The 286,691-nt window shown below is 51.8% G+C and overlaps 1 protein-coding gene and 2 long non-coding RNA genes across 3 annotated transcripts; 1 reads left to right on the forward strand and 2 right to left on the reverse strand.

The window, feature by feature from the left end:
* The first annotated feature begins 57,383 nt into the window (after positions 1–57,383).
* LOC102456402 (guanine nucleotide-binding protein G(z) subunit alpha-like) lies at positions 57,384–230,378 on the forward strand. Its single transcript, XM_075897799.1, has 3 exons — positions 57,384–57,623; positions 121,731–123,004; positions 229,157–230,378. Exons 2-3 carry the CDS (start codon positions 122,282–122,284, stop codon positions 229,499–229,501), a joined length of 1,068 nt encoding a protein of 355 aa, XP_075753914.1. The 5' UTR covers positions 57,384–57,623; positions 121,731–122,281; the 3' UTR covers positions 229,502–230,378.
* LOC142818426 (uncharacterized) lies at positions 202,200–211,136 on the reverse strand. Its single transcript, XR_012895896.1, has 2 exons — positions 210,600–211,136; positions 202,200–203,382 (listed from the first exon to the last, which is right to left on the reverse strand). It is a non-coding gene; the product is annotated as an uncharacterized LOC142818426 (long non-coding RNA).
* A 17,366-nt stretch (positions 230,379–247,744) lies between the features above and the next one.
* Positions 247,745–254,363, reverse strand: LOC142818378 (uncharacterized). The gene is made up of 3 exons (XR_012895874.1): positions 253,854–254,363; positions 249,566–249,792; positions 247,745–248,042 (listed from the first exon to the last, which is right to left on the reverse strand). It is a non-coding gene; the product is annotated as an uncharacterized LOC142818378 (long non-coding RNA).
* Positions 254,364–286,691: the final 32,328 nt, after the last annotated feature.

Consider the following 286,691-nt stretch of genomic DNA (forward strand, 5'->3'; position numbering starts at 1 on the left):
GTCCCCTTACTCTGTTACTGCTGCCCCTGGGGTTGCCACGTTTACTCTAGACGTTGACCCCCGGGAGGCAGTTTTCGTTTCTCCTGCTCCCAGCACATCTGGGGCTGGTCTCCCTCCGCCACTGTCCTCCCAGCAGGGACCTCAGACGCCCTGCATCCCCATGCGGATGGGTCGCGGGACTCACAGAGGGATCTGACCCCAAGGCGTTTGAGGGCCCGAGTCCCTGATGCCAGATGCGCTGAAGGGCAAGATGCGTGCTTTCTTGGAAGACATCCGAGGCTCCAAGAACAAAGTTGCTCTCGCCCTTCAGCGCTGGGGAGATTTTCATCTCGTCCTACAAACAGTAAGGGCCCTCTTGGGGGAGGGTAAAGGGACTGGGCGGCGGGAGGCCACGGCTTACCAGCGGGTCCGCAGCTTCCGAGACACCCTGCTCGCTTTTGGTCACGGTCACGGTTTGCTGCGAGGCCCAACGGGGGCCGCTGGCACTCCTGCCAATGAGGATCTTCCCCAGCCCTCTCGATGCCGCCGCTCATCTTTGCCATTCTGAACACCCAGGGCTGCGGGTCGGGTCTCCGTAGGTGTCAGGTACTCTCCTTCCTTCGGAAGGGGAGGTACTCTGTCGTATTCCTCCAGGAGACCCACGCAGCTCTGGCCGCCGAGGCTAGCTGGCAACTGGAGTGGGGGGACAGGGTTTATTTCAGCCTCTTGTCAGCCCGTCAAGCCGGGGTGGCTACTCTGTTCTCCCCGAACCTGCAGCCCAAGGTGCTGGGGACCGCTGAGGTCGTGCAGGGTTGCCTGCTGCATCTCCGGGTTCGGATGGAGGGGCTGACACAAAATCTTGTCAACATCTACGCCCTGTCATCCGTCTCGGAGAGGCTCCGCTTCTTTCAGCGGGCGTCTGCCTTCCTTGGTTCTCTGGATCCTCGCGAGTGCCTGGTCCTAGGCGGGGACTTCAATTGCACCCTCGAGGACCGGGACCGTATGGGGCCTGAGCAGTGCCCGGCCGCCGCGGACGTCCTCAGGGAGATAATAGACCATCACCTGGGCGAGGAAATGGTATTTACCTATGTCCAGGTGGTGGTCTTTTCACTCCTGGTTGGACCGCATTTATCTGTCTCGTCATCATCTCTTCCGGGCCCACTCCTCCAGCATTCGGCCAGCCCCGTTCTCAGACCACCATTTAGTGGCCATGAAGGCCTCTGGGTATGTCTACACTACAAAGTTAGTTCGAACTAACGGACGTTAGTTCGAACTAACTTTAATAGGCGCTACACTAGCGCTCCGCTAGTTCGAATTTGAATCGAACTAGCGGAGCGCTTAGTTCGAACTAGGTAAACCTCATTTTACGAGCATTAAGCCTAGTTCGAACTAGCTAGTTCGAATTAAGGGCTGTGTAGCCCCTTAATTCGAACTAGTGGGAGGCTAGCCCTCCCCAGCTTTCCCTGGTGGCCACTCTGGCCAACACCAGGGAAATTCTATGCCCCCCTCCCGACCCCGGACCCCTTAAAGGGGCACGGGCTGGCTACGGTGCCCGTGCCAGGTGCAAGCCTGCCAGCACCCAGCCAGCAGACCCTGCACCTGGCACGGATCGAGCCACCCACCCGATGTCCCCCAGCCCACCCCCTCTTCCCGGGACCAGGCTGGCGGCTCCTGGGAGCTTGCCCTGGACCGCAAGAGGCAGGCACCTGCCTGGGCTAGTGCGGACATCGTGGACCTCGTCCACGATCTCCGCACTAGGCACAGGAAAGTGGCCGTCTAGGGCAGGAGAGCTGCCAGCCTGGCCACCCAGGAGCAGCTGTGCATGAAAATCAAGGGGGTCCACTGAGACCCCCGACCCTGAGCCCTGAGCTTACAATGGCCGTCCTGGGTCAGACCAAAGGTCCATCTAGCCCAGTAGCCTGTCTGCCGACAGCGGCCAACCCTAGGGACCCTGGAGGGGATGGACCGAAGACAGTGACCAAGCCATTTGTCTCGTGCCATCCCTCTCCAGCCTTCCACAAACCTAGGGCAGGGACACCACTCCTACCCCCTGGCTAAGACTACTCCATGGACCCAACCTCCATGACTTGATCTCACTTCCCTTTAAACTCTGTTCTAGTTGTAGCCTTCACAGCCTCCTGCAGCAAGGAGTTCCGCAGGTTAACTATTTGCTTTGTGAAGAACAACAACTTTCTCTTACTAGTTTGAAGCCTGCTACCCATTCCTTTCCTTTGGTGTCCTCTAGTCCTTCTTTATGGGAACTCATGAAGAATGCACCCTCTGAATGCACCCTCTCCACCCAACCCCTGCTTTTAGAGACCTCTATTCTGTCCCCGCTCCATCTCCTCTTTTCTAAGCTGAACAGTCCCAGTCTCTGTAGCCTCTCTTCATCTGGGACCTGTTCCCAACCCCTGATCATGTTAGTTGCCCTCCCCTCTCCCAGCCTTTCTCTTCCCCTCTCCCACCTCCTTTTCCCAGTCTCCCCCAGTTTTGTTCAATAAAGACAGAGTCAATGTTGGAAGAAACGTTATCTTTATTTTGTACATCAATAAGAAGGGGGGCTAGGGAAGGGTAAGTGGAAGGAGGTGAGGGAGGAATGGGGTACGAGCCCCCGATGGGGAGGACTGGGCTGGCTCTGCAGGCTTCTGGGGGTGGAAACTCTCCTGCAGCCCCCCAATTGCCCCGTCTCCCCAGATGGCAGCCTGCGGCAAGTGCAGCCGGGCTGATGGCCTAGTGGTGTGATGTGCCCAGTGTGGGTACTCCGGGCACTCCAAGCCAGAACTTCTTTGCAAGCGGGGCACCCCTTAGAACTGTGTGTCCGGGGTGGGGGTCGGGACCCTTTAAGCGCAGCCCTCGGCTAGCCTGAGACAGCATCTCCACGCTCTAAGTTCTCCTCTGATGCCCTGCCGGCACTGCTTCCGGCCATCCTTAAGCCCGGTTCAGAGTCCACTCAATGTGGACTTGCTAGTTCGAATTAGCAAAACGCTAATTCGAACTAGTTTTTAGTTCTAGACGCGTTAGTTCGAATTAGCTTAGTTCGAATTAACTAATTCGAACTAAGTTAGTTCGAACTAGCGCTGTAGTGTAGACATACCCACTCTTTCTTTGACATATCAATAAGAGCCTGCTGGAGGACGTGGGCTTCATAGCGTCCTTCTGTGAGTTCTGGCTGGCCTGGCGCGGGTGGCGGTGCGCCTTTCCCTCAGCACAGCAGTGGTGGGATGTGGGGAAGGTGCGCACGCGGCTCTTCTGCCAGGACTACACCCAGGGGGCCAGCCAGCAGAGGGATGCGGCGATAGAGCAGTTGGAACGGGAGGTTTTAGAGCTAGAGAGGCGGCTGCCCACCGGCCCCGAGGATCCGCCCCTCTGCGTAGCGTACCGGGAGAAGCAGGAGGAACTCCGGGCCCTCGAGGACCTTCGAACCCTGGGTGCCTTGGTTCGTTCTCGATCGAAGTTCCCGCTTCTTCTATGCCCTGGAGAAAAAGAGGGGGGCTAAAAGACACATCGTCTGCCTTCTGGCAGAGGACGGCACCCCTCTCACGGATCCGGTGGAGATGCGCGAGAGGGCTCGTGCCTTCTACGCCTCTCTCTTCTCCCCGGATCCGACCGACGCCGTCGCCCGCAGGGTTCTCTGGAACGAACTCCCGACGGTCAGCGCGGGCGACTGGGACCGGCTAGAGCTGCCTCTCTCTCTGGCCGAGTTCTCAGAAGCCCTCCGTCTCATGCCCACCAATAAATCCCTGGGCATGGACGGGCTGACCGTGGAGTTCGACCGCGTGTTCTGGGACGTCCCTGGAGAGCGGGGTCCTCCCTTTATCGTGCAGGCGAGTGGTGCTTACCTTGCTGCCCAAGAAGAGGGACCTCCGCGATCTGAGGAACTGGCGTCCCCGTCTCTCTCCTCAGCACGGACTATAACATCATCGCCAAAGCCATCTCCTTGAGACTCAAGTCCTTGCTGGCGGACGTGGTCCATCCAGACCAGACCTACACCATCCCGGGCCGTACCATCTTCGACAACCTTTATTTGGTCCGGGATCTCCTAGAGCTGGGGTGTAGGGACGGTCTGTCGTTCGCCCTCCTGTCCTTGGATCAGGAGAAGGCGTTCGACCGGATGGACCACGGGTATCTCCTGGGCACTTTGCGGGCTTTCTCCAGGTGCTGTACACTTCCGCAGAGTGTTTGGTCAAGCTCAACTGGACCCTGACCGCACCGGTCAGCTTCGGGCGGGGAGTACGTCAAGGCTGTCCGCTGTCGGGCCAGCTGTATACTCTGGCCATCGAGCCCTTCCTCCGTCTCCTTCGCAATAGGTTGACGGGGTTGGTGCTCCGTGAGCTGGAGATGCGGCTGGTCCTGTCAGCGTATGCCGACGACGTGCTCCTCGTGGTCCAAGACCCGGGAGACCTGGCGCGGGTGGAGGCCTGCCAAGCCGTCTACTCGGCGGCCTCCTCCGCCCAGGTCAACTGGGTCAAGAGCTCTGGCCTGGTGGTAGGGGCTGGGTGGCAGGCGGGCTCCCTCCCACCCGCGCTTCAGGTCATCAGGTGGAGCGCGGGTCCGCTGCTCTATCTCGGCGATTTTCTCTCTGCCACTCATCCCTCTTCGCCGGACAACTGGCAAGGTTTAGAGTCCCGGGTGGCTGGGCAGTTGCGGAGATGGATGGGACTGCTCCGGTGCCTCTCCCTGGGTATGTCTACACTACAGCGCTAATTCGAACTAACTTAGTTCGAATTAGTTAATTCGAACTAAGCTAATTCGAACTAACGGATCTAGACTAAAAAACTAGTTCGAATTAGCGTTTTGCTAATTCGATCTAGCATGTCCACATTAAGTGGACCCTGAACCGGGGTTAAGGATGGCCGGAAGCAGTGCCGGCAGGGCATCAGAGGAGGACTTAGAGCGTGGAGATGCTGCCTCAGGCTAGCCGAGGGCTGTGCTTAAAGGGTCCCGACCCCCACCCCGGACAGACAGTTCTCAGGGGTGCCCCGCTTGAAAACCAGTCCTGGCTTGGATTGCCCGGAGTACCCACACTGGGCACATCACAGCACTCGGTCATCAGACCGGCTGCACTTGCTGCAGGCTGCCATCTGGGGAGAGGGGGCAATCGGGGGGCTGCAGGAGAGCTTCCACCCCCAGAAGCCCGCAGAGCCAGCCCAGTCCTCCCCATCGGGGGCTCGTGCCCCATTCCTCCCTCACCTCCTTCCACTTACCCGGCAGGGCACATGACGCCCGCATCCTACGCAACTGTGGCCTGTTTGGCAGGCTGGAGGTGGGCACTTACTTCCCCCAGCAGGAATTTACTGTTGGGGACGTGCCCATGCCACGTGTGTTGTGGGGGACGCGGCCTACCCCCTGCTGCCCTGGCTAATGTGGCCCTACACGGGGCGGCCGGACCACAACCAGACCCAGTTCAATGACCGCCTCAACCGGGCCCGCAACCAAGTCGAGTGAGCCTTCAGGCGTGTGACAGCCTGTCACTGGTCGGGGGGCGGGGCGGCCGGAGCCCCGATCCCCCGGAGACTGACGCCGGGGAACCGGCTCTCCGGCATTCCCCCAGCGCGAGCGGGAGGCGGCGGCGGGCGGGGGCACTTCCCCCGCGCCTGCGCCGGTTGCGCCGCTTTAGCTCCTTCCCCGCGTCCCCGGACGGTGGGGGCGGGGGGGAGCAGACCAGCTGGGCGGCGGGGCGCCGCGCGGCGGCGTGCCCGTAAGGGGCGGGGCCCCAGGGAGCGGCTGCCGCGGCGGGCCGACTCAAAAGGGCCGGCCGCCGCCGGAGAGGGAGGCAGGCTCCTGGCAGGAGCACCGGGTCCGACCTAGAGGCAGGACGGAGCCCGGGCGACATACCCCGCGGCTGCCGGCCCGGCGCTGGTCCCGAGGCCTTCGGGACAGCCACTGCCCCTGGCGGTCCCTCAGCCCCACGGCAGACGGGGGGCGCACCCCACCACGTCGCACACAGCGGGAGCGGGACGGCCGGAGGCGGATCGGCACCCCAGAGCGCTCCCCAGAGACTGCTGCCGGAGGTGAGCCACCGCAGGACCCCGAACCAGGGTAGGTGCGAAGCCGGCGGGCACGATTCGGGGGCACCGCCCGGAGGGAGGAAGGAGTCCGGGGCGGGGCGCTTCTGGCGACCTTGGGTGGACGAGTTGAGGAGGGATTAACCCCCCTCGTCCACCGCGTCGGGGCGCTAGCGAGCCCCGTCGCTTAGGGCCCCGGACTGGGACCCGGAGAGAGGGTGGGGCCGGGTCCCCCTCCCTCCACGAAGGGGACATCCCCCTACCCGCGACCTTAGTGGAAGAACGCCATCAGGCGGAACTCCAGCGAGTGGAAACTCTAAACCGGGGGCCTGCCGCCCCGTCCCGCAGAGGCGGATAACTATTGCCGGGTTCGCTGACCCCCCCTTCCTACTGGGAGGAGGTGATCACACCCATTGTCGGGGGTTCCCTCAGTGGGGCCCCAGGGACTGAACAAGCCCTAGGAGGGGGCATGAGGGTTCGCTGACCCCCCCTCTCGGACCAAGAGGCGGTGATCGCACCCTGAAACCCCCACAGGGCGTCTAAAATCCCGGTTCCGTTGTTTGCTCACCCGTCTAGAGATGAGTGAGTGGAATGTCCCCGAGGTACTGGCTGTGTGCTGCGTGCTCCACAATCTCATGGAGCGGAGGGGGGAGGCCTTCCTCCCGGCATGGATGGCACGCAAGGGCCAGGCCTTCGAACAGCCCCACACAGCTGCCATCCGCCAGGCGCACCACGATGGGGTGTGCATCCGGGAGGCCCTGACGGAGATGTTCTCCCAGGCCCCATAGTAGGGTTGCCTCTGTCTCCCTTGACAGCTCCCTCCCATCCCCAACCCTTCCCTCCTTCCCTCCCCTCCCCTTACCTCCCAATAAACAACAACACAGGTTTTTTTGGAACAACGTTTGAACATTTTATTTACAATGGGGAGGGGGGAGATGTAGGGTGGGAGGGGGGAGGAGGCGCTTAACTGGGAGGGGGGAGCTACTGCTGGGAGGAGTGGCCCCTGCGACTGCTTCTGCGGGGGCGGACCTGCACATGGGGGTCAGGCCGTGTCGGGGCAGGCAGCACGGGGAGGTGGGCAGGAAGGGCAGGAGCAGGAGAGGGCATTGCGGGAGGAGGAGGGGCCATTGCAGGAGGGGGCACGGGCAGTGCTATGGGAGGGATGGCGGGTGCATGGGGCAATGCCATGCCATAATGTATGGCATGGCCAATGTGGGCGGTGAGGGTGGAGATGGCATCTGCCATGCGCGCACACTGGGCCTGGAAGGGGCCCCAGGCCTCCTGGCACCACTGCAGGTCCGCCTCCACCTGGCACATGATGGCTGCCTCCACCCATTCAACGGCCTGCACGTGCCGCCGAAGCAGTTGGTCCCGCTGCCGGACCCACCGGCTTGGTGGTTGGGTGGCTGGGGGTGCTGCTGCTGCTGCAGGGCTGGAGGGTCCCCCACTCCTGCTTGGTCCTGCTGCAGGGAACAGAAGAAGGGATGGGTCAGTCAGGCAGGCCGGCCACTGTCCCCACACCTCATGCCCTCCACCCCTGAGCCCAGGTGACCCCACAGTAGTGTGGCTTGGGCCCACTCGGTTATCCCCCTGCCCCCCGTGTTGTATGTTTGCATACAGGACCGCCCCTGGAGTAGGGTCCTCCTCCATGTATTGTAACCACCGGTCTGTGTCCTGGCCCCGTGGAGGGCGGGATGGCGCTTGTGTTGTGTTCACCTGTGGAACTCCCTGCCGGTGGAGGCTGTGAGGCTTTGGGCTAGTCACTGGTGTTTGACAGGGAGTGAGATGAATCCCCACACAGTGCCTGGGAGCACATCTGGCAGAGGTGGTCTGGGCTCTCAGATCCCCATCGCGTGGACAGAACCAGGAGAGTGACTGGGCAGTGTACCATCCTTGCAGCAAAACTCAGGTGGCCCTAGGGGCGGCCCGAGCGCTTCCCCCCCTTCTCCCTCCCACTATCCCTCACACACGGTAGCCCAGGGACATGTGTGGCCGCAGTGGGGACTTCCCGCGGGGAGCCAGCCAAGGCACCGGGAGCAGGCGAGGGGCTCGGTGGGGGCCATGCTCACAGGGCTGTGATGCTGCGGTTTTCCCAGGAGCAGCTGGCTGTGCCTCACAGCCAGGCATGGGGCAGTGTTGCCGTTCTGTGTGCTGCACCCTTGCGGAGGTGCGGGCTCTGGGCTGAGTCTCTGGGGCCTTGGCTGGTTCCAGCCGGCATCCACCCTTCCCCCTGGTCCTGCTGGATGTGTGTGAGCAGCATGGTCCCAGGCGCGCCCTGCAGCTGCCTGCCGTGACCACATCCCGCTTGGTCACCAGGCTGCACGTGCTGCTTGCTGCCTAATGCTACACAGCGTGCAGATCATGCGGCCTCCGCCTGGAGGGTCGCAGTGCTGACCTCGTCCTCCGACCCGCTGGCTGGCTCGTCTTCCTCCCCCGCCTCGTTGGGCTTGGTGATGGGGGGGCGTCTGCAGATGTCTACGGGCACGAACGAGCCATGCGGTGCTGCCTGGCCCAGGATGTGGTGGAGCTGCTGGTAGTGGGGGCAGCTGTCGGCTCCGGCCCCCTGGCCCTCACTGGCCCAGACATAGCCCAGGCGCAGCTGTTTCACCTTAGCCCGGACCTGCTCGAGGGTCCGGGCTGGAGGTCCCTGGTGCAAGAGCGCCTGGGCCATGCGGTCAAAGATCTCCGTGTTGCGGCGACAGAAGCGGGTGTTGTGCAGGGCCTCCTCCTCCTCCCACAGGTCCAGGAGGGCCTCCAGCTCCCCCGGGGACCAGGATGGGGCCCTTCTTTTTCTGCCCCTTGGGGCCTCCTGCGCTGGGGGTGCGGGTGGCTGTTCCCCCCCTGGAGTGGCCATCCTGCTCTGGTGGCTGTTGGGGATGGCAGCAGAGCTCTGGGCAGAGGCGGCAAAGCTGCTTCTGCCTCGTGGCCTCTGCAGGCTGCGTCTGCCTTTAAGGGGGCTCGGGTTACCAGGAAGTCTGGAAGCTGCCTGCAGGTACGGAGCATCCAAGCGGCCACAAGGGCTTTTTTCCATTTAGACTGCTTTTGCGCAAAATGTCTCGGCTGCCTGTCTGCACTGGCCTCTTGTGCAAGAACAGTTGTGCAAGAGGGCTTCTTCCTGAGCGGGAGCGTCAGAGTATTTGCGCAAGAAGCCCTGATTTCACACATTAGAACGTCAGTGTTCTTGCGCAAGAACTCGTGGCCAGTGTAGACAGGCAGCAGGTTTTTGCACAAAATCTTGCCAATGTAGACAAGGTGGTGGGGTACTGGTGCACGTCCCCATGCATGCACTGGACGCACACTGGTGGTCCCCTTGGTTCTCCATCATCCACCAGGTCAGCCCTTACGATGGTTTGGCTGAACCCGGAGTCGACGAGGGCCTCCACCTGGTGGTTGCCGATTCGGATCTTTCACAGGATCTTGCCCCCTTCCTCCTCTTTGCGTGCCCTCTCGCCTGTCAGGGCCTGAGCGTAGTTGCAATCCATATATGGGCAGTCCTTCTGAAAGTGTCCGTCCTGCCTGCACCTATAGCAGACCCCTTTGAGGGGTCCCTGTCGGGTTAGGATCTGCCCACCCTCTACCGGGGGGTTCGCCCTCTCCTGGGGGACACTTTTCACCCGCGTCATCCACGCAGGGGCTAGCCTCCTCGTCTCGTCTGCCGGCTTGATTTCAGTCCCTCTCGGGGCTCCCCTTCGGCTGGAACACCCTGGGTGGCTCCGCCCTCGGGGTGGGGGTGGTCCTACCTGGCCGGCCTGGTCCTTCGGCGGACTCAGCTGCCTCGTAGTCATTCATCAGGTCAACTGCCTCGTTCAGGGCAGAGGGGTGGTGGCGTCGCACCCAGTGCTGTCCCCCGCTGGGCAAGATGTTTAAGAATTGCTCGAGCACCACCATCTTGGCCACTTGCACTCCTATGCACTGGTCGGGGTCGAGCCACCGCCACCCGGCTTCCCTCAGCCTCTGTGCTATCACTCGGGGTCTCGTCCCAGAGGTGTACCGTTCCTGCCTAAACTTAGAATCATAGAATCATAGAATAATAGGACTGGAAGGGACCTCAAGAGGTCATCGAGTCCAGCCCCCCGCCCTCAAGGCAGGACCAAGCTCCACCTACACCATCCCTGACAGATGTCTATCTAACCTGTTCTTAAATATCTCCAGAGAGGGAGATTCCACCACCTCCCTTGGCAATTTATTCCAATATTTGACCACCCTGACAGTTAGGAATTTTTTCCTAATGTCCAATCTAAACCTCCCCTGCTGCACTTTAAGCCCATTACTCCTTGTCCTGTCCTCAGAAACCAAGAGGAACAAATTTTCTCCTTCCTCCTTGTGACACCCTTTTAGATATTTGAAAACCGCTATCATGTCCCCCCTTAATCTTCTTTTTTCCAAACTAAACAAGCCCAGTTCATGAAGCCTGGCTTCATAGGTCATGTTCTCTAGACCTTTAATCATTCTTGTCGCTCTTCTCTGTACCCTTTCCAATTTCTCCACATCTTTCTTGAAATGTGGCGCCCAGAACTGGACACAGTACTCCAGCTGAGGCCTAACTAGTGCAGAGTAGAGCGGCAGAATGACTTCACGAGTTTTGCTTACAACACACCTGTTGATACAACCTAGAATCATATTTGCTTTTTTTGCAACAGCATCACACTGTTGACTCATATTCAACTTGTGGTCCACTATGACCCCTAGATCCCTTTCCGCCATGCTCCTTCCTAGACAGTCGCTTCCCATCTTGTATGTATGGAACTGATTGTTCCTTCCTAAGTGGAGCACTTTGCATTTCTCTTTATTAAACTTCATCCTGTTTACCTCTGACCATTTCTCTAACTTGCTAAGGTCATTTTGAATTATGTCCCTATCCTCCAAAGAAGTCGCAACCCCACCCAGTTTGGTATCATCTGCAAACTTAATAAACGTACTCTCTATCCCAATATCTACATCATTGATGAAGATATTGAACAGTACGGGTCCCAAAACAGACCCTTGAGGAACTCCACTTGTTATCCCTTTCCAGCAGGATTTAGAACCGTTAACAACAACTCTCTGACTACGGTTATCCAGCCAATTATGCACCCACCTTATCGTGGCCCTATCTAAGTTATATTTGCCTAGTTTATCAATAAGAATATCATGCGAGACCGTATCAAATGCCTTACTAAAGTCTAGGTATATCACATCCACCGCTTCTCCCTTATCCACAAGGCTCGTTATCTTATCAAAGAAAGCTATCAGATTAGTTTGGCATGACTTGTTCTTCACAAACCCATGCTGGCTATTCCCTATCACTTTATTACCTTCCAAGTGTTTGCATATGATTTCCTTAATTACCTGCTCCATTATCTTCCCTGGGACAGATGTTAAACTGACCGGTCTATAGTTTCCTGGGTTGTTCTTATTCCCCTTTTTATAGATGGGCACAATATTTGCCCTTTTCCAGTCTTCTGGAATCTCCCCTGTCTGCCATGATTTTTCAAAGATCATAGCTAAAGGCTCAGATACCTCCTCTATCAGCTCCTTGAGTATCCTGGGATGCATTTCATCAGGACCTGGTGACTTGCTGACATCTAACTTTCCTAAGTGACTTTTAACTTGTTCTTTGTGTATCCTATCTTCTAAACTTACCCTCTCTCTGCTTGTATTCACTACGTTAGGCACACCTCCAGACTTCTCGGTGAAGACCGAAACAAAGAAGTCATTGAGCATCTCCGCCATTTCCAAGTTTCCTGTTACTGCTTCTCCCTCCTCACTAAGCAGTGGGCCTACCCTGTCCTTGGTCTTCCTCTTGCTTTTAATGTATTTATAAAAAGTCTTCTTGTTTCCCTTTATGCCTGTAGCTAGTTTGATCTAATTTTGTGCCTTTGCCTTTCTAATCTTGCCCCTGCATTCCCGTGTTGCTTGCCTATATTCATCCTTTGTTAGTTGTCCTAGTTTCCATTTTTTATATGACTCCTTTTTTATTTTGAGATCGTGCAAGATCTCCTTGTTAAGCCAAGCTGGTCTTTTGCCATATTTTCTATCTTTCCTACACAGCGGAATTGTTTGCTTTTGGGCCCTTAACAACGTCCCTTTGAAATACTTCCAACTCTCCTCAGTTGTTTTTCCCTTCAGTCTTGCTTCCCATGGGACCTTACCTACAAGTTCTCTGAGCTTATCAAAATCTGCCTTCCTGAAATCCATTACCTCAATTGTGCTGGTCTCCCTTCTACCTTTCCTTAAGATCATGAATTCTATTATTTCATGATCACTGTCCCCTATACTGTCTTCCACTTTCAAGTTCTCAACTAGTTCCTCCTTGTTTGTTAAAACCAAATCCAGAACAGCTTCTCCTCTGGTAGCTTTTTCAACCTTCTGAAACAGAAAGTTGTCTCCAATGCAGTCCAGAAACTTATTGGATAGCCTGTGCCTCGCTGTGTTAGTTTCCCAACATATGTCTGGATAGTTGAAGTCCCCCATCACCACCAAATCTTGGGCTTTGGATAGTTTTGTTAATTGTTTAAAAAAGGCCTCATCCACCTCTTCCACCTGGCTAGGTGGCCTGTAGTAGACTCCTAGCATGATATCACCCTCGTTTTTTACCCCTTTTAGCTTAACCCAGAGACTCTCTACACAGCTATCTCCTACATTCATCTCCACTTCAGTCCAAGTGTGTACATTTTTAATATACAAGGCAACCCCTCCTCCCTTTTTTCCCTGTCTGTCCTTCCTGAGCAAGTCGTACCCTTCCATACCAACATTCCAATCATGCGTCCCATCCCACCAGGTTTCTGTAATACCAATGATATCATAGTTGTATTTATTGGTTAGCAATTCCAGTTCTTCCTGCTTATTACCCATACTTCTCGCATTTGTATATAGGCATCTAAGATACTGATTTGATCTTGCCTCCCTGTTGTGCCCTGACCCTCCTTTCTCCTTGCCATTATAGGCCGTAGTCCCCCCCATTTCCAACCCATCTCCCAGTCCCGCACATGCAGCACTTACCTGTGGGCTTTGCTCACCTGTCCCCGTCGAACCTAGTTTAAAGCCCTCCTCACAAGGTTAGCCAGTCTATGTCCAAACAAGGCCTTCCCGCTCCTGGAAAGGTGAACTCCATCTCCGCCAAGCAGTCCTTCCTGGAAGAGCACCCCGTGATCAAGGAAGCCGAATCCCTCCTGGCGACACCATCGTCGCAGCCAGGCATTCACCTCCAGGATGCACCTCTCTCTGCCCGGGCCCCTACCTTTGACAGGAAGGATAGAAGAGAATACCACCTGCGCTCCAAACTCCTTCACCCGTACTCCCAAAGCCCTGTAGTCACACTTGATCCGCTCAGTGTCACACCTGGCAGTATCATTTGTGCCCACGTGGATGAGTAGCATGGGGTAGTAGTCAGAGGGCCGGATAATCCTCGACAATGCCTCCGTAACATCTCGGATACGGGCCCCTGGCAGACAGCATACCTCTCGAGATGAGCTGTCAGGGCGACAGATGGGTGCCTCCGTTCCCCTCAGAAGAGAGTCTCCAACCACCACTACCCTACGTTTCCTCCTCGCAGTGGTGGCAGGAGACTGCTCAACCTTGGTGGTGCAAGGCCTGGTCTCCTCCACTGTGGGGGGTGACTCCTTGTCTCCTGCTGAAAGTAAAGTGTAACGGTTATGTAACAACACAGTGGGAGGGTTAGGAGCAGGGGTGGAACACTGCCTGCTGCCGGAAGTAACCAGCTGCCAGGTCTCACCCTGCACCACTGCCTCCTCCATAAGTGGCTGGTCAACAGTCCCACATCCTAGGACAGTGACCTCCGTGGACTCCACAGGAATACTGTCCAGGAATTCCTCATGGCTTCGAATGCTCCTCAGCCTGGCCACCTCCTCCTGTAGCTCTCCCACCTGCTGCCTGAGAGATTCCACCAGCAGGCACCTTTCACAACGGTTGTCTCCCCCAGCCTGGAGATCAGTCAGTGGGAATTGCAAGCCACAAATACAGCAAGACCACACCAGGACCTGGGTAGAGGCATCCATGCTCAGGTTCTCTGTCTGGATACAGGCACAGGTGGAGGAGACAGGAGAAGTACTGGCACAAGCGCTACGGGTCTTCATCACCATCAGTCACTCCCTCTTCAACTCCCCTGTCTGCAGTCCCCTGTCCGCTTCGCTCCCCCGGTCGCACTGCTCTGGCTTTTTAAAGCCTGCTTGCCTAGGTCAGGCCTGCCCCCTTCTGAGTCACACAGGGGAAGGCTGAGCCTGAGGCTAATCAGAGGCAATCAAGGGAACAATGGCAGGCTCTCAGTCTCAACTGCCACAGAAGCTGAAACTGAAACTGCTAGCACTCACCTGGAATCAGACTCAATTCACACTTCAAACTGTAAAATTCAAACAGTCAGGCACAGGCACAGGCACACACTCACACCACAGCTTGTACTCTCACCGGGTAGCCTCTTCGGCGGTGGGGTCGCTTTGCTCTCCCTCTTCAACTCCCCTGTCTGCAGTCCCCTGTCCGCTTCGCTCCCCTGGTCGCACTGCTCTGGCTTTTTAAAGCCTGCTTGCCTAGGTCAGGCCTGCCCCCTTCTGGCGGTGCATCTCGGGGGTAACACCCATCTGGTCTAGTATGGCCTCTTTTACTTTGTAATAATGTAAAGCGTCTCTGGCACTTAAGCTGCGGTAGGCCAGCTGTGCCTGCCCCGTCAGGTAGGGGGCTAATACAATGGCCCAGTGGTCATCAGGCCATTGTGCGGCGGTGGCAACCCACTCAAAGGTAGGCTTCAGGGTCGTCCGTCGGCCCCAGTTTGGTTAGGCAGACCGCCAATTGTTGGTGGTCGTCTTTGTCGCTATCATTACTTACAGATGCCCCAGGGGCAGCCTGCGAGGCGGGTCCATACTGTCACATCCATTGTTCTTGCTGGCTCCGGAACTGTTTGGATATTTCCCTCACCAGCTGTCTTTGTTGTTCCTGGTGCTGTGCTGAGAGCTGCTGTATCAGGAGTGTCTGTTGCTGTTGGTTCTGCCTTTGTGCCTCCGTCAACCACTCGAGCACCTGTGTCGGCTCCATCTCCGGACTTCCCCCTTGGGGCTGCCCGCTAGGCCGTATGCCTCCTGGCACCAGCCGGGAATAGGAATAACAAATAAAAAAAAGGAAGGCAGGGAGAGGCTACCAGGGGAGTGGAGGGGTCTACCTTGCCCCCGCCCTACGAGTCTCTATCCTCGGGGGGGGGCTCCCCCGTTTACCCTCAGGGGAGGGATCGACTCATACCCACATTCTCCACCATCATGTGACCAGTCCGGTTGGCTTGCCGTATTGTCTTTACCCTGACCCCGTCGCAATGTCCCAAACTTCCCCTTCGTCCTGCCTTGGAGTCACTACGCTAGCAAGTCTGCCTATACCTTTAACTGCGCCATGCCTCCGCCCGTAGACGGGGAGCAGGGGGTGCTGGAGCGCTATCTCCCTCGTTTATCGCCAGGTGTTCCCTCCTCCGAGGGCGAGGGGGAAGAGGGGGGCCCAAGGCCGCCCTCACTCACGGGCCCCAGCCCAGGGCCCTAAGGACGTGGACCTTCTGTGGTCCGGTCTGGCTGACGGGGGAGTTCCTGCCGAAACCCGTCAGCCCATGGGCATCTGCTGCCCTGCCCATGGCTGCTTCCTCTCCCCCACTGGTCCTGCTGCCCCTGACGGGGGCCTACCTGGACCTCCAGTGGCTTGACTGTCCTGCTCTACCGCCGGGCTCGAGTCCCTGTTGCGCCACGGGGTTTGGCTGGCACGCGCCCACAACCACACCTGCCACCTCTCTTGGCACCGGGCGGCGTTTAAACCTCCCGCCGTCTCCGGCGTCTGACGTGACGCTGTGCTGACGTCACGTGCGTGGCCCTGTCTCCCCTGTTGCGTCCGGGCTGTGTTTCAGCCACCGTGCCCGGGGCTGCCAGGCGTTCTGCAGCCCGTGAGCACCCAGCACAATGTCAGTACCTTGCCCCCGGCGCCGTAAACAGGGCGTTTGTGGCGGGGGCTGCAGTGCGGGGCCATATTAATGCCTTGACGTCATACAGTTTGTTAGAGCAGATCTGAACTTTAATCACAGCAAGGGCCTACTTATCTCTGGACTGATTCCTAGCCACGAAAGATCTCATTAGCCAGCTTCATCTCAGCCCTCCTCCTCCAGCCTGATCTGCTAGGTTTTGTTAGGTCACATAACGGTGTTCTCCTATGTCACTCCTGCATCTGTGATGTTTCAGATCTGGTTGTGGACAGTGTATGCCTCAAGCAGCAACTCTAGACAAGAAGCTCTCTTTCTCAAGACATACTGATATTGCTCACATGGTGAAAAAGAGACAGCATGGGTATGTCTAGACTACATCCCTCTGTCGCCAGAGGGATGTAAATTAGACATACCGAAATTGTTAATGAAGTGGGGATTTAAATATCCCGCACGTCATTAGAATAAAAATGGCCGCCGCTTTTTGCCGACGTGGCAATTTGCCAGCAAAAAGCGGCAGTCTAGATGGGGATCGGTCGACAAGGAAAGCCTTTTCCGACCAATCCTGTAAACCTCGATCCTGTAAAACGTGGCGACAGAAGGATGTAGTCTAGACATACCCTCTGTGTGGGAGCCCCTTTTGTTCCTGTACCATTAACAAAGACTCTTATACCGCCATGCTTGTAGGGAAGTGTTACATAAAAGTCTCCGCCCGAGCTATTACTTGATTTTAGACATGGATTTTCTGGAACTACACGAAAGACAGCTTAAGTATATAGGAGGAACCATCCCAGTTCCGTGCTTCTCCCTACCATAACCCAGTGCTTATGATGGTTTTTTTCCCTCTCTTTTGCAGTGCTTGTGATGTCTAAGTTCTTACAGTTTATGATGTTTAAGAGTTGCAGTTTTTAAAATACTTAAGGTTTTTGCAGGTTTTTATCTTACAGAATGTAGGGGGCGGGATGGCGCCCTCAGCCTACAACAGGGCTCATCATCGGGCCTAGAGCCTGTATCCCCTACGTCTCTTATCCTCCACTAAAACAGCCATCAGCCGGGGGTCTGCGCATGCGCGGGGCACCGTGGCAGAGCAGACCCTGCACGGCCTGCGCTCAGGGCCAGCCTTCTCACTGCTAAGCACCTCAGGCCCGCCCTGGTAAGTGCGGGTACCAGCAAGCCCCGTCGGCAGGGAGTTCGCTGCCCTGTCACACATCCCCCCCCTTTAAGTACCTTGCTTTCCCTTTCTGTTTCTCATCCTCTCCTTCCTCTTCCATCCATGAAAAAAAATCCACATTGAGGTGTCTTGCTCCCGCCCGGTGCAGTACCTCGAACTTGTAGGGCTATAAGGCTAAATACCATCTCATTACGTGGGGGTTGGTTTCTCTCATTGATTGAATCCAACGTAGGGAGGCATGGTCTGTTACCAGCTTAAAAGGGTTCCCGAGTAGGTAATATCTTAGCTCCTTGATCGCCCACTTCACCGCTAACGCTTCCTTTTCAATGGTCGAGTAAGCCTGCTCCCTGGGGAATAGCTTCCGGCTTAGATACAGTACCGGATGTTCCTCCCCTTGACTCTCTTGCGCCAAGATAGTGCCTAGCTCCACCGCTGACGAGTCGGTCTGCAAAACAAACTCTTTTGAGAAGTCCGGCTGCCGTAAGACTGGCGCTTGTACGAGACACCCTCTCAATCGTTGGAACGTCCATTCACACTGTTCCGACCAACACACCTTCTTGGGTTGTGTCCCCTTGGTCAGATCTGTTAATGGGGCAGCTATTGTCACGAAATCTGGTATAAATCTCCTATAATAATCCACCAACCCTAGAAACTGACGTACTTGTTTTTTCGTTGCAGGGGTCCGGTAGTCTAATAGGGCTTGGACTTTGCTTACCAGGGGCTTCAACTTCCCCCTCCCTACTGTATAGCCCAGATATGTAACCTCCCGTTGCCCTATGTGGCATTTTTCTGGGTTGGCTGTGAGTCCAGCCTCTTGTAGCGCCCCTAAGACCGCTCGGACATGCTGCAAATGCTCCGGCCAAGTCAGGCTATAAATGACAATGTCGTCAATATAGGCCACGGCGTACTGTTGGTGTGCCCTCAGTACCCGATCCATCAGCCTTTGAAATGTCACCGCCACCCCATGTAAACCGAACGGCAGTGTCTTAAACTGAAACAACCCGAAGGGGGTGGCAAAGGTGTTTTTTTCCCTAGAGGTAGGCGCTAACGGGATTTGCCGATACCCCTTCGTTAGATCTAACGTTGAAATGAATTGAGCTTGCCCTAGACTCTCCAGGAGCTCATCTCTCCGGGGCATCGGATATGCATCGAATCGCGACATCGCATTTACCTTGCGGAAGTCTATATAGACCCAAACGGTCCCATTCGGCTTCAGTACTAAGACAATGGAACTTCGCCAGTCACTTAGAGATTCTTCCACCACACCTAACTTCAACATAGCCTGTACCTCCTCACGCACCGTGTCCCACATCTTCCGCGGTAACGGGCATAGGGGTTCGCGTACTTTCCACCCCTGGGTCGTGGCGATATGATGGCTTACCAAAAAAGTGTGCCCCGGGACTGCTAACAATACCTGGGGATAGTCTCGCAAGACCCCAATACCTCCTGTCGCTGATCTGCGCTCAGTTCTTCTCCCAACCTTACTTCCTGGGGCCTTTCTACTTCCCCGTCCCAAGGCCCCAGGTCCACCGGAGGGGGGAATGGGTCTATTAATATGCTCTCCCGCGGGTTCCACTTTTTTAATAAGTTGACATGGTAGACCTGTGTCCTCCGCCTCCTACCTGCCAACCGGACCTCATAGTCCACGGTCCCTACCCGATGGACAATTTCAAAGGGGCCCTGCCACTTCGCTAAGAGCTTCGACTCTTTCATCGGTAGCAGGAGTAATACCCTATCCCTGGGTTTGAACTCTCTCAACTTAGCCTCACGGTTATAATACTCTGCCTGTTTTCCCTGGGCCTGCAACAGATTGGCCTTGGCGAAGCCCCCTAACCACGGCAACCTCTCCCTCAAGTGTAACACGTAGGGAATCATCCCCTGGACTCGTGACTCTTGCTCCTCCCACTCTTCCTTGACCAAATCCAAGATACCCCTCAGTTACCGCCCATATAAAAGTTCGAAGGGGGAGAAGCTGGTGGATGACTGGGGGACTTCCCTTACCGCAAATAGTAAAGCCGGCAATAACTTATCCCATTCCTGAGGGGCCTCTTCCGTAAAGAGCCTAAGCATACTCTAAAGGGTTCTGTTAAACCACTCTGGTGATATACAGACGTACGCAAAGTCTTAATACGTAACAGCCTACATAACTCTGCCATCAATTTAGAAGACACATTGGTGCCCTGGTCTGTCAGTATCTCCTTCGGAATTCTGACCCTGGCGAAAATTTTAACTAACTCGCTGGCTAACGTGGAGGCCGTGGTATTCTTTAAAGGAACCGCCTCCAGGTACCTGGTAGCATAGTCTACCAAAACTAATATCTATTGACAGCCCATCTTGGACCTTTCCAATGGGCCTACAAGGTCAATGGCTACCCGGTTGAATGGGACACCTACTACCAGTAATGGCACTAAAGGTGCCCTGAGTTCTGTCCAGGGCTGGGTCAACTGGCACTCTGAGCCGGAGCTACAAAAGTCCTGGACTTCCCAGTGGACCCTGGGCCAGAAGAACCTTTGGGTGATTCTTTGCAGGGTTTTTTCCCAGCCCAGGTGCCTGGACCAGGGGTTGGCGTGCGCTAGTTGAAGTACATGCCTTCGGTACCCTACCGGCACTAACAGTTGGTGCAGGGGCCCCCGTCCCCCTCCTGCGTCCCTTACCCAGTACAGGCGTTCCCCTCGTACCTCAAAGTAGGGCCCTTGGGGCCGTCCTTGCGTAGGGTCTCGCTCCCACTTGCCTATCCTGGATTGTTCCCAGGCTCTTGAGAGGGAGGGGTCGCCTCTTTGTTCCTGCAGGAAGTCCTTGCCCTTCACCCAGTCAGTTGGCCCATCCTGTCCTCCACGGGGTACCACGTTGGTGGTCCCATCAGGGTCCTTGTGTCCCTCTGCTGCCATCTTCTGGGCGGCATTCTCCGGCTCCAGGGCGTCATTTGTCCGACCAGTTTGCTGATTCCATGCGCCTAAGAGTCGACAAAAACCCGGCCAATCCCGCCCCAGCAGCACCGGGTATGATACATTCAGGGCCAGGGCAACCTGGCATATTACCTCTCTCTCTGGTTCAGCCACCAGGTCTGCCCACACCATAGTCTGTCCGCATCCTGAGTCCACTAGTCCACCTTGACCCGGACCACCAGATTCCCCAGGTCTCGGGGCCGGGCCCTCCAGGCTAAGGGCACCACTTGAATGTAAGAGTAGTCCATGTAGGGACAATCTCTTCTAAAGTGTCCTTCCTGACCACATTCATAGCAACTCCCATGGGTTGCACCACCTCGCATTGGGCTATGCCTACCCTCAACCCCACTGGTACCTTTCTCTCCTCTCCCCAACCCGGGGACCTTGGTTTCAATGGCCATGAGTTTTTCCTCTTCTCGGTGCATTGGAGACCACCCCATTCCTTGCCCTCTACCTCCTCTGGATGGGCGGGCCCTCCTTGGCGTGGGGCACTCTGTCCAGCTCCCTGTAATGTCCTTGCTTCCACCCGCCTGACCTTCAGCCGCTAAGTAGTCCTCCATTAAGGTAACCGCCTCGGCGGACGTTGACGGCCTATGGCATCGGACCCACCGCTGGGCTTCCCCCGGTAAGATCTGCAAAAACTGTTCTAATACTATATTATCCGCCAGTTGGGTACTGGTGTGACTCTTGGGGTCTAACCACCTCCAACAGGCTTCTTGTAACTTCTGAACCACCGCCCGGGGGCGTGCCCCCGGAGGGTACTTCTCCTGCCGGAACTTCTGCCTGTACGTCTCAGGTGTTACTCCGACTTGGTCTAGTATTGCTTCCTTTACTTTGTGATAATTCAAAGCATCTTTGACCGACAACCCCCTATAGGCTAGTTGCACGGGCCCCATCAGGTAGGGGGCCAGCAAGGTGGCCCAATGTTCCTCAGGCCACCTGGCCACAGTGGCCACTCTTTCGAATGTTACTAAATAGTCCTCAGGGTCGTCCTGCGGTCCCATTTTGGTTAATCTTATGGGTAACTGTGGGGCCCCTACAAGTCCTTCCTCTGCAGGCCCCATAACCATCCCCCTGGCTCGCCCCAGAGCCCCGCCCTGCAGGAGCCACCGTTCGTGCTGGGCTTGCTGCTGATCTACTAACTCCCGCAGTAGCTAACGCTGCTGCTCTTGATTCTGGGCAGCTAGTTGCTGTAATAGCTGAGTCTGTTGCTGCTGCTGCTGCCGCTGCCTCTGTTGCTTGACCAACCACTCGAATATCTTTGCTGGGTCCATCCTGCCCCCTTGTCCCTAACCACCTATCTAACTCTGTTCGTGTAGAAGTCCCCCCTATATTTTTTCCTCTTTTTTTTTTTTGAAACAGATACTCTCTACCCCTAGTTGTCAAGGGTTAGGGTCGAGTGCCCACATTCTCCACCATCTGTAGGGGTGGGGGTGGCACCCTCAGCCTACAACAGGGCTCATCATCGGGCCCAGAGCCCGTATACCCTTACGTCTCTTATCCTCCACTAAGACATGTCTGTTCCTTAACCCCATGCCCTCACCCAGAGTAGCTGTGCCCTCGACCAACACTCAAGTCAATCGGTCTGCGATTTCTGTGGCAAGCCACCCCAAATAGCACCTTTCCCGGCAGTGTGGGAGGGGGGCCTGGGCCCGCCCTCGCTCCAGGCCCCAGCCCAGGACCCTAAGGGCAGGAATCCTTGTTCCTGTCCGGTTGGTGGGGCGTGACCCCTTAACTCACCAACCCACGGGCTCCAACTGCCCCGTCCTGGGCTACTTCCTCCCACCGGGGCCTCTCTCTCTGGCACCGCCATCACACTGGCTGCCCCTGACCTCCCCAGGGCTCAGCCTCCGGCCTTTTTGAATTGCCCGCGCCAGCCAGGCCCCACCCTTCCTCCGCCCCCGCCCCTCCGGGGATGCCGGGGGACGCAGCCATCCACCGGGGCTCTGCGCATGCACAGGGTGCTGTGGCAGAGCAGTCCCTGCACAGCCTGCACTCAGGGCCAGTCTTCTCACTGCTAAACGCCTCAGGCCCCCCCAGTAAGTGTTACATGTTCTGTGTCTGTCTTGTGGTGGGTGTGCTGTGCTAGCATTGTTGTGTTTGGGGAAAGAGAGGATACCACACTAGGGTACACTCCTTTTCCTCTACTTCCCCCATCTCCAACCATATTATCAGTCACACATCCACTGCTGAAAAAGCCTTTGGTCCCCAGTACATCAGGTTTATTTTTAGTTTCTCTGATTATCATTTTGTTGGTTTTGTTACTGATATACATTTGTATTGTTACCTGCTATTTTATTGTTAAACTCTCCCCATCTCCAACCAAATTATCAGTCACACATCCACCTCTGTGAAAAAGCTTTTGGTCCCCAGGTTTATTTTCTCTGAGTATCATTTTGTTTTTGTTGTTGATATACTGGTACATTTTCTTTATTGTTAATTCCTCTCACCGTCCTCTGATTACTATCTTGGTATCAACAGTTATTTTCTTTATTGTAAACAGGGTATCTGCATGGGAAACCCAGAAATTTTCCTGGCAGTTGAAATATTGGTGTGGATGGGTGGAGGTACCTTTGTGTGGTCACCATAATTTGGGGTGACCAAGGGGCGGATAATGTTGCATAAAAGCCACCGCTCGAGCTATTACTTGATTTTACATGTGGATTTTCTGGAAATACACTAAACTGTAAGGTCCTGCCAACACATGACTTAGGGACTGACAAAAACCTCCTGCTGACTGCATTGCTGTGCGGGGGCGGGGCAGTTGTCTTCTAAATCACTTCATTACTGATGATTTGTAAATGATTCTCTGAAGCTTTGTAATTGTTTCAGCTGCATTGCCTTTAAAATCTGCAACTCATAATCTTAAACCTTGCAACTCTGTAATCTTTGTAAAACCTTGCAACTTTGTAACTCTCAGCAACTTTGCTTTATAAGTTCAGAAATTTACTGTAAACTTGGTGATTGTTGAGCCTTGCAACTTTGTAATCTTTGTAACTCTCAGCCACTTTGCTTGTAACTTGCTCTAAACTGCATTCTCCCCTGTGTGTGTGAGTGGAGACTATTGTGTGTCTGGGATTAGAAACTGCAAGGCTGAGCTCATGGAGCCAGGTGACGAGTCATCAGACCAATGAAGGCTGAGCAAACAAAGGAGACATTGCTGCTCTGCTGGATCAAGGCAAGTCTGGGCATGCTCCCTGGTGAGGAATGTGGATGAGTCACAGGAGTTGTACAAAGGCAATAAAGGGAGAGAGCACGAGGCAGAAACCCTCTTTCTGAGAAGCTCCTCTTTCTGCAACCAGTTTCTTTCCTGACCAGCTCCCTAGCCATGATGAGCAGACAGACCCTCCAGGTGCAATATGCCTTGGCCCCTTCTGCAACCCATATGCCTGTGTGAGTGCCTGAGGGCAGGAATGAATGTGTGTGACTGAATGAAGGTGTGTGTGTGTGTGATAGCTGGTTCCCCTTTAGTTTAAACTTTTAGTGGCAGCTCTATCCTCTTTAGCTTAACCATATAGTGGAGTGTTAATTCCTCAATCAATCAACCCATACTAGTGTAACCCTGGGTGGTCTCCAGTGGGATTTTTTTGGGTAATGGGAAGTATCTCAATGGCCAGACAGCCCAAGGCTCTTGGTTTCCACAGGAATCCAGACTAAATATTAATCTACTTAGGCTTTGAGCACTTCTCAATGCACATAAGACATTCCTGACCATCGTTCTGTTCTCACTTGTCCATGTCAGGTCAGTCAACATGACCACCATTTACTATACAAACAAGCAGGGAGGAGTGAGATTTCTCCCTCTATCTGAAGACATTCAGTAATCCACCGTTGGAATCAGTGCATGGGTCATTGGATCACCCTCACAGCTGTATGCATTCCAGCATTAATGAATTTATAGACAGCAGGCATTTCCACATGGATTACAAGAAGCGTTCCCTGTAAGATGAGCCGTTAGGTGTCTACCTAGGAGAGATTCATGTGCTGCCCAGTTGATTAGCAGAGTGTCCACCGCTGCCAGCATGTGTTTCTATTGGTGGCACACATCTGCACATGCCTCTGTGCACAAAACATTTATTCTGCACATGGATGGAAAAAATTAGAGGGAACATTGATCACAAGTGTGAATTTCACTCAGCAGTAGGGTATCCCATCTTGGGATATCTTCAGCCCACCCAGCACAACAAAAAGTGTCCTGTTTATTGTTCCTGGACTGCAAAGGCCTCGACCCCAGAGGAGACATGTTTCAGGTACAGTTGTCAAAATTGCTGATATGTGCCTTGCTTTGCATCCCTTCTGCTTCCTCAGGTACTCAGGAAGATCAAACTTGACAGAGATAGCGATCCTCATAGCCCTCTTGTGGCCAAGACAGTTTTGGTTCACCACCACACAACTAATCTTTTGCCCATGTATCCTCCTGCAGCCATTTCAGGGGCCACTCTCCCAGACTGAGGGCAAGGCGAACCAACCCAATCCAGCATCCCTACTTTTGACAATGTGACTTTTCAATGGATAGTGAGCCTAAAACAAGCCTGCTCTGAGGGAGTTCAACCCATTTCCAGAACAGAAAGCCATTTCACAAAAGTGCTATTCCGTGAGATGGAAATGATTCTCTTGTTGGTGTCTGTAGCATTGCTTATGTCAGGAGTAGGCAATAATTTTTGATTGGGGGGGGCACTCCAAGAATGTGGAAAGTGGTCAGGGGCCACACTTCCATATCATTGGAGGAGGTGTGGGGTCTGGGATGGAGGTTGGGTGCAGAAGAGAGCTTAGGGGTAAGAGATTGGGGGTGCAAGAGAGGGTGTGGGGAGGGAGTTTGGGTGAAGGAGGCAGTTGTGACCTGGGTTAAGGGACTAGGGTGCAGAGGTTTGGATTATGACCTGGGGCAGGGGACTAAAGTGCAGGTGGGTGGTAGGTTTTGGGCTGTGACCTAGGGCAGGAGGGGGTTGTGACTTGGGGCAGAGAAGTGGGGTGCAGGATCTGGGAGGGGATATAGGGGCAAGGGGGGCAAAGGTTTGGGTTGTAGGGGGGCAAAAGGTGTCAAAGGCAGACTCTGGCTGGGAGACTTACCTGCTTGACTCCCAGCAGGCAGTCTTCTCAAGCTGCCTGCCTGTACCACCCCCTGCACTGGCTGAAGGAGCCATGTGATTTTTGAATAGCTACGAGCCTGAGGGGAGGGTGCTCCCATTGGCTGAAACTGGCCAATGGGATTGTGCTGGGGGAAGGAGCTGGCTGGTTTCTATGCTGCTGGCTCTGGGGTAACCCCCACTGGCTGCCGTGGGTACCACAACCCAGCAAAACAGGATGAGTCACTATGCAAAGGGACCTCTCAACCGGTATGGCCAGACACCCCCCATGGAGAGGAACAAAGGAAGGTGGAATGCTGCCCTGGCTGGGGGGGCAGGGCTGGAAGAGTGTTGGTTAGTTGCTGTCTGGGAGCATGGAGGAGACAGCCTAGGGAAAGGGGCTAGAGTTTAGGGGCCCAGTCTCCCCCATCTCAAGGGGGCCTGAGGCATCCTAGCCCAGCTCTGTGACCAGATTCCATCTGTGCTGTGCTGTATCCTGGAGGAGCAATAAACTTCCTCTATTCCACCGGCTGGTGCAGTCTGTTTGTGCCATTTCGGGGTGCAGGAGACAGGGGACCCCCAACGCGCCGTCACACTGGTGTCAGAAGTGGGATGCACTGCACCCCGTGGATGGAGCTTCCAGCGGCGAGCGACAAGGCGCAGTAGAAGCAAGAGCCCTGGAGCCAGGCATGCTGGAGACAGAGCGAAGCGGTTCCTGGGAATCGTGGGGCGCTGCAGCACTAGACTGGTGAGTCTGCACCGAGGGGACCAGCGGGCAGATGGCCTACGCCCGACTCTTGAAGGCAGAGCTGGTGGGGCTGTGCAGAGAGAGGGGCTTGCCTGTGGGGAAAGCAACCAAGGCCCAGCTGATCGCCCAGCTGGAAGAGAATGACCAGCCACGGGGCCAGGATCTTGTCCCCAGGGGGAGCAGCCAGACCCCCCCTGAGAGTGTGTCAGGCTCAGAGAGGGGGAGGAGCGCTGGAACCCACCGGAGAGATGAGACAGCTTCCCCCGGGAGGCCTGCAAGCCGTAGCCCATCTAGGGCAGGGGCCAGCCCAGCGGAGCTGCGGTGGCTGGAGATCCAGCTGCGGATCAAGGAATTGGAAGTAGAGGACCGAGAGAGGGACCGCCAGGACCGAGAGAAGGAGCACCAAGATCGAGAGAGGGACCGCGAGGATCGAGAGAGGCAGCGACAGCATGAGTTGGCCATGGCAGAGCGGAGAACCGGCGGGGCACCGGCTGTGCCAAGAGTGGATGGGCCCCAGGGTCCCGGGACTGCCAGACACTTGGAGAGGCTCGTGGTGGCCCCACTGAAGGACATGGGCGACATAGACGGGTTCCTCAACTCCTTTGAGAGGGCCTGTGGACTGCAACGGGTCCCCCCAGCTGACTGGCTGCAGGAGTTCATCCCCGCACTGAGCCAGGAAGCGGCCGGAGTGTTCAGTCAGCTGGAGGACCTACAGCCAGGGGATTACAACTGAGTCAAGGAGGCCCTGCTGCACAAGTTCGGGCTGACCCCCGAGATGTACAGGAAGAAGTTCCGGGGGGTACAGAAAGGGCCACGGGAGACCTATGTGGATCTGGCCTCCCGCCTGTCGCAATACGGCCGCAAGTGGGTGTCTGGAGTTGGAGCCCAGACCGCAGAGGAGCTGCTCAAGCTGGTCATGATGGAGCAGTTCTATGAAGTGTGCCCACCCAAACTGAGGCTGTGGCTCAAGGACCGGAGACCAGAGACCCCCCAGGAGGCTGGGAGGCTGGCGGATGAGTTCACGGAGAGCCGGTCCTGGTGTGAACGGGAGTCCCGGAGAGAAAGGGAACCGTGCAGAGACCGGATGTCGGCTGAGTGACGGAGGGAGTCAACTACGAGGCGAGCCCAGAGAACAGGTCGTCTGTGCCCCAGAGAACCAGCCAGGGCCTGGACAGAGACAGCCCAAAGCCTAACTTGCCAGCGCTGTGGGCAAAAAGGCCACAAGAGGGCTCAGTGCACCAGGTCCCATGACCTGGGACTTTCCAGGGTTAACTGGCTGGGGTGGGAGGAAGGGCAGGCTGCCCCAGAGGCAGGGGCTGGCAGGCAAACCTCAGCTCAGAGAGAGGGGAAGGATGCTCAGTGCACCTCCCCTGGGAGGTCTGATTCTCAGGAGGCGGATTTCTCCGTGTACCGGGTGGGGGCAGGACGGCCCTTGCGGAGCGAGTGCCTCATACCCCTGGAGGTGGATGGTAGGAAGGTGACGGGCTTCTGGGACACAGGGGCGGAGGTGACTCTGGCCCGATCTGCTATAGTGGCCCCAGACTGGATATTACCCCACACGCAGCTGACCCTGAAGGGCATAGACGGGTCCCCGTTTAAGGTGCCTGTAGTCAGGGTGCATCTGAAATGGGGGGCAAAGGAAGGTCTCAAGGAAGTGGGGGTGCATCCGCACTTGCCCACCGAGGTGCTGATGGGGAATGACCTAGAGGAGTGGCCCCATGAATCCCATAGGGCTCTAGTCACTACCCGGAGCCAGAGCCAGCGGGGGGCTGACAACGTGGGTCCAGGGAAGGACTCCCGGCAGCGTCCTCAGGGTCCCATCCCAGTGGACACGGGGTCCAGCCAGGCTGGGACTCCGGACCTAGGTAAAGGTGGGGAACAGGTCCCGATCCCTGCCTCAGCAGCTGAATTCCAGGCTGAGGTGCAGGCAGACCCCTCCTTGCAGAGGCTGAGGGACCAGGCTGGCCTCCGTGCAGCTCAGCCCCGGGGGAGAGGTGGCCAGGAGAGATTCCTGTGGAAGCGTGGACTCCTGTTCCGTGAATGGCTTCCCCCCAGGAAGGCGAGGGCATGGGGGGTCCAGCGGCAGCTGGTCATCCCCCGAGAGTATCGCCTCAAGCTGCTGTATTTGGCCCACGACATCCCCGTTGGGGGCCACCGGGGGATCCGGAGCACCCGGCTGAGGCTGCTCCAACACTTCTATTGGCCGGGAATCTTTACAGCCGTGCAGCGGTACTGCCGGTCCTGTGACTCCTGCCAGAGGGGCGGGCAGGCCCAAGACAGTAGGAAAGCGGCTTGGGGGTCTCTACCCCAGATAGAGGACCCTCTGGGCTTGCTGAGAGTTATGGGAGGGGAAGGCCTCCCTGGATGGAGCGTCGGGTGTGGAAGCCGCCCTGGCTGTCCAGAGAAGGCTCGTTGGGCTCATGGCTCCGGCCCGAGAGACCCTGGCCAGAGATCAAGGCCAGCGGAAGGGTGGGTGTGACCCCCGAGGACAGGCCTGTGCCAGTCGCCCTGGAGCGGTACAGCGCGTGGACAGAGGGAAGCAAATTCATGTGGGGCCTCGCCGTGGCCGGCCCGAGTCAAGGGGAGCACCCATGTCCCCAGGGCGGGTTCCCACGCAGAGGACCCGAACTTCCCTAGGTCACGAGCGGCGTGACCCTTCTCAGTTCGCTCTTGGAGGGGGGAGAACTGTGACGTAGTGGGGGTACCTGGCTGGTTTCTATGCTGCTGGCTCTGGGGTAACCCCCACTGGCTGCCGTGGGTACCACAACCCAGCAAAACAGGATGAGTCACTATGCAAAGGGACCTCTCAACCAGTATGGCCAGACACCCCCCCTGGAGAGGAACAAAGGAAGGTGGATGCTGCCCTGGCTGGGGGGGCAGGGCTGGAAGAGTGTTGGTTAGTTGCTGTCTGGGAGCATGGAGGAGACAGCCTAGGGAAAGGGGCTAGAGTTTAGGGGCCCAGTCTCCCCCATCTCAAGGGGGCCTGAGGCATTCTAGCCCAGCTCTGTGACCAGATTCCATCTGTGCTGTGCTGTATCCTGGAGGAGCAATAAACTTCCTCTATTCCACCGGCTGGTGCAGTCTGTTTGTGCCATTTCAGGGTGCAGGAGACGGGGGACCCCCAACGCGCCGTCACACTGCCCAGCTGGCTGCGAGCTCCGTGCCGGTGTCCCCTCGGTCGGTAGTCCCGGGGTTGTCCCAACTCGCCTCTGCGTCCTTCTCCGCCTCTCCTGGCGTCCCCAGCAACAGCTGAGAGGGAGCTCCCTGCCCCGGTCCTTCTTCTCCGGCCGTCTCTCCAGACTGAGTCTTTCCCCAGTCTTTTATAGCCCTGCTGCAGCCCGGGCATGCTCGGTAGAGCTGTGGGGGCAGGGCCTCTGCAGCCAGGTAACCCTGGCTGGGCCCTGTAAGTTCAGTGCGGGGCTGCCTCGCCCCGTCACACACCCTCCCCCTTAAGAGGGTCGGCGACGGGGTTTCAGCTGACCCCTCTTCACTCGTCCTTGAAAAAAAGTCTGCGTTAGTATGGGCTTTCCCCGGCCAATGCGCTACCTGGAAAGCGAATGGTTGTAATGATAAGTACCAACGCATGATCCGCGCATTTGAGTCTTTCATGGCATGGAGCCATCTCAGGGGGGCATGGTCAGTCACTAAAGTAAACGGGCTCCCCAATAAGTAATATAAGAGGGTATGTCTACACTACAGAGTTAGTTCGAACTAACTTTCCTAGGCGCTACACTAGCGCTCCGCTAGTTCGAATTTAATTCGAACTAACTGAGCGCTTAGTTCGAACTAGGTGAACCTCATTTTACGAGGACTAAGCCTAGTTCGAACTTACTAGTTCGAATTAAGGGGTGTGTAGCCCCTTAATTCGAACTAGTGGGAGGCTAGACCTCCCCAGCTTTCCCTGGTGGCCACTCTGGCCAACACCAGGGAAACTCTACTACCCCCCTCCTGGCCCCGGACCCCTTAAAGGGCACGGGCTGGCTACGGTGCCTGTGCCAGGTGCAAGCCTGCCAGCACCCAGCCAGCAGACCCTGCACCTGGCACGGATCGAGCCACCCACCCGATGCCCCCCAGCCCTCCCCCTCTTCCCGGGACCAGGCTGGCGGCTCCCGGGAGCTTGCCCGGGACTGCAAGAGGCGGGCACCCGCTTGGGCTAGTGCAGAGATCGTGGACCTCGTCCACGATCTCCGCACTAGGCACAGGAAAGTGTCTGTCTATGGCAGGAGAGCTGCCAGCCTGGCCACCCAGGAGCAGGTTTGCATGAAAATCAGGGTGGTCCAGTGAGACGCCCCGACCCTGAGCCCTGAGCTTACAATGGCCGTCCTGGGTCAGACCAAAGGTCCATCTAGCCCAGTTGCCTGTCTGCCGACAGCAGCCAGCACTAGGGACCCTGGAGGGGATGGACTGAAGACAATGACCAAGCCATTTGTCTCGTGCCATCCATCTCCAGCCTTCCACAAACAGAGGCTAGGGACACCATTTCTACCCCCTGGCTAATAGCACTCCATGGACCCAACCTCCATGAATTGATCTAACTTCTCTTTAAACTCTGTTCTAATTCTAGCTGTCACAGCTTCCTGCAGCAAGGAGTTCCACAGGTTGACTATTTGCTTTGTGAAGAAGAACTTTCTGTTATTAGTTTGAAGCCTGCTACGCATTCATTTCATTTGGTGTCCTCTAGTCCTTCTATTATGGAAACTAATGAAGACCTTGTCTTTATGCACCCTCTCCTCACTACTCGTGCTTTTATGCCTCTATCATATCCCCCCTCAGTCTCCTCTTTTCTAAGCTGAAAAGTCCCAGTCTCTTTAGCCTCTCTTCATATGGGACCTGTTCCAAACCCCTGATCACTTTAGTTGCCCTCCCCTCTCCCACCCTCTCTCTTCCCCTCTCCCACCTCTTTTTCCCAGTCTCCCGGAGTTTTGTTCAATAAAGAGAGTTTCTATTTTTGAACACACGTGTCCTTTATTTTGTACATGAGGAAGGGGTAAGTGGAAGGAGGTGAGGGAGGAATGGGGTACGAGCCCCCAATGGGGAGGGCTGGGGTGGCTCTGCGGGCTCCTCGGGGTGGAAGCTCTCCTGCAGCCCCCCGATTGACACCCCGCCCCGGATGACAGCCTGCGGCAAGTGCAGCCAGGCTGAAGGCCGAGTGCTGTGATGTGTCGAGTGTGGGCACTCAGGGCACTCCAAGCCAGGACTGCTTTGCAAGCAGGGAACCCCTGAGAACTGTCTGTCCGGGGTGGGGGTCGGGTCCCTTTAAGCACAGCCCTCGGCTAGCCTGAGACAGCATCTCCATGCTCTAAGTCCTCCTCTGATGCCCTGCCGGCACTGCTTCCGGCCATCCTTAACCCCGGTTCAGGGTCCACTTAATGTGGACATGCTAGTTCGAATTAGCAAAACGCTAATTCGAACTAGTTTTTTAGTCTAGATCCGTTAGTTCGAATTAGCTTAGTTCAAATTAAGTAATTCGAACTAAGTTAGTTCGAATTAACGTTGTAGTGTAGACATACCCTTAGGGACTCTATGGCCCATTTCGCCGCCAGAGCCTCCTGCTCTATCGTCAAGTATTTAGTCTCTCGCGGGAACAACTTGCGGCTAAGGTATAGGATAGGGTGCTCCTCCCCTTCTACCACCTGAGATAATACCGCTCCTAGGCCTGCTCGGGAGGCATCTGTTTGCAAAATGAACGGCTTGTTGAAGTCCGGCTCAACGAGCACCGGCCCCTGAGCCAGCCGTTCCCTCAAGGTCTGGAAGGCAGCTTCGCACTCCGGGGTCCACTCTATGCGGCGCTCTCGGGGATTCTTCGTGAGGTCTGTCAGGGGTGCTGCGATGGTCGCAAAGTCGGGTATAAAGCGGCAGTAGTATCCTGCCAGCCCCAAGAACTGTCGTACTTGCCTTTTCGTGGTAGGCGTAGGGCTTTCCTGTAAAGCCTGGACTTTGTCTGTCAAGGGTTGGAGCTGCCCCTTTCCCACTGTATAGCCGAGATAGCTCACCTCCGGATATCCCCAGTGGCACTTGGCTGGGTTGGCGGTGAGGCCAACCTCCGCTAATGCCTGCAGCACTTGGGACAGATGTTGGAGATGTTCTGTCCAGTTCCGGCTGTATACCACGATATCATCGATATACGCCGCTGCGTAGTCATTATGTGGCTTCAGTACTTTATTCATGAGCCTCTGGAAAGTGGCTGCTGCCCTGTGGAGGCCGAAAGGCATTGTTGTAAATTGGAAGAGTCCAAACAGGGTTGGGAAGGCCGTTTTCTCTCGAGATGCGGGTGTCAGGGGGATTTGCCAGTAGCCCTTAGTTAAATCGAGGGTTGATATGACTCTGGTGTGCCCCAATTGTTCCAACAGCTCGTCCACCCGTGGCATTGGGTAGGCGTCGAAGCGGGAGATGGAATTTACCTTCCTGAAGTCCACACAGAACCGGACAGACCCATCCGCTGTCGGCACCAGCACTATGGGGCTCCTCCAGTCACTTCGGGACTCTTCCACCACGCCCAGAGCTAGCATCTGGTCCAGTTCCCTTCGCACCGTGTCCCACAACTTCCTGGGCAGCAGGCGATGGTGGTCACGTACCCTCTGCCCTGGGGGGGTGGCAGTATGGTGTCTCGTTAGATTTGTCTGGCCAGGTTTTGACGACAGGACCTGGGGAAAGTCGCTCAGCAGCCAGCAGAGCTGTTCCTGCTGTCTGTGTTCGAGGTCAGGACTGAGGTCCAGGAGTGTGGGTGTGGGGTCTGCCTCTGAGGATGGCCCCAACTCTGGTTCCATAGGGTAAGGGGTGATCATCAGGGCCTCTCGCTCCTTCCACCCCTTGAGCAGGTTTACGTGATATATCTGCACTTCTTTCCTCTGCCCTGGTAGCCGTACTGCATAATCCACCGGCCCCACCTGTCTCACCACCTCAAATGGGCCTTGCCATTTGGCTAGCAACTTGGATTCGGAGGAAGGGAGTAACAGTAGTACCCGGTCTCCTGGCTGGAAGGTCCGGGTCCTGGATCCCCAGGTGTAATGAGCGGTCTGGATCTCCTGGGCTCGGCGTAGGTTTTCTTGGGCCAAACGCCCTAGCTCCCGGAGCCGATCCCTCAAGCGCAGGATGTAGTGTACGGAGCCTTGGGCGGGGGTTTCTTGTTCCTCCCAGGACTCACAGACGAGGTCTAGAACCCCTCGGGGTTGTTGTCCATACAGGAGCTCGAAGGGCGAGAACCCTGTAGAAGCTTGAGGGACCTCACGCACTGCAAACATCAGCGCTGGGAGCATCTTATCCCAATGACGGGCGTCGTCCTCCACAAACTTGCGCAGCATTGACTTCAGGGTGCGGTTGAAGCGCTCCACCAACCCGTCCGTCTGGGGGTGGTAGACCGAGGTCCGGAGCGCCCGGATGTTCAGTAACCGACACAGCTCCGCCATGAGTCGTGATGTCAATTCGTCCCCTGGTCTGTGAGGATCTCCCGGGGTAGACCCACCCGGGAGAATATTTCCAGCAACTCACCAGCGATGACGCGGGCAGTAGTCGTCCGCAGCGGGACGGCCTCTGGGTACCGCGTAGCATAGTCCACCACGACGAGGATATACTTATGTCCTGTCTGGCTTCTTTCCAACGGCCCCACCAAGTCTAGGCCGATACGCTCGAAGGGTGTCCCCACTATAGGCAGCGGCACCAGCGGGGCCCGGGGAATGTTGGTGGGGTTAGCCTTCTGGCACTCAGGGCATGAGGCACAGTACTCCCGCACTTCGTGGTGAATTCCCGGCCAGAAGAACCGTCGCGCCACTCGCTGTAGGGTCTTCTCTCGGCCCAAATGGCCCGCCCAGGGGTTTGCGTGTGCCACCTGTAACAGGCCCTGGCGGAAGCGGCATGGGACCAACAGCTGGAGCATCTCCTCCTGGGTCTGGGGGTCCCGTACCAGGCAGTAAAGGTGGTCCTGCTGTACTTTGAAGCGGGGTCCTTGGGGTTGACCTGCCGCCGGCTCCTCCCCATCCGGGCACGTAACTGCTTGCTCCCAGGCCCGGCTAAGCGTGGGGTCATTCCGTTGCTCTTCCAGGAAGTCCTCATCTAGCTCTAGGTCAATAGGTGGGGCACCTGTAGGGTCGCCGTCCGTGCTCGCCGCCAGGGCTCCGGACGTAGCGTGCTGTGAGGCCCCTTCCCCCGCCGCTACCTCGAGGGGCGGGCTTAGTGGGGCCCGACAAGCCTGCCGTGCCCGGACAATATTTGCCCTTAGACCACTCCCTTCTTGCAGTAATTCATTAAACCCGGGCCAGTCCCGCCCCAGGATCACCGGGTAGGGTGACTTCGGGGCCACCACCACTAGCCTGCGTGCCTCTCGCTGCCCGTCTTCCAACCTCACCCAGGCTGTGTCGTAGGACCGTACATCCCCGTGAACACACATCATTTGTACGGGGGGTCCCCGCTGGTCCATTCCTATGGCCCCCCCCCAACCGGACAATGGTTTGGCTACAGCCAGAGTCCACCAGGGCAGTGGTGGGGGTTCCATTCACCCACACGGGTATTATAATCTTGGCCTCGTCCCACCTCCGGGCCCTCTGGCCGGCCATCAACACCTGCCCATAGTTACAGCTCTGGGGGCGCCTCCTCTTTCTACACTGCCCCATCTCTTATTCTCCCATTTTTTTTGTTTTTTTTGTTTTTCTTTTCTTTTTTTTAAAAGTGGGTTTCCCTACCTTCCCCTTGTTGCAAGGGAAGAAACTACCCACATTCTCCACCATGTGTGGCGGGCCCCTCCCGCCTGAGTCCCCAACACCGCTACGATGCAGTTTATAGCTGGCCCTATAAGCAAGGCCTAGGCCCTCTGGCCTGAGTCCACAGCGCAGTCACAATGCAGTTCAGGGGTTATAGCGGGGCACATCCCCGGGTAGGGGGACCCAGGCCCACCCTACTCCACCGGGTCCCAGCCCAGGGCCCTGTGAGCGACTGGGTAACGGGTCACTCCCTCGGCGGAGCAGTCCAGCCGAAACGCACCGAGGTTCTCTGGGCGGGAGAGGCAGCTCCCGCTCCTGCCCTGGGCCACTTCCTACCCAGTCCCCGGGGGTGCCTTCCCCTGTACCTGCCCAGCTGGCTGCGAGCTCCGTGCCGGCGTCCCCTCAGTCGGTAGTCCCGGGGTTGCCCCAACTCGCCTCCGCGTCCTTCTCCGCCTCTTCTGGCATCCCCAGCAACAGCTGAGAGGGAGCTCCCTGCCCCAGTCCTTCTTCTCCGGCCGTCTCTCCAGACTGAGTCTTTCCCCAGGCTTTTATAGCCCTGCTGCAGCCCGGGCATGCTCGGTAGAGCTGTGCGGGAGGGGCCTCTGCAGCCAGGTAACCCTGGCTGGGCCCTGTAGGTTCAGTGCGGGGCTGCCTCACCCCGTCACAACAACACAGATGAACATAATTTGTTGGGAAAGAGTCAACATGGCTTTTGCAAAGGGAAATCATGCCTCTCCAATCTATTAGAAGTCTTTGAGGAGCATCAGCAAGGGGGATCCAGTAGATATAGTATACTTAGATTTCCAGAAAGCCTTTGACAAGGTTCCTCACCAAAAGCTCTTAAGTAAACTGTCATGGGATAAAAGGGAAGGTCCTTATAACAGGGCATGACTCACCACCATGGCGACTCCTGCTGGTCACTTAAGGAATCAGCTCTTCAGCCCTGGAGCACCCCCTTCTGTCCAATGTCTTTCCCACTGTTACCTGTTATTCTCCACCACCTAGTGTTAGGGCCCACATCCCTCCCAGACCATGACACCCTTACCTCCAGGTACTGCCCTACAGCAGTGCCCCCACACTCTGGGGTCCTTCCCCTCAGGGAACCCCCAAGTCCCTAAACCCACCTTGCCTCAGTGACCCACTGCCAGTCTTCATCTAACCTGTTACCTCAGGGGCAAACTGCAGTCTGAAATGGCCACTCATCATAGGCAAGCGGTGTGGACCTGCTGCATTCTCCTGCCCTAGCTGCCTTCCTGCAGTCCTAGTACCTTCAGGCCTTGCCTCAGGCCCTGCAGCCTGGGAGTGAGGTCAGGCCAGAGCTCCCCAGCTCTGCCTGCCTTTCCTCAGAACTGCTGTGTCTCAAGAAGCCTCCAGCTTCCCTGGCAGCCAGGTCCCTCTAGCTCAGCCGTGGTCAACCCGCGGCTCGCAAGCCGCATGCGGTTCACGAAGAAAAAAATTGCGGCTCCTGACGGATCCAGGACAGAACCTGGAACCCCTTAAGTCAGCCACTCTCATGGCTGGGCTGCTGTGAGCCACATGAGTGGTCACAGCCCGCACCGTTCCACTCACGGCCCCCAGCGAACTGCGCATATCCTGCACGCTCAGGCCAGGTTGCACACAACATTCCAGCCTACACGTGCTAGCAGCTGGCCACTGAACACAGGCAGTGGCAGCGGCAAGGGCTCCGGGTACGGTGGCGGCGCCAGCGGCAGCTCCGGCTCTGGGACCTGGGCATAAGGCTCAGAATTGGGTTAGAGCCGGGCGGGGGGAGATGCCTGGCTCTGGAGAAGGGGAAGGGGATTGGGGGGGGGGGGGGGGGGGATGCGCATGGTGTCCCAGATGCGCGTGGTGGCAGCAGCGGCGGCGGCAGCAGCTCTAGCTCCGGGACCCGAGCATAAGGTTGGGGGGGAGGGGGATTGGGTTAGAGCAGGGAGGGGAGGTGTCTGGCTCTGGGGAAGGGGAGGGGAGGGGGATTAGGTGGGGGGGGGGGGGTGTGCATGGCATCCCGGCTAGCTCATGCTCAAAGCCCGCCGCTTAGCGCATGCGCCCCAGCGCCTGAAGGAAGATGCGCAGTTGTAGCGGCGGTGGCTCCGGTACTCGAGAATTAGGTTAGAGTGGGGGGGGGGGGGGGGTGCTGTCTCTAGCCTGGAAAAGGGGAGGAGGATTGGGTTAGGGCAGGGGGTGTGCACAGCATCCCAGCCAGCACGTCTCAAGGCCAGCCGCTTAGCGCATGCACCCCAGCGCCTGCCCTGGAGGGAGACGTGCGTGGCTGTAGCAGCGGCGGAGATGGCTCTGCCTCTGGGACCCAAGAATTAGGTTAGAGTGGGAGTGGGGGCGGGGGGAGGGGGATTGGGTGAGAGCGGGGCCAGTGCCTGACTCTGGGAAAGGGGAGGGGGATTGGGTTCGATTGGGGGGGGGTGTGCCTGTGGGAGGGGATGGGTAGAGCCGCCTGCGCACTTCCTGAGACCTGGGATCCTCAGGTACTGGCCCCAGCTGTCTCTGTCCCCTCCCCCTGGCCAGACCCCCCACACATGAGTACCCTGCCCCAGCACCCTGCCCCAGCACCTTGTTCCCTGCCCCCACCAGCACAGTTGGGGCCACATTAGCTTGGGGGGGGTTTGGAGTGGTTGTTTTTTTGCATCTCACTTGTGTGGCCCCAACTGATTTTTCTGTGGGTCAGTGACCCCTGACTCAAAACAGGTTCCCCGCCCCGCTCATAAATAAAGACAAGGCTGAAACAATTGTGTTTGGCATAATATTTTATTTAAAAATGAAGCCTGGCCAAGAAGCCCCCAATTGGGGCCAAGCCCTCATCTGGCCACAGTATCATAACACTCCTGCACCCCCCAGACCCCAAATCTGAGCCCCCGTCCTGAGCCCCTCACATCCCCACACTCCTGCATCCCCACATCCTCAGTCTTCCGCCACAACACTCCTGCACCATCCACACACTGAAAATCTGTGTCCTGAGCCCATCATACTCCCAGCCTCCCTGCCCCAAGCCCCTCACACACCCCAGCCCAAACTCCTGCACCCTCACAGCCACAAGCTTGCAGATTCCTCAGCACCCCAACCTTCCACCTGATCCCAACACTTTCCAGCCTGGAGCCCCCTCCCTGAGCCAGCATCCTCTTCTCTACTTCCTCCTGCACGCAGATTCTCTCCCAGAGCCTGCACCTCTCATCCCTTCACAGTGCTTTCTTTGTGATGGTATGCCCCGGGCTGGTGTACCAGCACCTATTTCCCTCCGGCATGGCTTTTTTTTCTTCTCAACAACTCCCCCTGCCCCAGGTACATGGCTCTTCGCACTCTATCCACCGCTATGTTGGCTTTTCATCTCTAACGGGTTGGCCACCTCTGCTCTAGCTGGAGAGCAGAAGCAAGAGTGAGTGAGTCTTCTCCTCTCAGGAGTCCTTATTTATACAGCCCTCAGATGGGCCCTAATGGACTGCTATCTGCTGCAGCTGCTTGCTCCACAGCCCCAGCCCTCTCCAAGGCTGTATTCAACCTTTCTTTGGCCAGTGTGGGGCAAACGCATAGTCACAGTCCTCTTCATGGATTGGTAACTAGTTAAAAAATAGGAAACCAATGGTAGGAATAAATGGCCAGTTTTCAGAATGTGGAGAGGTAACTATTGGTGTCCCCCAGAGATCCATTCTGAGACCAATCCTATTAAACATATTAATAAAAGATCTGTAGAAAAGGGTGTGACGTAGTGGGGGTGCTGTCTGCTCTGTAACCCAGTGCCCCCCTGCGCTGTGATGTGTGATTCCCACTGACTCATCCACATGTTGTGATGTAGTGTCAGTACCTTGCTGGTTGTTGTGCTTGGGCTGTGGGCTATGGATGACCCCTACTGGCCTCTGCCTATGAGCACTGCCCAGCAGGTGGGCTGCCTAAGTCACGTAGACAAAGACCCAACTGGTCAGACCGGCTGAGGGCAGCGAGGGAACTAAGGAAGTGAGTGTTCGGGGGAAGGGGCAGTTGCTAGCTGGAAAACATGAAGGAAACAACCTAACCGGAGGACTGAGGGTCTAAGGGGGGGCAGGTGATGGACCCCCCAACCTCAGGGGTCTGAGGCATCCTGGCCTTGACTCCTGTAACCGCATCACGGCTATGCTGTGCTGTATCCTGGAGAAGCAATAAACCCTCTATTCCACTGGCTAGCGGAGTCTGTTCTTGCTGCTACGGGGCTGCAGGATCGGGGGGGACCCCGATGTGCTACCACAGTGGTGTCAGGAGTGGGATGCACTGAACCCCATGGATGGAGCTTCCAGAAGTGAGTGACAAGGAGCAGTAGAGGGAAGGGGCTTGCAAAAGCCAGACGTGCTGGAGGCAGAGTGAAGCGATTCCTGGGAGTCGTGAGCGCTGCAGCACTCGGTCGGTGAGTCTATACCCCGGGGATCGGTGGGCAGATGGCCTACGCCCGACTCCTGAAGGCAAACCTTGTGGGGCTGTGCAGAGAGAGGGGCCTGGCCGTGGGGACAGCAACCAAAGCCCAGTTGATAGCCCATCTGGAAGAGAATGAACCGTTCAGTGGCCTGGATCCTGTCGAGCTGTGGATGAAGGAATTGGAAGTACAGGACTGAGAGAAGGAATGCCAGGATCAAGAGAGGCAGCAGCAGCATGAGCTGGCCATGGAGGAGCGGAGAAGCCGAGAGGCCCCGGCTTCGGTGAGGGGGAAGGACCCCAGGAGGCCCGGGGCAGCCAGATGCTTGGAGAAGCTCATGTTGGCCCAATGTAAAAACGTGGGGGACATGGATGTGTTCATTATCTCCTTTCAGTGGGCCTGTGAACTGCACCAGATCACCCCATGGGACCGGCTGCAACAGCTCACCCCCTTGCTGGCTCAGGAGGCCGCAGGGGTGCTCAACCAGCTGGAGAATTTGCAGCCGGGCAACTACGAACGGGTCAAAGAGGCCCTGCTGCACAAGTTCGGGCTAACCTTGGAAGTGTACAGGAAGAAGTTCCGGGGGGTACAGAAGGAGCCAAGAGAGACCTATGTAGATATGGCCTCCCGCCTGGCGCAATACTGCTGCAAGTGGGTGTTCGGGGTCAGAGCCCAGACCGCAGAGGACCTGCTTAAGCTGATGATGGTGGAACAGCTTTATGAAGTGTGCCTGCCCAGCCTGAGACTGTGGCTCAAGGACTGGAGGCCAGAGGACCCCCCAGGAGGCCGGGAAGCTGGCAGATGAGTTCACAGAGAGCCGGTCCGGGTGTGAACGGGAGTCCTGGAGAGAAAGGGAATCGCACAGAGACCGGTTCTCGGTGGAACAACGGAGAGAGTCACCTATGAGGCGAGCCCAAGACACAAGGACCAACCGTCTGCGCCCCAGAGAACCAGCCAGGGCCCGGGCAGAGACGGCCCAAAAAGGCCTGCAGGTCCTCACTTGCCATCGCTACGGGCAAAGCGGCCACAAGAGGGCTCAGTGCACCAGGCACCAGGACAGGTCCCACGACCTGAGACTTTCCAGAGTGAACTGCCTGGAGCTGGGGGAAGGGCAGGCCGTTCCAGAGGCAGGGGCCAGCAGACAAACCTTAGCTCAGAGTGGGGAGAAAGGATGCTCAGAGCACCTCCCCTGGGAGATCTGACCCTGTGGAGGTGGATTTCTCAGTGTACCAGGTGGGGGCAGGGCGGCCCCTGCGGAGCGAGTGCCTCGTGCCCCTGGAGGTGGATGGCAGGGAGGTGACGGGCTACTGGGACACAGGTGCAGAGGTGATGCTGGTCTGACCCGAGGTAGTAGCCCCAGACCACATAGTACCTGACACACAGCTGACCCTGAGGGGCCTAGATGGGACCCCGTTTAAGGTGCCTGTAGCCTGGGTACATCTGAAATGGGGGGCCAAGGAGGGCCCCAAGGAAGTGGGGGTGCACCAGCACTTGCCCACGGAGGTGCTGATGGGGAATGACCTAGAGGAGTGGCCAGACGGACCCCACAGGGCCCTTTTCACCACCTGTAGCCAGAGCCAGTGAGGGACTGGCAACCCGGACCCAGGGAAGGACTCCCTGCAGGGGTCTCAGGGCCCCATCCCAGCAGATATGGGGACCAGCAGGGCTAGAGCCCCGGACCCAGGCAAGGCGGGGGGGGAACAGGTCCCAATCCCTACCCCAGCTGTGGAATTCCAGGCTGAGGTGCAGGCAGATCCCTCCGTACAGATGCTGAGGGACTGGATTGGCCTCGGCGCAGCTCAGCCTCTGGGGAGAGGCGGCCAGGAGAGATTCCTGTGGGAGCGGGGATTCCTGTACCGGGAATGGCTTCCCCCAGGGAAGGTGGGGGTATGGGGGGTCCAGCGGCAGCTGGTAGTTCCCCAAAAGTATCGCCGCAAGCTGCTGTATCTGGCCCATGACGTCCCATTTGCGGGGCACCAAGGTATTCAGCGCACCCAGCTGAGGCTGCTCCAACACTTCTACTGGCCGGGGATATTTGCGGCCGTGTAGCGATATTGCCGGTCCTGCGCCTCCTGCCAGAGGGTGGGGAAGGCCCAAGATGGGAGGAAAGCTGCTTGGAGGCCCCTACCCCATATAGAGGAGCGGTTCTGGAAAGCAACAATAGAGATAGTGGGGCCTATCAGCCAGGCAACCCGGTCGGGGAACAAATACATCCTGGTAGCAGTGGATTTGGCTACCCATTGCCCCAAGGCCGTGGTTCTGCCCTCTGTCAAGGCAGACACGGTGGCAGATGCACTGCTGGCCATTTTCAGCAGGGTGGGGTTCCCCCAGGAGGTCCTCACGGACCAGGGATCCCACTTCATGACGGCCCCGCTCCAGTGCTTGTGGGAGAAGCACAGGGCATGGCACACCTGGGCCCCAGCATATGGCTCTCGGTCCAGCGGGCTGGTGAGGAGGTTCCAGGGGACCCTGAAGCAGGTGCTGGAAGCCTTCATGCACCGGCATTCACAGGACTAGGACAAGTACCTGCCCCACCTGCTGTCTGCACATAGGGAGGCACCCTGTGGGTCTGCCAGGTTCTCCCCAACAGAGCCAGGGTGCAGAAGTGGGGAGGACTCCCTGGGCTTGCTGAGAGAGTTATGAGAGGGGGAGACCTCCCTGGATGGAGCGTCGGGAGTGGAGGACGTCCTGGCTTTCTGGGAAAAGCTCACTGAGCTCAAGGGCCCAGCCAGAGAGACCCTGGACAGAGCCCAAGGGGAGTGGAAGGGCTGGTACAGCCACAGAGAATGGGCCCGTGCCGGCCCCCTCAACGCTGTGCAACAACCGGACAGGGGGGAGCCGGCTCCCACAGGGCAGCACCTTGGCCAGCCCAAGCAAAGGGAGCGCCAATGTCACTGCTGCGGCTTTGCCGGGCAGGGGGCCTGAACTTCCCCAGGTCACAAGTTGAGTGACCCTACTCAGTTTACTCTCGGAGGGGGGGTAGTGGGGGTACTGTCTGCTCTGTAACCCAGTGCCCCCCTGCGCTGTGATGTGTGATTCCCACTGACTCATCCACATGTTGTGATGTAGTGTCAGTACCTTGCTGGTTGTTGTGCTTGGGCTGTGGGCTATGGATGACCCCTACTGGCCTCTGCCTATGAGCACTGCCCAGCAGGTGGGCTGCCTAAGTCACGTAGACAAAGACCCAACTGGTCAGACCGGCTGAGGGCAGCGAGGGAACTAAGGAAGTGAGTGTTCGGGGGAAGGGGCAGTTGCTAGCTGGAAAACATGAAGGAAACAACCTAACCAGAGGACTGAGGGTCTAAGGGGGGGCGGGTGATGGACCCCCCAACCTCAGGGGTCTGAGGCATCCTGGCCTTGACTCCTGTAACCGCATCACGGCTATGCTGTGCTGTATCCTGGAGAAGCAATAAACCCTCTATTCCACTGGCTGGCGGAGTCTGTTCTTGTTGCTACAGGGCTGCAGGATCGGGGGGACCCTGATGTGCCGCCACAAAGGGTAATCAATGAGGTGGTAAATTTTGCAGATGATGCAAAATTGCTCAACATAGTTAAGTCCGAGGCAGACTGCAAAGAGGTTCAAGAGGATCTCATAAAACTGGATGACTGGGCAACAAAGTGGCAGATAAAGTTCAATGTTGGTAAAGTAATGCATATTGGAAAACATAATCTCAACTATACATATAAAATTATGGGGTCTGAATTACCTGTTGCTACTCAATAGAGAGAGATCTTGGAGTCATTGGCTACATCTAGACGGGCATGATTTTCCGGAAATGCTTTTAACGGAAAAGTTTTCCGTTAAAAGCATTTTCGGAAAAGAGCATCTAGATTGGCATGGACGCTTTTCCACAAAAGCACTTTTTGCGGAAAAGCGTCCATGGCCAATCTAGACGCGCTTTTGCGCAAAAAAAGCCCTGATCGCCATTTTCGCGATCGGGGCTTTTTTGCGCAAAACAAATCTCAGCTGTCTACACTGGCCCTTTTGCGCAAAAGTTTTGCGCAAAAGGGACTTTTGCCCGAACAGGAGCAGCATAGTATTTCCGCAGGAAGCACTGATTTCTTACAGTAGGAAGTCAGTGCTTTTGCGGAAATTCAAGCGGCCAGTGTAGACAGCTGGCAAGTTTTTCTGGAAAAGTGGCTGATTTTCCAGAAAAACTGGCCAGTCTAGACACAGCCATTGTGGATATTTCTCTGAAAACATCCATTCAATGTGCAGCGGCAGTCAAAAAAGCAAACAATGCTGGGACTCATTAAAAAAGGGATAGAGAATAAGACAGAAAATATCTTACTGCCTCTGTATAAATCCAGGGTAAGACCACATCTTGAATACTACGTGCAGACGTGATTGCCTCATCTCAGAAAAGATATATTGGCATTGGAAAAGGCTCAGAAAAGGGCAAAAATGATTAGGGGTATGGGAAGGCTTCCATATCATCATCATCATCATTGTACAAAGGCCACCCCGAAGTCGTGGCAGGTGGTCAGGTTTTATTACCGAAACACTATCGTACAGCGGTGGGGTAGGGGGGCTCGGGCCCGCCCACTCTCCCGAGCCCCAGCCCAGCGCCCTAAGGCAGGGGGAAAGAACCTCCCACCTGCCTGCGGATGGGGTGTGAACCCCTAAACTCACCCGCACTCTGGATCCTCGGCCCAACCCTGGGCCACTTCCTACCCCACCTGTGGTTCTCCCTCCGGAGCCGGCACGGGGTTGTTGCTCACCCCGGTTGGTTCCTGGCTCCTCCCGTCCTCTCCCCCCTCTCTGGCTTCCCCGGCCTCCTTGCAGGTTTCCCTGGCCTCCCCCCTGGCCAGCCCGAGGCTAACCCCCATGCCAGCGGCCTCCGGGCCGCTTTTGAATGCCCCGCCACCACGGTGGGTGACGTCATCGGCCAGTGCCGGCATCGCCATGCTGGCCGACGCCGCGGTGACGTCATCAGCCACCGCCGGCCCTCCGGCGCTTTGCGCGCCTGGGGTGTTGCGTCTGGCGGCGTCTGCCGGGCCTCCGTTACCTTGGCCTGGCGGCTTGTGGGGCTGCTCCGCCCCGTCACAATCATCACACTTGGAATGAGGTGGAGATGGACATAGGAGACAGAAGTGTTGAGAGTCTCTGGGTTAGGCTAAAAGGGATTAAAAACAGGGTGATGTCATGCTAGGAGTCCACTACAGGCCACCTACCCAGGTGGAAGAAGTGGATAAGGCTTTTTTTAAACAACTAACAAAATCATCCAAAGCCCAAGATTTGGTGGTGATGGGGGACTTCAACTATCCAGATATATGTTGGGAAAATAACACTGCGGGGCACAGACTATCCAATAAGTTCTTGGACTGCATTGGAGACAACTTTTTATTTCAGAAGGTTGAAAAAGCTACCGGGGGAAGCTGTTCTAGATTTGATCCTAACAAATAGGGAGGAACTGGTTGAGAATTTGAAAGTGGAAGGCAGCTTGGGTGAAAGTGACCATGGAATCAGAGTTCACAATTCTAACGAAGGGTAGAAGGGAGAACAGCAAAATAGAGACAATGGATTTCAGGAAGGCGGATTTTGGTAATCTCAGAGAGCTGATAGGTAACATCCCATGGGAATCGAGACTGAGGGGAAAAACAGCTGAGGGGAGTTGGCAGTTTTTCAAAGGGACATTATTAAGGGCCCAAAAGCAAGCGATTCCGCTGTGTCGGAAAGATAGAAAATATGGCAAAAGACCACCTTGGCTTAACCACGAGATCTTGCATGATCTAAAAATAAAAAAGGAGTCATATAAAAAATGGAAAGTAGGACAAATTACAAAGGATGAATACAGGCAAACAGCACAGGAATGCAGGGGCAAGATTAGAAAGGCAAAGGCACAAAATGAGCTCAAACTAGCTACGGGAATAAAGGGAAACAAGAAGACTTTTTATAAATACATTAGAAGCAAGAGGAAGACCAAGGAGAGGGTAGGCCCACTGGTCAGTGAGGAGGGAGAAACAGTAACAGGAAACTTGGAAATGGCAGAGATGCTTAATGACTTCTTTGTTTCGGTCTTCACCGAGAAGTCTGATGAAGGAATGCCTAACATAGTGAATGCTAGTGGGAAGGGGGTAGGTTTAGAAGATAAAATAAAAAAAGAGCAAGTTAAAAATCACCTAGAAAAGTTAGATGCCTGCAAGTCACCAGGGCCTGATGAAATGCATCCTAGAATACTCAAGGAGCTGATAGAGGAGGTATCTGAGCCTTTAGCTATCATCTTTGGAAAATCACAGGAGAGATTCCAGAAGACTGGAAAAGGGCAAATATAGTGCCCATTTATAAAAAGGGAAATAATAACAACCCAGGAAACTACAGACCAGTTAGTTGAAGTAATTAAGGAAATCATCTGTAAACACTTGGAAGGTGGCAAGGTGATAGGTAACAGCCAGCATGGATTTGTAAAGAACAAATCATGTCAAACCAATCTGATAGCTTTCTTTGATAGGATAACGAGTCTTGTGGCTAAGGGAGAAGCGGTGGATGTGGTATACCTAGACTTTAGTAAGACGTTTGATACGGTCTCGCATTATATTGTTATCAATAAACTAGGCAAATACAACTTAGATGGGGCTACTGTAAGGTGGGTGCATAACTGGCAGGATAACCGTTCTCAGAGAGTAGTTATTAATGGTTCACAATCATGCTGTAAGGGCATAACAAGTGGGGTTCCACAGGGGTCTGTTTTGGGACCAGTTCTGTTCAATATCTTCAATGATTTAGATACCAAGCTGGGAGGGATTGCGACTAATCTGGAGGATAGGGTCATAATTCAAAATGATACGTTTACAGATGCATTAAAAGGTGTGTTGTGAGCAAGACACTAGAAGTCATTCTTCCGCTCTACTCTGTGCTGGTTAGGCCTCAGTTGGGCTGTGTCTACATTGGCACCCTTTTCTGGAAAAGGGATGCTAATGAGACAAGTTGGAATTGCAAATGCCGCGGGGGATTTAAATATCCCCCGCGACATTTGCATGAACATGGCTGCCGCTTTTTTCCGGCTCGGGGCTTTGCCGGAGAAAAGCGCCAGTCTAGACGGGAACTTTCAGAAAATAAAGCCTTTTCCGGAAGATCCCTTATTCCTGATTTTAAGAGGAATAAGGGATCTTCCGGAAAAGGCTTTATTTTCCCAAAGATCCCATCTAGACCGGCGCTTTTCTCCGGCAAAGCCCCGAGCCGGAAAAAAGCGGCAGCCATGTTCATGCAAATGCCGCGGGGGGATATTTAAATCCCCCGCGGCATTTGCAATTCCGACTGGTCTCATTAGCATCCCTTTTCCGGAAAAGGGTGCCAATGTAGACACAGTCTTGGAGTATTGTGTCCTGTTCTGGGCACCGCATTTCAAGAAGGATGTGGAGAAATTGGAGAGGGTCCAGAGAAGAGCAACAAGAATGATTAAAGGTCTAGAGAACATGACCTATGAGGGAAGACTGAAAGAATTGGGTTTGTTTAGTTTAGAAAAGAGAAGATTGAGGGGGGGACATGATAGCAGTTTTCAGGTATCTAAAAGGGTGTCATAAGGAGGAGGGAGAAAACTTGTTCATTTTGGTCTCTGGGGATAGGACAAGAAGCAATGGGCTTAAACTGCAGCAAGGGAGGTTTAGGTTGGACATTAGGAAAAAGTTCCTAACTGTCAGGGTGGTCAAACAATGGAATAAATTGCCCAGGGAGGTTGTGGAATCCCCATCTCTGGAGATATTTAAGAGTAGGTTAGATAAATGTCTATCAGGGATGGTCTAGACAGTACTGGGTCCTGCCATGAGGGCAGGGGACTAGACTCGATGACCTCTCAAGATCCCTTCCAGTCCTAGCATTCTATGATTCTATGATTTGTCCTTTGGGCTCCTAATGGAGCATAGGGCCTCCACAGTCATTCTCCATCTCTTGCGATCCTTAGCGATAGTCTTGATTTGATCCCATGTTAAGCCAGCTGCTTTTACTTCATCCAGGAAGCTTCGTTGCCATGTTTGTTTGGGACGTCCCCTTTTCCTCTTTCCCTTTGGATTCCATTCTAATGCTTGTCTTATGATACATTCCTCACAGTCCTTACGCAGGATGTGGCCTGTCCATCACCATTTTCTCTTCTTAATCTGGACCTCCATTGGTTTCTGATTTGTTTTGGTCCACAAGGTTTCATTTGGCATTCTATCGTACCACTTTAGCTGGAGAATGTGTCTAAGGCATTTATTGACAAATGTCTGAATTCTCTTTGGGTATGTCTACACTGCCACCCTAGTTCGAACTAGGGTGGCTAATGTAGGCATTCGAAGTTGCAAATGAAACCCGGGATTTAAATATCCTGGGCTTCATTTGCATCTTGCTGGGCGCTGCCATTTTTAAATCCCCATTAGTGCGGACTCCGTGCCCGCAGCTACACGCGGCACGGAGTAGGTAGTTCGAATTAGGCTCTCTAATTCAAACTACCGTTACTCCTCGTGGGCTTCATTTGCAAGTTCGAATGCCTACATTAGCCACCCTAGTTCGAACTAGGGTGGCAGTGTAGACATACCCTTAGTGTTGCTCTGGACAACGCGCAACGCCTTCGAGCCATACAGCAGCACTGATTTCACATTGAAGTGAAAATGCATAGTTTGGTTCTTATTGAAATGGCTCTTGTACCCCAGACTGGTTGTAGTATGGCAAAGGCTTGTTACGCCTTTCGTATTCTCAGCACACAACAAGAAAGCCCTAAACACAACACACACTGCAGACAGCCACTTCCCTCAAGAGTCCTGTATCTGCTTCTCTTTTACCTGGAGAACTCCCTCTCTAAACTCCCTGTTAGCGCATCAGTGTAGTGCGCGTGCAGCCCCGGACATCTAAGGGCATCACAGACCTGTTATTGCTCAATTTCAGGTGGCTGAACACCACTTGTCCCTCTAAGAAGTTGGACGCCGACCGCTCGGGGGTCGCGTAACTAGTTAGCATGCCAGAGTCTCATTCGTTATCGGAATTAACCAGACAAATCGCTCCACCAACTAAGAACGGCCATGCACCACCACCCACAGAATCGAGAAAGAGCTATCAATCTGTCAATCCTTTCCGTGTCCGGGCCGGGTGAGGTTTCCCCTCGTTCATGGGGAATAATTGCAATCCCCGATCCCCATCACAAATGGGGTTCAATGGGTTACCCGCACCTGTCGGCGTAGGGTAGACACACGCTGAGCTCCCTTGTAAGACTGCTACTGATAGCAGGAACTGCTCCTATAATATATTGTGCAGCAAGTCTGGGCTAAGCCCCATGGGTCCTACGCTTCCTGGCGGGTCTTTCTGTATGCCTCAGAGGCTCGCAGTGTCCCTAATGATGCCACGAAGGCAAGGGTACCCCACTACCAGAGCCCTTTTCATCATTGGCCAGTCCAGTGTCCTTTTTCCTACCAGCCCTTCCGGGTTGGGGGGAACCCGGTCCCACCCACTTGCTCCAGGTTCCGGCCCAGGGCCCTATGGGTGGGGGCAGCCCCGAGCAGGCCGTGTAGCTTGGCCCTTGCCCCCCTGAGCAGCAGCCCCTCCCTGGGCCACTTCCCCAACCCTTCCTGCGGTACCTCCTCCCTGATGCTGTGGAGCAAGTCTTGACACCAGCTGTCTTGGGTCTGTTCCCTTGTGCTGGGCTGCTCTCATACTCCTTTACCTTCGCTATAGTCCCTCCCTTTTCTCCTTCCCCCCTAGCCTTGCCTGAGGGAGGGTTTTTATAGTGTGCTCATCCACCTTAACTGACCGCAGGTGTTCCAATTAGCCTTCCCTTCAGGCTGATGCCAGAGGGGCTTCAGTTGTTGCTGGCTGGGCCGCAGTCTCTGGCAGCCTATGCTGGGAACGTAAAACCGCATACCCAGCTCCCTGCGTATCTGCCTTCCACTCGACAACCTCTTTCTGGTCCGGGATCTCCTAGAGCTTGGGTGTAGGGACGGTCTGTTGTTCACCCTCCTGTCCTTGGATCAGGAGAAGGCGTTCGACCGGATGGACCACGGGTACCTCCTGGGCACCCTGCGGGCCTTTGGCTTCGGGCCCCATTTTGTGGGGTTTCTCCAGGTGCTGTACGCCCTCGCGGAGTGCTTGGTCAAGATCAACTGGACCCTGACCACACCGGTCAGCTTCGGGCGGGGAGTACGTCAAGGCTGTCCGCTGTCGGGCCAGCTGTATACTCTGGCCATAGAGCCCTTCCTCTGTCTCCTTTGCAAGAGGTTGAGAGGGTTGGTGCTCCGTGAGCCAGAGATGCGGCTGGTCCTGTCGGCGTATGTCAACAACGTGCTCCTCGTGGTCCAGGACCTGGGCAACCTGGCGCGGGTGGAGGCCTGCCAAGCTGTCTACTCAGCAGCCTCCTCCGCCCAGGTCAACTGGGTCAAGAGCTCTAGCCTGGTGGTAGAGGCCGGGTGGCAGGCGAGCTCCCTTCCACCCACGCTTCAGGTCATCAGGTGGAGCATGGGTCTGCTGCTCTAACTTGGCGTTTTTCTTTGTGCCACGCATCCCTCTCCGCCGGAGAACTGGCAAGGTTTAGAGTCCAGGGTGGTTGAGCTATTGCAGAGATGGACAGGACTGCTCCGGTGCTTCTCCCTGCGTGGGAGGGCGCTGGTGCTTAACCAACTGGTCCTGTCCATGCGCTGGCACTGTCTCAACACCCTGGTCCCAACCCCGGGTTTTCTGGCCCGTATCCAGCAGCTGATGCTGTGGTTCTTCTGGCCAGGACTGCATTGGGTCTCTGCAGGGGTTCTCCATCTCCCCCTGGAGGAGGGAGGGCAGGGCCTGATGTGTTTGCGCATGCAGATTCATGTCCTCCACCTCTGGGCCCTGCAGAGACTCTCGTATAATGCAGGTAGTCCGGCGTGGAGCATGCTGGCGCACGCCTTCCTTCGCCGCTTCCGAGGGTTCTGATATGACCGGCAGCTCCTTTATTTGAGAGGTCTTCCGCGAGACCTCTCCGAGATGCCGGCCTTCTACCAGGACCTCCTCCGCACCTGGAAGCTGCTTGCGGCGACCAGGTCCTTGGGAGCCACTGTGGGGACAGACCTCCTTGCGGAGCCCCTGCTCCACAATCCCCAACTACGTGTGTGACATAGTGGGGGGGGGGGATGCTGTCCACTCTTGTGGCCCTAGGTTCACTCTGGTTTTGCATTCAGCGGTTGCTGTGTTGTGCTGTGTTTGACCCCTACTGCCCTATGCTGGTCTGCGGAGACTGTGTGGCTACGTCTACACTGGCATGATTTTCCGGAAATACTTTTAACGGAAAAGTTTTTCCGTTAAAAGTATTTCCAGAAAAGCGCGTCTAGATTGGTCCCGGAGTTATCGTTAGAACAATGCACTTTTGCGGAAAAGCGCGTCTAGATTGGCGGCACGCTTTTGCGCAAAAGCAGAAGCCCGGAACCATTTTGAAGAGGGCAAAAGGCCACCAGACCTTTCCGGGGGTGGGGCTGGAGCTCTGTTCAGACACGTGCTTAAAGGGGTCTCGCCGGACAGCCATTTGTCTCCTGCTCCATGCATTGGGACCTCTGGCAGGGACTGACAGCCATAGCAGGTTTGGTGGTTGCCCTCTGACTTTTGGGGACACCACCCTTTTGCCCCCTACTGCTTTTTCCTGATTTTTCTTTCTTGTGCCCTGCTCTGTCTGCCATGGAGCCGTGGGTGGCCATGTGCCTGCTCTGGCCCCTGTCGGCCATTTTCGAGTGCCTGCAGCTCATGCTGCAGGCCGGTGCCCTGGTGTTCCAGGACCAGGAGGCAGAGATCGTATTCGACTCCCTCACCAGGGAGGCCCTGTGGCATCAGCACCCCATCGTGGAGAGGCCACTCTGGAGATTGGACACCAGTACCGACAATGGGACAATGGGACGACCAGCAATGGCTCCGGAATTTCCGCATGCGAAAGCGGATGTTCCTGGAGCTGTGTGCCTGGCTCACCCCTGCGCTCCAGAGAGCCACCACCCAGCTGCGGGCGCCCATCCCCGTCGACAAGAGGGTCGCCATCGCGCTGTGGAAGCTGGCCACCCCGGACAGCTACCACTCCGTGGCACAGCAATTCGAGGTGGGAAGATCCACCGTTGGTGTGATCGTCATGGAGGTAAGTCCCAGGGGGAGTGGGGAGTGGGGTGGGGGGAGGGTGCTGCACTCCATGCCCAGGGGCAGCCAAGACTCCAGGCTGGGTCACCCAGGGGTTTGGGCCGTCCCTCCCTTGCACAGGCCTGCTGGTGGGGGGTCCGTGGGGCGAGGGGGGCCCTGGTGTGTGTGTGTGTGTGTGTGCGCGTGAGGACAGAGGGAATCACGGGGGGAGGAGCCAAGGGAGCGCACACTCACCGCTGCCATATGTGATGTGTTCCCTTGTGTTTTTCTGCACCCTTCTGCAGGTCGTCCATGCCATCAACGACGTCCTGCTCCCAAGAGTCATCCGCCTGCGCGACGTGGATGATACCATGGCCGGCTTCGCTGCCCTCGGGTTCCCCAATTGCGGGGGAGCCCTGGATGCAACCCACATCCCTGTCCGGGCCCTGGAGCATGGAGCAGCCCATTTCATGAACAGGAAGGGGTACTGCTCCATTGTTCTCCAGGCCCTCGTGGACCACCGGGGCCGCTTCCTGGACATCTACGGGGGCTGGTCCGGCCGGGCACACGACGCCCGCATCCTCCGCAACTCTGGACTCTTTCGCAGGCTGGAGGCGGGCACCTACTTCCCCCGGTGGGACATGACTGTCGGGGATGTGCCTATGCCCATCTGCGTCATTGGGGACGTGGCCTACCCCCTGCTGCCCTGGCTAATGCAGCCCTACACGGGGCAGCTGGACCAGAACCGGGCCCAGTTCAACGACCACCTCAACCGGGGTCGAAATCCGGTGGAGCTCGCCTTCGGACGTTTGAAAGCCCGCTTCCGTTGTTTGTTCACCCGTCTCGAGATGGGTGAGCAGAATGCAACGGAGGTACTGGCCGCGTGCTGCGTGCTCCACAACATTGTGGAGCGCAGTGGGGAGGCCTTCCTCCCTGAATGGATGGCAGCTGAGGCACAGACGTTCGACCAGCCCCACACAGCTGCCATCCGCCAGGCGCGCCAGGATGGGGTGCGCATCAGAGAGGCCCTGACGGACATGTTTGCCCAAGCCCCGTAGTAGGGTCACCCGGGTCTCCCCATACGACTCCCTCCCATCCCCTACCCTTCCCCACCCCCTCCCCTCCCCCCAATTGTAAAGCGTCGGTTCCAAGCACATCGGCCGTCATCGTGACTCTTCGTCGGACGTAGTTAGGGTTTTTCTTTTACTTTAGGCTAGGGTTTAGGCCACCATCACCTGTCCGAGCTGTCCCGAAGAACAGGAAGAGGATTCGTAGTTCGTGCGGAAGGTTCGAGTCAGAGTACCCGATTCCAGTCGTCTTTGAGGGATCTCCTGGCTGTTCCTCTCCTGAGGCCCAGAAGGACCAAAGGATTGAGGTTGCCAGCAACACTACAATCGTCCCCTGCGTCTAGACTATGTTACATAATCTTTAGTGTGCGTCTTTTAACCGTTCTTGCTTGTTTGTTATCTATGTTAATATAGTTGTGGTTTAAATTTTACTTAAAAGTGTCAGTATTTATTTATGCACCACAAACCAATGACCACTTAAAGGGACCACCGGTGATAGATACAGAATTTGGTGTCCGCATTTTGTAACCCTTTTAAATTTAGGTGGCTAATTGGCATCTCAAATCATTTCTTACAGTTACCTCGAGTAACACAATAACCAACAGAAAAATTGACTTTTTATTTACGAGGAGGAGGCGGGGAGACTTCAACTGGGACGGGGAGGGGGAGGAGTTACTGGAAGGGGTGGCCCCTGCAGGCCGCATCGAGGCAGGCTGCACGGGGAGGTGGGCAGGAGCAGGGGGGCATTGGAGCAGGGGCCATTGCAGGGGCAGGAGGGGGCATGGGCAGTGCTAGGGGAGGGATGGCAAGGGCATGGGGTACGGCCATGCCGTAATGTATTGTGTGCGCTATGTGCGCTGTGAGGGTGGCCATGGAGTCAGTCATCCTGGTGCACTGGGCCTGGAAGGCGGCCCAGGCCTCCTGGCGCCACTGCAGGTCCCCCTGGACGCATTGGCGAATCGATGCCTCGATGCGCTCGACGGCCTGCACATGCCAGCGAAGGAGCTGGTCCCGGTGGCAGAGCCTGTGCCTGCGTGGTTGGGGGTGCTGCTGCTGCTGCCGGACTGGAGGGTCCCCAGCTTGTGCTCGGTCCCGCTGCAGGGAACAGAAGAAAGGATGGGTCAGTCAGGCAGGCCGGCCACTGTCCCCACACCTCATGCCCTCCACCCCTGAGCCCAGGTGATACCACAGTAGTGTGGCTTGGGCCCACTCGGTTATCCCCCTGCCCCCCGTGTTGTATGTTTGCATACAGGACCGCCCCTGGAGTAGGGTCCTCCTCCATGTATTGTAACCACCGGTCTGTGTCCTGGCCCCGTGGAGGGCGGGATGGCGCTTGTGTTGTGTTCACCTGTGGAACTCCCTGCCGGTGGAGGCTGTGAGGCTTTGGGCTAGTCACTGGTGTTTGACAGGGAGTGAGATGAATCCCCACACAGTGCCTGGGAGCACATCTGGCAGACGTGGTCTGGGCTCTCAGATCCCCATTGCGTGGGATGTCTCCTGGATGGAACCAGGAGAGTGACTGTGCGGGGGGGGGGGGTGTCCCATCCTTGCAGCAAAACTCAGGGCGGCCCTAAGGGCGGCCCGAGTGCTTTCCCCCCCCTTCCCCCTCCCGCTAGCCCTCACACACGTAGCCCAGGGACATGTGTGGCCGCAGTGGGGACTCCCCTCGGGGAGCCAGCCAAGGCACCGGGAGCAGGCGAGGGGCTCGGTGGGGGCCACGCTCACAGGGCTGTGACGCTGCGGTTTTCCCAGGAGCAGCTGGCTGTGCCTCACAGCCAGGCATGGGGCAGTGTTGCCGTTCTGTGTGCTGCACCCTTGCGGAGGTGCGGGCTCTGGGCTGAGTCCCTGGGGCCCTGGCTGGTTCCAGCCGGCATCCACCCTTCCCCCTGGTCCCGCCGGATGTGTGTGAGCAGCACGGTCCCATGCGCGCCCTGCAGCTGCCTGCCGTGACCACATCCCGCTTGGTCACCAGGCTACACGTGGTTGCACGTGCTACTTGCTGCCTAATGCTACACAGCGTGCAGCTCACGTGTCCTGAGTGACATGCTCTTCCCCTCCCCCCTCCGGGCGCCCGGCTCCCCGCCCCCCGCCCTTGTGAGTGCAAAGTGCAAGACTCACCGGTGGATCCTTCCCCGGCCTCGGAGGGGCTGCTGGAGGGGGCCTGCTGGGTCACGATGCTGGCCTCCTCCTCTGAAGCGCTGCTTTCCTCTCCTTCCCCCGCCTCGGTGGTCCGGGTGACGGGGGTGCGTTCGCAGGTGTCTATGGGCACGTCCGGGGCTTGCGGAGCTGGCTGGCCGAGGATGGCGTGCAGCCGGTCATAGTGGGGGCAGGTGTCTGGTCCTGCCCCCCTGCCCTCACTGGCCCCCACGCAGCCGAGGCGCAGCTCCTTTACCTTCGCCCGGACCTGGTCGATATTCTGGGCAGGGTGTCCGTGCTGGGCCAGCGCCTCGGCCATGCGGCCGAAGATACCGGCATTGCGGCACCGGGACCTCGTATCGTGGAGGCCCTCCTCCTGCTGCCAGAGGTCAGCTCCCTGGGGGACCACGAGGGATCCCGTCTTTTCCGGCCCCTGGGGGCCTCCTGCGCTGGTGGTGCAGGTGGCTCAGCGCCAGGAGCTGCCATGGCTGGCTCAGATGGCTGCTGGGCAGGACAGGGGCGCTGTGGCAGACCTCAGGCCAAAGAGCTCTGTGGCACAGTCCTGCCACGTGTGCTCAGCAGCCTGCGTGTTCTTTAAGAGCTCGGGTTACCAGGAAGTCCGGGGCTCCTACGGGGTCTCCCAGCGTCCAAACCGCTTTTTTCCGTTTAGCCTGCTTTTGCACAAAAGCGTTAGCTAGCTGTCTACACTGGCCCTTTTGCACAACAGTTTTTCGCAAAAAGGACTTTTGCCCGAACGGGCGCGGCAAAGCTTTTCTGGAAAAGCAGCTGATTTCCCACAGTAGAACGTCAGTGCTTTTGCGGAAAATCAAGCGGCCAGTGTAGACAGCTGGCAAGTTTTTCCAGAAAAGCGGCTGATTTTCCGGAAAAACTTGCCAGTCTAGACACAGCGGCTACGTCTACACTGGCCCCTTTTCCGGAAGGGGCATGTAAATTTCACCAGTCGTTGTAGGGAAATCCGCGGGGGATTTAAATATCCCCCGCGGCATTTAAATAAAAATGTCCGCCGCTTTTTTCCGGCTTTTAAAAAAGCCGGAAAAGAGCGTCTACACTGGCCCCGATCCTCCGGAAAAAGTGCCCTTTTCCGGAGGCTCTTATTCCTACTTTGAAGTAAGAATAAGACCCTCCAGAAAAGGGCACTTTTTCCGGAGGATCGGGGCCAGTGTAGACGCTCTTTTCCGGCTTTTTTAAAAGCCGGAAAAAAGCGGCGGACATTTTTATTTAAATGCCGCGGGGGATATTTAAATCCCCCGCGGATTTCCCTACGACGACTGGTGAAATTTACATGCCCCTTCCGGAAAAGGGGCCAGTGTAGACGTAGCCCAAGTGTTGCTGCATCTGCATGATACAGTCATGAGGCTATCCCAAGTCGTGCCTGACCAATCTGATTAGCTTCTATGGTAAGATAATGGGCTCTGTGGACATGGGGAAGTCAGTGAATGTGATATACCTTGACTTTAGCAAAGCTTTTGATATGGTCTCCCACAATATTCTTGTCAGCAAGTTAAGGGAATGTGGATTGGATAAATGGACGGTAAGATGGATAGAAAGATGGCTAGAAGGCCGGGCCCAGCGGGTAGCGATCAACGGCTCGATGTCAGGATGGCAGTCGGTTTGTAGCAGAGTGCCCCAAGGTTCGGTTCTAGGACCGGTTTTGTTTAATATCTTTATTAATGACCTGGATGAGGGGATAGATTGCAACCTCAGCAAGTTTGCGGATGACACTAAGCTGGGGGGAGAGGTAGATACGCTTAAGGGCAGAGATACGGTCCAGAGTGACTTAGACAAATTGGAGGATTGGGCCACAAGAAATCTGATGAGGTTCAACAAGGACAAGTGCAGAGTCCTGCACTTGGGACGGAAGAATCCCAAGCATAGTTACAAGCTGGGAACCAACCAGCTAAGTAGTAGTTCTGCAGAAAAGGACCTGGGGGTTACAGTGGATGAGAAGCTGGATATGAGTCAACAGTGTGCCCTTGTAGCCAAGAAGGCTAATGGCATATTAGGTTGCATTAGGAGGAGCATTGCCAGCAGATCCAGAGATGTCATTATTCCCCTTTATTCGGCTTTGGTGAGGCCACATCTGGAGTATTGTGTCCAGTTCTGGGCCCCCCCACTACAAAAAGGATGTGGACGCATTGGAGAGGGTCCAGCTGGAGCATATGACTTACGAGGAGAGGCTGAGGGACTTGGGTCTGTTTAGTCTGCAGAAGCGAAGAGTGAGGAGGGATTTGATAGCAGCCTTCAACTTCCTGAAGGGGGGTTCCAAAGAGGATGGAGAGAGGCTGTTCTCAGTAGTGACAGATGGCAGAACAAGGAGCAATGGGCTCAAGTTGCGGTGGGAGAGGTCCAGGTTGGATATTAGGAAAAACTATTTCACTAGGAGAGTGGTGAAGCACTGGGATGGGTTACCTAGGGAAGTAGTGGAGTCTCCATCCCTAGAGGTGTTTAAGTCTCGGCTTGACAAAGCCCTGGCCGGGTTGATTTAGTTGGGATTGGTCCTGCCTAGAGCAGGGGGCTGGACTTGATGACCTTCTGAGGTCTCTTCCAGCTCTATGATTCTATGATAACAGCATTAATGCCTTAGAAAAGAAATAGACATGGTAACATTATTTAAAAAAATAGTCAAACTAATCTAGACTAAGACCGACATGAGGGGAATCTGTACAACTGCAGAAAAAAATGGAATAAAATGAACATAAGCACATAAATGTGTGTGTATAACTAGTGTGTATATGTCCATGTGCATTATATAGTCTGTGTGTAATACAGTGCTGAAGACAAGGAAACCATTTTGCAATATAGCTTCTTAGCTGATGAGACCTATCTAGCGGCCAGGGAAAGAAACAGAGAATGGAGAAAAAGCGAAGCACTGCAGTGAGCATGGTTCCAGCACTGCCTTTCCCCTCCCTAAGCAGCAGCACATTCCCTGCTGTTGTTACATTGGAGAACAGGTGTGACAATCCAGGCTCTGCCTTCCAAAATGGCCAATCCTGAAGTACAGTGCCTCTTGCAAGTTAGCAAGCACCTCAGCCTCAGACAGCTGTGCTCTATAGTGTGGTCCTCCTTTCAGTGTACAGATAGCTGTACCCCCACCTTCTGTTGACTTGGAAACAAGCTCTGTGCCTCTGACTCCTCCCACTACAGCCAACCAAAAACTCCCCCTGCATTGCCTTCTCTGTGTGATCACTAAACACCACCCTGTCTCACACCAGGGGACCACAGGACACAGACAAGTGCTTCTGTTTTATTTTTTAAAGGAAGAAAATAGGTAAAAGTGGTCTAATGTCTCAGCAACTGCTGTCCAGCTTCTCCCTGTGAATCCTAGAGAGTGATGTGAAAAAGGGCCACAGGAAAGACGAGGAAGCTCTAGTGGATGTAAACATTTGTACTGGTGAATTGAAGAGGTGGAGGCTGCCTGCTTGCCTGGAAGCAAGGAGGTAAGTGAAATGCTCCACATTTCTCTCTGGCTCTCGTAAATCAGATTAAGGATTAGCATAATTCCTCCATTTTCTCAACAGGAAGAAATTTGAAAAAGGGAGGAGGGAGAGCTGTGATTTTGAAACAATAGAGGAAGGTTTTGCTGGCTGAAGGCACAGCTGAATGTCACTGTGAGCTAGAAATGTTTTACTGTGCAGAGAAAAAATTAGCAAGAGGAGAAAGGCTGTTGATAGTGAAAATGACCTTCCCAAAGGATACTGGCCTTGTGTCAGCTCCTGCTTCAGCCTGCTCTCTTTTGCAAAGAATAAAGTAATCTCCCTTACTATCCTGGATTATAATCCATTAATATCCAATACCTGAGCCATACTAAGGTGCATTGTGGTTAGCTAATATTTCAGAAAGGTATTAGCCAGATTGTCCTTGTTGGCAGCCATCCTTCCTCCCTCCATCGACTCACATTCCCCTGCATAAGACTACTTCATCCTGGGGCGGGGGGATGCAGATAGCATAACATTAATTAGAAAAGGCACCTAGTTGTTGGATTCTTATGATAGCTTCTCCCTATAAATGATACATCTTGCTAAATCCTAAGCATGCCTGGCTCTGAAAAGCAGCTCTGTGGTGCTGGCGTGCATTATCTCATTGTGTGCTCATGCCATGAGTTATTGGATACGTGTGTATCTACATTTTAATAAGTTATTCAAACATGGAAAGATACCCCAGGAAACTACAGCCCTGCATACCTGCAGGGAAATACATGATAGTTTTGTTTCTGGTGATAGAATCCTTCTGTTTGTGGCCTTTGCTTTATACAAACTTTTTGTTTGATATGTGCTTTCACTGTATTTTTCTAGGGGTTACTGACCTATTATGATTACATTTTGCCTCTGCAAGATCTGTGAAAAATTCAGTGCTTTTCACTCAGCATTCATTGATATGCTGTTACTGACACTCCTGTCCCCACAATCTGTTCTTAATATTGACTCCACGATTTGCGCCATTGTGGGTCACACCCTTAGGGCAACAGACAAAAATTAATTAAACTGTAAAGTATATAACAGTGGGTCAGTTAGAAAACCTTGCCATTGTGAATACTAATATGTGTTAACAAGCAAAAACTATTGTTTAAGGAAGATTTTTTTAGCCTTATGAATTTAGGTATATTATATCCAAGTGAGAGCTAAAATCATCTGTTTTGTGCAGGTGTACTGATTTTTCTTTAGTAGTGCATATATCTGGTAATGGAAAGTGTACTTTCAGCTTTGTTCAGGAGACAATGCTTCATGCCATTAACATGGCTCATTACTAACTGATTTGGTTGGGAAAATGTTACCCAAAAGGGACTGATCTCTGCTCTTGGATTGAGGACACTATCTCAGGATGGGCTCACATACAAGGAAGGATGCTTTCTACAAGAGAGCAGCTGATGTGTACAATCAAGTAGAGGAGCTCTTGGGTATGCAGCATATTTAAAACTACAGCCTTCAAAATCCACCAGTACCAATACATTGGATGTTATTTTTGCAGAAGAGTCCCTATTCTGTGGGTATGCGCATGTATAAAGTGTAGCAAGTCTGGGCTATGCCCCGTACTTCCTGGCGTGGTCTTTTGTGTGCCTCAGAGGCTTGCAGTGTCCCTACCAATACCAAGGAGGCAAGGGTACCCCGCTATCCAAGCCCTTTTCATCATCGGCCAGTCTGGGTTTTGGAGGTCAGTCCCTCCAATAGTCCAAGGGTCCTTCTTTCCTTGCTGGCAGCTCACCAGCCAGGAAGAGGGCTAGGGGGAACCCAGCCCCACCCATTTGCTCTGGGGTCTGGCCCAGGGCCCTATGTGGTAGCCCCAAGTGGGGCTGCGATACCTGGCCCATGCCCCACTGAATAGTGGCCACTTCCCCAACCAATCCCTGGGTACTTCGTCCCTGGTGCCTTGGAACAGGCCCTGTTAGCTTGCTGCCTGCAGGGTTTGTCCTTGTCTCTAGCCACTGCTCTCTGGTCCATCCCTTTTCTCCTTTTCTTTCCTTGCCTGAGGGAAGGTTTTTATGGTGTGCCCATGAGCCTTAACTGGTGGCAGGTGTTCTAATCAGCCTTCCCTCCAGGCTGACTCCAGATGGGCTTCAGGTGTCCTAATGGGTGAGCCGCAGTGTCTGGCAGCCTATTGAGGGCCTGGTCTTCACTGTTTCTCCTGTGGGGCTTTGGGGCAGCTCCTGGGGTCCTCTCTTCCCACAGCTTGCTCTGTGTTGGGAGGGAGTTTTAAGGGGCCCACTTTGCATCTGGGTCCCTAGGTGGTGGCTGGTGCAGCTCTTGTGGGGCACTGGGGGTGGTTCACCCCCCGCTGGTTCCCCTGCATTTCTGCTGCTTCTGCCACCACAGTTGCTGCTCCCTCCCCAGCCCCAGTTGCTGCAGGGGCCTTTTCCATTCTCTGCCCCACTGCTTGCCTCCCCACCCCTCCTTTGCTCTGCTGGGTCCTGCAGCAGGCGCTGTGGGCCTGTCACTCAGGCACCTGTGGGCACACTGGTTCCCCCCTCCCCAGCTGTGTCCAGATACCCCCGCCCTACTTTTCTTGAGCAGGCGCTTCCTCACTGCCTGCTTTCCCTCTCCACTGCTTCCCCCCTCCCTTCTTGTGTGCCCATGCCCCCCTCTGTTCTTTTGTTTGGCACCTGAGCCTGCCCTTCCTTTCTTGGTCACCCCCCCCCCGCCATACACACAGTCTCACTTGACCCCATGTTCTTCAAATAATTTACCCCCTCATCTCCCTAGTGCAGCCGGAGGAGCCGGTCTTACCATCCTGTGCTGGGAGTTGTACCTCTTATTCCTTTATCCCCCTTCCCCAGTCTGTATTGCTGCCCTCCCACCCTGCTTCCAGCCTAGCCGGTGAACCTTCTTCTTCCCCTCCCTCCCCTCCCCCCTTACTCCCTCCCCTGGCATTATTGTCCTCTCCCAATTGTTTGTTCCTGTCCTTCCCTATTGGCCCATGACCGCAGTGGAGGGGCTGTCTTGTGATGCCCCTGCCGCCCCTTCCCCACCCCTCCTCACATCTACCTCTGTAAATGCTGACCCTTCTGGAGCTGCCAGGCTACCCACCAATACAGTGGAGGTGGTGGACATACATGGGGATTCTGGGACCCTGACCACTCCTGTCACCACTGTCACCATTAAGAAAGCCCTCCAGAAGGGCCCAAATTCCTGAAGGGGTGGGGAGGCGCCGCAAGCGTGCCCGGCACTCCACCCCACCTACTGAAGGGGAGGATACCCTCCTCATTCCTCTGGGGGGGGGGGGGGATGTTGGAGCCACCCCTCCCTCTCAGCCCCCAGGACGCTTCACAGCACTGCAGGGCAGCTGAGGTGACCGCGGCAGTTGCAGAAGGGGTAAATGCCTGCCTCCTGGAGTCCCTGCATGGGGAAGCCATGGAGGATACTCCCACTGTCCTCACCTCCACTGTGGAGGTGATGGCTGACCCTGCCACCAACAAGGGTGACCACATGGTGGCAGGCAGTGGACTCGCCTTCCTCTTGCAGGAGGTTGAGGCCCTGGGTTTAACACTGGCTGTCTCAGCAGGGGATCACCTTGTCTTGGAGCGATGACAGCTATCCTCTTCTTCCCCTTCCGACCTGCCACCCTCCCTTCTCCCTGCCTCTGAATTGCCCCAGGGAGCAACCATCTGCCCATCCATCATCAGCGCTTCAGATGTGGCCACTGAACCCCTGGGTGCTTCTAGTGGGTGGGAGTTCCCATTGTTCCCCATCACCCCCAGTGCTGGGGCCTCCAGTGCTGCACTCCCCATGGTACTGGGGCCTGGCGCTGGGGAGACACTAACTTCCCCTACCACCGCTACCGATCCGCTGCCCTGCGAGGAGGCACCATCTCCTGGTGCCTCTTCCGCTGAGGCTTCTGACCCTGTTCCTCCTCCTAACCCCTGTTCCGCCCCCGTTCCCTGCTCAGTCCCTCTCCCAACTGAATTTCCCACTCCTCCTCCTGCTGCTCCCCTTCCTCTCATTCCTTTTCCTAATCCCCCTCCTCCTCCCCTTACACCCCTTCCTCCTCTCCCCAATCCCCTCCCTGACCTCTTTCCTTCCCCTTACCCTATTGCTGCTGCCCCCGGGGCTGCCATGTTCAGTTCAGACATTGGCCCACAGGAGGTGGTCGTTGTTTCTTCTGCACCCAGTACGTGTGGGGCAGTTCTCCCTCCGCCACTACCCCTGCCATCATCCCAGCAGGGACTTCAGGGTCCCTGCTTTCCTATGTTGATCGGTCTCAGGGCTTGCAGGGAGGTCTGGCCCAAAGACGTTTGGGGGCCTGAGGCCCCGAGCGCTGAGGGATGAGATGCGCGACTTCTTGGAAGAATTCCGTGGCTCCAAGAACAAAGTGGCTTTCACCCTTGAGCGCTGGGGAGATTTTCATCCCGTCCTCCAGACCGTAAGGGCCATTTTGGGGGCAGGTAAAGGGACTGGGCGACAGGAGGCTGTGGCCTAGCAGCGGGCTTGAAGCTTCTGTGATGCTGTCAAGGGGTACGCCCCCATCCAGGGGCTCTGCCCCCTCCTATTAGGGTATGTACGGTAGCAAAAGTCTCCACACGAAAGTCCCGGCCCTTCTATCAGGGCATATACGGTGGCAAAGGCCTAGTTGCTCTGAGAAGCCTCTCCTGGCCCGGGGTTTGTTTGTCCAGGGAAGGGGGAAACGGGTGGTAGGGGGACCCGGGCCCTCCCTCTCCACCGGGTCCCAGCCCAGGGCCCTTTAGGCAGGGTCTATGGCTCCTGCCGGCTCGGCGGGGAATCCGGCCGATACACGCCGAGCCGAACTTTGTATCCCCTGCCCTGGGCTGGGCTGCTTCCTACCACGCCCTGGTTCCCCCCGGGCCCCTTCGCCTCTCAGGCAGTACCTGTCGGGGTTGAGGGCACGCTCCTGCCACTCTGGGCCAGCGGTTGCTTTCTCCGTGTCCCGGTTCAGCACGGGCGACGACTCTGGACCCAGCAACTGCAAGAACTCCAGTCCGGCCTGGTCTCCTCCTTCTCCCTGGGGCCTTCCTCCCTGCTGGGCTCCTCCTGCCTTTATACCCGGCCGCTGTTGGGAGCATGCCCAGCAGGGTCAGAGGGGCGGGGCCTTCTCTGCCAGCTGGGCCTGGGCTATCTCCTGCTCGTTAGTGCGGGGCCTGTCCGCCCCGTCACAGATGCCCTGCTCACATTTGGGTACGGTCACAGTTTGCTGCGGGGCCCAGTGGGGACTGCCAGCACTCCTGCCAGCAAGGATCTTCCCCAGCCCTCTCAATGTCATTCTTGCCACTCTAAACATCCAGGGCTGTAGGCTGGGTCTCCGCAGGTGTCAGGTGCTCTCCTTCCTTCGGGAGGGGGGTACTCTGTCATTTTCCTGCAGGAGACTCACACCACTCCGGCTGCCGAAGCTAGCTGGTGGCTGGAGTGGGGGGACAGGTTCTATTTCAGCCACCTGTTGGCCCGTCAAGCCTGTGTGGTGACCCTGTTCTCCCTGAACCTGCAGCCCAAGGTGCTGGGGACTGCCAAGGTTGTGCAGGGCCGCCTGCTGCATCTCCGGGTTCGGGTGGAGGGGCTGACATTAAATCTCATTAACATCTACGCCCCGAGGTCCAGTCTGGAGAGGCTACGCTTCTTCTGGCAGGTGTCTGCCTTTCTCAGCTCTCTGGATCCTCGTGAGTGCCTGGTCCTGGGTGGGAATTTTAACTGCACCCTCAAGAAATGGGACCGCACGGGGACCATGCAGTGCCATGCTGCCACAGACATCCTCAGGAAGATAATAGACCAACACTCCCTGATGGATGTCTGGCGTGACCTCCACCTGGACGAGGACGGGGCCTTCACCTTTGTCCGGGTGGTTGGTCAACGGTCTTTTCACTCGCAGTTGGACCGCATTTATCTCTCTCGTTGTCATCTTTCTTGGGCCCACTCCTCCAGCATTTGTCCAGCCCCGTTCTTGGACCACCACTTGGTGGCCATGACAGCCTCCCGTTCTTCGGAGAGGCCGGGGCCAGCCTACTGACACTTCAACAATAGCTTGCTGGAGGATGTGGGCTTAGTAGCATTGTTCCAGGAGTTCTGGCTGGCCTGACGCAGGCGGCGGCCCGCCTTTCCCTCAGCACAGCAGTGGTGGGAAGTGGGGAAGGTGTGCACGCGGCTCTTCTGCTGTGACTACACCCGGGGGCCCAGCCGGCGGAGGGATGCAGCGATAGAGCAGTTGGAAAGGGAAATTTTAGACTTAGAGAGGCAGCTGGCCACTGGCCCCGGAGATCCACCCCTCTGCAGAATGTACTCGGAGAAGTGGGAGGAACTCCAGGCACTCGATGACCTTCAGGCCCGGGGTGCCTTTGTTCATTTTCGCATCTGCCTCCTCTGGGAGATGGATCACGGCTCCCACTTCTTCTACTCCCTGGAGAAAAAGAGGGGGGCTAAAAGGCACATCACCTGCCTTCTGGTGGAGGATGGCGCCCCCCTCATGGATCTGGTGGAGATGTGCGAGAGGGCTCCCTTTTCTCCCCGGATCCGACCGACGCTAACGCCCGCAGAGTTCTCCGAAAAACTCCCAATGGTCAGTGCGGGTGACTGGGACCAGCTAAAGCTGCCTCTCTCTTTGGCCGAGTTCTCGGAAGCCCTCCGTCTCATGCCCACCAATAACTCCCCGAAAATGGACGGGCTGACTGTGGAGTTCTACCACGTGTTCTGGGACGTCCTCGGCTCAGACATTGCCAGAGTCTGGGCTGAGTCCTCGGAGAACGGGGTCCTCCCTTTATCGTGCAGGCAAGCCTTGCTCATCTTGCTGCCTAAGAAGGGGGAGCCCCGCGATCTGAGGAATTGGCGTCCCGTCTCCCTCCTCAGCATGGACTATAAAATCATCGCCAAAGCCCTCTCACTGAGACTAAAGTCCGTGCTGGCGGATGTGGTCCATCCAGACCAGACCTACACCGTCCCGAGCCGCACCATCTTCGATAACCTTTATCTGGTCTGGGATCTCCTAGAGCTCGGGTGTAGGGATGGTCTGTCGTTCGCCCTCCTGTCCTTGGATCAGGAGAAGACATTCGACTGGATGGACGACGGGTACCTCCTGGACACCCTGTGGGCCTTCGGCTTCGGGCCCCATTTTGTGGGGTTTCTCCAGGTGCTGTACGCTTCTGCAGAGTGCTTGGTCAAGCTCAACTGGACCCTCACCGCACCGGTCAGCCTCAGGCGGGGAGCACATCAAGGCTGTCCACTGTCAGGTAAGCTGTATACTCTGGCCATCGAGCTCTTCCTCTGTTTCCTTCGTAAGAGGTTGACGGGTTTGGTGTTCCATGAGCTGGAGATGCGGCCGGCACTGTCAGCGTACACCAACAATGTGCTCCTTGTGGTGCAGGACCCAGGTTTCCTGGAGCAGTTGGACTCCTGCCAAGCCATTTACTCGTCAGCCTCCACTGCCCGGGTCAACTGGGTCAAGAGCTCTGGCCTGGTGGTAGGGGCCGGGTGGCAGGCGGGCTCCCTCCCACCCGCGCTTCAGGCCATCAGGTGGAGTGCGGGTTCACTGCTCTATCTTGGCATTTTTCTCTCTGCCACGCATCCCTCCCCGCTGGAGAACTAGCAAGCTTTAGAGTCCAGGGTGGCTGAGAGGTAGCAGAGATGGACAGGACTGCTCCGGTGCATCTCTCTGCGTGGGAGGGTGCTGGTGCTTAACTAACTGGTCCTGTCCATGCTCTGGCACTGTCTCAACACCCTGGTCTCGACTCCATATGCTGCTGACGTTCTTCTGGCCAGGACTTCATTGGGTCTCTGCAGGGGTTCTCCATCTCCCCCTGGAGGAGGGAGGGTAGGGCCTGACGTGTTTGCGCACACAGGCTCTGCAGATGCTCCTATATGATGCAGGAAGTCTGGCGTGGCACACGATGGCACACGCTTTCCTTCACCACTTCCAAGGGCTCCGATATGACCGGCAGCTCCTTTATTTGAGAGGTCTTCCGCAAGACCTCTCCAAGCTGCCGGCCTTCTACCAGGACCTACTCCGCACCTGGAAGCTGCTTTCAGCAACCAGGTCCTTGGGAGCCACCGTGGGGGCAGACCTCCTCGCGGAGCCCCTGTGGGTATGTGTACACTAGCCCCCTAGTTCGAACTAGGGAGGCTAATGTAGGCATTCAAACTTACAAATGAAGGACTTAGTTCGAATTACCGTTTAACTGCCGCGTGTAGCCACGGGCAGTTAGTCCGGACTAGTGGCATTTAAAAATGGCGACCGGATGGGAACATGCAAATAAAGCCCGGGATATTTAAATCCCGGGCTTCATTTGCAACTTCGAATGCCTACATTAGCCTCCCTAGTTCGAACTAGGGGGCTAGTGTAGACATACCCTGCTACACAATCCCCATCTACGTGTGCAGGCGTCGGCATCCCCCTCGGTGAAACAGAGGTTGGTCCTGGCAAAAGTCACCAGGATCGGAGACCTCCTGGACTACAACCGGGGAGACTGGGTGGATCCTCGGGCGCTCACCCAGCGCATGGGGCTCTCCACCCTACGTACAGGAGATGAAGGACGCTTTGCCGCCCACTGCTCAGGTTTATCTCGACAGGGTCCTGCGAGAGGGTGCACCCCGCCCACCCCTCACCCCTGGCTCTCCTGATCTCTCCATCGGCCCCCGGCTCCACATACCTTCCCAACCGCCTCCCCCTCATCACCTGACCCGGCTGCACGTGTTGCAGCCAGTCCCCTTTCAAACCGCACAAAAGAGTCACCTGTATATGCTCGTGCATCACACTTTCCACTTCTCCACCCTCGTGTCCCGCCCAGACACCAAGTGGCAGGACCTCCTACCACCAATAGAGGATGGGGAGCCCCGGTGGGCTAGCCTCTATTCAACCTTGGTTCCACAGCCCAGTGGGACATCAGCTGGAGAATCCTCCATGGCGCTGTGAGCACGAATGTGTACTTGTCGTGGTTCACCCCGTCCCCATCACTTGCCCCTTCTGTGGCGAGAGGGAGACCCTGGCGCACATTTACCTCCAGTGCACCAGGTTACAGCCCCCTCTTTCGGCTCCTCCAGAACCTCTTGTTGAGGTTCTGGCTGCACTTCTCCCCTCGCCTATTAATTTATGCACACCCCATGTAGGAAATGATGTAGGAAACACTACTAGACACCCTCAAACTCAACGAGGCAGAGAATGGTTAATAGAACTGAGTAATGTATGTGTGTCATGCCAAAGCTACAAAACGAATGCAGACTACATTGCCTTGGTGACTGCCTACTCATACACTAAATCTTTATTGGGCATGGCTGCTCTCATATAGGATTATTTTCCCCAGCATTCCTTTCTGTGACTGGTCCTTTACATTTAGCAGAGCAAAGCAACTGCAGCGCTATAGTAGACATTTTGTAACTGTAGCCTTTCCTCTTCCTGCTGGTAAGTGTTTATTTTGTTTTTTCCCCTTTCTTAATAGCCAGGAAATAGTACATTCTCACGCAGATTAATAGTTTCTTGGATACATTTTGCTGCTTTTTCCAATGTCCAGAACACATGTTTATTTTAATTTGTTATTCAATTACTTTGACTATGATGTTTTAAATTGAAATACTAGAATTACTTTTCTGTAGGGTTGCCAGGTGTCCGGTATTGACCCAGGCAGTCCGGTATTTTCATCTCCTGTCCGATAAAAAAAATCAGAAAACACCGGACACCTAAAATGTCCGGTATTTTCTGGGTTTTTTCCCTGCCAGGAGACGAAAATACTGGACACTTGGCAACCCTACGACACACTCGGCAACTGGGTCCAGCCCCCGGCCATACCCCGTGCTTAGCTGGTTCCACAGGGAAGCTGCGTTCTGGCTTGATCAAGAAAACAAAATGGCCGCTGGCAAAAAGCCTAAAGACCAAGGGGAAGCAATGCCTTCCCTGGGTCTTAGTGTTGAACTGCTCCCCTGTTCCTATCCCTATTCTTACTCTGCACGCACTGAAACAGCTGTTTTAATGCTATTTTATTTTTATTTTTATTTATTTATTTACTGCTTAATAACTCTTGGAGTCTTTTTTTATTTGTTTTGCTCAACAACTTTGGTGTCCCCCTTTTTTTCCCCCCTCAACAGAATTTCCCCCCCTGTAGTTTTTTTTTGGGGGTGTGTTTGGTATTTTTGGTTAAACCGTCTGGCAAGCCTACTTTTCTGAGTGTTTGAATGTGAGCTTTAAAACATGCATCCTACAAAGCACAAGTGTTAATAAAATAATATAACAAAATGGTTGCTTAGGCTATGTCTACACTAGCCCCCTAGTTCGAACTAGGGAGGCTAATGAGGGCGACCAAAATTGCAAATGAAGCGCGGGATTTAAATATCGTTAGCATGTTCCCGGGCGGTCGCCATTTTGGAAATTGACTAGCCTGGAATAACTGCCCGCGTCTACACGTGGCAGAGAAGGGCAATTCCGAAATAAACCCCTTACTTCGAATTAATAGTTAAACCTCATAGACTTTAAGGTCAGAAGGGACCATTATGATCATCTAGTCTGACCCCCTGCACAGTGCAGGCCACAGAATCTCACCCACCCCTACTAGAATAATCCTCTCACCTATATCTCAGATATTGAAGCCTTCAAATACTTTGAAGACCCCAAGATGCAGAGAATCCTCCAGCAGTGACCTGTACCCCATGCTACAGAGGAAGGCGAAAAACCTCCAGGGCCTCTGCCAATCTACCCTGGAGGAAAATTCCTTCCCGACCCCAAATATGGCGATCAGCTAAACCCTGAGCATGTGGGCAAGACTCACCAGCCAGACGCCCAGAAAGTTCTCTATAGTAACTCCTATCATCCCTCCATTGACCTATTCCCACTGATAATGAAAGGTCAATTAGTTACCAAGATCATGTTATCTCATCAAACCATCCCCTTCATAAACCCATCTAGTTTAATCTTGAAACCAGATAGCTCTTTTGCCCCCACTACTTCCCTTGGAAGGCCGTTCCAGAACCTCACTCCTCTAATGGCTAGAAACCTTCGTCTAATCTCAAGTCTAAACTTCCTACTAGCCACCTTCTATCCATTTGTTCTTGTGTCCACATTGGTATTAAGCTTAAATAATTCCTCTCCCTCCCTGGTATTTATCCCTCTAACATATTTAAAGAGAGCAATCATGTCCCCCCTCAGCCTTCTTTTGGTTAAGGTAAACAAGCCAAGCTCCTTGAGTCTCCTTTCATAAGACAGGTCTTCCATTCCTCGGATCATCCTAGTGGCCCTTCTTTGTACCTGTTCCAGTTTGAATTCATCCTTCTTAAACATGGGAGACCAGAACTGCACACAGTATTCCAAATGGGGTCTCACCAATGCCTTGTATAATGGCACTAACACCTCCTTATCTCTACTGGAAATACCTCGCCTAATACATCCCAAGACCATATTAGCCTTTTTCACGGCCATGTCACAATGGCGGCTCATAGTCATCCATAATCAACCAGGACTCCGAGGTCCTTCTCCTCCTCCGTTACTTCCAACTGATGTGTCCCCAGCTTATAACTAAAATTCTTGTTGTTAATCCCTAAATGCATAACCTTACACTTCTCACTATTAAATTTCATCCTATTGCTATCACTCCAATTTACAAGATCATCCAGATCTTCCTGTATGATATCCCGATACTTTACTGAATTGGCAATAGCTCCCAACTTTGTGTCATCCGCAAATTTTATAAGGACACTTCCACTTTTGGTGCCAAGATCAGCAATAAAAAGATTAAATAAAATTGGCCCCAAAACTGATCCCTGAGGAACTCCGCTAGTAACCTTCCTCCAACCTGACAGTTCACCTTTCAATATGACCCGCTGTAGTCTCCCCTTTAACCAGTTGCTTATCCACCTCTCAACTTTCCTATCTTTTCCAATTTAACCAATAATTCCCCATGTGGTACTGTATCAAATGCCTTACTAAATTCGAGGTAGATTATATCCACTGCATTTCCTTTATCTAAAAAATCTGTTACTTTTTCAAAAAAGGAGATCAGGTTGGTTTGGCACGATCTACCTTTTGTAAAACCATGTTGTAATTTGTCCCAATTGCCATTAGCCTCAATGTCTCTAACTACTTTCTCCTTCAAAATTTTTTCCAAGATCTTACATACTACAGATGTCAAACTAACAGGCCTATAGTTACCCGGGTCGCTTTTTTTCCCTTTCTTAAAAATCGGAACTATATTAGCAATTCTCCAGTCAAATGGTACAACCCCTGAGTTTAGAGATTTATTAAAAATTTTTGCTAATGGACTTGCAAGTTCATGTGCCAGTTCCTTTAATATTCTTGGATGAAGATTATCTGGGCCCCCCGATTTACTCCCATTAAGCTGTTCAAGTTTGGCTTTTACCTCGGATATGGTAATATCTATCTCCATAGCCTTAGTCCCATTTGTTATGTTACCATTATCCCTAAGCTCTTCATTAGCCTCATTAAAGACTGAAGCAAAGTATTTGTTTAGATATTGGGCCATTCCTAGATTATCCTTAACCTCCACTCCATCCTTAGTAATTAGCGGTCCTACTTCTTCTTTTTTTGTTTTTTTCCTATTTATATGGCCATAAAACCTTTTACTATTGGTTTTAATTCCCTTTGCAAGGTCCAACTCTACCTGACTTTTAGCCTTTCTCACTTTATCCCTACATGCTCTAACCTCAATAAGGTAGCTTTCTTTACTGATCCCTGCCATTTTCCACTCCTTATATGCTTTCTGCTTTTTCTTAATCACCTCTCTGAGATGCTTGCTCATCCAGCTTGGTCTAACACACCTGCCTATAAATTTTTTCCCTTTTCTAGGGATACAGGCTTCTGACAGCTTCTGCAACTTTAACTTAAAATAATTCCAGGCCTCCTCCACTTTAAGGTCCATAATTTCTTTAGTCCAATCCACTTCCCTAACTAATTTCCTTAATTTACTAAAGTTAGCCCTTTTGAAATCAAAAACCCTAGTCTCAGATTTATTTTTGTTTATCCTTCCATTTAATTTGAACTGAATTAGCTCATGATCACTCGAGCCAAGGTTGTCTCCTACAACCATTTCATCTGTGAGGTCCTTGCTACTCACCAAAACCAAATCTAAAATAGCATCCCCCCTTGTTGGTTCAGCAACTACTTGATGAAGGAATTCATCAGCTATCACATCTAGGAAAATCTGAGCCCTATTATTATTACTAGCACTTGTTCTCCAGTCTATATCTGGAAAGTTGAAATCTCCCATGATTACACAGTTTCCATGAGTATTTACTTCATTAAAAACATTAAAGAGGTCTCTATCCATATCCAAATTAGATCCTGGTGGCAGGGGCGGATATAGGGCAGGGCGAACGGGGCGACTGCCCCGGGCCCCGCGCTTCAAAAAGCCCCGCGCATGCGCCATGGCAAAGGGGGGGCCCCGCGGAATTACGCTGCCCGGGGCCCCGCAAAACTGTCATCTGCCCCTGCCTGGTGGTCTATAACACACCCCAAGCACTATCCCAGGGGAGGATCTGATAGTTTTCTTTCCCAATGTGATTTTTGCCCAAACAGACTCTGTCTTCTCCATTCCATCACTTTTTATTTCTTTACAATCTACCTTATCTTTGATATACAATGCGACTCCACCACCTTTATCTTTATTTCTGTCTTTTCTAAACAGCACATACCCATCAATACCTGTACTCCAGTCATGCCTAGTTGTGACGGACCAGGCCGTGTCTGGGCACAGCTAAGGGCGTCCGCTCAGGGCGAATTGCTCAAATCCGGGGCTCCTTACAGTCCCCCTGACTGGCGACCTCTCCAAACAGGCCGCAAACCAGTCTCACAGAGCGCTTCAGCAGCCTGCCTGAAGCCTCCCGAGCAAAACCCCTCCGACACCCCAGCAATATCCGTGCCCCCGATGGCCCCGGGCCTCATACACAGGTGGGGGGTCCTAGCACCCAATCCCACCTACCCCGAACAAGTTCTGTCCGGTTCCAAGAAACCAGCCACAGATCCCTGGTCAATTTACCCTCTGGACCTTACCCACAAATCACGCTGGGCCAATCCCTTAGAATCTATATCTAAAGGTTTATTATTACAGGAAAGAAAAGCATGAGAGTAAGGTTATTAAAGTACAGTACGTTACATGCACCGAATCTCCCAGTTCTCGATGCAGGCTCTAGCAGAGGTGTTGCAGCTGCTGGTTTAAAAGTTCTTATTGCACATCCTGAGATCAGGATGGGTTCACAGGTCTTCCGGGCTCTTCAATCCCTGCAGTGCTGCCTCTGGGATGAAGTGCTGAGCTGAGAACAAAATGGCATCGACCTCATGGCCTCTTTATACCTCCTTCCTGGCCTCTTCTTGTATGCAGCAAGTCACCTGGTCAGAGGCCAATCTCTATGTTTCCTGCTGGCTGCCCTCAGGTGACAAATCCCATTCTTTGGGTGTGTCCATAGCCTATTGAGAGTCATTGTTCCACAGGGCTTTGCTACTCAGCCTGTCCATAGCAATGCTTAACCACATTCACAGAAATATTCAGCTTCCACACAGATTACAGATTCCTACCTACACACATAGACATTATACACTCACATAAATAGCGTACATAAGATTAACAAACAATAAGCTCCCATTCAATACCCCACATGGCTCCCCCCATACCAATTTCTGGGGCCAACACCCCCACCTAGGGGTGCAGCAGCGATCTGGCTGCTTCCCTCCAATTCAGCAACGTGACACTAGTATTCCATCATGTTTCTGTTATTCCTATAATATCTGGTTTCACTTCCTGGACCAATAGCTCTAGTTCCTCCATTTTGTTACCTAGGCTCCTCGCATTGGTGTACAAACATCTTAATTTTTGCTGTTTGGCCTCATTCACATTCTTTACCCAATTTGGCACGGACGTTATACCTCCAATATGACCTATTAGACTAGTATCCACCCCACCCTTCCTCATGTTCATTCTCCTACCCCCAGCTATATCCTTTCTTACTTCGTTTTCCTCCCTCTCAGTGTTAAAATCTGGAATTCAAATTCTAGCATCAAAAAGAAATGTGAATCTCTGTGTCATTGTAATTGCAAATTAGAGTCCTCCATTGCCCAAAGAGGACTGGTACCATGCTGCAACCCTGAATAGTCTAATGTGATAGCAACCTAACTTAGAACATTCGTATTGATAAAGCAACAGTTGCTAGTAACTTCTTTGCACATTTTGTTCTTCTGGTAACTTGGCAACTGCCTGATCCCGAAAGATACTCAAGAACCTGAACACTAATTCATTACATTGAGGGAGCTCAGCATTTCATAGAAGGTGGTCAGTACTATGCAAACATCATGTTCCAAATGACTAGCATATTCATTATCCCCAAATACAATTAGGGTTTTCAGGTGTCCGGTTTTCTACCGGACAGTCCGGTATTTGCACCGTCTGTCCCGTATAAAAACTCAGAAAATACCGGACATGTGCAATGTCCGGCATTTTCTGAATTCCCAGCTGGGCACCGGATGGAAGCCTGGTGGGGCGGGGGAGCGACTGGGAGGCAGGGCTACGATTGGTGCTAGGAGCCTCTGGTAGCGTGCAAAAGCTGGGGGGGGGGCGGCGGGGGCTGGGACTCCCAGCCACTCCCCCCGCCCGGCTTCTGCACACAACCACAGGCTCCCAGCACCAATCACGGCCCCGCCTCTCAGCTGGGAGCATCTGGTTGCGTGCAAAAGCCGGGTGGGGGGAGTGTCTCCAAGCCCCTCCCCCTGCCCCCGCCCAGCTTCTATGAGCAACTCGAAGGTTTAACCCCTTGGGGTATGTCTACGCTACCACCCTAGTTCGAACTAGGGTGGTAATGTAGGCAACCGGAGTTGCAAATGAAGCCCGGGATTTGAATTTCCCGGGCTTCATTTGCATGTTGCCAGGCACCGCCATTTTTAAATTTCCGCTAGTTCGAACTCCATGCCCGCAGCTACACGCGGCACGAACTAGGTAGTTCGGATTAGGCTTCCTATTCCGAACTACCGTTACTCCTCGTGGAACGAGGTGTACTGGTAGTTCGGAATAGGAAGCCTAATCCGAACTACAGTAAAACTCCAATAGTCCGGCATCCAATAGTCCGGCACTCCTGATAGTCCGGCATCAAAATGGCAAGAGCCTAGTGAGTGAGCTTCAGCAAAAAATGAGTCACAAGGTAACAGCAGCAGCAGCTGAACTGAGCAAAAAGGGTAAAAAAGGCTTAAAAAAACTAAAACATTACAGTATACTGTATACAGTATGTACAATAAAAAGGGTTAAGAACACTTTATATACAGTATATAATATATACAGTATATATATAACCATCTTATAGTACCTCCTGATAGTCTGGCATATCTGATAATCCGGCACTACCTAGGTCCCATAGGTTCCGGATTACTGGACGTCTACTGTACCTAGTTCGTGCCACGTGTAGCCGCGGGCACGGAGTCTGCACTAGCGGACATTTAAAAATGGCGGCGCCCAGCAACATGCAAATGAAGCCCAGGAAATTCAAATCCCGGGCTTCATTTGCAATTCCGTTTGCCTACATTAACCACCCTAGTTCGAACTTGGGTGGTAGTGTAGACATACCCTTGAACTCTGGCTGCAGCCAGTGGCTGCACCGCCCCCCCCCCCCCCCAACTCCACTTCCCTCCCCCCTTCCTCCGGGTCCCCCCTCCTCCCGTCCAGCCCCGCGGCACCGCCCAGCTCTGGTTCCCATCCCCCCCCCTTCCTCCTGGCTTGCCCCGCGGCCCCCGGACCCCCCCCCGCCAGCTCTGCTTCCCGCTCCTCCCCCCTCCCGGCCAGCCCCACCCCCGTCCTGGACGGTCCCCCCCCCCATGATCAAGTGTGTCCGGTTCTTTGGCGGGGTCTACCTGGTAACCCTAAATACAATGGATCTAATTTGTGGTTCTGCTACAGTCCCACTGCATCTCTCTGCCAATGCAAAAAGGCATAAAGCAATCTTAACTGGCTAATTGAGAATTCCCTTGGTATATGGTGGCTGTTGTAGAGCTGGCCTAGAAACTCTGGACCTTCTCCCACTTTTGCAGCTGGAGAAACTAGGGAAGGCCAGAGTTACCAAAATAGTCTCTTGCGTCCATAGACTGACATGGTGAAACTGTCAGTGAAACTGGGGCCAAACCAATCCTCAGATGGCTCCAGAATTCAAGATCCACAAAGTGATGTAAAGCCACCATTGACCCTCCCCCCCCTTTGCTCTTGCACTTGAGCACAGTTTAACTAGTCACAAGAATCGAGTCCCACATGTATTTTTTACTTTTTCACTTGCCCTAGGCACATGCATTGAAATTGTTTTAAAAATGCACATTTAGCCAACCAATGCTAAGCAGGGACACCTTAAAACCAATCTATATAAATAACTTGCTCCATCATCTGTATTCTCAGGCAGAGCGCTGAGTAAAGAGTAGATTTTTCATGGTTATCTGAAGTTCAACAGACTTGAGCTTTGCCATATCATGAGAGTAAAGTGAATTCCAAAGGCAAAGGTCTTCCACTGAAAATAAACTGCCTCCAGTTACCAGACTTTCAAATGTAGCCACAGTTACTAACAGCTCATCCGTTCAGCTGTGCATAGGAAGCACAGGGGAAAAACAGCTTTGTTTCAAGCTTTTAGGAATCAAACCATGTAGGACTTTACAGATCTATGCCGAATGTTAAAATAGGCAGATAATGCAATCTTAGCTCATTGAGCTAACATTATGAAGAAAACAAGCAGCCACATCCTCCACAAGTTGTACTTTCTGAGGACTGTTCAAAGTTACCAAAGGCCCATGTACAATGCATTACAGCAATCTTTCTGGGAGAACACAAAAGGACAGGATAATTTTACAAGAATCATATCAGCGAGAAAAAAATATCTGTTGCAATAAAAACACATTTTTAAAAAGCAAGTTGGCCACCAGAGTCAGCTGGAATTACAGTCTCTTGCATTTGTGTACATTCCTCAGTGGCAAAGGGTGAGAGAACCTTCAGCCATTGGGTAATCATGGTCTTCTCTGACAAATTCCATAGAATCATAGAATCATAGAATCATAGAATAATAGGACTGGAAGGGACCTCGAGAGGTCATCGAGTCCAGCCCCCCGCCCTCAAGGCAGGACCAAGCTCCGTCTACACCATCCCTGACAGATGTCTATCTAACCTGTTCTTAAATATCTCCAGAGAGGGAGATTCCACCACCTCCCTTGGCAATTTATTCCAATATTTGACCACCCTGACAGTTAGGAATTTTTTCCTAATGTCCAATCTAAACCTCCCCTGCTGCACTTTAAGCCCATTACACCTTGTCCTGTCCTCAGAAACCAAGAGGAACAAATTTTCTCCTTCCTCCTTGTGACACCCTTTTAGATATTTGAAAACCACTATCATGTCCCCTCTTAATCTTCTTTTTTCCAAACTAAACAAGCCCAGTTCGTGAAGCCTGGCTTCATAGGTCATGTTCTCTAAACCTTTAATCATTCTTGTCGCTCTTCTCTGTACCCTTTCCAATTTCTCCACATCTTTCTTGAAATGTGGCGCCCAGAACTGGACACAGTACTCCAGCTGAGGCCTAACTAGTGCAGAGTAGAGCGGCAGAATGACTTCACGAGTTTTGCTTACAACACACCTGTTGATACAGCCTAGAATCATATTTGCTTTTTTTGCAACAGCATCACACTGTTGACTCGTATTCAACTTGTGGTCCACTATGACCCCTAGATCCCTTTCCGCCATGATCCTTCCTAGACAGTCGCTTCCCATCTTCTATGTATGGAACTGATTGTTCCTTCCTAAGTGGAGCACTTTGCATTTCTCTTTATTAAACCTCATCCTGTTTACCTCTGACCATTTCTCTAACTTGCTAAGGTCATTTTGAATTATGTCCCTATCCTCCAAAGAAGTTGCAACCCCACCCAGTTTGGTATCATCTGCAAACTTAATAAGCGTACTCTCTATCCCAATATCTACGTCATTGATGAAGATATTGAACAGTACGGGTCCCAAAACAGACCCTTGAGGAACTCCACTTGTTATCCCTTTCCAGCAGGATTTAGAACCGTTAACAACAACTCTCTGACTACGGTTACCCAGCCAATTATGCACCCACCTTATCGTGGCCCTATCTAAGTTATATTTGCCTAGTTTATCAATAAGAATATCATGCGAGACCGTATCAAATGCCTTACTAAAGTCTAGGTATATGACATCCACCGCTTCTCCCTTATCCACAAGGCTCGTTATCTTATCAAAGAAAGCTATCAAATTAGTTTGGCATGACTTGTTCTTCACAAACCCATGCTGGCTATTCCCTATCACTTTATTACCTTCCAAGTGTTTGCATATGATTTCCTTAATTACCTGCTCCATTATCTTCCCTGGGACAGACGTTAAACTGACCGGTCTGTAGTTTCCTGGGTTGTTCTTATTCCCCTTTTTATAGATGGGCACAATATTTGCCCTTTTCCAGTCTTCTGGAATCTCCCCTGTCTGCCATGATTTTTCAAAGATCATAGCTAAAGGCTCAGATACCTCCTCTATCAGCTCCTTGAGTATCCTGGGATGCATTTCATCAGGACCTGGTGACTTGCTGACATCTAACTTTCCTAAGTGATTTTTAACTTGTTCTTTGTGTATCCTATCTTCTAAACTTACCCTCTCTCTGCTTGTATTCACTACGTTAGGCATACCTCCAGACTTCTCGGTGAAGACCGAAACAAAGAAGTCATTGAGCATCTCTGCCATTTCCAAGTTTCCTGTTACTGCTTCTCCCTCTTCACTAAGCAGTGGGCCTACCCTGTCCTCGGTCTTCCTCTTGCTTTTAATGTATTTATAAAAGGTCTTCTTGTTTCCCTTTATGCCTGTAGCTAGTTTGATCTCATTTTGTGCCTTTGCCTTTCTAATCTTGCCCCTGCATTCCCGTGTTGCTTGCCTATATTCATCCTTTGTAATTTGTCCTACTTTCCATTTTTTATATGACTCCTTTTTTATTTTGAGATCATGCAAGATCTCCCTGTTAAGCCAAGCTGGTCTTTTGCCATATTTTCTATCTTTCCTACACAGCAGAATTGTTTGCTTTTGGGCCCTTAACAACGTCCCTTTGAAATACTTCCAACTCTCCTCAGTTGTTTTTCCCTTCAGTCTTGCTTCCCATGGGACCTTACCTACAAGTTCCCTGAGCTTATCAAAATCTGCCTTCCTGAAATCCATTACCTCAATTGTGCTGGTCTCCCTTCTACCTTTCCTTAAGATCATGAACTCTATTATTTCGTGATCACTGTCCCCTATACTGTCTTCCACTTTCAAGTTCTCAACTAGTTCCTCCCTATTTGTTAAAACCAAATCCAGAACAGCTTCTCCTCTGGTAGCTTTTTCAACCTTCTGAAACAGAAAGTTCTCTCCAATGCAGTCCAGAAACTTATTGGATAGCCTGTGCCCCGCTGTGTTAGTTTCCCAACATATGTCTGGATAGTTGAAGTCCCCCATCACCACCAAATCTTGGGCTTTGGATAGTTTTGTTAATTGTTTAAAAAAGGCCTCATCCACCTCTTCCACCTGGCTAGGTGGCCTGTAGTAGACTCCTAGCATGATATCACCCTCATTTTTTACCCCTTTTAGCTTAACCCAGAGACTCTCTACACAGCTATCTCCTACGTTCATCTCCACTTCAGTCCAAGTGTGTACATTTTTAATATACAAGGCAACCCCTCCTCCCTTTTTTCCCTGTCTGTCCTTCCTGAGCAAGCCGTACCCTTCCATACCAACATTCCAATCATGCGTCCCATCCCACCAGGTTTCTGTAATACCAATGATATCATAGTTGTATTTATTGGTTAGCAATTCCAGTTCTTCCTGCTTATTACCCATACTTCTTGCATTTGTATATAGGCATCTAAGATACTGATTTGATCTTGCCTCCCTGTTGTGCCCTGACCCTCCTGACCATGAATAATTCCCCCACCAACCAGCATCACCTCTATCTTCTTTGGAAAGAGTGTTAGCTGACTGACTTTCAACGTGATACTGAGAAAACGAAGACACGGAACTCATCTGGTTTCAAGTCAAAAGGGATACATAGCAATACTACAGCTTAAATCCTCTCCAGCAGTCCCACACACTTGTTGGACAGGAAGGATTTACTGACTAGAACTCTATAAAATTGCCCAGGAAAGCGCATGCAAGATGGATGAGCCCTGCTGTTACCCTCCAATATGATCTCTCTAAAAGCAAGAACAAAAGCCGCTCAGGTATAAACCCCTTCATAGTTAAGTTAAATATGTTGATCATTAGTATCAAAGGCTGCTAACATCTACAGCAATCACCATGGAAACCTTATCTTCTACAATTGCTGGGAGTACATTGATCTTCAAACAATAAAAACCAGTGAAGCCTCCATACCATATTCGGGCTGTGTGTATGACTGACAGTTCAAGGAGATCTAAGGAGCTCAAATGTTTCCAGAAGTACTTCACCACCACATTTTCAAAAAGCTTGCACCAACAGAATAATCTAGTGTTGGGCAGATAGTTAGCCTGATTGTCAGAATCAGTAAATTATTTCTCGGGGAGGACTTAAAGACTGGTTATGAAAGAAGTTGAAAAAAAAGTTGGATTCTGCTTTGATCCCCTGGGATAAGCTAGCTTCAATCAGGAGTGGAACCAATACCTCCCAATTTATTGGCATTACATGGTTCATGAGTCTAACACTTGGCCCTGTGCTACACTAGGACTTTATTTCAAAATAACCGCCCCAAGGTCAAATTTATAAGTGGTGCAGTCACACTACCAAGCCTGTTATTATGAGGAGTAATGCTAATTTTGAAATAGTAATTTCGAACTAACGTAAGTGTGGACGCTCCGGTGCCACTAATTCAAAATAGTAGTAGCCCAATGTCTGTGACTCTGTAATGCTGAAACGCTGGCTGTTCCCTCTGGGCAGCGCTGTTGCCTCCCACCGTGGTGCTTGGCTGACTTCTGCGCCGCTCAGCAGGGCTGCTGCATGGGAGCAAGCAGCACAAGCGGCTGTTTGGGGTCCGTGCTCCCCATGCTGCATGGGGAGCGTGGGGCCCAAACGGCCACTTGTGCTGCTTGCTCCCGCACAGCGGCCCGGCTGAGCAGCGCAGAAGTCAGCCAAGCACCACGGCGGGAGGCAACAGCACTGCCCAGAGGGAACAGCCAGGGGGCGGGGCCTGGACGAGCGTGCGTCTCTGATGTCAGGAAAGGGTGCCGGATTCAAAAGGAGGAAAGCGGAGCAGACACAGAGGACGTGGAGGAGACAGAGAGGAGAACGGAGGAGGCGGAGGACAGTGAGAGAGAGAGAGTGAGAGAGATGCACCAGGAGGAGGAGAAGAGAAACACAGAGTGAGAGGCAGGAGGGGGAGAAGAGAAAGAAAGAGAGGAAGAAGGCAGAGGAGAGCTGAGAGAGAGAGGGGGAGGCAGTAAGAGGAGGAGAGAGAGAGAGAGAGAGAGAGAGAGAGAGAGAGAGACCGGAGGCTCAGGAGAGAAGACCGACATGGAGGAGAGACCTGAAATCCCGTCTTATGACGGGCTAATTGGCTAGTTCAAAATGATTGGCCAGAGGAGGCCTCCCTCAGCTGCAGCTCTGACTGCTCTGGTCACACCTGGTGTCTCCATTGCTCCCATCCTTCTGCAGAGCTCTCAAAGTCCTGGGAAGAGAAGGGCTTCTCACATGTGGCCAGCTGCGTGAGCCCTGTGCAAAAGACAGAGGCAGATACCTGAGGCAGATATGAGCAACCCCAATGCTCCCTCGGACCCTCTGACAGCTGCCAGCACGTCCAACCGCCCAGGGACGCAGGAGAGTTCTGGCCTGGGCTGGTGCAGAGATCCTCGACCTCATTGAGGTGTGGGGGGAGGAGTCCAACCTCCAGGATCTCTGCACCAAGAACCGCAATGCTGACATCTATGGCAGGATCGCCACCAGCCTGGCCGAGAGAGGGCACAGCATGACCCTTGAGCAGTGTCAGCTCAGAATAAAAGAGCTGCGCCAGGCCTACCACAAGGCCAGGGAGCAGAGTGGACGCTCTGGGGTGGCACTGCAAACCTGCCGCTACTACAAGCAGCTGGATGCCATCCTGGGAGGGGAGCCAGTCACCTCCCCCGCTGTCATCATTGAGTCTGGCCAGGACACTCCTGGCATCAGTCTGCAGGAGGGAAAGGAGGAGGAGGAGGCGGCTAGCCAGGCAACCATGCCCGCCAGCCAGGAGCTGCTCCTGACCTTGGAGCCGGTCCCCCGCTCCCAGGACATCTCCCAGGCTTTGGACAACCCCGGGGAAGGCACTTCTGGTGAGTTCTCTAACTTTCCCTATCTACAAGCGGGGTCAGGTGACAGGCTGCGTGCTCCTATCTTGGCCTACTCAGCCCGGGGGTCGCACAACAGCTTGTTCATGTGTGTGCACATGGAGCGCCAGTCGGGAGCACTCAGCTCCATGACGTTCATGCTAGTGCACCCACCAGTCAATCCTCTGGACACAGTGGAACGCTGGTTCTGGCTCCATGAGAGCAACTCAGACTGATGGGACCGCATTGTGAAGCACACATGGGACGATCAGCAGTGGCTGCAGGACTTGCAAATGCACAAGGCCACATTCCTGGAACTCTGCAAATGGCTTTCACCTACCCTGAGGCACCAGGAAACCCGCATGAGACCCACTCTGACCGTGCAGAAGCATGTGGCAATTGTCCTATGGAAACTTGCCATGCCAGACAGCTACTGGTCAGTCAGGAATCAGTTTGGGGTGGGGAAATCTACAGTGGGGGCTGTTCTCATACAAGTAGCCAAGGCAATCAATAACATCCTGCTATGGAGGGTTGTGACTCAGGAATGTGGACAATATAGTGGAGCACTTTGCCGCAATGGACTTCCCTAACTGCAGTGGGACCATAGATGGAACACACATCCCTATCTTGGCCCCCGACCACCGTGCCTCAGAGTACAACAACCACAAGGGGTACTTCTCCATGGTGCTGCAGGTACTCATGGATCACAAGGGCTGTTTTACCAACATCAAGGTGGGATGGTCGGGAAAAGTGCATGATGCAGACATTTTTAGAAACTCCCGATGTACGGTGGAACATTTTTCCCAGACCAGACAATCAGAGATAGACATGTCAATAGACGCGGTAGTCTGGACGCGTGGGGGTGAGGCATACCTGGGTAGTCGACAAATGCCTTTGATGTCGACTGCGGAGCATCCAGACTACCGCACTGAGCCGACAAACAGCTGATCGGCTCAGCGCGGCAGCCATGTACATTTAAATGAAGGGGCGATTATTTAAATCGCCGCTTCATTTTCCTATGCCGGGTAGTCTAATCTACATGCCTCTGTCGCCAGAGGCATGTAGTCTAGATGTACCCTAAGAGGACATGATGAGTCATCAGTGTCAAATGAAAACGTTTTTTTTTAACCTGCCCTGAATATCTTAGTGAATTTGATGATTTTCTCAAAATTATCAGTATTGTGGCTCAGAGAAGACCAACTTTTTAAAGCACCAAACCTACAATGAATTCATTACTGTAATGGCAGAGCAACTCAGAAACCAATTCACTCATGAAGTAAAGGATGCCAATACTATTCCACAATAGTTGTTTCAAGATCAGATTTTAGTCATATAGACCAATTAACATGAATTTTAAGATAAGTGACTGGCAATGGTGAAGTCGTAGAGCAATTTCTTGTGCAGACAAGACTCCCACTCCATCTGCAGACACATGAACAAGCTGTTCCGCACCCTCTGTGCCGTGTAGGCAGAGAGAGAGAACATAGCACCTCACAACCCATTGCCCGAACCCGCTTGTAGTTAGAAAAAGTTTGTGAGCACACCAGAAGTGACCTCCTTGGGGTTGGCAATGGACTTGGAGATGTCCTGGGATGGGGGCTGATGCCAGGCATGTCTGGCCGGACTCCACGACCACACTGGGGGAGCTGACCGCCCCCCCCCCATCCCAAATGGCATCAAGCTCCTTGTAGAAGTAGCATGTGTGAGGTGCTGCCTCAGAATGTCAGCTATCCTCCTTCACCTTATGGTACAACTGGCACAGCTCCTTGATTTTCACACTGTGCTGCTGGGTGTCCCTGGAATATCCTTTCGCCCCAAGGCAGCTTGCAATCCTGCTGTAAATCTTGTCATTCCTCTTGCTGGTTCTGAGCTCTGTGAGGATGGCTTCATCTCCTCACACCTCGATGAGGTTCAAGATCTCCTGGACACTCCAGGCTGTTGCTCTTCTGTCCCCCTGGGAACTGGAGCCCATGGGAGCAGAAGTACTCGCACTCATCACAGTGTCTGATGGAATGTTGGACCTCATGTCCACATGTTCTGTGGTGTGCTGCTGGCTCGCAATGGGCTCCCAGTGGTGGCCATGTGGGACAGTCCCTTCTACTGTTCCCGGGGGTTTTGAGCTCAACAGGAGAGCAGTAGAGGCAGAAGTTCTGGTCAGAACAGGACCCGCCTGGACCTCAGCGAGCAAAATATCCCCTACGTGGTGGCGGCCTGCTGTGTGCGCCACAACATATATATGAGAACAAGCGGGAGACTTTCCTGCCAGGGTTGCGGGGCAGAGGCTGATCGGCTGGCCAGGGCTTACAAGCAGCTGGACACCAATGCTATCAGGAGCACACATCAGGGGGCTGTGCTCATCCGGGAGGCCTTGAGGGAGTGTTTCAGCCAAGGCCACCTGTGAGACTCACCCCCAGGCCTCTCCACAAAGGGCCCCTGCATTGCCGCTGTGTGCCTTTTTCTCCCTGCCCTCCCTTCCCCTCTCCCCTGCAGACCAAATAAAAAAGCCTTTTTGTTTTGAAAACACAACTTTTTTTTATTTGGGGGATATACAACAGAGAAGGGACTGGGGAAAGAACCTGGAAATGAGGAGAGGGGAGGAGGGGGGAGGGGGGCTCAGGGATGGGGTTGTGACATGCGCTTCGCCTACCCGAGAGGTTCCTACTGCCATGTGTTCAGGGTCTCTGGTGGCCCCTGGGGGGGGGGCTAGGAGAAGAAGCCGGGGGGCATGGAGTTGAGGGAATGGGGAGGTGTGGGGGTGCAGGAGTCAGGTTTGGGGGTGAGGAGGGGCTTATGACAGGGGGCTGTGTGTGTGTGTAGAGTGGAGGAACCAAAGCCTCCCCCACCCCCGCTTCCCCTTCCTATCCCTGTCACAGAGCAAGAGCAAAGTGTACAGCTTGTTTGCCCACTGCACCACTCAGAGTGAGGAATGCATCAAACTGTACATAAGAACATAAGAACAGCCATACTGGGTCAGACCAAAGGCCCATCTAGCCCAGTATCCTGTCTGTCAACAGTGGCCAATACCAGATGCCCCAGAGGGAGGAAATACAACAGGTAATCATCAAGTGATCCTTCTCCTGTCATCCATTTCCAGAAAAACAGGTTATAGGGACACCATTTCTACTCATCCTGTCTAATAGCCATTGATGGACCTAACCTCCATGAATCTATCTAGCTCTTTTTTGAACCATGTTAAAGTCTTAGTCTTCACAGCATCCTCTGGCAAGGAGTTCCACAGGTTGGCTTCATGCTGAGTGAAGAAAAACTTCCTTTTGTTTGTTTTAAACCTGCTGCCTGTTAATTTCATTTGGTGACCCCTAGTTCTTATATTGTGGGAATAAGTAAATAACTTTTCCTTATTCACTTTTTCCATACCAGTCATGATTTTAGAGACCTCTATCATATCCCCCCTTAGTCTCCTAAAATTAAAAGTCCAAGTCTTTTTAATCTCTCTTCATATGGGACCCATTCCAAACTCCTAATCATTGTTGTTGCCCTTTTCTGAACCTTTTCCAATGCCAATATATTTTTTGAGATGAGGCGACCACATCTGTACACAGTATTCAAGATGTGGGCATACCATGGTCTTATTCTCAATCCCATTTTTTAATGATTGTTAACATTCTATTTGGTTTTTTAACTGTTGCTGCACACTGAGTGGATGTTTTCAGAGAACTATCCACAATGACTCCAAGATCTCTCTCTTGAGTAGTTGCAACTAAAATTAGTTCCCATCATATTGTACGTATAGTTGGGATTATTTCTTCCAATGTGCATTACTTTAGATTTATCAACATTAAATTTCATTTGCCATTTTGTTGCCCAGTCTCTTAGTTTGCTGAGATCTTTTTGAAGATCTTCACAGTCTGCTTTCGTCTTAACTATCTTGAGCAGTTCGCTAGATCATTTATAAATAAGTTGAATATGATTGTCCCCAGGACAGACCCTTGGGGGACCCCACTAGTTACCCCTCTCCACTCGAAAAACCGACCATTTATTCCTAACCTTTGTTTCCTGTCTTTTAACCAGTTATCAATCCATGAGAAGACCTTTCCTCTTATTCCATAACAACTTACTTAAGAGCCTTTGGTGAGGGACCTTGTCAAAGGCTTTCTGGAAATCTAAGTATACTATATCCACTGGATCCTCCTTGTCCACATGTTTGTTGACCCCCTCAAAGAACTCTAGCAGATTAGGAAGGCCTAATTTCCCTTTACAGAAACCATGTTGACTTCCCCCAACAAATTATGTTCATCTATGTGTCTGACAATTTTATTCTTTACTATTGTTTTAACTAATTTGCTGCCGTTAGACTTACCAGTCTTTAATTGTCAGGATCACCTCTAGAGCCCGTTTTAAATATTGGCGTCACGTTAGCTATCTTCTAATCATTAGGTACGGAAGCTGATTTAAAGACCATAGTTAATAGTTCCTCAATTTCCCATTTGAGTTCTTTCAGAACTCTTGGGTGAATGCCATCTGGTCCCGGTGACTTGTTACTGTTAAGTTTATCAATTAATTCCAAAGCCTCCTCTAATGATACCTCAATCTGGGACAAGTCCTCAGATTTGTCACCTAAAAAGAATGGCTCAGGTTTGAGGATGTCCCCAGTGGTCTCAGCCGTGAAGACTGAAGCAAAGGATTCATTTAGCTTCTCCGCAATGACTTGATCATCTTTAATTGCTCCTTTAGCATCTCGATCATCCAAGAACCCCATTGGTTTTTTAGCAGGCTTCCTGCTTCTTATGTACTTAAAACACATTTTACCATTACTTTTTGAGTTTTTGGCTAGCTGTTATTCAAACTACCTTTTGGCTTTTCTTATTATATTTTTACACTTAATTTGACAATGTTTATGCTCCTTTCTATTTTCCTCACTGGGATGTAACTTCCACTTTTTAAAAGATAATTTTTATCTGTCACCGCTTCTTTTACTTGGTTGTTAAGCCACGGTGACACTTTTTTGGTTCTCTTACTGTGTTTTTTAATTTGGGGTATACATTTAAGTTAGGCCTCTATTATGGTGTCTTTGAAAAGTTTCCATGCAGCTTGCAGGGACTTTACTTTTGTCACTGTACCTTTTAATTTCTGTCTAACTAACCTCCTCATTTTTGTGTAGTTTCCCTTTCTGGAATTAAATGCTACAGTGTTGGGCTGTTGGGGTGTTTTTCCCACCACAGGGATGTTAAATTGTAGTACATTATGGTCACTATTTCCAAGCAGTCCCGTTATAATTGCCTCTTGGGCCAGATCCTGCACTCCACTTAGGACTAAATCAAGAATAGCCTCTCCCCTTGTGGGTTCCAGAACCAGCTGCTCCAAGAAGCAGTCATTTAAGGTATAAAGAAATTTTATCTTGATACATTTTCCCTTCTCTCCCTGACAGTGATGAAGGGGAACAGCCAGGGGGTGGAGATTCACCCCTCCCCTGCACCCTTCCTAAAGAGTGCCTGGGGACTGGGAGGCTCGGGGCTGGGGCAGTGGAGCACACCCTCAGCCAGCCCCTTTCACCTGCCTGTTGCTTGTCTCTTTTCTGTTTGGTTTTATGAGAAGCAGTCACATTCCAGGTACATCCCATTTTTGGGGAGGTGTTGGACGTGCCACACTTGCAGCTGGCCCAGCTGTGAAGAAAAGTGACATGGGCAGGAGACACTGTGCATGATGCCTAGCCCTAATTTCTGAGCCAACGCCGAAGGTCTCAGTTCAGACAATGGCAATGTGCTTGGAACAAGGCCATCTGTTGCCTAGACAGCAGGCACTTTCCTTTCAGGGGCACACCCACGTCCTGGGGACAAGCAGGCATGGGAATGAGCCAGCCAGGCCAGGAGCCTGCGGGCAGGAGTGGAGGACAGGGCGGTTTGGCTTCTTTCTGTGTCCCGCATCCATCAGGTCTGGCACTGGAGGCATCCCACAGAGAGAGAACTTCTATTCCTGCCCGCTGGAGGAAGGTGGGGATGGAGGAGGCATGTGTGAGTAGCAGAGGCCGCTTGCCAGTGTGGAAGAAAACAAGCCTTCACTCTGCGTTTGTAAACAACAAGTACCCAGAGACAGTTTTATTACAAGCTGCAGCAAGGGAAAAACTGATTCGGATGGGGGGGAGGGGGGCGGGGAGGCCGCCCCCCTGAGGCAGATCTTCGAATACAAGCAATTATGAAGCAGTTTATATACTGTCCATTACATATAACAACAATAAACAATTAGTCTGTTTCCCATTACAAACACCAATGGCTTAACAGTTCTTTTAGTTCCACCCAGATGCTCCTTATCTCAAGGTACCTGCCCGAGTCAGCATTCTATCCTTATCTCCTAAAATGAGGCGAGAGGCGAGATCTTTTACAGCTCTCGTGTTGTTAGGGTTAGAGTTAGCTTGACTCTTGCTTCACTGCTAACAAACCTGAAATGGCTGCATACCAATTCCCTGTGCCACCACACTCCCCCCTTTTGTGCTTTTAGCACAACTACCTTTCTAAGCCTTTATTTTAATTAGACATTACATAATTAGTACAAACATGAAAGCTATTTCTATTATGACACCAACAATACAATAATCCTAAAATAACCAAAAGCAATAAAATCATTAATATCCCTAACAATTTTATGATGGGGCTGTTTTATAATTTTAGTAACATAACACAATATATCATAATCAATACACAAGAGAGATCTCCTATAGGCTAAATAAAGAACATGCTTCTCAATCTGATACGTTTTTTGGGGGCACATACATTTGACCTAGTAATTCAGAGATTTTCTGAACCTCTGGTAGGAGTGAAAGCAAATTTTGGAATCAGTCAGATACTAAGGTAGTCCAATTAAAGGGTATTTGGAACTTAAGGGCTAATTGCATTTAAAAGCCAATTAGGGAGGGCAGGTACATGCTGATGGTACCCGTCCGTAAGCACAGAGCCCGGACCCTGGAAGAAACCCAAACCACTCCCACAAGTTTCTCCTTGCCAATATACAATACTTCGCTTCTTCCACCAAGGCCAGTTTTTAATGTCCTTTTGTAGTCAGAAATCCTTGGGCTTTGGTGGTGTCAGCGGAACAGACATTTCTTCTTTTTTTCCCCTGAAACAGTTCTGGTTCAGCATCATGCAGGGGAGAGGTTACTAGCATGTCACCCTGTAACATTTTGGTTCTTCTGGCAGATACTGAATGTATGGTAATGCTGTCAGTGGACAAGGGAGAGGTTACTAGCACTTCACCTTATACTCATCTCTTATTGTCCTGCAGTCGGGGTAGGATCATTTCGAGATGGAGGAGTCTTTTTTCAGTGAGAAGCATGGGTCCCGACAGTCAGTTCTTGGCACTTCACAGTGGTGTTGGTGGTTAGCAGAACTTGGTAAGGGCCTTTCCAGCACGAGGCTAGAGCGGTCTTTCGCTGATGGACATAAGAGCCTCTATTTTCTGAGCTAAAAGTTAGCTGGCTCCTTTGGATTCAAGCTTATTTTCTAGAAATAAAGAAAATAAACTTCCGCACGGTTTGTTATGGTACCAGAAACTCTGATAAGGCCCTGTTGGAATGTGGTTGTCAGGGAAACCAGGGTCAAGTTTAGCTGTTTGTCTGTGTGTTTCCCAGACCTCAAATTTAGGATTTGAGTTGAAAGTTCTCAGCAAGATACCATGGACTGCCTCGGTTTACCCCTACAGTTCCTTTCTCTTAACTTTAGGGTTCTCTAACCCGCCAGGATAAATACAACAATTTCAGGGTTTTTTTAATTTACTTTGGAAGCGCTGGTACAGCACCAGCACTATTATAAATGTTATAATTGAAACTCCCCACATAATTTGGCAAAACACTACCCAAATTCATCCCCAAAGTATTTCGTCGCCAAAAAAGGTGCTGCCCATGATTACAGGTTTGACCTCTACTGTCTGGTGGAGTGCCACAGAGTAAGGTGTTTTGGTATGGTCTACAGTTTTCCCTATGGGTATGTCTACACTACAAAGTTAGTTCGAACTAACGGACGTTAATTCGAACTAACTTTCATAGGCGCTACACTAGCGCTCCATTAGTTCGAATTTAATTCGAACTAACGGAGCGCTTAGTTCGAACTAGGTAATCCTCATTCCACGAGGATTAAGCCTAGTTCGAACTAGCTAGTTCGAATTAAGGGCTGTGTAGACCCTTAATTCGAACTAGTGGGAGGCTAGCCCTCCCCAGGTTACCCTGGTGGCCACTCTGGCCAACACCAGGGAAACTCTACTGCCCCCCTCCCGGCCCCGGACCCCTTAAAGGGGCACGGGCTGGCTACGGTGCCCGTGCCAGGTGCAAGCCTGCCAACACCCAACCAGCAGACCCTGCACCTGGCACGGATCGAGCCACCCACCCGATGCCCCCCAGCCCTCCCCCTCTTCCCGGGACCAGGCTGGCGGCTCCCGGGAGCTTGCCCGGGACCGCAAGAGGCGGGCACCCACCTGGGCTAGTGCGGACATTGTGGACCTCGTCCACGATCTCCGCACTAGGCACAGGAAAGTGGCCGGCTAGGGCAGGAGAGCTGCCAGCCTGGCCACCCAGGAGCAGGTGTGCAAGAGAATCAAGGGGGTCCACTGAGACCCCCGACCCTGAGCCCTGAGCTTACAATGGCCGTCCTGGGTCAGACCAAAGGTCCATCTAGCCCAGTAGCCTGTCTGCCGACAGCGGCCAACCCTAGGGACCCTGGAGGGGATGGACTGAAGACAGTGACCAAGCCATTTGTCTCGTGCCATCCCTCTCCAGCCTTCCACAAACCTTGGGCAGGGACACCACTCCTACCCCCTGGCTAATACCACTCCATGGACCCAACCTCCATGACTTGATCTCACTTCCCTTTAAACTCTGTTCCAGTTCTAGCCTTCACAGCCTCCTGCAGCAAGGAGTTCCACAGGTTGACTCTTTGCTTTGTGAAGAACAACTTTCTGTTACTAGTTTGAAGCCTGCTACCCATTCCTTTCCTTTGGTGTCCTCTAGTCCTTCTTTATGGGAACTAATGAAGAACTTTTCTGTATGCACCCTCTCCACCCAAATCCTGCTTTTAGAGACCTCTATCCTGTCCCCCCTCAGTCTCCTCTTTTCTAAGCTAAGTCCCAGTCTGTTTAGCCTCTCTTCATATGGGACCTCTTCCCAACCCCTGATCATTTTAGTTGCCCTCCCCTCTCCCACCCTCTCTCTTCCCCTCTCCCACCTCCTTTTCCCAGTCTCCCCCAGTTTTGTTCAATAAAGACAGATTCCATTTTTTAACACAATTGTCCTTTATTTTGTACATCAGGAAGGGGGGCTAGGGAAGGGTAAGTGGAAGGAGGTGAGGGAGGAATGGGGTACACGCCCCCGATGGGGAGGACTGGGCTGGCTCTGCGGGCTTCTGGGGGTGGAAGCTCTTCTGCAGCCCCCCAATTGCCCCTTCTCCCCAGATGGCAGCCTACGGCAAGTGCAGCCGGGCTGATGGCCGAGTGGTGTGATGTGCCCAGTGTGGGTAGTCCGGGCAATCCAAGCCAGGACTGCTTTGCAAGCGGGGCACCCCTGAGAACTGTCTGTCCGGGGTGGGGGTTGGGACCCTTTAAGCACAGCCCTCGGCTAGCCTGAGGCAGCATCTCCACGCTCTAAGTCCTCCTCTGATTCCCTGCCGGCACTGCTTCTGGCCATCCTTAACCCCGGTTCAGGGTCCACTCTGTGTGGACATGCTAATTCGAAGTAGCAAAACGCTAATTCGAACTAGTTTTTAGTTCTAGACACGTTAGTTCGAATTAACTAATTTGAACTAAGTTAGTTCGAATTAGCGCTGTAGTGTAGACATACCCCATGTTATTACAATAAGCAAAATAATTATGTGTGAATGAGGGGCAGCCTAAAGCCATGTATTCCCCATCACTATTAGTGTGTATTTGTTCTATGTATGTGACTTGAAGGCTGGTTGCATTGACTGGAGTCACTGTTTCTCTCATGGGACCACAGCATGGTTCCAGAATGTTTTAATTATTAATGGGACTGCATGCAATTCCATAATTCTTGAGGCCTTTTAAGGCTCCAATGAGTAGCAGGGCAAGTGGCTATTATTGCAATGGTGGGGTTACTAGTTTTCCATTGTTGTGGGCATTGATGTTGTGGGCATTTTTACTTAAATATTCTGCTGTCCCACTTGCCCATGTTGTTTTATTCACAGATTTCTTGTTATCTTTGGCCAAACCACTTTCATGGTTAGTGTGCAAGTTGCAAAGGCTAAATATTTCTCTAGTGTGGCAATTAAAGCAAAGCAAACCCAGCGGAGGGGGATTGGTACCCCACTCCTAGTTCTCCTTTTCACATGGTGCACTCTTTGCTCCTTTCCTTCAGCTCCATAGGAGTAGCGGGAGCTGCAGCAGGAACAGCCTCATGGCTACCTTCCTTTTTGTTCACCTGTGGAGACATTGTTAACATTCTCCTAGCTTAAACAATTACCTCGCTATTATCCTTTCACCAAATTCAGAGTTGCCAATTGATTGGGCCCAATTATTAATTTTGTTTCGTTTAAACTCAGGCCTCTGCTTTACTCAAAATATCCTTTCATTAAAAAAAACAATTTTCTACACACAACAACATTTGCAATACATATTAATTAAAACAAACACAAAACAACAACAAACAGAACACAAACAACATTATGTCATGGCAGATAGGGAACCATGGTTGTTGTTTTTCAGTTACTTTTCAGCTGGTACTAGCGCTTTCTGATGTTCTGAAAGACAAAGAAAACATTTCTACCCCTGTGGGGGTGGCACATTATATCTTAGAATACTTTTCCTTCACAGATGTCCTTGCTAATTTTTGGATCAACCTGCTGTTACCCAATGGTATGCTGTTATTTTGCACACCAGCTTCAGAAGGTTTGAGTGGATTACTTCATTGTTCAATTAAGTTAAAGGTGGCATGCCTCAATTTCCCTCTTGTACCGCGGATCAAGTTTAATGTGTGAAGCTTCAAATTATTCACAAGTGGTAACTGAGAGGCTTTACTGCTATAGAAACTTTTTCTTAATACTAGGTGTTGGTCAGTTACTGTTCCAACAAGCAAAAAGCTTGAAAAGAATCCTATTCAACTTTACAGGTTTACTTATTAGCACTATGTTAATAATAATAGGAGCATTATATTTTCAAATAGGTGCTTATGAATATCTTGTTTGTATTTGGACAATTTACTTCAGGGGACAGTGGATTTTATATTTCTGTGAAATAGTCAGGCAGTCTGTATTCACATGCAGCCTTGGATCTGAAAGCAAGCCAAAAGTGTTATCAACTCAGCCTTGAAGAGAGATACAGTGAAGTTCCCGAACTTGGATTCTTAAAACAATTATTTGTTTTCTTAGAGAGTAAATTTAACCTTAAGGGTTGAATGCCCCGAGACAAGTCAATTTGTGCCTTGTCTGTTTGCAATTTTAAATGAGAGGGCATCATCCAAAACAAAAATAAAACCAATTCATTTGAACCCTACAAAGCAGATGTACAAATTTACAATGTATATTTAATTCTTTTATTCATTTAACCAATTAAGCATCAATAGAATTCCTTATTTCCCCTTTAGAAGATTTAACAAAGTGTTTGTAGCCAAATGTTTGAATTTGATTGATTCTTTGCCTGGATTATTGAAAGAGGCTGCAAGAAACAAGGAGTCATTTTTTAAAGCAGGTTTCCTCCTCACACATTACAATTGCTTAACCCTTTCCATACTTCCACGGAATCACTTCTCACCTTCGCATACCCTTAATCACTTGCTTTGCCCCTCATATGAAAACTTTCCTCATTCCTATTAATTTAACTTTCCAATGACTGTATTTCTACTTTCCTTATTCCTTCTACTTTGCTCCAAACCTCTTATCCTTATTTCACATGGTCTTTCTTGATTCCTGCTAAATGGCTTTATTCAAATATTTATTATTGAAGTCAGCTAAGAGTAATTTTTAAACTTCTTAGTACAGGGGTTTTCATAACAGCCAAGCTGCAGCAGGGTTGATCTATGCTGCTGTCTCTGGGGTGGATCACTTGCCCCATGCTCTGTAAGGAGATCTATGCCGCAGAATGTGCCTCCTTGTTAGGGCAGATTTAGCTTCTAGCGATTACATCTTCAAATTCAATTTCTACCGGTTGACTTAGGGTGGCTTTTAATTCACCTCCTCCCATGCCCGAGAGCCAGTTATAATGGCATGTGAAGGGAAGGTTTTAACTGTTTATTAATATTTTTCCTGGTCAGCCCCCACTCGTGCGTTGTGAAACATCCTTGGGTTGTCTGCAGCTCCAGCTGGAGAGGCTGCTGTATAGCTTTCGTGCCTCCTCTCTATCTTCAATGATGTGTGGCAATGGCCCATATGGGGCTGGGCATAAAGAGGAGTAGAGGGGTGATGTTGTGCCAAATTCCCCCCCAAGCTTGGGAGAGCGGCACAGTTGATTCGGGTGCTCCAGCTGAGAAATCCTTTCCTCTCACTCCTAGTGCATTCTTTTGGCACAGAGGCGCTGCTGCTTGTAAGTTACATTTCTCATTGCAGGGCGGATTTTTGCTTTTCTGAGCTTCAATCTCATCTCTCAGGGCTTTAATTTCTTTCTCTTTTAATGCGAGGGTTTTTAACAATGTTATTACTACCTTCTAGGTATTTTCCACTTTTCAGTTCCTCACTTGATCAAATCCTTCTTTGTCAATCTGTCAAATGCCTACAGGTCCTTGGACCATGATGCACATATATGTAGTACGCAGGGGTGCCTTTCGGCGGTGTGGGGGTATGCTTAGACTGATCCCCATCCATTTTAGTCACTCAGGGGAGTATCCTGTCCACTCCCTGCCCACTCAGTGGTTCATCGGCGCCTGCTCAGCGGTTTATAGGAAACTAACTTCACAGAAGGGGTCTGCTGGGTCTAGAGAGTCAGAAATAACAGGCTCGGTAGTGTGCACACTCCACTTGTTATTTTGAAATAGTATAGATCAGGGCTTATAGTGTTGGTGTAATGCATTGAAATAAAGAAATACAGGGTCTTAAAACTGGTGTAACAGACTCAAGATTTTGGTCCTCAGCATGGCAGAAAAAAAAAATCACACCAGCTGCTAGCAGGCCTTTACTTGCTTAACCCTTCTGCCACGTGGCACTGGCAGCAGCCAGGGCCAGGTTCAATATCAAGGGGTTCCTTTTCATCCATCCCACACAGAACCGGCTCGAGCCCCCACCCAGTAACCTGGGAAATTTGCACACACCCCGGGTGCCTCTGAGAGGCAATGCTTCCCCACGCGCAAGCACAGAATCCTTTGCTTCTCGGGGAGACCAGAGCTCACAGGTGATTTGCAGAGCTCATCTCCCATCCTGAAGGGGGTGGGTAGGAGGTGTCTCACCCACTCTGCTGATCACTAACCATCCACCTGTTCGCTGCTCTGGCGCCACTTTGCTGGCCACCTGCCAGCCATGCCCACCAGCTGCCTGCTGGCCACTCACCACTGCCGGCTGCTTGCTACCACGGGCTGCCTGCTGGCCACTTGCTCCCACCAGTCGCCTGCTCCCGCCGGCCACCCCACTGGCTGCTTGCTCCTGCCAGCTTACCGACACTGGCTTTGTATCTGGGCCAAACCTAGTGATTTCAGCTCTCTCTGATTCCAGCTTCTCAGCTATTTCAGTTCTTGACCCACAGTGCAGGTGCCATGGAGTGTCGGGGGGTCCCCGATCCCTGCACCCTCATCCACAGCCAGATGTGACTAAGCCAGCAAGTAGAACAGAAAGTTTATTGGTTCACAGGGACACAGCATAGCATAGGAATGATGTTAATACAGGGACCAAGAGCAGGCAGCATTATTCCTCTTGGGGAGAAGGGGTCTGTGACGGCACATTGGGGGTTCCCCGTCTCCTGCACCCCAAAATGGCACAAACAGACTGTACCAGCCAGTGGAATTGAGGGTGGTTTATTGCTCCTCCAGCACAGCGCAGCACAGATGTAATCTGGTTACAGGAACTGGGCTAGGATGCCTCAGGCCCCCTTGAGATGGGGGAGACTGGGCCCCTAAAACTCCAGCTCCTCTCCCTAGGCTGTCTCATCCATCCTCACAGACAGCCACCAACCAACTAACCCACTTCCAGCCCTGCCCCCCAGCCAGGGCCGCATTCACCTTCCTTTGTTCCTCTCCATGGGGGGTGTCTGGCCACTGGTTCAACAAGTTTGTCCTTACCTCTGCCTAGTGAGGTTTTTCCTGCTGGGTCTTGCTCCAGACAGCAGAGGTCACCACATCCCAGCAAGTACCCCCACTACGTCACAGGGTCCCAGGCCCTTCTCCCCGTCCTAGCCCAGCCAAGACTGACTCTTCCCCCAGGCCCTCCCCCCAGCCTGGTGTCAGCCCCACCTATCCTTTGTCTCCCTTCCTGGGCAGGAGTTATCTCCTATGTCTGGCCCTCAGGTGTCTGGGCCCAATACACATCTGCAGTGAGTCATGCCCAGCCCCCCCATGCAGAAAGTGCTGCAGTGGCTGGGGGAAACTGAAGTACATGCACACACACAGCACAATACAGCAAAGAGTGAATATAACAAACAGAGTGAACACAGGACTACAAGAGGGTGTCCTACAAGAGTGGACAGCACCCCCACTAGGTCACATATCTCCCCACTTTGAGACCGAACTGAGCAGGGTCACTCAGCCTGTGGCCTAGGGAAGTTCAGGCTCCCCGCCCCAGGATAACGTGTCGGCTATGACATTGGCGTTCCCCTTAACATGGACCACCTCCATGTCGTAATCGTGCAGGAGCAGGTTCCACCTCATTCGGCTGCTTGGTGACCCTGAAGGGGCCGTCCCAGGCCGCTTGTTCTTTCGCACTGGGACAAAACCCATCCCCTGGCCCCGTGTGGCACAGGCGTGGGCCTATGCACTGCGGTCATACCAGCCTTTCCATTTCCCCTGGGCTCTGCCCAGGGTCTCTCTAGCCAGGCCCATGAGCTCAGCGAGCTTTTCCCGGAAAGCCAGTACGTCCACCACCTCCCATAACTCTCTCAGCAAGCCCAGGGGTCCTCTCCCCCTTCTCCTGCACAACATCTCAGTCGGGGAGAACCCAGTGGACCCTTGGGGCATCTCTCTGTGTGCAAACAGCAGGTGGGGCAAGTACTTGTCTCAGTCCTGCGGGTACTGGTGCATAAATATCTTTAGCATCTGTTTTAGTGTCTCATTGAACCTCCCCACTGGCCCATTGGACTGGGAGCAATACGCTGAGGCCCAGGTGAGCCGGACCCCACACGGACTGGAACAGGGCAGACATGAAGTTGAACCCCTGGTCCGTGAAGACCTCCTTAGGGAACCCCACCCTGCTAAAAAGGGCCAGCAGTGCTTTTTCCACAGTGTCTGCTTCAATAGAGGGCAGAGCCACGGCCTCCGGGTAGCGAAATCTGCCAGTACCAGGCTGTATTTCTTCCCTGTCCAGGTCACCTTGCTGAGGGGCCCCACTATATCCGTCACTACCTTCTGAAAAGGCTCCTCTATGATGGGCAGGGGTCTCAAGGCAACTTTCTTCCTATCTTGGGCTTTCCCCACCCACTGGCAGGAGGCACAGGACCTGCAGGACTGGTGCACAGATGCAAAGATCCCCAGGGTTCAGTAGCCCAGGCCTTGGTTCAGGCAGGGTGGCAAACGAACCCAGGCAAGGGCCCTGGACCTAGGTCAGGGTGGGGCAGCAACAAACACAGTTCAGGATCCCAGCCTTAGTTCAGGGCAGGACAGCAAACACTACACAGTTGGTTCAGTAGCCCAGGCCTTGTTTTAGGTGGGGCCACAAGCAGGAACAGTTAAAGAGCCCTGGCCCTAGGTCAGGGCAAGGCAACAAACAAACACAGTCAGTAGTAAAATAGTTTGTCTCCTGGCTCAGGAGAGGTACAGGCACCTCACCTGTGGTGGTGGAGAGGGGGAGACTGCCACCTGGTAGGTGGGTGGCAGGGGGGATGCAGGCCTGCCCACTCCACTGCACCCCAGCCCAGGGCCCTAGAAGCAGCAGTGCAATATGCTGCGGGATCAGCGGGGCTCCAGCCCACAATGCACTGACGCAAGGCACTTAACAGTCCTCACTATTCCCTGGGCCACTTCTCTTCTCCCCCTCGGTGCATACCTGGGCTTCCAACAGGTCTCTCTGGGTATGTCTACACTACAGCACTAATTCGAACTAACTTAGTTCGAATTAGTTAATTCAAACAAAGCTAATTCGAATTAGTGCATCTAGATTTAAAAACTAGTTCGAATTAGCATTTTGCTAATTCGCACTAGCATGTCCACACTGAGTGGACCCTGAACCGAAGTTAAGACTGGCCGGAAGCAGTGCCGGCAGGGCATCAGGTTAGGACTTAGAGCGTGGAGATGCTGTCTCAGGCTAGCCGAGGGCTGTGCTTAAAGGGACCCGACCCCCACCCCGGACAGACAGTTCTCAGGGGTTCCCCGCTTGCAAAGCAGTCCTGGCTTGGAGTGCCCGGAGTACCCACACTGGGCACATCACAGCACTCGGCCATCAGCCCGGCTGCACTTGCCACAGGCTGTCATCCGGAGGGTGGGTCAATCAAGGGGCTTCAGGAGAGCTTCCACCGCGAGAAGCCCACAGAGCCAGCCCAGTCCTCCCCATCGGGGGCTCGTGCCCCATTCCTCCCTCACCTCCTTCCACTTACCCTTCCCTAGCCCCCCTTCCTGATGTACAAAATAAAGATAACATGTGTTCAAAAATAGAAACTCTCTTTATTGAGCAACACTCACGGAAACTGGGAAAAGGAGGTGGGAGAGGGGAAGAGAGAGGCTGGGAGAGGGGAGGGCAACTAACATGATCAGGGGTTGGGAACAGGTCTCATATGAAGAGAGGCTAAAGAGATTGGGACTGTTCAGCTTAGAAAAGAGGAGACGGAGGGGGGACAGGATAGAGGTCTATAAAAGCAGGAGTGGGGTGGAGAGGGTGAATAAAGAAAAGTTCTTCATTAGTTCCCATAATAGAAGGACTAGAGGACACCAAAGGAAAGGAATGGGTAGCAGGCTTCAAACTAGTAACAGAAAGTTCTTCTTCACAAAGCAAAGAGTCAACCTGTGGAACTCCTTGCTGCAGGAGGCTGTGAAGGCTAGAACTAGAACAGAATTTAAAAAGAAATTAGATAAAGTCATGGAGGTTGGGTCCATGGAGTGGTATTAGCCAGGGGGTAGAAATGGTGTCCCTGGCCTCTGTTTGTGGAAGGCTGGAGAGGGATGGCACGAGACAAATGGCTTTGTCATTGTTTTGGTCCATCCCCTCCAGGGTCCCTAGTGTTGGCCGCTGTCAGCAGACAGACTACTGGGCTAGATGGACCTTTGGTCTGACCCAGTACGGCCATTCTAAGCTCAGGGTCGGGGGTCTCAGTGGACCACCTTGATTTTCATGCACACCTGCTCCTGGGTGGCCAGGCTGGCAGCTATCCTACCCTCGACGGCCACTTTCCTGTGCCTAGTGCGGAGGTCGTGGATGAGGTCCACGATCTCCGCACTAGACCAGGCGGACACCCGCCTCTTGCGGACCCGGGCAGGCTCCCAGGAGCCGCCAGCCTGGTCCTGGGAAGAGGCGGAGGGCTGGGTGGCAGCGGGTGGCTGCCTCGAGCCGTGCCAGGTGCAGGGTCTGCTGGCTGGGTGCTGGCAGCCTTGCAACTGGCACAAACTGTGTAGCCAGCCAGTGGCCCTTTAAGGGCTCCGGGGCCAGGAGGGGGGCAGACAAGTTTCCCTGGTGTTGGCCAGAGTGTCCACCAGGGAAACCTGGGGAGGGCTAGCCTCCCACTAGTTCGAATTAAGGGGCTACACAGCCCTTAATTCGAACTAGCTAGTTCGAACTAGGCTTAATCCTCGTGGAATGAGGTTTACCTAGTTCGAACTAAGCGCTCCGTTAGTTTGAATTAAATTCAAACTAACGGAGCGCTAGTGTAGCGCCTATGAAAGTTAGTTCAAACTAACGTCTGTTAGTTCGAACTAACTTTGTAGTGTAGACATACCCTCAGGGAGTTGAGGGTGGTAAGATCCAGCTGGGGTCCGGGTGGTCCAGGCCAGTCCTCAGCTGCTTGCAGGTCCAGTGATCCCAGCCAGTCCTCTGGGTCAGGCATGGCTGAGGGTCCAGACCGGTCCTCAGGCATGAGCCAGCACAGGGGTTCAGGTCCATCTTCCAGGTCAAGCCTCAGCCTCCCAGACAGGGAGCACTGGGCAGACTTCTGGTTTCTGCAGAGGCTGGACCCAGACTGAACCCTCAGTCTGGGCTTTTATAGTCCTGGCCCCACCTCCTGGCTTCTGGTCAGGTGACTGGGAAGGGTTAGGTTGTGCCCAAAATGGCTTCCAGACGGGCTCCTCCACCTCCGGCTCGGTGCCCCACCCTGTTCCGGAGAGGCGGCGGGGTGTGGGGCTGCTCTCTCTCTTCTCCCTCCCTGCTCCTGTACCAGCCGGAGCCCTACCCAGCCACCACCTGAGGCCTCCATGCTGCTGGGCCTGTTCCCCCCGGACGCCGCCACCTTCCGCCGCCTGCTGCTGCTGCTTCTTGGGGGGGCTGCCGGCTACCGGCTGCCCTCCCTCTCCCCTCCACTCCGGGGGAGAGGGGGCCCTGCCAGCGCCCACCGCCCGGAAGCCTTTCCCCACTGACTGCTGCTTGCCTGGTGCTGCGAACCGCTGAGGAGGAGAAGAGGAGCACCACCATCTAGAACTGTGGAGGGGGTTTGTTCACCAGACTGAGCTTTTTTTCACCTGCTCCAGGGGTGGTGGAGAACTGAGCTGCTAAAAAGGGGGGCAGGGGAAGGGGCTCAGAGCCCTCCCCCTAGTCCAGCTGCCCCCCCCCCCCCGCTGCCACCACCCCCAACGCCCCCTCCACCGCCCTTTACCATCTGAACTGCCTCTTCTCCCCTTGGTGGGGTTTGCTACCCCGCTCTCCACCTGGGACTGTTTGCTGCAGCAGTGGGCGAGGTCGAGCCCCACAAGCACTCATGGGTTTGCCCCCTCCCTCAGCTGTGTTTGGCTGGGGGGGCCCCCACCCTTGCTTGCCCCATCCTGCCTTGGCAGACTGCCCTGCCCTGCTGGCCAGGTTTGGTTTCCCCTTCCTCCCTGGGGTTCCTTGCCCACTGCACCGGCCCTGGGGCTTCTTGCCTGCCGCGCCCTCGTCAGGCTGGCCTGTTGTGTGTGCCCCGCCCCTCCCAGTTGTAGCCTGCCTCTTCCTGCCCCTAGCTTCCTTAGTGTCTCTATCTTCCCCCAGCCCCCAATAGTCCCCTGCTGTTGTCCCGAGTGCCCAGGTTCCCCCCTGAGTGCTTGTCCCCCCCCTTTTTAGTTAGTCCCCCCCCAGTACACTGCACCCTTCTCACTGACCTATCCTCAGTATCCCAGTGCAGCCGGAGGAGCCAGCCCCCCGCCCTGCACCTATTGCCTTGCCCCCTGCTGCCTGCCCTGCCAGCGCCCTCCTCCTCTGTCTGCAGCCTTACAGGGAGGAGTGGTTGCTGGCCCCTCGGTGTCCCGTTTTCGTCCCGCCATTGCTGGTGCCCTCCCTCCCTGCAATAGTCAGCGGGAGGGAGTGGTTGCCTTCCCCTCCCCCTTTTCCCCACGCCCCCCCCCCCCCCCCGCAATAGTGCCCTCCTCCTCTGCCACAGCCTCAGCAGGGAGGAGTGGCTGCTGGCCCCTCGGTTCCCCATTCATATCCACCACCGGTAGAACCCTTCCTCCCTGCAATCAGTCAGCGGGAGGGAGTGGTTGCCCCCCCTCCTTTTCTTCCCTCCCTCCCCAATTGCGTACCCCCTTCCCTCGCGTGTCCCTCCCCCTGCAATAGCACCCTCCTCCTCTGCCACAGCCTCAGCAGGGAGGAGAGGCTGCTAAACCCCCACCCCTTCCTCAGTTGCCCCTCCCTGAAACCTGTACCCTTCCTCTCTCTCCCCCCCTTTCCCCTCACTGACGCCCTCCTCCCCTGCCTGCTGTCTGGTGGGGAGGAGCGGTTGATTCCTACCCCTACTCACCCCCCCCTGCCATCAGTGAGTCCTTCCTCCCTTCACCATGGAGGAAGCTCCTTCCCCTGTCAATCCCCCGGTGCCCCCGTTGCCACCGGGCCCAAAGAACGCTGCGGCTGACCTCCCGACCCCCGGCCCAAGCTCCGCTGCTGCCACGGCTCCCCCAGGACTGGGAGCACCCTCCACCTTGGCCGGAAAAAAGGGCCTGGGGGGGGGGAAGAAGGGCAAAAGCCCAGCCCCAAAGGCCAAACCTCCCACAGCCAAGGCTGCCCTGCCCACTGTGGCCCCATCGTCCGCCGCAGCATCTCCTTCCCCTGCTGTTCCCCCCACCAGCTCCGGGGGCGAACCGACCACGGCCCCTAGAGCAGCTATGATGGCAGCCTCCAAGATGTACGGCAGCTGGTGTTCTTCCTTGCCTCGGAGGCCGCCGCCCAGGAGGCGGTGGAGCGGAGCCTGGCGGTGGGGGGCGTGCATGTGCCCCTTGAGCCATTGGAGGACCTGGGCGTACGGGTGGTGCTCACCTCTGTCCCGCCCTTCCTCCCCAGTGGCACCCTGCTGCCTTCCCTCTCCACCCTGGGGAGACCAATCTCGACCATCAGCCCTCTCCTGTTGGGCTGTAAGGACCCCGCCCTCCACGAAGTGTTATCATTCCGCTGGCAGGTGCAATTGCAAATGCCGCCGGCTGTGCGTGGTGGGGTGGCACCAGGGGGCCCTCTACCGGGTCCACTATTCAACGGGTGAGGCCCGGTGCTTCCTCTGCTGGGCGATGGGGCACGTTCAAAGGGACTGCCCCTTGGCCTGGTCGGGGGAAGTGTTCGGGCCCCCCGGGGCCTGGGAGGACGCCGGCCCTACCACCGCCGGCCCCCCTGGTAGTTCGGCCTCCGCGGCTGCCCCTCCTCCAACCGACGGCTCGGCTTGGGAGCCGGAGGCGCCCCCTCTGGCGTGCCCGAGCGAGCAGGCAGGCCCCGTTTCCACTCCATCTGGCACTGCGGGGCCCGAGGAGGAGAGGGTGGTGCGGTCGCTGATGGGCGAGGGAGAGGGCTCCCCACAGGTGGAGGTTTCCCTACCCTCCTCTCTCCCTCCCCTGCCTCAACACCCCCCCTGAAAACCAACTGCGCCCCCTGGCCTTGCCCCTGCTGAGCAGCCTTCCACCTCCAGCTCAGAGGGCTGGACGCTTGTCGGGGGAAAGCGCAGAGCCCGCCATTCGCGGGCTCAATCTCCCCCCTCTGATGAGGAGGGTGGGAAGGCCCCCCTCCGTTAAGATCCCGAGAGGGGCCAGCGCTGCCGAGATCGCCCCCAGCGAGCAACAGCAGGAGGCGCTGGCCGAGGATGTTGTGGCAGCAAGAGGGGACGGTATCGTCCCTCTTGCGGAGCCCACTCCTGAGGAGGCCTTGGGTGGAGTTTCCCCAGCCCTGGTATCAGCTGAGCCCCCCGCCGTCACCGCCGAGGTAAGTGTCGCCTCAGCGGCTGGCGGGGAAGGCTCCCGGGCCGAGGTGATGGAATTGAGCTCCATCTTCGAGGAGATCGAGGCCCTGGGTCTGACCCCGCTTACCCAGGGGGATGACGACCCCTTCGCCAGTGGGTCTCGGTCTGGGCGGCGGCTCTAAGGCACCGCCCCCTCCTCTCCGTGACCCTGACCCTATCCCTATTGATAATCCTACATCCCAAGTGGCCAACCCTGTCCTTACGTTCGGGGCGCCCCTAGCGTTACCTATTGGCCCGGCCGACTCGGGCGCCAAAGCCGCCGAGCCCTTCGGGGCGACGGCCGGCGCCGAGCGGCTGGGTCTCAAGCTCAGGGGTGCCCCTTCTCCAGCAAGTGAGGCGGGGCGGTCATCTTCCTTTCCCATTGGGGGCCCAGCAGAGAACATCAATCAGGCCGACGCTGTGGTGACAACCCTTGCCTTTCCATCTGCACCCGGTGTCGGCGCGGGCCCCCTCCCTGTTCCTGTCCCTGTCCCTGTCCAACTGGTTCCCATTCGGGAGGATCCGCAGTCCGGTGGCTCAAACCCCGGGGATCCTTCCCTAGACCCCGCCCCAATTTCAGGTCCCCTTCTCTGTCCTGGCCTCCCCCCCCCCCCACTCCTGTACGTGCTCTTGGCCCCGACCCTACCCTTTACAAACCCATTTCTAGTCCTGAGTCCTCCCCTGTTCCCGATCCCTCTCCTACTGTCACCGCCCTCCCTCTTCCCGCTCCCATCCTACCGTCCGGCCGTGAGCCCGCCCCCCCTTCCACCTCTGCCGTGCTGCCTGTCCCGCCTTCGCTGTCCTCCCAAACTGGCGTCATTGCCACCCCCACGGGGGCCGTCTCGTTCCCGCTGATCGCGAGCGGCCCTCGGGGTGGTACTTGTGTCCCCGGTCCCTAGTCCCTTAGGGGCTGCCTTGTTCCGTCTGCCGCACCGTCCCTCACCAGGGTTGGGGGCGGGCAGTGCAGCGCCGTCGCTCTTGGCGCCACGCCGGAGCTCGGACCCCGGTTTGCACGTCTCTCTGGCCCACGAGGTCCTTCAGGGGGCCCAGACGGAGGAAACATCCGGTGCCCCCTCAGCACTGGGGGCCGAGCTCCGCCAATTCCTTGCAGAAACCCGCAGGGCTAAAGGGAAGGTGGAGCTCGCCCTTCAGCGCTGGGGGGACTTCCATTCTATCTTGGGGGCCACAAGGGCCCTCTTGCAGGAGGGGAGAGGGACCAAGGGGTGGGACATCGTGGCCTACGGCGGGCCCGCAAATTCCGTGACGACGATCATCCTGCCTGTGACGATCCACCCCAGCCCTTGCCATGAAGTACACCACCGTTACATTGAATGCCTGGGGCTGTAGGGCGGGTCTCTGCAGGAGCCGCGTGCTCTTCCTTTGGGGGGGGGTACTCGGTGGCTTTCCTACAGGAGACACATATGACTCCGGCCGTCGAGGCAGGCTGGTGGCTGGAGTGGGGGGACGGGGTGCATTTTAGCCACCTCGGCGCTCGCTTGGCCGGGGTGGTCACCCTGTTCTCCCCTGCCCTACGGCCCGAGGTGCTGGGGACCGCCGAGGTTGTCCCGGGCCGCCTGCTGCACGTCCGGGCCCGTGTGGAGGGGCTGACGTTGAACTTGGTCAACGTCTACGCCCCGAACGCGGGTCTGGACCAGGTCACCTTTTACCGGCAGGGGGCCACCTTCCTCGGCACCTTGGATCCTCGCGAATGTCTGGTCCTGGGTGGGAACTTTAACACCACCCTTGATGACCGGGACCGTGTAGGATTCGCGAACTGCCAGGCCGCAGCAGGCGTCCTCAGGGAGATCGTGGACCATCACTCCCTGGTGGACGTCTGGCGAGACCACCACCCGGACGACACCACCACCTTCACCTACGTCCAGGTGGAGGACGATCGGTCGAACCACTCCCGGTTGGATCGCATTTACCTCTCCCGTTTCCATCTGGCACGAGCCCACTCCTCCAGCATCTGGCCGGCCCCATTCACGGACCACCATCTTGTGGCCGTGAAAGCTTCTCTGAGTTTGGAGAGGCTGGGGCCGGCCTATTGGCACTTTAATAATAGCTTCCTGGAGGACGTGGGCTTCGTGGCGTCCTTCCGGGAGTTCTGGCAGGCCTGGCGGGGGCAGCAGCCCGCCTTTCCCTTGGCGCAGCGATGGTGGGAAGTGGGGAAGGTGCGCGCCCGGCTCTTCTGCCGAGACTACTCCCGGGGCGCCAGCCGGCAGAGGGATGCAGCGATAGAGCAGTGGGAATGGGAGGTTTTGAAGCTTGAGAGGCATCTGGCATCTGCCCCCGAGGATCCACTCCTCCGTGAGGCATAGCGGGAGGAGCTCCGGGCCCTGGAAGATCAGAGGGCGCCTTTGTTCGATCTCGCATCCAGCTCCTTCGGGAGATCGATCGCGGCTCCCGCTTCTTCTATGCCCTGGAGAAAAGGGGGGGGCCAAAAAGCACATCACCGGCCTTTTGGCGGAGGACGGCACCCCCCTCACGGATCCGGTGGAGACGCGTGGAAGGGCCAGGGCCTTCTACGCCAGTTTGTTCTCCCCGGATCCGACCGAAGCCTACGCCTGCAGGGTGCTCTGGACCGAGCTCCCGACGGTCAGCGCAGGCGACCGAGACCGGCTGGAGACGCCTCTCACTCTGGCCGAGTTCTCGGAAGCCCTCCGTCTCATGCCCAACAATAAAACTCCGGGCATGGACGGGCTGACCGTGGAGTTCTACCGCGTGTTCTGGGACGTCCTCGGCCCAGACCTCGTCACCGTCTGGGCCGAGTCCTTGGAGAGCGGGGTCCTCCCTCTGTCGTGCAGGCGGGCGGTGCTCGCCTTATTGCCGAAGAAGGGGGACCTCCGCGACCTATGGAACTGGCGTCCCGTCTCGCTCCTCGGCACGGACTACAAGGTCGTAGCAAAAGCCATCTCGCTGCGACTGCGGTCCGTGCTGGCGGACGTGATCCATCCTGACCAGACCTACACCGTCCCAGGCCATAGCATTTTTGATAACCTGTATTTGGTCCGGGATCTCTTGGAGCCCGGGTGTAGGAACAGCTTGTTGTTCGCCCTCCTGTCCCTGAAGGCGTTCGACAAGATGGATCACGGGTATCTCCTGGGCACCGTGCAGGCCTTCGCCTTCGGGACCCGTTTTGTGGGTTTCCTCCAGGTGCTGTATGCCCTCGCGGAGTGTTTGGTCAGGCTCAACTGGACCCTGACGGAGCCGGTCAGCTTCAGGCGGGGGGTACGTCAGGGGTGTCCGCTGTCGGGCCAGCTCTACGCTCTGGCGATCGAGCCCTTTCTCTGTCTCCTCCGTAGGAGGTTGACGGGGTTGGTGCTTCGAGAGCCGGAGCTGCGGCTGGTCCTGTCGGCATACGCCAATGACGTGCTCCTTGTGGTCCAGGACCCAGGCGACCAGGCGCAGGTGGAGGCCTGCCAAGCCGTCTACTCGGCATCCTCCTCTGCCCGGGTCAACTGGGTCAAGAGCTCTGGCCTGGTGGTCGGGGATGGGTGGCGAGCTGGCTCCCTCCCACCCGCGCTTCAGGCCATCAGGTGGAGCGCAGGTCCACTGCTCTATCTAGGCGTTTACTTATCTGCCACGCATCCTTCTCCGCCGGAAAACTGGCAAGGTTTGGAGGCCAGGGTGGGTGAGCGGCTGCGGAGATGGACAGGACTGCTCCGGTGTCTCTCCCTTCGCGGGAGAGCGCTGGTGCTAAATCAGCTGGTCCTGTCCATGCTCTGGCACCGGCTCAATACCCTGCGCCCGGCCCCGGAGGTCCTGGCCAAGCTCCAGAGGGCAGCTTTGGGGTTCTTTTGGCCAGGACTGCACTGGGTCTCTGCAGGGGTCCTGTCCCTCCCCCTGGAGGAACGGGGCCAGGGTCTGGTCTGCATGCGCAGCCAGGTCCGGACCTTCCGCCTCCAGGCCCTGCAGAGACTCCTTTTTAGTGCAGGTAGTCCGGCATGGAGCACCTTGGCGTGGGCCTTCCTCTGCCGCCTCTGAGGGCTCCGCTATGACCGGCAGCTCTTTTTTATCCACCCGAGGGGTCTTCCGCGAGACCTCTCAGAGCTGCCGGAATTCTACCAGGACCTCCGACAGACCTGAAGGCTGTTTTCGGCGACCAGGTCTGTTGTGGCCTCCGAGGGAGCAGACCTCCTCGCGGAGCCCCTGCTCCACAATCCAGCCTTGTGCGTGCAGGTGGTGGAGTCTCCCTCGGTGCACCGGAGGCTGATCCTGGCAGAAACCACCATGGTCGGAGACCTCCCGGACTATGACAGGAGGGATTGGGTGCATCCCCGAGCACTCGCTTAGCGCATGGGGCTCTCCACCCCCCGAACCCCCCTGCACCTACGCCAGGAGGTGAAGGCGGCTTTGCCGCGGCCCGCTCTTGACTTCCTGCAGTGGTCCATGCGAGAGGGTACACCCCGCCCCTCCCCTCCTGCAAACCCTCCGTCCCTTTTTATCGGGCCCCTCTTCTGTGGGGCCCCCCCGGCCTCCCCGTCTTTGGACCCCCAGCCGGCTGCAAAAGCTGCAGCTGGTCTGTTTTCAAACCACGCCCAGGGAACATCTCTACACACTCGTGCTCCACACCCTGCATTTCCCCACCCTCGTGTCCCGCCCCGATACCAAGTGGTGGGACTATCTAAGACCTGTAGAGGGTGGGGAACCCCGGTGGGCCAGCGTCTATTCTGACCTAATCCCGCGGCCCATCGGGGACATCAGTTGGCGGCTCCTTCACGGAGCCGTGAGCACGGGCGTGTACCTGGCGCAATTCACCCCCATCCCGGAAGCCTACCCCTTCTGCGGCATGAGGGAGAACCTGGCGCACGCATATCTTGAATGCGCCAGGTTGCAGCCCCTATTCCGGCTCCTCCAGAACCTCCTATTGAGGTTCTGGCTGCACTTTTCCCCTCACCTCTTCATCTATGCACACCCAATCCATGGCCCCACAAAGTCGCGAGACCTCCTCATCAACCTCCTCCTGGCTCTAGCGAAAGCCGCTATTTACAACACCAGAAGGAGGATGTTGGACGGGGGGGTTCTCTGCGACTGTGGGGCCTATTTCCGCTCCTCCCTAGCTTCACGGATCCGGGCAGAGTTCCTCTGGGCAGTGTCCACGGGCTCAATCAATAGCTTTGAGGAGCAGTGGGCACTGTCTGGGGTTCTCTGCTTGGTGTCCCCATCCGGTTCCCTTGTTTTAAACCTGTGACCTGCACCCCTTCATCCTTTTGTCATGATTTGTCCCCCGTGATTAGTTGGACATGGGTCCAGTTGTCCCTCCCGCAAGGCTGGGGGAGGAGCTTTTAGAATGTGGACGGGCTTTGCCCTCCCACCTTCCCATGATTTCAAATAGGCCCGCCCCGCTACAGAGAAGGAGGAGCAGGGTATGGCTGCTGCTCCTTCTCCTCTCCTGCCTCTTCCCCCTGTTCCTGATGCCTTGCACCAGCTGGAGCTCTCCCTGCCCTACCCAGCCACCACCCGCCTGCTGAGGCCCCCAGCTGCTGGACCTGCTCCCCTGGACACCGCTGTTACCGCTTCTCACCACCACCACCAGCTGCTGCTGTCCCCCTGCTCCAGAGGATGAGGACCCCACCAGCACCCACCACCCAGAGGCCTTCCCCGGCTGGCTGCCACCAGCCTGCTGCTGCTTCTGCACCACCTGCACCCCGCCGAGGGAGAAAAGAAGAGGACCACCAGTTAGACTGTGGAGGGGGGTTTGTTTATTGGAACTGAGGGTATGTCTACACTACAACGTTAATTCGAACTAACTTAGTTCAAATTAGTTAGTTCGAATTAGCTTAGTTCAAATTAACGCATCCAGACTAAAAAACTAGTTTGAATTAGCGTTTTGCTATTTCGAACTAGCATGTCCACACAGAGTGGACCCTGAACCGGGGTTAAGGATGGCCGGAAGCAGTGCCAGCAGGGCATCAGAGGAGGACTTAGAGCATGGAGCTGCTGCCTCAGGCTAGCCGAGGGCTGTGCTTAAAGGGACCCGACCCCCACCCCAGACAGACAGTTCTCAGGGGTGCCCCGCTTGCACAGCAGTCCTGGCTTGGATTGCCCGGAGTACCCACACTGGGCACATCACAGCACTCGGCCATCATCCCGGCTGCACTTGCCGCAGGCTGCGATCTGGGGAGAGGGGGCAATTGGGGGGCTGCAGGAGAGCTTCCACCCCCAGAAGCCCGCAGAGCCAGCCCAGTCCTCCCCATCGGGAGCTCGTACCCCATTCCTCCCTCACCTCCTTCCACTTACCCCTCCCTAGCCCCCCTTCCTGATGTACAAAATAAAGGACAATTGTGTTCAAAAATAGAATCTCTCTTTACTGAACAAAACTGGGGGAGACTGGGAAAAGGAGATGGGAGAGGGGAAGAGAGAGGGTGGGAGAGGGGAGGGCAACTAAAATGATCAGGGGTTGGGAACAGGTCCCATATGAAGAGAGGCTAAAGAGACTGGGACTTTTTAGCTTAGAAAAGAGGAGATGGAGGGGGGATATGATAGAGGTTTATAAAAGCATGAGTGGGGTGGAGAGGGTGCATTCAGAAAAGTTCTTCATTAGTTCCCATATTAGAAGGACTAGAGGACACCAAAGGAAAGGAATGGGTAGCAGGCTTCAAACTAGTAACAGAAAGTTGTTCTTCACAAAGCAAAGAGTTAACCTGTGGAACTCCTTGCTGCAGGAGGCTGTGAAGGCTACAACTAGAACAGAGTTTAAAGGGAAGTGAGATCAAGTCATGGAGGTTGGGTCCATGGAGTGCTATTAGCCAGGGGGTAGGAGTGGTGTCCCTGCCCAAAGTTGGTGGAAGGATGGAGAGGGATGGCACGAGACAAATGGCTTGGTCACTGTCTTCGGTCCATCCCCTCCAGGGTCCCTAGGGTTGGCCGCTGTCGGCAGACAGGCTACTGGGCTAGATGGACCTTTGGTCTGACCCAGTATGGCCATTGTAAGCTCAGGGCTCACGGTCGGGGGGGTGTCTCAGTGGACCACCTTGATTTTCATGCACACCTGCTCCTGGGTGACCAGGCTGGCAGCTCTCCTGCCCTAGACGGCCACTTTCCTGTGCCTAGTGCGGTGGTCGTGGACGAGGTCCAGGATGTCCGCACTAGACCAGGCGGGTGCCCACCTCTTGCGGTCCTGGGCAAGCTCCCGGGAGCCGCCAGCCTGGTCCCGGGAAGAGGGGGAGGGCTGGGGGGCATCGGGTGGCTGGCTCGAGCCGTGCCAGGTGCAGGGTCTGCTGGCTGGGTGCTGGCAGGCTTGCACCTGGCACGGGCACCGTAGCCAGCCCGTGCCCCTTTAAGGGGTCCGGGGCCGGGAGGGGGGCAGACGAGTTTCCCTGGTGTTGGCCAGAGTGGCCACCAGGGAAAGCTGGGGAGGGCTAGCCTCCCACTAGTTCGAATTAAGGGGCTACACAGCCCTTAATTCGAACTAGTAAATTTGAACTAGGCTTAGTCCTCGTAGAATGAGGTTTACCTAGTTCGAACTAAGCGCTCTGCTAGTTCGAATTGAGTTCGAACTAGCAGAGCGCTAGTGTAGCGCCTATCAAAGTTAATTTGAACTAACGTGTGTTAGTTCGAATTAACTTTGTAGTGTAGACATACCCTGAGCTTTTTCACCTGCTCCTGGGGTGGTGGTGAACTGAGTTGCCAAGAGGGGGGGCAGGGGGAGAGGTGCAGAGCCTTCCCCCCAGTCCAGCTCCCCCCCCCCCCCATACCAGCACCCCTGCAACCTCCTCCACCAACTCCCTTGCACCACCTGGACTCACCCCTTGGCAGGGCAAGCTACTCGCCCCCCTCTTTTCCACCTGGGACTGTTCAGCTACAGCAGCAGGAGAGGACTGAGTCCCCACAAGCGCTCGTGGGTGTGCTCCCCCCACCCCCCTTTGGACTTGTCCTCCCTCCCTCATCAGTGTTTGGCTGGGGGCCCCCTCACCCCTGTTTCTCCCACCTTGCCCCCCACTGCAGTAGCTTGCCTTCCCTGCCCTGTTAACCAGTTCTGTTTCTCCCTCCCTCCCTGAGTTTGCTGCCTGCCCCACCCGAGCTTAGTCTGCTGTAGTGCTTGTCCTGCCTCCCAGAGCACCTGGCCCCTGCCCCGAGCGTTTGTACCCCTCCCCTCCCCTCCCCTCCCCTTTTTATTTAGTCCCCCCTTGACAGCCCCATAGTCCCCATTTGTACCCCAGTGCAGCCGGAGGAGCCGGCCCCGCCCTGCACCCGGCGGGACTGCCCCTTTGCCTAGTCGGAGGAGGTGTCTGGGCCCCCTGGGGCCCGGGAGGGCTCCAGCCCTAACACCGCTGGCCCCTCTGGAAGTCCAGCCCCCACAGCCGCCCCTCCTCCAACCGACGGCTTTGCTCGGGAACTGGAGGCACCCCCTCCAACATGCCTGGGCGAGCAGGCGGGCCCCGCCTCCGTTCCGTCTGTCCCTGCAGGACCTGAGGAGGAGAGGGTGGCGCCATTGCTGCCGGGCAAGGGGGAGAGCCCCCCCCAAGGGGGAGGTTTCCCCACCCCCCTCTTTCCCTCCCTTGCCTCCCCGTCACCCTGGAAAACCATCTGCGCCCCCTGGCCATGCCCCTGCTGACCAACCCTCCACCTCCACCTCCACCTCCACCTCAGATGGTTGGACGCTCATTCGGGGGAATCGCAGAGCCCGTGGTCTGCGCGCTCAATCTCCCTCCTCTGACAAGGAGAGTGGGAAAGCCCCCCTCCGAAAAATCCCGAGGTGGGCCAGAACTGCCGGGAATGCCCCTGGCGAGCGTCAGCAGGAGGCACCAGCCGAGGAAGCCGTGGAGGCCTCAGGTGGTGCTCCCCCAGCCCCGGTTCCAGCTGAGCCTTCCGTTGCCACCACCGAGGTAATTGTTGCCTCCAAGGCCAGTGGGGAAGGCTCTGGGGCCGAGGGGATGGAGTTTAGCTCCATTTTTGAGGAGACTGAGGCCCTGGGTCTGACCCCACTCACCCAGGGGGAGGACAACCCTCCGCCAGCGGGTCTCGGTCTGGGGGGTAACTCTGCTGCGCTGCCCCCTCCTCTCCTCACCCCCATGCCCCTTATGCTCAGGGCGCCCCTAGAGTTGCCCATCGGCCCGGCTGACTCGGACGCTGGAACTGAAGCCCCCGAGCCCTCAGGGGCGATGGCTCATGCCAAGCGGCCAGGTTCCAAGCTTGGGGGCGCCCCCTCTTCTGTAAATGAGGCTGGGAGGCCATCTTCACTTCCTGTCAGGGGCCCAGCAAAGTACACCCCTCTGGACGAAGCCGTGGTTGTAGCTTCTGCTTCTCCACCTGAGCCTGGCATCGGCGCAGGCCCCCTTCTCGCTCCTGCCCCCTCAGCCCCCATTTGGGAGGCGCCGCAGCCTGGTGGCACAGACTCAGGAGATCTTACCCCTGACCCTGCTCAAAGTGCTGGTTCCCTTCCCTGTCCCGATCCTCCCCTCATCCCTGTTCGTGCCCTTGGTCCCGACCCTGCCCTCTATGAAGCTATTTCCAGCACAGAGTCCCTCCCCGTTCCTGACCCCTCTCCCACTGGTATCGTTATCCCCCCTCCGTTTCCGACCCACCGCCCGGCCCTGAGCCCACCCCCTCTTCTGCCCCTATCACGATATCCACTCCTCCGTCACCCTCCTCCCATCCAACCCCCACTCCTGCCCCTACAGTGATGCCTGTTCCCCCTCCCCCTCCAATGTCCCCACATCCCATTGTCATTGCCACCCCCACGGCTGCCGTCTCATTCCTGCTAGCTGTGGGCGGCCCTCAGGGGGTGGTATTTGTATCCCTGGTCCCCAATCCATTAGGGGCTGCCATGTTCCCTCTGCCGCCCCCTCCCTCGCCAGGGTTGGGGACGGGCAGCACGGCACCATCGTTCTTAGCACCCTGCTGGGGATCGGATACCTGTTTCCTATCTCCGTGGCTCACAAGGCTTATCATGGGGCCCAGACAGAGGAAAATTCCGGCACTCCCTCAGCGCTTGGGGCCAAGCTCTGACAATTCCTCGCGGCTACACGCAGGGCTAAGGGGAAGGTGGTGCTGGCCCTTCAGCGCTGGGGGGTTTTCCATTCCATCTTGGAGGCCACAAGGGCCCTTTTTCAGGAGGGGAGACGAACCAAGAGGCAGGACATCGCAGCCTACCGGCGGGCCCGCAATTTCTGTGACGCTCTCCTCACCTTTGGGTCGGGGAGCGGCCTTTTGCGGGGCCTGCAGAAGGCCAACAATCACCCTGCCCGTGAAGCTCCACCCCAGCCCTCATCATGAAGTGCACCATCTTTGCGACATTAAATGCCTGGGGCTGTAGGGCGGGTCTCCGCAGGAGCCAGGTGCTCTCCTTACTTCGGGAGGGTGGTCACCCTGTTCTCCTCGAGGTGCTGGGGATTACTGAGGTTGTCCCGGGCTGCCTGCTGCACGTCCGGGCCCACGTGGAGCGGCTGACGTTAAACTTGGTCAACGTCTATGCCCTGAACGTGGGTCCAGACCGGGTCACCTTTTATCAGTGGGCAGCCACTTTCCTCGGCACCCTGTATCCTCACGAATACTTGGTCCTGGGCGGGGATTTCAATATCACCCTTGAGAACTGGGACCGTGCAGGAGTCGAGAACTGGCAGGCCGCAGCAGGCATCCTCAGGGAGATCGTGGACCATCACTCCCTGGTGGAGGTCTGGCGAGACCACCACCCGGACGACACCACCACCTTCACCTATGAAGGTGGGGGATGATCGGGTGGGGGATGATCGGTCGAGCCAATCCCGGTTGGATCGCGTTTACTAATCCCGTTTCCAACTGCCACAAGCCCACTCCTCCAGCCTCCGGCCGGCCCCATTCATGGACCATTATTTGGTGGCCGTGAAAGCCTCTCTCAGGGTATGTCTACACTGCATCCCTAGTTCGAACTAGGGATGCAGTGTAGACATACCCTCAGTTTGGAGAGGCTGGGGCCGGCCTCTTGGAACTTCAACAATAGCTTGTTGGAGGATGTGGGATTCGTGGCATCCTTCCGGGAGTTCTGGCAGGCCTGGTGGAGGCGGTGGCCCACTTTTCCCTCGGTGTGGCGATGGTGGGACATGGGGAAGGTGCGCTCCCGGCTCTTCTGCAGCGACTACTCCCGGGGTACCAGCCGGCGGAGGGATGCGGTGGTAGAACAGCTGGAACGGGAGGTCTTGAAGCTTAAGAGGCGCCTGGCATCCGCCCCCGAGGATCCACCCCTCCGCGAGGCATACCGGGAAAAGCGGGAGGAACTCCGGGTCCTGGAAGATCACAGGGCCCGGGGTGCTTTCGTTCGATCTCGCATCCAGTTCCTTTGGGATATGGATCGAGGTTCCCGCTTCTTCTATGCCCTGGAGAAAAAGAGGAGAGCTAAAAAGCACGTCATCTGCCTTTTGGCGGAGGACGGCACCCCCCTCACGGATCCGGCGGAGATGTGTGGAAGGGCCAGGGCCTTTTACACCAGTTTGCTCTCCCCAGATCCGACCGAAGCCGACGCCTGCAAGGCGCTCTGGACTGAGCTCCCGACGGTCAGCGCGGGCGACCGGGACCGGCTGGAGATGCCTCTCACTCTGGCCGAGTTCTCGGAAGCCCTCCGTCTCATGCCCAACAATAAAACTCCGGGCATGGACGGGCTGACCGTGGAGTTCTACCGCGTGTTCTGGGACGTCCTCGGCCCAGAGCTCATCACCATCTGGGCCGAGTCCTTGGAGAGCGGGGTCCTCCCTCTGTCGTTCAGGTGAGCCATGCTCGCCTTGCTACTGAAGAGGGGGGACCTCCGCGACCTTTGGAATTGGTGTCCCGTCTCGCTCCTCAGCACAGAGTACAAGGTTGTAGTGAAAGCCATCTTGCTGCGACTGCGGTCCGTGCTGGCGGACGTGATCCATCCTGACCAGACCTACACCGTCCCGGGCCGTAGCATCTTTGATAATCTGTACTTGGTCTGGGATCTCTTAGAGCTCGGGTGTAGGGACGGCTTGTCGTTTGCCCTCCTGTCCCTGGACCAGGAGAAGTCGTGCGACAGGATGGACCACGGGTATCTCCTGGGCACGCTGCAGGCCTCCGGCTTCAGGCCCCATTTTGTGGGTTTTCTCTGGGTGTTGTACGTCCTCGCGGAGTGTTTGGTCAGGCTCAACTGGACCCTGACCGAGCTGGACAGCTTCATGTGAGGGGGTACGTCAGGGGCGTCCGCTGTCGGACCAGCTGTACGCTCTCGCTATCGAGCCCTTTCTCTGTCTCCTCCGTAGGAGGTTGAAGGGGCTTGGGGTTTTATGCAGCGGGGGAGACGGGGCTTGTGCGGAGGGGAAGGGGAAGAAAGGGGAAGGCACCAAGAGACAAATAGCAGGGGGCCAAGTGCAGACAATGAGGGAAAGGGCAGGAGGGGAGGTATCAGTGGGAGGGGGGGCAGGATGATGCTGGGAGAGGAGAGGAGAGGGGAAGGGCATTGGGGACTAGAGGGGGAGGGGGAGGTGCTGGGAGAAGGCTTGAAAGAAGGGGTGGGCATGAGAAAGGTGGGGATGGAGCAAGTCATGTGTGAGGGCACAGAGGGGCAGGAGCGGAACGGGGCAGAGTGTGGTGAGGGGGTGGGCATCAGGGAAAAAGAGGGCAAAGGGGGCAGGGGTAGTAAGGGAAGGGGGAGGCACCAGGAGGGTGCAGGGCTAAGGGAAGGTGCAGGTGCCAGGGGATTCTGGGGTGAAGCAGAAGGGCAGACACCTGCAGGGGAGGGACCAGCACCAGAGGAGAGAGGCAGAGCAGGTGTGTAGAGGGAGGTGTTAGAGGAGGGGTAGCTCACACGATCAGAGTGGGGCTACTGGAGGAGTGGGCACAGGGGGGAGAGAAGGGCTGGCGGAGGGGGGCAGGTCGCAGGCGGGCCGAGGGCAGTGAGAAGGGCAGGAGTCAGGACAGCAGAGGAGGGTAAGGAGTTGGGGGGCAGCAGGCACCAAGGGAGATGATGGAGCAAGGAGAGGAGACATGGCAGCAGAGAGAAAAGGGAAAGGTTTATAAAATATTTATTAATAACTTGGTATGCTGCCCATGGCCAGTTTGTTTGCGCCCCGCGGTGCAGTTTGGGTTTATGTGGGGATCAACACATGGCCGGCGAGTGGGAGCCAAAACTAAAAAGTAATCAGTGTAATGATCTTCTGTTGATACGTGTTTTAGTAGCTAAATTCTTGGACTGTCATTGCTCATGAAAAGTGCTGTCACATGGGTAGAAATCGGGGAAATGTTGCATTTTATTAATATCAGCAGAACTGACTTAAATGGGGCCTGTGTGTTGTGTAGTTTTGCCTTAATCTTTGTATTCATGCCTGTCAGTGTGAGAGAAGCTATTTGTATAGATTTGCTTGCATATGCAACCACACTTAAGTTGAGGCCTCAGCATGTTCTGTAAGTATCAGTGTGGCCCCTGGGGCTTCCAAAGTTGAGTTGCCCTAGCTCATCCCTGACAGGTGTCTGTCTAACCTGGTCTTAAATATCTGCAATTTAAGCCCATTGCTTCTCATCCTAACCTCAGAGGCCAAGCAGAACAATTTTTCTTCCTCCTCCTTATGATACTCTTTTAGGGTATGTCTACACTACCCCGCTAGTTCGAACTAGCGGGGTAATGTATGCATACCGCACTTGCTAATGAAGCCCGGGATTTGAATTTCCCGGGCTTCATTAGCATAAGCGGGGAGCCGCCATTTTTAAATCCCCGCTGCTTCGAACCCCGTGTAGCGCGGCTACACGGGGCTCGAACTAGGTAGTTCGGACTAGGGTCCTATTCCGAACTACCGTTACTCCTCGTGAAACGAGGAGTACCGGTAGTTCGGAATAGGCACCCTAGTCCGAACTACCTAGTTCGAGCCCCGTGTAGCCGCGCTACACGGGGTTCGAAGCAGCGGGGATTTAAAAATGGCGGCTCCCCGCTTATGCTAATGAAGCCCGGGAAATTCAAATCCCGGGCTTCATTAGCAAGTGCGGTATGCATACATTACCCTCCTAGTTCGAACTAGGAGGGTAGTGTAGACATACCCTTAGATACTTGAAAGCTGCTCTCATGTCCCTTTTCGGTCTTTTCTTTTCCAAGGTAAACAAGGCCAATTTCTTCAGCCTTCCCTCATACCTCATGTTCTCTAGACCTTTCATCATTTGTGTTGATCTTCTCTGGACTTTCTCCAGTTTCTCCACGTTTCCTGAAATGTGGCGCCCAGAACTGGACATGATACTCCAGCTGGGGCCTAATGTAGATGGCTCAGTCCCTGCCTAGGGGACGTGAGACTGGGCGGGTTAATTTCCAATCCTCCTGTTTATTCTTTTCCTAAGCCAGGAGGGCACAGTAGTTCTGATCCGGGCTCTGCAGGAAGGCAGCCTGCACTGCCCCCTGCCTGAAACCTTGTGCAGGTGTTAAACAGCTGTCCAGCCCACCCCAGAGGTGACTGCATTTCAGCGTGCCTGAAGCAACACAGCACCAGCAATGGACAGGAGAATGGCTCCCGGGCATGGCTTGCTCATGACTGCTTCAGTCCAGTTGATGGGCCTCAGCCTCTTTTCTTCCCCTCCCCCGCTTTGCAATGGGGCTGTAGACTCTGGGGGAGAGGGGTGGAGGCAGGCAGAGGTGTCTCCCTGCAGCAGATGTAGACACGTCTCTGTATTAATCACTCTCTCATTGAAGCTTTTAGCTTTGTAGTGAGTCCTTGTACATAGAAACTTTGTATTACATCTTGGTAGAATAGTCCCTAGGACAGAGGCAGAGACTGTCCCTGTGGGGTGAACGAGGTGGGAATGGATAAGGCGGAAGGTGACACCTCAGGGCAGTTGCAAGGGTTGGAGAGGGGATGGAAGCCAGATCCAAGATCAATGAGCCCTGGGAAGTGGGCCCATTGAAAGGAGACTGGATCTGTGGATGCCTTGGGGGTCTGCAGCAAGGGCCTGCTTTGGGAAGCCCCCTCTTTGGAGGTGAATGTGGAGCATTGAGACACCACCCAGAAGCAGGCGCCATAGGCACTAACTGCAGAGTCATGGGACGGCTCTCACAGATCTTGCACATGCATAAGATGATAGATCTGGGGCGGGTGGGGGGGGGGCAGTGGCGTAGTGAGGGGGCCAGAGGGGTCAGTTGCCCTTGGGGGAAAAATAATATAAAATTTAGTTAAAAATAGATGTCACACGTTTTTAAAAGGAATACCGTATCTCCTGCCTTTTGTCTCTTTAGGCCCCCAGTTAAAATTTTCAAAGGCACTTGACTAAAGTAATTTTTGAAAATTGGATTTGGAAATCTAAGCTCAGATTTTCAAAGGTAATTAAGCTCCTAAAGAGACAGTTGCCAACTCGGCTCTTCAAAGATATCTATCTGATCTTTACACCCCTTTGAAAATCTGGTCATAAGTGTCCCAGTCAGTTCTGAACGTGACATGTAGGAGCCCAGTCCTAATTCCTTCAGCCTTTTTTTTGTTTTTAAATTTGAACATTTACCTACACTAATTCCCCTCCTTTCTCTTTCACTGTCCAATAAATGCATGGATCAAAATTATAGGTGCTTTGTGAATATGCTGACTTGAGTGTGGAAAGAGTTCATATTGTCGTGTATGATTTCTGGTAACCCATCTCAAATATGAAAAACTAGGTTGATAACTGTTCATATCAGGAGCTGTTGAATTCAGTTCACCATTTGCAGTATCTCATTAGGATGTTTAGTGGAGAAGATTTTTTTTTTATTTATACTGTGGGCAAAGCATGGGCTCACAAGAATTCCTCCATTGTTTTACCATGAATCTCAAAACATTTGGGCTGTGTCTAGACTGGCCAGTTTTTCTGGAAAATCAACCGCTTTTCTGGAAAAACTTGCCAGCTGTCTACACTGGCCACTTGAATTTCCGCAAAAGCACTGACTTCCTACTGTAAGAAATCAGTGCTTCTTGTGGAAATACTATGCTGCTCCCGTTCGGGCAAAAGTCCCTTTTGCGCAAAAGGACCAGTGTAGACAGCTCAGATTTGTTTTCTGCAAAAAAAAAGCCCTGATCGCGAAAATGACGATTGGTGCTTTTTTACGGAAAAGCGCGTCTAGATTGGCAGGGATGCTTTTCCGCAAAAAGTGCATTTGCAGAAAAGCATCCGTGCCAATCTAGATGCTCTTTTCCGCAAATGCTTTTAACGTAAAAACTTTTCCGTTAAAAGCATTTCTGGAAAATCATGCCAGTCTAGACACAGCCTGAGGGTTTTTCTGTGGCTCACCCATTAGACTGGGTATTACAGTAAAAAATGAACCCCTTCCAGGGTAGCACACACTCACCAGAGTTGGAGTTCCCTGTAAGCTGGGAGCTTGTGCAGCCTCTCAGGAGAGATTCAAATTCCACCCAGATGATTAGCAGAGCACCCACAACTAGGTTTTGTTTCTACTGGTGGCACACATTTGCATATGCCTCGGTGCACATAAGTTTTATTCCACACATGTATGGAAAAGATAAGAGGGAACATTGGTTGTCAACACTGATTCTAGGCCCTTTAAATTCAGTCCTGCACTCAGGCTTCTAAACAAGCCTTCTCCAAGCTTAGGCCACTTCATCAGTGGCTGGTGGGGAAACCCAGGCCTCCCCACGGTAGTAGTTCAGGACAGTGATACAGTAAATTGAGGATTCACTGGTGTGGCCTCCTAACAGGTCTCCTGCTCCATCAGTGATGATAAACATTCAGCTGTGTGCGTTTTCATATGCTCCCTCAGTATATCCTGCCAGCTCTGCGCAGGTAACTAGCATCATAGACTTCACGAGAACCCCCCCCAAAGACCACAGACTCAGATGAGATACGAAGGCACCTGAGACACGTTTATTGTCGAACAAAGTACATTAATAGTTGTCAGTAGCCAGATGGCCTCCGAGCCCCTACGTATTTGTACCTGGGACAATGGACTCAGCTCAATCAATAGTATGGATTCCACTATCACCCCCTAGGCCAGCCAAAGAATTAAGTTGAGGTACCCCAATATTTATAGACAGAAATGAACAATCTATGATACACACTGTACATATTATCTCGCACATTAATGACATGTTTTGTATGCCCCCTTGTACTTTCCTCCAAAGCATTCCCCACCCATTGTTATGCTTTCACTCTTGTTGTTTCAAACTATTTTATCATGTACTCAGCTGGGTGTCCCTATACTGTCCTGGTGGCATGTATTTACATACTTCATGTGCTTCTATTCATGCTAGCAGTTCTAGTGCTGAAAGACACTGACTTGCAGGCAAACATTTGCTTTTGACACAGCCTGTCTATTACTCATAGTATAACTCTTGCTTACTTTGGTTCAAGCACCAGGCCTATGCTTAGGGCTCTTTCTTTCTCCTACACCAACCTGTGAGAAGTTCCTGCCCCTATTTCCTTGTATTAGTACCATACACCCATGCTTGGGCTGTGTCCCACATATTTATTGTTCACAACTCCAGTCTCACTCGGCTTTCCCTGAGGCTCTAGCACCTCTCAGAGTACTCCTCGCCTTCCCCACACAGGGTGGGGAGTAGGGGGACCCAGGCCCTCCCTCACCTCCGGGTCCCAGCCCAGGGCCCTAGGGAGGGGGAGATCTCTCTCGCCACCTCCTGTGGTCAGTGGGGACGTTGCCTGCAACACACTGACCCACGGGCTTTAACACCCTGCCTTGGGCTTCTTCCTACTCACTTCGTCTCACTCTGGGCTAACACGTCACAGCACAATCGCATCCCCCCCAGACTCACTTCCCCGGAGGCGTTCAGCCCCCTGGAACCCGGGCACTCCCCAAGCTCCCTCCTGGGAGGTTGGCCCATTTTAAATCCCGTGCCCTTGGGGTTGCCCCACCCCCAAGGCACTTCCCCGCCGGAACCTGTGCCCCCGCCCTCTGCCACGATAGGCGGGTTCCCCCCATGGGTACCTGCGGGCGCTAATGCGCCTGCATCTGGCCATGGCGCCATTCCCCTGCTGGCTTCTTCCCCAGACGCCAGAGTGCGCATCCTGGTCCCACTGCCGCCGGAGCTTCTCAGGGAAGTCGGCGTTCCCAGGCACTTACTGCCCAGGGGGGCCGGCGGTTCGGGGGTGAGGAGCCCACCGGCTCCATCACACCACCACTTCAGTTTCCAACCTAGAGAGCTTATAAAGACCAGCCACATACTGTTCCCTTCATTTTGTTGCAGCGATTTCCCTGGGCCTTTTCCCATCTGTCCCCTTTATCTTCACCTCTTACGTTAGGGTTAAAGTTATCACAGCCTCACTCTTTCCCAGTTTGAGCAAATGTAGCCAGTCAAGCTCTCCTGTGGCCAAAGAGGAGCACCCTGCCTTGCACCTCTCATTCTAGCCAGAAACTGACCTGCTAAGCCCCTTTAGTGCCTTCTATCAGAGCCCAGGAGACTCAGATAACCTCTCTAAACAGACCTGGAGGGTCCACCTTTGCATCGCTTTCCCTGAGGCAGGACCATGAGGCTGATACACTGGAACAGGGCAGGACTCACTTGAGAATTAGCTCTTCTGTGCTGTAGTGCCCCCTTCTGGCTAGTGTCTCGCCTGCTGTTACTTGTTAATGGCTCCAGCACCTTGCGTTAGGACCCACGTCCCTCCCAGACCATGGCATCCTCCCCTCTGGGTACTGCCCTGCTGCAGTGCCTCCACATTCTGGGATCCTCCCCCTCAGGGAACCCTGAACCCCCTATACCCACCTTACCTCAGTGACCCACTGCTAGTCATCATTTAGCCCCTGCCACAGGGGCAAACTGCAGTCTGTAATGGCTACTCATCATTGGGGAATGGGTGTAGATGGGCTCCCTGCAGCCCTGGTAGCCTCAGGCCTCACTTCAGGCCCTGCTGCCTGGAAGCTTGCCTGGAGCAACAGTAAGTCTTTACCTCTTCAGGAGCCTTTATTTATACATCCCCAGCTGGGCCCTAATTGGCTAATATCTGCCACAGCTGCTTACTCCACCACTCCAGCCCTCTCCCAGGGCTGGGTTTTAACCCTTAAAGGGCCAGTGTGGGGCAGACACCACATCACATACACCTTGTAATAATTTCCTGTGCAGATCAGTAATTGTGCCTCTTCCGATAAACACTTTCACAAAACCCTCATGCAAACCTAATCCCCACCTTTCATTTCATCATTTATTTACAAAAATGTTCAATGCAAACAAAAGAATCGGGTACACACAATCAAGAGTTAGAGCAATATAAATGCAAGGAGGGGGAAAGTGGCTGTGAATCTCTCTCATGTACTCTTGCTTCAGGAACAGGGCCGTGCAGGAAAAGGCTCTTGCTGAGAGAGAATTGGAAGAGAGCTCAGAACTGTTTTCGCCTGGATTTGGGTAATAAAAACACAGAAGGCTGGAGAGAAAAAGGGATTTGATTTACTATTGTTCAGGGTACACATTTTCTGAAGTTTCCAGACTCAAGCTGGCCCTAAAATTCTGCAGTATTTCAAGATTTTTATTGCTTGTCTTTACTCATTTTCTGTCAGGGTTGTAATACAATGTGCAGAGAAAATGTGTATGTTCTGCAGAAGGGAAACTAAGTCTCCCAATTCTATTCATTTCTTTTCTCTCATTGTTTGACAGGTGGAGAGCACAGATTCATGGATCTGAACTGGATCAGCCTACAGAAGTGGGGGGAGAAACAAAACAAATACAACAAATCCATACCAGACCTTCAGCTGTAATTAGCAGCATCACCATAGCAACCAGAAAATACAATTAAAAGAAAACTTGGACTAAAGAAGAGCATATCAAGGTGCAGCTCCTTACCTTTGGACAGAAAAGAGCAAAATAATTAAGCAGAAGATAAATGAATATTTGACTGATCCAGCCACACTCTGGAATAGGGAAATGTCCTTTCATTAACAGGAATGTGCCACTGTTTATTCACAAGAAAGGGGAGTGCCATGGGCTCTACTGAGGAGACTATCTGTCTGTGGTTGAATTTTTACATTTGTTTGCACCCCTGCTGGGACTAAACTAGTTGGTCGAGGCCTATTGGTCCATCAGGTATTGGATAGTGATCCCCCCCACCCCCTGCCCCGCACAGGGTGCACCTGGCACAAGAATTGAAAGATATTGCAGCTCTTTCTCAGAATCTTCAGTTCTCCTCTTCTGCTACTGTCTGCTATACCATGGGATGTAGGCAAAGCTCTGAGGAGAAAGAGGCAGCGCGGCGGTCCCGCAGGATTGATCGCCACCTGCGCTCTGAGAGTCAGCGACAACGACGTGAGATCAAGCTCCTACTCCTGGGTACAAGTAACTCTGGCAAGAGTACTATTGTCAAGCAAATGAAAATCATTCACAGTGGTGGCTTTAACTTGGAGGCTTGCAAAGAATACAAGCCCCTGATTATTTATAATGCCATTGACTCCCTCACACGCATCATTCGTGCGCTAGCCACCCTTAAGATAGAGTTCTACAATCCTGACAGGGCCTATGATGCCGTGCAGCTTTTTGCCCTGACAGGCCCAGCTGAAAGCAAAGGAGAGATTACACCTGAGCTTCTAGGAGTCATGAAGCGGCTCTGGGCAGACCCCGGTGTGCAGGACTGCTTTCGCCGATCCAATGAGTACCACCTAGAGGATAACGCAGCATACTATTTAAATGACCTAGAAAGGATTGCGGCACTGGACTACATCCCTACAGTGGAAGATATTCTGCGTTCTCGGGACATGACCACAGGGATTGTGGAAAATAAATTTACTTTCAAAGAGCTGACTTTCAAAATGGTGGATGTGGGTGGACAGAGGTCTGAGCGCAAAAAATGGATCCACTGCTTTGAGGGGGTTACAGCAATAATTTTCTGCGTGGAGCTGAGTGGATATGACTTGAAGCTGTATGAGGATAACCAAACGGTGAGTGCTTCTGGGTATTTGTAGTTCAGTAGTGCCTGGGGACCAAGCCCCACTGTGTTACACAAGTTACAAATAGACACCTGCTCAAAATAGCACACATGGACCTAGTAGTATTTTTTCTGCATTATTAAGGTGCATGTAGCCTTTCTCCAATGGCTTTGTTTCTTCAGTACTATCAATAGAAGATGATAGGACTTCCTCATGTGGCACGAGTGGAAAATGTGTTTGTGTCTAAGGCAGAAGCTTCAGACCCACTGGTCTAAGAGTTTTACTCCAAAAGTTATTAAAAACCTGAAAGAGGTCTTTGGGGGGTTATGGTTCCCTCTCATAAAGGTCCAGCGTCAACTAGAAAAATCACATTTCCATTGGGAAATTCTGTATCTACTACAGTGACAAATAACACTTAACTTTTCCTTTATAGTAATTTTAATAAAATAATTTTATCCATTTCAGTCTATTTTATGCATTTGACAGCAGTTTGTGTACAGTCAGTTTTGATTTCCCTGTAGCCTCAGTTTTGTTCTTGCTTACAAAGATCAGCATGAGCAGGAGCAGAAAAAGCCTTAAAAATGTTTAAAAGTAATGTTTTATAAGACGGCATAATTTTAAGGGTTCCCCTTGTAATGCTAATACTATAATCTTCCATTTGCTTAGCACACAGATTCTGTAACTATGGAAATAGTTGTATCAGTTAGTGTGTGTAAGTATGTGTTTGCTATCACTTTCAGACTGTTTAACTTGACCTTTATAGGTACTATTTGGACTTTTTATATGTTTCTTCTATTGTAGCCCCATAAATGGACATGATGCTTCAGAAACAATCAAACGTGTTGATAGGAATATGTAAGGATTCCTATAGCTACCTACTTGCCTATATTCCACTTCAAAAACAGCTGACCATCAGAAGGAACTAAAATCAACCCCCAGAAAATCACTGTCTGGAGACAACTAACTTACTGTTTACCTAAAGGTGCACCACTTACCTATCATACCCTTCAGGTATTGTGAAGGGGTCCCTCATAAGGAGTCCACTCCCCTTCACCTTCTCCACCCCTGATCCCACATCGTGACCCCAGCAGTGGGGTTTACTTGTATCCTTGGCAGTGCACAACCCCCGAGCAGGGTGTGAGGGGGACCTGAGCCCTCCCTCTCTCCAGGTCCCATCCCAGGGCCCTAAGGTGGGGGTGTCTCCTCCCCCACCTGACTGTCGAGGCTAACCGCCAAAACTCGCCAGCCCACAGGCAAGACTCCTTCTACCCGCCCTGGGCCACTTCCTTACCCCCCACTCTCTGGTCCTCCCTCAAGCCTCTCTCTCTTGGCCCAGTGACCCCTCACCTGTCTCCATTCCAGTCGCTCCCCCGTACCGAGTTGGCCCTTCCCATTTTATAGGCCACCAGCTTCCACCCTGGTCCGCCCCCAACGCGCCTGCGCTGGCGTCCCCCGGACTTGCCCCTATTGCGCATGCACTGGCGTCTCCCGGCTTTGCCCTCAATGCACATGTGCCGGTGTCCCCTGGGCTCACTCCAGATGCGCATGCACCGGCGTCCACTGAACCGGTCCCTAGCACCCTAGCCTCGGTGCTCTGCAGCCCACTCTCCATGGCGCTTGCATCAGCATCCTCTGTGCCTGCAGTGGCCGCAGGAGCGCCTTCGCCCTCCTGGCGTGTTCCGGCTGCCGCTGCTTCTCCCACTGCTGCGGGAAGAGCTGGCTGGCCACCGCCGCCCTTCCAGGTCCTGCCTCCAGCAGTGCGGTGTTCCTTCACCCCGTCACAGGTATCTTCAATTGTTTCACCCTGCTGGAACTTTCCTGTGGCAAGGCAGCTTCTGGAGCACCCCAGAATGCTGCAGGCTTTGTTCTTTCACAGTAGAAACAGTACTTCAGTGGAGGGGGATCCCCAAAATGTGTTTTGTGTACAGGAAACCCCGATTTCCGCCTGCCCAAGTTACAACCTCCCGCACTTACAACAATTTTGGAAGTGTGAAGGAGCCGAAAACCCCTGACTTACACCCTCGGCCCGCATTTACGACGGTGCACAGCACCTGTCGTAAATGAGGGTTCGAGTTATAACGCCCCCCGACTTGCAATGCTTCCCTGGGAGCCAATTGCCTCAGATGTCGAGGCCCAGCTGTACAATAGGTACATCTACAAAAGGTAGATCGTGCCAAACCAACCTGATCTCCTTTTTTGAGAAAGTAACAGATTTGTTAGATAAAGGAAATGCAGTGGATCTAATCTACCTCGATTTCAATAAGACATTTGATACAGTACCACATGGGGAATTATTGGTTAAATTGGAAAAGAGAGATTAATATGAAAGTTGAGAGGTGGATAAGCAACTGGTTAAAGGGGAGACTACAGCGGGTCATATTGAAAGGTGAACTGTCAGGTTGGAGGAAGGTTACTAGCGGAGTTCCTCAGGGATCAGTTTTGGGGCCAATTTTATTTAATCTTTTTATTGCTGACATCGGCACCAAAAGTGGAAGTGTCCTGATAAAATTTGCGGATGACACAAAGCTGGGAGCTATTGCCAATTCAGATAAGGATCGGGATATCATACAGGAAGATCTGGATGACCTTGTAAATTGGAGTGATAGCAATAGGATGAAATTTAATAGTGAGACGTGTAAGGTTATGCATTTAGGGATTAATAACAAGAATTTTGGTTATAAGCTGGGGACACACCAGTTGAAAGTAACGGAGAAGGACCTCGGAGTCCTGGTTGATTATAGGATGACTATGAGCCGCCATTGTGATATGGCCGTGAAAAAGGCTAATACGGTCTTGGGATGCATTAGGCGAGGTATTTCCAGTAGGGATAAGGAGGTGTTAGTGCCATTATACAAGGCATTGGTGAGACCCCATTTGGAATACTGTGTGCAGTTCTGGTCTCCCATGTTTAAGAAGGATGAATTCAAACTGGAACAGGTACAAAGAAGGGCCACTAGGATGATCCGAGGAATGGAAAACCTGTCTTATGAAAGGAGACTCAAGGAGCTTGGCTTGTTTACCTTAACCAAAAGAAGGCTGAGGGGGGACATGATTGCACTCTTTAAATATATTAGGGTACGTCTACACTACAACGTTAATTCGAACTAACTTAGTTCGAATTAGTTAATTCGAATTAAGCTAATTCGAACTAACGGATCCAGACTAAAAAACTAGTTCGAATTAGCGTTTTGCTAATTCGAACTAGCATGTCCACATTAAGTGGACCCTGAACTGGGGTTAAGGATGGCCGGAAGCAGTGCCGGCAGGGCATCAGAGGAGGACTTAGAGCGTGGAGATGCTGTCTCAGGCTAGCCGAGGGCTGTGCTTAAAGGGACCCGACCCCCAACCCGGACAGACAGTTCTCAGGGGTGCCCCGCTTGCAAAGCAGTCCTGGCTTGGATTGCCCGGACTGCCAACACTGGGCACATCACAGCACTCGGCCATCAGCCCGGCTGCACTTGCCGCAGGCTGTCATCTGGGGAGAGGGGGCAATTGGGGGGCTGCAGGAGAGCTTCCACCCCCAGAAGCCCGCAGAGCCAGCCCAGTCCTCCCCATTGGGGGCTCGTGCCCCATTTCTCCCTCACCTCCTTCCACTTACCCTTCCCTAGCCCCTTTTCTTGATGTACAAAATAAAGGACAATTGTGTTCAAAAATGGAATCTGTCTTTATTGAACAAAACTGGGGGAGACTGGGAAAAGGAGGTGGGAGAGGGGAAGAGAGAGGGTGGGAGAGGGGAGGGCAACTAAAATGATCAGGGGTTGGGAACAGGTCCCATATGAAGAGAGGCTAAAGAGACTGGGACTTTTCAGCTTAGAAAAGAGGAGATGGAGGGGGACAGGATAGAGGTCTCTAAAAGCAGGAGTTGGGTGGAGAGGGTGCATACAGAAAAGTTCTTCATTAGTTCCCATAAAGAAGGACTAGAGGACACCAAAGGAAAGGAATGGGTAGCAGGCTTCAAACTAGTAACAGAAAGTTGTTCTTCACAAAGCAAAGAGTCAACCTGTGGAACTCCTTGCTGCAGGAGGCTGTGAAGGCTACAACTAGAACAGAGTTTAAAGGGAAGTGAGATCAAGTCATGGAGGTTGGGTCCATGGAGTGGTATTAGCCAAGGGGTAGGAGTAGTGTCCCTGCCCAAGGTTTGTGGAAGACTGGAGAGGGATGGCACGAGACAAATGGCTTGGTCACTGTCTTCGGTCCATCCCCTCCAGGTTCTCTAGGGTTGGCCGCTGTCGGCAGACAGGCTACTGGGCTAGATGGACCTTTGGTCTGACCCAGTACGGCCATTGTAAGCTCAGAGCACAGGGTCAGGGGTCTCAGTGGACCCCCTTGATTTTCATGCACACCTGCTCCTGGGTGGCCAGGCTGGCAGCTCTCCTGCCCTAGCCGGCCACTTTCCTGTGCCTAGTGCGGAGGTCGTGGACAAGGTCCACGATGTCCGCACTAGCCCAGGCGGGTGCCCACCTCTTGCGGTCCCGGGCAAGCTCCCGGGAGCCGCCAGCCTGGTCCCGGGAAGAGGGGGAGGGCTGGGAGGCATCGGGTGGGTGGCTTGAGCCGTGCCAGGTGCAGGATCTGCTGGCTGGGTGCTGGCAGGCTTGCACCTGGCACGGGCACCGTAGCCAGCCCGTGCCCCTTTAAGGGCTCCGGGGCCGGGAGGGGGGCAGTAGAGTTTCCCTGGTGTTGGCCAGAGTGGCCACCAGGGAAAGCTGGGGAGGGCTAGCCTCCCACTAGTTCGAATTAAGGGGCTACACACCCCTTAATTCGAACTAGTAAGTTCGAACTAGGCTTAATCCTCGTGGAATGAGGATTACCTAGTTCGAACTAAGCGCTCCGTTAGTTCGAATTAAATTCGAACTAACGGAGCACTAGTGTAGCACCTAGGAAAGTTAGTTCAAACTAACGTCCATTAGTTCGAACTAACTTTGTAGTGTAGACATACCCTTAGAGGGATAAATACCAGGGAGGGAGAGGAATTATTTAAGTTTAATACCAATGTGGACACAAGAACAAATGGATAGAAGGTGGATAGTAGGAAGTTTAGACTTGAGATTAGACAAAGGTTTCTAACCATTATAGGAGTGAGGTTCTGGAACGGCCTTCCAAGGGAAGTAGTCGGGGCAAAAGATCTAGCTGGCTTCAAGATTAAACTAGATGGGTTTATGAAGGGGATGGTTTGATGAGATAACATGATCTTGGTAACTAATTGACCATTCATTAGCAGTGGTAAATAGGTCAATGGAGGGATGATAGGAGTTACTATAGAGAACTTTCTGGGTGTCTGGCTGGTGAGTCTTGCCCACATGCTCTGGGTTTAGCTGATCGCCATATTTGGGGTCGGGAAGGAATTTTCCTCCAGGGTAGATTGGCAGAGGCCCTGGAGGTTTTTCGCCTTCCTCTGTAGCATGGGGTACAGCTCACAGCTGGAGGATTCTCTGCATCTTGGGGTCTTCAAAGTATTTGAAGGCTTCAATATCTGAGATATAGGTGAGAGGATTATTCTAGGAGGGGGTGGGTGAGATTCTGTGGCCTGCACTGTGCAGGGGGTCAGACTAGATGATCATAATGGTCCCTTCTGACCTTAAAGTCTATGAGTCTATGCGTCTATAATATTTAGAATCTAAATGCGATGGTTATGTGCATTCTTAGTGCTTGTATTACAGTAAGATACTTAAGAAATCCTTTCTACTGCTCTAATGATCTGCTTATGGCAGACTGTTATGGAATCTGCTCCTTATGGAAATACTTCACTAACCGCATTCTCATTGCCAGTTCAGTTATTTTATTTTTTTCTTCTGTAGGTAGCATGCTTGTTATGGCTGAGCTTTGCGAGAGAATATCCTGGATAGAATTCATGATAATGTGCGTTCCTGTGTATCTGCTCATACATACATAAATGTGATCAAATCCAAGCCCAATGTGAATTCATGATGTGACACTACTAAAAGCTCTGTGGTGTTGCTGGACATCACAAATGCCTAAATGAAATTGGGTGCCTGGGACACCACGATGAAGTAGCAAGTAGCAGGAGCAGATTTACAATGAAACATACTGTGCCCTGGCACAGAGCTCCTGCAGCGACACGGGGGCCCCAGGGCTGGGCAGTCCAGCATCAGGTCTGGACCCCCCCCGCCCCCATGCAGAAGGCAGCTGCTCTGCAGGGTGGTAGTCCCTCTGCAGAGAGGTCTGTGTGGGGGGCAGGAAAACAGGAAGGCTCACATGCAGGCTGCAGCCTCAGGAGATCTGGCAGGAGGTGGTGAACAGCACGAACACGGGCTAGAAGGCTTCAGAGGAGCATGGGGCAGCTGCACAGTGGGATGGAGAAAAGTGGTGCTTTGAAGTGGGAAAGTGCCACTTCTCTCCTGCAGCTGGCTGTGTGGCTGCCCTGCCCCCCCCTCCTGAGTCCTCTAGCCCCTGTAATCTTGCACTGCTGTTGGCTGCCACCTGGTGAGTCGCTGCTGCACGTGGGTGACAGGGAGAGCGGCCAGGGGGTGGAAAGCCCTGAGGGCGCGGGGGGGGGGGGGGGGGTTGCGCTCAGGTGGCCGATGTACCTGTGCCTCCTCTCACCTTCAGGTGGAGTACATGTGGGTCTCTGCCCACTTCTCTGGGCCAGCCAGCACAGGGCCACTGGGTGCCTGAAACTGTCCTCTGTGGCCATGGAGATCTTCATATTTCCTCTGTCAGTCTTCTTCAGCACCACCATGGCAGCTCTCCTCCTACGCTAGGTCCCCAGCTCCACCCCTTCTACTTGAGGTTCCACCCTTCTGGGAGCCCACACCTCCCCCCCGCCCATACCTTGCCCAGGGGCCTGGCTATTCTGTCAGCAGCCCTACCTGAACCCTTAGTTCCTGTGCCTGTGGCCCGCACCCAGGTCTGGACCTGAGCTTAGGAGAGACAGGCTGGCTTTCAGGATCCCACTATTAAAAACATTCCAGTGTCACTGGTGTTAAACCTAATTGGGCAATGGGTGATCCAGACCATGGCCCACCCATAGCTGCACCCCTGCTCTTTCAGACATTTTTAATCTGCCTAAAAATCAAGGACAGTTTTTTTAGCAATAATGAAGCGATGCTTTGAGTCTGGCAGTCAAAAAAAGCCAAAAAAGGAAGGAGAGGCAAAAAGACGAAGCTAAGCAAAAAGACAGTTTTAAAAATCTTGCAGTATTGAATAGAGAACATTCTTCAAAAAGTATGCGCGAGGAAACATCTCAATTATCTGATTAATTGCTGAGTTGTGGGGATACTATGACGACTGCAAAAGCTTACCAAGTAGACTCTGAAGTGGCAATGGAACTACAAAATATTGATAATTTTGTTGAAGTAATGGAAGAAACCTACTCTGAAGACATTGCATTATGGCCAAAAATCTACTTCACTGGATAGGTGAAGTACTTTACTTCACTTAGTAAATAGGAAAATTTGAGAAAAGAGGTTGGAGGATGAAAGTAATTTAGAGGTTTCATGAAAAGAGGTCTAATTAGACCTAATTTCTAATTAGAAAGTAATTTAGAGGTCTTCATGAGTCTAAATCTATTTCACTAGATATTTCTTAGTGAAGACCTCTGAATTGGTCTAATAAGGCCCATTTTCTGAGGATGAAGAAAAATGGGACCATAGAAATGAGAATTACTTTTTTTTTTTTTTGGAAAACACCAAGGCAGTCTACTTCTAAATTTGCAATGATTTTCAAACATAAGTTTGGACATAAAAAATTGTTGCCAGCAGAGCTTTGATAATGCTGGAAATATGGCAGGAAAATATTCAGGTCCACAGGCAAGACTGAACAATAGAAATCTCTCTTCATACCATGATCCAGCCATTCCTTAAATTTGATCTGCAATGCTGCAGCCACATCTTGTGAGGGGACTACACATTTTTTTTATTGTGTTCAAAACATGTATGATTTTTTTTTCAGTTTCCACATGTTGGTGGAGTATACTATAATCACGTTTGGAGCAGGAAAATGGAAAACATTTGACAGTCAAAAGAATTTGTGACACCAGGTGGTCTGCTCGTGCGGATGCTGTTTTGGCTTTGAAAATGAGCGATGGTGTTATAAAGAGAACCTTATTAGACATAGCCACATCACATTCTGAAAAACCACACGCAAAAACTGAAGCAAAATTCTTATCAGAAACATTTGAAAAGTGTGATGTTGCTGTTTTTACTATTTTGTGGAACCGTTTTCTTCAAAAAATGAATGCCATCAGCAAATCACTGCAAAAAAGTTGATACAAATGTATTGAATGCTGCACAATTGTTAGCCTCAGTTACAAGTTTTGTCATGGAAGTTCAAAATGACTATAGGTCCGTGGAAGCAGAGGCAATAACATTAACAGCAAATATAGGTTGCTCTGAAATATCTGATGAGAAGCATAAAAAAACAGGAAGTTGTTTTTGGATGAATCTAGAGACAGTGAAATACATTTAAAAGGGAAAAAGAAGATAATAATTGAGACCGTCAATGTTATTTGTGATGAGATAATAATGAAATTGTAGAGTAGAGGTGAAACTGAAAAACTGCTGATTTATTTAGCATGTTTTTTGACAGACGTATGGATGAAGATCCTAAAAGCTACTACAGTGAGAAATTAAGTGAATTCTACCAAGAGGACATAGACACAAATCTTTTTGTAAATGAAGTGAAACATTTCATTCATTTTATCAAAAATGATGAGGTCTGTGCTTCAAGATAACCAGTTGATTTATATAGACTTGTACATCATGTTTTGCAGGCAACCATTCCAAATGTAGAAATGATTCTGAAAATATTAAATATACCTGTCACAAATGCTTCTGGTGAACGTTTGTTTTCTGTATTGAAACAAGTTAAAATTATTTGCGAAATACGATGAGTCAGGAACATTTGACAAGTTCAGCAATACTGACCATTGAAAGTGCCTCTTTACAAAATATTACTTACCATGACTTAATTCACCATTTTGTAAAGAAAAAAGTGTACTTAGTGTACAATTTTTTTTCCCAAATTGAATAAGTTTCTTTAGAGGCAGTTAACTTAAAAGTTTTTCCATTCATGTGTCATCTATACATTTTATTTTCACACATTTTTTGCGTTAGCTTAATGCAAATACAAGCTTACATCTAGACCACAAGTTCTCAAAGGGTGCGTCTACACTGCACCTGTAGTTCAAAATAAGCTACGCGATTTGAGCACAGGGCCCCACTAACTCTAAATCCACCACTGATTAAGGCCTAAATGTGAAATCCTGACTGGGGTCAGAATTTCACCCTAACAGTGCACTGAGCTCCCACGTTTTGAACTGAAGCTGATACCACCTTCAGCAAAGTACATTCATGATTTCTTTCCTAATCTTGAAGTCGCTGTTATCAAAGAAGGAATTCTGGAAAACCTAGAATATTGATATTGTGGTTTTAAATATAACTAGAGTCCACAATTACGCTCAAGACTCAAGCCTTAGTAAGTCTTTAGATGATCCTGTATAGATTTCAGTATGCAAAGGGAAACAAGTAAGTGCAGTCAAGGATGCTGGGGTTTTTTTCCCTTTCCCTTCCCCCTCTCTCTCTGCCCCCCACGAAGTGTGTGCTGTGGCTAGCAGGTGGAAGCTGTGAGCTTGTAATCAGGGTTTGAAATCTAGACATCTTTGCTCATTGGTTGAGCCTTAATCAGGGGGAGGGGCTATCAGGCAGTCCAGGGCTTTATAAAGGAGTGAGTCAGTGAACAGGGACTGCTAACTGGGAGTTTTGAGAGGGAGTTTGGAAGGGGAGTGAGAAGGGGATGAGATACACTCGCCATCCTTTAACATCTTTTCACTACACTCCTGCCCTTCAAGGAGGCATTTAATAACATCTGAGGAATCTCTCAGAAGGAAAGCAGGTATGGATGGTGATAGGTCTGCTGTTGTTACCTGCACAGCATGTGCCGTGTTTGTCTTCCTCCTGGAAGAAAGAAGGGATTTCATCTGCACTAAGTGCAAGCTGGTTGCCATTTTGGAAGAAAAAATCAGAGGACTGGAGGCCCAAGTATCGACCCTACGTTCCATAAGAGAGGATGAAGACTTCCTCGATAGAAGGCAGTGTTTAATCCTGCAGGCACAGCAGGCTGAAAAGCCAGTCAGGGCAGTAAAGGACAAGGAAGAAAACTGGCAGCATGTAACCTCTAGAAGAAGAAGAAGAAGGCCAACTCAGGTATCCCCCATTCCTGTAGAGGTAAGTAACCGCTTTCACGCTCTCTCCACAGGCACTGCGGTGGAGAATGCTTTGGGAGGGACCTCTCAGGGAAGAAATCAGAAGTGATCTCATGATCACTGCTTCCCAGGTTGTCACCCACCTCTACTTCCCCTACTAGCTCCTCCCTGTTTGTGAACAGCAGGTCGAGCTGTGCATGACCCCTGGTCGGTTCTTTCAGCACTTGTACCAAGAAGTAATCACCAACATTCTCCAAAAACTTCCTGAATTGTCTGTGTACTGCTGTATTGGTTTCCCAACAGATGTCAGGGTGATTAAAGTCCCCCATGAAAACCAGGGCCTGTGATCCGGAAGCTTCTCTCAGTTGTCCAAAGAAAGCCTCGTCTACCTCATCCACCTGATCCGGTGGTCTATAGCAGACACCAACTACAACATCACTGCTGTTGTTTGCACCTCTAAACTTAACCCATAGACTCTCAGCAGGCTTTTCTCCCTCTATATACTGGAGTTCTGAGCAATCATACTGCTCTCTTACATACAGTGCAACTCCTCCTCCTTTTCTCCCCTGCTTGTTCTTCCTGAACAGTTTATACCCTTCCATGACAGCGCTCCAGTCATGCGAGTCATCCCACCACGTCTCCATTATTCCAATCAAATCATAGTTCTTGGACTGGGCCAGGGCCTCTAATTCTTCCTGTTTTTTTCCCAGGCTTCTTGCATTCGTGTACAAACACCTCAGATAACCAGTTGATTGCCGTACCTTCTCCATTGGCATCAGGGGTCCTCCTTCGTTGCTCGGTCCTCTTTGCATTTCTTTCCGGTATCCGACTTTCCCACTTACCTCAGGGCTTTGGTCATCGCCCCCCAATGAACCTAGTTTAAAGCCCTCCTCACTAGGTTTGCAAGCCTGCTCACGAATATGCTCCTTCCTCTCTTGGTTAGGTGGATCCCATCTTTTCCTAACAATCCTTGTGCCTGGAGCAGAGTCCCATGTTTGAAGAAACCAAAGCCCTCTCTGTGACACCACCTGCACAACCACGCATTTACGTCCTCAATTCGACGATCCCTACCCTGACCTTTCCCTTCAACAGGGAGGATGGACGAGAACACCACTTGCGCTTCGAATTGTTTGATCCTTCTTCCCAGAGCTACATAATCTGCAGTAACCCGCTCAAGGTCATTCTTTGCCGTATTGTTAGTTCCCGCATGGAGAAGCAGGAAGGGGTAGCGATCCGAAGGTTTGATCAGTTTTGTAAACCTCTCAGTCACATCATGAATTTGATCTCCCGGTAAGCAGCACACCTCTCGAGATTCCAGGTCCGGACGGCAGAGGGATGGCTCAGTCCCTCTTAGGAGGGAGTCCCCGACCACCACCACCTGTCTTTTTCTTTTGAGGGTGGTGGTCGTGGAACCCCTATCCCTAGGACTACGCACCCCATGCCTTCTGGTAGAAGGTGTTCCCTTCCAATTTCTTCCATGAGAGGTCCCTTCCAAAGCATTCTCCGCTGCAGTGCTTGAGGAGAGAGCCTGAAAGTGATTATTTACCTCTGTGGAAGAAAATAATGTCCTCACTCTGCGTTTGTAAGCAACAAGTCACCAGAGGCAATTTTATTCAAGCAATATTGCAAAGGAAGTCTGATTCGGACGGGGGGCGGGGGAGACACCCCCCCTTAGGCAGATCTTCGAATACAAGCAGTTATGTAGCAGTATATATACCTTCCCATTATATACAACAACAAATTACAGTTATTTCCCTGCCCACACAGTTCCCTTCAAATGCTACCTTATCTCAAGGTGCTTGCTGGAGTCCGCATTCCATCCTTATCTCCTAGAGCGAGGCGAGGCAGCTTATTATTAGAGCTCTCGCGTTGTCAAGAGTCAAAATTAGCCTGACTCTTGCTCTCTTGCAAACAAGACTAAGATGGCTGCACACAAATTCTCTTATTCCCTTTTTCCTGCCTCCACACTCCCCACTTTTGTGCTTTCAGCACAACTACCTTTCTAAACCTCTATTTTCATTAGGCATTGTATTTCTGTTTCCAGATCAAGGGAATCGGCCCTACAAATTGTGGGTAATTATAACAATAATACATGATTAACATAAGACTATTTCTATTACTACATGTGCCTAAAATAAGCAAAAGCAATAAAATCATTAATATCCCTAATATAATTCTATGATGGGGCTATTTCATAATTTTAATTACGTAACACGATATATCATAACTAGTATACAAGAGAGATATTCTATAGACCGTGTGGAAAGCTTGTTCCCCAATTTGATATGTGTTTTGGAGTACATGAATTTCGCCTTGTAATTCAGAGATTTTCTAGACCTCTGGTAGGAATCAAAGCAGATTTAGGAATCGGTCGGGTATTAAGGTCATCCAATTAAAGGGTATTTGGAACCTAAGTGTTAATTGCATTTAAAAGCCAGTTAGGGAGGACAGTACATGCTGATGGTACCTGTCCATAAGCACAGAGCCCGGACCCTGGAAGAAACTCAAACCACCACTTAACACCACATCCCCAAAAATGGTCCCCAGAAGTCTCTTTTTGTCAATATACAATACTTCGCCTCTTCCACCAGGGCCAGTCCTTAGTGTCCTTTTGTAGTAAAAAAATCTCGGGGCTTCGGCGGTGTCAGCAGAGTGGACATTCCTTCTTCTTCTTGAAACAGTCATGGTTCAGCATCATGCAGGGGAGAGGTTACCAGCACCTCACCCTGTAATATTTTGGTTTTTCTGGCAACTGCCGAATGTATGGTAATTCTGTCAGTGGACAAGGGAGAGTTTACTATCACTTCACCTTGTCTGTGTCTCCTGGGGTGTGTCTAGACTACATGCCTCCTTCGACGGAGGCATGTAGATTAGCCAGATCGGAAGAGGGAAATGAAGCCGCGATTAAAATAATCGCGGCTTCATTTAAATTTAAATGGCTGCCCCGATCTGCCGATCAGCTGTTTGTCGGCAGATCGGGGCAGTCTGGACGCGATGCCCCGACAAAGAAGCCTTTCTTCATCGACACAGGTAAGCCTCGTGAAACCAGGTTTACCTGTGTCGATGAAGAAAGGCTTCTTTGTCGGGGCATCGCGTCCAGACTCCCCCGATCTGCCGACAAACAGCTGATCGGCAGATCGGGGCAGCCATTTAAATTTAAATGAAGCCGCGATTATTTTAATCGCGGCTTCATTTCCCTCTTCCGATCTGGCTAATCTACATGCCTCCGTCGAAGGAGGCATGTAGTCTAGACACACCCCTGCTGTTCTGCAGGAGGAAAAGCAGGATCAGAAGGAGAGAGAGACTTATCAGCAGTCGGGGTAGGATCATTTTGAGATGGAGGGGTCTTTTTTCAGTGAGAAGCATTGGTCCAGGCAGTCAGTCCTTGGCACTTCACAGTGGTGGTGGTGGTTAGCAGAACTTGGTAAGGGCCTTTCCAGCGCGGGGCTAGAGCGGTCTTTCGCTGATGAATATAAGAGCCTTTACCCTCTGAGCTAAAATCCAGCTGGCTCCTTTGGATCCAAGCTTATTTTCTGGGAATAAAGAAGATAGTGTGAAAAAACTTCCACACGGCTTGTTTTGGTACCAGCCACTCTGATAAGGCCCTCTTGGAATGTGGTTGTCAGGGAAACCAGGGGCAAGTTATTTGCTTGTGCTGTATTCCCAGGTCTATCCTGCCTCAGATTTAGGATTTGAGTTGAAAGTTCTCAGTTTTCAGCAAGATACCACGGACTGCCTCAGTTTACCCCTACAGTTGATTCTCTTGACTTTAGGGTTCTCTTAGGGTTTTTAATTTACTTTAGAAGTGCCAGTACAGCACCATCACTATTATAAATGTTAAAACTGAAACTCCCCACATAATTTGGCAAAACACTACCCAAATCCTTCCCCAACGTATTTCGTCACCAGTAAAGGTGCTGCCCATGATTATAGATTTGACCTCTACTGCCTGGTTGAGTGCCGCAGAGTGGTGTTTTGGCATGGTCCACGGCTTCCCCTATCTGTGTGTACCTCAGAGGGCCAATCCCGATATGCCTTTGGGCATCGGCCACCAACTCCTCGATCTTCGCCTGCAGGGCCAGTAAACCCTCCTCTAGGTACTTACTTCCGCCATGCCACTCAGGATCCCATGTTAGGTTACCCGTCATTGCCGAAGTGCGATAGAGCCGCGTCCCGTCAACCATCGGGATCGCCCTGTGAGGGACCGTTATGCACACGGATAGATATAGTAGAGGGGCAGGACCTTCCATTTAGTTCAATGGAGTGGTCTGTCTGGGTAGTCAAACACCAGTAGGTACCGTTTATTTGGACCAGCTTGGTTGGTGTGCATTTGTTTCTCTGTGACGACCACTTCAAACCTAGATAGATTCATCATGATGTTATATGGGCAGGTACATAAGATTTCCTTATCAGAATGGGTGCAACAATCCCTGGGGTACAGGGAGGCTCCCACACTTTCAGAATAAGCGATGCCCTCTGCTCTAATTATATGCCCCTGCTTTGGTACAGGCAGGGAGGTTACCATTCTGGCTCACTGTGAGTGAGGAATACCCAGAGGGGCTAAAAGGCAAAAGGTTATACTATGGCCTGTCCAGGTGGGCCTCTGGGTCCTCATGGATGCTTTACTTCCCCACTCCCATGGATGGGTACGGGGGAGATGGGGACTCACCACTTCCATAAGGGCTGGGTGGTCAAAGCTTACCCTATCCTCCAACATTGCTATTCTAATGCCTTTAATTAAGTACCATTAATTAGCAATCCAATCAGTCTCTGGTCCAAATATCTGGTTATGTCTAGTGAAGTGGACGCAGAGCTGGACAAATCCTTCAAACTATTTAGGCTTAATTGGTTGGCTTGGCTGGTGTCTAGGCCTCCACGGGCACTGGATATTACTGCATCTACCAGCCTGGATTCTATATGATCTCTGGGCTATGACATAAGTGTTGCTGACAGAGTTTCCGGGCCCAAACCAGTCTGCGATGGTATCTGCTAAGCCCCGTTGTTGCCGAATCAGGTGCTTGCCAGTTTGATTAGCCAGTCTGGTGACATTGGTGCACTGCTGGTCCATACCTTCTAGGGCAATACGGACCTCGACCTGTAAGTGTGGAACATCACCGAGGTAAGGACGGGTGACAGTTGTCCTGGTTCTGGAACAGGGGTCTGTTCAGGGCATGATGCACAATTGGGAGGCTCTATTTTGTCCTTGAGGACCTGGTTGATGATATCCAAATGAGGGCAAGTTAGCAATGGCCATTGTTTAACAAATGACAGCCACGCCACAGGGGTTACCTTGTCTGGGCTTTAAGTGGTAAGCCCCAGTGGGAGTCAGTAGGTCCAACTTCAGTGGCCTGATGTTAGTGTTTAGCTTCTTTCCCACAATATTCCATACAAACTAACTCAGAGGACTGTGTATTCTTTGTCCTCGTAGTGTCCATTTTGTTACAATAAGCAAAATAATTCTGTGTGAATGAGGGGCGGCCCAAGGCCGTGTATTCCTCATTGCTATTAGCGTGTATTTGTTCTATGTATGTGACTTGAAGGCTGGTTACATTGACTGGAGTCACTGTTTCTCGTATGGGGGAACATCATGGTTCCAGGATGTTTTAATTATTAATGGGAACCCATGCAATTCCATGATTCTTGAGGCCTTTTAAGGTGTCAGACACCAATGAGTAACAGAGCAAGTTGCTATTATTGCAATGGTGGGGTTACTAGTTTTCCATTGTTCTCGGCATCTATGTTGTGGGCATAGGCATGCACACGGGGTGTGCCGGGTGTGCCCAGGCACACCCTAATGTTTCAAAAGGCTGCCCTGGTGCGCTGGGGAACGGACACTGAGCCGGGTTTGCCATGCATGTGCGGCCAAAACCGGCAGGTCTTAGAACCCCAGGGAAACAGGAGGCAGGGAGCAGCATCGTCATCCCGCCTCCCCAGGAAGCGAAGTAAGTTTAAACCCCGGACGGGAAGGCGGGGGGGTGTGCCCCAGGCAGGGGATTGGGAGCAGCACGGCTAGCCCGGGCATCGGCTTGGCTTGGGAGCAGTGCAGCTGGTGTGTGTGGGGGGGTCGGGTCAGGAGCAGCACGGCTGGCCCGGGGGGTCGGGGACAACGCAGCTGGCCTGGGGGAGGGCCCGGGGTTGGGGGCAACGCAGCTGGCCCAGCCCAGGGTTGGGGGCGATGTGGCTGGCCCAGGGAGGAGGGACCCAGGGTCGGGGTCAGCGCGGTTTGCCCAGGGTCGAGGGGGCCTGGGGTCAGGGGGGGATCAGGGGCAGCGTGGCTGGTCTGGGTCGGGGGGGTCGGGATTGGGGGCAGTACAGCTGGCCTGGGGTTGGGGGAGGTCGGGGGCAGCGCAGTTGACCACTGGTTGGGGGGGGGTCGGGGGCAGCGCGGCTGGTCCGGGGAGGGGGGGACCGGGGTAAGGGGCAGCATGGCTGCCCCTGCCCCCCCAGAGCTCCTTCCCATCCCCCCTTCCTCCCAGCCCCCCTCTTCCTCCTGGCCAACCCTGCGTTCCTCGACGCCCGCCCCCAGTTCTGCTTCCTGCACCTACTTCCTCCCGCCCGCCCTTCCTCCCAGCCAGCCCTGCGGCCTCTGACCCCCCTCCAGCTCTGCTTCCCGTCCCCCCTTCCTCCTGTCCAGCCCCCACCCCCGTCCCGTCCCTCCGCCCTGTCCATGATCAAGTGTGTCCGTTTTTTTGGGGGGTGGTCTACCTGGTAACCCAGCTGCAGCTCCACAACATGCTCAGGGACAGGGCTTCTCCTCCTCCCCAAGACGTCAGACTCAACGAGAGGCTCCCAGTGCCGATCGTGCCCCATCTTCCAATCATTTTCCCCGCTGTTGCCAGGCTTCAGTCTGGCGCCCAGCCGGAAAACCAGGAAATACCAGACATTTCACATGTCGGGTATTTTCTGGATTTTTTTTTTACCAGACAGAGGCCCCAAAAACCGGACTGTCTGGTAGAAAACCGGACACCTGACAACCCTACGAGTCGGACCCGGTGCAGGCACCAAGTGATGGGGAGACTGCCAGAACTTTGGGAACCAGAGACTGCGGGGTGGGGGTTTGTGGCCCAAAAGGGGGCTGAGAAACCTAAGAAAGACAGAGTAGGGGGAGCACCAGAAGGGTGACAGTCAGGGCGACCCTAGGACTCTGTTATAGACCAGCTGGCGGCTGCTGGAGGAGAAGGGAAAAATAGGGGGAAAGGGTCAGAGAGGAAGGGGCTTGTGCTGAGGGGAGGGGGGCAGGTCAGGAGAAGAAAGGAGAAGGCTCCAAGGGACAGGGTGGAGGAGAGAGACAAATGCCAGGGGGCCAAGTGGAGACAATGAGGAAAAGGACAGGAGGGGAAGTGTCAGTGAGGGGGGGGACAGGATGATGCTAGGAGAGGAGAGGGGAAGGGCTTTGGGGGCTAGAGGGGAGAAGGGGAGGTGCTGGGAGAAGGCTTGAAAGAAGGGGTGGGCATGAGGAAGGCAGGGATGGAGCAAGGCATGTGTGAGGGCACAGGGGCAGGAGGGGAATGGGGGCAGGAGGGGGTGGGCATCATGGAAAAAGGGAAAAGGGGGCAGGGGTGGTGAGGGAAGGGGGGGCACCAGGAGGGTGCAAGGGTAGGTAAGGTGCAGGTGCCAGGGGATTCTGGGGGTGAAGCAGAAGGGCAGACACCTGCAGGGGAGGGACCAGCACCAGAGGAGAGAGGCAGGGCAGGTGTGTAGAGAGAGAGGTGTTAGGAGAGGGGATGAGGAGGGGTAGCTCATAGATCAGAGTGGGGCTACTGGAGAAGTGGGCACAGGGGGAGAGGGAAGGGCTGGTGGAGGGGGGCAGGTCTCAGGAAGGTTGAGAGCAGAGAGAAGGGCAGGCGTCAGGACAGCAGAGGAGGGTGAGGGGTTGGGGGCAGCAGGCACCAGGGGAGCTGATGGAGCAAGGGGAGGAGACAGGGCAGGAGAGGGGAAAGGTAGAGGTTTAGAAGATACTTATTAATATGTTGGGTGCCACAGTGGCACATCCAAACAAGGCACAAACTAAGTACTGGTGCATAACATAAAATGTATTGTGCTCATGGGAGGAAACTCAGAGGGAACACTTCCCCCAGCCTCTCCCCCCCCCCGAGTTAAGGTCACACACATTGGGTTAATGCAATTGCAGAATAGTTGCATGGGGGGGGGGGGGTTGGTGAGGGCCAAACTAATCCCTATTGGTAAGGGGATGGTGGGAAAAGTCCTTGGGGGGGGCATATGATACCTTTTATTTCTGGTCATGTGTCCATATTGCCCCGAAAGTATTACCCCCAGAGGCGTGGCTAATGGGGGTCAAAGAGTACATTTAAAAAAAATTCTTTGGGTGCACTCCTAGTTCTCCTTTTCACATGGTGCACTCTTTGCTCCTTTCCTTCAGCTCCATAGGAGTAGCGGGAGCTGCAGCAGGAACAGCCTCATGGCTACCTTCCTTTTTGTTCACCTGTGGAGACATTGTTAACATTCTCCTAGCTTAAACAATTACCTCGCTATTATCCTTTCACCAAATTCAGAGTTGCCAATTGATTGGGCCCAATTATTAATTTTGTTTCGTTTAAACTCAGGCCTCTGCTTTACTCAAAATATCCTTTCATTAAAAAAAACAATTTTCTACACACAACAACATTTGCAATACATATTAATTAAAACAAACACAAAACAACAACAAACAGAACACAAACAACATTATGTCATGGCAGATAGGGAACCATGGTTGTTGTTTTTCAGTTACTTTTCAGCTGGTACTAGCGCTTTCTGATGTTCTGAAAGACAAAGAAAACATTTCTACCCCTGTGGGGGTGGCACATTATATCTTAGAATACTTTTCCTTCACAGATGTCCTTGCTAATTTTTGGATCAACCTGCTGTTACCCAATGGTATGCTGTTATTTTGCACACCAGCTTCAGAAGGTTTGAGTGGATTACTTCATTGTTCAATTAAGTTAAAGGTGGCATGCCTCAATTTCCCTCTTGTACCGTGGATCAAGTTTAATGTGTGAAGCTTCAAATTATTCACAAGTGGTAACTGAGAGGCTTTACTGCTATAGAAACTTTTTCTTAATACTAGGTGTTGGCCAGTTACTGTTCCAACAAGCAAAAAGCTTGAAAAGAATCCTATTCAACTTTACAGGTTTACTTATTAGCACTATGTTAATAATAATAGGAGCATTATATTTTCAAATAGGTGCTTATGAATATCTTGTTTGTATTTGGACAATTTACTTCAGGGGACAGTGGATTTTATATTTCTGTGAAATAGTCAGGCAGTCTGTATTCACATGCAGCCTTGGATCTGAAAGCAAGCCAAAAGTGTTATCAACTCAGCCTTGAAGAGAGATACAGTGAAGTTCCCGAACTTGGATTCTTAAAATAATAATTTGTTTCTTTGCCTGGATTATTGAAAGAAGCTGCAAAAACAAGGAGTCATTTTTTAAAGCAGGTTTTCTCCTCACACATTACAACAATTGCTTAATTCCTTTTTATGGTCTGTCTTGATTCCTGCTAAATGGCTTTATTCAAATATTTATTATTGAAGTCAGCTAAGAGTAATTTTAAACTTCTTAGTACAGGGGTTTTCATAACAGACAAGCTGCAGCAGGGGTATTCTATGCTGCTGTTATCTATTTGCTAGCAAGGAGCTTGTGAATCTCCTGGAGTTGCTTGGCAGCTTTTTTTTTCCTGCTCCTGTGTGCTGTTCTGTGTATACGTTTCCAACCAAAATGCCTAGGGCCAATACAGCTTGATGGTCAGCAGGCATTCCTTCCTTCAGAATTTGGAGGAACACTTCCCTTAAGCTCTTAAGTCCATTCCAAAACTCGGTGTTTCGCTTTGGATCTGGCAGATTTGTTACTAGAGCCCGTTTTTCCAGAGGGAAGAGCTGATCTCTTTCAGTTATCTTTCGTGCCTCCTCTCTATCTTCAATGATGTATAGCAATGGCCTGTATGGGGCAGAGCATAAAGAGGGGTAGAGGGGTGATGTTGTGCCGAATTCCCCCCTAAGCTTGGGAGAGGCAGGACAGTTGATACGGGCATGCCAGCTGAGAAATCTTTTTCTCTCACTCCTAGTGCATTCTTTTGGCACAGAGGCGCTGCTGCTTGTGAGTTACATTTCTCACTGTAGGGAGGATTTTTGCTTTTCTGAGCTTCAATCTCATCCCTCAGGGCTTTAATTTCTTTCTCTTTTAATGCGAGGGTTTTTAGCAATGTTATTACTACTTTCTTGATGTTTCCACTTTCCTTTTCAGTTCCCCACTTGATTAAATCCTTCTCTGAGACATAACATTTTATCTAGATCGAAGGTACCTTCTAGTGGGAATTGTTTAGATGGATTATCACATGTATAAAATTCCACTCTGTCTTTCACTCTGGGGAACGTGGACAGCATCTTGGACGGCTTTGCCGCCATGGGCTTCCCCAACTGCCGGGGGGGGGGGGGGGGCAGAGACAGCACACACACCCCCATCCTGGCCCCCAACCACCATGCCTCAGACTTCATCAACAGAAAGAGGTGCTTCTCCATGGTGCTGCAGACCCTCATGGATCACAAGGGACACGTCTTATCAATGTCGGATGGTCAGGAAAGGCACACGACACCCACATCTTCCAAAACTCCTGCCTGTTCCAAAAGATGCACACCGGCACTTTTTTCCCCGACCACACCATCAGCGTCAGGGAGGTGGACATGCCCATCGTCATCCTGGGTGCCGCAGCCTACCCCTTGGTCCTCTGGCTCATGAAGCCCTACACAGGTAGCCTGGACCCAAGCAAGGAGCACTTCAATGCCAGGCTGGGCAGGTGCCACATGGTCATTGAATGTGTGTTCGGCTGTTTAAAGGGGAGCTTCAGGAGTCTCCTCACCTGCCTGGACCTCAGCGAGCACAACATCCACTTTTTGGTGGCGGCCTGCTGTGTGCTCCACAACCTATGTGAGAGCAAGGGAGAGACTTTTCTGCCAGGGTGGGGGGCTGAGGCTGAACAGCTGGCCAGGGAATTTGAGCAGCCGAACACCGGTGCCATCTGGAGAGCACATCAAGAGGCTGTGCTCATCAGAGAGGCCTTGAGGGAGAGTTTTGTGCAAGGTCAGTTGTAAGACTCCTCTGTGCCCCTCCACAAGGGGCACCTGCATTCCCTGTGTGTGCCTTTCACCTCCCACCCCTCCCTTCCTACCTTCCCCCCTCCCCCGTAGAGCAAATAATAAAGACATGTTTGTTGAAAAAAACAGGACTTTTTACTGAGGGGACATGGAACAGGGGAGGGACTAGGTAAAGAACCTGGAATCGGGGAAAGGGGACAAAAGGCTCAAGGACGGGGCTGAGAGCGGTGCCTGCCTCCAGGTGGTCAGGCGGCTTTGCTGCCCGAGAGGTCCCACTGCCCCATTTTCTGGGGCCCTAGTGGCCCCTGGGGAGGCTAGGAGGGGAAGCCATGGTGCGGGAAGGTGGCTTGTGGCCTGCTCCATGCATGACGCCATGCGCTCCATCACCAAGGTGAGGGAGGAGCACATGTCATCATGCTGGCTCACCAGCTGATCCCAGGTGGCTTTCTTTTGCTCCCAGACGGCGTGGTGCTCCTCCCAGTCGACAGCCCGCTCCTGGCACTCGTCCTCAAGCCCTTGGACGAGGGACTGCAGGCAGGCCAACTGCTCATACACCAGGAACTCCCGAGTGCGTTTCCTCCTGTGGCTCCTGCAGAGTCGGGTAGATGGCATGGGGGGTGTTGGACGCGCCAAGCTCACAGCTGTCCCAGCTGTGAAGAAAAGTGACAAGGGCAGTCATTCCAGGAGACAGGGTGCATGAAGCCTAGCCCCAATCTCTGAGCCGACACCAAAGATCTCGGTTCAGACAATGACAATGTGCTTCGAGCAAGGCCATAAGTTGCCTAGACAGCGGGCACTTTCCTGCAGGGGCATGGATGTCCCAGGGGAGCATCGCTACCCCCACTGCCTGGGGACAAGCAGGCATGGGAAGGTGCCAGCCGGGCCAGGAGCCTGCGGGAGGGGGAGATGGGGTGGCTCGGCTTCCTTCCGTGTTCCACACATGCCAGGTCTGGCACTGGCAGCGTCCCACAGAGAGAGAACTTTTACCCCTGCCTGCTGGAGTGGGGGTTCAGGTGTTGGGGGAGGTGTATGTGAGCAGCAGACACAGCTTGCTGGAGAGAATGCTACTGGGTTCCTTACTCCTGGCTTGCTTGGCTTCTGGGTTATTTGCCCATGACCATTGATTGCTCACACCAGTGACCAAATCTCAAGGGCCACAACCCAGCCAGCATGCAATGGCAATAAGAATTTATATACCAATATCATCAGTTACTGCCTGCATTGCAGGTGCAAAGTTATTGATGTATTTATTTTACCAACTATGGTAAATGCTCATAAGTTTTTAAGAAATTCAACAAACCTGCAGATTTTATGAGAGAGGAAGAATAACTGAAACCTTCTGGGTGTTTCTTCTGAATGTATGTATTTTTATTTGTATGCCTTTTGTGGCATTCATATAATCTCCTAGATCAGTGATCTCCAACCTTTTTACACCCAAGATCACTTTTTAAATGTCAGAACAAGCCAAAATCTACCACCCCATCCTTCCCCCAAGACCCCACCCCTTCCTTGAAGCCCCGCCCTCTCTATTCTCCTCCTCTCCATCACTTGCTATCTCCAGCCCTTATACACTCTACACTGCTGCTTTATTTCAATTCTTCTGTAGGAAGAGGTTTTTCCAACATTTGGCCTGTCTAGACTGGACCAAATGTCAGAAAAAAAACCTTCTTTCAGAAGCCCCCTTATTACTCATGGAATGAGGAATACAGGGGTTACCAAAAGAGAATGTTTGCGCTTCCACTAAAAAAAGCGGAACAACAAACGCGTCCCTGAATGTGGAAGAGTTTTCTGGGATATCTCTGGAATCCTGGAAAAACTCCTGCAGTCTAGCCGTAACCTCGCTGGGTTGAGACAGGATGTGCAGGCTCCAGGGTGGGAAGAAGGGATTTGGGTGTGGGAAGGGGTGTGAGGTGCAAGCTCTGGGAGGAAATTTGGATGCAGGAGGAGGTGGAGAAGGGGACACTGGCTCGGGGAGGGGGCTCCAGGCTGGGGAGTGTTGGGGTCAGATGGAGGGTTGGGGTCACTCGCTTGCGAACAGGTGAGTGCTAACAGGGAGTTTAGAGAGGGAGTTGGGAAGGGCACGAGGTTCTCTTGCCTTTCTTTTTAAATCCCTTCTCCAGGACAGCAGCGATGGATGGTGATGGGTCTGCTGCTGTTACCTGCACAGCGTGTGCCATGTTTGTCTTCCTCCCGGAAGAAAGAACAGATTTCATCTGCACGAAGTACAAGCTGGTCGACATTTTGGAAGAAAAAATGAGAGGACTGGAGGCCCAAGTGTCGACCCAACGTTCAATCAGAGAGGATGAAGACTTCCTCGATAGAAGGCAGCGTTTAATCCTTCAAGCACGTCAGGTGGAGGAGCCAGTGAGGGCAGTACGTGACCAAGAAGAGAACTGGCAGCATGTAACTTCTAGAAGGGGAAAAGGCCAACACGGGAATCCCCCAATGCTATAGAGGTAAGTAATCGCTTTCAAGCTCTCGCCACAGGCTCTGCAGTGCTGAAAGCTTTGGAAGGGACCTCACAAGGAAGAAACCAGACGGGAACACCATCTACTGGAAGGCATGGTATGCGTAGTCCTAGGGATGGGGGTTCCACGGCCACCACCCCCAAAAGAAAACGACAGGTGGTGGTGTTCGGGGACTCCCTCCTAAGAGGGACTGAGCCATCCCTCTGCCGTCCGGACCTGGAATCTCGAGAGATGTGCTGCATACTGGGAGCTTGCATTCAGGATGTGACTGAGAGGCTTACCAAGCTGATCAAACCTTCGGATCGCTACCCCTTCCTGCTTCTCCACATGGGAACTAATGATACCGCCAAGAATGACCTTGAGCGGGTTACTGCAGATTACGTAGCGCTGGGAAGAAGGATCCAAGAATTCAGAGCGCAAGTGGTGTTCTCGTCCATCCTCCCTGTTGAAGGGAAAGGACTGGGCAGGGATCGTCGAATTGAGGACGTAAATGCGTGGTTGCGCAGGTGGTGTCGCAGAGAGGGCTTTGGTTTCTTCGACCATGGGACTCTGCCCGGACACAAGGATTTTTAGGAAGAGATGGGATCCACCTAACAAAGAGAGGAAGGAGCATCTTCGCGGGCAGGCTTGCAAACCTAGTGAGGAGGGCTTTAAACTAGGTTCGTTGGGGGATGGTGACCAAAACCCTGAGGGGAGTGGGAAAGTCGGATACCAGGAAGAAATGCAGAGAGGAAGGAGCAAGAAAGGAGGACCCCTATTTTGAATGGAGAAGATAGGGCGATCAACTGGTTACCTTGCTTGCGAACAAGAACAGCTAACAGGGAGTTTGGAGAGGGAGTTCTCCAGGTAAAAGAGGAGTAAAAACGGGACCCTTGTGGTAAGTGGCTGTCTGGAGTGTGTTTGTGTGTGGGGGAGTTATTTGCTGTGTGCTGAGCTTGTGTTTGTGTGTTTGGTTTGTTTGTTTGTTTGTTTGTTTGTTTGAAGGAGCTTCTAAAAGGTTTGAAATCTAGAAGCCTCTGTTAATTGGCTGAGCCTCAGTCAGGGGGAGGGGCTACCAGAGCTATATAAGCCTGTGACTCAGCGACCAGGGAGCTTGTGAACAGGAACAGCTAACAGGGAGTTTGGAGAGGGAGTTTAGAGGGGGAGGTTAGAGGGCACTAGTGACTTCTGACCTTCTTTAAAACATAATTCTTATAATAATCTATATTCCAGAGGTTTAAAAAGAATCCCAGTTTATACTTAAACTTATTCATTAGAAAAATGGAGGCAGAAGCCCAGCAGCAGAGTGGGGGCTATCCTGTTTATTGCGTCGAGTGTAACATGTATGATTACCTGCCCTGTGGGCGGGTGACGTATGTGTGCACCCGTTGCAAGGAGCTCCTGGCCCTCGGAGACCAAGTTCGGGCTTTGGAGGCCAGGGTGGCTGAACTGGAGGAGCTAAGGGAGGCAGAGAGCTATGTTGATGAGACTTTCCGGGACACTGTAGTACTGTCCCACCTCCAGTCTGAGAGCCCCAGTGCTCTTAAGGAGGATGACAGTCTCAAGGGAACAGAGCATTCAAAGGGAGCAGAGGGAAACCAACCCGTAGTTGGGGCCCTCCTTCCAGAAGATGTTGCGGTATCCTCTCGCACTGAGGATACCTCTGAGGGGGAGGGAATGCCAGTTAGGAAGAGGCAGGTGTTAGTAGTGGGCGATTCGATCGTTAGAAACATAGATAGCTGGGTTTGTGATGACCGGGAGAACCATATGGTCACTTGCCTGCCTGGTGCGAAGGTTGTGGATCTCTCGAGGCATCTAGATAGACTTATGTGTAGTGCTGGGGAGGAGCCGGTGGTCGTGGTACATGTAGGTACCAATGACGTAGGGAAGGGTAGGAGAGATGTTCTGGAGGCCAAATTTAGGCTGCTAGGAAAGAGACTGAAATCCAGGACCTCTATGGTGGCATTCTCGGAAATGTTTCCAGTTCCACACGCAGGGCCAGGTAGGCAGGCGGAGCTTCAGAGTCTCAATGTGTGGATGAGACGATGGTGTAGGGAAGAGGGGTTTGGATTTATTAGGAACTGGGGACACTTTTGGGATAGGGGGAGTCTATACAGGAAGGATGGGCTCCACCTAAACCAGGGTGGAACCAGACTGCTGGCACTAAACATTAAGAAGGCCTAGAGCAGTTTTTAAACTAAGAGATGGGGGAAAGCCGATTGGTGCGGAGATGCACGTAAATTGGAGGGAGACTTCTCTTAGAGGAGAATCCATTGATAGAGATTCTCTAAGCTGTAGTCAGAAAGAGAGGAGGGGAGAGGGCAAACCATGGGCCAGAGCAGACAAACAACCGCATACAAAGGAATCCAATGCATCAGGGAAGGGCAGACAAATAAGCAGTGGCAAATTTTTAAAGTGCTTGTACACAAATGCTAGGAGTCTGACTAATAAGATGGGTGAACTAGAGTACCTCGTATTAAAGGAGGAGATTGACATAATAGGCATCACTGAAACCTGGTGGAATGAGGAAAATCTGTGGGACACAATCATACCGGGATATAAAATATATAGAAAGGATCGAGCACGCCGAGTGGGTGGTGGAGTGGCACTGTATGTGAAAGATAATGTAGAATCAAATGAAATAAAAATATTAAGTGAATCAACATGTTCAATAGAATTGCTATGGATAGTAATTCCATGCTCCAATAATAAGAAATTAGCAGTAGGGATATATTACCAACCACCTGACCAGGACAGCGATACTGACATTGAAATGCTGAAGGAGATTAGAGAGGCTACCAAAATAAAGAACTCTATAATAATGGGGGATTTTAATTACCCCCATATTGACTGGATACATTTCACCTCAGGAAGAGAAGCGGAGATAAAATTTCTCAATGGCTTAAATGACTGCTTCTTGGAGCAGCTGGTGCAGGAACCCACAAGGGGAGAGGCAATTCTCGATTTAGTCCTGAGTGGAGCGCAGGATCAGGTCCGGGAGATAACCGTTACAGGACCGCTTGGGAATAGTGACCATAATATAATAACATTCAACATTCCTGTGGTGGGAAGAACACCTCAGCAGTCCAGCACTCTGGCATTTAATTTCAAAAAGGGGAATTACACAAAAATGAGGAGGTTAGTTAAACAGAAATTAAAAGGCACAGTGACTAGAGCCAAATCCCTGAAAGCTGCATGGAAACTTTTTAAAGACACCATAATAGAGGCCCAACTTAAATGTAGACCCCAAATAAAAAAACATAGCAAGAGACCTAAAAAAGAGTCACTGTGGCTTAACCACCATGTAAAAGAAGCAGTGAGGGACAAAAAGGTATCCTTTAAGAAGTGGAAGTCCAATCCTAGTGAGATAAATAGAAAGGAACATAAACACTGTCAAATCAAGTGTAAAAATGTAATAAGAAAAGCAAAAAAAGATTTTGAGGAACAGCTAGCCAAAAACTCAAAAAGAAATAACAAAATGTTTTTAAGTACATTAGAAGCAGGAAGCCTGCTACAAAACCTGTGGGTCCTCTAGATGATCGAACCATAAAAGGAGCAATCAAGGACGATAAAGCCATTGCAGAGAAACTAAATGATTTCTTTGCTTCAGTCTTCACGGCTGAGGACGTTGGGGAGATTCCCAAATCTGCACCGTCCTTTGTGGGTGATGAATCTGAGGAACTGTCGCGGATTGACGTGTCATTAGAGGAGGTTTTGGAACAAATAGAAAAACTTAATGTTAACAAATCTCCTGGGACTGGATGGCATTCATCCAAGGGTTCTAAAAGAACTCAAATGGGAAATTGCTCAACTAATATCTGTGGTTTGTAACCTATCCCTTAAATCGGCTTCCGTACCTAATGACTGGAAGGTAGCCAACGTGACACCAATATTTAAAAAGGGCTCTAGAGGCGATCCGGGCAATTACAGACCGGTAAGTCTAACTTCAGCACCGGGCAAATTAGTCGAAACAATAGTAAAGAATAAAATTGTGACGCATGTAGAAGAACATAATTTGTTGGACAAAAGTCAACATGGTTTCTGTAAAGGGAAATCCTGTCTTACTAATCTGTTAGAGTTCTTTGAAGGGGTTAACAAACATGCGGACAAGGGGGATCGAGTAGATATAGTATACTTAGATTTTCAGAAAGCCTTTGACAAGGTCCCTCACCAAAGGCTCTTGTATAAATTACATGGCCATGGGATAAGAGGGAAGGTCCTTTCATGGATTGAGAACTGGTTAAAAGACAGGAAACAAAGGGTAGGAATAAATGGTAAATTTTCAGAATGGAGAAGGGTAACTAGTGGTGTCCCCCAAGGGTCAGTCCTGTTTAACTTATTCATAAATGATCTGGAGAAAGGGGTAAGCAGTGAGGTGGTAAAGTTTGCAAATGATACCAAACTGTTTAGGATAGTCAAGACAGAAGCAGACTGTGAGGGACTCCAAGAAGATCTCACCAAACTGAGTGATTGGGCAACAAAATGGCAAATAAAATTTAATGTGGATAAGTGTAAAGTAATGCACATCGGGAAAAATAACCCCAACTATACGTACAGTATGATGGGGGCTAATTTGGCTACGACAAATCAGGAAAGAGATCTTGGAGTTATCGTGGACAGTTCTCTGAAAACTTCCACACAGTGTGCAGCGGCGGTCAAAAAGGCAAATAGGATGCTAGGAATTATTAAGAAAGGGATAGAAAATAAGACCCAGAATATCTTACTGCCCCTGTATAAAACTATGCTACGCCCACATCTTGAATACTGTGTACAGATGTGGTCTCCTCACCTCAAAAAAGATATTTTGGCCTTGGAAAGGGTTCAGAAAAGGGCAACTAAAATGATTAGGGGTTTGGAACGGGTCCCATATGAGGAGAGGTTAAAGCAACTGGGACTTTTCAGTTTAGAAAAGAGGAGACTGAGGGGGGATATGATAGAGGTATGTAAAATCATGAGTGGTGTGGAGAGGGCGGATAAAGAAAAGTTATTTATTAGTTCCCTAAATAGAAGAACTAGAGGACACCAAATGAAATTAATGGGTAGCAGGTTTAAAACTAATAAAAGAAAGTTCTTCTTCACACAGCGTGTAGTCAACCTGTGGAGGCTGTGAAGGCTAGCACTATAACAGAGTTTAAAGAGAAGCTAGATAATTTCATGGAGGTTAGGTCCATAAAAGGCTATTAGCCAGGGGATAAAATGGTGTCCTTGGCCTCTGTTTGTCAGAGGCTGGAGAGGGATGGCAGGAGACAAATCGCTTGATCATTGTCTTCGGTCCACCCTCTCTGGGGCACCTGGTGCTGGCCACTGTTGGCAGACAGGATACTGGGCTAGATGGACCTTTGGACTGACCCAGTACGGCCGTTCTTATGTTCTTACCTAAAGTGTTTGTACACTAATGCGAGAAGCCTGGGCAACGAACAGGAAGAACTGGAGGCCCTGGCCCAGTCCAAGAAATATGATTTAATTGGGATAACAGAGACTTGGTGGGATGACTCGCAAGACTGGAGCGCTGTCATGGAAGGGTATAGACTGTTCAGGGAGAAAAGGAGGAGGAGTTGCACTATATGTAAGAGAGCACTACGATTGCTCTGAACTCCAGTATAAAGAGGGAGAAAAACCTGTTGAGAGTCTATGGGTTAAGTTTAAAGGAGCAAACAACAGCAGTGATGTTGTGGTTGGTGTCTGCTACAGGCCACCGATGAGGCTTTCTTCGGACAACTGAGAGAAGCTTCCAGATCGCAGGCCCTGGTTCTTGTGGGGGACTTTAATCACCCTGACATCTGTTGGGAAACCAATACGGCAGTACACAGGCAATCCAGGAAGTTTTTGGAGAATGTTGGGGATAACTTCTTGACACAAGTGCTGAAGGATCCGACCAGGGGCCGTGTGCAGCTTGACCGTCTGCTCACAAACAGGGAAGAACTATTAGGGGAAGTGGAGGTGGGTGACAACCTGGGAAGCAGTGATCATGAGATGGTAGATTTCAGGATCCTGACCAAAGGAAGAAGAGAGTAGTAAAATACACACCTTGGACTTCAAATAAGCAGATTTTGACTCCCTCAGAGATCTGATGGGCAGAATCCCCTGGGATGTTAACATGAAGGGGAAAGGAGTCCAGGAGAGCTGGCAGTATTTTAAAGCCTTATTGAAGGCACAGAAAGTAACCATCCCGACGCGTAGCAAGAGAGGCAAACATGGTAGGAGACCGGATTGGCTTACAGGGGAAATCCTTGGTGAACTTAAGCACAAAAAGGAAGCTTACAAAAAGTGGAAACTTGGACAAATGACCAGGGAGGGGTTTAAATGTATAGCTCGAGAATGCCGGGGGGTTATTAGGAAGGCAAAAGTGCAAGTGTAATTGCGACTGGCAAAGGATGTGAAGGATAACAAGAAAGGTTTCTACAGGCATGTTAACAAGAAGGTGATCAGAGAGGGTGTGCGGCCCCTACTGGATGAAGGAGGTAACATAGTGACAGATGATGTGGGGAAAGCTGAAGTACTCAATGCTTTCTTTGCCTCTGTATTCACGGACAAGGTCGGCTCCTGGACTTCTGCGCTAAGTGACGCAAGATGGGATGAAGATGGACAGCCCGTGGTGGGTAAAGAACAGGTTAGGAACTACTTAGAAAAGCTAAACGTACACAAATCCATGGGTCCGGACTTAGTGCATCCGAGGGTACTGAGGGAGTTGGCAAATGTCATTGAGGAGCCTTTGGCCATTATCTTTGAAAAGTCGTGGAGATCGGGAGAAATCCCGGATGATTGGAAAAAGGCAAATGTAGTGCCCATCTTCAAAAAAGGGAAGAAGGACGATCCACAGAACTATAGGCTGGTCAGTCTTACCTCGGTTCCTGGAAAAATCATGGAAGGGATCCTTAAGGAATCCATTTTGAGGCACTTGGAAGAGAGGAAAATGATTAGGAAGAGTCAGCATGGATTCACAAAGGGAAAGTCATGCCTGACCAATCTGATTAGCGTCTACGATGAGGTAACTGGCTCGGTGGACATGGGGAAGTCAGTGGATGTGATATACCTTGACTTTAGCAAGGCTTTTGATACGGTCTCCCACAATATTCTTGCCAGCAAGTTAAGGGAATGTGGATTGGATAAATGGACGGTAAGATGGATAGAAAGATGGCTAGAAGGCCGGGCCCAGCGGGTAGTGATCAATGGCTCGATGTCAGGATGGCGGTCGGTTTCTAGCGGAGTGCCCCAAGGTTCGGTTCTAGGACCGGTTTTGTTCAATATCTTTATTAATGACCTGGATGAGGGGATGGATTGAACCCTCAGCAAGTTTGCGGATGACACTAAGCTGGGGAGAGAGGTAGATACGCTTGAGGGCAGAGATAGGGTCCAGAATGACTTAGACAAATTGGAGGATTGGGCCACAAGAAATCTGATGAGGTTCAACAAGGACAAGTGTAGAGTCCTACACTTGGGACGGAAGAATCCCAAGCATAGTTACAAGCTGGGGACCAACCAGTTAAGTAGTAGTTCTGCAGAAAAGGACCTGGGGGTTACAGTGGATGAGAAGCTGGATATGAGTCAACAGTGTGCCCTTGTAGCCAAGAAGGCTAATGGCATATTAGGTTGCATTAAGAGGAGCATTGCCAGTAGATCCAGAGATGTCATTATTCCCCTTTATTCGGCTTTGGTGAGGCCACATCTGGAGTATTGTGTCCAGTTCTGGGCCCCCCACTACAAAAAGGATGTGGACGCATTGGAGAGGGTCCAGCGGAGGGCAACCAAAATGATTAGGGGGCTGGAGCATATGACTTACAAGGAGAGGCTGAGGGACTTGGGTCTGTTTAGTCTGCAGAAGCGAAGAGTGAGGGGGGATTTGATAGCAGCCTTCAACATTCTGAAGGGAGGTTCCAAAGAGGATGGAGAGAGGCTGTTCTCAGTAGTGACAGATGGCAGAACAAGGAGCAATGGTCTGAAGTTGTGGTGGGAGAGGTCCAGGTTGGATATTAGGAAAAACTATTTCACTAGGAGAGTGGTGAAGCGCTGGAATGGGTTACCTAGGGAAGTAGTGGAGTCTCCATCCCTAGAGGTGTTTAAGTCTCGACTTGACCAAGCCCTGGCCAGGTTGATTTAGTTGGGATTGGTCCTGCCTAGAGCAGGGCGCTGGACTTGATGACCTTCTGAGGTGTCTTCCAGTTGTATGATTCTATGATTGTATGGTTGGGGTACTAAGCAAGCCACAGGCTTGTGGATGTGAGGGTGCAGGAATTTGGGTTGGGGTATGTGAGGAGCTCAGGGCAAGGGAGTCAGTGTCTGATAGGCTCAGATCTAGGGTCTGGAGCGGGGGGGCGGGGCTACAGGAGTGTTATGATGTTGCGGCCAGATGGGGGCTTGGCCCCAATTGGGGGTTTGTTGGCCAGACTTCATTTTTAAATAAAATACTATGTCAAACACAAAAAGTCTCTGCGTTGTCTTTATTTATGAAAAGGGTGGGGAACCTGTTTTGAGTCATGAGTCACTGACCCACAGAAAAGTCAGTTGGGGCCACACAATTGAGATGCAAAAAAATAACTCCTCCAAAAACCCCCCAAGCCTCACTAATGTGGCCCCAACTGTGCTGGTGGGAGCATAGGACATGGTACTGGGGAAGGGTGCTAGTGGGTGCTGGGGCAGGGGACAGGGTGACAGTGAGGGACAGGGGAGAGGGGACAGGGTGCTGGGGTGGCAGGGGACAGGGTTCTGCAGCAGGAGACAGGGTGCCAGTGGGGACAGGGTGTTGCTGGGGGAAGGGAGTCCTCTGCACCCTCCTCCTCCCGGGACTCCTCCCTCCCTGCCCCCCGCAGAGGAAGCCCAGGTGCGCACCTCCTCCGGGGACAACTCCCCCTCCCACAGAGCAGGGAAGCCACGACGCGCGCCTCCTCTGGGGCCTCCCCCCTCCCCCCCGCAAGTTCTCGGCACGCCAGAGACCTGGGGGAGGGGAACAGCCAGCACACTTCCGGAACCCCCAGAAGTGGCGTGCAGCTGCAGGACTTCTGTACACCCCACAGGAAGCCGGCACTACCTCCATTGTTGCAGGAGGTAGGTACTGGGGCTTCTTGGGGGTGGGGGGAAATGGGGGGGGCCCGAACGCCTTGCGATCGACTGGTCAATCCCTCGTGATCAACCAGTCGATCGCGATCGATGGGTTGGTGACCACGGTCCTAGATGTACATCATCTGTGTTAGTCCTGCTTGATTTTTCTATGACTATTCCCACTGGTCCAGTACTCAATTTTGTTTCATTTCTTTTCTTTTGCTGTCTCACTAGAGTTCCTACTGCCCCTGTCTGGTGAAAAGAAGAGAGCAAAGAAAGATTTTTGTATTACCGAGTCATTTGTGATTTTTTCCCCTTGGGGTTGCTCAACAATCTCAACACAGGTCCCTGAGAGGTCTAAAATTACTGGCCCCCATGAGTCAAGCCAGCATAATTGTAATGAGGCTGAAATAGTGATAGTACTGCAGCTTTGTTTCTTGGCATTGAATCAAGTGGCATCTTGTCACATTTAGGCATGATGTATTGTACATTTTTTTGCACAAGTTCAGTAATAGCAGCCACAGAATGAAGATGGCTGATGTTGAATGACATTTATAGGATTTTTAATTTGTGTATATGATATTTACATAGTACAGGTTGGTCCTCCCTGGTCCGGCACCATCGGGACCTTACCGGTGCCGAGCAAGAGAATTTGCTGGACCAGGAGAGCTCTCCTGCCACCGGCCCTCAAGCCCATCACCTGCTGCTAACAGGCTGCCCAGCAGGCACCCTACCTCGCCCTCCCGCACCCTCAACCCGGCTGGGCTGCTTGCCCAGGTGCTGCAGGCTCCCTGGGCAGCACAGGCTCCCACCCCATGCATCCAGGGGGCTGCTACGGGTCTATGACCCTGGACCCACACTCCAGAGGGTTGCTGCGGGTCTCCGGCCCCAACCCCAAGCTCCTGGGGGCTGCTGTGGGGCTCCAGCCCCACAGTGACCCATGCTGCCAGGGGACTCCGGCCTGGCCTCACACTGCAGCAGGCTTCTGGATGCTGCCACAGCGCTCTGGCCCCAGTCTTGCACTGCCCCCAGCCAGGCTACTATTGCCCCAGCTGGCTGCCCCCCTGCCCTTAGGCTCATGGGCTCTCTGGTCCAGGAGCATCCATGGTCCTGCCAGACAACGGATGTTGCCGGACCAGAGTGCTGGTTTTTGGAGGTACAACCTATAATTTGTTTTCTGAGTAGAACACTTAAAGACACTATGTTGCAATTTGTGAAACCATTAAAAAACCTGAATTTTCTAGACACTATTTTGTTTTTCCTTAAGGCTAGGTCTGCACTAGGGGATAAGTTTGAATTAAGATAGACTCATAGAACACTAGAGCTGGAAGGGACCTCGAGAGGTCATGAAGTCCCGTCCCCTGCCCTCATGACAGAACCAAGCACCATCTAGACCAGGCATGTCAAACTCGAAGCCCACTGAGGGCCACACAAACAAAAACTGATAGCTTTCAGGGCCACCAAAGAAAATGTACTTTATCAGGAAGTCGTAATTATTTATTATTATAGATTATGTTTTAGGTATATTTTATAATATTTTTTCAGGTCTTATTTTAATATAATACAATAATTTGATGTGTAAAATTATTTGCTCATAAAATAATTTTTAATTTAAATATAAATTTAAGGTACTTTTTAATTTTTATATGACACATAACTTGTTTTGTTGAAATAAAAACAAGTATAGACCATGGTCAATCAAATAGAGCAGGCTTCTGTGAAAATTTCAGATACTTTGCAAGTTCGAGATTTTGCATAAACAATTATTCGTGCAATTGCAAAAAATTGACATATATTTATTGATATAAAATTAATATACATTTTGTGATTTTATTTGGGAATAAATAAATAAAAAACAAATATTAACAAAATAACCCCTTCCACTCCCCCAGAGCCAGCCTAATGCCTAATGCTTAATGCTTCCCTCCTCCCCCAGACCCAGGCACTTCCATACCCCCGTTCTAACCCAATCCCCCTCCACTCCTCCAGAGCCAGGCACCCCCAACCTAATGCCTTCCTCCTCCCCCAGAGCCAGGCACTCCCAGTCCCCGCAACCTAATACCTGGGTCCCAGAGTCGCCATTGACACCCCCACACATTTCTTCCTCAGGGGCGCTGGGGTGGCATGGGCACAGCAGCCAGCTGTGAGCACATGCGCAGAGCACCCAGCGCAGAGCAGCCTAGCCGGCCGTGAGCACGTGCTGGGTGCAGTGCACAGAGCATCCTTGGCAGTGAGCAGTCGCTGCAGTGCAGAGCAGTCCAGCTGGCTGTGATCTGCACTCAGCCATGTGCTCCAAGCAGCCAGCAGACCGTTCTTTATTATACTGGTGGGCCGCAAAAAATTTCGATCAGGCCGCATGCGGCCCTCCAGACGCCAGTTTGACATGCCTGATCTAGACCATAGCAGAGCTTTCCATAATGGGAGTAGTGATACGCTAGAGGAAATCATCAAAGCGGGCAGATTGTTATATTACAGCTCTGCAAGCTTACTTCTCTTTTACTCTGAAACAGCCATATCCAATATTTTCTATTGCCTCCTCCATTTGTTCTATGGCTTTGCTTCTTTGTATAGACATATAACCTTACACGTGTCTCCCACTGGGCATGGGCATTTTCTTTTCCATAGTGAAGGATGAAATTGGTAGTTTCCAAATTATCAGTAGTGCCATGTTCCCACTACTACAGTTGAGGATGAATTTGCTTTAAATATTTTGAAATTGATTGGCACTTCTTATAGAAAGGTGCTTCCATAATAGTTTCCTTTGTTGCTTTTCTACATAAACAATTGCTATCATCGTCAGCGGTTGACTGGTAACTCATAAGTAATATGTGCAATTTAGAGTGGGACAGTGCTGTTAGCAAGACCTTTTAGAATCATAGAACACTAGAACAGGAAGGGACCTCGAGACATGGCCAGCCTTAGGCTGATTTGACCGATTTGGTCGAATCGGGCCCTGCGCCTAAGGGGGCCCCGTGTCCCTGAACCTGGAAGTGACAGTGAGTTAGTATTCAGAGTCAGGGGCCCTGCTGCACCAATATGTGGAGCTGGGTGTCTCCCCCGGCTCTGCCTGGAGCAGGCCCCGGACCCTCCCTGCCGGCCCCCCCGTGCATTCTCCCACCCCACCCTCAGAGCGTCCCCCTCGGCCCCGGACTGTCCCTGCCGTGCCGGCTCCCCCTCACCGCCTGCTTCTGCCATGCACGGCATTGCAGGTGGGCGGGGCCCGGGCGTGACATGACGTCATGTCCCGGGATTTTAAAACTCCTCGGAGGCACGTTACGTGGCTGCCTCTGGGTTCAGACTCCGGGGCCTGAGTGCAGACTCCGGCCCCGCAACATGGAAGTCAGAAGGTAGGGAAGGGGCTTGTGCGGCGGTGGAAGAGGAGGAGGAGGAGGAGGAGGAGGAGGGGGAGGGGGAGGGGCTTGTGCGGAGGGGGGGAGGGGTTTGTGTGGGGGGAGGGGCTTGTGCAGAGGGGGTGGGGAGAGGGAGGGGCTTGTGTGGAGGGGGAGGGGGAAGAAAGGGGAAGGCACCAAGAGAGAAATGGCAGGGGGCCAAGTGCAGACAATGAGGGAAAGGGCAGGAGGGGAGGTATCAGTGGGAGGGGGGACAGGGTGATGCTGGGAGAGGAGAGGAGAGGGGAAGGGCATTGGGGGCTAGAGGGGGAGGGGGAGGTGCTGGGAGAAGGCTTGAAAGAAGAGGTGGGCATGAGAAAGTTGGGGATGGAGCATGGTATGTGTGACGGTACAGGGGGCAGGAGGGGAATGGGGCAGAGAGTGGTGAGGGGGTGGGCATCAGGGGAAAAGAGGGCAAAGGGGGCAGGGGCAGTGAGGGAAGGGGGGGCACCAGGAGGGTGCAGGGCTAAGGGAAGGTGCAGGTGCCAGGGGATTCTGGGGTGAAGCAGAAGGGCAGACACCTGCAGGGGAGGGACCAGCACCAGAGGAGAGAGGCAGAGCAGGTGTGTAGAGGGAGGTGTTAGAGGAGGGGTAGCTCACATGATCAGAGTGGGGCTACTGGAGGAGTGGGCACAGGGGGGAGAGAAGGGCTGGCGGAGGGGGGCAGGTCGCAGGCGGGCCGAGGGCAGTGAGAAGGGCAGGAGTCAGGACAGCAGAGGAGGGTGAGGAGTTGGGGGGCAGCAGGCACCAGGGGAGATGATGGAGCAAGAAGAGGAGACATGGCAGCAGAGAGAAAAGGGAAAGGTTTATAAAATATTTATTAATAACTTGGTATGCTGCCCACGGCCAGTTTGCGCCCCGCGGTGCAGTTTGGGTTTATGTGGGGATCAACACATGGCCGGCGAGTGGGAGCCAAAACTAAAAAGTAATCAGTGTAATGATCTTCTGTTGATACGTGTTTTAGTAGCTAAATTCTTGGACTGTCATTGCTCATGAAAAGTGCTGTCACATGGGTAGAAATCGGGGAAATGTTGCATTTTATTAATATCAGCAGAACTGACTTAAATGGGGCCTGTGTGTTGTGTAGTTTTGCCTTAATCTTTGTATTCATGCCTGTCAGTGTGAGAGAAGCTATTTGTATAGATTTGCTTGCATATGCAACCACACTTAAGTTGAGGCCTCAGCATGTTCTGTAAGTATCAGTGTGGCCCCTGGGGCTTCCAAAGTTGAGTTGCCCTAGCTCATCCCTGACAGGTGTCTGTCTAACCTGGTCTTAAATATCTGCAGTTTAAGCCCATTGCTTCTCATCCTAACCTCAGAGGCCAAGCAGAACAATTTTTCTTCCTCCTCCTTATGATACTCTTTTAGGGTATGTCTACACTGCCACCCTAGTTCGAACTAGGGTGGCTAATGTAGGCATTCGAACTTGCAAATGAAGCCTGGGATTTAAATATCCTGGGTTTCATTTGCATGTTCCCGGGCGCCGCCATTTTTAAATGCCCCGTAGTTTGAACTACCTGCCCGCGGCTACACGCGGCACGGACTAGGTAGTTCGAATTAAAGCTCCTAATTCGAACTACCGTTAAACCTCCTTGCAGGGGTGAATGAGGTGGGAATGGATAAGGCGGAAGGTGACACCTCTGGGCAGTTGCAAAGGCTGGAGAGGGGATGGAAGCCAGATCCAAGATCAATGAGCCCTGGGAAGGAGACTGGACCTGTGGATGCCTTGGGGGTCAGCAGTAAGGGCCTGCTTTGGGAAGTCCTCTCTTTGGAGGTGAATGTGGCAGCATTGAGACACCACCCAGAAGCCGGCAGACACTAACTGCAGAGTCATGGGACGACTCTCACAGCTCTTACACATGCATAAGATGATAGATCTACAGGAGGGGGGGCAGTGGCGTAGCGAGGGGGCTGGAGGGGTCAGTTGCCCCTGGGCACCATGCTAGGGAGGCTCCAATTTAATCCCATTCTGTTCCCCCCGTTATCCCTTCAGCTCACATGCTCCTACTCTGCCTGCTACCGGCAGCTGGAGCCTCCTCCCTGCCTCTCTGCTCCAAGCTCGAACCTCCTCCATCTCCACTGGAGGGTTAGTTCATGTGGGAGCCCGGCCCCAAACTGTAGGGGGTGGGGGAAGATGCGGTACAAGTTCCCCTCAGCTGTGCACCAGATTTGGGTCCATGCCACATGGTGGCGGGGTGGGGGGTGCAAATTTTTCCTTTGCCCCCGGGCGCATAACACCCTCACTACGCCTCTGGTGGCACATCCAAACAAGCCACATGAACTCAGTACAGGTGAACAACACAAAATCCATTCTGCTCATGGGAGGAAACTCTTAGGCTATTGTCACGTTACTGGATTTTGAGGGGAGCAGCTAGGTCGCTGCTGCACCCATAGGTGGGGGTGTTGGCCCCAGAAAATGGGTATAAAAGGGGGGCCATGCGGGGTGTTGAATAGAAGCTCACTGTCTGCTAATCCTATGTACGCTAGTCATGTGTTTGTATAATGTCTGTGGGTGCAATTATAAGCATGTACTTGTATGGATACTGAATATTTCCCTGCATGTGGTTGAGCATTGGGCAGGGCCTGGCCTATGGACATGCTAATCAGCAAGGCCCTGTGGGACAATGGCACTCAATGGGCCAAGGACACACCTAAGGAATGAGTGGTGACTCATACCTAAGGGCTACCAGCAGGCAACACAGGAATAAGGTGGACCAGGTGACCTGCTGTAGCCAAGAAGAGACCAGGAAGGAGGGATAAATAGGCCATGTGGTGGTCTCCATCTTGTTCTTCAGCTCAGCACTTCATCCCAGAGGCAGCATTGCAGGGATCTGTGGCTGGTTTCTTGGGACCGGACAGAACTTGTTCGGGGTAGGTGGGATTGGGTTCTAAGACCCCCCACCGGTGTATGAGGCCTGGGGCCATCTGGGGCACAGATATTGCTGGGGTGTCAGAGGGGTTTTGCTCGTGAGGCTTCAGGCAGGCAGCTGAAGCGCTCTGTGGGACTGGTTTGTGGCCTGTTTGGAGAGGTCACCAGTCTGGGAACTGTAAGGAGCCCCGAAGTTGAGCAATTCGCCCTGAGTGGACGCCCTCAGCTGTGCCCAGACACGGCCCGGTCCGTCACAGCTATGTCTACACCGGCAGCTTCTTGCGCAAGAACATGTCCACACTGCCACGTGCGAGCTGTGCTTTTGCGGAAGAGCATCCATGGCAGTGTGGATGCTCTCTTGAGCAAGAAAGCTCCAATGGCCATTTTAGCCATAGGGGTTTCTTGCGAAAGAAATCCCTGCCGAGCATCCACACTGCCCTCTTGCGCAAGAGAGCTTACATCTGTTAGAAAAGAGCATAGCTCTTGCGCAAAACACCCTCTCTTACCACGCCATACTGTACATTTCCTTGCACAAGAGCAGGCGGGCAGTGTGGCTGCTCTGTGGGTTCTTGCGCAAGAACAGCTGTAGACCTAGCCTTAGAGGGAACACTTCCCCCAGTCTCTCTGCCCCTGAGTTAGTGTCACACACGTTGGGTTAATGCAATTGCAGGATAGTTGCATGAGGGGGGTTTGGTGGGGGCCAAACTAATCCCTGTTGGTATGAGGATGGTGGGAAAAGTCCTTCGAGAGGGGTGACATGACACCTTTTACTTCTGGTCATGTGTCCACCTCGAGAGTCCCGGCTAATTGGGTGTCAGGGGGTGTGGCTAATGGGGCACCACCAAAAATTATATACATCTGCCGACCCCGGAGGAGGAGTGTGTGTGTTGAGGGATTTTTTTGTGCTGTGGTGCTGTGGGGCCCCGTCGAAATTGTTCGAATTGGGCTCCGCACTTCCTAAAGCCGGCCCTGCCTCGAGAGGTCATTGAATCCAGTCCCCTGCCCTCACAGCATGACCAAGCACCATCTACACCATCCCTGACAGATGTCTATCTAACCTCCTCTTAAATATCTCCAGTGATGGAGATTCCACAACCTCCCTGGGCAATTTATTCCAGTGTCTGACCACCCTGACAGTTAGGAACTTTTTCCTAATGTCCAACCTAAACCTCCCTTGCTGCAGTTTAATCCCATTGCTTCTTGTCCTCTCCTCAGAGGCCAAGGAGAACAATCTTTCCCCCTCCTTGTAACACTCTTTTAGGGTATGTCTACACTGTCACCCTAGTTCAAACTAGGGAGGCTAATGTAGTCATTTGAACTTGCAAATGAAGCCCGGGATTTAAATATCCCAGGCTTTATTTGCATGTTCCCGGGTGCCGCCATTTTTAAATGCCCCGTAGTTCGAACTACCTGCCCGTGAGGAGTAACGGTAGTCCGAATTAGGGGCTTTAGTTCAAACTACCTAGCCCGTGCTGCGTGTAGCCGCGGGCAGGGAGTTCGAACTACTGGGCATTTAAAAATGGCGGCGCCCGGGAACATGCAAATAAAGCCCGGGATATTTTAATCCCGGGCTTCATTTGCAAGTTCGAATGACTACATTAGCCACCCTAGTTTGAACTAGGGGCTAGTGTAGACATACCCCTAGATACTTGAAAACTTCTATCTTGTCCCCTCTTAGTCTTCTCTTTTTCAAACTAAACAAGCCCAATTTTTTCATCCTTCCCTCATAGGTCATGTTTTCTAGACCTTAAATCATTTTTGTTGCTCTTCTCTGGACCCTCTCCAATTTCTCCACATCTTTCTTGAAATGTGGTGCCCAGAACTGGACACAATACTCCAACTGAGACCTAAGCACAGAGTAGAGCAGAAGAATGTCATGCAGCCCTGATCCCCCTACACCCCTGGAGGAGTTGCCAGGGCCAGGGTTTCAATGTGCAGCCTTCCCTCCCTTCCTTCTCCCAAGGACCTGCCAGGGCTGAGCCAGCCTGTGCAATCCCACTCCCTGCCATCCTTGCCACCACGGGTGACCTCAGTAAGCCTCCCCTGACCTCCCAGCCCCCTTCTCTGAGTCCCCTTCCCTGACCTCCCCACCCGCTGCCCTAACTACTGCACATCCATCCACTCCCTGCCCTGAGCCCTGCCCCCCCCCACACACACTCTGGCTGTGTCTACATTGGCATCCCTTTCCGGAAAAGGGATGCTAATAAGACACATCGCAATTGCAAATTCCGCGGGGGATTTAAATATCCCCCGCGGTATTTGCATTTACATGGCTGCCGCTTTTTTCCGGCTTGGGGATAAGCCGGAGAAAAGCGCCAGTCTAGACGTGATTCTCCGGAAAATAAGCCCTTTTCTGGAGGATTTCTTATTCCTACTTTCAAGTAAAAAAAAAAAAAAAAAGTGGCAGCCATGTAAATGCAAATGCTGCGGGGGATATTTAAATCCCCCGCGGAATTTGCAATTGCAATGTGTCTCATTAGCATCCCTTTTCCGGAAAGGGGTGCCAATGTAGACACAGCCACACAGTTTATCTGGTGGCTGCATGTAGAAGTTGAATAGGATGGAAAAAGAAGTGATCTTTTTGATAATTCACAAAGTGAGGGGTCTAACCACAGAGATGGAGTTTCACATCACTATTCTTGGGATGCATCCCTCCAGGAAGGATTTAAACCATTTATTGCATTCCCCTGGCCATTACCACCTCTCTGAGGCAGGACAGCATTATCTCATGATCAACAGTGTCAAATGCTGCAGTGAGGTTCAGAAGGATGAGAATGGATGTCAGTGCACTGTATAATGTCCATCAACTTTCTTTATAAGCTACGTCGGGAATGGAAGACTGATACTGCACAGTAGGGATACACCTACACTGCAGCACTATTTCAGGATATATCCAAAAGTATATCCAGAGGTATCCCGAAATAGCTATTCCACGTCTTTTGAGCATCTTTTGAGCACACCCATTATTTCATAATATAAAGGGCTTGCTAGTCCAACATCCCTGTAAACCTCATTCCACGAGGAGTAAGGGACGTTTCGGAAAAGTGGGTTATTTTGAAATAAGTACTGTGTAGACAGCACCAAATTTCGAAATAAGCTATTTCGAAATAACATCAAAATAAGATATGCAATTTATGTAGCTCAAATTGTGTATCTAATTTTGACTTACAGTGCAGTGTAGATGCACACTAGCTGGATAGAACAGTATTTCTATTCACATCCCTCTACATGCTGTTAGCATAACTGTGATGACTGGCTGTGACCTTGGGTCTCTGTAATAGAAACCGGTTCTTGTGAGATGCTGAGAGACTCCTATTCCCACTGAAGTTTTTTATTTAGTTGAAGAGTTAGATTCCTGGCCTTGATCTGGCACAAAGGGTATGAAAAACTGGGGTCCATTCTTAAAGTACCATTTTTGCCAGCTGTTAAGCTGTTCCAAGATATGCATGGGCCAAACTAGCCTTTGGCCAGCTCCAGCATTTGGGAGTGGTAGGGGTGGGCAGATAGATACCTCAAAATACAGCTGCTTCAAAAATACTATTTTTCACACCAAAAAATCAATTAAAATTAAGAAAAATGTAGAATTTTGTCTACATTTTCAGTGGATATTTTGATTTTTTTCCATAAAAAATCTTAGGTTTAGAGGGATTTTTTGTTTTCTTACAAAAATAAAAGAAATGCATACATTTCCATAACATATTTTCATTTCATCAAAAATAATTTTCCAATGAAAAACGTTTCTAACAATATTTTTGTAATTATGTATTATAAGTGCAAATGAAAACTCTCATCTGGAGAAATGATCATGAGTCCTAAGGTTCAGAATGTAGTTCACTAGTGTGAGTCTGAGTCAAAGTCTGTGTGCAGTTATATCTGTGTAAATCTTAAGTAACACCAGTGACTTCCGTGGAGTGACTCCTAATTTATACAGGTATTACTGTAAGCACAATTTTACTCTTTGGCCTTTTCCTTTTTAACTAAGAATGCCCTCCCCCCAGAGATTCTAAATTACGACAGACAGCAAGAGCATAGCTGATGAGTGCACTGCTACAAGAAGCCTGGGAAAATAGAGGCAGTTTAGCAGGATTCATCATTTCCCTCCTCTTGTTACTCTTCTCCTCTCACCCTCAAAGTAGATGTCATGGTAATCCTCCCTTAAGATGAAAAGGACTGGATGTGGTTCCATTTAAAAACCAATAATGCTACTTGAAAGTCAACCAAAATAGACAACTGGTGCCTCCCAAAACTCGGGGGGGGACAAGCTAAAGGGGAGGACATGTGACCACCCCAGGTGTCTCCCCTGCACCCAGCTCAGTGCTGTGGTGCTTTCCCTATCTCCTATTTCCTGCAGGGGGTGCTCTCTGTTCTTTGCTTCCCGTGCCTCCCCCTCACAAGTTTGGCCAGCAAAAGTGGCTGAATGTACTAGAGGAGAGGCACAGGGAGAAGATGATAGAGTCCCTCTCACTCCCCATGCCTAGTAGTCCAATCTCGGGGGAGCATTTGACAATCACCACCGCCTCCCCACCACACACACAGCCTATGTGAAGCAAGGTGATTTCTCTCTCCAGGGGTACGTCTAGACTACAGGCTTTTGTCGACAGATACTGTCAACAAAGCTTCTGTCGACAAAGAACATCTAGACTACATCCAGTTCTGTTGACAAAGCAAGCTACTTTGTCGACATGACAGTGTAGATGCAATAACACCTTCTGTCGACAGAACTCTCTCGACAAAAGGCGTTATTCCTCGTAGAATGAGGTTTACAGCTGTCGACAAAACTGCTGAGTTCTGTCGATGTTATGTCGACAGAACTCAGCGGCAGTGTAGACGCAGGTATAGTTTTGTCGACAAAAGTGGACTTTTGTCGACAAAACCCTGTAGTCTAGACACACTCCAGGAGCTAAACAGGCTGCCTCTGCAGTGGTCAAAATCCCTACAGTCTGAGGGCAAAAGATCAAGATCAAACCCAGCCTTGGGACTCCATACTGCACTGTGGCTATCAGGCCCTGTGGGAAATTCTGATATTAGAAAAAGTTCTTCAACAACTGTTCATACAATCTTCTTGTTCTGTTTCTGTTTCACTGACTTCAGTCACTAAGGGCATGTCTACACAGCATGGCTAAAGCCAAAATAAGCTACGCAACTTGAGCTATGTCAATTGAGCAGCTTAAGTCAAAGCAGATTATTTCGGCTTTTGGCACTGTCTACAAAGCAGGAAGTCCGAGAAAGAGCACTCTTCCTCCGACTTTCCTTACTACTCGTAAAATGAGGGTTACAGAAGTCGGAGTAAGAGCTCCTCCGGGTTGACAGTATTTCAATATTAGAGCTACGTCTACACTATGAGCTTCTTCTGCAAGAGGAAATGCAAATGGAGCACTCATTTGCATATGTCGCGCTCTCATTTGCATTTCCTTGGATCCCTTTTGTGCAAGAGGTTTTTGCACAAAAAAGAGCTGTGTAGACAGCTCCTTTTAGCGCAAAAACCCCCTTTTGCACAAGAGCCGTTCTTCCTCAAAAAATGAGCGCTCCAGTTGCATTTCCTCTTGCAGAAGAGGCTCATAGTGTAGATGTAGCGAGAGTTGAAATAACTGCTTATGTGTAGACACAGACTATGTTATTTCGGAATAACGTCAGTTATTCCGAAATAACGCTGCTGTGTAGACGTACCCTAACCTATCTGTCCTTCAAGATCAGCATGATGGCAAGAGATACCTGAAAGACAGGCCAGGTGACTAAAATATCTGAAATTACTGCTCTTGGTCCTTAGATGTATTACTTTTACCATGTATCATAGATGGGATAAAAGGAGAAGACAGTCATTGTTCCTGTAAAATAGTGGTAGAAATATAGCCGTGTTAGTCTGGTGCAGTTGAAACAAAAAAAAGGACTGTGTAGCACTTTAAAGACTAACACGATGGTTTAATAGGCCTCCCACTCTGCTCTAATCCCACTGACAGACACCAGAAACTCTGGGCCAGACCCACTTCCTCAGATCAAATAGTGGAAGAAAATTGTCACAACCATATATACCAAAGGGTACAATTAAAAAAATGAACACATATGAAAAGGACAAATCACATTGCAGGGATGGGGGGGGAAGGGGGGGAGGTAAATGTCTGTGAGCTAATGATATTAGCGGTGATAATTGGGGAAGCTATCTTTGTAATGGGTAAGATAATTAGCGTCTTTATTCAAATTTGCGTGTAAAGTGTCGAATTTAAGCATGAATGACAGTTCAGAGGATTCTCTTTGAAGTGAAGTCTTAAACGGTCTTTGAAGCAGGATGCAGGTAATCAAGTCATTGAGACAATGTCCTTTCTGGTTGAAATGGCAAGAAACTGTTTTTTCCCTGTGATCCTGTCTGATATCTGTTTTGTGGGCATTGATCCTTTGGCGAAGTGTCTGAGATGTTTGTCCAATGTACATAGCAGACGGACACTTTCGGCACACGATAGCATAGATTATATTTCTGGATGAGCAGGAATATGTGTTCTTGATCTTATAACTCACTTGGTTGGGTCCAATAATGGTATCAGCAGAGTGAATATGTGGACAAAGCTGGCAATGGGGTTTGTTGCAAGGGAAGGTACCAGGGTTGGTATTAGTGTGGTATGTCCTGTGGTTGTTGGTAAGAATCATCCTGAGATTAGGTGGTTGTCTATAGGAGACTATGGGTCTGTCTCCCAGAGCCTCTTGGAGTTTAGTATCCTGTTCCAGTATAGGCTGTAGTTTATTGATAATGTCTTGGACAGGTTTAAGTTGGGGGTTGTAGGTGATGACAAGTGGTGTTCTATTGTTGGTTTTCTTGGGTCTGTCTTGAAGTAGTTGGTTTCTAGGTATTCGTCTGGCTCTTTCAATTTGCTTTTTTATTTCTCTGGGTGGGTAGTTGAGGTTTATAAATGCTTGGTAGAGATCCTGAAGTTTCTGGTCTTTGTCAGTGGGATTAGAGCAGAGTGGGAGGCTTTTAAGGAGACAGTGTAGTTTCTTTTGGTATTCCGAGGTGGGATCAGAGGAGAGAGGTTTGTAAAATGTGGTGTTGGAGAGTTGTCTGGTTGCCTCCCTACAGCTACTCGGGACCAAATCCACACAGAAACACCTTCTGACCCCCGACCAGGATTGTTCTATTGTTTCAATTGTTCCTGTAAGAACTTGAGCTGAATGAAGCTCTGCAAGCATTCTGCTTAAAATATCATCAAAGATGTGATAAAAGGAGAAAGCAGCTGCATAAAGCTCTGAAAATACTCTTATCATGATGTCATGCACCAGCAAAAATAGCCTCAGCTTTTTTTCCCCACAGTGAATATATGCTGGAAAAGAGCAAAGTGACAGCTTAATCAGTTACCTTTATTTTGTTCTAGAATAGAATAGGCTTTTTCGCTGTAGTTTACTGTGATATGACTGAAGAAAAGGAACAATGGTAACTTTGTTCCAGTTACAACTGGTTCAGTCTCAATGATCCAGTTAAAACTTTCCTTCGGGGTCTCCAAATTCCAGCAAGAGGCAGCTCTTCTCTCAACATCACTCATTGACTGGTGTTCAGAGATTTGGATGGGTGCCAGCGCCTGGAAGGTCAACACAGGAATTCAAAGGTCTGATGCTCAGCTTCTTGGGGAGCAGTTTACTATTTGAAATTATTGTGAAGATTTAAAAACAAACCGTGGACTTTTGTATAAATGAAAACATAGCCATGGTAAGCTGTAGAACATTGCAACATATAACTCAGCTAATACAGAATTCTGTGGCTTAATTCTTGAATAAGATGTGCCATTTTTAATAGAATAACACACTAAAGATCTCTCATCTGCAGTGTCTACTCATTTTTCTGAGGAAAAAGATGTTGTTATATTTGATAAAATCCTAAATCAAGTAAGAGTCCTAATCATCTGCGTGACGGACCCAGCGGGGTCCGCACTCACCCCGGGGTGGGGAGCGCCCCCCCCTTGCGCCAGGCGGGCGGGCAGGCGGCCCGGGAGACCGGGGCAACCGCGCTCGGGCAGAAACCCGGCGCGGGGAGACGCGCCCTGCCCCGCACCGGGGGAGGCGGGGCCAGGAGTGGCTGCAGCAGGCGGGCTGGCCGCCCGAGCGGCGCGCCGGCCGGGCGGGGCCGCGCAGGGCCAGAGGCAGTGCGGCAAGCCCCGGCCCCCACGTCAGGGAATGTGAGGATGCCCGGGGGGCGGAGCCAACATCCCCGGCATCCTTGACCGGGCCGCTTGAAAAGCGGCCGGGCAGAGCAGCTAGAGCCGCCACCGACCCCGCTGCCAGGCGGAGACCCCCCCCGTTGGAGGACCAGAGGGCCAGCCCCAGAACCCCCAGGACGGCAGCTGGACGGGGCTGACGCAGCGGGCGGGGTAAGTGCCTCCGGCAGGCACGCTTCGGGGCGGACGGGAGCGGGGAGTGGAAGGAGCCCGGGGCGGGGCCCTTCTGGTGCCCGTGGACAGGTGCGTTACGGGGATAGTCCCCACCTGTCGTGGGAGGAGTGCCTCCGTTGTTCCCCCACTTAGGGCCCCGGGCTGGGACCCGGTGGACAGGGTGGGCCCGGGTCCCCCACACCCTGCCCCTCCACACAAGTCCCGTCAGAGCCACCCCCGGCTTGGCAGACGACGGGCAAGTGAGACTGTGCAGTAAGACGCTCAATACCCCGTATCCCCCTCACAGCACGGACCTCGCCTCCGGACAGGCCGCCGGGAGTCCCCTCCCTTCCCCCCTTTGGTTGTACTGTCTGACTGGACCCAGGGAGCCCTCCCACCCCAGGAGGGCCAGGGCAGCGAGTTCGCCGAACCCCGGTCCGGGTCGCCGGTTGGGTGATCGCACTTGAACTTGGGACAGTAATGGGTAACCCTAGACGGCGGGTCCGCAGAACCCCCCTGCCCGGCTGGTAGGGGGCGCTCGCACCCACAAGAAGCCGTCACAGTGGTGGAGAATGTGGGTACAGCGTTGTCATGACCCCCCCTGTAGAGCCTAAACTCCCCGGCAGCTGGCGAACTCTGCGTGCAACGAGCGATGACGACACAGACGGCGCAATGGAGCCACGGCAGCTGCTGGAATGGTTCGGGGAAACCCAACGACAGCGGCAACAAACCCAGCAGGAACAGCAGGCTCAACTGATCCAACAGCTAGCCACACAGTTCCAGGAACACCAGAGGCAGCTGGTACGCGAACTAGCGGTGCAGCAAGACCAGTGGCGACAGACGGTGGAGAAAAAACTGGACACAGCGGTCAGTAGCACCCCGGGACACGGGGAGGGACCGGGACTGCCCTTACGGCTCACGAAGCTGGGACCCCAAGATGACCCCGAAGCGTTTCTCACGACATTTGAGCGAGTGGCCACGGCAGCCCGCTGGGCCCCGGAGCAGTGGGCCACCCTGGTGGCCCCCTATTTAAGCGGGCCTGCCCAGCTGGCATATCGAAGCCTATCCGTTAACGACGCCCTGAACTACCACAAAGTCCGAGAGGCGATACTGGACCAGGTGGGCCACTTCCCTGAAACCTGTCGACAGAGGTTCCGGCAGGAGCCCTTCAAGGCAGGGGATCGCCCGCGGGAGGTAGCCCAGCGCCTCCGGGAGTGGGCGGCCCGATGGCTGGAGCCGGAGCACAAAACGGGAGCCCAGGTCACGGAGCTGATAGTTATGGAACAGTTTATACATATCCTACCCCGGGACGGCCAGCGGTGGGTGCGTAGGAACCAACCCACGACGTTGAACGAGGCGGTAAGCCTAATGGAGGCGCACCTCATGGCCGAAGCAGAGAAGGGAGGGGGCCGGCGGGAGACACTACCTGGGCCCAGAACGGTAGCTCCGCGACCCCAAAGCAAGCCCGTGGAGAGGGCCCCGGCCCCAGGGACCCGGCGGGGGAGGGACAATATCCCCAGGCTGGCCCCAGTGTGTCCCTCAAAGACCCTAGAGAAGCCCGAGGGGGAGGAAACCCCTGAGAGACCCCAGAGGGAAGTCAGAACTGGCCCGCGGGGGCCCTGCTTCCAGTGTGGCCAAGAGGGGCACTTTAAACGGGACTGCCCGCTCATGGACTGCACGCTGGTCCAGGAAGAGTGGGCTGAGTCCCGGGGAATCCGTGAAACAGGACAACACCGGGTCCTCGCCGAGATGAAGGTCGAGGGCTGGCGCGTGGAGGCCCTAGTGGACTCGGGCACGACGATGACCCTGGTTCGGGCAGACCTGATTCCCCAAGGGCGGCCAGCCGGGAAACCTGTGTGGATGAGGTGCGTCCACGGGGATGTGAAGGCGTACCCCACAGTCTTGGTCCGCATGGCCGGGGGCGGGCAAGACTGAACCTGGAGAGTGGGGAGGGCCGCACAACTGCCCTACCCCGTGCTAATCGGACGAGACTGGCCGGGGTTCAGGCAGCTATTACAGGGCCAAGGAACGCGGACTAACGGGGAACGAACACCGGGGAACCGCGAGGGCGAGGCATGCATGGAGGTGGAGGAGGCCCCAGACCTCGTGGCCGAGCAGAGGCAGGACCCATCGCTCCAACATGCCTGGGACCAAGCGAGCGGCCCGGAGGAATCGGGAGGGCCCACAGACCACCGTGCCAAAGGGCCGAGTTTCCAGGTACTGAATGATCGTCTCTATCGGGTGACCAAGGAGGGCGAGGGCGGGGAACTTAGACAACTAGTAGTCCCCGTACGGTTCCGACGGGAGGTCCTGGAACTGGGACACGCAAATCCGTGGTCGGGCCATCTGGGGCGGGAAAAGACGCTGGCACGGATACGCCAGAGGTTCTATTGGCCTGGAGTGTTCCGAGCTGTGCAGGACTTCTGCGAGTCCTGCCCCGAATGCCAACGAACTGCCCCGGCCCGAGTCCCGAGGGTTCCGTTGGTACCCCTCCCGATAGTCATGGTGCCGTTTGAACGCATGGCGATGGATTTGGTGGGGCCCCTCGAGCCCTCGGGGAGGGGTCACCGATATATAATGGTGGTCATAGACTACGCGACCAGGTACCCAGAGGCTGTCCCGCTTAGGAACACCAAGGCCCCCACCCTGTTCCGCGAACTAATGAAGATCTTTTCAAGGGTAGGCCTTCCTCAGGAGATCTTAACGGACGAAGGCCCGAATGTCACCTCCTGGGTCATCAAGGAACTGTGCCGCATGCTGAAGATTAGACGGCTCCAGACCTCCGTATACCATCTGCAAACCGACGGCCTAGTCGAACGATTCAACCAGACCCTGAAGAGAATGTTGAGAAGGTTCGTGCAGGACGACCCCCGGGGATGGGACCAGATGCTTCCTGGCCTCATGTTCGCGGTACGGGAAGTCCCCCAGTCATCAACGGGCTTCTCGCCGTTTGAGTTACTATACGGACGCCACCCCCGAGTGATCCTAGACCTGGTGCGTGAAGGATGGGAGAATCAAGTCACCGCGGGCAGGGGGACCGACCAGTACATCACGCAGCTACGGGAGAAGTTAAGCCGGCTAGGGGAATACGCCCGTTTAAACATGGAGGGCAGCCAGAGATGCCAAGCCAGGTACTATGATGCCAAGGCCCGGCGGAAGGAGTTTCGACCAGGGGACCGGGTAATGCTCTTGCTACCAACAAAGGAATCCAAGCTATTGGCTCAGTGGCAGGGGCCTTTCGAGGTGATCAAGAAAATAGGCGAGGTGGATTATGAGATAAAGATGACAGGACAACGGCGGGGCACTCAAGTCTTTCACGTGAACCTGTTGAAAAAGTGGGTCCCCCGGGAGACCCTGATGATCGTGACCCCATCCGAAGGAGAGGACCTCGGGCCATGGGGCGGAGACAAGGAGCCAGAGGGGACGGTCGACATAGGCGCGGAGTTAACAGTCCAGCAGCAGGAGCAGCTACGAGATGTCCGACAACGACATCGGTGGACTCTCACCACCCAACCTGGGCGCACGCCTCTGGGAGTACACCGGATAGTAACGGAGGACGGTAAGATCGTACGGGAGCCACTAAGGCCGTTGCCCCGGAAAGTGTGGGACACCGTGGCAAAGGAAATCCGGCAGATGCAACAGTGGGGTGTGATAGAAGAGTCGAACAGTGAGTGGCGAAGCCCCATTGTCCTGGTCCCGAAGCCCGATGGGTCGACGCGGTTCTGTATCGACTTTCGAAAGGTCAACTCAATACCCGCTTCGACGCCTACCCCATGCCCCGAGTGGACGAGCTCCTGGAGCGGCTAGGACAAGCCGTGTACATATCCACCTTGGACCTTGTCAGGGGGTACGCCCCCGTCAAGGGGCTCGGCCCCCTCCTACCGGGCCTGTACGGCCCCCACAGACCCAACGCAAAAGTCCCGGCCCTTCTATCAGGGCATATACGGTACGAAAGTCTCAATGCAAAAGTCCCGGCCCTTCTATCAGGGCCAATACGGTAGGAGAGGCCTAGCCGCTCTGAGAAGCCTCTCCCGGCCCGGGGTTTGTTTGTCCAGGGAAGGGGAAAATGGGTGGTAGGGGGACCCGGGCCCTCCCTCTCCACCGGGTCCCAGCCCAGGGCCCTTTAGGCAGGGTCTATGGCTCCTGCCGGCTCGGCGGGGGATCCGGCCGATACACGCCGAGCCAAATCTTGTTTCCCTTGCCCTGGGCTGCTTCCTACCACGCCCTGGTTCCCCCCGGGCCCCTTCGCCCCCAAGGCAGTACCTGTCGGGGTTGAGGGCGCGCTCCTGCCGCCCTGGGTCAGCAGCTGCGTCCTCCGTGTCAGGGTCCGGCGACTCTGGACCCAGCGGCTGCAAGAATACTGGCCCAGCCTGGTCTCCTCCTTCGCCCAGGGGCCTCCCTGCCTGCCGGGCTCCTTCGGCCTTTATACCCGGCCGCATGCCCAGCAGGGTTGGAGGGGCGGGGCCTTCTCTGCCAGCTGGGCCTGGGCTATCCCCTGCTCATCAGTGCGGGGCCTGTCCGCCCCGTCACAGACCTCTCGAAAGGGTACTGGCAAATCCCGCTAGACCCCGAAGCCAGAGAGAAGACGGCCTTTTCGACCCCCATGGGGCTATTCCACTTCATTACCATGCCTTTTGGCCTACACGGGGCGGCCGCCACCTTCCAGAGAGTGATGGACCGGATACTGACACCCCACCACGGGTACTCGGCGGCCTATATAGATGACATCGTCGTCTACAGCCAGACCTGGGAAGAACACCTGAGACACCTGGAGGAAATACTCGCTGCCCTCGGCAAGGCCGGCCTCACGGCGAACCCAAAAAAGTGCCATTTCGCACAACGAGAAGTGTCCTACCTGGGGTACACCGTTGGGAGGGGGAAACTGAGACCGATCTACAGTAAGATACAGGCGCTCCGAGACTACCCAAGACTGGTAACAAAGAGACAGGTACGGCAGTTTTTGGGGCTTGCTGGCTATTACAGGAGGTTCGTGCCGCAATTTGCCACCCTTGCGGCACTCCTACCTGAGATGGTAAAGAACACGGAGCCAACGTGGGTACGGTGGGCCCCGCTGGCTGAGCGGGCCTTCCAGACATTAAAAGAGAAACTATCAGACACCCCGATACTGACCCAGCCTGATTTCAACAGCCCTTTCCTCCTGTATACAGATGCCTCAGAAGTGGGCCTGGGCGCGGTGCTCGCGCAGGAACATCACGGAGAAGAACACCCCATCCTGTACCTCAGCAGGAAGCTCCTACCCAGAGAACGAAGCTACGCCACCATAGAGAAGGAGGCTCTGGCAGTGAGGTGGGCAATAGATGCCCTGAGATATTATTTATGGGGCAATAAATTCAAGCTAATAACCGATCACGCTCCCCTAGTATGGTTGAACGTGATGAAAGACACCAACGCCCGCATCATGCGGTGGTATCTAGCACTCCAACCCTATTGCTTCGAGGTAGTGCACCGGCCGGGGGCCGCCCATAAAAACGTGGACTTCTTCTCGCGAATAGGGGAGCCAGAGACAACCCTAAGGGAGCCTCTCCAAAGGGGGGAGGTGTGTGACGGACCCAGCGGGGTCCGCACTCACCCCAGGGTGGGGAGCGCCCCCCCCGTGCCAGGCGGGCAGGCAGGCAGCCCGGGAGACCGGGGCAACCCTGCTCGGGCAGAAACCCGGCGCAGGGAGATGCGCCCTGCCCCGCACCGGGGGAGGCGGGGCCAGGAGCGGCTGCGGCAGGCGGGCCGGCCGCCCGAGCGGCGCGCCGGCCGGGCGGGGCCGTGCAGGGCCGGAGGCAGTGCGACAAGACCCGGCCCCCACGTCAGGGAACGTGAGGACGCCCGGGGGGCGGAGCCAACGTCCCCAGCATCCTTGACCGGGCCGCTTAAAAAGCAGCAGGGCAAAGCAGCTAGAGGCAGCACCTGGAGGAGCCGCCACCGACCCCGCTGCCAGGCAGAGACCCCCTCCCCCCCGTTGGAGGACCAGAGGGCCAGCCCCAGAACCCCCAGGACGGCAGCTGGACGGGGCCGACGCTTCGGGGCGGACGGGAGCGGGGAGTGGAAGGAGCCCGGGGCGGGGCACTTCTGGTGCCCGTGGACAGGTGCGTTACGGGGATAGTCTCCACCTGTTGTGGGAGGAGTGCCTCCGTTGTTCCCCCACTTAGGGCCCCGGGCTGGGACCCGGTGGAGAGGGTGGGCCCGGGTCCCCCACTTATAGTCTCGACCCGCCCCGCAAGTCCCGTCAGAGCTACCCCTGGCTTGGCAGACGATGGGCAAGTGAGACTGCGCAGTAAGACGCTCAATACCCCGTATTCCCCCTCCCGGCACGGACTTCGCCTCCGGACAGGCCGCCGGGAGTCCCCTCCCTTCCCCCCTTTGGTTGTACTGTCTGACTGGATCCAGGGACCCCTCCCACCCCGGGAGGGCCAGGGCAGCGAGTTCGCCGAACCCCGGTCCAGGTCGCCGGCCGGGTGATCGCACTCGAACCTGGGACAGTAACGGGTAAACCTAGACGGCGGGTCCGCAGAACCCCTCTGGGGCCGGTAGGGGGCGCTCGCACCCACAAGAAGCCGTCACAATCTGAATATGATCTGACTATGGTAAATTGAAAACCTAGTTATATGGGAGATAATTTATTTCCCTGTGTTCTATGCTGCCAGGGTACGTCTACACTACAACGTTAATTCAAACTAACTTAGTTCGACTTAGTTAATTCAAATTAAGCTAATTTGAACTAACGGATCCAGACTAAAAAACTAGTTCGAATTAGCGTTTTGCTAATTCGAACTAGCATGTCCACATTAAGTGGACCCTTAACCGGGGTTAAGGATGGCCGGAAGCAGTGCCGGCAGGGCATCAGAGGAGGACTTAGAGTGTGGAGCTGCTGCCTCAGGCTAGCCGAGGGCTGTGCTTAAAGGGTCCTGACCCCCATCCCGGACAGACAGTTCTCAGGGGTGCCCCGCTTGCAAAGCAGTCCTGTCTTGGAGTGCCCGGACTACCCACACTGGGCACATCACAGCACTCGGCCATCAGCCCGGCTGCACTTACCGCAGGCTGCCATCTGGGGAGAGGGGGCAATCGGGGGGCTGCAGGAGATCTTCCACCGCCAGAAGCCCACAGAGCCAGCCCAGTCCTCCCCATCGGGGGCTCGTACCCCATTCCTCCCTCACCTCCTTCCACTTACCCTTCCCTAGCCCCCCTTCCTGATGTACAAAATAAAGAAAACGTGGTCAAAAATAGAATCTCTCTTTATTGAACAAAACTGGGGGAGACTGGGAAAAGGAGGTGGGAGAGGGGAAGAGAGAGGGTGGGAGGGGGAGGGCAACTAAAATGATCAGGGGTTGGGAACAGGTCCCATATGAAGAGAGGCTAAAGAGACTGGGACTTTTCAGCTTAGAAAAGAGGAGATGGAGCGGGGACAGGATAGAGGTCTCTAAAAGCAGGGGTTGGGTAGAGAGGGTGCATTAAGAAATTTCTTCATTAGTTCCCATGATAGAAGGACTAGAGGACACCAAAAGAAAGGAATGGGTAGCAGGCTTCAAACTAGTAATGGAAAGTTGTTCTTCACAAAGCAAAGAGTCAACCTGTGGAACTCCTTGCTGCAGGCGGCTGTGAAGGCTAGAACTAGAACAGAGTTTAAAGGGTAGTGAGATCAAGTGATGGAGGTTGGGTCCATGGAGTGGTATTAGCCAGGGGGTAGGAGTGGTGTCCCTGCCCAAAGTTTGTGGAAGGCTGGAGAGGGATGGCACGAGACAAATGGCTTGGTCACTGTCTTCGGTCCATCCCCTCCAGGGTCCCTAGGGTTGGCCGCTGTCGGCAGACAGGCTACTGGGCTAGATGGACCTTTGGTCTGACCCAGTACGGCCATTGTAAGCTCAGGGCTCAGGGTCGGGGGTCTCAGTGGACCACCTTGATTTTCATGCACACCTGCTCCTGGGTGGCCAGGCTGGCAGCTCTCCTGCCCAAGCCGGCCACTTTCCTGTGCCTAGTGCGGACATCGTGGACGAGGTCCACGATGTCCGCACTAGACCAGGCGGGTGCCCGCCTCTTGCGGTCCCAGGCAAGCTCCCGGGAGCCGCCAGCCTGGTCCCGGGAAGAGGTGGAGGGCTGGGTGGCAGCGGGTGGCTGGCTCGATCCGTGCCAGGTGCAGGGTCTGCTGGCTGGGTGCTGGCAGGCTTGCACCTGGCACGGGCACCGTAGCCAGCCCGTGCCTTTATGGGGTCCGGGGCCGGGAGGGGGGCAGACGAGTTTCCCTGGTGTTGGCCAGAGTGGCCACCAGGGAAAGCTGGGGAGGGCTAGCCTCCCACTAGTTCGAATTAAGGGTCTACACAGCCCTTAATTCGAACTACTAAATTCGAACTAGGCTTAGTCCTCGTAGAATGAGGTTTACCTAGTTCGAACTAAGCGCTCCGCTAGTTCGAATTAAGTTCGAACTAACGGAGCGCTAGTGTAGCGCCTAGGAAAGTTAATACGAACTAATGGCTGTTAGTTCGAATTAACTTTGTAGTGTAGACATACCCTCCGTGAGAGTCTGGTAGGAAGTAGTCCAGGGTGGGGAGTTAATTCCCTGAGAGCTCAGTGTGTTGTGGGTGGATTTTCCTGCTGATCTAGTGGTGGGACACACCCACCATTGACAGGACCTTGGGCTGGGACATGGTGGAAAGGGTGGCCCTGGGTCCCTATACCCCACCCCATTATCCCCTAAGTGGAGGTACTACAAGTGTTGTTACTGACTCTGGCTATGTCCAGACTGCAGGCTTCTTTTGGAAGAAGCTTTTCCGGAAGAGATCTTCTAAAAAAACTTCTTCCGAAAGAGAGCGTCCACACTAAATGGATGCTGTTGCACATTTAAGCTGTGATTACTATGGACAGAGTGCCCACCAGAGCACCTGTGCTTTTTCCTCTTTCCGCTTCTTTCGAAATAATTCCCTCTTCCCTGTTCACACACGTCTTTTTCTGAAGGAGCTCTTTCGGAAAAAGGCTTCTTCCTCGTAGAAAGAGGTTTACCAATGTCAGAAAAAACCCTCTCTTCTTTCGATTTTTTTTTCGAAAGAATATGATTGCAGTGTGGACATAAGTGAAGTTTTTTTGGAAAAACAGCCGTTTTTCCAAAAAAACTCTGCAGTGTAGACATACCCGCTGGCTGCTGGGCCTCATGGCCCTCTGACAAGGGGGTGTTTTATTGATGGTGGCTGCTAGGCTGGATTGTCTCAGTGGAGGTGGGGTGTAGCCATAAGCCCTGAGCCATAGGGACAGAGACATACATGGGCTGTGTCTAGACTGGCCAGTTTTTCCAGAAAATCAGCCGCTTTTCCAGAAAAATTTGCCGGCTGTCTACACTGGCCGCTTGAATTTCCGCAAAAGCACTGACTTCCTACTGTAAGAAATCCGTGCTTTTGTGCAAAAGGGCCAGTGTAGACAGCTGAGATTTGTTTTGCGCAAAAAAGCCTGATGGCAAAAATGGCGATCGGGGCTTTTTTGCGCAAAAGCGCATCTAGATTGGCCATGGATGCTTTTCCGCAAAAAGTGCTTTTGCAGAAAAGCGTCCTGCCAATCTAGACGCGCTTTTCCGAAAATGCTTTTAACGGAAAAGTTTTCCGTTAAAAGCATTTCCGGAAAATCATGCCAGTCTAGACGTAGCCATGGGGTGGAGCACTCTTTGAAGGGCCTCAAAAGCCCTGCCTCTGAGGGGGCTGGGTGTACCCACCCCTTAACAGTCATGTGTAGGGCCCTACCAAATTCATGGCCCACATAAACTTAAATTTAGTCATCTGTTTACATCTGAAATGTCAGTGTTGTAACTTGGGAGGGGTAACAAAGCTGTCTTAGGAGGCTCATGGGATTGCCACCCTCATTTTTATGCTGCCTCCAGAGCTGGTCTCCCTTTCCCACATCCCTGCCCCTCTCTCTCATGCCCTCTTCCTCCGCCTTCAGCTGGTGGGGAGGAGTGGCTGCCGCTCCCTTCCCTTGGTCATCCTCTTCCCCCCGAGCCTGGTGCCTTTCTCCTCAGCCTTCGTTCTAGGGGGAGGAGTGGCTGATACCCCTCGCCTGACCCCTCCCCCCCCCCCCCCCCGCAAATTGAGTGCCCTCCTCCCCTGACTTATCCCAGCAGGGAGGAGTGGTTGGCTCGACCTCGACCTCCACCCCCACCCCTTCCCTTCCACTGACCCCCACCCCTTCCTTGCCCGCTGAGTGGCGGGGAGGAGGAGTTAACCTTTCCCCCTCTTCCCTGCTGTCTGTGCCCCCCTCCAACCCTTCCCTCAGGATGGAGGAGGTCCCTGCCCCTGATGCCACTAACCCCATGGTTCCTCCACCGACCCCACAGACCGCTGCGGCTGACCTCCTGGCCCCCAGCCCAGGCTCCGCCACTGCCATGGCCAGTGCTCCCCCAGATTTGGGAGCAGCCTCCACCTCGGACGGTAAAAAGGGCCAGAGGAAGAAAAAGGGGCAAAGGCCTGGCCCGGAAAACCAAACCCTGTGCGGCTGAGGCCGCCCTGCTCACTGCGGCTCCGCCATCTGCCGCAGCCCCTCCTTTCCCTGTTGTTCCCCCTGTGGCCCCCAGAGTGTACACCCAGGTGGTCGCTGCCGCTCCCCCGCGTGCCGCCACATCATCGGCCCTGACTGCCGCCTCCAGCTCCATCCCTGGTGGCCGGGGCCCCTTCCCCACCCTGACCAGGAAGCATGGTGTCTGTTGCCTCCAGGTCACAGCCTCGCCCCACGTTGAGACATACGTGCGGGTGTTGGCAAGTGTGGTGGGGTCCTCAGCCGTGGTGGCGGCCTCCAAAATGTATGGTAAGGCTGTGTCCTTTCCTCGGAGGCTGTGGAGAGGGGCCTGGCGGTGGGGGGCATGCAAGTGCCCCTCAAGCCGCTAGAGGACCTGGGCATATAGGTGGTCCTCACCTCCATTCCGCCCTTCCTACCCAATGCCGCCCTGCTGCCTGCCCTCTCCACCCTGGGGAGGCCTATTTCCACCATCAGCCCTCTCCCACTGGGCTATAAGGACTCCGCCACGTCTTGTCCTTCCGCCAGCAGGTAGAACTGCAAATGCTGCCGGCGGCGCATGACGGGGTGGTGCTAGAGGAGTCCTTTATGGTGCCCTACCAGGGGGCCCTCTACTGGGTCCACTACTCCTCGGAGGAAACCCAGTGCTTCCTCTACGGGGTGACGGGGCCCAGTCGGAGGAGGCATCCGAACCCCCCGGGGCCCAGAAGGGCACGGGCCCCAACACCGCCAGCCCCCCTGGTAGTCTGGCCTCCACGGCTGACCCTCCTCCAACCGATGGCTCTGCTCGGGTCCTGGTGGCACACCCCCCAGCATGCCCGAGCGAGCAGGCAGGCCCCGCCTCCATAAATTCCAGCTTAGCTGGGCCAGAGGAGAGGCTGGCGCGGTCGCTGCTGGGTAAGGGAGAGGGCTTCCCCCTAGGGGGAGGTTTCCCTACCCACCTCTCTCCCGCCCTTGCCTCCCCTCCCCTAGAAAAACATCTGCGCCCCCTGGCCTTCCCCTGATGACCAGCTCTCTACCTCCGCCTCGGAGGGCTGGACGCTCGTCCGGGGGGAGCACAGAGCCCGCGGCCCGTGGACTCAATCTCCCCCCTCTGCTGAGGACGGTGGGAAGGCCCCCCTCCGCAAAATACCGAGGGGGGCCAGCGCTGCTGAAAATGCCCCTGGCGAGTGCCAGCAGGAGGCGCCGGTCGAGGAGGAAGCCATGGCAGCGAGGGGGGACGGCACCATCCCTCCTGTGGAGCCCACCCCCAAGGAGGCCTCAGGTGGCGCTCCCCCGGCCCCTGTACCATTTCCCCCCCTCCCGCCTGTCGCCACCGCCGAGGTAATTGTTGCCTCAACGTCTGGTGGGGAGGACTCTGGGGCCGTGGGGATGAAGATCATCTCCATCTTGGAGGAGATTGAGGCCCTGGGTCTGACCCTGCTTGCTCAAGGGGAGGACAACCCTCTGCCAATGGGCCTCGGCCTTGGCGACAACTCTGCTGCGCCGCCCCCTCATCCCCTCTCCCATGTGCCCTAGGCGGCCGACCCTGTCCTTACTCTCGGGGTGCCTCTGGTGTTGCCTATCGGCCTGACCGACTCGGGCTCTGCGTCTCAGGCCGCCGAGCCCTCAGGGATGATGGCTGGCGCCGAGCGGCCAGGTCCCAGGCTTGAGGGCGCCCCCTCCTCCACCCTTGAGGCGGGCTGGTCGCCTTCCCTCCTTGTTCGGGGCCCGGCAGGCAACACTCTAGCCGACACCATGGCTACAGAGATACGCTCTGCCCAGCTGTCTGCGCCCAGCGTCAGTGCGGGCCCCCTCTCCACTTCTGCCCCTCCAGTCCCCAACCCCATTCGGGAGGTGCCGCAGCCTGGTGGCCTAGATCTGGGGGACCTTCCCCCAGCCCTGTCCAAAGTTCCGGTCCCCCACCCTGTCCTGATCCCCCTCTCATCCCCGTTCATGCCCTCGGTCCCGATCCCACCCTTTATGAACCCATCTCCAGCCCCGAGTCCACTCCCTTTCCTGACCCTTCTCCCATCCTCATCCCCACCTCCGTTCCTGACCTATCGTCCGGCCCCGATCCTATCCCCCCTCCCGCCCCTACCGCAATGCCTGCTCCCCCTCCACCGCCCCTCCCATTCCACTGTTATTGCCACCCCTATGGGGGCCGTCTCATTCCCACTATCTGCAAGTGGCCCTTGACGGGGGGGGGGGGGGGGGGGGGGGTTTCGTGTCCCCCGTTCCCAGTTCCCTAGAGTCTGCACTGTTCCCTCCACTGCCCCCTCCCTCGCCGGGGAAGGGTATGGGCAGCACCGGGGATCAGACCCCTGTTTGCCTGTCTCCGTGGCCCACGAGGTCCATTCAGGGGCCCAGAGGGAGGAAAAGCCTGGTACCCCCTCGGCGCTGGGGGCCGAGCTCTGCCAGTTCCTCACAGACACCCGCAGGGCTAAAGGAAAGGTGGAGCTGGCCCTTCAGCACTGGGGGGACTTTCACTTAGTCCTTCAGGCCACATGAGCCCTCTTGCAGGAGGGGAGAGGGACCAAAAGGCAGGACATCGCGGCCTACCGCCAGACCCACAAATTTTCTGGAAACTCTCCTGACATTCGGATTGGGAAGCAGCCTGTTGTGTGGCCTGTGGGAGACCGACGATTACCCTGCCCGCGAGGATCCACCTCAGCCCTCACAATGAAATACACCACTATCGTAACATTAAACGCCCGGGGCTGTAGAGCGGGTCTCCGCAGGAGCCGGATGCTCTCCTTCCTTCGGGAGGGGGGGTACTTGGTGGTTTTCCATCGAGGCTGGCTGGCATCTGGAGTGGGGGGATGGGGTGTACTTCAGCCACCTCAGTGCTCGTGCAGCTGGGGTGGTCAACCTGTTCTCCCCTGCCCTATGGCCTGAGGTGCTGGGGTTGCCGAGGTCGTCCCAGGCCACCTGATGCACGTCCGGACCCGCGTAGAGGGGCTGACGTTGAACTCAGTCAAGGTCTATGCCCCAAACGCGGGCCCAGACCAGGTCACCTTTTATCGGCGGGCAGCCACCTTCCTCGGCACCCTGGTCCTGGGTGGGGACTTCAACACCACCCTCGAGGACCAGGACCGTGCAAGAGTCAATAACTGCCAGGCCGCAGCAGGCCTCCTCAGGGAGATCGTGGACCATCACTCCCTGGTGGACGTCTGGCACGACCACCACCCAGACGACGACACCACCTTCACATTCGTCTGGGTGGGGGACGATCGGTCGAGCCACTCCCGGTTGGATCGCATTTATCTATCTCGATTCCATAGCTGCGCGCCCAGCTATCCACCCTCCGAGCCCCCCTGCACCTACTCCAGGAGATGAAGGTGGCATTGCCGCAGCCCGCTCTCGATTTCCTGCAGAGGTCCCTGCAAGAGGATACACCCTGCCGCTCCCTTCCTGCAAACCCTCCATCTATTGTTATCGGGCCCCTATTCCACGGGCCCCCCCCCAGCCTCCCCATACTGCAGCCGGTCTTATTCCGCACCGCACCAAGAGCACATCTGTACACGCTCATGCTCCACACATTACATTTCCTCACCCTTGTGTCCCGCCCAGACACCAAGTGGCGGGACTATCTAAGACCAATAGAGTGTGAGGAACCCCGATGGGCCAGTGTTTATTCCACCTTAATCCTGTGGCCCATCGGGGACATCAGTTGGCGGCTCCTCCACAGAGCCGTGAGCACGGGCGTGTACCTGGCGCAGTTCACCCCCATCCCGGACACCTGCCCCTTTTGTGGTGTGAGGGAGAACCTGGCGCATGCCTACCTTGAATGTGCCAGGTTGCAGCCCCTATTCCGGCTCCTGCAGAACCTCTTATTGAGGTTCTGGCTGCGCTTTTCCCCTCACCTCTTCATTTATGCACACCCCATCCATGGCCCTGCAAAGTTCGGGGACCTCCTCATCAACCTCCTCCTGGCCCTGGTGAAAGCCGCAATATATAACACCAGAAGGAGGATGCTGGACCCCTCGTTTCTCTGTGACTGTGGGGCCTATTTCCGTTCCTCCCTGGTTTCACGTATCCGGGCAGAGTTCCTCTGGGCAGTGTCCACGGGCTCAATCAATAGCTTTGAGGAGCAGTGGGCGCTGTCCGGGGTTTTCTGCTCGGTGTCCCCATCCGGTTCCCTTGTTCTGACCCTGTGACCTGCACCCCCTGACTGTGTTTTTCATTATTTGTCCCAAGAACTTAGTTGAGCCCCAAGTCCATTCGTCCCTCCTGCAAGGCTGGGGGAGGTGCTTTTAGAAGTGGGTTTCAAATAGTGTGTGCCCCACTCCAGAGAAGGAGGAGCAGAGTGCAGCTGCTGCTCCTTCTCTCCTGCCTCTACCCCTTGTTCCTTCTGCCCCTGCACCAGCCGGAGCTCTCCCTGCCCTACCCAGCCACCACCCGCCTGCTGAGGCCCCCAGCTGCTGGACCTGCTCCCCTTGGACACCGCTGCTGTTCACCACCACCACAGCTGCTGTTGCCGCCTGAGAGGGAGGGGGGCCTGCCGGCCTGCCCCCTCCACTCCAGATGGAGAGGAAGAGGACCCCATCACCACCACCTGGAGTTCCCCGCCTTGGCTGTCCACCACTTGCCTGCTGCTGCAGCTGCACCACCTGTGCCCCGTCGGGGGCGCGAAGAGAAGAATACTCCAACACCCTGACCTGTGGAGGGGGCCTTTAAAGGCTGTGCTTTTTTTCATCTGTGCTCCTGGGGTGGTGGTAAGTTGAACTGTTGAGAAGGAGCCAGGGGAGAGCCAGGGGAGAGGGCCCCTTTCCCTCATGTCCCCTTCCCTCGCGTCCTTACCCCACCCCTCAACGCCCTCCTCTGCTGTCGCAGCCTCACAGGGAGGAGTGGCTGCTAGCTCCCCTTCTTCAGGTTCCCCACAAGCATCCTTCCTCCGCTAGCGCCTTCCCTCCCTGCCAAGAACTCAGCAGGAGGGAGCAGTTGCTTCCCTCCCTTTTCCTCTAGCCCCCACCCTTACCCTCCCCTCCCCCCACCCCCCCACTCCTTGCTTTGCGCCCTCCTCCTCTGCCTTTAGCCGGCAGGGAGGATAGGCTGCTGCTCCCTTCCCTTGGTTCCCCCCCCTACCCACAAGTTCAGTGCCCTACTCCCCAGCCTCCAATCTAGAGGGGAGGAGTGGCTAGCACCCCCCTCTGACCACCCCCCCCCCAATTGAGCGCCCTCCTCCCCTGCCTTGGCCTTAGTTGGGAGGAGTGGCTGGCTCACCCTCCCCAGTCCCCCCCTCAATGGTCCCCACCCCTCCCCTGCCGGCTGATTGGCGGGGAGGAGAAGTGGATTCCCTAGCCCTTCCCCAAAACCTTCACCTCCTCCAACCCCCCCCCCCCCGCTACGATGGAGGAGGTCCCCGCCCCCTCTCCTGTTCCCGCAGACCCCAAAGGTCCCTCAATGCCACCGACCCCGCAGACTGCTGTGGCTGACCTCCCGACCCCTGAGCCGGGTTCCACACCTGCCACGGCCGATGGTCCCCCCAATACGGGTGAGCCCTCCACCTCTGCCGGCAAAAAGGGCCAGGGGAGGAAAAAGGGCAAGGGCCCAGCCAAAAAGGCCGAACCTCCCACGGCTGAGGCCACCCCTCCCACCGCGGCCCCACCATCTGCCACACCACCTCCTTCCCCTGCTGTTCCCCCCACCAGCTCTGAGGGCGATCCACCCGTGGCCCCCAGAGCGTACGCCCAGGTGACTGCTGACGCCCCCCCGCGTGCCGCCACATGTGCCCCTCGAGCCATTGGAGGACCTGAGCGTATGGGTGGTCCTCACCTCTGTCCCGCCCTTCCTCCCCAGTGGCACCCGGGCATGGACGGGCTGACCGTGGAGTTCTACCGCGTGTTCTGGGATGTCCTCGGCCCAGACCTCATCACCATCTGGGCCGAGTCCGTGGAGAGCGGGGTCGTCCCTCTGTCGTGCAGGCGAGACGTGCTCGCCTTATTGCTGAAAAAGGGGGACCTTCGTGACCTTCAGAATTGGCATCCCGTCTCGCTCCTCAGCACGGACTATAAAGTCGTAGCAAAAGCCATCTCGCTGTGACTGCGGTCCGTGCTGGTGGATGTGATCCACCCCGACCAGACCTACACCGTCCCGGGCCGTAGCATCTTTGATAATTTGTACTTGGTCTGGGACCTCCTAGAGCTCGGGTGTAGGGATGGTCTGTCGTTTACCCTCCTGTCCCTGTACCAGGAGAAGGCGTTCGACAGTGTGGAGCACGGGTATGTCCTGGGCACTCTGCAGGCCTTCAGCTTCGGGCTCCATTTTTTGGGTTTTCTCCAGGTGTCGTATGCCCGTGCGGAGTGTTTGGTCAGGCTCAACTGGACCCTGACAGAACCCATCAGCTTCAGGTGGGGAGAATGTCAGGGGTGTCCGCTGTCGGGCCAGCTGTACGCTCTGGCGATCGAGCCCTTCCTCTGTCTCCTCCGTAGGAGGTTGACAGGGTTGGTGCTTCGAGAGCCAGGGCTGCGGCCGGTTCTGTCGGCGTATGCCGATGACACCAGGACCCAGGCGACCTGGCACGGGTGGAGACCTGCCAAGTGATCTACTCGGCAGCTTCCTCCTCCCGGGTCAACTGGGTCAAGAGCTCTGGCTTGGCAGTCGGGGATGGGTGGCTGGCTCCCTCCCACCCACGCTTCCGGCCATCAAGTGGAGCGCAGGTCCACTGCTCTATCTGGGCGTTTTTTTATCTCCCATGCATCCTTCGCCGGAAAACTGGCAAGGTTTGGAGGCCAGGGTGGGTGAGCGGTTGCGGAGATGGACAGGACTGCTCCAGTGTCTCTCCCTTCGGGGGAGGGTGCTGGTGCTCAATCAGCTGGTCCTGTCCATGCTCTGGCACCGGCTCAACACCCTGCGACCGGCCCCAGAGGTCCTGGCCAAGCTCCAGAGGACAGCTTTGGAGTTCTTTTGGCCAGGACTGCACTGGGTCTCTGCAGGGGTCCTGTCCCTCCCCCTGGAGGAACGGGGCCAGGGTCTGGTCTGCATACGCAGCCAGGTCCGGACCTTCCGCCTCCAGGCCCTGCAGAGACTCCTCTATAGTGCAGATAGTCCGACGTGGAGCCTTTTGGTACGCGCCTTCCTCCTCCGCCTCCAAGGGCTCCGATACGACCGGCAGCTCTTTTTTATCCATCTGGGGGGTTTTCCGCGAGACCTCTCAGAGCTGCCGGAATTCTTCCAGGACCTCCTCCAGACCTGGAAGCTGTTCTCAGTGACCAGGTACATTGTGGCCACCGAGGGAGCAGACCTCCTTGCGGAGCCCCTGCTCCACAATCCAGCCTTGTGCGTGCAGGTGGCGGAGTCTCCCTCGGTGCGCCAGAGGCTGATCCTGGCAGAAACCACCTGGACTATGACAGGGGGGACTGGGTTGATCCCCGAGTGCTCGCTCAGCACATGTGGCTCTCCACCCCTTGAACCCCCCTGCGCCTACTCCAGGAGGTGAAGGCAGCCTTGCCGCAGACCGCTCTTGATTTCTTACAGAGGTCTCTGCAAGAAGGTTCCCCCGCCCCTCCCTTCCTGCAAACCCTCCATCCATTGTTATCGGGCCCCTGTTCCGCGGGCCCCCCCGGCCTTCCCATTCCTGGACCCCCAGCCGGCTGCAAGATCTGCAGCCGGTTTGCTTCCGAACCGCCGCAAGAGAACACCTGTACATGCTCATGCTCCACGCTCTGCGTTTCCCCACCCTCATGTCCCGCCCTGACACCAAGTGCCGGGACCATCTAAGACCTGTAGAGGGTGGGGAACCCCTGATCCCATGGCCCATCGGGGACATCAGTTGCCGCCACCTTCATGGAGCCGTGAGCACGAGCGTGTGCTTGCCGCGGTTCACCCCCATCCCGGACACCTGCCCCTTCTGCGGCATGAGGGAAAACCTGGCTCACGCCTATCTAGAATGTGCCAGGTTGCAGCCCCTATTCCAGCTCCTCTTTCCCCCCTACCTTTTTATATATGCACACCCCTTCCGTGGCCCCACAAAATTGCGAGACCTCCTCGTCAACCTCCTCTTGGCCCTGGTGAAAGCTGCTATATGTAATACCAGGAGGAGGATGCTGGACGAGGGGGTTCTCTGCGACTGTGGGGCCTATTTCCGTTGCTCCCTTGTGTCACGTATCCGGGCAGAGTTCCTCTGGGCGGCGTCCACTGGCTCCATCGACAGCTTTGAGGAGCAGTGGGTGCTGTTCGGAGTTCTCTGCTCAGTTTCCCTGTCCGGTTCCCTTGTTCTAAACCTTTGACTTGTACTCCTTGACCCTGTTTTTTATTAGTTGCCCCAAGTAATCAGTTGAGCCCCAGGTCCAGTCGTCCCTCCCACAAGGCTGAGGGAGGGGCTTTTAGAAGTGGGCGGGCTGGTGCCCAACCACCCCTGGGATTTTCAAATAGAGCCCCACTACAAGGAGTTTGTAGAGAAGGTATGCAAAGAACTCCTATTATGTGCAATAACTAACTTAAAAATAATTGAGGTCACATATTTTGGTTTTTTTTAAAGTATCCTTAATCTCAATGGAAGGCTTGTGGTACATGAACTATGACTGGAAGTGAGAGAGAATGAGGCAGGACACAAGATTTTACTACTTGGCTACATTAGAGACTTTACAGAAGCACAGCTGTACCTATGCAGCTGCACTGCTGGAAGAGCTCTCCTATAGCTGCTCTATGCTGACAGAGCACTCCCGCATTGATGCAAACAACCCCCAATGAGTCGCAGTAGCATCTCCTGCTGATATAGCTATCTCCCCAAGAAGTTTTTTCATACCCCGAAGCGAGATAAGTTTGCCAACATAAATGATAGTGTAGACAGGGTCTAACATCTCACTTAATTTGTGGGAAGGGACTCCCTGGTCCACCAAAACTTGCCTATGCCTATAGCAGCTGAAACCAGCAAAAGCATTCTGGATGTGAAGATTAGCATTTTGCATCAACTATTGGATTAGTCGATAGGGCGCCTCCGCCTTTGAAGTGTAGCAACAGCTCCTAGGGCTGTTGCTATGTTGCTACACTTCAAAGGCTAAAGCTGGCCCCGGACTGCACACGGTGTTTCAAAGCATCACTGCTTCACAGAGACTCTTCTCCTCTTCTCCCCCACTTGCTGCCTCTTTGACAGAGGCAGCAAGGGGAGGAAGCAACTAGTTGACTAGCCTGTCGACTATCCGATAAGCAGTTGCTTGGAACCCTCACAGACAGAGCCTGCTGCCACCCCACTGTTGCTGTATCAGAGTCAGCAGCAGGGGGCTCTGAGTGGGGCCGGGAGTGCATTGGCTGCAAGCCCCACCCCTGAGGACCATTGAATAATCCTGTAACTGCTAAAATTTGGTGCAGTTACACAATTATTAAATTAAATACCAAAAATCCCTTGTCTACACTAGGATTTACATCAACCTTAGCCCCATACAGTTAATTTTTCTAAGTGATGCATCCGCACTACCAAGCCTATTGTGTTGCCTTTAGGGGGCTGTGGAAGTAGATTTCTATACTCCTGCTTTTCTCCAGGAGTAATGCTATTCCTGACCTTGCATGGTCGAATTTACGCTAGTGTAGACAGTGTTGCTGGAAAGTTGATGCCACTGGCCAAGGAGGCCTCCCACAGCTTCCCACTGTGACCAGTATGGTCACAAGTTCCGCCTCTACTGTTCCCCTGCTGAGCTTAAAAAGCTCCAGGAACAGTAGAAGAGCTTGTCCCGTGCAGCCAGCAATGTCAGTGAGCAGCACACCACAGCAAATGACAACACAAGTCCTTTCAGTGTTCCCTTGGACACTCCAATGGCCGCAAGTATTCCTGCTCCCATGACCTCCACTTCCCAGGGGCACAGAAGAACACCAGCCTGGAGTGCCCGGGAAATCTTGAACCTCACCAAGGTTTTGGGAGGCAAATCCATCCTGCACAAGCTCAGGAGCAGCAGGAGGCTCAGGAGCTATGGCAGGGTCTCAGCCTGCCTAGTGGCAAAAGGCAATTCCTCGATGCCCAGCAGTACAAAGCAGTGTTCCCTCTAAGCTGCATGGCAGCACAGCTTCACAGGTGATTAGAGGGAACACTGGTGCAGAGTGAATATCAAGGAACTGCACCAGTACTACCATAAGGTGAAGGAGGGGAGTGGATGGTCTGGTGCAGTACCTCACATGTGCTGCTTCTATAACCTGCTGGACATCATTTGTGGGGGGTGGCCAGAGTCCCCAGCGTGGTTGTCAAGTCTGCCCAAGACACACCTGTCATCAGTCTGCAGGAAAGCGGGGTGGCAGAGGTGCAGGAGAAGGAGACTAGCCAGCCGACAATGCCCAAGAGCTGGTCATGACTCTGGAGCCGGTCCTGTCCTCACAGGCCATCGACCCCAGGGATGGCACTTTGTCTAACTACAAGTGGGTTCAGTCAATGGGGTGTGAGCTGCGGTGTGCTCTCTCTACTTACACAGCACGGGGGGGGGGGGCGCAGACCAGCTTGTTCATGTATCGGCAGATGGAGCGGGAGTCTTGTCTGCACAGCTCCATGAAGCTCTCACATAGGAGCTTATCCTTTTTACAAGGTTTTTGGGGAGGCCAGCCTCATACCTTCCTCCGTGGTAAGACACCTTCCCATGCCAAGCCACCAGTAAGTAGCATCACAGAACCACAAAGCAGTGTAGCATAAGGCCTAGGGTTATGGCCACATTGAGGGTATGGCTACACTGTGGGGGGGGGGGGGGGGGGGGGGTTGAAGAAGGTATGCAAATTACACTCGTATTTCCATATCTTCTTCCATTTTTTTTCCAGAAGAGGATTTTCTGATATTTGGCTCATCTACACAGGGCCAAATGTTGGGGAAAAACCCTCTTTCGGAAGCCCCCTGTACACCTCGTTTTCCTCTTCAGGAAAAAAAATGGAAGAAGATATGCAAATGCAAGCGCAATTTGCATACCTTCTTTGAAAAAGAACCTACAGTGTAGCCGTACCCTCCGTCAGCATTCATGCCCGATCACTTTTGGTGATTCAGAGAAGACGGATATCTCCCATGGGAACCTGCATGAAGGAGGAAGGGAACCTATTAGCACTCTCCCAGGGAGGCCACGAGTGCCACTCGCACACCTTCCCCCTCCCTGCCCTCCTGTGAACATTCCACCACCATTCCACGCCTGCTCAGCCTGTTGTTGAATTCCTCCTTCCTGTGGGCCAGGCTGCCCATGTAGGACTTCATGAGCCATGGAGCAAGGGGTAGACTGGGTCACCCAGAGTCACAATGGACATTTCCATGTCCCTAACTCTGTTTCGGCTGGGGAAAAAAAGTTCCGGTGTGCACCTTTCGGAAGAGGCAGGAATTCCAAAAGACGTGTGCATCATACACAGTGTTCCCTCTAAGATTTTTCCATCTGTGCAGAGTGAGTTTTGTCATGTGCACTTGTTCAGATGTGTGGCACCCACCAGTTGCTAACAAATATTTATATATTTAAAATCTTATGGAAGAGAAAATACTAAAACAAGGGATAATAAAACATTTAAAGTCATGCACCTTGTTGTTTAATATGAAATCAAATAGAGCCATTTGGTACCCTGGGAGACAATATGTATATCGTCTATCAGTTTGTTCTTTTTCACCTTCCACATATCTATAGAATGGCTGGAGCCCACACTTCATATATCAGAGTGAGACTGAATTTGATTGGATAGGATAGGCTAATGCTGAACTCTGTAAAATGTTGCAACAGTTTGATCTTTTCACTTTGAGACCAGGGGCAGCAAACAGGGAGTTTCGACAGGGAGTTTGGAAGGGGAGTGGGAAGGGGGCGAGGTACACTCGCCATTCTTTAAAACTTTTACACTAAACTATAATAAAAACTTCCTGAGCTCAGGGGGTACGTCTACACTTTCTCCCTAGTTCGAGCTAGGGATGCAAATGTAGCCGACCAAAATTGCTAATGAAGCGGGGATTTAAATATTTTTTGAGGAGTAACGTTAGTTCGAACCAAGGGGTTTGATTCAAACTAACGCGTCCCAGAGCGCACTTCCTGGTTCAAATCAGCTGTTGAGTGGAATAACGCGTGGGTGAGATTGTGCTAATGAAGCACGGGATATTTAAATCCCTGCTTAATTAGCAATTTTGGCCAGCTACATTTACATCCCTAGCTCGAACTAGGGAGAAAGTGTAGACGTACCCAGGTGGGCCTTCAGGGTTGATTGCATCAGAGGCAAGGCTTTGAGCCGGGCCTAGCCTCAGCCTTATAAAAAAAGCAGCCAGAGTGAACGCAGAGAGCAGCCAACAGGGGAGTTTGCCTGGGAGTTCACCCTTGGGGAGCCCCATAGTCTTTGGTGCTATTTTCCTTGTATTTTTTTCTCTTCTGCCCTTCAAGGAGGCATTTAAAAACATCTGAGGAATCTCTCTGAAGGAAGGCAGGTATGGATAGTGATAGGTCTGCTGTTGTTAACTGCACAGCATGTGCCATGTTTGTCTTCCTCCTGGAAGATAGAAGGGATTTCATCTGCACTGAGTGCAAGCTGGCCGCCATTTTGGAAGAAAAAATCAGAGGACTTGAGGCCCAAGTATCAACCCTATGTTCCATCAGAGAGGATGAAGACTTCCTCGATAGAAGGCAGCATTTAATCCTGCAGGCAAAGCAGGCTGAAAAGCCAGTGAGAGCAGTACAGGACAAGGAAGAGAACTGGCAGCATGTAACCTCTAGGAGAAGAAGGCCAACTCAGGTATCCCCCATTCCTGTAGAGCAGTGGTCTCCAAGAGTATGTCTACACTACAGCGCTAATTCGAACTAAGATAATTCGAATTAGCGCAGCTAGACTTAAAAACTAGTTCGAATTAGCGTTTTGCTAATTCGAACTAGCATGTCCACACAGAGTGAACCCTGAACAGAGGTTAAGACTGGCCGGAAGCAGTGCCGGCAGGGCATCAGATGAGGACTTAGAGCGTGGAGCTGCTGTCTCAGGCTAGCCGAGGGCTGTGCTTAAAGGGACCCGACCCCCACCCCGGACAGACAGTTCTCAGGGTTCCCCGCTTGCAAAGCAGTCCTGGCTTGGAGTGCCCTGAGTGCCCACACGCGGAACATCACAGCACTCGGCCATCACCCCAGCTGCACTTGCCACAGGCTGCCATCCGGGGGGAGGGGGCAATCAGGGGGCTGCAGGAGAGCTTCCACCCCGAGAAGCCTGCAGAGCCAGCCCAGTCCTCCCCATCGGGGGCGCGTACCCCATTCCTCCCTCACCTCCTTCCACTTACCCTTCCCTAGCCCCCCTTCCTGATGTACAAAATAAAGAAAACGTGTGGTCAAAAATAGAATCTCTCTTTATTGAACAAAACTGGGGGAGACTGGGAAAAAGAGGTGGGAGAGGGGAAGAGAGAGGGTGGGAGAGGGGAGGGCAACTAAAATGATCAGGGGTTTGGAACACCCATATGAAGAGAGGCTAAAGAGACTGGGACTTTTCAGCTTAGAGAAGAGGAGACGGAGGGGGGATATGATAGAGGTCTATAAAAGCAAGAATGGTGTGGAGAGGGTGCATAAAGAAAAGTTCTCCATTAGTTCCCATAATAGACGGACTAGAGGACACCAAAGGAAAGGAATGGGTAGCAGGCTTCAAACTAGTAACAGAAAGTTCTTCTTCACAAAGCAAAGAGTCAACCTGTGGAACTCCTTGCTGCAGGAGGCTGTGAAGGCTAGAACTAGAACAGAGTTTAAAGAGAAGTTAGATCAAGTCATGGAGGTTGGGTCCATGGAGTGGTATTAGCCAGGGGGTAGAAATGGTGTCCCTGGCCTCTGTTTGTGGAAGGCTGGAGATAGATGGCACGAGACAAATGGCTTGGTCACTGTCTTTGGTCCATCCCCTCCAGGGTCCCTAGGGTTGGCCGCTGTCGGCAGACAGGCTACTGGACTAGATGGACCTTTGGTCTGACCCAGTATGGCCATTGTAAGCTCAGGGCTCAGGGTCGGGAGTCTCAGTGGACAACCTTGATTTTCATGCACACCTGCTCCTGGGTGGCCAGGCTGGCAGCTCTCCTGCCCTAGATGGCCACTTTCCTGTGCCTAGTGCAGAGGTCATGGATGAGGTCCACGATCTCCGCACTAGACCAGGCGGGTGCCTGCCTCTTGCGGTCCCGGGCAAGCTCCTGGGAGCCGCCAGCCTGGTCCCGGGAAGAGGGGGAGGGCTGGGGGGCATCAGGTGGCTGGCTTGAGCCGTGCCAGGTGCAGGGTCTGCTGGCTGGGTGCTGGCAGGCTTGCACCTGGCACGGGCATCGTAGCCAGCCCGTGCCCCTTTAAGGGGGCCGGGGCCCGGAGGGGGGAATACGAGTTTCCCTGGTGTTGGCCAGAGTGGCCACCAGGGAAAGCTGGGGAGGGCTAGCCTCCCACTAGTTCGAATTAAGGGACTACACACCCCTTAATTCGAACTAGTAAGTTCGAACTCGGCTTAGTCCTCGTGGAATGAGGTTTACCTAGTTCGAACTAAGTGCTCCACTAGTTCGAATTAAGTTTGAACTAGCGGAGAGCTAGTGTAGCGCCTATCAAAGTTAATTCGAACTAACGTCCGTTAGTTCGAATTAACTTTGTAGTGTAGACATACCCTAAGAGAGTAAAGAGCATCTTCGCGGGCAGGCTTGCAAGCCTAGAGAGGAGGACTTTAAACTAGGTTAGTTGGGGGACGGTGACCAAAGCTCTGAGGTAAGTGGGGAAGTCGGATACTGGGAAGAAACAAAGGGGGACCCCTGATTTGAATGGAGAAGGTACGGCAATCAAATGGTTATCTACGGTGTTTGTACACAAATGTAAGAAGCCTGGGAAAAAAACAGGAAGAATTAGAAGCCCTGGCCCAGTCAAAGAACTATGATTTGACTGGAATAACGGAGACTTGGTGGGATGACTTGCATGACTGGAGCACTGTCATGGAAGGGTATAAACTGTTCAGGAAGAACAGGCAGGGGAGAAAAGGAGGAGGAGTTGCATTGTATGTAAGAGAGCAGTATGATTGCTCAGAGCTCCAGTATATAGAGGGAGAAAAGACTGTTGAGAGTCTCTGGGTTAAGTTTAGAGGTGGAAGCAACAGGCGTGATGTCGTGGTTGGTGTCTGCTATAGACCACCGGATCAGGTGGATGAGGTAGACGAGGCTTTCTTCAGACAACTGAGAGAAGCTTCCAGATCACAGGTCCTGGTTCTCATGGGGGACTTTAATCACCCTGACATCTGTTGGGAGACCAATACAGCAGTACACAGGCAATCCAGGAAGTTGCTGGAGAATGTTGGGGATAACTTCTTGGTACAAGTGCTGAAGGAACCGACATGGGGCCATGCACAGCTTGACCTTCTGCTCACAGAGAGGGAGGAACTAATAGGGGAAGTGGAGGTGGGTGACAACCTGGGAAGCAGTGATCATGAGATGGTAGATTTCAGGATCCTGACCAAAGGAAGAAAGGAGAGCAGCAAAATACACATCCTGGACTTCAGAAGAGCGGACTTTGACTCCCTCAGAGAACTGATGGGCAAGATTCCCTGGGATTCTTACATGAAGGGGAAAGGAGTCCAGGACAGCTGGCCGTATTTTAAAGAAGCCTTATTAAAGGAACAGGAAGAAACCATCCTGATGCGCAGTAAGAAAACCAAATATGGTAGGCGACCAGATTGGCTTACCGGGGACATCCTTGGTGAGCTTAAACACAAAAAGGAAGCTTACAAGAACTGGAAACTTGGGCAGATGACGAGGGAGGAGTATAAATATATTGCTGGAGAATGCAGGGGAGTAATCAGGAAGGCCAAAGCGCAATTGGAATTGCAGCGAGCAAGGGATGTGAAGGGTACCAAGAAAGGTTTCTACAGGCATATTAGCAATAAGAGGGTGATCAGGGAGGGTGTGGGGCCCTTATTGGATGATGGAGGTAACCTAGTGACAGACGATGTGGGTAAAGCTGAAGTACTCAATGCTTTCTTTGCCTCTGTCTGCACAGACAAGGTGAGCTCCCAGACTAATGCACTAGTCAACGCAGTATGGGAAGGAGGTGGACAGCCCTTGGTGAGGAAAGAACAGGTTAGGAACTATTTAGAAAAGCTAAACATACACAAATCCATGGGCCCATATTTAATGCGTCTGAGGGTACTGAGGGAGTTGGCAAATGTCATTGAGGAGCCTTCGGCCATTATCTTTGAAAACTCGTGGAGATCAGGAGAGATCCCGGATGACTGAAAAAAGGCAAATGTAGTGCCCATCTTTAAAAAAGGGGAGGAGGATAATCCAGGGAACTACAGACCAGTCAGCCTTACCTCAGTCCCCGGAAAAATCATGGAGGGGATCCCCAAGGAATCCATTTTGAAGCATTTGGAAGATCAGGAATAGTGATCAGGAATAGTCAACATGGATTCACGAAGGGCAAGTCGTGCCTGACCAATCTGATTAGCTTCTATGATGAGGTAACTGGCTCTGTGGACATGGGAAAGTCAGTGGACTTGACTTTAGCAAGGCTTTTGATACGGTCTCCCACAATATTCTTGCCAGCAAGTTAAGGGAGTATGGATTGTAGAAATGGACTGTAAGATGCACTGTAAGATAGAAAGCTGGCTAGACTGTTGGGCCCAGCGGGTAGTGATCAACAGCTCGATGTCAGGATGGCGGTCGGTTTCTAGCGGAGTGCCCCAAGGATTGGTTCTAGGTCCGGTTTTGTTCAACTTCTTTATTAAAGACCTGGCTGAGGAGGTGGGTTGCACCCTCAGCAAGTTTGCGGATGACAATAAGCTAGGGGGAGAAGTAGATACGCTGGAGAGCAAGGATAGGGTCCAGAGTGACCTGGACAGATTAGAGGGTTGGGCCAAAAGAAATCTGATGAGGTTCAACCAGTTGCCCCGGGCGCCCGATGATGACACCACGGCCATTGACGGCTGTACAGGCAGGGGCGCCAATTGCGCCACCTACCTGGGGCGCCAGCTGCCGCAGCCGGCCTCATGCCACTCCTGGGTTCAACAAGGACAAGTGTGGAGTCCTGCATAGTTACAGGCTGGGGACCAACTGGTTAAGTAGCAGCTCAGCAGAAAAGGACCTGGGGGTTACAGTGGATGAGAAGCTGGATATGAGTCAACAGTGTGCCCTTGTAGCCAAGAAGGCTAATGGCATATTAGGTTGCATTAGGAGGAGCATTGCCAGCAGATCTAGAGAAGTGATTATTCCCTTTTATTCGGCTCTGGTGAGGCCACATCTGGAGTATTGTGTCCAGTTCTGGGCCCCCCACTACAAAAAGGATGTGGATGCATTGGAGAGGGTCCAGTGGAGAGCAACCAAAATGATTAGGGGGCTGGAGCATATGACTTATGAGGAGAGGCTGAGGGACTTGGGTCTATTTAGTCTGCAGAAGCGAAGAGTGAGGGGGGATTTGATAGCAGCCTTCAACTTCCTGAAGGGAGGTTCCAAAGAGGATGGCGAAAGGCTGTTCTCAGTAGTGACAGATGGCAGAACAAGGAGCAATGGTCTGAAGTTGTGGTGGGAGAGGTCCAGGTTGGATATTAGGAAAAACTATTTCACTAGGCGGGTGGTGAAGCACTGGAATGGGTTACCTAGGGAAGTAGTGGAGTCTCCATCCCTAGAGGTGTTTAAGTCTCAGCTTGACAAAGCCCTGGCTGGGTTGATTTAGTTGGGATTGGTCCTGCCTAGAGCAGGGGGCTGGACTTGATGACCTTCTGAGGTCTCTTCCAGCTCTATGGTTCTATGATTCTATGATGCTTCAGCTCCTTCCATTTGTGATACACAAGCGAGGCTGTTTTTCTGTATTTTTCCTAGGGCCCGTTGCCTGTTGCTGGCTAGGCGTCATGCCTGTGCCTCAGCTTAGCCAGAGACCGTGGTTCATAGTCTTACCTATATATCAATGGGCTATTTGCTATTCTATCTCTACTACCCTTTTCCAGGGAAGAGATCACTTGGGAATCCCCTTCCTAAGGCAAAGCTCTCCCCCCTGCCCCAACGGCCATTTTGCTTGGAGTAAGGAAAACAAACAGAGGGAATCCACAGAGAACAACAGACTCTGCCCAGGTAACTAGGCACATAACCCTAAGGACACAACAATCAACCAACACCGGTTAATCAAAACAAAAGGAAAACTCTTTTATTATCAAAACGAAACAACTGTTGCAAGGGTAGTAAATCGGCTAGATGGAAAGAGCCACCATTTGATATAGATGCTCAGGGAAAGTCCCTGGGCTGTAATCCTTCGTTACAAAAGAGAGAAACAATTAGTCAGCTCAGACATGATTTCCAAACCCCCAAACAAGGTAAACAATAAACCCTGACAGACTATCTAAACTTTTCCCTACTTACGCATTTTAACAAGTCCGTTCTTGGAGAGAGAAGCATCTCCCATCTCCCTCAATAGTTGTGAGAAACTACTCTGCCTCTCAAACAAAGAACAGAGAGAGAAAACCCCCTCTTTTCCAATTTGAAATTCCTACCTGCCCCAACCCCCTCCCTCAGGTGCATCTCCAGTTGCTTAACCCTTTCCTCAATCTTCAGGTAAGTCAGACTCTTCTTAGCAGCTCCTATTTATGACAACAGGCGTGTCTCCAGCCCGAAGTCCACAACAAGGTGGGGGGGGGACTGCCCCCCAGGATTCAGTGGAACTGCTTGTAATACTAGCAGGAGTGGGATGTCACCCTTGAGTGGCAGCTCCTCTCCCTGGCCTTGGTGTAGGCCTGCCTCAGCTCTTTCACTTTCATGCACACCTGCTCCTGGGTGCGCACGTGGCCCTTCTGGGCCAGGCTGTTGGCCATCCAGCCATAGATATCAGCATTCCTGCATCTGGTGCAAAGATCCTGGAGGTTAGCCTCCTCTCCCCAGACCTCAATGAGATCCAGGACCTCTGCACCAGACCAGGATGGTGCCCTTGTATTTTGCCCCCCCGGCCAGGGGCTTGGGAACTGGCTGGTGGCTCATTTGCAGCCATGGAGGGCTCGGTGGGAGCACAGGGGTCTGCCATGGCACCAGGAATGCAGAGAAGGGCACTGCTGCGTGGCTCAGGGCTGTCAGGGCCTACTTTGTGCCACAAGCCCTTTCCCCTGTGGCTGCACCTTTAAAGGCTGCAGGGGAAGGCGAACTATAGACTTCTAATGGGTATGGACAGAGTGGCCACCAGGACAGCTGTGAGAATCACTGGAGGCCAGTTATTTTGAAATAACCACAGCTGCACCATCTACATGCACCCTATTTCGAAATAACTATTTTGAAATAGGCATTAATCCTCATTATATGAGGGTATTCAGTAATAAGAAGCCTGTTATTTCTAAATAACAGGCTTGCTGTGTAGATGCTCACCTTGTTATTTTGAAATAACGCTGTAGTGTAGACATGCCCTTAGACTAACAAAGGTATAAGATCATGAGCTTTCGTGGGTAAAATCCACTTCATCAGAGGATTTGGAGAAATATAAATGAATCTTTAGGTTTTAGTTTTAGTGCGGGGTGGGGGGGGGGGCAGGGTTGTAGCACCATGTACTTTAGTTTAGACATATCGGAGGCAGGTCTCCTGCCCTGAAGAGTTCCTCCCCACCCCCTGTTTAATTTCCCCTTTTGTGCATGTATCTTTTAGTTTCCTTTAAACTCTTGCCTGTTGTGTTATGCTTGATAGCCCCTACCTAATTTTTCTCTTGTTTTTAACTTGTGCCTAACTTATTTGTTTGCTTTTATCGTTCCTATTGTTTCTATAAGCTTTACCTAAAAATCCCATTACCTTTCTTCCTCTTTATTTGAACAATCCCATTTCCTTTATCATGGCTCATGCCTATGATATTTCAGCTTTCATACTAGCCCCTTTTCCCTCGACCTCCAGACAGGTATCTGAAACCAAGTTGCAGTGACTGCCCCCATTGCTAGGTATGAGCTAAGTTAACCAACCACTTTTAGAATTAGTCTGTTTCCTGTTTGTCTGGCCTAGTCATAAATCATGGTAATTGCAACTCCTCAGTCTGAGAACCAGATCATACCTTTCCCCGGGCATAAATTAAACCTCCACGGGATCTGAACAGAAAACTTTATCCTGGTGAGTAAATGAAGTGTGGGAATAAGTGGCTGAAAATCTTGTTCTGTGTGTTACTTAATGTTAATTAATTTTAAAACATGAATTTTAATTATGATCATTTTGGGAAAGGGACATCTTTGTTAAAGATTCAGTACCTCTGTTTATTTCATTCAGCTGTGAGAGCCCTTCCCCAGAGCTGGAGCTGCAGTCAGGGCCGTGTGGTGGCTACCCAGCTGCTCCTGGGGCCAGGGCTGCAGTGCGGCCATGCAGCCATGTGGCCCCACCCCAGGAGTAGCCGGGCAGCTACCAGCTCCAACCTCACTCCCACCCTGCCTGGCACCCAGCCACCCTGCAAACCACCCAGCCTGACACTCATCCAACTTGGCATGAATCCTGGCACCCAGCCTTGCACCCACCCAGCTTGTCACCCCCTGTACATCACCCCCTGTCCAGCACAGCTAGCATCCAACCTTGCATCCATCCTGGCACCTTCCAAACCTGGCACCCCCCCCCCCCCCAGCTGGAAGCCCCTTGATGGATCCCACCCAGCCTTGTGCCCTCCCATCCTGGCACCTCTCAAGACTGGCACTGAGCCTAGCACCCTCCCAGGCTGGCACCATGCCTGGCAATCATCCATCCTGATACCCCCTGCCTGGCACTAAGCATGGTAACCAGCCTGCCATCTCTGGCACCCAGCCAAGCCTGGCACACAGCTGGTCCTGAGGAATAGGCAAGTCTGTGTGCTAGATGCTCTGGCAGGAGGCTCACAGAGGAGCACCCCTGCCTGGTTGGTGCTGCATTGAACTGCTCCCTGCTGGTGTCAAGCTGGGGACAGCCCCGCTGCGGCTCTGGCTCCAGGAGCCGCTGCACTGGAGCCCTGAGTTGAGCTCTGGCAGCCACCACGTGGCCCACCCTGACTGCAAATCCAGCTCTGGGGAAGAGCCGAAGTTGGGCCAGTGCCACGTGGTGGCTTCCCAGCTGCTCCTGGGGTTGAGCCCCATGGTGGGTGGCTGCTCTGTCTGTCAGGGATGGAATGGGACTAAAATTGTTTTTGCGCGCAGGTGTGTACCCTAGAGGGAATTTAGGTCATGCACCTTTCCCAACCATCACAGAGTTCCAGGAACGTGGCCTTCCACATGTGGAAGTTCTGCAGCCACTGCTGATCATCCCATCTCTGCATCACAATGCGGTACCACCAGTCTGAGCTTATCTCCCTCTGCCAGAACTAACATTGCATGATGTCCAGCAGATTGACTGGTGGCTGCACTAGCATGAGCACCAAGGCTTGCCTGTGCAGGGCCTCTGTGCCACACAGAGCTTCATCCTCCTCCTCTTCCTGGTGGAGCAATGTGCATAGGTTCTCAAAAAGTACAGAGCCATGAGGCGCACCATGACACCCATGAGCTCCATAGTCGCAATTGTGGAAGAAAACATTGTCCTCACTCTGAGTTTGTAAGCAACAAGTAGCCAGAGGAAGTTTTATTATGAGCTGCAGCAAAGGAAAAACTGGTTCGGACAGGGGGGAAGCCCCCCCGAGGCAGATCTTCGAATACAAGCAATTATGAAGCAGTTTATATACTGTCTATTAAATATAATAACAATAACAATTAGTCTCCTTCCCATTACAAACACCAATGGCTAACAGTTATTTAGTTCCACCCAGATGCTCCTTATCTCAAGGTCCCTGCCAGAGTCAGCATTCTATCCTTATCTCCGTATGGAGGCGAGAGGCGAAGGCAGCGTCTAATTACAGATCTCGCGTTGTCAGGCCACAGACTTAGCCTGACTCTTGCTCTCTTGTTAACAAGACCAAGATGGCTGCACACAAATTCCCTTATTCCCTTTTCCTGCCTCCACAATCCCCCCTTTTGTGCCCACAGCACAACTATCCCTCCAAACCTTTACCTTCATTAAACATTACACAATTAGCACAAACACAAAAGCTATCTCTACCACCACATCCCTTACAACAACAATCAAATATGAAACTTTTAATAAGCAAAAGCAATATAATCATTAATATCCCCAATATAATTCTATGATGGGGCTGTTCTATAATTTTAATAACATCATACAACATATCATAAATAGTAACCAAATTAGGGAGGGCAGGTACATGCTGATAGTACCTGTCCATAAGCACAGAGTCCAGATCAAAGGGAGAAACCCAAACCACTCCCACAAGTTTCTCCTTGGCAATATACAATACTTCGCTTCTTTCACCAAGGTCAGTTCTTAGGGTATGTCTAGACTACAGGCTTTTGTCGATGTCAGAGGAGTGGACTTTTCCTCTTTGTTTTCTTGAAACAGTCGTGGTTCAGCATCATGCAGGGGAGAGGTTACCAGCACATCACCCTGTAATATTTTGGTTCTTCTGGTGTCCAGCAGGTAGGAAAGCAGGACCAGAAGAGAGAGGCTTATCAGCAATCGGGGTAGGATCATTTCGAGATGGAGGGATCTTTTTGCAGTGAGAAGCATTGGCCAACAGTCAGTTCTTGGCACTTCACAGCGGTGTTGGTGGTTAGCAAAACTTGGTAAAGGTCTTTCTAGAGCAGTCTTTCGCTGATGGACATACGAGTCTCTATTCTCTGAGCTAAAAGCCAGCTAGCTCCTTTGGAACCAAGGTTATTTCCTAGGAATAAAGCAAATTGTAAAAACAATCCCGCGTGGTTGTTTAGTTGTTTGGTACCAGCCTTATCAAAGTGAGGCTCTTTTGGAATGTGGTTGCCAGGGGAACTAGGGTCACAGTAACTGTTGAACTGTTTTACTTCCCAAGCTGGCCTAATACTTTGAGCTTGTCAGTTCTCAGCAAGATACCATGGACTGCCTCAGTTTACTCCTATAGTTCCTTTCTCTTGACTTTGGGGTTCTCCTTAACCCACCAGGTTAAATACAATTTAAGGGGTTTTAATTTACTCTGGAAGTACGAGTACAGCACCAGCACTGTTATAAATGTTAAAATCAAAACTTCCCACATAATTTGACAAACACTATTTAAATCCATCTTTAAGATATTTCATCACCTTACTGGCGCTGCCCATGATTATAGGTTTGACCTCTACTGCCTGGTTGAGTGCTGCAGAGGTAGGTGTTTGGCATGGTCCACGGTGTTTCCCTATCTGTGTGTACCTCAGACGGCCAGCCCCGACATATCTTTGGGCATTGGCCACCAACTCCTCGATCTTTGCCTGCAGGGCCAGTAAACCCTCCTCTAGGTACTTACTTCCGCCGTGCCACTCAGAATCTCATGTTAGGTTACTTATCACTGCCGAAGTGTGATAGAGCCGCATTCCATCAACGGTCAGGATCATCCAGCGAGGGGCTGTTATACACACAGACGGATATGTAGAGGGGCAGGATGGAGTGATCTGTCTGGGTAGTCAAACACCAGTAGGTACCGTTTATTTGGACCAGCTCGATGTTTTTGTTTCTCTGAGACAACCACATCAAACCTAGGCAGATTCGTCATGATGTTAAATGGGCAGGTACATAAAATTTCCTTATCAAAGTGGGTGCAACAATCCCTGGGTATAGGGAGGCTCCCACACCTTCAGAATAAGCGATGCCCTCGATCTATCTATATGCTCCTGCTTTGGTACAGGCAGGGAGGTTACCATTCTGATCTGATCTCAGTGAGGAATCCCCAGAGGGGCCAAAAACAAACTGTTATACTATGCCCTGTCCAGGTGGGCCTTTGGGTCCTCATGGATTCTCTACTTCCCCACTCCCATGGGTAGGCACGGAGGAGATGGGGACTCACCACCATAAGAGCTGGGTGGTCAAAACTATCCTATTCTTCAATACTGGCCTTCTAATTCCTTTAATTTAGTTCCATTAATTAACAATCCAATTAGTCTCTGGTCCAAATATCTGGTTAGGTTTAGTGAAATGGACACAGAGCTGGACAGATCCTTCAAACTATTCAGGATCAATCGGTTGGCTTGGCTGGTGTCTAGGCCTTTACGGGCACTGGATATTACTGCATCTACCAGCCTGGATTCTATATAATTTCTGGGCTATGACATAAGTGCTGCTGACAGAGTTTCCAGGCCCAAACCAATCTGTGATGGTATCTGCTAAGCCCCTTCGTTGCCTAATCAGGCACTTGCCAATTTGATTAGCCAGTCTAGCACAGAGCTGGTCTATACCAGTTTGGAACATCACCAAGGTAAGGACCAGTGACAGTTATCCTGGTTCTGAGACAGGTCTGTTCAGGGCATGATGCACAATTGGGAGGCTCTATTTTGTCCTTAAGGACCTGGTTAATAATACCCAAATGAGGGCAAGTTAGCAATGGCCATTGTTTAACAAATGACAGCCATGCCTCAGGGGTTACCTTTGTCTGGGCTTTAAGTGGTAAGCCCCAGTGGGAGTCAGTAGGTCCAACTTCAGTGGCCTGATGTTAGTGTTTAGCTTCTTTCCCACAATACTCCATACAAACTTTAACTTGGAGGACTGTGTATTCTTTGTCCTCATAGTGTTCATGTTGTTACAATAAACAAAATAATTCTGTGTGAATGAGGGGAGGCCCAAGGCCGTGTATTCCCCATCGCTATTAGTGTGTATTTGTTCTAAGTATGTGACTTGAAGGAGGTTACGTTGACTAGAGTCACTGTTTCTCTTATAGGACCAAGCATGGTTCACAGATGTTTAATTGTTAATAGGAACCCATGCAATTCCATAATTCTTGAGGCCTTTTAAGGCATCAGGCACCAATGAGTAGCAGGGCAAGTAGCTGTTATTGCAATGGTGAGGTTACTAGTTTCCTCATTGTTGTGGGCATCTTTACTTAAATATGCTGATGTCCCACTTGCCCGTGTTGTTACTTATAAATTTCTTATTATCTCTGGCCAAACCACGTTATCATTGGTGTGCAAATTTACAGAAGCTAAATATTTCATTTGTGTAGCCATTAAAGCAAAACCAATCCGGTGGGGGAGAGGGCTGGTACCCCACTCCCAGTCCTTCTGTTCACATGATGCACTCCTTGCTTCCTTCCAGTTCCTTTTTTGTTCACCTGTGGAGACATTGTTAACATTCTCCTAGCCTAAACAATTTCCAAACTATTATCCTTTCACTGAATTTTAAAGTTGCCAATTGATTGGGCCCAATTATTAATTTTGTTGGTTTAAATTAATGCTTCTGCTTTACTCAAATTATCCTTTCATTAAAACAATATCCTACACACAACAATATTTGCAATACGTATTACAATTAAGACACACAAGACAAACTTGGACAGAACACAAACTTATTGTGTCATGACACAGAACCATGGTTTTTTGTTGTTGTTGTTTGTTGTTTTTCTTCAGCTGGCACCAGCGCTTTCTGATGATCTGAAAGACAAGAAAACATTTCTACCCCCGTCGGGGTGGTCCATTATAACTTAAAATACTGCCTAAGATCTGTTAGGGGAACTGGTTACAGCTAGTTCCTTACCACTCCCATGGGCGAGTGAGCTACAACTTTACGAGAACAAGAGCGCTTCATCGGTACTCGTGACCTTCCACTCCCTCGAATTACCTCTAGAGTTGCTAGCCCTCCCCAACAGTGGCATGCCTCAGTTTCCCTCTTGTACCACAGATCAGGCTTAATGTGTGAAGCTATAATGCTTCTCCTTAGCACAAGGTGTTGGTTAGTTATTGTTCCAGCAAGCAAAAAGCTTTTCTTTTCCTGAAAAGAATCATATACAGTGTTACTTATTAAGACTATAGTAATAATAATATTGACATTAAATTTTGTTAAATGGGCGCTTATAAATATTTTGTTTATATTTGGACAATTTACTTGAGGGGACAGGTGTTTTATATTCCTTTGAAATAGTCAGGCAGCCTGTATTCACATATAATGTTGGATTTGAAAGCAAGCCAAAAGTGTTATCAACTCAGCCTTGAACAGAGACACAGTGAAGTTTCAGGGCTTGGATTCTTAAAACAAAGATTTGTTTTCTTAAAGAGTAAATTTAACCTTAAGGATTGAATGTATAGATTTCATTCTTTTATACAGTTAACCAGTTAAGTGTCAATAGAATTCCTTCTTTTCCTTTTGAATATTTAACAAAAGTGTCTGTAGTCAAATAATTAAATTTAATTGTTTCTTTGCCTGGATTATTGAAAAAGGCTGCAAGAAACAAGGAGTCAGTTTTTAAAGCAGGTTTCCCTTCATATATTACAACAATCGCTTAATTCCTTCTTATGTCCTGATTCCTGCTAAATGACCCTTCCCAATGACACATGTTTGTCCAGTATTAATTTTGTAAGGAGGATGGGCTTTCCCATTAGCCCCCACACCTCCTAATTCTTTTCTATAGGTAAATCCAAATGTGTATTATTGCAGTCAGCTATTACTAATTTTAAACTTCTCAGTATAGGGTTTTCATAACATCCATGCTGCAGCAGTTGATCTATGCTGCTGACTCTGGGGTGGATCACTCGACCATGCTCTGTAAGGAGATTTATGTTGCAGAATGTGTCTCCTTGTTAGGGCAGATTTAGCTTCTAGTAATTACATCTTCAAATTCAATTCCCACTAGTTGGCTTTTAGGGTGGCTTTTAGGTTACGTCCTCCCATGCCCTCAAGCTAATTATAACAGTGTGTGAGGGAAAGGTTTTAACTGTTTATTTTTCTGGACGGCCCCCACTTGTGCGTTGAGAAACATCCTTGGGTAGCCTGCGATTCCAGCCAGAGAGGCTGTAGTTATCTATTTGCTAACAAGGGCTTGAGAATCTCCTAAAGTTGCTTGGCAGCCCTTTCCTATTCCTGCGTTGTGTTCCATGTATATGTTTCCAACCAAAATGCCTAGGGCCAATATGGCTTGCTGGTCGGCAGGCATTCCTTCCTTGAGAATTTGGAGGAATACTTCCCACAAGCTGTTAAGTCTATTCCAAAACTCAGTGTTTTGCTTTGGATCGGACAGATTTGTAACTAGAGCCCGTTCTTCCAAAGGGAAGATCTGATACCTTTCAATTATCTTCTGTGCCTCCTCTCTATCTTCAGTAATGTGTGGTAAGGGCCCATATAGGGCTGGGCATAGAAAGGAGTGGAGGGGGTAATGTTGGGCCAAATTCCCCCCCTAAGCTTGGGAGAGGCTGTGCACTTGCGTGTAAGTTACATTTCTCACTGCAGGGCGGATTTTTGCTTTTCTGAGCTTCAATCTCATCCCTCAGGGCTTTAATTTCTTTCTCTGTCAATCTGTCAAATGCTTACAGGTCCTTGGACCATGATGCACGTACATGTAGTATGCAGGGGTGCCTTTCAGCGGTCTGGGGGGGTATGCTTAGACTGATCCCCATCCATTTTAGTCATTCAGGGGAGCATCCTGTCCACTCCCCGTCTGCTCAGTGGCTTATAGGAAACTAAATCTACACACTCCAAAGAAGGGGTCTGCTGGGTCTAGAGCGTCAGGCCTTAGCAGCAGCTCATGAAATAAGGGGAGTCGTCACTCCCTCACATATCTGCTCCGTCTCGAGGTTCGGCTGACCCCCCTTGCGTTCAGAACTCCCTTGTGGGAGAGCCCTGGTGCGGCTGGAATCAGCTTACTTCCCTGGGTATGTCTACACTACAATGTTAGTTCGAACTAACGGACGTTAGTTCGAACTAACATTCATAGCCGCTACACTAGCGCTCCGCTAGTTCGAATTTGAATCGAACTAGCGGAGCGCTTAGTTCGAACTAGGAAAACCTCATTTTACAAGGATTAAGCCTAGTTCGAACTTACTAGTTCGAATTAAGGGGTGTGTAGCCCCTTAATTCGAACTAGTGGGAGGCTAGCTCTCCCCAGGTTTCCCTGGTGGCCACTCTGGCCAACACCAGGGAAACTCTATGCCCCCCTCCCGGCCCCGGACCCCTTAAAGAGGCACGGGCTGGCTACGGTGCCCATGCCAGGTGCAAGCCTGCAAGCACCCAGCCAGCAGACCCTGCACCTGGCACGGCACAGAGCCACCCACCCGATGCCCCCCAGCCCACCCCCTCTTGCCGGGACCAGGCTGGCGGCTCCCGGGAGCTTGCCCGGGACGGCAAGAGGCGGGCACCTTCCTGGGCTAGTGCAGACATCGTGGACCTCGTCCACGATCTCCGCACTAGGCACAGGAAAGTGGCCGTCTAGGGCAGGAGAGCTGCCAGCCTGGCCACCCAGGACCAGGTGTGCATGAAAATCAAGGGGGTCCACTGAGACCCCCGACACTGAGCCCTGAGCTTACAATGGCCATCCTGGGTCAGACCAAAGGTCCATCTAGCCCAGTAGCCTGTCTGCCGACAGTGGCCAACCCTAGGGACCTTGGAGGGGATGGACCGAAGACAGTGACCAAGCCATTTGTCTCGTGCCATCCCTCTCCAGCCTTCCACAAACTTTGGGCAGGGACACCACTCCTACCCCCTGGCTAAGACTACTCCATGGACCCAACGTCCATGACTTGATCTCACTTCCCTTTCAACTCTGTTCTAGTTCTAGCCTTCACAGCCTCCTGCAGCAAGGAGTTCCACAGGTTAACTATTTGCTTTGTCAAGAACAACAACTTTCTCTTACTAGTTTCAAGCCTGCTACCCATTCCTTTCCTTTGGTGTCCCCAATCCTTCTTTATGGGAACTCATGAAGAACTTTTCTGTGTGCACCCTCTCCACCCAACCCCTGCTTTTAGAGACCTTTATCCTGTCCCCGCTCCATCTCCTCTTTTCTAAGCTGAACAGTCCCAGTCTCTGTAGCCTCTCTTCATCTGGGACCTGTTCCCAACCCCTGATCATGTTAGTTGCCCTCCCCTCTCCCAGCCTTTCTCTTCCCCTCTCCCACCTCCTTTTCCCAGTCTCCCCCAGTTTTGTTCAATAAAGACAGAGTCAATGTTGGAAGAAACATTATCTTTATTTTGTACATCAATAAGAAGGGGGGCTAGGGAAGGGTAAGTGGAAGGAGGTGAGGGAGGAATGGGGTACGAGCCCCCAATGGGGAGGACTGGGCTGGCTCTGCGGGCTTCTGGAGGTGGAAGCTCTCCTGCAGCCCCCCGATTGTCCCCTCTCCCCAGATGGCAGCCTGTGGCAAGTGCAGCCAGGCTGATGGCCGAGTGGTGTGATGTGCCCAGTGTGGGTACTCCGGGCAATCCAAGCCAGGACTGCTTTGCAAGCGGGCACCCCTTAGAACTGTGTGTCCGGGGTGGGGGTCGGGACCCTTTAAGCGCAGCCCTCGGCTAGCCTGAGACAGCATCTCCATGCTCTAAGTCCTCCTCTGATGCCCTGCCGGCACTGCTTCCGGCCATCCTTAAGCCCTGTTCAGGGTCCACTCAATGTGGACTTGCTAGTTCGAATTATCAAAATGCTAATTCGAACTAGTTTTTAGTTCTAGACGCGTTAGTTCGAATTAGCTTAGTTCGAATTTACTAATTCGAACTAAGTTAGTTCGAATTAACATTGTAGTGTAGACATACCCCCAGAGACCTGGGCAGCGGCATTCACACTCCACTCATTACATTCACACTCAGCATGCTTTTCACACACAGAAATTTTCCCACTTTTAGATGCATCTCTCATTATGGACCTCGTCCATATTTGGGGCGGCAAACAACACGTTTCCCCCCAGAACCACAGCAGTTCCCAGCACTGCATAAACCTAGGTGCCTTATGTCCAGACGCAATACAACCTTCTTCCTGTACCCGGGGCGGCACCACCAATACCACAGCAGTTCCCAGCACTGCGTAAACTTAGGCCTACTCGGGGGTAACAAAACAACCTCCCCGGAACCGTTTTGCGTCTGACCTTGTTGCAGATTCAGGAAGTTCGGCTGGCGTGAGCCCACAAGAAGCAGACGACCCTACAGGCAGTCCTCCTCCACACCCCAGGAGAGATTTCAAAAGGTCTCTTACCTCTCGTTTGGCGCCATGGGGGTGAAGGGGGACGGTCTGCAGCCGCTGTTGCTGTCTTCAGTCGGGCGTTGCCATCCGAGTCACGGCACCAAATTGTGGAAGAAAACATTGTCCTCACTCTGAGTTTGTAAGCAACAAGTAGCCAGAGGCAGTTTTATTACGAGCTGCAGCAAGGGAAAAACTGGTTCGGACGGGGGGGAGTCCCCCCCCTCACCGAGGCAGATCTTCGAATACAAGCAATTATGAAGCAGTTTATATACTGTCCATTAGATATAACAACAATAACAATTAGTCTCCTTCCAATTACAAACACCAATGGCTAACAGCTATTTAGTTCCACCCAGATGCTCCTTATCTCAAGGTCCCTGCCAGAGTCAGCATTCTATCCTTATCTCCGTATGGAGGCGAGAGGCGAAGGCAGCGTCTAATTACAGATCTCGCGTTGTCAGGCCACAGACTTAGCCTGACTCTTGCTCTCTTGTTAACAAGACCAAGATGGCTGCACACAAATTCCCTTATTCCCTTTTCCTGCCTCCACACAGTGCTCTGGTATCTGTGATGGCATCCAGGGCACAAAAAGGCGTGAGCACATTGCTTCCCCCCTATCTTGTGCAAGCGGGGCAGGGGGAGATGGACCAGACGAGTGCCTTATGGGACACAGCTGCTATGAGCCTCTCTAACCACCCATTGCTGATTTATGAACCCAGTGGACACTGGAAGCATAGCCCAAGCTTCTACGCTACCCACAGTGCCTCCCTCTCTGAGTCAACAGCAGGCTGTGTAATGTGGATGCGCTATTTCAGACAACATTCAATTTTTGCCTGTAGTGAGGATACAGCCCTTCAACTTCTCAAAACTGAGTGCCTGGAAATCGACCATAGTAGTCATAGTGTAGGCGAGGCCTTAGTGTGCAACTCTGTAATCTAACATTGCTGATACAGTTAATGTTGAAGGCTGATGTTCCTGTGGTTTGTCCTTGAGATTCATAAGAAAGGTGCAGAGGCAGATTTACAATGAAACACACCATGCTCTGGCACGGGGTCCCCCCAAACGACACGAGGCTCCCAGGTGGGGAAGGTGGCCAGCCACGGCTGCCCGTGGCGGGGGGGGGGGGGGGGATGGAGAGACCACAAGCAGTCAGGAAAAAGCCACACTTTGAAGCAGGAACTGTGCCCCCCCTCACCTTCAGGTGTAGCACATGGTCTCTGCCCACTTCTCCGGGCCAGCCAGCGCAGGCCCACTGGGGCACCTGAAGCTGTCCTCCGCGGCCATGGAGATCTTTGTCTCTCCTCTGCCAGTCTTCTCCAGCCCCACAATGGCGGCTCTGCTCCCGCACTGGGCCCCTAGCTCTGCCCCTTCTACCGGAGGTCCCACCCTTATGGGGGCCCAGACCTGCCCCCCACACCTTGCCCAGGGGCCTGGCTATTCTGTCAGTAGCCCTGCCTGAACCCTTAGTTCCTGTGCCTGTGGCCTGCACCCAGGTCTCGACCTGGGCCTAGGAGAGACAGGGGCTGGTTTTCAGCATGTCAGTGTTAAAAATGTTCCAGTGCCACTGGTATGAAACTTAATTGGGGAATGGGTGGTCCAGACCATGCCCCACCCAAGCCCACCTGTAGCTACACCTGTGCTCTTTCAGACATTTTTTAATCTGCCTAAAAATTAAGGTTGACAAGGAGTGTTCTTATTGGAGGAAAGTGCTGAGATGTGTTGTTGCCACAGTGAAACTGGTCTTCTTTGGGACTACCACACACAGAATGGGAAGCGACTGTTTAGGAAGGAGTATGGCAGAAAGGGATCTAGGGGTTATAGTGGACCAGAAGCTAAATATGAGTCAACAGTGTGATGCTGTTGCAAAGAAAGCAAACATGATTCTGGGATGCATTAACAGGTGTGTTGTGAGCAAGACATGAGAAGTCATTCTTCCGCTCTACTCTGCACTAGTTAGGCCTCAGTTGGAGTATTGTGTCCAGTTCTGGGCACCACATTTCAAGAAAGATGTGGAGAAATTGGAGAAGGTTCAGAGAAGAGCAACAAGAATGATTAAAGGTCTAGAGAACATGACCTATGAAGGAAGGCTGAAAGAATTGGGTTTGTTTAGTTTAGAAAAGAGAAGATTGAGGTGGGACATGATAGCAGTTTTCAGGTATCTAAAAGGGTGTCATAAGGAGGAGGGAGAAAAATTGTTCTCCTTGGCCTCTGAGGATAGAACAAGAAGCAATGGGGCTTAAACTGCAGCAAGGGAGGTTTAGGTTGGACATTAGGAAAAAGTTCCTTCCTGTCAGGGTGGTCAAACACTGGAATAAATTGCCCAGGGAGGTTGTGGAATCCCCATCTCTGGAGATATTTAAGAGGAGGTTAGATAAATGTCTATCAGGGATGGTCTAGACAGTACTGGGTCCTGTCATGAGGGCAGGGGGCTGGACTCGATGACCTCTCGAGGTCCCTTCCAGTCCTAGTATTCTATGATGAGTTATCAGTGTCAAACCGAAAAGGTAATTTTTTAACCTGCCTTAAATGAGGTGTACAGCTAGTTCGGATTAGGAAGCCTAATCCAAACTAGCTAGTCCGTGCAGCGTGTAGCCGCGGGCACGGAGTCCGAACTAGCCGGCATTTAAAAATGGCGCCGGCCGGCTTTATGCAAATGAAGCCTGGGAAATTCAAATCTGGTCGAAGACATTTTTGTAGGGTGGTCAGGCTGGGCACATGATGCCCACATATTTAGGAACTCTCTAGCCTGTACCGCAAGCTGGAGGCTGGAACATTCTTCCCCCAGCGGGACTTTCGTGTGGGGGATGTCCAGATGCCACTCTGTATCATTGGCGAAGTGGCCTACCCGCTCATGCTATAGCTCATGAAGCCCTACACTGGCCACCTGAACCCCAGCAGGGAACAATTCAACACGCACCTCAATCAGGCCCACGTGCAGGTGGAATGCGCCTTCAGGCACCTCAAGGCCAGGTTCAGGTGCCTTCTGACACGCCTCGATGTGGGGGAGCGCAACATCCTCGAGGGTCTCTGAGTGTTGCGTGCTCCACAACCTAGTGGAGAGCAAAGGGAAGGCCTTTCTCCTGGGGTGGGGGACAGAGACTGGCCGCAAGGGAAGGGTCTTTGAACAGCCATGGACAGCTGTCATCTGCCAGGCCCATCAGGCCGGGGTGCACATCTGGGAGGCCCCGAGGGGAGAGGTTCTCTGAAGGAGCCCAGTAACTCTTCCCAGGGCCTCCCCAATGGGGGCTTGTGCCTTTCCCCCCTTATACCTGTCCCACCATAACCCCTCCTTTCCCCCCTTCCCTGTGCAAATAATAAAGACACCAGTTTAGGTTTCAACAAAACCTTTGTATTCTGTGTTTTATAATCAAAGTAACTGGGGCAGAGGGGGGCTGAGAACCGAGAGGGAGGAGGGAGGAGGGGGTTCAGGGCTGGGAGTGGCGCATGGAGCACCTGCAAGTGCCGCCTCGGGTCCGGGGACCTTGACGAACTTGGGGTTGGGTGTGGCCTGGGACAACAGGGGGGTGGGCAGGAGGGGGGCCTGCAGCAGGGTCAGGGATGGCAGGGGGAGCAGGGGTGGGGGGAGCAGGAGCAGGGGGGACAGGAGCAGGGAGAGCGAGAGCTGGGACAGGAGCCAGGTGTGCCATCACTTCCTGGATGGGGCACACATGTTTTTGCCCTGCCACACAAGCTGGTCCCACATGCGATTGCACCACTCGGCATCATTGCCGACCTTTTGGGCCAGGTTCTGCTGCATGTCATGCAGGATTGCTATGTGCTCTTGCATGAAGTCCTGGTGGACCCTCCACCACTTGCAGCTCCACCGGCTTCGGTCGGCTGCCTGGGCTGGCGTGGATCGCCCCTCAGTGACGGCTGGTCCGGCTGTGGAGAGCACAAAGAGGGAGAGGAGGTCAGTCATCCATGCAGACACTGTCCCTGAGGTCGTGCCCTCCTCTGTGAGCAGCGACCAACTGTCCTTGGAACAGGGGATGGTGATGTTCTGAGAACAAGGCCATGTGTGGCCTGCACAGCAGGCCTGGCCTCACAGGGGCCCCGAGATGCCCAGGGGACCATCCTGCCCGCTTCCCCCCCACCCCCCCGCCATGGACAAACAGGCCAGGGAAGTGTCCAGCCACACACGGTCCGCCTGCTCTTGTGCAAGAAGATTTACAGTACGGCGTGGGAAGAGAGGGCTTCTTGCGCAAGAGCTACGTTCTTTTCTAAAAAGTGTAAGCCCTCTCTTGCGCAAGAAAGCAGTGTGAACGTGCAGCAGGGATTTCTTGAGCAAGAGAGCCCTATGGCTAAAATGGCCGTTGGAGCTTTCTTGTGCAAGAGAGCATCCACACTGCCATGGATGCTCTTGTGCAAAAGCACATGGCAGTGTGGACGTGTCCTTGTGCAAGATGTTCTTGCACATGCACCCGCCAGTGTAGACATAGCCTCCGTGTCCTCCTCCTGCAGCTGATGTCTGTCATCGTCGTCCTCCTCCTCCTCTTCCAGGGGCTCTGGCCGGGTGACCATGGGTGTCTCCAAGCCTGAGTCTACCAGAACGTGTGGGGAAAGGGCTTGCCCACCACCCAGTATCTGGTGGAGCTCGTGGTAGTATGGGCAGGAGTGTGGTCCTGCCCCGGAGCGAGAGCTGCACTTCCTGGCCCAGGCGTACTCTTGCCGGAGCTCCTTGACCTTGCTCCGGACTTGGTTGAGGGTGCAGGAGTGGTGTCCCCTGTGGGCCAGACCTTCAGCCATCCAGCCATAAATGTCTGTTGCGGCGCTTGGAGCTCAGATCCTTCAGGGCCTCCTCCTCCCCCCACAGCTCCAGGAGGTACAGGATCTCTGGCCCGGTCCAGGAAGGTGCCTGGCATTTGGTACCCCTGGGTGGGTCCTGGGACCCCTGGGGCTGCTCCCTGGAGGGCCAGGAGGGTCTCGGGGGGCTTGTGGCTCTGCCATCTGTCAGCAGGCCTGTGGCAGTCAGAGCTGCATGGTCAAGGTCCTGCTGCAAGGCCGGCTTCCTACCACAAGGCTTGTCCTGGGTGCCTGCAGCTTTAAGAGGTGCCAGGAGACAGGAACTATAGAGCTGTGATTACTGTGGATGGAGTGTTCACCAGGGCACCTGTGCTTTTTCCTGGAGGCCTCTTTCTTCGAAAGCACTCCCTCTTCTGTGTCCACACATGCCTTTTTCCAAAAGAGTTCTTTCGGAAAAGGCGTTCTTCCTCGTAGAATGAGATTTACCAATGTCAGAAAAACCCCTGTGTTCTTTCAATTTTGAAAGAATGCTATTGCAGTGTGAACGTAGGTGAAGTTTTTTGGAAAAACTGCTGTTTTTCCAAAAAAAACACTGTAGTCTAGACTCACCCATAGAGACAATGAAATCCATTTAGAAGGGAAAGAGAAGATCATCATTGAGACCATTGTTATTTGTGACACAATAATAGTGAAATTGCAGAGTAGAGGTGAATCTCTAAAGAAAACTGTTGATTTATTTTGGATGCTTTTTGACAGCAGTATGGATGAAGATGCTAAAAGCCACTACAGTGAGAAATTAAGTGAAGTCTACCGAGAGGACATAGACACAAATCTTTTTGGAGATGAAGTGAAACATTTCATTCATTTTATGAAAAATGATGAGGTCTGTTCTTCCAGATCACCAGTTGATTTGTATAGACTTGTACATGACAGTTTGCAGGCAACCTTTCCAAATATAGAAACCATTCTGAAAATATTTTTAACAATGCCTGACAAATGCTTCTGGTGAAAGTTCTTTTTCTGTATTAAAACGAGTTACAATTATTTGCAAAATACAGTGAGTCAGGAACATTTGACAAGTTCAGCAATATTGACAACTGAAAGTGCCTCTTTACAAAATATTACTTACAATGACTTCATCAACAATGTTGTAAAGAAAAAGTGTCAAAAGAAAGCTACCTGAATCATTTTTTTTAATTGAATAAAGTTTCTTCAGAGGAAGTTAACTTTTATTTTTTCTTTCATGCCTCATCTATACATTTTATTTTTACACATTTTCCACATTAGCTTAATGGAAATACAAGCTTTCAGCTAAACCAGAAGTTCTCAAACTATGCTCCAAGAACTCCATTCAGGTGGAATGAGGAAAGGATATTATGTTTTAAATAAAGCACTCTTATCCAAAGCACTTTACAGTAGTTAGCTCATGGTACAAACAATATTTGGAAAGATCATTAAGTGGTCCACCGAGACCCTCAGGAATTTTCAAGTGGTCTACGAAAAAAAATTATACTACAAAAACAATCAAGGTACCTCACTTTATAGAATCAAAGAACTGGAAGAGACCTCGAGAGGTCATCGAGTCCAGTCCCCTGCCCTCCTGGCAGGACCAAGCACTGTCTCGATCATTCCTGACAGGTGTCTGTCTAACCTGCTGTGAGGGGGGGGCGCACTCACCACCGTAACCCCCTGCCGTCTGTCCTCCGGAATTGGCTCCCTTGGCAGGTAGGGTGCCTTCTCTGGGGTGGTGTCTCCCCTCTTTACTCCCGGCTGCGGCGTCCTCTTCGCCACACTGCCCTCCGGCAGTGCCCAAGTCTGTCTCTGAGCCCCCCTTCCGGGGGTTGATGTTCCTCCATCGGGCCTTCTTTCAAGCCCTGCAGTCTGAGGATTTGCTGGCCAGAGCTCCCTTAGCCCTGCCTGGCCTGGCCTGGCCTGGCCTGGCCTCCCCAGCCCTGCCCTAGCTCCAGGGAGCCTCCTCCTCCCTCAGCAGCCAGGTCCTCACTGCTTCCCCCTCACAGCAGCAGCCCATCCTCTATTATAGCGCCCAGCTGGGCCCTAATGGACTAGTACAGCCTCAGCTGGGCTAATCTCCCCGGCCCTGGTTCCGGCCGGGGTCTGCCCTTAAAGGGCCAGTGCAGGGCGAGCGCCCTGTCACACCTGCTCTTAGATATCTCCAGTGATGGAGATTCCACAACCTCCCTGGGCAATTTATTCCAGTGTTTGACCACCCTGACAGTTAGGAACTTTTTCCTAATGACCAACCTAAACCTCCCTTGCTGCACTTTAAGCCCCATTGCTTCTTGTTCTATCCTCAGAGGCCAAGGAGAACAATTTTTCTCCCTCGTCCTTATAACACCCTTTTAGATACCTGAAAACCACTATTATGTCCCCTCTCAGTCTTCTCCTTTCCAAACTAAACAAACCCAATTCTTTCAGTCTTCCTTCATAGGTCATGTTCTCTAGACCTTTAATCATTCTTGTTGCTCTTCTCTGGACCCTCTCCAATTTGTCCACATGTTTCTTGAAATGCGGTGCCCAGAACTGGACACAATACTCCAACTGAGGCCTAATCAGTGCAGAGTAGAGCAGAAGAATGACTTCTCGTGTCTTCCTCACAACACACCTGTTAATGCTGTGACAGGGTGCGGTCACAGAAGACCCCTTGGGGGTGCCTCCCGGGGTGCTCACAAAGCCACTGCCACTCACCTTCCTGCTCTCTGGGGCTTCTCACTGCCCGGTCCGTCTGGGCCAGCTGCCTGGTCTCCCCCAGCCAAGGCACCAAGCTGGGCTCAATGCCCCCCACCCCGAGAAGCAGTGTAGACACTGAGGGTATGTCTAGACTACATGGCTCCGTCGACGGAGCCATGTAGATGAGTTTACTAGACATAGGAAAATGAAGTGGCAATTTAAATAATCAAAATGGCTGACCGCACTGTGTCGATCAGCTGTTTGGCGGCACAGCGGGGCAGTCTGGATGCACCGTGGTCGACAAGGGAAGCCTTTATCGACCGCTTTGGTATGCCTCGTGAAATGAGGTTTACCGGAGCGGTCGACAAAGGCTTCCCTTGTCGCATCCAGACTGCCCCCTGTGCTTCCAAACAGCTGATTGGCACAGCGTGGTGGCCATTTTGATGTAAACGAAGTGGCGATTATTTAAATCACCGCTTCATTTTCCTATGTCTAATAAACTCATCTACATGGCTCCGTCGACGGAGCCATGTAGTCTAGACATACACTGAATCTCTTCAGGACCAAGGAACGTGCAGTTTAGGACCCAGCTTCCCAGGATACCACTCCCCAAATGGATCAGAACCCCAAAGGAATTATTTAGGTAAGCCCCTTTTAACAATGAATGTACACACTGATTGACACCCCCACAGGTAGCAATTATTTACACTGGGCTTGATAGAAAATAAAAGTGATTTTATTAAGTACAAGCAGTAGGATTTAAGTGGCTGTAAGTGAGAACAGGCAAAGCAAAGTAGATTACAAACTCAAAATAACAGTAAACGCTTATCGACTCTAACATTGAAGCCTCAGTACACAAACCTATTACAAAATCACCCTAAACCATTTCTTTTCCAGGTAAGCCTTCCAGACCAGTGCTGTTTCTCACCCTGGGGTCTTTGGTTCCTTTCCTGAGGTGTGCCAGCCAAAGCAAAGACCTGCTAAGCTTCCCATAGTTTTAAAGATTCCGTCTTTGCATGGGAAGTTACCTGGTCAATTCCTACTGGTGAGGGAGGTCATGTGACTTCCTAAGACCAACCACTGCTAAGACTTAAGGACAAAAGGCTATTTGCATATGATTGCCCAGAAATTGAGGCCTCCCAGCCTTGGAAACACCCTTGATGGCTTTCATTTACACGTTTAAAATGTCTAACTTTACACACAAGAACGAAAATACACCAAAATAAGATAAACAGATCCAGCAGATTATGACATAGAGATTGATAGGTTACATGAGATAATTTGCCCAAAGCATCTTTGAGTTATCTATATTTGTGTCCATAAGTCCATTTCATAAAGCATGGGGGGTCCATCACAAATGCATCCCAGAATCATGTTTGCTTTTTTTGCAACAGTGTCACACTGCTGACTCATATTTAGCTTGTGGTCCACTATAACCCCTAGATCCCTTTCTGCCGTACTCCTTCCTAGACAGTCGCTTCCCATTCTGTATGTGTGAAATGGATTGTTCCTTCCTCAGTCAAGTACTTTGCATTTATCTTTATTAAACTTCATCCTGTTTACCTCAGACCATTTCTCCAATTTGTCCAGATCATTTTGAATTATGACCCTATCCTCCAGATTAGTCGCAATCCCTCCCAGCTTGGTATCTAAATCATTGAAGATATTGAACAGAACTGGTCCCAAAACAGACCCCTGTGGAACCCCACTTGTTATGCCCTTACAGCATGATTGTGAACCGTTAATAACGACTCTGAGAACGGTTATCCTGCCAGTTATGCACCCACCTTACAGTAGCCCCATCTAAGTTGTATTTGCCTAGTTTATTGATAAGAATATCATGCGAGACCGTATCAAATGCCTTACTAAAGTCTAGGTATACCACATCCACCACTTCTCCCTTTTCCTCAAGGCTTGTTATCCTATCAAAGAAAGCTATCAGATTGGTTTGAAATGATTTGTTCTTTACAAATCCATGCTGGCTGTTACCTATCACCTTATTATTTTGCAGATGTTTGCAGATGAATTCCTTAATTACTTGCTCCATTATCTTCCCTGGCACAGAAGTTAAACTGACTGGTCTGTAGTTTCCTGGGCTGTTCTTATTTCCCTTTTTATAGATGGGCACTAGATTTGCCCTTTTCCAGTCTTCTGGAATCTCTCCCGACTTCCATGATTTTTCAAAGATGATAGCTAGAGGCTCAGATACCTCCTCTATCAGCTCCTTGAGTATTCTAGGATGCATTTTATCAGGCCCTGGTGACTTGCAGACATCTAACTTTTCTAAATAATTTTTAACTTGTTCTTTTTTATTTTAACTTCTAAACCTACCCCTAATTCCACTAGCATTCACTATGTTAAGCATCTCATCACCATTGCTTTTCTTGACAAAAACCGAAACAAAGAAGTCATTAAGCACCTCTGCCATTTCCAAGTTTCCTGTTATTGTTTCTCCCTCCTCACTGAGAAATGGGCCTACCCTGTCCTTGGTCTTCCTCTTGCTTCTAATATATTCATAGAAAGTCTTCTTGTTTCCTTTTATGTCTGTAGCTAGTGTGAGCTCGTTTTGTGCCTCTGCCTTTCTAATCTTGCCCCTGCTTACCTGTGTTGTTTGCTTATATTCATCCTTTGTAATTTGACCTCGTTTCTACTTTTTCTATGATTCCTTTTTGATTTTTAGATTATGTAAGATCTCTTGGTTAAGCCAAAGTGGTCTCTTACCATACTTTCTATCTTTCCTACACAGTGGAATAGTTTGCTTTTGGGCCCTTAGTAATGTCCCTTTGAAAAGCTGCCAACTCTCTTCAGTTGTTTTTCCTCTTAGTCTTAGTTCCCATGGGACCTTACCTACCAGTTCTCTGATGAGTTTACTAAAATCTGCCTTCCTGAAATCCACTGTCTCTATTTTGCTGTCCTCCCTTCTACCAGTCCTTAGAATCACGAACTCTGATTTCATGATCACTTTCACCCAAGCTGCCTTCCACTTTCAAATTCTCAACCAGTTCCTCCCTATTTGTTAGGATCAAATCTAGAACAGCTTCCCCCACTAGTAGCTTTTTCAACCTTCTGAAATAAAAAATTGTCAACAGTGCAGTCCAAGATTTTATTGGATAATCTGTGCCCTGCTGTGTTAGTTTCCCAACAGATGTCTGGATATTAGAAGTCCCCCATCACCACCAAATCCTGCGCTATGGATGATTTTGTGAGTTTAAAAAAAGCTTCATCCACTTCTTCTACCTGGGTAGTAGACCACTAGCATGACATCACCCTTGTTTTTAACCCCTTTTAACCTAACTCAGAGACTCTCAGCAAGTCTATCTCCACCTCAGTCCAAGTGTACCCATTTTTAATATACAAAGCAACACCTCCTCCCTTTTTTTCCTGCCTAACTTTCCTGAGCAAGCTGTACCCTTCTATACCAATATTCCAATCGTGTATTATCCCACCAGGTCTCTGTGATACCAACTATGTCATAGTTGTGTTTATTTATTAGCACTTCAAGTTCTGCCTGCTTATTTCCCACACTCCTTGCATTTGTGTACAGGCCTCTAAGATATTGATTTGGTGTTTGCTAATGCTTTTAAAGCATTTTTAATAATCCTAGATAGAAATTCATATTTACATAAGTGTAAAGAATTATTATAAAAATCTAGACTTTTCATTCAGTATATATGTGGTTTTTCTCTACAAAGGTGGAGGTGTGACTCTGCAGGAAGGCTACACAGATCAGATTCTTGACACGCTTAAGATTTTTAATGCAAATAATTTTCTTGCAGGAATTTTCTTCAGGTTGAAGCAAAAATCTAAAGGAAGTAAATTTACCAAACTATGCTGGCCAAATTCACCTCCAAGAAATATGCTATGGTGATATATTTTAGGGATGTAATATTGTAGCCAGTTAAATAATTAACTGATAAGTGGATGCTTATCGGTTAACACTACCGGCTACACACACACACACACACACGTTACTCTGTATTTTCAGAGCCAGTGGGCAGGCACGCTGGTTCAGTCCCGGCTCACACCGGGTCTGGAAGTTACCCCGCTGCAGCTCTGCAAATCCTGCACTGAGCTTGTAAAATGTGGAAAAGACTAGACTAGCTTTGAATATTAGCTGATGTTGAACATGCATACCCATCAGGTTAGACAGACATCTATCAGGGATGATCTAGCCGGTGCTTGGTCCTGCCATGAGGGCAGGATGCTGATCCTGATGACCTCTTGAGGTCCCTTCCAGTTCTAGTAGTCTATGATTCTACGATCACAGTGTGTATTTCTCATAATACAGATGGTTGGGGCTGACTAAACATTTTTGTAAAAAGTGTCCGTTTGCTTAGAAAAAAATTCATTTGATTTAAAACTCAAACTTTCGATTTTTTAGTGAAAAGTCAAAAACTAAAAATATTTTAATTTAGATATGCAGCTGCACTGCCTCATAGCAGTTGAAGTTCGGTTGCCTCATGTTCCTATTCTTCTTCATGGGCAGGATCCTCAGTTGGATTAATCTACCATGCTGAACTGTGACCAAGGGACTCCCAGGATGTATTCCCTTTCCTAGCTGAGGGTGCATCAACACAGCAGGGCTTAGCTCGAAATAAGCTATGCAAATTGAGCTACATCAATTGCGTAGCTTATTTCAAAATTGGGAGCATCTACACAGCACTTATTTGGAAATAGAGCACTCTTCCTCTGACTTCCCTTACTCCTCGTACAATGAGGGTTACAGGAGTCGGAGTAAGAAGTCCTCCAGCTTGACAATATTTTCGACATTATTTCAAAATAACTGCCAGCTGTGTAGACACGGACTATGTTATTTTGAAATAATGTTGCTGTGTAGACATAGCCTGAAAGAAGAAACTGTGGTGTGTGAGATATCATACCCAAGAGCCCAACCTATAGAAGTGAATGGGAATATGAGGCATCTGAACTACAGTTCCCAGGAGGCACTACAATGGCATTTTCAAATTGGAATATTTTGGCTTTAATTTTTCAGTGAAAAGTCAACATTTTTCTGCAGGGAAGGGGGCATTTTATGACCAGTTCTGCATATGATATATTTGTATTATGGATACCATTAAGGGTTTAACACCTGTTTTAATCCTATCTATGTTTGTCAAGAAATAAATTAGCCACCTCGTATCCAAGATTACATCAAACTAGCAGCTTGTGTTTACACACGCACTCAAGATCTAGACATCAGGCACTTACAGATAAGTATGCATTTAGGTGTTCTTTAATCCTGTTCAATAAGCCAAGCGTGGCTGTTTGTGTGTATATGCCCAAATTACTCCAGCACATGCTTGAGAGAGATTATATTAAAATTGATTATATTTTAGTGTGACTGGTGGCTTTTTTCTTCATCTCAAAAACATAAGATAAAAATAAATTCTGCTTTCAAATGGCTCATGGAATATTTTCTTGTATCTTGAAACCACATGGAAATGCAGTATGCCTCCAAACCTGATGGGTTCCTATTTGACTGTATTATAAATTGTTTAACTAACTATAGCGGTTCTAAGATTCTTTACGTCTTTCCATTTTTCCATTTTTTAACATTTGTTTCCCTTCCCCCATCTTTTCAGTTTCTTCATCCTTCATTAATGTTCTTTATTTCAATTCTTTTTCTAGCTTCCTTTTTGTGTCTGTTTTGCTGCCACTTGTTTTTCATTTCCTTTACTTGCCATAGCCATTTTTCTTAGATAAAAAGGAAAATGGGAGTCCTAAGAGACTATTTTTCAATCTTTCCTCCAGTGCAACTTTTTTAATCTATCATTTCATTTCCAGCTGCAGCATCCTGTATAAAACATTCCTCATCAGCTGCACCCAACAACCCCGATCTTAGAGCACTGCAAATGCAGCAAGCCTGACAGGGTGTTTCTACACACCAAAGTTATTTCAGAATAACGGCCATATTCAAAATAACTATGCAAGTGTCTACACAGCAAAACCGCTATTTTGAAATAGTGGATGGCTTATTCCGGCTTCTGTAAACCTCATTCTACAAGGAATAGCGCCTATTCCAAAAGAGATATTTCGGAATAGGGGCTGTATAGACAGGGAATAGCTGCTATTTCGAAATAGGGTGCCCTGCTGCCCGCTCTGTCCACACTCAGCAAAACTCTATCCCCCCACCCCCCTCCCCTGGAGCCCTTACAGCTGCAGCCTCTGTAGATAGGGTTTGTGGCTCGCAGCAGGACTGACAACCTTGAGCCACCCTGCAGCTGCACCTGACTTGATTTTCCCCCAGAAATGAGCCAGTTTGATGCTGCCATCCATCCCTCCACTGCTCCCAGGGAGCAGTCAGACAGCTCCCAGGAGCCTGCCAGGGGCCGCAAAAGATGCACGCCTTCCTGGTCTGGTGCAGAGACCCTGGACCTTATTGAGGTTTGGGGGGACAAGAACAAACTCCAGGATCTCCACACCAGACGCAAGAATGTGGATATCTATGGCCGGATGGCCAACAGCCTGGGGAGTAAAGGCCACATCTGCACCCAAGAACAGGTGTGGATGAAGGTCAACGAGCTCTGCCAGGCTTATGCCATGGCCAGGGAGGGCACCTCCCAATCAGAGGCAGAGCCCCAAAGCTGCCCTTATTTCAAGGAGCTGGACTGCATCCTAGGGGTAGGGCAGTCCCTTCCCCTGCTGGTTGTAGATTCCGGGCCCAAGATGCCCATCGTCGCCCTCATGGGGGGAGAGACAAGGAGGAGGAGGAGGAGGAGCAGAACCCGGACGAGGCCAGCATCAGCACACAGCTAACCCCAAAGCCTCCCTGTGGACATGTCTCAGGTGTCGTCCGAGGTCAGGGAAGGTACATCATGTGAGTGCCATCACTTTCCCTTCATACAGGGGGTGGAGGGGATGGCCAGGGGGAGCTGGGGGGGTGAGGAGGCATCTAAACTGCACCTTCAAATGTCCAAAGGCCCTGCTCAACAACCATGTGGGCCCTGCTCAGCCTGGCATTGAATACCTCTCTGGAGGGGTTGAGGTGGCCAGTGTAGGGCTTCATGAGCCACAGCTGCAGGGGATAGGCCACATCCCCCACCAGGAAGATGGGCATGTCCACATCCCTGACCCTGATGTTGCGGTTGGGGAAGAAAGTTCTGGCTTGCAGCTTCTGGAACATGCTTGAGTTACACCTTCCCGGACCACCCGACATATGTTTGTGAATTGGCCCCGGTGGTCAGTCATGGCCTGCAGGACCACCAAAAAGTATCCCTTCCAGTTAATGTACATTGATTCCCGATGGTCTGGGGCACGAATAGGGATGTTTGTCCTGTCGCCACCCCCCCCCCCCCGCCCCCCACAGTAGGGGAAGCCCAGGGCACCAAATCCGGCGATGATGGCGTCCACATCTGCAAGGCAGATGACTCTGTGCAGCAGGATGGTGTTGATCACCCTGACCACCTGCAGAAGGAGATTAAACAAACTGAGAATCACAGGGGTGCCAGGGTGCCTGAGAGTTCCCCCCTCCTTCTCCTCCTCCCCCCACTCACCAGGAGCAACCCCCTGCAATCACCCCAACCCCTGGAAGGGCTTTGTGAGGGCGGGACTGAACAAACCCACCCAGGGAGGGGGCTTGAATCACCCCCACCCCCCTTTTCCCTAGGGAAACCCATTCCATCCTTCCAACCCCCTCCTGGGACAATAGCCCGAGAATGCCATACCTGCATGACCAGGGCCCCGACGGGCGATCTCCCCACGCCAAACTCGTTCCCCATGGATTGGTAGCTATCCGGTGTGGAGAGCTTCCAGAGAGCGATGGCAACACGCTTCTGGAGAGGGATGGCGGGCCTCATGTGCATGTCCCATTGCCTCAGGGCAGGGTCAAGCCACTCACAGAGCTCCAGGAAGGTGTCCTTTTTCATTCTAAAGTTCTGGAGCCATTGTTGGTCTCCCCAGAGCTCCAGAATGATGTGGTCCCACCAGTCTGCAGTGGTGTCCAGATGCCAGATGTGGCGGGGCACTGTATCCAGGGCAGGGTGGGCGGGCGGCATCCAGGTGCTGGAGCCGTGCCCCCACATACCCAAGGAGGGTCTGCCACAAGGCCACAAGGCCCAGGGGTTGGCTTCCTGCAGAGCCTGGGAGGCTGCATGCAGAAACTGCTGCATGACTTGCAGCAAAAGCTGCAAGAGCTGAAGACTGCCCGGAGGCAGCTCCAGCTCCATAGTGGAGAGTGCTGTGGTGTCCTGAAGCAGGGCAACCAGAGTAAGAAGAGAAAATGCTTTGCTGTCAATTTTTCTATGTGATGCGTCCACACTACCAAGCCTGTAGTGTCAACCTTAAGGGCCACGGTTAGTCAATTAAACAGGATTTTACATCCTTACTTGAGACAGATACTTCCATCATCAAAACTGGAGTTAAACAAAAATGTGCTATTGCCCCAACACTGTTCTCCATCTATTTAGCAGTAATTTTGGTCATTGTTAAAGACCACCTCCCCAATGGAGTTGACATTCAATACAGACTGGATGGACAGCTTTTTAATATGACTTCTCCACTCAAAGTCTAAAGTCCTCAGGGTGTTCATTACTGATCTTCAGTATGCTGTTGACTGTGCCATCCTCATACACACGGAGAATGACCTTCAGGCCCCACTAGATTTTTTTGCACAAGACGCATAGGATTCTCAATATTTAAGCCTGTTTCAGGCCTTGGACATGATCCACCAGACAGTAACATTGAGGGACAGACTTAGGAGACACCCAAGCACTTTTCAAGTCTCAGAGGGGTAGCTGTGTTAGTCTGTATCTGTAAAAACAACGAGGAGTCCCGTGGCACCTTAGAGACTTGCAACTGATGAAGTGTTTTTTTCCCATGAAAGCTTATGCCCAAATGAATGTGTTGGTCTTTAGGATGCCACAGGACTACTTGTTGTTCAAGCACTTTTGTTGTCTTGGTATCCAACTTTCTCAAAATGCAAAAATCAACAGTGAGATCCAGCACAGGGTATAGTGTGCAAGTGCTTTCTTTGCAAAATTGTTCCAACACTTTTTCATGGACTGTGACCTATAATACCAAGAACCAGATTTATAAGGCAATTGTTATTCCTACACTCCTTTATGAATGTGAAACCTGGGTGATGTATCAACATCACCTCAAGACTCTGGAGAGGTATCACCAACGATGTATGTAGAAGATCCTGCACATCAAGTGGGACGATTACTGCACTAACACCAGCATTCTCACTAAAGTCAGTGTCACCAGCAGTGACGCAATGATCCTCATGCACCAATTCCACTGGGCTGGACATTGGGTGCAGATGCCAGTCTCTCACCTTCCAAAACAAGTCCTCTACTCTCAGCTCACTGATGGTTAGAGGAAACACTACAAAGACACACTGAAAGCTAATCTCAAGAAAACTGAAGTGGGAGAAGTAAGCCATCAACTGACCCCAACGGTATTACATCCTCCATCAGCTAGTGGCATGCTTTGAAGAGGAGCACTTTGCCCTCAAAGCGGAAAAGAGAGAGGGAGAAAGGAAAAAGAACAAACTTTTTCTCAGCAGGCAGCTGGCCCACCAGGAAATGTCTGTACTTATTGCAAGCAAATCTATGGTTCCAGGATCAGACTCCTGAAACATCTCAGGGCCCATATGTAAATCCATGGTAGAGATCATCCTCGAATCAAGGGATCGCTAATGATAACTAAATTGGTCTTTCTAAAATAAAAGGCTCTTGTTGGTCACTCTGGTGTGTTGTCACTAGCACTTATTAACTTTGAGTGGCAACTGGAAGATCAGAGGTGTCTACTAAACCCTTTTAGCTAAATTCTGTCTTCATTTTGAGTTGCCCCCTCTGTCTGAGATTAGGATTTGGCTCTCTGGAGGAAAATATACTTGTGAGGGAGTGAGAGGAGGGCCTGGAAGTGCAAGGGCTAAACAAAGCCTTTTTGTCCAGCTGGCCCCGCCCCGCTTTACCTGCAGCCAATGCCAGGCCTGGAGGGAGGATAAAAGAAAGGAGCCTGGCTCAGTTAGCTGCTGACCAGCAAGGAGACAGGAGTGTGGTTCTGCAGCTGGCAGGACCTGTACCAAAGCCTGTCTGCTTGGAGAGCCACAGCAGACAGTAAGCCTACAACCCTGCCATGGGACAAAGGGGAGGGGGAAACCTGCCAGAAACCCCCACTGAGAGGGAAAATCTGGACACTTGTGGCCATGCCCCAAACTTAAGGCCTGGACTAACGTAGCGGGCCGGAGTTCCTAAGACCAGGGCACCCGCGGCAGTGGTTTGCACCCCTTTCCTGCCAGCTAATCCCGGGGCCTAACCACTAGGCCACCGCACTGCCAAGGAGACCCAGCCACAATACATACAGACACACAAAATCACTATTATACAAGGGGAAAGGAAATATAGGAGCAAAAGGAATCAATTAAAAAATGAAGTAAAATTGCACAATTTGTATATACAACTTGTCAAAGCTTCAAGCCCAGCCAATACTACATTGACATAACATGTTAGGTTGGGGATAATTATAATAAAATAGGTGAAGACATACATAAATAGGAAGAGGTAGGGAGGAATGGACCAGGGGAAAGGAGGAAAAAGAAGTTAAGTGGAATGGAAAGCTGGCATTCTTTGAGCCATCTCAACATTTTTTATTCAAATATATCTAGAAACAGGTTCCAAATGTCTTTGGAGTCATATATTTGATCTCTCTCACAATAAGGTATTCTTTCTTTGGCTGCGAACTCAGAAAGGTGTGAATTCCACTACTCTATTCTGGGCATAAGTCTACTCTTCTATTTTTACAAAATTATATGCTTGTTGATCATTGCAGACCAAAAAACATGTTTGTAATACTAGCCTGACTGTGGAAAAATTTTAAGAACTACAGCAGCTGTTCTTAAAAACATCAGGCTTTGACTTTGCCTCACAGTTACCTATGATTTAAAAAATAATCAAACTACATGAAGCTGTAATCTACAGTGAGCTGCAATATATCAACAGAAGTGAATTAAAGTTCCTGAAAATTCATCCTAAGGTAAGATGTACAGTCAGCAAGGGAACTGGACTGACAAGCAGATAAGAACATTCCAAACAAAAGGGCGTTTGCTCACTAGCAACTGTGATTATGTATTTCTAGGTATTTTGTGTAGTTGTGTTCAAATACTGTTGGTGACCTTGTTGTTTCCTTCCCTGCAGAGTCGAATGGCAGAGAGTCTGCGTCTCTTTGACTCCATTTGCAACAACAACTGGTTTATCAACACTTCCCTCATTCTCTTTCTGAATAAGAAAGATCTACTGGCAGAAAAAATTCGGCGCATCCCACTAACAGTCTGCTTTCCTGAGTACAAAGGCCAAAACACTTATGAGGAAGCAGCAGTCTACATCCAACGCCAATTTGAGGACTTGAATCGCAACAAGGAGACCAAGGAGATTTACTCACACTTCACCTGTGCCACTGATACCAGTAATATCCAGTTTGTCTTTGATGCGGTGACTGATGTCATCATTCAGAACAATCTCAAATATATTGGCCTCTGCTAAGAGTCCATGGGTCTCAATCTATTTTCCTGATGTGACACAAAAGGGGCTTACCACATCCATTTGTGGTGGAAACAGGGGGGCAGAACTTGGAAGCCCAAGGAGAGGAAGGGAGAAATTTGAATTATGTCCACAGCCCCCCATCCATCTTCTCCTTGCTACATACATTATTTTAAAAAAATACATGTTTTGGAAGCTGCAAAGCCTCCAAAAAAATTGAGGTGTAACTGTGTAGAAATGTTTTCACCACAATCACTGCTGGCTCATTCTGTTTGTTTCATTTCATTTTCCTGAAGTGGCAGAGCTACCATATTCTATGTAAGAATAATACTTCATCCAAACATTTTACCTCTAGGAAGATGCAGAGCTGTTGAATGGGAGATGGGCCTGCCTTGTAGGGTTTTTTTTCCCTGTAGGAGAAAAGTTAGTTCCAATCTAAAGGCTACAAACAGGAGAATTTCAGTAAAGCCTTCCTTACAGCTGTACAGACGGAACATGTATCCACCATAGTGGCACACAAACACATGCAGTATATACACCCACATCATGTATAGAGATGCACACAGCATATGCTATTTACACAATGAAGCAGAGCAGAAGTGTGTATCATGGACACTTTTCCTGTTAGAACAGTTCTGTACCAACAATTTCTTTATGATTTCTAGTCTGACCTTTAGCCCTTTCTTCAAAGCTTCAAAATATGCAGCAAAAGTACATGAAATGAATGAAATAACTAATTAAAACTGGGACAAATCAAGATGAGTGTTTCTTCTACTGGTAAGGAATTTTATATATCAAGAGTCTTCTTTACATCTTTTTTTTTGTTTTGCCAAATCTTGTGGTGTTTCACACACACACACACACACACACACACACACACACACACACACGAGATAAAAGAACCTCCTAAAGTTGAAAAAGCTGTGTTCTTTTTTAACACAGACACACACAAAAAATTAAAAATCACAAGGTAATTTTTAAACTATTATTTTAGTGTCTGGATTGCTGAGTGTGATTGTTGCCAATGGACAATTTTGCTCCAAAGAAATTCTGGGAAATACGGTCATATTGTAACAGCCTTCCCAGGAAATGGAGCCAATGAGACTCTGTATTATATAGCCTCTAAAACTTTTTTTGTTTTATTTTATTTTAAAAATGTGGTGTATTATTAGAAGGTTAACAGATGAGCGATATGAACAATAACTAAATGTCTTGATATTCGAATTTAATAATTTAAATTATTTGCAGTTTAGTGAAATTAAAGAAACAGAAGAGATGCATTCCTCAGTTCCAGGTTTCATCTTGTACAAAAATACTACTGGATATAGTACTGTTCCAGAGAAATTATGGCAAATTTGAATGCCTGATGAGCTCTATGGGACTATACTGGAAAAATCTCACATGGATCATATGGGCCTAAAACTGTGGACATTCAATTCTTGGCCCCCCGCATAGAAAAGACTTCTTACAGATGTCAATGTAATGTCAATGTGTAAATATACATTCAAGAATTGTAAAGTACATTCACGCACACTCTGGAAAATCTCCTCCCTTCCTTTGTTCCTCACGTGTACCAAGATTAGTGTGAGAATTCCCAGCCAAGGGTTCTAAAAAACGGTAATTATACCATCAAAGTTAAAGGTTGTTCATGTTAAGAAAATAAATAATCTGAATGATACTGAACTGATTGGTCTGCAGTGTGTTCATTTATTGGTGTACAATTTAATAGTTTGCATAATTGAATGATGGTTCTGTATCTTTTTGCCAGACTGCAGAATTTTGTTCATTTGATACAAACCTTTTTTCACAACGCATCCACCAAAATTAAGGATAATCTTAGTACACAGCAAAAATGGTATCTAAAACCCCAAATTATGTCAGAGAGGATGTTTCTCCCTTTGACAAAACCACCACAAAATTCACTACGGGCACGTCTACATAGCAGCATTATTTCGAAATAAAAGGCACCTTATTCCAAAAGCTGTAACCCTCATTTCATGAAGAATAATGCCTATTTTGGAATAGAGTGTGTATGGATGGTGCCGCTGTGGTTATTTTGAAATAAGTGGACTCCAGGGCTTCCCACAGGTGCCCTGGTGGCTATTCTGTCTGCACTCATCAGAACTCTAGAGTTCCACTTTCCCTGCAGCCCTTAAAGCTGCAGCCAGATGGGCCTGCCAGATAGTAGCCGTGCATGGCTGTTGAAAGGCCCTGGCAAGCCACTCGGCCTCTGCCCCCCAACCCTGGCAGGAACATCTACCCCTTGTACTCACATATATTGTGGAAGACACAGCACGCTGACACCACTTGGGGGACGTTCCACTTGCCGAGGTCCAGCTGGGTGAGGAGGCAGCAGAATCTCCCTTTCAAACACCCGAAGGCACCCTCCACCACCATGAGGGCCCTGCTGAGCCTGGTGTTAAACGGTTCCTTGGTGGGATCCAGGTGTCTGGTGTAGGGCTTCATCATCCATGGGAGCAAGGGGTAGGCTGCATCCCCCATGATTCACATTGGCATGTCCACGTCCCCCATCCTGACAATGTGGTTGCGGAAAAAAGTGCCGGCGTGCATCTTCTGGAAAACGCTAGAGTTCCTAAAGATGCAGGTGTTGTGCGCCTTACCGGACCACCCAACATTACTGTCTGTGAAGCGGCACTGTGCACTGCTGCTTCTGGCAACTGGATACCAGTTCCTACTGGTGGGATTGGATTGCCATGGAGCAGTGGGATACCAGAAGTGGCTCCAGAACTTCCACATGCAGAAAGACACCTTCCTGGAGCTGTGTGAGTGGCTCACCCCTATCCTCCGGCCATGGAACACCCACATGTGACTCGTCTTCCCCCTCCAGAAGTGGGTCGCTATCGCACTGTGGAAGCTTGCCACACTGGACACCTACCGCTCTGTCGGAAACTAGTTTGGTGTGGGGAGAGCGACCGTCGGGGCCGTGCTCATGTAGGTATGGTGCACTTACTATGTTATTGGGAAAGAGGTGAACTGCTGAAATGGGGGCCCCTGGGGGGGTTGTTGTTGGTGGAAGCTCCCTCCCTGGAAGGTCTTTCAGTCCTGCCTTCACAAAGCCCTGCCAGGGGATGGGGCAAGCTCAGGGTTGGTCCTGGTGTGTGTGTGTGTAGGGGTGGGGGGGGGGGGGGAGGAGGAGATGGACTCAGGGAGTTCCCAAAGGCTCTGGCAACCCTGTGATTCCCTGTTTGTCTCGTTCTCCAGGTGGTGAGGGTCATCAACACCATCCTGCTGCACCAGCTCATCCTCCTGGGCGCTGTGGACTCCCGTCGTCACTGGCTTTGCTGCTATGGGCTTCCCCAACTGCAGGGGTGGGGGGCATTGATGACACCCACATCCCCATCTGGGCCCCCAACCAGCAGGCATCCGACTACATTAACCACAAGGGGTACTTTTCTATGGTCCTGCAGGCCATCGTGGACCACAAGGGTCGCTTCATGGACATCAGTGCCAGATGGTCGGGGAAAGCTCACGGCGACCACATCTTTAGGAACTCCAGCTTGTTCCAGAAGATGCATGCTGGTACTTTTTTCCCTGACCACACCATCAGGGTGGGGGACGTGGACATGCCCATGTGCATTGTGGGGGATGCTGCCTACCCTCTGCTCCCATGGCTTAGGAAGCCCTACACTGGACACCACAAAAGAATGGTTTAATGCCAGGCTCAGTAGAACCTGCTTGCTGGTGGGGGAATGCCTTCGGGCAACTAAAAGGGAGGTTCCACTGCCTCCTCACCTGGCTGTACCTCAGCAAGTGGAACATCCCCCAAGTGGTGTCGGCCTGCTGTGTCCTCCACAATATATGTAAAAATAAGGGGGAGACGTTCCTGCCAGGGTGAGGGGTAGAGGTCGAGCGGCTTGCCAGGGCCTTTCTGCCCTCCAGCAGGCCCATCAGGGGGCTGTGCACATCCAAGAGGCCCTGAGGGAGAGTTTCAGACAAGGACACCTGTGAGACTCTCCCCATGGCCTCCCCACAAAGGGCACCTGCAGTGCCCCAGTGTGCCTTTCCTCTTTCACCCCTCCCTTCCTCTGCCCTCTTTTCCCCCCCTCCAATAAAATAAACCAGACCTTTTGTTTTCAAAGAATAAACTGATTTTTGAATTTGGGGTAAATGTAACTGGGGAGGGAGTGGGGAAAGAACCTGGGAGGAGGGAAGTGGAAGGGGGAGGAGGGGGAGGAGAGGCTCAGGCTGGGACTGGCACCTGCCTTGGGCAGTCCCGCCACCTTGTGTCCTCAGGTGGGGCTGGGGGAGAAGCTGAAGGAGTATCGGGAGAAGCTGGAGGAGCAGGAGTGGAGGGTGGCTGCTGGACTCCTCTATGGCAGCGATCATTCAGTCCACAACAGTTGTGTATGCCGTGAGCATGCTACAGGCCTCTTGGGCCAGCTCCCACCAGGTGTTACAGTGCAGCTCCTGGTCTGCTTCCCACCACTGGTCCAGCTGTGAAGAACAAAGAGAAAGCCAGTCATCCCAGAAGACAGGGTGCCTGAAGCCTAGCCCTAATTTCTGAGCTGACACCAAGAGGACTCGGGTCCCAAGAAGGCAATGTGCTTGGAGCAAGGCCATCTGTGGCCTACACAGCCGTTCCTTTCCTGCAGGGGCACAGATGTCCTTGGCCTTCATGCACACCTGCTCCTGGGTGCATATGTGGCCCAGGCTCTCGGCCATCCAGCCATAGATCTCGGCATTGCTACATCTGGTGCGGAGATGCCTCTGTATCTCATTCACTGCAGCACTACAACTAGTCTGAAGGGAGAAAAGGTGAAGCACGGTGGTTCACTGATGGTATGTCTACATAGCAGGGCTAAAGTTGAATTAAGCTACTCAACTTGAGCTACGTCAATTATGTAGCTGAAGTTGAAATAGCTTAATTTGGCGCTGTCTACACAGCAGGAAGTCGAAGGAATAACACTCTTCCTTCCACTTCCCTTATTCCTCATAAAATGAGGGTTACAGGAGTTGGAGTAAGAAGTCCTCCAGCTTGACATTATTTCAAAATAATGGCTTTACAGTGTAGACACACTCTTCCTTATTTCAGAATAACGCCAGTTACTCTGAAATAATGCTGCTGTGTAGACATAGCCTTATATAGCTTACTCAGCCCCACAAGAGGGTAAACAGAAGGGAAGGAGGAATGCAGTTTTACACAAGTTTAAATCATCTTTCTTTCCATATATTCAGTGCTTGTTTCTTAAACAGCTGCTTTTTGCTGTTAAATCCTGTGAGTCAAAGAAGAGCTCTCTTTAGAAAAGCCAAATAATGTTCTTGATCTTTGTGTTATGAATAACTTCTGTGGTATCTTTTATTCGAAGAATTCAAGGCTCTTTATAAACTTTAAATTCATCTTAGCACACAGATGGAGTAGAGCAATTTTATTATCCCCAATGTATACAAAACACAACTGAGGTACAAAGAGGTTGAGGGACTTGTCAAAGACAACATGGAAAGTCTATGCCAAGGACTGGAGTTGGACCAAAGTACCTAAATCCTACTTCTTACCCTCAAGACTATATGTCCATTCATGTCTTCCTCCAACTTAAACAGTTGGCATAAAGTTTTACGAGATTGGGAAAATAGCCCCTTGACCCCAAATTCTACCTCTTTGGGTAATTTAATGCATTCATCTCTCTGGGTACATTAGCTGAGAATAACTCTCCATTCTTATTTTTAGAACATAGCTAATGTGAGCAATTCATCTGCAATACACTTATCAAATCTAAGGAAAAATATGTTCTAGTTAGTTTATATTTTTCCCATAGTCCACCTCTCCTCTTTCCTATGTCACTTTTTTTTCTTTTCCTGGTTCTTCAGATATGGTGGAGTCAGTGTTTCCCTGATGCCGATAAATTATGTAATTAAATGTGCATCTGTTTCCTCAGTCTTCTGGTTTATCAATGATGCAGTATATCGTCACCTGGAAGCAACAAGTCCAGTAATACATCTAGGATTGCACTTCACCCAGGCAAAAATGACAGTGACAGATGTTCCATCTGTTGAAATAAAGGTACTATCTGTCCTCTTTGAGCTTTGGCACTCCATGCAGAAACACTGGCTTCAAAAAGAAAAAAAAACCTCCCTTCAACACTGATTATCCATGGATTATGTTGATTATTATTTCTTTAGGGCTGGAAGGAGAGTTCTGAGAACTTCTGAGAGTTGGGAAAATTCTATAAATGGAACTGTTTCTAACTAGAGATGGCAGCAGACTTATAAAGCCAGTTTAGCTCAAATGGTACCTAGAAGAATTTAATGTTTTTATAAGAAAGGGCAACCACCACAAGGCATTTAATGAAGACTTATGAGAATGTGGACAAACCAAAAGGAAAGATGAAGACAATGAAGTGGTAGTATCTTGTTCCAATGCAGAACTCCAGACTCTGTTTGCCACATGAAAGTAGCTGTACTTTAAGTTGAGAGTTACATACCAATTTCCCTGAGAACAGGAATGGATAATGTATCTCAGATTATGCATCCAGTATTGTTCTTATGTACCTGTTGATGTGTGAGGTCCAGGATGTATCTTAAACTGGCGCTCTTCTTACAGATCAGGAAATACCAAAAATAAAGTCCTTCACTCTGTGTTCCTACAGATCCTCTTCTATTCTCCTTTCCTGAGGAGGGAGTTCACTTTTCCCACAAGAATTTCTCTTGAGATGGGTCCTTGAGAAGAACAGGAAGAAGGGAAAGATGGAGAGGTGGCCTTGTGCAGAATTGGATGGAATATCTGTCACTGATTATGTCCATTAACCTCTGCTTGGAAGTAATCGTGCACTAGATTTTTATGGGAGGAGAGAAAGTCCAAAGGAAGCAGATGAGGTAGGACGGATGTCAGCCGATGGTCAGGGCAGTGTGTGCGTGTGTGTTATACCCAAGTCTTCAACTGCTGAGATGCAAGGTCTCATCGCAGTGGGCAGCCTAGGAGGCTGGAGGGCGCCCCGAAAAAGAGTTTAACGTCTGTGACTTTACTGCTAGGACCGGGGTCCCGTCGCAGAGAGCAGCCAACAGGCTCTCAGATGCCCCGAGTTTATAGGAAGAGCTTATTACACCTCAGATTTTAGCTGCTAGGATACAGAAATCCCTTCGCAGCGGGCAGTCCAGGAAAGACTGAGAGATGCCCCAACGGATCTGTCACCTGGGAGTGACACAATCCAAAATGCCCAAGCTCTTCCTATACCTGTCCCTTATGACCGGCTGAAGTTCTTTTAAATTGTGCTTGGTTCTGTTACTGCAACTGAAGGAGTCAGGTTAAAGCTTAAACAGTTACTATTTTATTGTTACAGGGTAAACTTAGCTGTTAAATATTACTGCTGTGTTACAGATAGCACAGCCACTACAAAGGACAGGACAGAAATTACACTAAGAAGTCACTTACAGGTACTGCTGTTACAGATAGCACAGCCACTACAAAGGACAGGACAGAAATTACACTAAGAAGTCACTTACAGGTACTGCTGTTACAGATAGCACAGCCACTACAAAGGACAGGACAGAAATTACACTAAGTCGTCACTTACAGGTACCATGAAACCCTTTTGGTTCTCTGAGCGCTTATTAAATGCATGCAAAATAGACACCTAGCAGGTATATATTCTCACCCCTGCGTTCCAGACTTGGCGTGGCCAGCGTCTTTCTCTCAATCCCTTGGGAAGAAGTAGGGCAAGGTTGGGCGTCCCACAGACCTCGGGAGACAATCAATACCTGCCAGCAGGTGTAGGTGATTGGAGCTCAAATGGGGTGGGCTACTAAACCCCTCTTTATACCCCTTGGGTCACGTAGGCTTCTTCCTGGTCTCAAGTGGCCAATTAGGGAAAATGGCTTTGAATGCCAAGTTTCCCACGAAGGGTGCAAAGCATAATTCACACCTGGGAAAATGCAGACAATGGGCACCTCTGGTATGTGATGGGCGAAGATTCCTCTCCTGGGACAGTGCAGGCGTGTCAATTACTGATACTAGCCATCACGGCGACGGGAGGCCCCGGGTCGTCAGCTAGCCCAGGGTATGTCTACACTACCCCGCTAGCTCGAACTAGCGGGGTAATGTAGGCATACCGCACTTGCAAATGAAGCCCGGGATTTGAATTTCCCAGGCTTCATTTGCATAAGCGGGGCTCCGCCATTTTTAAATCCCCGCTCATTCGAACCCTGTGTCGCGCGGCTACACGCGGCACGAACTAGGTAGTTCGAACTAGGCTTCCTAGTTCGAACTACCGTTACTCCTCGTGGAATGACCTAGTTCGAACTACCTAGTTCATGCCGCGTGTAGCCGCGCTGCACGGGGTTTGAACGAGCGGGGTTTTAAAAATGGCGGCACCCGGCTTATGCAAATGAAGCCCGGGAAATTCAAATCCCGGGCTTCATTTGCAAGTGCGGTATGCCTACATTACCCCGCTAGTTCGAACTAGGAGGGTAGTGTAGACATACCCCCATTTACTGTCTGGTTTCTGTTTATGGTAGAATCAGGGACGGGCAGCACACCTGCGTTCCCAGGGCATCAAAGGCTGACTGCCTCTCTCTTGCTCTCTGGGGGGGGGGGGGGTGGAAACCAAGATGGGGTTCATGTCTGGCTACAATGGACCAGAGATGTGGTGCTGTGAAAGAGTCAGCTCATTCTTGGCATCTCTGCAAGGCAAGGTATGGTGTGACAGCTCCCTTCTCACTGGGGTCTGCTATTGCTGGCTAACCTCTGGACAGGTCACTGCAGAGTCTCTCTCCTGCTGGGATAGTGCATAAACAAAAAGCAAAGGAAATTAACCAATATAAATTGAGTTAGTAACAGAGAGAAGGAAATACTCTTTCTTGATGTATATCAGGGTCAGGCCCTCCCTTCCCTCAGGAAGGCACTTTCAGGCAGTGGTTCTCAGGGAAGTTCCTTATCTTTAGTCAGCCCTTTCCTCAGGAGATGAGGGTTGAATTTCTCTTCCCTGGTCTGCTCACAAATGAGCTGTTCAGCTTCTCTTTTAAACTCCCTCTCTAGCCTGTCCATGTCTTGTAGGTGTGGCTGGACAGAGCTAATTGAGCCCAGAGCAGATCCTTTACCCTGTGTTGTCAACTATGGAGTTTGCATACCCTGTCACTGGTGCAAATCCATGTACAGCACTCAATTGCATCAAAATTGCTGTTGGGGGCTGCTATTTAGGACTGTGAGAATGTGCAGTGAGGAATCATGCTCCTGTAATGCTGAGGTTGTTTGCCAGTAGTAGATTTAGGAAGAGGATAATGCCACCTCTGGAACTGCATCCCTTGGTGTTGAGGGAACCTGTTGCTGCAAGTGGAGTGACAGGTAGAAAAACTCTCTCAGCTGAGTAAGAAGACCGTGTTAGTTTCAGAAAGTGGGCAGTAGTCTTAGTAATCTTTGATCTTCTCTAGGGTCACCTGTTTTTTATACTTAAAAGACCAAATGATAGGTTTTTAATTTTCCATGACAGTCAAATGTTAGATCAGAGGAACTAAGCCAGGAGTACCTCCGAAGAGCAACTCCTATAGCCATTGTCTTTGCACTGGTGTTTGAGGACACCACTCCTACCCCCTGGCTAATACCACTCCATGGACCCAACCTCCATGACTTGATCTCACTTCCCTTTAAACTCTGTTCCAGTTCTAGCCTTCACAGCCTCCTGCAGCAAGCAGTTCCACAGGTTGACTCTTTGCTTTGTGAAGAACAACTTTCTGTTACTAGTTTGAAGCCTGCTACCCTTTCCTTTCCTTTGGTGGCCTCTAGTCCGTCTTTATAGGAACTAATGAAGAACTTTTCTGTATGCACCCTCTCCACCCAACTCCTGCTTTTAGAGACCTCTATCCTGTCCCCCCTCCATCTCCTCTTTTCTAAGCTGAAAAGTCCCAGTCTCTTTAGCCTCTCTTCATATGGGACCTGTTCCCAACCCCTGATCATTTTAGTTGTCCTCCCCTCTCCCAGCCTCTCTCTTCCCCTCTCCCACCTCCTTTTCCCAGTCTCCCCCAGTTTTGTTCAATAAAGAGAGATTCCATTTTGGAAGACACGTTATCTTTATTTTGTACATCAAGAAAAGGGGCTAGGGAAGGGTAAGTGGAAGGAGGTGAGGGAGGAATGGGGCACGAGCCCCCGATGGGGAGGACTGGGCTGGCTCTGCGGGCTTCTGGGTGTGGAAGCTCTCCTGCAGGCCCCCAATTGCCCCCTCTCCCCAGATGGCAGCCTGCGGCAAGTGCAGCCGGGCTGATGGCCAAGTGCTGTGATGTGCCCAGTGTGGGCACTCAGGGCACTCCAAGCCAGGACTGCTTTGCAAGCGGGGCACCCCTGAGAACTGTCTGTCCGGGGTGGGGGTCGGGACCCTTTAAGCACAGCCCTCGGCTAGCCTGAGACAGCAGCTCCACGCTCTAAGTCCTCCTCTGATGCCCTGCCGGCACTGCTTCCGGCCATCCTTAACCTCGGTTCAGGGTCCACTTAATGTGGACATGCTAGTTCAAATTAGCAAAACGCTAATTCAAACTAGTTTTTTAGTCGGGATGCATTAGTTCAAATTAGCTTAGTTCAAATTAACTAATTCGAACTAAGTTAGTTCAAATTAACATTGTAGTGTAGACGTACCCCAATAGACAAAGCTCCCCCACATGGGGGTATCTGAGGAGGTGGTAAGAGGACCCAGGCCCTTCCTCGCCACTGGGTCCCAGCCCAGTGCCCTGTTAGCAGTAGTGCAGCTCACTGCTAGCTCAGTGTGGAATCCCACCACAACATGCCAAGCTCTCGGGGAGCAATTCCCCACTCTGGGCCACTTCCTACCTATAGGAAGTCCTCTGTGTCTTCTTGCTTTGGTCTGGGGATTTCTACTGCAGTCCCTCTCAGCCTGGCTGCTGATGTCTGGTCCAGCTGCATTTCCTCCCCTGAAGCTCATGCAGCCCCTCCTACTCCTGCAGCAGTCAGCCCTGACTGAGCAGCTCCACAGGCCTTTATAGCCAGCCTCCAGCTGGAGCATGCCCAGCAGGGCTGTGGGGGTGGGGCCTCCTCACCCAGCTGAGCCAAGTTAACTCCTTAAGGCTCAGTGTAGTGTTGATACACCCCATTGTTGGGATATGTAAAATGAATAGGGGTCTGGGATAGTGGAAAGGAGTTCAGCCACAGTAGGCATTACCCTTGAACATGCTCTTTCCCTTTGTTTTTGCAGCCTAGAAAAATAGATAAGCATGCAGCTGCTCTACTATGTTGTGTCTTTTACCTACCCTCACTGGCGCTGTATAAAATATCTTCAGGGTTAAATTTCTTGTAATATCTGTAACCTGCTTATTTAGAAAGTTTGTAATGTAGAAAAGTATTGATTAAATTAGAAATTTTGTAAATAGTAATTAGAGGCGAGTATAATTATATTCATTGTTTGTTTATTAATATTTATTGTATGGGAGTTAACATTACTAAATAAGATTTTGGGGAAAGTAGTGATAGACGTGTGAATTAACATACTAAAATAGATAAAAGGGTTTAATTGGTGTCAATTTGTTGCCACTCAGACACGTTGAATGTCTGAGATAAACGTGCAAGGGCAATAAAGCAGTTCCGTTTACCCCAACTGCTCCTGGGTCACCTGTTTCTTCTCTAACACCCATCACAGACCCACTCAGCTCTAATACCAACATGTTCTGACATCTTGTGGAAAGGACATTGGTTAGGCTTAAAATTTTCATGTATATTTCTTTATTTGTTACTAACTCTGCAGAAAGAGAGAGAGAGACATTGTCAGGAGTCCTGGGTGTCATCTTAGCTCTGGAAGGGGAGTGGGGTCTAGTGGGTTACAGCAGGGGACATTTGGGTTCTATATAAGAACATCAGAATGGCTGTACTGGGTCAGACCAAAGGTTCTTCTAGCTCTCTATCCTGTCTTCCAACAGTGGCCAGAGCCAGGTGCTTCAGAAGGCATGAACAGAAAAGGTAATCATCAAATGATCCATCCACTGTTGTTCATTCCCAGCTTCTGACAAACAGAGGCTAGGGACACCATCCCTGCCCGTCTTGGCTAGTAGCCATTGATGGACCTAACCTCCTTGAACTTATTTTGTTCTTATTGGAACCCTGTTATAGTTTGCAACTTTCCACCATCTCCTGGCAAAGAGTTCCACAGGTTGATAGTGAAGAAATAATTTGTTGTTTGTTTTAAATCTGATGCCTATAAATGTAATTGGGTGAGCTTCTTGTGTTATGTTAGTGAAGGAATGAATAACATTTCCTTATTCTGTTTCTCCACACCATTCATGATCATGATTTTCTAGGCCTCTAACCTATCTCCCCACCCTTTAGTTGTTTCTTTTCCAAGCTGAAAAGTCCCAGTTGTGGCAGCATGAAAGCAGGGGGCTACAGAAGCCTGGTCCTATTGGGGTCTGGGACGTGGACAGGCATTAGCCTGCCCACATCTAAAGGATCCTCCCCCAGCCTACAGGGAGGATCCAAAGAGCCCTAGACACCAACTGATTCCGGAGGACAAAGAAAAGAAAAACAGGGATGGGTGTGAGGGTCAAAGGGCTAAAACAAGAGAACCAGATGGGGACACCGAGCAGAGAGCCCTGGACAGTGCCCACTGCCCCTTGAAGGTCTCGAGAGAGCCAGTGGATGCTGCCCAACGGATGCAGGAGTGAAAGTAGGGCCCACAGTCACAGGCCGCTCTCTCAGCCAACCTCTGCTCCCTGGTCTTGTAGATAGCCATCTTGGCAATAGCCAGGAGGAGGTCGATGAGGAGGTCCCGCGACTTTGTGGGGCCACGGATGGGGTGTGCATAGATTAGCAGGTATGGGGAGAAGTGCAGCCAGAACCTCAACAAGAGGTTCTGGAGGAGCCAAAAGAGGGGCTGTAACCCGGCGCACTCGAGATAAATGTGCGTCTCCCTCACTCCACAAAAGGGGCAAGTGTCAGGGACAGGGGTGAACCGCACCAAGTACACGTCCGTGCTCACCGCGCCGTGCAGGATTCTCCAGCCGATGTCTCCGGTGGGCCGTGGGACCAAGGTCGAATAGAGACTGGCCCACCGGGGCTCCCCACCCTCTATTGATGGCAGGAGGTCCCGCCACTTGGTATCTGGGCGGGACACGAGGGTGGGGAAGTGGAGAGTGTGAAGCACAAGTGTGTATAGATGGGTCTTTGGAGCGGTTCAGAAGGGCACGAGTTGCAGATGACTCGGGTGATGAGGGGGATGCGGTTGGGAAGGTACACCGGGTTGGGGAGCGATGGAGAGATCAGGAGGACCAGGGGTGAGGGGCGAGCGGGGTGCAACCTCTCGCAGGACCCCGTCGAGATAAACTTGAGCAGTGGGCGGCAAAGCATCCTTCACCTCCTGACGTACGCACCAGGGAGTACGCAGGGTGGAGAGCCCCATACGCTGGGCGAGCACCGGAGGATCCATCCAGTCTCCCCTGTCGTAGTCCAGGAGCTCTTTGATCCTGGTGACTTCTGCCAGGACCAACCTCTGGAGCACTGAGGGGCACTCTGCCACCTGCACACGAAGATGGGGATTGTGTAATAGGGGCTCCACAAGGAGGTCTCCCCCACGGTGGCTCCCAAGGACCTAGTCTCCAAAAGCAGCTTCCAGGTCCGGAGGAGGTCCTGGTAGAAGGCCGGAAGCCCAGAGAGGTCTTGCGGAAGAACTCTCAAATAGAGGAGCTGCTGGTCATATCGAAACCATCAGAGGCGGCGAAGGAAAGTGTGAGCCAGCATGCTCCACGCCAGACTACCTGCATCATATAGCAGCCTCTGCAAGGCCTGGAGGCAGAGGACATGGACCCGCGTGCACAAACACATCAGGCCCTGCCCTCCCTCCTCCAGGGGAAGATGGAGAACCCCTGCAGAGACCCAGTGCAGTCCTGCTGGATCTGAGCCAGGAAACCAGGGGTCAGGACCAGGGTGTTGAGATGGTGCCTGAGCATGGACAGGACCAGTTGGTTAAGCACCACGCAGGGAGAGGCACCGGAGCACTCCTGTCCATCTCCGCAATTGCTCAGCCACCCTGGACCCTAAACCTTGCCAGTTCTCCGGCGGGGAGGGATGCGTGGCAGAGAGAAAAATGCCAAGATAAAGCAATGGACCCGTGCTCCACCTGGTGGCCTGAAGCACGGGTGGGAGGAAGCCTGCCTGCCACCTGTCCCCAACCACCAGGCCAGAACTCAGTTGACCCAGGTGGAGCGGAGGAGGCCTCCAAGTAGACAGCTTGGCAGGCCTCCACCCGTGCCAGGTCGCCTGGGTCCTGGAACACAAGGAGCACGTCATCGGCATACGCCGACAGGACCAGACGTGTCTCTGGCTCATGGAGCACCAACCCCATCAACCTCTTGCGAAGGAGACGGAGGAAGGGCTCCATGGCCAGAGTATACAGCTGGCCTGACAGCGGACAGCCTTGACGCACTCCCCGCCCGAAGTTGACCGGTGCGGTCAGGGTCCAGTTGAGCTTGACCAAGCACTCCACGGAAGCATACAGCACCTGGAGAAACCCCACAAAGTGGGGCCCGAAGCCGAAGGCCCACAGGGTGCCCAGGAGGTACCCGTGGTTCATCCGGTTGAAAGCATTCTCCTCATCCAAGGACAGGAGGGCGAACGACAGACCGTCCCTACACCCTAGCTCTAGGAGATCCCGGACCAAATAAAGGTTGTCGAAGATGGTGCAGCCCAGGACGGTGTAGGTCTGGTCTGGATAGACCCACTCAGGACCAGGCACTCGCAAGGATCCAGAGAGACGAGGAAGGCAGACGCCTGCTGGAATAAGAGGAGCCTCTCCAGGCCGGATGTCGGGGCGTAGATGTTAACAAGATTTCACGTCAGCCCCTCCACCCCAACCCAAAGGTGCAGCAGGCAGCCCTGCACAACCTCGGCGGTACCTAGCACCTCGGGACTTGAATGGGGGAAGAGCCAGGGGACAAGGGCAGCAGTGGGAGGGCAAGGGAAGACAAGAGCTGGGCAACAGGGGAAGGGGACACCTCCCCCCGAGGTAGGCCCTGTCCATGTCCCGTCGCTGACCCCTCCACGGGCATGGCCTTGCCGCTTATTGCGGAGGCAGCGGCACCTGCACGCTCGTCTGGGCCCTGCGGAGCCCGAGCGAGACTGACGACAGTCATGGTTGGAGGAGGGGAGACCCCAGGTTCCAGACTGTCAGTGCCACCCAGAATGGTAGGGCCGGTGCCCTCCCGGGCATCGGGAGTCCCGCGTTCCTCTCCAAGCCAGGCCAGGCCAGGGGGTAGTCCCTTTGGATGTACCCCGTCACCTGACAGAGCAAACACCGGGCCTCCCCCACTGCATAATATACCCTGTACTGGGCCCCTTGATGGGGCACCAGAAATGGCCCTTCTAGGGCTTCTCCGCCACGTCCCGCCGGCAGTAGTTGGACTTGGATGTGGACTTGGATGTGGCAGAGGTTAGGATCCTTGCAGCCCACAGGAAGGGGACTTAGGACTGAAAAGGGCCTCCCCAGGGTGGAGAGGAAAGGAAGTAGGGTGGCATTGGGGAGGAAGGGAGGAAAATACCACCCATACACCCAGGTCCTCCAGAGGCTCGAGTGGGACATGGACTCCCCCCACCGCCAAACCCTTCTCCACTGCCTCCTGGGCAGCGGCCTCGGATGTCAGGAAGAATATCACCTTCCTGAACATCTTAGAGGCCACCACCATGGCTGCAGACCCCACCATGCGTGCCAACACTCTCACGTAGGTCTCCACGTGGGGCGAGGCTGACACCAGGAGGCAACGGATGCTGTGCCCCTCAGTAAGGGTGGGAAAGGGGCCATGGCCATCGGGGATGGAAATCCAGGAGATGTCCTGAGTGGATTGGGAGGCGGGGGGTGGCGGCTACCTGGGCGTACGCCCTGGGGGCTGGGACACCGTCACTCCCAGACCTGGTGGAAGAAACAGGGGGACGGGAAAGACAGGAAGCCATGGCCGGCCACATCTGAGGGGGGTAAGCCTTCGCCACAGGAAGTTTAGCCTTCCCAGCGGGGCTTTTCCCCTTTTTGGTGCCCTAGCCCTTCCTATCCTTCAGGAAGGATTCTTAATGGTGACAGTGGTGGCAGGAAGTGCCGCAGCAGGAACAGTCAGGGGTCCCAGAATCCCCATCCATGTCCGCCATCTCCACTGTATGGGCAGGTAGCCCGGCAGCCTCATATGGGTCAGCATTGGCAGAGGTAGATGTGAGGAGGGGTGGGGAAGGGGCGGCAGGGGTATCACAAGACAGCCCCTCCACTGCAGTCATGGGTGGGGAGAGAAGGACAGGAACAAACAATTGGGAGAGGACAATAGTGCCAGCAAACAAAGCAGGTCAAGAGAAGAGGGGGCCTGGCCCAGAATATGGGTGTAGCTGAGGCCTGCCTGCCACAACAGCAGTAGCCCCCTCCCCCCATACACACACACACTCATCCCTCCCAAAAAGGAAGAGATGAGGGGTGAAGGGGAAGGAGGATGTATGGCAGCCTGGAAGCAGGTGGCTGCAGGAGTTTGGTGGAGGACAGACACACCAGGAGTTGAGTAAGTGGACTCCTGTTCCCTGCATAGGCTGCCAGAGACCACTGCTCAGCCATTAGGTCAGATGGGCACCTGAAGCCCATCTGGAGTTAGCCTGGAGTGAAGCTTAATTAGAACACCTGCCACCAGTTAAGGCCTATGGGTGCACCATAAAAACCTTCCCTCAGGCAAGGCAAGGAAAGGAGAAAAGAGAGGGACCAGAGGTGGGGCAGAGTTCAGTGGAAGGCAAGCCCTGAAGGCAGCAAACTAAAGGGGCCTGTTCCAAGATACCAGAGAGGAAGTACCCAGGGAGTGGTTGGGGAAGTGGCCCAGGGAGGGGCTGCTAGTCAGTGGGGCAAGGGCCAGGTCTCAGCCCCACTCAGGGCTACCGCATAGGGCCCTGGGCTGGACCCCAGAGCAAGTAGGTGGGACCAGGTTCCCCCCAATCCTCCTCCTGCCTGGTGGGCCACCAGCAAGGAAAGGAAGACCCTTGGACTATCAGAGGGACTGACCTCCAAAACCCGGACTTGCCTATGATGAAAAGGGCTCTTGGAGCTGCGTACCCTGGCCTCCTCAGCAGTGGTAGGAACACCGTGAGCCTCTGAGGCACATGCAAAGACCCCACCAGGAAGCACAGGACCCAGGGGCGTTGCCCAGACTCAGCACAACTGGTGTCAAGGGTGGGATTTCGGTCACAGCACAGTGGGTTTTTCCTTTGAAGGGGCAAAAAACAACCAAGCAAAAAAGCACAACAAAAATAAGGCGGGGTGTGCATGGTGGTGGTGTTTTGTGGGGGGTCTCCTCTCCCCCTGCCCCCAGTGCCCTACTTGGTGAAGGACTTGGGGGTACATTACAATGGAGGACTTGATGAAGGGCTTAGTACAGGGCACAGCTGCCCAGCAGGAGGCCACCCGGTACAGAGGCTGGCTATGCAGGAGGTCTCTAGGCTACAACAGGAAACAAACCAGCTACTCATGAGCCAGGCAGCTGCAGACCGAGCCCTCCTCCGAGAGGTGGTGGACTGGCTAGGAACACTCGCTGACCGACCCCCCCAGGGTAGAGGGATCAGTGGCTGTGAAGGCCACAAATTGCCTCCCCAGGATGACGTGGGGAGATGATGTAGAGGCCTATCTCCTGGCCTTCGAGCGGGCCGCCCACTGCGAGGCGTGGCCAGAGGGGCAGTGTGCCAGCATATGTGCACCATTCCTCTGTGGGGAAGCACAGGGGGCCTACTACGATCTGCTAGCTGAGGACGCAGCCAGCTACCCTCGGCTCAAGGAGGAGATCCTGGCTCGTGCAGGGGTAACTGCTGCAGCCCGGGCCCAGAGATACCATGACTGGAAGTGCCAAGAGGGAAAACCCCCGAGGGCCCAACAGTTTGAGGTGGTTCATCTCGCCTGGAAATGGCTGCGCCCCGCTGTACGTAGCTGTCAGCTGATGGTCAGGGCAGTGTGTGTGTGTTACACCCGAGTCTTCAACTGCTGGGACACAAGGTCCTGTCGCAGCGGGCAGCCTTAGGAAAGACCGACAGGCGCCCCGAGAAGTTTAACGTCTGTGTCTTTGACTGCTAGGACCAGGCTGACAGACGCCCCAGAGTTTACAGGGAGATCTTATTACACCTCAGACTTTGACTGCTAGGATACGTGATCCCTTCGCAGCGGGCAGCCTAGGGAAGGCTGAGAGATGCCCCACGGATCTGTCCTCTGGAAGCGACACGATCCAACTGCCCAGCTCTGCCTGTATCTGTCCCTTATGACCGGCTGGAGTTCTTTTAAATTGTGCTTTGTTCTGTTACAGCAACTGAAGGAGTCAGGTTAAAGCTTAAACAGTTACAGGTTTATTACAAAAACTTATAAATCATATGGTTACAATGGCTATTGCTCTATTTCTTAACTGCTAGCAAATATAGATCTTAAAAATGGTTACAAAGAAAATAAAGATAGAAAATAGAAATAATGGTACCAAGTGACAGCTTAATCTTTAAAGAGCTCTAAGTCTATGTGTACACTTAAGACAAAGGACACATCCAGGTACAATTTTTACCCCCTTCTGCGTCTCTCGACTCCAGCGTATCAGGCCAGGGCCGGTCCCTCAATTCCTAGGAAAGACAAATACGAGGTGGGTGTCCCTGTGGAACCTCGGGAGGCCAATCACCTAACCCGACCAGCAGATAGATGGTAGATTGACGCTCAGAGTAAGTGTGCTGCCGGACCCATCTTTATACTCATAGGGGCCTGTATCCTCTTTCTTATCTAAGATGCCAAATTGTGTTGGTCTGTCTTTGTGACGCCAGTTCTTACAAGGGAGTTTCAACTTAATTTACACTTGCAAGAGAGAGAACTAAATTGGGAGTACTGGGCATTCTTTTCTTAGTGGGCGATCTCTCCCCCCGGACAGTGTGTGTTCGTATCAATATAGGTTTCAGTCAAGGCAGTTCTCGCAGCCTCGAGGTCAACAATTGGCGTATCTCTGTTTACAGCCATCCAGGGTCACAGCAGCCAGCATATCTGGGCCTTCTGGCTTCAAAGACGATGCTGATTTTACTGCTCTGTGTGCCCTGTATGCTTCCAGGCAAGCAAAGATGGATGTTACAGGGGGGGTTCCTGTCTGGCTACAGTAGCCCAGAGGAGATCCTGGAGACCCTCGTCATCAACCAGTGTTATATGTGTTCACTTTTTTTGATTGTATCCCTTTGGTATATATGGTCGTGCCAATTTTCTTCTACAATTTGATCTGAGGAAGTGGGTCTGGCCCATGAAAGCTCATCATCTAATAAACCATCTTGTTAGTCTTTAAAGTGCTACATAGTCCTGTTTTTTGTTTCAGCAAGACTAGACTAACACGGCTTCATCTCTATTACTACTGGATATTTGTCACATTCCTTCAGAGTAGTGAGTATAGTATCAGTTAGTCCTTCCCTTGTGGTCTTGTCTACTGTTTTAAAACCAATAAAGTGTTCCTGAATGGTCACTTTACCATCTGAAGTGCCAAGAAACCTAACAGTGAAAGACATGTTTTTGGAATGGCTTACATCTGAAGTGCAGGATAAACTTAAAAAACAACAAATAGTCTGGTAGCACTTTAAAGACCTACCCCTCTGAAGCATCTGAAGTGCAGTTCAATATCACAGTGTAGTACTTGGCACTCTTTAACCTTTTAATAATATCTTGTAGTACTTTCCTCACCAACAATTCAATTATCTCATTCTGGATTCTTTTTCCACAGTAATGATCTGGCACCTCCTGTAGCAGATCACTGGCTGTGCTCCCTGGGTCCTGAGCTTCCTGGCAGTTCTTAAGAAGCCTCAGAGGCTCACGGCGACCCTCCCACTGCCTCTCAGTGCTTAAGAGGCGAGGGTTCCCCACTTAACGAGCCCTTTTCTTCATCGGCCAGTCATTAGCTGGGAGGGAAAAGACCCTTTCACAGCCCAAAAGTTTCCCTTTTCTCTCGGTGGCAGTCAACCAGATGTGGGGAAAGGTTGGGGGGAATTTGGGCCCTCCCACTTACTTGGGGTTCTGGCCCAGGGACCCTAGGTAGCGGTTACCAGTGGGGCTCTTGCCCCTGTCCCCACCATATAGTAGCCTTTTCCCTGGGCCACTTCCCCAACCACTCCCACAATACCTTCTCCCTAAGGCCTGGGGAAGGACCTCTTCTGTTTGCCTCTCGCTGTTTGTCTGGCTCTGGCTCTGGCTCCTACTGCATGGATTGCTATGAACAGATTTCAAGTATTTTTCCATTGTGTCTGCATCTTTCTTCATTGCACTCATTATCTCAGCTTTTCCTTTCCTGTTCTGTGCTCCTGACATCTTCTTTGTAGGTACTGGCAAAGTTGTTTCCTCCCAAGTTTCCTGAAATACAAAACACCTCCATGTTTGTTACACTATTTCACATCACATGATTTGGGGGAGGGGGGGAAGGAATCAACTTCAAAATGCTAAACAGAACAACAGATCTTTCTGCCCAGAACTTGTCTCTTACTTGCTCTAGCCAGTAACATAAAATATGGTTACATAAAATGCTATGACAAAGGATCATTTATAGATAGGCTTTCCTTCTTGCTGGTCCATTATTGCAGAATTAATATCTGAAAACAAACTAAAGACTTATTTTATTCATTTTGGTTTTGAGTTTGTAATTTAAAAACAGGAGGTAAGTAATCTTCAGCAGAGGTACTCTTTCAAACATTAATAAGATGAAACAAAAGACGGGACTATGCAGCACTTTAAAGACTAACATGAGTGTGTGTGTGAATGTGAGGTGATACTTGGGGAAGCTATCTTTGTAATGGGTAAGATAATTAGCATCTTTGTTACGGCCCATTCATAAAGTGTCAAATTTAAGCATGAATGACAGTTCTGAGGGTTCCCTTTGTAGTCCCACGAAAGCTCATCACCTAATAAACCATGTTGTTAGTCTTTAAAGTGCTGCATAGCCCTGTCTTTTGTTTCAGCTACACCAGACTAACATCTGGTAGTAACCAGACTACATCTCTATTACTATTAATAAGATGGACTCTGTATCATATCCTTTGGGAATTTCCACTGTCGGGGACTTTAACCCGGACGGCCTCCGTTCGTTGTCTGACCGCAAAGAGACAGGCAACACCAGCAAGATCCAATCACAAGCTCTTTATTGAATAGTGCGCACTACAATAGAGAGCGGCCCGTCTCCCAAGTGAACCAGCCACGATTTCAGTAACAAGTAAGATTATATAGACAGTTCCGTCGCGTCATAAAACATTTGCCCAAGCATCTCAGCCCCCCTTAATTAGTTAGAAGCTTCTAGTGTTAATGCGTATACTTCATGGCCTTAAGCAATTCATAATGCGTCAACAGCTTTCTTATCAGCCCAGAAGGCAAGTACCAAACAACAAGGAGACAGGGAGTTAAAACAAACAGAGGGCAGAGACAGTTCGTTAAGATCAGGGTGAGAACAGAAACAGGGAGTTACCTTATCAGTTCTCAAACTAGCTGTTCCCATCACAGGCGCAGCCTTTCACTTACTTTATTTTGCAACTTAAGCAAGTACGTAGGGATTGCCCCTTGCTTGAGCCATATTTCTAGTTCTGCTCAGGGACTACCCAGAAACCTTTGTTAACCTCTTTCCTTGATCTGTCTTAACATAACTGCACTAGGCCCAATTCTCTAGGGCCTAACACCACTATCCATAGATGTGTAATTGGAGTTTTAAGAGATTAAAGGACAACACCCATCCTTAAGGATACATGAGGGAAGCTGCTCAGTCCCTTGCTCCCCTGAGTATAGGGCTATTGTCTCTCTTTCTTGCAAAGGGAGTTGTCACAGTCCTTGGCCAAGCCCTTCCTTTAAGAGCTACATGGGGAATGGGTTATTGTAGATTAAATATTTACCCTAAGATATGACGCACAGAAGGCAGGCTGCTATCTTTGAATGGCATCAGATTGTGAAATGGAACAGTGGGTAAAAAATCCCGAGTGGGTCACTTGCCCTTCAGTGGGTTCTTCCTCCACAGTTTGTGCTGCTCTGCAGAAGCCCTGGCAGCTCCATAGCCACAGCTGCACTTGCCCCTTATGCCTGGTGCTTGGCCTGCAGCTCAAGGTGAGATCCATGCTGTCAGATGGGGGCTGCATCTTGCTTGAACCCATGGCCCTCCTGCAGCCCTCTGGCTACTCCTGACTCACCAGGGGGCCATTTCAGATTGTGACAGGGCTGGGGGAGGCAACTTTAACTGTGACTCCAGAGGATACTTAGGCACCTGAAATCGCTAGTTTTTTTTCTTTTTGCAAATAACTTAGAAATTAGCTGTTGATTTCACAGTACACACAAGTTCCTTGGGCCTTGGGTGGAAGGGGCAGAGCTGGGGGCCCAGTGCAGGAGCAGAACCGCCATGGTGGGGCTGGAGAGGAAGACTGACAGGGGAAATATGAAGATCTCCATGGCCGTGGAGGACAGCTTCAGGCGCCCCAGTGGCCCTGTGCTGGCTGGCCCGGAGAAGTGGGCAGAAACCCAAATGTGCTCCACCTGAAGGTGGGGGGGGGGCACAGTTCCATCCGCCACCTGAGTGCACCCACCTCCCACTCTGGGCTCTCCATCCCCCGGCCGCTCTCCCCCTCGCCTACGGGCAGCAGCCACTCACCAGGTGGCAGCCAAGAGCAGCACAACATTACAGGGGCTGGAGGACTCAGGAGGAGGGGGCAGGGCAGCCACACAGCCAGCTGCGGGAGCCCCAAGGTCAGTTATGTATTTTCTCTTGACTGAACTAGAGAAGCCATGTTGTAATTTCCTTCTGTGACACTGGGTCCTGCCATGAGGGCAGGGGACTGGACTCGATGACCTCTCAAGGTCCCTTCCAGTCCTAGTGTTCTATGATTCTATGACACTAGAGGGAGCATGCTGACTGATTTAACTTGTAGTCTTTAGTCACAAAATCCTAACAGTTTTGTACTCAACATGTAATATGCACTGCTATTATGCCTGCCATCATAACTTTACCTTAACAAAATTTTATGTGACATTATTTATTCAAAACAGTACCATTCTAAAGTGCTTATGGGGTGCACAGAAATCCAGAAACTATTTCTCATGCTCATCCAGATTCCCAATGCAGACACAGAAATCTCAATAAGTAAGTATGGAGGCCAATTTGGTTAATTCCAGTCCTAATTGGAACTGAATGTGTCATACATAAATCCAATTTCTGGATTCAATACTCATTAGTATTCTTGTATTGTCTCACTGTTGGATACGCAGCAGAGAGGAGAGAGCATAGAAACCCACCTGCCTGTTTCCCATGCACTATTACACAACATCTTTGTGAGAAACAGCAGAAGGGAAACTGAGACTTGAGTAATTGTAAATGTGTGTGAATTCAAATGACAAGTTAGATCCAAATTATATCTTTAAACAAATATAAATTAATGGTTACAAGTCTCAGAGGGGTAGCTGTGTTAGTCTATATCTCCAACGGCAACAAGGAGTCCTGTGGCACCTTAAAGACCAATATTTATTTGCGCATAAGCTTTTGTGGGCAAAACCCCACTTCGTCTGATGTGTAGAGTGGAAAAATGGATGGAATTTTCTACTCCATGCATCTGATGAAGTGTGTTTTTGCCCACGAAATCTTATGCCCAAACAAAGCTGTTAGTCTTTAAATTAAGGATTAGTAATTTATAATTTTATGACAATGTCTTTATAAAAACTACTGTTTACATAAATGTCATTTTATAGATTTTTTTCAAAAGTCAATTAATCTTTCATCCTTGATCAATCTATGTTCCATATGTGTTAGAAGCCTGAGTACTAGTTGAGGTGGGCATTTTTATGAAGGAAGAGAAAAAGTAATTCCTATGTAATAAAAAGCAAAAGAAAGAAGTGCAAAAGAGATGCCACTATTAGCCTTTTGCAGAATGTATTTTAAATGCATGAAAAGTGAAAAAGTTTTATGGGCTATTGTGCAACCCCAGAAGGCTAATCTTAGCTAACTCTGTGGACTGTGGTACTTGTCATTCTAGGGTTTCAAAGAAATTACAAATATTAATTAATTTAAATAATTTAATATAATGAATTAATTCTGATACCTTATGTAACCTTGTTAAAAGCTGATATAAAGAGCTACCAATGGAAGTTATAAGTTTTGTTGGTTCTTCAAACCAGAGGACCTACTCTACAGTCATGATGCCATCTACTATCACTTTATCTTTTAACTATTTACACATACACACACATAGCTATAAAGCAGTCCTGCAACAACCCTTGCATCAAACATTAATGAATTAACTCTAGCATTATATACATTAAAAAACCCCTCTTATTCATGAAAAAGGGAAGAGAAAAATGAATTATAGGACTCTCCAGTTGGGTTTATGTATATTTTGTAAGATGGTCAGGTAGTGATGAACTCTATAAGAATCTAGATAAAATAGAATACTTACTTGTTTGATGCAGGTAAATATTGTATTACAGGTGGTTACACTGAGACATGGAGAAGACAAATGACTTGTCCAAGGATGTATGAATCAGTTGCAGAGCTAGGAATAGAATCCAGCTCCTAGACTCCAGCTACTGGTAATCTTTGTTCCAAAGTTGAGGGTTGGGCATCTCGGGAGCCCTGGCTTTTGTAATTTTGCAGAAATGAAACACGAATCTAGCAATAGGATTCCACTAATCAATGAAGATCATTCTAATATCTGACCACTAGTTGACAGTTTTATCACTAGAGTCCAGCTTTATCATTTAGTGGAGTATTGAGAACTCTTACTCCTGTACGAATCACATTTTGAATTTGTGAAGGATATTGGCATGTCAGCATGTTCCTATTGCTGCCGGCACACAGTGCCCGAGAGGGGGGCAACAGCTGGGTTCGTTGCCCGGTGTGCGCACTCCAATAAGAAGCAAAACAAAGTTTATTTGAACGTTCAAATAGGTGCGAGGAGACCAGACATCTCAAATCAAGCACACCAACGTAAGCAGTTTTCCCTCCTTATATACCCAGGTTGTTTACTTGCAGGAGAATAGTGAACTGTAACAAGCAAGATTCCCACGCTGGGACCTCCTCCTCCTCCCCCTTTACAGAAACACATCTGAATTCTTCTTCTATATTACTGATAGTAACTAAGCAACTTCAAGGTCTTGCTGTTTTGCTGTTCCCAGCTGTTAGTGAGCTAGAGAAAAGTTATGCTTGGGGGAGGGAAGGGGGCTTTTAGGGTGCTTGGGCCTAGAGCGGGGGGGGGGGCTTCATCGATCCTTGTGATCTTCCACTCCCCCCGAGTTACCTAGGATTATGCCCTGTGACCCCAACACTATGAAGGTGTATTACAGGTCTAGACTGTGTGTTATTTGTGGGTATTTGTATGTGAGTGCTGGTCTGAACACAAGAGTGTGTGTTCATAAGAACAGATGCGTGGAGTTAAGTGGGCATGTGTAATTTGCAGGTTTGACCACACAGCTATGAACACATACATATTTGTATGTGGTCAAATGCAGATGCGAGTAGTGCCAGCTTCTCTCTGTGTGTCCATGTCTGTGTAGGTGGTGAGGGAGAAGGGATACATCTGTGTGCATCAAGCTGTGTGTGTGTTTAGATGTCAGTATTCGTGTATGTGTTCGTATGTGCCACGTGGTAATGGAGCAGTCCCAGCTGAGCTCCCGATGCGAAATGCTGGTGTATTAGGGTTACCCTGCCTTAGCCCTCCCCCTTCAGGGACTGACCTGGGTAGAGATGACACCCGCCCCCCGGCCAAGACAAACAGAGCTTCCCCTTTAAGAGGCCCGCTTGGGTTGTCAATGGCAGCGTCCCCTCCCCTTCCTGCAACGGCAGCGAGTGCGATTCACAGAACAGCCGCCAGAGCCTGGGCAGTGGGCCGGGGAGATGGGCAGCTGGGAACAGTGGCGGTGGCGCCGGGTCACTCACAAGGGCTCCAGGTTCCTCGGAACCATGGGATAGCGAGCGGGCTGGCGAGGAATCAGCCGCAACCCTGCCGCCAGTGCACGGCGGGGCCCGGGAGCGTGTGCGCCCAACAGGCAGCACAATAGTCTAGGACAGGGGTCTCCAAACTTTTCAGCCCGAGGGCCGCATTAACTATCAAACAGCAGTTCGGGGGCCGACTACACACTTGAGGTCCAAATAAAAACCAATCAAAACATGGATGTTGTTTTTAATTATTTATTTAATATTATTTTATTCAGTTATTATTTAATAACACATTGATACACTACACATGAACACCTGTATTAGTGTGAATGGTGAAATTGTTTCCTGGATGCCAAAATAGCAGACATTTCTGGCTTTAGAAATCACTGTTTGAAATTGGGGGTGGTTCAATATGTTCAGCCTAAGACACTCACACTTGAAGAGATGTGATCGCTCTCCTATCATGCAGGGAATGAGGTGACAATTTGTAACATAGCCTCATGGAACAAGGGGCATGCATTTTAATGGGAAAAGCTGGTTTGAAAGCAGACACGTTATCACTGTGCCACAGCAACCAGACCGCCTCCTGCAATGGGCACCAGCTCCTCAGCCCCGCCCCCGGAGAAGTAGCCCCTCGCTCCTAGCCCCTGAGAAACCACTGTTGGGTTTCCTCCCCTCCGTCCAGCCTCCCGCGATCTTCTGCCGCCGGGTCTGATCCGGAGCCCGCCTTCGAGACCCCCCTTTTTCGCCCGCCCGGCCAAGCGGCACGTGGAGCCGTCCCTGACCTGGGCTACCTGCTGTCCCGTGCGCGCGCTGGGGCCTCGCGCAGCCACCTGCGAATCCGTTTCTCCCGCTGACACCAATGCTCGGACTCAAGCGCCTCAGGGATAATCTCGCCGGCACGCGGAAGAAGGCGGGGCCAGACAAAAAGGTCTCCACGGGCCGGATGAGAGGGCCTCGCGGGCCGCATCCGGCCCGCGGGCCGTAGTTTGGAGACCCCTGGTCTAGGAGGTGGGAGTGCGCAGCCCGGAGCGAGAACCGAGCGGCGGGGCTCTCCGTTGCCCCGCATCTCCTAGCCCCTGCCGCTGAGCACAGCTGTACAAGGTCCTCGCCCCGCCCCCGGGGCAGCAGGGAGGTGAGACCTACCCTTCCCACCTCCCTTCTTTTGTCCACGCTTGCTTTAAAGTGCTGCGCTTTGCCTTACTGATCTAAGGGAATGATAGTCCAGCCCTGACCCTGTGTCTTTGTAGTGTTTCTAGGTGAGTGAGGTGGATGGGATGTTATGAAGCCCTAGAGGATGTCTTATGACCCATAACAGAAATGGATTGTTTTGAGAAGTGAGAGTTATGTTTGAAACAATTACATATTCAGGGCTGTTCCTGACTGTATTTGATTCAAAAAAACAAAAACAAACACTGAGCACATTCAGAGTTGGGTCTGGATGAGGATAAATGAACAGCTAACTATTGCTTGATTGAAAGGGGCATGGTGTATTTTATGTATGCATTTGACCCCCACTGGTATTGTGCATTGCAATAGCAAATAACCTCTTCTTTTGACTCATTTAGCCTTGCAGTGTGTAAAGGGAAAGAAATGAAGTGTTTTCAGGAGTGATGAAATCAGTGTGATAGGTTTAGCAGAGTCCAGTCCTGCTCTGAGTTTGTATGTAATCTTAATCTGTGCCTCACTCTTTTAAAATCAATATTTTAATAAAGGATTAGCGCAGACCTCTTCAAACAGGATTGAATGCCAGTAGTCTGGTTGGATTCATAGCTCTGAAAAGGTTCAAAGAATGAGGCCCATTAGTGATGTTTTCATTCTCTCAAGTTGCACTAGTTCTCAGAGTTGAGTGATTTAAATGGAAGGAGATCTCCCTGCTGCTTGTTAGAGGCTTGTATTTCCATGAGTGTTTGGCTGGAAGGTTTCACGGATATGGTTTCAGCACCATGAAATGGGAGTCCCATTGCTGTGTTAATGAAAGGCTGTTTACTATAAATGGAAGCTACTTGAGAATTTCCAACCTTGGCATCCTGTCCTTGCAGGACTCCTCCCTTATTAGATTTTATATACATATGCACTGTCTGTTCCATGATTTCTGTGCTCTTGCTAGGTTTGTGTGTTCTTATGGGTTGTAAATGAGAAGCAGAGGGAGGTTTGATCCAATGCTTGTTTAAATTGAACTGCAGCCATCTGTTTTCTGCTCTTGTTTACTGATGCACTGGCTGGGGAGCCTCCTGTCTGTTGCAATTCTGGAGAAAACAACAATGGGGAGAAAACAACAATGGTGGATACATCTTGTTCTCCCAGGTAGATTCTGCCTGCTAGATTGGTGTTCCTGAAAGGCAGTGGTCTGGTTTTATTTTAAGTAATGTATTTCACTTATCCAGCAGTATGTGGGAACCCATGTTAACTAAAGGGCCTGCTGGCATCTCAGAGCCCCAAACCAACTCCTAGTTGGCAGCCCAATAATTGGTTCCTGATTATCACCAGAGAATTACAGGCAGAGGTAAAAGGTACCTAATACTCCCTGCTTTCCCTAGCATAGGGGATAACACAGGCAGGTTTGGTAGGAACCCACCTCATATGACTGTTTACAACTGTCTTAACCTGGTAGGTAGTGGCTACTGTCTACTTCATGGCAAAAAAAAGGTTTCTGTATCCACAAGACTATATATTTCTTGTTCATGTCATTTTCACTATCAGTCATTCTGCAAGCATGCTGTATGGGATTTTTCTTATGCTTAGGAAGGTGTATATTTGAAAAGCTGGTTCCCTGTGAGCAGTAGCTCCTGCTTGCCCCCCTGAGTGTAAACGTGTATCTGCTGAAAAATTCAGCAGTTCCACGTTTACAAAAAAACACATTTGCTAACATCCCTAGTGTCAAGCAGGACTTGTTCTATAGTATTTGGCTCCTTTATGCATCCATATTTCATACATTTTCTAGCTTTACATTGTGTGGGTGAATCTTTTCAGAGCTTTGGTTCATGCTAATACTGGACTGAACCAGGAATAGTATAAAAAGGTGCTATGCAAGCTTCCTCTGTGGGTCTGCCTGTGTACCTTGATGCTAGCCATAAAACACCTGCTGTTTCAGTCCTAGGCCTCTCGAGCAGAAGCTGCCAGTCATGCTAAATCATGTGTTAGTTCTGTGATGTGGATGGGGACTAGGGTGAGATCACTAAATTTTCACTTGGGAGTGAAGCCAAGATTCTAGATTTCCAAAAACGAGAGGTGTCTAGAATTTTAATAGCTGACCCAGATAGCTGGGACTCAGCACCTTTCTGAATGACTGAATGGAGGATACTGCTCTGTGAGTGTGGGCATTGTAATAACTATTTATTAAATTTCATAAACAACTTTCATCCAACAATTTGCATTCCAAGGTGAACTATGCAAAAAGTGTAGTAATTTCCTGTAATGTGAGTAGAGGGAAAAAAAAGTCTTAACATTGCAATGAATTTGACGGCTTTTTATCTATGATTGTATGGAGAATTAAGGCATATTTTCTAATGGATTTTATTTATTTATATCTGCTGTTGCAAAATAGCCCCATGGTGCTCCCTGCACCTAATCAAGGGGAAATAGTAATGTAGGAATGGAATGGTCTCAATGTGGTTCTTGTGTTACCAGATTTTCTTGTTACTCTGGCGTATGCTCATTTATTAGGGTTACTCTTATGGGGGAGGGGGAGGTTAATAATTCTATCAGGGTACGTCTACACTGCACACTTATTTCAAAATAAGCTAATCCGGAAGAAATACTCCGAAATAGCTTATTTTGAAATAGTTTGTCTACACTGCATGGAAGCCTCAAAATTAGTCCAAGGCAGGCTTCCCTAATGTAGACGTACTACCTTGATTTAGAGCCCCAGGAGACACTGGGGAGCAATTAGTCTGAATGGCCCTGGGGAGGAGTTATTTCAAAATAGTAGCGGTGGAGCGTCCACACTACAGCTATTTCAAAATAGCTATTTCGGAATAGGAGTTACAGTAGAGTCTCGAATATCCGACCTAAACGGGACTGGAGGATGGTCGGATAGCGGAAATGTCAGATAATACGGAATACCAATAAAAAAACATGGGTACAAATATGTATAAACTCAATTTATTACTAATTCTAACGAGAAAATAAAATTGAATATTTCAACAAACATAAATAGAATTTACAACACTTTTTAAAATATATTTTGTGACTATAAAAAAGTTTAGTTTTTAAAGAAATGAGTGATCGGGACTTGTTTTTGGGTGTACTTACTTTTCTTCACGGCAAGATCACACCAGCGTCTGAACAGCAGTAAGTCTGTAGCGGTTGCTTCCCTCTGTTGCTTAATGTAAATTAGTGCTGCATCGAGAGCCTTTACTCCCTCACTGTAACTCAATCTATCCACTTTCTCTAGTTTGATAATATCGTCTTCCATATCATCATCACCATCACTACGATTCACAAGGTCAATAAATCTGTATCAGTCAGATCTTGTTGCTCATCTTTTTCTATCCATTCCTGTACGTTGTCATTGCTTACACCTTCATAGCCTGGTATCTGTTTCAATAAGATTAAAAGATTTTCACAACTTTCTTGACTTATTTCTTCGTTATATTCATCTTCATTTATTCTGTTTTCGTCATCCATAAGTAGTTTTTTCCATTATCTTGCCAGTGTTGTTTTTTTTTCAATTTCTTTCCAAGCTTGTGTAACCCAATAAACAACATCTTTTAGGTTTATTTTTTTCAATTTATCTAGCATGCTATTTCCATCATCAATAACATCTATAAGGGTATGTCTACACTACAGCCAACAAGGTCCGTGGAGGATCATGTCAAAGTTTTGCTGCCCCCCCAAATTCATTCAGATGGTACGCCAGTTTCATGATGGCATGATGGCCAGAGTGCTAGACGGTGGAGAATCTTCTAAGGCATTCCCAGTCACCAATGGTGTCAAACAGGGCTGTGTACTCGCACCTACACTGTTCAGCATCATGTTTACTGCTATGCTGAATGATGCCTTCCAGGACAGCGTTGCCAGAATCAGCCTTAAGTACAGAGTGGACGGGAATCTTTTCAACCTGAGGAGACTTCAGGCTATCACCAAAGTGAAAGAGACTGTTCTGAGAGACTTCTTGTTTGCCGATGATTGCACCTTGTATGCTGGCTCTGAAGCAGAGATGCAAGTCAGTGTGGACAAGTTCTGCACAGCTTGTGACAACTTTGGACTCACCATTAACAGCAGAAAGACCGAAGTCATGTATCAGCCTGTCCCTTATGCACCATACACAAAACCCACAATCACAGTCACAGGGCGGATGCTACAGGCAGTGGACCAGTTCACTTACCTCGGCAGTACTCTTTCCCATGCAGCTAACATTGACATAGAAGTCACATGCAGAATAGCGAAGGCAAGTTGTGCTTTTGGTAGACTGCGCCCCACTGTATGGGAATGTCAAGGAATCAGCCAAGCAGCAAAACTGAAGGTCTACAGAGCCGTGGTACTCACCACCCTCATGTATGCCTGTGAAACGTGGACTGTGTATCGGAAGCACGCAAGACAGCTTAATCACTTCCACATGACTTGTCTTCGCAGAATATTACGCATCAGATGGCAAGACAAAATACCAGATACTGAGGTTCTCTCTAGAGCAAGTTTACCGTCAGTCTACACTCTGCTGATGAGTGCATGGATTAGATGGGCAGGTCATGTCATTCGTATGCCGGACGAACGTATACCTAAGCAGCTCCTTTTTGGGGAACTCTCTACTGGTAAACGCTCGCGTGGTGGACAGAGGAAACGTTACAAAGACACACTCAAGGCCTCCCTGAAGTCGTTCGGAATTGATACAACCACCTGGAAATCGCTGGCACACAACCGCCCTGCCTGGCGCAGTCTCATTTACAAAGGATGCCAAGCTCTCGAAACAAGGCGCATCTCTGAAGCACAACACAAGCGCGTGCTGCGCAAGTCCAAAGCTACCAGCGCAACGATTGCAATGCCTACACATGTCTACCCGACATGTTCCAGGACATTTGGTGCCCGAATTGGCTTGATAAGTCATCTTCGGACACACAGTATCCAGTCTCAAAGCACTTAGTGGTGTTAAGGTCTTCATCGACCACGATGGACGAACAACAAATTTCGAATTAACTTAATTCGAAATAGTTAATTCGAATTAAGCTAATTCAAAACGCATCTATACACACAACTATTTCGAAATAGCATTTTTCTATTTCGAAATAGCATGTCCACATTGAGTGGACCCTGAACCGAAGTTAAGGCTGGCCAGAACCAGTGCCGGTAGGGCATCAGGTTAGGACTTGAGTGTGTGGGGTTGCTGCCTGAGGCTAACTGAGCTCCGTGCTTAAAGGGACACTACCCCCACCCCGGACAGACAGTTCTCAGGGTTCCCCGCTTGCTTGTCTACCTCGATGTCTTGGAGTGCCCTGAGTGCCCACACTCGGGACACCACAGCACTCGGCCACATGGTGCCAGAGCTGCCCCTGGGCACACCAGTGCGTCTCGTGGGGTAGGTGCCATCAGCCCAGCTACACTTGCTGCAGGCTGCCATCTGGGGGGTCCATCGGGGGGCTGTCAGGATCCAGGAGCCCCTGAGGGAGAGCGTCCACCACGAGGAACCCTCAGAGCCTCCCTGGTCCTCCCCACTGGGGGCTCGTGCCCCATTCCTCCCTCATGTCCTTCCACTTACCCCTCCCTAGCCCCCCTTCCTGATGTCAAATAAAAGACACGTATGTTCAAAAATAGAAACTGGGTTTATTGAACAAAACTGGGGGGGATGAGCCTCTGGGGAGACTGGGAAAAGGAGGTGGGAGAGGGGAGGGGGGACCTGGGAGGAGGAAGCTGGAAGGGGGAAGCAAGGGGAAGAAGGGGGAGGGGAAGCTCAGGGTTGGGGGTCTCTCCGGACCAACCTGACTTTCATGCAAACCTGCTCTTGGGTTCGCATGTGGCCTTTGGTGGCCAGGCTGGCAGCCATCCTATCATAGATGGCCGCGTTCCTCCGTCTAGGGCTGAGATCATGGAAGTTGGGGGCATCCCCTCCCCCCCCCCCCCCCCCCCCCAAACCTGAATAAGGTCCATGATCTCCATCCTGGACCAGGAAGGCGCCCGCCTTCTCCAGCCCCTGTCAGGCTCCTGGGAGCTGGCAGACTGCTCCTGGGGAGCGGTGGAGGGCTGGGGCTGCCAGTGGCTTGCTGGTTCATGTTTTGGGGCCACTGGATCAGGGGCCCCGGGGGCCACTGCTGGCTGTGGGCTGGCAGGCTTGGAGCTGGCACAGGCACTGTGGCCAGGGTCTACCCCTTTAATGGCTCCGGGGCTGGGGGAGAGGAGTATAAGCTTTCCTGGTTGTGTCCAGAGTGGCCACCAGGGCTCCCTGGGAAGGGCTGGAGGCCCCCTATTTCGAATTAAGTGTCTACACAGCACTTATATCGAATTAGCTATTTCGAATTAGGTGTTATTCCTCGTAGAATGAGGTTTACCTAATTCGAAATAAGGGCTCCGCTATTTCGAATTTATTTCAAAATAGTGGTTTGTATGTGTAGACGCTATTACAGTTAATTTGAAATAACTGCTGTTTTTCAAATTAACTCTGTAGTGTAGACATACCCTAAGTGATTTAAGAAGCCGACATCAATATTTTTTTTTGAAAGCTTCAATAACACCCTGGGCCATAGGTTGGCACAATGAGGTGACATTTGGTGGTAAAAGAATTAATTACTCTTATGTCCCCAGCCTTCAGTTCATCTGCGTTAGGATGAGATGGCGCATTATCAATAACCAAAATAGCTTTCCTTTCTAGGTTTTTTGAATTCAAGAATCTTTCTACTGAAGGAACGAATTAATTATAAAACCAGCTTCGAAAAATTTCAGAGTTCATCCATGCGCTCTTTTGGTTGCTATACCAAACTGGCAGTGCTGTAGGAGCTATATTTTTTGAAAGCATGTGGATTTTTGGATTTTCCTATTAAAGCAAGTTTGAATTTATGGTTACCTGAGGCGTTACTGCAGGCAAGAATGGTTACTCTTTCTTTGCTTCTTTTATAGCCAGGATCTGAAGTTTCTTCATGGGAAGCCAGAGTTTTTGATGGAAGCATTTAAAAATTTAGGCCCGTTTCATCACAATTCTGTATCTGTTCATGCAATAACCCTTCATTATTTACAAGAGACAGAAAATGTTCTCTAAATTTAATAACTGATTCTGAAACTGCTGATATTTTTTTCTCCGCAGATGTTGAGCTGCCTCACTTCATAACGTTTTTTCCAACGATCTAGCCGGCTTGTACTAGCTGTGAAGTCAGCTTCTCCTTCATTAAATTTTTTGTGAAATGCCAGCGCTTTTTCTTGTAGAATAGGTCCAGTTATTGGCATGCTGTTTTGTCTTTGCTGTGTGAGCCACAAAAATAAAGCTTCACTCACCTTTTCGTACTCTCATTTTTTTTCATCGTCTTTCTTTCAGGGCTTCAAATGAAGGTCATCAGAGCACCTTTTTTCAATTTCATTTCTTTTTCTCTTCCAATCGCTAACAGTAACACGCCCCACGCCATATTTTTGCATAGTTTCGTCTTCATCTAGTCTTTGTCAGGCTTCAAGTTTTTGTTCCATTGAAACAACTACTTTCTTTCTCTTTTCACTTGCAATGCTGATAAAGAAATTTCAGTCTACTTTATAAGAGTACTGGCGTCATCAAACAAAAGCATGACTGCACTCATGTAATCACAATCGCTAACAAAAGCACACTAGGTATGTAATGTACACAACATAGCATCGCGTGGTGTGGGTGTGTGGTGCTGATTGTGATTGGCTGTTGTACATGCTGCATTCTTATTCGTCACATTGGCGGGCGGCATGTCGGATAAAATGGAATGTCAGATAAGCAAAGGTCGGAAAATCAGAGACTCTTCTGTATTCCTCATAGAATGAGGTTTACAGAAGTCAGAATAAGCCATCCGTTATTTTGAAATTATTTCGAAATAATGGAATTGCTGTGCAGACGCTCACATTATTTCAGAATAATGCTGCTGTGTAGACACTACCTCAGGCTTTATCTACACCGCCACTTTTTGTGGCAGAAAATATGCTAATAAGGGACTCATTAGCATAACTTGCGATCTCATGAGTGTATTTTCTGCTGTTTCTTTTTGCGCAAGGGGTTTTTGTGCAAAAAGAAGCAGTGTGGATGTGTGTTTTTTGTGCAAAAACCCCATGTCCACACTGCTTCTTTTTGCGCAAAAAGAAACAGCAGAAAATATGCTAATGAGATCGCGTGTTATGCTGATGAGTCTCTCATTAGCAGGGTCTGACAAGCGGCGGCGAGCCCTGCTCGCCAGCTGCGCGGTTTGGAACGCTGCACATGCGCTTATCACGCTGCGGCACCGTGCCGGCTTAAAATCTACTCGCCCCGGGCAAATAGATTGACTAATTTGTCGAGCCCTGCTCATTAGTATCTTTTCTGCCACAAAAACTGGCAGTGTAGACAAAGCCTCAGTGTGCTGCTTGTGCTCTCATATGGAGCTGTATTCTCCCTGCTGCCAACTCCCCCTCCCACTGGAGCTCTCCTGCAGGAACTATGTGCCCCAGGACGGGGTTCTTCCCACCCCAGACACAGACACTCACACCCACTAACAGAGCACATCTGAGAGGACTGGGTAATCAGCGCTCACAAGCTGACCTCTCTCAGCTGGCTGGGTTTAACAGCCATGCCAAGCTGTGACCCTCATGTGCCTTTGGACTCAGTGGGCTGGATTAACAGCACTTTAAGCTGCCATCCTCATATGCCCCCAGGTTCAGCACGTCCCTATTCCCACTTTCACAGCACAGTCATTCTGCTAGTAACCTACTTGATGAGCACACTGTGATGGAGTGCGGTCACAGATGACCCCTTGGGGGTGCTTCCCAGGGTGCTGACGCGGCCACTGCCACTCGCCTTCCCGCTCTCTGGGGCTCCTCACCGCTGGTCTCCACCAGCCAAGGCCCCGAGCTGAGGTCCCTGCCCCCACGGAGAAGCAGCATAGACACTGAACCTCTTCAGGTCCAAGGAGAGTGCAGTTTAGGGCCCAGCCTCCTGAGAGAGCACTCCCCAGATGGGATCAGACCCCGAAGAATTAGGTAAGCCCCCTTTAGCAATGGAAGGGGGAATGTGCACGCTGGTTGCCCCCCAGGTAAAAATAATTTACACTGGGTTTGACAGAAAATAAAAATGATTTTATGAAGTACAAGCAGTAGGATTTAAGTGGTAATAAGTGAGACCAGGCAGAGCAAAGTAGGTTACAAATCAAAAGAAACAAAAACGCTTGGCTAATTCTACACTGAAACCTCAGTACAAACTCTGCACATTCACCATAAAACCTCTCTTCCAACTGTCCCTCCAAACCAGGGCTGTCTCTCTACCCTAGGGTCTTTGGCTCTTTCCTTCAGGTGCAGCCCAGCCAAAAGACCCAGGCCCCTGCTTTCCTATTCTTTTTGTTAAGGAATTGAGGCCCCTCCCTACCAACCACTGCTCAGACTTAAGGACAAAAGGGACAGTTTAACAGTTGCTCATCAAGACTTTGAAGGTAAAACCCTCCATGTCTCCCATTCACACATTTCAAACCCACAAAGTATTCCCCACTCCATAGGTCTAATTTTACACACACACATGGTACATACATCAAAGTGAGATAAACAGAACCAGCAGATCGTGACATGAAGATTGATGGGTTACATGAAATAATGTGCTCAAAACACTTTTGAGTTATGTATTCATGTCCATAAGTCCATTTCATAAAGCATGGGGGGGGGGGGGTGGGTCCATCACACATACCCCACAGGATTTTTGGGCGCTACAGGGATCTTTATGTAAGCGGGGGAATGGTCCCGCTATTGTGGGGAACTTTCCTGGCTTCTATACCACCCTGGTGAAATGGACCAGCGAAAGAATCTGAGTCCCTGCTCCCACTTCCTTTACCCCACGGCTCCCCTGATCCTGAGGGCTCCCCCTCCACTCTCCTAAGTGGCAGAGTCCTCGAAACCCCAACAAGGCTGGACCCAGGTTTCCTGGGGCTTAATCCCCGACCTTGTAGTCACTAGGGGCAGGAGTTAGGGTGTCCCCACTCCGAGGTGCTCTCCTCACACTGCAGGCCTTCTTGGCCCAGTGATCATTTCAGAAGGTTCAAAGCAAATACAATTTATTAAACATCAACTGATTAAAGAGAAAAGAATAAGAAAAAATGAGACTGGTTAAATGAGAACACACAGCCCTGCTCTGTAGCACGGGGACATCAAAACAGCAGCCTGCAGAGTGTAAGGACAGTTCACAGTCTCTTCCTTATAGGCCCCTTAGAGGCCCTGGATGTGCTGCAGGGGGCTGCAGGCTGGACACGCTAGCTCTGGCAGTGACCACACAGCCTCAAGCTCTAAGTGGCCAGACTCCTCTCCCAGTCTGGCCTGCTGGGCCTCTTGGCTGGTGATATCTCCCTGCTCAGAGCCTCTCCCCGCACTTTGCTGGTCCCAGCTGCTCACCACACCCAACTGCAGGCTGTGCTGCTTTGCCAGTCTCCAGCTCCTTGCGTTGCTTCTCTGTCCCTTTTGGCTCTCTGAGCACTGCCAGTCTGCTGCTCAACACAGGGTCTGCGCTCCTTGGGCTGTGTGTGCCTGGCTCTGTTGCTGCAGGACTTCTTCTCCACACAGCTTGCTCCTCTTAGCTGTCTCTCAGCTCTCTCCTTGCTCAGAGAGACCCAGAAAAATCCCAGCTCACAGAGAGGACGGGGCCTGGCCTCTCACTTTCCTCACTGGCCTGTCCAACCTGTCAATCAGGCCGAGCTGAAGTGTTGGCTGCTTTCCATTGTCTCTGGGGTCTGTCAGTCTCAGGGTATGTCTAGACTACAGGCTTTTGTCGACAGAAGTTTTGTCAACAGATACTGTCGACAAAGCTTCTGTCGACAAAGAGCGTCTAGACTACATTCAGTTCTGTCGACAAAGCAAGCCGCTTTGTCGACAAAACCCTGTAGTCTAGACACAACCCTAGATGCAATAACACCTTCTGTCGACAGAACTCTGTCGACAGAAGGCGTTATGCCTCGTAAAATGAGGTTTACCAGCGTCGACAAAACTGCTGAGTTCTGTCGACGTTATGTCAACAGAACTCAGCGGCAGTGTAGATGCAGGTATAGTTTTGTCGACAAAAGTCCACTTTTGTCGACAAAACTCTGTAGTCTAGACACACCCTCAGGGCCTTGATTTCTCATGGACCCTTCCCCTTTTGACACTGGGAGCTGGCGAACCAAAAACTCCCACAGAGTTTTAGTAAGGGGCTAACAGTCCCCTTACATTTAGCTTGAGGAAGAGTGAGCGAAAGAGAAAGAAAGAGAGAGAAGCAACCAGCTTAACAATTAAAGTTATTTATTTCTAGGTAGTTACCATACAAGGGGAGACAAACAAAACAGTTACAATATTAAATCTAACTTAAATCCGATTACAAATGTTAGGACTAGCAAACTATAACTGATCACATAAGGCAGGGTCATGAGGCTATACCTAGAGAGGGGTGCGGGCGCAAGTGAGGATATGTCTACACTACAGCACTAATTCGAACTAACTTAGTTCGAATTAGTTAATTTGAAATAAGCTAATTCGATCTAGCGCATCTAGACCTAAAAACTAATTCAAATTAGCGTTTTGCGAATTCGAAATTGCATGTCCACATTGAGTGGACCCTGAACCGAAGTTAAGACTGGCCGGAAGCAGTGCCGGCAGGGCATCAGAGGAGGACTTAGAGTGTGGAGCTGCTGCCTCAGGCTAGCCGAGGGCTGTGCTTAAAGGGACCCTACCCCCACCCCGGACAGACAGTTCTCAGGGTTCCCCGCTTGCTTGTCTACCTCGATGAGGGACAGCAAAGCAGTCCTGTCTTGGAGTGCCCTGAGTGCCCACACTCAGCACATCACAGCACTCGGCCATCAGCCCGGCTGCACTTACTGCAGGCTGCCATCGGGGGGCTGTCAGGATCCAGGAGGCCCTGCAGGAGAGCTTCCACCCCGAGGAGCCCGCAGAGCCACCCCAGTCCTCCCCATCGGGGGCTCGTACCCCATTCCTCCCTCACCCCCTTCCACTTACCCCTCCCTAGCCCCCCTTCCTGATGTACAGAATAAAGGACACGTGTGTTCAAAAATAGAAACTCTCTTTATTGAACAAAACTGGGGGCAGGGGATTAACCTCTGGGGAGACTGGGAAAAGGAGGTGGGAGAGGGGAAGAGAGAGGGTGGAAGAGGGGAGGGGGAAACCTGGGAGGAGGGAGCTGGAAGGGGGAAGCCAGGGGAAGAAGGAGGAGGGGAAGTATAAAACTATGGTACGCCCACATCTTCAGTACTGTGTACAGATGTGGTCTCCTCACCTCACAAAAGCTATTTTGGCCTTGGAAAGGGTTCAGAAAAGGGCAACTAAAATGATTAGTGGTTTGGAACGGGTCCCATATGAAGAGAGGCTAAAGAGACTGGGACTTTTCAGCTTAGAAAAGAGGAGACTGAGGGGGGATATGATACAGGTCTATAAAATCATGAGTGGTGTGGAGAGGGTGAATAAAGAAAAGTTCTTCATTAGTTCCCATAATAGAAGGACTAGAGGACACCAAATGAAATGAATGGGTAGCAGGCTTCAAACTAATAAAAGAAAGTTCTTCTTCACACAGCGCATAGTCAACCTGTAGAACTCCTTGCCACAGGAGGCTGTGAAGGCTAGAACTATAACAGCGTTTAAAGAGAAGTTAGATAAATTCATGGAGGTTGGGTCCATGGAGTGCTATTAGCCAGGGGGTAGAAATGGTGTCCCTGGCCTCTGTTTGTGGAAGGCTGGAGATGGATGGCACGAGACAAATTGCTTGGTCATTGTCTTCAGTCCACCCTTTCTGGGGTACCTAGTGTTGGCCACTGTAGGCAGACAGGACACTGGGCTAGATGGACCTTTGGTCTGACCCACTACGGCCGTTCTTATGTTCTATGCTCAGGGTCGGGGGTCTCACTGGACCAACTTGATTTTCATGCAAACCTGCTCCTGGGTTTGCATGTGGCCTTTGGTGGCCAGGCTGGCAGCTATCCTGCCCTAGACGGCCGCATTCCTGTGCCTAGTGTGGAGATTGTGGACGTTGGAGGCCTCCCCCCAAACCTGGATGAGGTCCACAATCTCCGCACTACACCAGGCGGGCGCCTGCCTGTTGTGGCCCCAGGCAGGCTCCTGGGAGCCGCCAGCCTGGTCCTGGGAAGAGGCGGAGGGCTGGGTGGCAGCGGGTGGCTGGTTCATGCCGTGCCAGGTGCAGGGTCTGCTGGCTGGGTGCTGGCAGGCTTGCAACTGGCACAAGCACCGTAGCCAGACCGTGGCCCTTTAAGGGGTCCGGGGCCGGGAGGGGGGCAGAAGAGTTTCCCTGGTTTGGCCCAGAGTGGCCACCAGGGAAAGCTGGGGAGGGCTAGCCTCCCACTAGTTCGAATTAAGGGGCTACACAGTCCTTAATTTGAACTACTTAATTCCAATTAGGCTTAGTCCTCGTAGAATGAGATTTATCTAGTTCGAATTAAGCGCTCCGCTAGTTCCATTTAAATTCGAACTAGCAGTTTGTATGTGTAGCCCCTATTAAAGTTAATTCGAACTAACGGCTGTTAGTTCGAATTAAATTTGTAGTGTAGACATACCCAAGGAGAGGAACAAAGGGAGGAAGGCGGAGGGCAGCCCCTGGCTGGGGGGCAGGGCTGGAAGTTGGGCAGTTTCTGTCTGGTATCATAGAGGAAGCAGCCTAAGCAAGTGTCACATTACTGAATTGGAGGGAAGCAGCCAGATCGCTGCTGCACCCCTAGGTGGGGGTGTTGGCCCCAGAAATTGGTATGAAAGGGAGCCATGTGGGGTATTGAATGGGAGTTTATTGTTTGTTAATCTTATGTACGCTATTTATGTGAGTGTATAATGTCTGTGTGTGTAGGTAGGAATCTGTAATCTGTGTGGAAGCTGAATATTTCTCTGAATGTGGTTAAGCATTGCTATGGACAGGCTGAGTAGCAAAGCCCTGTGGAACAATGGCTCTCAATAGGCTATGGACACACCCAAAGAATGGGGTTTGTCACCTGAGGGCAGCCAGCAGGGAACATAGAGATTGGCCTCTGACCAGGTGACTTGCTGCATACAAGAAGAGGCCAGGAAGGAGGTATAAAGAGGCCATGCGGTCGATGCCATTTTGTTCTCAGCTCAGCACTTCATCCCAGAGGCAGCACTGCAGGGATTGAAGAGCCCGGAAGACCTGTGGACCCATCCTGATCTCAGGATGTGCAATAAGAACTTTTAAACCAGCAGCTGCAACATCTCTGCTAGAGCCTGCATCGAGAACTGGGAGATTCGGTGCATGTAACGTACTGTACTTTAATAACCTTACTCTCATGCTTTTCTTTCTTGTAATAATAAACCTTTAGATATAGATTCTAAAGGATTGGCCCAGCGTGATTTATGGGCAAGGTCCAGAGGGTAAATTGACCAGGGATCTGTGGCTGGTTTCTTGGAACCGGACAGAACTTGTTCGGGGTAGGTGGGATTGGGTGCTAAGACCCCCCACCTGTGTATAGGCCCAGGGCCATCTGGGGCACGGATATTGCTGGGGTGTCGGAGGGGTTTTGCTTGTGAGGCTTCAGGCAGGCAGCTGAAGCGCTCTGTGGGACTGGTTTGTGGCCTGTTTGGAAAGGTCACCGGTCGGGGGCTGTAAGGAGCCCTGGATTTGAGCAATTCGCCCCGAGCGGACGCCCTCAGTTGTGCCCAGACACGACCCGGTCCGTCACAGCAAGGGGCTGGGATTTAGGGGCCCAGTCTCCCCCATCTCAAGGGGGGCTGAGGCATCCTAGGCCTGGCCCTGTAACCAGATTACATCTGTGCTGTGCTGTATCCTAGAGAAGCAATAAACTCCCTCTATTCTACTGGCTGGTGTAGTCTGTTCGTGCAACTATGGGGGTGCAGGAGTCGGGGGAACCCCGACGCGCCGTCACATCTACCTCCAGCGAAAATGGAGGTAGCGCCGGCTTCCCGCAGGTGGATGGAAGTCCCGCAGCTTCGTGCCACTTCTGGGGATTCCGGAAGTGCGCTGGCTGCTCTGCTGGGCGCGCTGCGGAAGGGGGCATCGGCCCCGGAGGAGGAGCATGGCGACTTCCCTGTACTGGTGCAGGAGGGGTGAGTTGGCCCTGGGGCAGGCGCGCGTGGGGTTTCCCTGTGCTACGGGGGGAGGGGTGTTTCGGCTCCAGGACAGGCACACACGGGGTTTCCCTGCGCCGCGGGGGTGGTTGGCCCCGGGGCAGGCAGGCACAGGATTTCCCTGTGCCGCGGGGGGGTGGGGTTGGGCCCGGAGGAGGCACACGCTGGCTTCCCTCTGCAGGGGAGAGGGAATCCTGGGAGGAGGCAGATGCAGGGGACTCTGCCTCCACTGGCACCCCGCCCCCTCTCCCCAGCGCCCACTCCCCTCTCCCCAGCCACAGAACTCTGTCCCCACTCCCCTGTCCCGAGCCACAGAACTCTGTCCCCACTGGCACCCTGTCCCCTGCCAAAGCACCCACTAGCACCCTTCCCCAGTACTATGTCCCCAGCTCCCACCAACACAGTTGGGGCCACATTAGTGAAGCTTAGGAGAGGGGTTGGAGGAGGGTTTTTTTGCATCTCACTTGTGTGGCCCCAACTGACTTTTCTTGGATCAGTGACCCCGGACTCAAAACAAGTTCCCTGCCCTTCTCAGAAATAAAGACAATGCAGAAACTTTTTGTTTGACAGTATTTTATTTAAAAACGAAGCCTGGCCAACAAACCCCAAATTGGGGCCAAGCCCCCATCTGGCCACAGCATCATAGCACTCCTGCACTCCCCTTTCCCTCAGACCCTACATCTGAGCCTACCATACACTGGAACCCCCTGCCCTGAGCCGCTCACATACCCCAACCCAAATTCCTGAACCCTCACATCCAGAAGACTGTGGCTTGCTTAGTACCCTAACCCGACATCTGACCCCAACACTGCCCAGCCTGGAACCCCCTCCCTGAGCCAGTGTCCCCTTATCCACCTTCTGCATCCAAATTTCCTCCCAGAGCTTGCACATCTCGCCCCTTCCCACACCCAAATCCCTCATTCCCACCCCAAAGCCTACACATCCTGTCTCAACCCAGCGAGGTTACGGCTAGACTGCAGGAGTTTTTCAGGATTCTGGAGATATCCCAGAAAAACACTTCTGCATCCAAGGATGCATTTGTTCTTCCGCTTCTTTTAGTGGAAGAGCAAACATGATCTTTCGGTCACCCCTATATTCCTCTTTCCACGAGGAATAAGGGGGCTTCCAAAAGAAGGGGTTTTTCTGACATTTGGTCCACTCTAGACAGGCCAAATATTGGAAAAACCTCTTCCTACAGAAGAATTGGGGAAAAAAACAGCAGTACAAGGGTTGGGGATAGCAAGTGATGGAGAGGAGGAGAATAGAGAAGGCGGAGCTTCAAGGAAGGGGGTAGATCTTGGCTTGTTCTGTCATTTAAAAAGTGATCTTGGGTATAAAAAGGTTGGAGGACCACTGTTCTAATGCATCCTTCCAATCCTGTTGAGATGTCAGTATACATCAGTGACATTCATAGAATCATAGAACTGGAAGAGACCTCAGAAGGTCATCAAGTCCATCCCCCTGCTCTAGGCAGGACCAATTCCAACTAAATCAACCCGGCCAGGGCTTGGTCAAGCCGAGACTTAAACACCTCTAGGGATGGAGACTCCACTACTTCCCTAGGTAACCCATTCCAGCGCTTCACCACTCTCCTAGTGAAATAGTTTTTCCTAATATCCAACCTGGACCTCTCCCACCACAACTTGAGACCATTGCTCCTTGTTCTGCCATCTGTCACTACTGAGAACAGCCTCTCTCCATCCCCTTTGGAACCTCCCTTCAGAAAGTTGAAGGCTGCTATCAAATCCCCCCTCACTCTTCGCTTCTGCAGACTAAACAGACCCAAGTCCCTCAGCCTCTCCTCATAAGTCATATGCTCCAGCCCCCTAATCATTTTGGTTGCCCTCCGCTGGACCCTCTCCAATGCGTCCACATCCTTTTTGTAGTGGGGGGCCCAGAACTGGACACAATACTCCAGATGTGGCCTCACCAAAGCCGAATAAAGGGGAATAATGACATCTCTGGATCTGCTGGCAATGCTCCTCTTAATGCAACCTAATATGCCATTAGCCTTCTTGGCTACAAGGGCACACTGTTGACTCATATCCAGCTTCTCATCCACTGTAACCCCCAGCTCCTTTTCTGCAGAACTACTACTTAACTGGTTGGTCCCCAGCCTGTAACAATGCTTGGGATTCTTCCGTCCCAAGTGCAGGACTCTGCACTTGTCCTTGTTGAACCTCATCAGATTTCTTGTGGCCCACTCCTCCAATTTGTCTAAGTCACTCTGGACCGTATCTCTGCCCTTAAGCGTATCTACCTCTCCCCCCAGCTTAGTGTCATCCGCAAACTTGCTGAGGTTGCAATCCATCCCCTCATCCAGGTCATTAATAAAGATATTGAACAAAACCGATCCTAGAACCGAATCTTGGGGCACGCTGCTAGAAACCGACCGCCATCCTGACATCGAGCCGTTGATCACTACCCGCTGGGCCCGGCCTTCTAGCCATCTTTCTATCCATCTTACCGTCCATTTATCCAATCCACATTCCCTTAACTTGCTGGCAAGAATATTGTGGGAGACCGTATCAAAAGCCTTGCTAAAGTCAAGGTATAGCACATCCACTGACTTTCCCATGTCCACCGAGCCAGTTACCTAATCATAGAAGCTAATCAGATTGATCAGGCACGACTTGCCCTTTGTGAATCCATGCTGACTATTCCTAATCACTTTCCTCTCATCCAAGTGCCTCAAAATGGATTCCTTAAGGATCCCTTCCATGATTTTTCCAGGAACCAAGGGAAGACTGACCGGCCTATAGTTCCCTGGATCATCCTTCTTCCCTTTTTTTGAAGATGGGCACTACATTTGCCTTTTTCCAATCATCTGGGATTTCTCCCAATCTGCACGACATTTCAAAGATAATGGCCAAAGGCTCCTCAATGACATTTGCCAACTCCCTCAGTACCCTCGGATGCATTAAGTCCGGACCCATGGATTTGTGTACGTTTAGCTTTTCTAAATAGTTCCTAACTTGTTCTTTCCACACCACGGGCTGTCCATCTTCATCCCATCTTGCGTCACTTAGTGCAGAAGTCCAGGAGCCGACCTTGTCCGTGAATACAGAGGCAAAGAAAGCATTGAGTACTTCAGCTTTCCCCACATCATCTGTCACTAGGTTACCTCCTTCATCCATTAGGGGCCGCACACCCTCTCTGATCACCTGCTTGTTAACATGCCCGTAGAAACCTTTCTTTTTATCCTTCACATCCTTTGCCAGTCGCAATTCCATTTGCGCTTTCGCCTTCCTGATAACCCCCCGGCATTCTCGAGCTATACATTTAAACCCCTCCCTGGTCATTTGTCCAAATTTCCACTTTTTGTAAGCTTCCTTTTTGTGCTTAAGTTCACCAAGGATTTTCCCTGTAAGCCAATCCATGTTTGCCTCTCTTGCTACGCGTCGGGACGGTTTCTTTCTATGCCTTCAATAAGGCTTCTTTAAAATACTGCCAGCTGTCCTGGACTCCTTTCCCCTTCATGCTAACATCCCAGGGGATTCTGCCCATCAGATCTCTGAGGGAGTCAAAATCTGCTTTTTTGAAGTCCAAGGTGTGTATTTTACTACTCTCTTTTCTTCCTTTGGTCAGGACCCTGAAATCTACCATCTCACGATCACTTGCTTCCCAGGTTGTCACTCACCTCCAGTTCCCCCTTAGTTCCTCCCTGTTTGTGAACAGACGGTCAAGCTGCACACGGCCCCTGGTCGGTTCCTTCAGCACTTGTACCAAGAAGTTATCCCCAACATTCTCCAAAAACTTCCTGGATTGCCTGTGTACTGCCGTATTGGTTTCCCAACAGATGTCAGGGTGATTAAAGTCCCCCATGAGAACCAGGGCCTGCGATCTGGAAGCTTCGCTCAGTTGTCCGTAGAAAGCCTCATCTACCTCATCCACCTGATTCGGTGGCCTGTAGCAGACACCAACCACAACATCACTGCTGTTTGCTCCTTTAAACTTAACCCATAGACTCTCAACAGGTTTTTCTCCCTCTTTATACTGGAGTTCAGAGCAATCGTAGTGCTCTCTTACATATAGTGCAACTCCTCCTCCTTTTCTCCCCTGCCTGTTCTTCCTGAACAGTCTATACCCTTCCATGACAGCGCTCCAGTCATGCGAGTCATCCCACCAAGTCTCTGTTATCCCAATTAAATCATATTTCTTGGACTGGGCCAGGGCCTCCAGTTCTTCCTGTTTGTTGCCCAGGCTTCTCGCATTAGTGTACAAACACTTCAGGTAACCAATTGATTGCCCTATCTTCTCCATTCAAAATAGGGGTCCTCCTTTCTTGCTCCTTCCTCTCTGCATTTCTTCCCGGTATCCGACTTTTCCACTCCCCTCAGGGTTTTGGTCACCATCCCCCAACGAACCTAGTTTAAGGCCCTCCTCACTAGGTTTGCAAGCCTGCCCGCGAAGATGCTCCTTCCTCTCTTCGTCAGGTGGATCCCATCTCTTCCTAACAATCCTTGTGCCCGGAACAGTGTCCCATGGTCGAAGAAACCAAAGCCCTCTCTGCGACACCACCTGCGCAACCACGCATTTACGTCCTCAATTCGACGATCCCTGCCCAGTCCTTTCCCTTCAACAGGGAGGATGGACGAGAACACCACTTGTGCTCCGAATTCTTGGATCCGTCTTCCCAGCACTACATAATCCGCAGTAACCCGCTCAAGGTCATTCTTGGCCGTATCATTAGTTCCCACGTGGAGAAGCAGGAAGGGGTAGCGATCCGAAGGTTTGATCAGCTTGGTAAGCCTCTCAGTCACATCCTGAATGTGAGCTCCCGGTAAGCAGCACACCTCTCGAGATGCCAGGTCCGGACGGCAGAGGGATGGCTCAGTCCCTCTTAGGAGGGAGTCCCCGACCAACACCACCCGTCGTTTTCTTTTGGGGGTGGTGGCCGTGGAACTCCCATCCCTAGGACTACACATCCCATGCCTTCCAGTAGATGGTGTTTGTGACGGCTCGCGTGGGTGCAAACACCCCCTCCCGGCGGGGCAGGGGGGTTCGGCGGACCCGCCGTCTAGGGTTCCCCGCGAGGGGACCCGCAGTTCGAGTGCGATCACCCGGCCAAGAGTCCGGACCGCGGATCAGCGGACTCGTCCCGACTCCCCTCTGGCAGCCCCGGGGTCCTAGTCTGCCCGGGCGCTATGGGCGAGGGGACGGGGTAGCACCCGGCGGCCTGTACGGAGGCAAGGTCCTCGCCGGGGCGGAAGAAGGTGGGGGGGCTTTGGCTCCTTAGGGTCTTATGGCCCAGTTTCTGCCCTCTACTGTACCTTGGGTTGTTCACCCCCCTGACAGGGGGTACGTGGGTTGGGGTTTCGTGGTAGGGAGTGGGGCGTGGGGGACCCGGGCCCACCCTCTCCACCGGGTCCCAGCCCGGGGCCCTAAGTGGGGGAACAATGGAGAGGTTCCTCCCACGACAGGTGGGGACTATCCCCGTAACGCACCTGTCCACGGGCGCCAGAAGGACCCCGCCCCGGGCTCCTTCCACTCCCCGCTCCCCTTAGCCCCGCCGGTGTGTCCGCCGAGGTCGCTTACCCCGCCCGAAGCGTCGGTCCCATCCAGCTGCTGTCGTGCGGGTTTGGGGGTGGTCCTTCCTCTCCTCCAACGGGGGGGGGTCTCCCCCTGGTAGCTGGGTCGGCGGCGGCTCTTTCGAGTGCCGCCCTTGCCTGTTCCGCCCGGCCGCTTTTCAAGCGGCCCGGGCGAGGACGCTGGGGACGTCAGCTCCACCCCCCCGGGTGTCCCGACGCACCCTGCCGTCAAGGCCGGGGCGTGCCGCCCTGACGTGGGCCTTGCACGGCTCGGTTTGAGCGGCGCGCCGTTCGGGCTCCCCGCCCGCCTGCTGCGGCCGCTCCCGGCCCCTCCTTCCCCGGCGCGGGGCCGGTCGCTCCTTCCCGGGTTGTGTTCCCCCCCGGCGTCCTGGGGGGGGCGCTCCCTGCCCCGGGGCAAGTGCGGACTCGCCTGGGTCCGTCACAGTGTTTCCTTCTGGTTTCTTCCTTGTGAGGCCCCTTCCAAAGCTTTCAGCACTGCAGAGCCTGTGGAGAGAGCTTGAAAGCGATTACTTACCTCTATAGCATTGGGGGATTCCCATGTTGGCCTTTTTCCCCTTCTAGAAGTTACATGCTGCCAGTTCTCTTCTTGGTCACGTACTGCCCTCTCTGGCTCCTCCACCTGCCGTGCTTGAAGGATTAAACGCTGCCTTCTATCGAGGAAGTCTTCATCCTCTCTGATCAAGCGTAAGGTCGACACTTGGGTCTCCAGTCCTCTAATTTTTTCTTCCAAAATGTCGACCAGCTTGCACTTCGTGCAGATTCTGAACACTAGACTACCAATTCTCCCCTTGGGGTAGTTCAGCAGCTCCCAGGTCAGAGATTTTCCCAGGATGTGAATGCTGAAGTTACAGCCCTTCTGCCCCAGGTCTTCTCCCCTTAATTTCTATTCCACTAACTGAGGGACATCAGGTGTAGTAGTTAAAAAAGACAGTTACCTGTTCTCATAACTGGTGTTCTTCAAGATGTGTTGTTCACATCCATTCCAATTCAAGTGTATGCGTGCCGCGTGCACAAATGTTGGAAACTTTTCCCCTAGCAGCTCCCATAGGGTCAGCTGTGGAGATCCCTAGAGTGGCGCCGCCATATCAGTGCATATATACCACTGCCAACCCTCCCCTCCCCTCTCTCGGTTCCTTCTTGCCGGCTACTCTGACAGAGGGGAAGGAGGGTGAGTATTGGAATGGACGTGAACACCACATCTCAAAGAACACCAGTTACGAGAACAGGTAACTGTCTTTTCTTCTTCGCGTGCTTGTTCATGCCGATTCCAATTCAGGTGACTCCCAAGCTACTACCCCATGGAGGTGGGGGTGGACTTCGGAATCACAGACTGCAGAACTGCTCTGCCAACTGCTGCATCTTCCCTGGAGGATTTATCAATTGCGTAATGGGCCGTGAATGTGTGAATCAAAGATCAGGAAGCTGCCCTGCAGATTTCCTGAAAGGAGACCTGTGCTACAAAAGCTGCAGATGAAGCCTGGGCCCTGGTTGAGTGGCCTGTGACTGGAGGGGGAGGGACCCCAGTGTCAAAGTCAGACAGGACTCACAGATTTGGCAGACTGCTCTGTTTATTTCAGCAAAGCTTTGCTAAAATGCATTCAGAAAATGTGAGTACCATACAAGGTTCAAACCCCTTGATTTTATACAGTCAAAAGGCCAAGTTAACAAGATCAAAGGGTGTGGCAAAACTTCACATTATTAGTGTGGTTAAGTATCTTCATTTCAATATTAAGCACACAGCAATCTCCTGGCTATATCTCCCTGATTATCTGGAATTGTTTCCTGTCTAACACTTAATGTTCCTTTTCCTGTTAAACTCAGGCCCAAATTGGCTAGCACCTTGATCTGCATACCTACAATCAACATTAACATACTTTTCTTCTTTCTCTTAAAAAGACAAACAGAATTCCTTCAACTTATTCAGTTATTACAGCACAATTCATCTTTTTCTTACAGTATAATTCTTTCTACTTTCACAATCCCTCCTTTTGGTCAAGCTTCGCCTATGACCAACAATTACTGGGTTCCTTGCATTAACCGTTCTTTGTCTCTCTGTTCATCAGTGATATTTAAAATCATCAGATTAGCACTCTGGTGAGGGGTAGCTAGCTGTGTGATATGCTTTGCACAGTTTTGGATACAACAGGAGATTAACTGAAAACATACAAAAATCATTAAGATCCCAAATAGGATAGTCAGGGCTCCCTGAAACAACCAGTTTCCTATGCCAGAGAAATTGAACAAGTTACTCAGCCATTTCCACAGGGAACTTGGCTCTTCGTGAGGAAGATATGCAATTTTCTCTAAGTAGCTAGCGCGATCTATTACATCATTGGTGTTGTCTGGTATATATACACAACATTCTTTGCCAATGAGAGCACAGGTGCCTCCTTTTGCTGCCAGCACTATATCCAATGCCTGACGGTTTTGGAGGACCACTTGTCTGATCGCTCCCGTTTCTTTGGCCAGGGCCCTTAAACTTTCTCTAGTTTCATTTGTCATGATTTCAACTACTGCTTGTAACCTCAGAAGCCTTTTTGCATGATGTATTACTCCCCCAAGTGGGATAAAGGAACCACCAATAGCCTCTTCCCAAGTTAAAGGGCTTATGTGATTCACATACCATTGGGCATCCGACAAGTCCCTTCTTTTTCGCCTAAAATTACGGAGGCGTTCTCGTGGGAAGGACTCTAACACTCGGAATTGTGGGAAGAGTTGGGCGGGATAACAGATACCTGACCAGTTAACTGGTAATGTGGTATAGGCCTTTGTCCCACAGACCCAATGATGCCCTATCAAAGCCGGGAAGGGTCGGTTGCACCCCTTTGCCATATAGGTGTCTACAAAGGAGGAGTAATATCCCCCGAAGGGCACACGGTGATTCTCCTTACGGGGAGTGGTGTTATTTGCATGGCATTGAAAGATTGTACTGTTCTCACTAGGGTGGCTGTAGCGGGAGCAGGAGAGTGATTTCCCTGTTTGATCCCAGGTTGAGAAAAAATTCATATCCCCATACCCGGTCCTCCATTTTTCAATCTTGTTTGAATAATCCCATACACCATTGGTTACAATATGCTGAAGACAACTGCTCCTCCCCAGATTCAGCCCCGTCCCATTACACACCCAACACCAGTGACCTTTTCCCTCCACCACGCTTATCCATTTAGATACATTTATTCCTACTGCTTCCCAAGTGTCATTACTGTTCCATGTCTTGTTAAACGGATGAGGTCCTCCGGTGAGGCCTGGGGAATTAAGTGGGATTGCCAGGACAGGAACACCAGCTTGTGAGTGGGCTGGGATGTGGCTGCAGACCCAGCAATTAGAGATATTAAGGGTCTGAGCGATCCATACTTGCTGGTGGATAAAAGAATTGTCATTGTCATTGTGGATTCCCCAGACCTTAAGACACCAGTAGCCGAGGAACAGGCCCCACCAAAGGGACATGCTGGAGGCAAGACCCTTTTGGTTCTGACAACCTCAGCTGAGGGAACCGCAGTCACGGTTTTATGTCCACCAGGCAGCAGGTGCTAGGCTCACTGCTGCTTCTTCTTGGGCCTTGCCTTTGGTTGTCGTCTGCTTCAGGCAACCCTTACGTGAACGTAGGTTGTAAGGTATTGCAGGCTGTTCCTCTACGTCTTCTTCTGGAGTCAAAATTGACTCTGCGTGGTCCTGAGGCGATGACTGGTCTGCTGGGGATGGTGCCTTCTTACACTGAGAAGCATGTATCCATGCTGCTATGCCGGATAGCTTAACAGCCGTCTGGGTAGTGAGCAGCACCTGATGCGGGCCCTTCCACCGGGGTTCCAAGGCGTGTTTTCGTTGGTGGTGTCGTATGTAGACCCAATCACCTGTTTCGAGGGTGTGGCAGGCGTCAGAGGTGGGTTCGGTTGGCCAGGCGGCTCGAACCTGTGAATGGAAGTGACTTACAGCTTGCATTAGTCCCTTGCAGTACTGAAGGAGTGTACTGTGAGTCAAGTTCAAGTCTGAGACTGGAGTAATGGTAGCCATTGTTTGCATAGGGCGCCCCATAACAATTTCAAAAGGACTTAATTTATGTCTCTGGGATGGGGTGGATCGAATTTCCATAAGGGCCAATGGTAAGGCCACTGGCCAGCTTAGCCCTGTAGAGTCACAAATTTTTGCAAGCTTATTTTTTAGCATGCCATTTCGTCTTTCAACTGCACCTGCGCTCTGTGGGTGGTAGGGACAGTGCAGCAAGTGTGTGACATGTAATACACGATCCAGGTGCTGAACAAGTTGTCCAGTAAAATGTGTACCCCGGTCACTGGACAAAGTGGCAGGAATTCCTTTGGCAGGCATAATATGATTTAACAAACATTTGGCAACAGACAGTGAATCAGCTTTGCGACAAGGAAAGGCTTCAATCCAGCCCGAAAATAAGCATACCATAACCAGAATGAATTCATAGCGTTGACACTTAGGCATTTGTACAAAATCAAGCTGCCAATGCAAGAACGGTGCCTGGGGCAGGCCTCGGAACCCTTGAGCTACCTTTACAGGTTTGCCAACATTGTAGCTTTGGCAAGTGGTACAGGCGGCACAGTGGCGAGCTGCAAAAGAGCTGAAATGGGGGGCCCACCATCCTGCCTTAGTTACAGCAGAGATCATACCCTCCTTTCCGACATGCGAAACGCCGTGTAGCAGGGCGGCCAAAGCTGGGTAGAGCGAGAAGGGGGCCACAAAGGCACCACTAGACGAGCGCCAAAGGGAATCAGGGTGTAGAGAGCAACCCTGGGTGACCCAGGAGTCTTTTTCTGTTTCTGGGGCTGAGTCTTGGAGCAGGGTAAGTTCAGAAAGGGATGGTACAGAAAGGGAGCCGAGAAACGCATCTGGGGAAGGTTCTATGGCAGCAGCATGTTTAGCAGCTGCATCAGCAAATGCATTACCCTTAGCAACATCAGTATCTGCTGTGGAGTGGCCAGGGCACTTAACAATAGCTAAGGCAGATGGGAGTAAAACTGCATACAGGAGAGCAGAAATGTAGGGGCCATTCTTGATAGGGGTACCAGCAGAGGTAAGGAAACCCCGAGCTTGCCAGAGGGTGCCAAAGTCATGTACAACCCCAAAAGCATATCGAGAATCAGTATAAATGGTGGCGGAGCGTCCCTCAGCCAGAAAGCAAGCGCGGGTTAGGGCAACTAGTTCAGCGACTTGTGCTGAGGTGACAGAAGGTAAAGGCGCAGCTTCTAGGGTTTCAGAGAGTGATACCACAGCGTATCCTGCAAGGAGACGACCTTGGCTATCTCTAAAGCAGGAACCGTCAGTGGATAACACAAGGTCGGAGTTAGAGACAGGGACATCAGAAAGGTCGGGGCGCGGGACGGTGACAGCAGAGACAGTTGCAAGGCAGTCGTGGGGTTCACCGTCATTAGACAGAGGAAGGAGAGTGGCAGGGTTCAGCTGAGAACAACGCTTTATGGTGATATGCGAAGCCGAAAGCAGTAAAAGTTCGTACCTAGTGAGGCGGGCAGAGGAAAGGTGAGCTGTATTACGTTGTAGCAGGAGAGTTTCTACAGAGTGAGGGACCATGAGAGAAACAGGAGAGCGGAGGACAAGGGACTCAGACATTTCAATTAGGCGTGCCGCGGCAGCCACAGCACGCAGACAGGGGGGTAGACCTTGGGCAACAGGATCCAAGGTGGCAGAGAAATAAGCTACTGGACGATTTTTGCCACCATGCTCCTGAGTAAGAACCCCAAGTGCACAACCAGATTGCTCGTGGCAGAAAAGGGTAAAGGGCTTACAATAGTCAGGTAACCCTAAGGCGGGGGCAGAAGCCAAACTCTGTTTGAGAGAAATAAAAGCAGATTCGGCCTCTGAGGGACATGGCATAGGGTCAGGTACAGAGAACCGAGTGAGTTCTTGGAGCGGTTTAGCGAGAGAAGAATATTGGGCAACCCATTGTCTACAAAAACCCGCCATGCCCAAAAATTTTCTGACTTGGCGTGGGGAGCGAGGTCGGGGAAAGCTAAGGATGGCTTGGATGCGGGTGGGAGAAAGCGTACGGGAACCCTGGGAGAGAAGAAAGCCAAGGTATGTGACAGAGACTTGACAGAGCTGTAGCTTAGAGCGAGAAGCCTTGTGGCCTTTGTTTGCTAGGGAAGTGAGAAGCAGTAAAGAGTCAGTTTCTGAGGCAGATAATGAAGGGGAACAGAGGAGGAGGTCATCTACATATTGGACCAATGTGGACCCTGCTGGGAAAACCAGGTCGGCGAGGTCTCTGGCTAATGCTTGGGAAAAGTAAGACGGGCTTTCTGTATACCCCTGGGGAAGTGTGGTCCATGTGTACTGCTGCCCCTTGTAAGAAAAGGCAAAAAGATACTGGGACTTAGGGTGAACCGGGACAGAAAAGAAAGCAGAGCACAAATCCACAACAGTAAAATGAGTTGCATCTGGCGGGATAGAAGCCAGAATCGTAGCTGGGTTAGGGACTACAGGAAAGGTGGGTATGACAATGCGGTTAATGGCTCGAAGATCCTGAACAAACCGCCATGATTTACCATCAGCTTTTCGAACTGGGAGGATAGGGGTGTTACAGGGGCTGGAATAGGGGACAATAATGCCTTGTTCCTGCAGTGCGGTCATGACTGGAGCAATGCCAGCCTCTGCTTCAGGATTTAGAGGGTACTGGGACAGGCGAGGCAGGGGTTTGGAGTCATCAATGGTAATGCGAACAGGTTCAGTATTTAAATGGCCCACCTCAGATGGGTGTGATGGCCATAGAGAGGAAGGAACCTGCGAAATTAGATGTTCAAGGGACGGAACCAATGGATAACAGGGGATCGGAGTGGAAAGGGAAGTTTCAGACAGCAGGGAGGCTGCAGAATCACACAGGGAGGACTGGGGAATTTGAAGGTAGACACCATCCGGGGAGCAGTAGATGGTACAGCCAAGTTTACATAACAGATCCCGACCCAAAAGGTTTACCGGAGTGGAGTCAGAGAGAAGGAATGCATGATCTGCGGAGAGGGGACCAACTTGAACCGGTAGGGGTTTTGAAAGGGGATAAGGGGTTGAGATTCCCGTAATGCCCACAGCGGACACGGTTTTTCCAGAGCGGGGAACTGCAGGCAGGTCGGTAGTACGGACTGCAGAGAGTGAAGCTCCTGTATCAACGAGGAAAGGGAGAGAGAGATCATTGACAGTCAGGACACATTCACCAGTGGGGGAGAGAGGTAGTAAGGGAGCTAAAATTTCCTGAGGTTCCCCGGCATCCCGTCATTGTTGCAGCGCAAAGTAAGGCTGGGGATCAGCCGGCAGGGAGCCTAGCTGATTGCCTGCAAGGTTATTAGGTCGGCGCGGACACTCGTTCTTCCAGTGTCCGGGCTGCTTACAGTAATTACAGACACCTCCAAAACCTGAAAATCCAGTTCCACGGCCTCCCCCGCGACCACGCCCCCGTCCTTGGTGCCCCCCCCCCGTCCCCGGTACTGTCTGCCCTGCCCTGAATAATGCTGTATTTGCAGAGCCATTAACTTTTGTGAGGACTGTTCCTCTTTCCCTTTTAGAGTGCGGTGACAATGCTCTGCTACTGCTTGCAATTTGTCCATGGTTTCGGTCTCCCATCCAACACTTATTTTCTTTAGCATACTACTAGTAGCTGGTAGGAGACCATCAACAAACGCATGCGCCAGGGCCCCCTGTCCATTTTCATCGGGCTGTTGTATTCCTGAATGTTGTAAGAAAATGTCTGTTAGCCGGGTCCGATAATCTCCCGGACTCTCCCCTTGCCTTTGTTTGCAACAGCGTATGGCTGCCCAGTTTGGTTTAGGGGACCACACTCGGGGAATGGCTTCGTGTAGGCGTCTCCAAATATTCCTACACTGGTCTTTATACGCGGTGTCTGGGCCAGTATTTTTCATGGTTGAATGGCGTGCCTCAGCTGGCCAATTTGCTGCAGTCAGCCACTTTTCATACTGGCTGGTAGAGACTAACAGTTTACACAGTTGGAGGAGGTCTGTCTCAGAGGGTTCATAGGTTTCACAGACCAGCAAAAATTCCTCAGCAAATTTAATAGGATTTTCCTGTGGCTTAGGAAAACCTTTAATTACTGACAGAAGTTCTGTACGAGTCCAGGGTTTATGACTCCAAGTGGAGCCACCCCCTTCCGTCTTAAGGACCCGCAAGGGTGCAAGAACAGGTTTGTCAGAGTCCCTTTCCCACCTTCCATCAGGGGTTTTTGTCCAGGAAGCAGAGGGAAGAGGGCGAGAGGGTGATGGTGAGATCATTAAATTGGGAGTATCGAAAGAGGAATCAGGGGAATGTTTGCAATTCAAACGTGGAGGGGTTCTTTTTGGGGTTGGAAGACCTTGAACACTCTGCAGGGCTGCGAGGCCAATAAGGGTATTTTCTTCATCCTCATCATCGGAAATTACCGAAGGCTTTTCTTCCTCTGTTCCCTCAGTGGGGCGGGAGTATGGAGGGGGTCGGGTTCGATCCGGATCATCACGCAGAACTGGGTAAAGGGGAGCGCTCGGGCTGGTGGTGGGAGAGGCTGCATCCAATAGGGCCTTTAATTTATCATTAGAATTTTTAAGGGAGGCGAGCTTCGATTCGGTCCATCTACGATTTGCCTCTTCCCACCACTGCATGAAGCAATCTACCTCTCCTTTAGCCAATTTAGTTTTGGGGAGGCCAAGTTTGTCTCTTAAGACGTCTACTCGGTCTTTGTCCCAGGATCCTAACAGTGGCCACTGTGATTTGGGATCCCCTAGGGTTAACCTAGACCATTTTTCCAGGAATTTACAGGAGTCTGGACCCTTCCTAAAATACATAAAATGAGCCGGGGTCCCTTTAGGGAACTGCCCTTGCTTAGACGTCTGGTTACCCATACAGGAGGACTTCACACACCAATCACACCAGGAGGAAATTCGGGTTCGTCAGAGCGGTGCCCGGTGCAACACACAAAAGAAGCCCACAGGCTACTGCCTCAATCGCCCTTGCGTTCACTCCAAGGATTTTATCCAAGGTGCGGTGCGGCTGCGATTGTGCAGATTCCAGTCACGCAGACCGCGGGGACAGGAGCCCCTTGGTCGGCCAGTCCCCGGACAGGGATGGCTCCCAGACTCACTCACACCACAGGGAAGACGGATAGACACAGAGACAAGACAGTCCTCAGTCCGGACAAAATAATTACCTGACCAGAGTCCTGATGTTAGATCCCGGGATCCCTACCAGAACAGAGCAGGAACCAACAGGTTCGATGGCGTAGACTTCGCTGTGGCTGTGCACCTTTCCGTTCTGGCGGAGGACCGCTCGGGTCAAATGCCCAGGTGCCGGCTGCCACGGTAGTCCTGCAAGACAGTCAGGGATCACACAGCCTCAGCGAAGACGGTTGCCATCTCGGTGGAACCTCCAAATTGTCAAAGTCAGACAGGACTCACAGATTTGGCAGACTGCTCTGTTTATTTCAGCAAAGCTTTGCTAAAATGCATTCAGAAAATGTGAGTACCATACAAGGTTCAAACCCCTTGATTTTATACAGTCAAAAGGCCAAGTTAACAAGATCAAAGGGTGTGGCAAAACTTCACATTATTAGTGTGGTTAAGTATCTTCATTTCAATATCAAGCACACAGCAATCTCCTGGCTATATCTC

The sequence above is a fragment of the Pelodiscus sinensis genome, chromosome 15 (genome assembly GCF_049634645.1).
Source record: "Pelodiscus sinensis isolate JC-2024 chromosome 15, ASM4963464v1, whole genome shotgun sequence".
NCBI lineage: Eukaryota > Metazoa > Chordata > Testudines > Trionychidae > Pelodiscus > Pelodiscus sinensis.

What these genes read in the sequence shown, in the direction of transcription:
- LOC102456402 (XM_075897799.1), top strand. Translation starts at nt 122,282, where the DNA reads ATGGGATGTAGGCAAAGCTCTGAGGAGAAAGAGGCAGCGCGGCGGTCC. An exon ending in TGTATGAGGATAACCAAACG is followed by an intron (nt 123,005 to 229,156) that starts GTGAGTGCTTCT and finishes CCTTCCCTGCAG; the next exon opens with AGTCGAATGGCAGAGAGTCT.